At 43.9% G+C, this 225,122-nt stretch overlaps 3 protein-coding genes and 2 long non-coding RNA genes across 13 annotated transcripts; 3 read left to right on the top strand and 2 right to left on the bottom strand.

Moving 5' to 3' along the window:
* The first annotated feature begins 10,679 nt into the window (after positions 1 to 10,679).
* LOC308458290 (cytochrome c, testis-specific) lies at positions 10,680 to 16,963 on the top strand. 2 transcript variants are annotated; one of them, XM_080973269.1, is made up of 3 exons: positions 10,680 to 10,704; positions 13,518 to 13,692; positions 16,656 to 16,963. In XM_080973269.1, exons 2-3 carry the CDS (start codon positions 13,524 to 13,526, stop codon positions 16,802 to 16,804), a joined length of 318 nt encoding a protein of 105 aa, XP_080829395.1. In that variant the 5' UTR covers positions 10,680 to 10,704; positions 13,518 to 13,523; the 3' UTR covers positions 16,805 to 16,963. The 2 variants fall into 2 exon arrangements, with proteins under 2 accessions (XP_080829395.1, XP_080829394.1); XM_080973268.1 differs by lacking the exon at positions 10,680 to 10,704 and adding an exon at positions 10,792 to 11,102.
* Positions 16,964 to 23,731: 6,768 nt separating this feature from the next.
* Positions 23,732 to 185,922, top strand: PDE11A (phosphodiesterase 11A). Of its 8 annotated transcripts, none has more exons than XM_081023757.1 (20): positions 23,732 to 25,363; positions 57,061 to 57,219; positions 81,803 to 81,892; positions 83,041 to 83,181; positions 86,776 to 86,840; positions 90,413 to 90,551; positions 93,553 to 93,628; positions 94,163 to 94,230; positions 96,652 to 96,744; positions 97,870 to 97,920; positions 124,604 to 124,750; positions 124,861 to 124,968; positions 135,354 to 135,463; positions 142,019 to 142,109; positions 145,351 to 145,451; positions 150,254 to 150,331; positions 154,466 to 154,529; positions 165,049 to 165,123; positions 168,335 to 168,418; positions 182,004 to 185,922. In XM_081023757.1, the coding sequence occupies exons 1-20, from the start codon at positions 24,545 to 24,547 to the stop codon at positions 182,178 to 182,180; spliced, it is 2,736 nt and encodes a 911-aa protein (XP_080879883.1). In that variant the 5' UTR covers positions 23,732 to 24,544; the 3' UTR covers positions 182,181 to 185,922. The 8 variants fall into 8 exon arrangements, 7 of the variants coding, with proteins under 7 accessions (XP_080879883.1, XP_080879884.1, XP_080879885.1 ...); XM_081023758.1 differs by having other exon boundaries at positions 185,422 to 185,922; XM_081023760.1 differs by lacking the exon at positions 23,732 to 25,363 and adding an exon at positions 54,973 to 54,992.
* LOC308458720 lies at positions 54,672 to 55,530 on the bottom strand. Its single transcript, XR_013977630.1, has 2 exons — positions 55,403 to 55,530; positions 54,672 to 54,754 (listed from the first exon to the last, which is right to left on the bottom strand). It is a non-coding gene; the product is annotated as an uncharacterized lncRNA (long non-coding RNA).
* Positions 185,923 to 187,763: 1,841 nt separating the features above from the next.
* Positions 187,764 to 192,531, bottom strand: LOC308458601. Its single transcript, XR_013977590.1, has 2 exons — positions 191,901 to 192,531; positions 187,764 to 188,396 (listed from the first exon to the last, which is right to left on the bottom strand). It is a non-coding gene; the product is annotated as an uncharacterized lncRNA (long non-coding RNA).
* Positions 192,532 to 192,643: 112 nt separating this feature from the next.
* Positions 192,644 to 195,125, top strand: IFT70B (intraflagellar transport 70B). Its single transcript, XM_080971418.1, has one exon. The coding sequence runs from the start codon at positions 192,694 to 192,696 to the stop codon at positions 194,698 to 194,700; it is 2,007 nt and encodes a 668-aa protein (XP_080827544.1). The 5' UTR covers positions 192,644 to 192,693; the 3' UTR covers positions 194,701 to 195,125.
* Positions 195,126 to 225,122: the final 29,997 nt, after the last annotated feature.

Consider the following 225,122-nt stretch of genomic DNA (forward strand, 5'->3'; position numbering starts at 1 on the left):
GCTCTAAGAGAGGAGGAGGTTAGCACACTAATGGAACGTAGGTCAGGAGGGATAAGTCCCGATGAATGAGGAAACCAGACTGAAGAGTCAGAGGGAAAGGGAAACTGGGAAAGAGCATAGGCAGAAAAAGGGAGAGTTGCAGAACCACAAGGCCTGAAAATCATATATTGATTTGGAATAAATAGTTAATTTTTGTGCTCCAGGTTTTCAGTAGGCACAATGTTGCAGACTTAGTAGTGAAAACTTTCCACCTTGGTCTCTTGTGTAATATAAGCTACAGAAGCTGTAAACAGATGCACTGAAATAAAGATTAAGAGAGTCTTAACCAACAGATGTTCCCCTGAGATTATGACTTCCTGTCTTCAGAACAAGACATGCCAGATAGTTAAAGTTATATCCCTTTGCTGACACCCTAGGGTGATTGTTCAATGGAACAGTGCATGCCATTCTCTTACAATAATCCTGGCGTAGTTTAAAGCATCCCTGGCTAAGACTCCCTGATCTTTCTAGGTGGTGTGGATTTGTTAATATTAACTTTGATTGGAATATTTATGCAGTCTGGGTTTGAGAGAGAAATTATATTTTGTTTGCATTTCGATGAGAAACTACCTGATTTGTACTTTTTGAATAAGTATGCTAACCAAAACACAATTAGACTGTGAAATGTACAGTTGTCTGATTCTGGGGTGCAGTTATCCAACCAAACGATGTGCACAAAAATACTTATATTGAAGTCATAAAATGCATAAATTGGTGAAAAGAACGTACAAAAATGCAGTATGTTTTTCGAAATGGCACACAAAAATGTGTACATTTGGAGAAATTCACCCAAAAATGCTAATGAATTTTCATGAGGATTGTTTTGAAAAATGCAAATTGCCACCAGAATGTGGAGAACTGAAATTAAGCTTGCAATGACAAGGAACTGAAAGAAACCGGAATTGACAGATTTGTTCATCCGTAGTGCAGTGGATTAATCAGAGGATGGAATGAATTCAGGAACAGTTATTACTCCACAATTGTATTGTCTAAGCAAATACATACTGCAAAGCACTTGCATTACTAATTCCCCCCCCCCCCCAAAAAAAATACTCCATTCTTCTTCCTGCAGAAAAAGAACCAATAGAGTATCACACCACTTGGTGCACCAATAATAATAATAATAATAATAATAATAATAGATAGATAGATAAAATATAAAAGGAAACAGAGCAATCACACATAAACACTTGTCAGAGGAAAGAGGATTAATTGCTAGAAGATCTCCTTAAGGACATACATTTTGGACCTCAATGCTGTTCTTTAGGAGCCAGTGATGAAACATGCAGCATTCCTCTTAACATCTAGGCAGCACCTGGGGTCCTATTACAGATGAGAAAATGATATTGTGTGACCATAAAAACATAGTAAAACATAAAAATATTAAATCTGGTAGAAGGTATCTGCTCATCCTGATAATTATTGAACAATTAGCTTTACACAGACTCTTCAAGAGCTTCTAAGAAGAAAGACACATTGCAACAAAGAATAAACACTGTAATTCAGCTTTTAGGCCAGTGATTATCACAAGATAAATACTTTGTATATTTAATGCACAGGATGCTAGTGAACACTGTAAAATGGAAGGTCCTTCCCCCAAAATACACACTTTGAAAACTACTTTCAGCTTCTTTGAATGTGAAATTACAGCTAAAATACAATGGATTATACTTTGAAGCCCTTGGAGGATGCTGTAAATTGCTTGCGTAAGGCATTATCAATCTTCTTTAACCTCAGCATCTGACAAGAAAGAATCACTGTCCCTGAAAACAGATTTCTTTTAAGCACCACGCTCAGCTGCAGTTATTAACTCTTAGAATGGGGTACAGTTTTCAGGTTTCTGTTTTATAACAATGGTGTTTTTATGTAGATTTCTGAAAAATACTGGGAATAACCTCCTGCGAGGAATTTCAGATGTGATGTGCTGTATCCAACAAAGCCATACTTCAGAGTAGACCTATGAAATTAATAGGCATGGCTCAATTAAGCCCACTGATTTCAGTGGATCTGCTCCAAGTATGAGTAAGGCTACGTACGCTCCATACATTTGAAGCACATGATTTCCCCCAAAGAATCCCGGAAACTGCCATTTAACCTTACAGAGCTACAATTCCCAACAGCCTTAACAAACTACAACTCCCAGGATTCCTTGGGGGAAGTCATGTGCTTTAAATGTATGGGGTGGATGTGATCTTAGTTGGGTCCTCACTCATTGCATCACATGGTTAGGGGAACACCTTGTATGTTATTTCTTTTATTCCAACAAAAGAGACAAAAGTTTGTTTTTTTAATAGGACAGCGGAACTGTCTCTGATGACTGACGAACAGTGCAGCTAAACAGCTAAGCTTCTCCCCTCAGGGATTATATCCATGTTCATTTGGAGCCACAGTTGTACCTTGGAAGTCAAACGGAATCAGTTCCGGAAGTTCCAAAACGTTCAGAAACCAAGGCGCAGCTTCCGATTGGCTGCAGGAAGCTGCTGCAGCCAATCGGAAGCTGTGTAAGCTGCGTTGGACATTCGGGTTCCAAAGAACATTTGCAGACCGGAACACTCACTTCCGGATTTGCGGTGTTCAGGAGCCAAAACGTTCAACTCGCAAGGCGTTCCAGAACCAAGGTATGACTGTAGTTCCTTGCTACCTCACCAAAGACTAAGTTGAGTAATAATGGACAATGAAGTGATGCCCTCTTATAGATCAGTAATTGGTTGAGAAACAGGAAACGGAGAGCAGGAATAAATGGATACTTCTCCCAATGGAGGAACGTAGAACTTCCCAACTGTGGCAGACTTTGGGCTCTCAGATTTTAGTGGCACCCTGTGTGATGCTAAAATTCGCAACAACCCCCCTCCACCACTCATGCTCTATTCTACAGCATTGCTGCAGCACCCCCCGGCAGTGCTGCACATAGTATGCCTGCACCAGTCAGGCTACCCTAAAACCGCCTCTGCATCCAAGGATCAGTATAGGGGCCTTTGCTTTTTAACTTGTTCACAAATGATTTGACAGTCAGGAAGCCAAGTTTGGCAATGATACCACACCAGTCAGGTTTGTTAAAACAAGGGCTTGCGATGAGTTTCAAAAGGCTCTCTCCCAACAGGGTGGATGGGCAGTAAAATGGCAAATTGCAATGTATTTAACGTGTAAAATGCTGCACACGGGGGCCAGTAATCTTAATTTCACATAGACAAATCATGGGGTCTGAACTGAAAGTGACTGACCAGGAATGAGACCTCTGGGGTCATCATGGGTAGCTCAATGGTGATGTCACCCCAGCATGCAGCAGCTGTGGAAAAGGTGAATTCCGTACTACAAATCGTTAGGAAAGGAATTGAAAATAAAACTGCTAATGTCATAATGGCATTACACAAATCTGAGGTTTCACATACCATATTTTTCGCTCCATAAGACGCACTTTTTTCTCCTAATAAGGGGAAATGTTTGTGCGTCTTATGGAGCGAATGTGTGATCAATTGCTGGCTCCCTTTCCGGCCCCAGCCCATTGCCCAGGCCTCCATTGCTGAATGTTCTGCAGATGGAGGCTGTTTTTTCCCCAGTGACATGTGACTGACTGATTAGATTATCTTTCTGGAAACTGTAGAAAGGCTCCCTTTCCTTTCCTAAAGAAGCTGCAGAACTGTGAGTTGAACCCCATAAAAACAGAATATTTTCCCTTTGCAAAGTAAGCTCAACAACTTTGAGCTGACCCTCAAAAGAAGGGATTTTTCCCCTTTGCAAAAGAAGCTGCACAACTTTGAGTTGATCCTCAAAAAACCGGGGCTTTTTCCCTTTGCAAAAGAAGCTGCACAACTGTGAGCTGATGCTCAAAAACGCAGCTTTTTGCCTTTGCAAAAGAAGCCGCACAACTTTGAACTGATCCTCAAAAAAAATGGGGCTTTTCCCCTTTGCAAAAGAAGCTGCAAAACTGTGGGCTGATCCCCCCAAAAAACAGGGCTTTCCCCCTTTCCTCCTCTAAAAATTAGGTGTGTCTTATGGTAAGGTGCGTCTTATAGAGTGAAAAATACGGTAATTGGAATACTGTGTATGGTTGTGGTTGCCTCAACTCCAAAAGGATACTGTAGAGGTGGAAGAGGTTCACTGAAGGGCAACCAAAACGTTCAAAAGGGTGGAACAGCTCCCCTATGAGGCAAGTGCAGACTGCATTTTCCTCTCTGTCTCACTGAGTAAGTTCTGATCACTCAGCAAGGGGTTGGGGCAATTTCCCCTATGAAGAAAAGTTGGGGGGCTTTTTAGTTTAGAGAAAAGGTTGGAAGATACAGAGTGTATAAGTATGGAGAAAGGGGATAGAGAACAGTCATCCAAAGAAGCTGAATGTTGAAAGGTTCAAGACAAAAGATTGCATAGTAAACTATAGAATTCACTTCCATCAGAGGTAGTGACGGATGCCTTTAAAAAAAGGATAAACAAATCCAAGGCTTAAAGGGTCATCAATGGCTTTGTTTTACATCCACTGCTGGAGGCAATATGCCTCTAAATATCAGAACAGCAAGTCAGGAGAGGGCTGTTTTCCTCATGTCCTGCTTGTGGGCTTCTCCATGGGCATGTGGTTAGCAACTGTGACAACAGACTGTTGGACTAGATGGGCTTTGACCTGATCCAGATGGCTACTCTTACTCTTGCATGTACAATTAAATGTTTAAGGAATCCTTCTGTCCAGAAAAAGGAGTATTATTGAAATGTGCAAAGGCTGACTCTCATGGAGGCTGAAATGTGACGGCTTCCCAGCAGTGTTCTCTGAGAGGTTGTGGACAGGAGGAAAGAGCAAGGCTGCTGCTGCAGCAATTGACACAGAAGGAAACAGCTGCGATAACAGATGTCACCCATTGTGTGCTTTGGCATGCCTGTTCTTACAGTGCTCCCTTACGTTACTACGTTTGTTCTGGACCAGAGTCTCTAAACATGTCTGTCAAATGCTCTTTGTGTCCAGGAAATAAGTCCTGGAAGAAAAATATCTGACCGTAGGAGATATTTTGTTTGTTCCCCTATGCTAGGGGAACACAGTGATCCTGGCTCACGGCTCAATTCTGCCAGAGGACAGAGTGCTGTGAATACAATGGTACCTCAGGTTAAGTACTTAATTCATTCCAGAGGTCCGTTCTTAACCTGAAACTGTTCTTAACCTGAAGCACCACTTTAGCTAATGGGGCCTCCTGCTGCCGCCGCGCTGCTGGAGCACAATTTCTGTTCTCATCCTGAAGCAAAGTTCTTAATCTGAGGTACTATTTCTGGGTTAGCGGAGTTTGTAACCTGAAGCGTATGTAACCTGAGGTACCACTGTACTGAGAATGCTCTGCTCTCACCAATTCCCTTTTACATTTCGGCCACACCCAGTTTGGCCGCATCTACATTGACATGTACCCTCCTCCCACCCATTGCCACCATAGGCTGACCTTGTGCCTTGTGCTCATAAAGCACTCTGGTCACTGAAGGTGATTCTGATGGTTTGTGTGTGCAGTAGAGTCACTTTGTGAGCTTGGATAACTCATGACACACTGTATTGTCATAGAAAACAGCCCCCTTGACCTATTTTGAGTGCTTAATCTTCTTAATGTATGTACTACTTACTTGCCAAGACGGGTTCTAAGATACTTGTATGCTCAATTTTCCCACCTTTTTGTCCACCTTTTTCCTTTCTTTTTATTTACTTGGACGGCATCCCTTCATCCCTTGCACATTTTGTTGCTCATCACTGCTGCCTTATCCTATTTCGTCAAGAAATTGCATAATCAAAATTAGCTTAACACCTCCTAAAACAGGAACTGAAAAAGGTTCTGAGGGAAAGTTATTAAAGGCTTAAAACCCACATTGCAGTTTAAAATTAGAATTGTTCTATTTGGGAACAGTTTGAGTAACCCAATTCTGAATAAAATGTGGAAAACAGAGGAAGAAGAGGAGCATCAGCCTGTGATAAGCAGCGCCTAAATTTGTACTCTGCCCAGAAATAAACCTATTTGTCCAGCAGTAGATTTCACCTAAGACTTCTGCCACAAAAGAAACTCAAAGTTCATATCAGTATATCTACACGTGCGTGTGTGGCAAAATATTGCATTAACTACCTGCAAAAAATGCTGGATTTTCCAAAATACAATTGTTAATTTGCCCTGTTGAAGTACACATTATATATTAAGATCTTGGACACCAGTGACCTCTACTGGATTGTAACAGAGCTTTGCATAGTAAGGGGTGAAATTGTTCTGCTCTCTTTCAAAATATTATTTGCATTTTTCCTTGTAATATGTGTTCTCTAGTGACATCGCCTTGTAATACGTGTTTTCTAGTGACATATAACAAAGGGTGTGGGTGGGTGGTTGTATGTATATGTATATATAAAAAATATGGAGGGCAATATGAAACAAATACAATATTTTTAAAATCCCACAGAAAACAGTAAGAGCAGAACAAGCTGTGTGAAACAACCTACTAATAAAAGAGCTGAGAAGGGCTAAAACCCGACCACCCAGCATTAAAATATGTTATAAGGCCTGGGAGAACAAAAAGCCTTTGTCCAGTGCACAAGAACCATGATTATTGGATGCTACAACGCTAACATCACTGGCCTGTGTAAAACAAGCCAAGACAATTTACAAAATATACTTTTTTTTTTCCATTCCAAATACACGTTGCCACCATCTTGCAGAAGGCCTTCTCGGTAGTTGCACCAGCCTTCCCATCAGATGTCAAGGAAATAAACAACTACTGTATTTGACTTTCAGAAGACATCTGAAGCCAACCTTGTTTAGGGAAGTTTTTAAAGTTTGATGTCTTATCGTGTTTTTAATATTCTTTTGGGAGCTGCCCAGAATGGCTGGGGCAACCCAGTCAAATGGGTGCAATACAAATAATAAAATTATTATTATTATTATCATTATTATTATTATTATTATTAGGTGGTGACATATGTTAATAACTTCCATACACACTTTCTTGGAAACTAGCAAGTTAACAACACAGAACTCAGCTTGCATATAATCTGAAGAGATTTTACTGTAGAATCATTGGGTGGTACACAACTAAGTCATACTCAGAGCAGACCCACTGAAACTAATAAAACTTATGTGATTTTAGCCCATTGATTTCAATGAGTCTACTCCAAGAGTAAGAAACCCTTTTCAGATTGAGGGCTGCATTCCTTTCTGGGCAACCTTCTGAGGGCCATAGGCCAGTGGTGGGTGGGGCAAGAGGCAAAAGTGGGCAGAGCATAGAATGTAAACTTTATCTTTGCATACCCTGTAACATTTCTCCAATGAAAATAGGGACATTACACATTAAGAAAAACTTCCCTATACAGGGCTGCCTTCAGATGTCTTCTAAAGGTTATATAGTTACTTATCGCCTTAGTTTGGGAGTCATATAACTCCATACCCTCCAACATTTATCTGATGAAAACAGGGACATCCTAAGGAAAAGCTAGACATTCCAGGATCAAATCAGAAACCTTCTGTAAATCCGGGACTGTCCCTGGAAAATAGGGACACTTGCAGGATCTGTCTTTGTACAGCAGGTGTCAGGGACTGGTCAGAAGAGGAATGGTGGAGACCGCCTCCCCAGCCTGACCCTTCCAGAGAAGAAGACAATTCAGAATTACAACAGGCGTTTGAGGGAGATCACAGCTCAGAGGCTGATGATGGGGAAAGCTGGGAAATAATGGGAGAGGAGGAGGAAGAAGCAGCAGTGCCAGAGGGGAGGCAGCTGGTGGACACAGTGTCTTTAGAAAGCATTCCAGACCCCCACTCACCCAGAGAGCATTGAAAGTAGGAGAGCAAAGAGCTCAAAGGCAGAGGGCACTTTTCGGCACCTATAGCAATGACACATGAGAGGGAGGGGGTGGGGACTCAGGGCAACACCATTATTCTAAGAGGCTACATTTCTAAGCCTCTCTCTGTGAATATTGAATGAAAAACGGTTGGTAAGGCCTTTTCCTTGTCTTATCTGTTCCTGGCAACTTGTCGTGGGGGTTGGATCCTCTGCAGCCTGACAGCAGGATAGTTTCTATAGTGTGATGGCCTGGGAATCCGATTCAGAGGCTGAACCGGAGGAACCCCAGCCTGCACAAGAGTCCCCGCCTCCAGGGCCGGCTGAGCTGGGGCGGGGCCTTGGATCTGAAGCGCCTGCACCTGTGCCAGATCCTCAGGAGCAGGCACCAGGTGATTCCACTCTAGCTCCGGAGGTGATTAAGGACACAGTGCCTACAGGTGCGCCTCTCCCGGCCCTGCCTGAGGAAGGTGAGTCTCCCCCTGGGTCCAGTAACTCCCCAGCCTCTCCTGAACTGCAGAGGCTTAGGGCAGAGAGGCGGGGGGAACTGGTTTCTCCCAGGAGGAGTGCTTGCCTTAAGGCCAGGAGAGGCGGGTCTCCTGGGGGCCGGGACCACCCCTGGCCTCAGAGAAGATAAAGGCCAGTCAGCCCGGTCCCAGGTTGTGGAAGCAACATCGTTGAGTACCTGCTCCTGCCCGGACCCAGACCTGACCTTCCAGTGTTCCTGTCCCCGCCCGGCTTCCTGCTTTGGACCTCGCCTCGCTCCTTGTGAACTGTTTCCAGACTAGTGACCCAGGACCGGACTTTGACTATGCCAACGGTAACCTTCCCCCCGGGACCAGCACATATAGATTCACACACCCCTTTCCATCCACCATCTAACTAATGAAGAGGCATTACCAGAGTTCAAGGACACATTCTAGTCACAAACACACACAAGGAGACTACAAACTTGGCCTGGGTAGTGGGGCCTGGGTAGAGTTCTGAGGGGCCTGGAGGGCCACATTTGGCACTTGGGCCTAAGGTGGTCTGATTTGCACATGACTAACGTTGGAATGAAACTTAGGGTGATAGCTAACTTGGACTATATCACATAGCTCCCTGCATTCTGAGTTTACTTCTGTGCCCCTTTTCATTTCATTTCCCACTCATTTTTTATCCTTCCTAGAGAATTAAGAACTGGAGGCATTACATCACTGGATAGTTCTCACATTTTAATACTCATATTCCTTCAAAGAACTCAAGACAGCAATCACAGGGGTCCCGCCATTACCCTCACAATCTGTGGTAGGGTCAGCTAAGTGACTTGTCCAAGGTTCCCATTACCAAGGGTAGTTGTGAAGTTTATCACTGGCCATTGGCTGATGGACATTGTAGTTCAGAAACATCTGGAGGGCCACAGGCTAGCCACCCCTGCCTTATGTATTAGAGAAGTCAGGTTTAATTAAAATTAGTCTCTTTTTTGATTGTGGCTTGAATTGAAAGGTTAAGGAGAAAGGGCAGCTTGTGAACTGAATTGATCATTATAGCTACCATGCTGGAGTAAAGATAGCATGAGTCCTTAAGTACAGAAGAATAAAGCTTCAGTGCTTTTATTTCATGGATAATGTAACAGCGTGGAGCTAAATTTTCATTTACATATGGTCCTAAATAGATGCAAAATGCGGAAATTTTCCTTTTTCACAAGACTTTTATCTTATTTTGCATAAGTGACTCTCACTGATGCTGTGTAGGTAACAAGACTTAAGGAGATGCCAGCCATTTGTTCTAAGCAGGGTTTGCAGATTAAAAACTTTGCCTTTTAAAGAAGGAAGCCCTTTCCAAAAAAATAAAATAAAAAAATTACAGAAATAAAGGTCTAGATCTTCACGTTAAGTTTTCAGAAACACCCGATGAAATGATTGAATCCAGTTTCCAAGACATAGACCTTTGAGGCTTGTCTGTGTAGGAGAGCAGGGGACTCAGCAGCCGTGTAGAGAAAAGCAAGCCTAATCCAATTTCACACTAGCTGCATCGCAGAACATTTCCTCTTGTCTAACAACACATTTGTTATGTACTGAGTTGAACAGGATCCAGAATGCAGCAGTCTGATTGGTCCTAGAACGATAGGATCCAGAATGCAGCAGTCTGATCGGTCCTAGAACAATAGGATCCAGAATGCAGCAGTCTGATTGGTCCACAGGAGCCACCCAATCCAGCTCCAGATGGAAGTGAATCCGCAACCTGATTGGCCTACAGGAGAATCCCGGAATTAGCCAATCACGTGGGGCCCATTGTGTAAGTAATGTATATAAAGCAGACATTCTGGGAGAACTTCCTTTCCTTCTCACCACTGTGAGCTGAATAAAGAGCATGAAATCTACTCTCGACTCCGACTATATTTCACATTGAATCGTGTTTTTGTCTTGGGAGTACTGGAGCAAGTTCCGTTATTTGACAAGGGGCAGGACTATTGCTTCAGAGGCTTACGAGGTCGGCAACAAGCGCAGACCTTTCCTCGCTTCCATGGCCAGACAAGCCTGCGAGCTGAGGGCAGCTGTGCTTGTCTAGCCAGCAGCGAGATAATCTGGCTCTCAACGAGCTGTCTTCCGACAGACACATCTCTGCCTGTCACCACAAGCAAGCGACTGTCGCCTGAGGGTGGGAATTCGCGTTTATTTCACGCCAGGAACAAGCGGCTGCCGTCGCTTCCAATATCGGAGGCGACCAGACATCGCTGCCGCCATCTTGGACGGAAACCGGAAGCTCGTCCTCGAGCTGTCACGTCTGCTCTCCTTCAACATCCGCGTCTCGGTGGTGCCCCTCACAGCGCAGGGAAATCGAACGCACCACAGCGCCCCTTCGCGATTAGGAGGCGATAAAGCCCCTACTCTCGCGAGTGTCAAACAAACGGTCTCCGTGCATTTTAACCGTAACACCAAGGGGCGGGGAGGACAGCAGAGAAAGGAGCCGCTATTGGCTACGGCGAGAGCCAATAACGTGGCTCCGTCTCCCGCCGCCGACTGTTGAACGCGCGCCGGCTCATTTCCCCCCCCCCCACAAACGGGAAGTCTTGGCCGAAGCAGAACGGCCCCGCCCCCGACAAAAGGCACCAATCGCTGCTCAGAACGTCCGCCGACGGTGGCTTGTGATTGGGCGGCTTTATTGTGACACGTTAAAAACCTTTATCCGCCTTGGCGGCGTCTGTCGCCAGATGCGCGACCGAGTTGTGACAGTCGCGCGACGCGGTGAAAACTGGCTTGTTAGCGGGGAGGGGGAGGGGCTGGGCCCTGTCGTAGTCTGGACTGAAGGTAGGCAGTGGTAGGAAGAGATACAGGGAACGGGAGAAACCCCGCTCCCCTTTTTCATTTTATTCTTGTTGTAAAGCGCCTAGTCCTCAAGAACGTTTCGTTATTCGGTTTATATCGCGCCCATTCCTTCCAGCAGTCAGCTTTGAGCAGATATTTATATCATGCTTATTCCACACGTGTGTGTGAGATATCTAGATATAGATATCTAGATACAGATAGAAAGGTATATCTTAATAACTAGTAATAATAATAATATTAATTTTTATTTATACCCCGCCCTCCCCAGCCAAGGCTGGGCTCAGAGCGGCTTACAAGCAGTAATAAAAACAAGTTGAATGATTACAACTTAAAACAAAATTAAAATACAACATTAAAATAATGAAACATTAAAATGTAGCCTCATCGCAGGAGGAGAAGGAAAAGAAAAAAGAAAGAGAGGGAGGGAGGGAATCAAATTGGCTCCAAGCCAAAGGCCAGGCGGAACAACTCTGTCTTGCAGGCCCTGCGGAAAGAAATCAGATCCTGCAGGGCCCTGGTCTCATGAGGCAGAGCGTTCCACCCAGCTGGAGCCAGAGTTGAAAAGGCCCTGGCTCTGGTTGAAGCCAATCTAACTTCCTTAGGGCCCGGGACTACTAGGGTGTTGCTATTTATGGACCTTGAGGCTCTCTGTGGGTACGAGGGTCCTAGGCCGTGAAGGGCTTTAAAGGTCAAAAGCAGCACCTTAAATCTGACCATGTACTCCACCGGGAGCCAGTGCAGCTTGAAAAGCACTGGGTGAATATGCTCCCATGGCAGAGACCCCGTGAGGAGCCTCGCTGCAGCATTCTGCACCCGCTGGAGTTTCTGGGACAGCTTCAAGGGCAGCCCTGTGTAGAGCGAATTACAGTAGTCAAGCCTGGAGGTGATCGTCGCATGGATCACTGTGGCCAGGTCAGGGCGGGAAAGGTAAGGGACCAACTGCTTGATGCGGCGAAGGTGGAAAAATGTTGCCTTGGCTGTTGCTGTAACCTGCGCCTCCATGAACAGGGAGGCGTCAAGGATTACACCCAAACTCTTAACGGAAGGCAATGGCACTAATTGGGCCCCCGCAAGAGAAGGGAGTTGTTGTTCCTAACAACAAGTAGAGGAAGAAAACTGAACACATAAAACACAGTATATTACATTAAGTGCAGCGTTAAATATTGTATTTAAAAACAATGTCAAATACAGAAACTGGGAAATATAAAATCATTGTATTAGAATGGGTTTTAAAAAAACAAAAAAACCACCATAAAGTGTTCATAGTTTTTTGCTACACAGAAACTAGCTACCTTGGCAGGAATCTCAGGGGAGAGACCCTGCTCCCCTACTTTCATTTTATTCTTATTGTAAAGCATCTAATCCTCCATAATATTTTGTTATCCAGTTTATATCGCTCCCATTCAGTCAGCTTTGAGCAGATACAGTATGTATATTATGCTTATTCCACATGAGAGAGCGTATTTATTTATTTACTGTACACATGTACACATATTCATTTCTTTTCCAATAAATATTAGGCTGGGTGGCTAGAAAAGTTTCACCCTCTTGTTTAAAAGCTTAATCCTTCTGTTCTACTTGAGGCATAGGTACAGAGACCTACTTCTATAATTCCCTGTATATGGGCCATGTCCTGGGACTAGCAATCTTTCATAGGCAACCCACTGAGCATTGCTTGCATGTTAGATCTTCATGGATCCTCACGATTTCTCAGTAGAGCTTCCCAAAGCCACTGTCATTTTCCAAATCACCTGTTATTTTTATGGTGCACTCAAGGCATGGGCGGTGGTTTGATGGTCTGTGTGCAGAAATAATAGGTTTGAAGCAGATGAGTTGACTGCTGGATCCTTTTTTGTCTTGCCCCCTTCCATCAAACCTCAGCTATCATATAAACCAGTGACAGCATATAAACGAGTGACTGCATATAAACCAGTGATGTACAGCTTTCAAAATTCACACTAAGCAGATGTCCATTGTAAGCATGCCATAAGCAGAGAAAAGAACATTGGCAAATGACTTCTGTATGAAAACCAGGAGAGCAATCTATGCTGTCCATATTTATTAAGAGGTAAATCCCTCCCCACTCTATATGTTTAGGTAAGTGATCTCAAGACTAGCCTGTGGGCACAATCTTGTGTACACACTTACTTGGAAGTATATCTCACTGAGATCTGTAGGATTTCCTTAAGAGTTAATACGTGTAGGATCAAATTGTTAGCTTTCTATTAAACAATAGTACTTCCAGTGTTCCATTACACTACCATCACCACAAAATAATGTTTTCCTTTCCTTTCTTCCTTTCAAATATAAACATGCATTGAGAAACAAGTGTGCTAAAAAAGAGGGAATCATTTCAAACACATCGTAGTTTTATTTTTCCACATTTCTTTTTCATAGGTTGCCATGGGTGATTTTGAAAAGGGTAAAAAGATCTTTGTTCAAAAATGTTCTCAGTGTCATACAGCTGAAAAAGGTGGAAAGCACAAGACCGGCCCAAATCTTTGGGGTCTCTTTGGCCGAAAAACAGGACAAGCTGCAGGATTTTCTTATTCAGACGCAAACAAGAATAAAGGTAAAAAAAGGGGGGGGTAATCGGATAATCAGTTGCGTCATGACAGTATTGCTGAATAAACACGATCCAAAGTTAGAGAAGGGAGAAACTTCACTGGGAGATTACTTTGCAACTCTTGGAAATACATTCTGAAAATATTCTTCTGATTTTATATAAAGAATATAAACTTGAACCTCTGGTTTGGATTTAACAACTTGTGCACTGCAAGTTTTATGGTCCAGTCATTGCATGGACTTGCATGGGATCAATCTCACAGAGCCCCTAATGCACCAGAACCACAGCACCAGAGCATGAGCTGCATTACTGTCCCTTGTTTGGTACCAGTGGGGATGGAGGCAGGACTAATGATGGCCCTAGCTCTATGCAGCATCCTAAGGCTGATTTGAGATGGCCAGGAGCCAGATTGGCACTGCAGGCGTTTCTTTGTTTTTAGTAGGTTTGCAGAGACTTCCTGGTGGAAAATGCTATTTGCTGTGTTAATGATATACTCCAGAATAGGCCCATTGTTTTCAGTGGGTTGGCTCTTGGAATAACTTAGCTGCATACAATCCATAATGTTATTTATTACATTTATATGCTCCCTTTCCTCCAAGCAGTTCATGCTGGTGTGCATGGTTCACTCTCCCCTATTTATCCACAGAACTTCCCAGTGTGGTGTAGTGGTTAAGAGCAGTAGATTCGTAATCTGGGGAACCGGGTTTGATTCCCCACTCCTCCACATGCAGCTGCTGGGTGACCTTGGGCTAGTCACACTTCTCTGAAGTCTCTCAGCCCCACTCACCTCACAGAGTGTTTGTTGTGGGGGAGGAAGGGAAAGGAGAACGTTAGCCGCTTTGAGACTCCTTCGGGTAGTGATAAAGTGGGATATCAAATCCAAACTCTTCTTCTTCTTCTGTGTGGTAGGTAAGGGTGAGATAGGATAACTGGCCCAGTGAATTTCATGGCTGAGCCATGGTCTATCAATTTCTAGTCTAACACTAAACACTACATCATACTGCCTCTCTCTGTGACAGCTTAAAGCAAATGGATTAGACTGCTAGTATCCTTGGATTTTCAATTAATTTTATTATTCTGATAAGGCCAACTGCAGACTGGCCATGTGCCTCCTGAAACTGTCTGACTTGCCCATCTCCTCTTGAATTTCTTCTAACAGCCATCAGGTTGTGTATACTAATAGCTATAGACACCAGGTTTTGTTCTGGCAGGCAGAGGCTAGGATGCACATGCTTACTGCCAGCTGCTCGGACCCCAGCTTATTTTCTAGCATACCTTTAGGAATGGCTTGCCTCTGATAATTCACTGCAAGTGTGCGTGCATATTTCCACATTTTGGGGAGCAGAATTGAGGGCCTCTGTTTTACAGATAAGCTTGAGCTTCTGTTCTAAGCATACTTACTTGGAAGAACGTTCCAAGGAAATCAGTTTAAGTGTGGATCAGAGGATATGCAATTATATAGTACTTTATGCTGATTTGAAATTAATTACTAAATGTGTATCATGCACCTTTAACTGTGATAGGTCTCAAAGCACCAACTAATATAGGAAGGTTTTTTAAAAAACCTTCACAGCAGCAGCTCAACCTGTTGATCAAATGTGAGAAAACCTGAAGTTATCAAAGACATATCTAAGTGAATCTCTCTACTGATATATGTTAGAGACCTCCTTGTCATATCCATTACTGAGGCATGATGGTTTGAAACAAGAGAATGAGAGATACTGACTTCTTAGTGGCTACTCCCAGATTGTAAAGTGTATGACCTTGTGAGATCCGTTTGGCCTTCTCTCTTACTGTTCTCCCCCTTCCCCCCTTTTTTTTCTTACTGGATTATTTTTATGTGATGGAGCTTCATTTATACCATTTTTGTCTACTGAGCCTTTTCCCATTTCCCACATGCTTATTTACTTATATGAGATGATGTTGTTGTTCTTGATTGTTTTAAGTCACTCTGAGCAGTAGGATTATACTGGAAGGGCAACAAATTAGTTTTCAAATAAATTAAAAGGGTAATTGAAAAGCCTGGAAAATAAGAATGCTTTTCATCTGATGCCTAACTGGCAGCAGTATAGGCACCACAGGAGGGCATTTCAAAGGTGAGTCACCAGTTAAAAGGATTTCTTCCCAGTTAACCTTCCACCAAACTGCAGAAGGTAGGGACACACAGAGGAGAGCCTCAGGTGACTATTTCCACTGAACAGGTGGACCGCTGTGGAAGGCTGCAGTGCAACTTACCCATGGTAAGGTGGCACAAGCAAAAGAATAGAGGGGGCATTAGAATAAGAATAAAGTAGCCCCAGTGTTGCAACCAGTAATCGGCTCTGACTATAGAAAAACAACAACAGACCATTGGACTTTTGATAAGGGCACTTCAGCATCTCATTGGACAATGTGCAATCCCAGCTTTCATTACATTTTTCTGTATTTAAAAGATTGAGATGACACAAATTTTCAGGAAAAATCAACTGAAAGACTTGCCGAAGTATGTGGAATTTCAACAACCTGTTGGTTTTCAACCTTGGTTGTTTAACTTCCATCTAGGTTCAGAAAATGATTTTTAATTTCAAGAAGATGATTATTTGGAAGGTTTTTATTTTGGCTTTTAAATGTGATTATGTTAGAAGAAGCTACCTTGTTCAAAGTGACACAACTTGTCTCTAGGACATATAGAGATCCTCTACTTCATGAATCCAAGTTTGATTATGAAAAAGTGAGTCAAAAGTAAATAGAATGCCAGATACATGCTAAGTATTAAATGTGTGCAAACAGTAATGAAAACTGGCTTTTGTTTGACATTCTTTCTAATCCTTTTTTTAACCTTTGGAATTAAGAACATAAGCTGTTCAAGAATATTTTCCTTTATATATGTCCCAATAAATTTTGAAATCTCTCACAGTAAAGGTGACACCAATTGGTGAAACAGTCATGGGATTAGAAATTGGTATTTCATCACTTTCTAAATTTTCCAGGTATTGTCTGGAGTGAAAACACACTGATGGAATATTTGGAGGATCCTAAGAAATACATTCCAGGGACGAAAATGATTTTTGCTGGCATTAAAAAGAGTAATGAAAGGGCAGATCTCATTGCATACTTGAAAAAAGCAACCTCTTCATGAAACATTGCAACCTCTGTGATGTCCAGATAATTCCCAGTTTGCACCACTCTTGTGTTACATCTGATGTTTATTGTCCTAGCATTTGCTCTTTAAGACATTACCTTCAAAAGGGCAAATAAAAGTTGGTATTTTCAGGTGCTCAGTCTCCTAACAAAACAAGTGTTAATTGTCTTTTGTTTTCATATGCATGTCCCTGTACAGACATTTCAATATACTTTATTTTGTTTAAAACAAAGTTCTCAGGGTTGGTTCACAGGAATGAATGAATGAATGAATGAATAAGTAAATGAATAAATAAATTCAATAATAGACCACAGAACAGAGCAAAATATGGATTTGGTTCAGTCTTCTGCCTATGGAGGTATATGCAACTTATGACCCACCAAACCAAACACAGCCTAGCAGAGCTCCTATCACTATGAGCTCAATAAACCTACCTTCCCTGACTGCCAGGAATAGCAAAAAGCAGAAGATGTCAAGAACATGGCAAGTCACGCTATAGACTCCCATCAGAGAGCTGTTGCCCTTGAGGAAAGTGAACCTACACACTTCAGTAGCGATGTTTTATTCAGGCCAACTTTTCAGTGAAATCAATGGACGAGGGACCTGCTCAGCACTCTGCAGAATTCTGCTAGAGTAAAAGAAAAAGAGCTGACCAATGCAATTGATTTAAATGAACTCAAGGGCAAGGACCATTAGATATGTATAGATTCTGCTCACCGTTGGATCACACTGCTGTAGTGCTTGGGAGGTTATGGGGGGGACTAGATTCTGATCAACTTGTATTTCATTTTAAAAATGAGCTTCATTCTTACATACAATACTTAGGTCATATTGTTCACAGAGGAAAAACCGATGATGCTGAACCCCACCGAACTACATAAGACACCCCCCACCCCACCCCCCCCGAGCAAGATGCAGACTAAATGCAGACAACCCCCTCCACAGCAAAACAAACAAAAAAGCTACCCTCATTTTCTACAATATAAAATTAGGAGGAACAGAAGAGGCCTGGGCAGTCCAGTACCTAGGTTTTGTGGAATCTTGTAAGATTGCAACCCTACCTGCAATTATCTGGATATAAGCCGAATAGGTGAACATTGCAGGACTTCTCAGAAAACGTGTTTATTGCATAGAGTTGTAGTGTTTGATGTTTCCTTGTTCACTATGTCTTCTGGTAGTCCTGGACTCATTAAAAAAAAAATTCAATGAGAGAAAAATGCTTAGGCAGAAAGTAATAACATAAATCTGTATTATTAAGAAAACTGACAAATATAAAGTATTAGATAGGGTATCTGAACCTTGTTTTCTGTTAGCTTCTCTAACAGAGCCTCTGTCCAAATAATTTGTACAGCTGTCACTCTTAACGGCTTCATTAACCAGTGACCCCGAAATTCAGGATCACCCCAAACTGATGCCAAAGTTTTGTGCTTGTTTTGTGATGCTTTTTCTGCCACCTGCCCCCCAAACCGAGTACAATCATACCTTGGACCCCAAACGCCTTGGTACTCGGACATTTTGGCTCCTGAACGCTGCAAACCCGGAAGTGAGTGTTCTGGTTTGTGAACGTTCTTTGGAACCTGAATGTCCAGCGGGGCTTCCGTGGCTTCCAATTGGCTGCAGGAGCTTCCTGCAGCCAATCGGAAGCCGCGCTTTGGTTTCTGAACGTTTTGGAAGTCATATGGACTTCCAGAACGGATTCCGTTCGACTTCCAAGGTACAACTATAATTGACGAAACAAAGTTAATGTCCAAAATCCAACTTTGTCTGACTGACTACAAACCAGTGCCAATGTTTTGTGTTAGTTTTGTGTCACAAACCCCACTTTTCCTGCCGTCCGCCCCCAACTGAGTAGCTGACACTCAAACCAGGGGCCATAGGGACGCCCCCAAACCCAGCCTTGTCCAATTGACTCCAAACCAGTGCCAAAGTGGAGTGTCCCCCATGCTCCTATATGGATATAGGTTGGTTTGGAGTCAATTGGACGACGTTGGGTTTGGGGGTGTCCTTATGGCCCCCAATTACTCAGTTTGGAGGGTGGCACAAAAGGTGGGGTTTACAGCTCAAAACTTAGCACAAAACTTTGGCAGCTGTAAAAATTATTCGGACAGAGGCTCTGTTAGAGAGGCTAACAGAAAGCAAGGTTCAGAAACCCTATCTAATACTTTATAGTTTTTGAAACGAGAGTAAGAAAGAAATATATTAATTGATATATTTGTCAGTTTTCTTAATAAAGATTTAAAGTATTGCTTATAGATTTATGAATTCAGCGGGGTTTGCTCCAAGTAAAAAAAATGCGCCAGATCAAACTGAATTGTGCGGTTTTGTTAAAAGGGAGCAGTTCTTCCATGGCAGCCACCAGAGACATGGTGGAGAGGGGAAAGCCCTCGAAGGTTGAGTTTTCCCATGGCATTGCTCAGGGACGGGGAGGTCAAGGGGGGCCTATGAGCTCGCGTGTATTTCCTCCTGCCTGACTGGCAAGCTTCTCCCACATTTCTAGGCTTCAGGGCGAGGATCTTCCAGAAAGCTTGAAGCCTCGGAACCGCGAGACACCGCGCTGTCTCCTTGCTTGACAGCTCTGCTCATTTGCTTTGATAGCCTGCATGGCAATGACGCAAGTCTATACACGTGGGGGGGGGGAGGCAGGAAGCGAAGTGTGGCTATGTAGAAATCCGCTTAAATATTAACAAAAAGCGTTGTAACGATTTCGAATTTGGGGTGGGGAGAGTTAGCTACTCCACTTAGCTCGCGATCACAGACGTGGAATAAGCACAGGGGAGTCCCCTTCTTATCCCGTGAGTTTTCTCTGCCTGCCGCCCCCTCTAGAGAGCATCTTCTGCGAGGGTCTGCTTTGAAGCTGATGTGGAGTCAAACCAATTAACCCCCCCCCTTGTCTACTTTGTCTAGCAGCGGCGACCCCTGGTGGCCAGTAGTAGAAGTAGTGTCATAATGAATACCTAGGCTTTTACATGGTGGTGGTGGAGACTCTTGAGAGTCCCATGGACTGCAAGAAGATCAAACCTATCCATTCTGAAGCAAATCAGCCCTGAGTGCTCACTGGAAGGACAGATCCTGAAGCTGAGGCTCCAATACTTTGTCCACCTCATGAGAAGAGAAGACTCCCTGGAAAAGACCATGATGTTGGGAAAGATGGAGGGCACAAGGAGAAGGGGACGACAGAGGACGAGATGGTTGGACAGTGTTCTCAAAGCTACCAGCATGAGTTTGACCAAACTGCGGGAGGCAGTGGAAGACAGGAGTGCCTGGCGTGCTCTGGTCCATGGGGTCATGAAGAGTCGGACACGACTAAACGACTAAACAACAACAAGGCTTTTACAGGCAGGAGTCCAGTTCTCCAAAACGCAGGACTTGCCACTTTTGGAAGCAGGTGAAGTCATAGACACAGGCCCAGACAGAGGGGGGGCCATATGGACCACTTGGCCCGGGCCTGATTCCAAAGGGGGCCTCGGTCAGCATATTCACAAAATTATTTATATACTTACTTATTTATAAGACTTCAGTTATCCCCAGGGTAAAAAAAAGGGAGGGGCACATTATCTACCTGGCCCGGGCCTCTGCCTGGCTCTGCAAGGCCGTGCATAGACATCACCATATTTTACAACTATATATATATATCTTGGAGGGATGCGGGTGGTGCTGTGGTCTAAACCACTGAGCCTAGGACTTGCCAATCAGAAGGTCGGTGGTTCGAAACCCCATGATGGGGTGAGCTCCTGTTGCTTGGTCCCTGCTCCTGCCAACCTAGCAGTTCAAAAGCACGTCAAGTGCAAGTAGATAAATAGGTACCGCTCCGGCGGGAAGGTAAATGGCGTTTCCGTGCGCTGCTCTGGTTCGTCAGAAGCAGCTTAGTCATGCTGGCCACATGACCCGGAAGCTGTACGCCAGCTTCCTCGGCCAATAAAGCGAGATGAGCGCCGCAACCCCAGAGTTGGCCACGACTGGACCTAATGGTCAGGGGTCCCTTTACCTTTTTATATATCTTGGGGTGTGTGGTGGGAGGCCTCCGACCATTAAGACCAGAGTTTGAATTTTATAAAAAAAACAACACAAGGGGAAAAAAACCTCTTTTAAGGAGAGTTCCCAAGTCCTGCAGTGTGTGTGTCTGCATGCGAGGTTCTTGCTCCAGCAGAGGAGGGCAAGATCGTTTGCCTCCGCTTCCTGCAGCGGGAGCTGCGTTTGCAAACCTGCCCTCCCCACCCTTTACTAGACAAGGATCTTCGCGGTGGAGCGCTCTTCCCTCTCCCGGCTACGCGGTAGCAAAACCGGGTGCCGTCGTGGAGCATCTTCGTGAGCCCGTCAAGCATGGGCGTAGCCAGGATTTTTTGTTAGGAGGGGCAGGACTTTGGGGGGGGCAGAACCGACGTGATTGGTCAGTTATTTATTTATTTTGTCTTACTTGATCTGGAGGGGGGGGGCGGGACCACCTACCCCCATGCCATCGATGGTGGAGGGAACGTCGTCCTCCATGCACCCAAAGCAAGAGCTCAGAGTCACACTCCGGAGCAAGAAATTGGCAAATCGTGCATGCAAAAATCCCTTCCTCTCGCCTCTGCGCATGCTCGGAAAGGGCTTCTCCGCCTGCCGCCCTCCCGCGATCACAATTGACAAGTTTTTCTGCTCTTCGCGATGCGCTGTTTCTCAATGAGAAGCCATCGGTTGGTGTATTACGTCCGTATAGTAAAGCCCATCACCTTGCACCGAGAGAGATAGGTTATTTTTAGCAAATCAAAGCTAGATCTGCAGCCAACCAGCAAACACAGCAGCGCTGAGAAGCTGGCTTTGGCTTTTGCTTGCACTTAAAACATCCCCCCCCACCACCTTAAATTCAACGACGTTATAATCTAGGACGGATATTTAGGTCAGAGCCTTTGAAGAGCCCGTTCCGCCGTCTGTTTCAATTACAGTTTCTGTCGAAAGTTTGTCCTATCTGATCGTCAGACGCCAAGTAGCTCCTCCTACCTACAATCTCAAACGACTGCAGCAAGGAGAGCAAATCAATTTATGTATCAGCGGAGGCTGGAGAGCTCAGTCCTTTTTCAACCACCTCCCACGTAATCAAATTCCACGTGTCTGTCTTCGATCGCCCCGTCTCTCTCGCGGATGTCTTGGGCTCCTTCCCCACCTTTGCTTAATTTATGAAAGCTGGCAAGGGGCTATCGAGGCTCAACCTGTCGCGATATTATTTATTCTGACTTGGTTGCCCTCAGCTGAATACCACTGCTAAGCATTACTCAGAGTAGACCCACTGAAGTCCATTAATTTCAATGCTAACATTGCACTTAACATTCAACGCTATCGTTGAAATTAACATTCAATGCTAACATGTTTGATTTCAAAGAAAAGAACTTTGCACATGCTTGAAGGCGCTGCACATTCTAAGCACGAACACCCGTACTTGCCCCTAGCACTGAAAGCAGATTCTGGCATTTATACGAGCCTCAACACCACCCTAAAATCTAGGGTGCCTCTCAGGGTTCCTATAAACGAACCATAACAGCACCCTAAAATTTATGGTGCCTTTCAGGTTTCCTAAAATCCAGGGTGCCTCTCAGGTGCTATAGGATGGCGGTGTGTGTGCTAGCTTCCATTGAGAAGGTTTGGCATCTCATTCATATTTCCCCACCACCACCCCACCGACATCGCTTTCATTCAGGTCCCTGCACAGCGTACGTTTTTCACGTGCTGGGATCCATGACTTGAGGTTCCTCAGCATTTTTGCGTAGGCATCGGTTCGGCATTGAATGCGCTGCTCCACGTGCGCGTAAAAATAGCTCCACGTCAGTCTGTCTCAGCGGAGAGGCGGTCGGGGTTTCGTCTCGCCGCGGAAGGGGGAGGAGGCGGAGGCTCGGAAGCCGCATGTGTGCTCGCGGTTCCTTCATCTTAATCGGACTGTGAGACCTGCACATTTCTGTGGAAAGGTGACCACGTGCGCGCAACCGCTTCAGGGGGAGGCTCCCAGCGTAAATAAATAAATAAAAAACAATAAACCATCTGGCGCACAAGCGCACCTTCTCGTCTCTGTGTATTATAATCCCCGCGTATTTGTGGTTGCAAGCCTCCGGCTCCCCATTTTGCGATTCAAATCCCCTCCTGCAAGAGGAATCGATGCGATTGCATTCCTAAGCTCCAGCAAGTCCATTAAAGCTAGCGTGACAGATTGATTTTAATGAGTTAAAAGGACAATGGCCGCAGCTGCAAATCAAGGCTGCAAGCCCACGTTCATTTACTTGGAAGTAAAGGCCATTGAACTCACTGGGACTTCCTTCCGAGTAAACAGGATCGGGCGGCGCGAGGGGATTCCCTCCTTATGGAACGCTGTATCCTTCGTTAGCGATTCCCATAATGACGTATGTGCGGGTTGCAAGGGGACGCGGCAGTACAGTACTATTGCAAGATAAAAACACCTCCTGCCAATCCCAAGCCGCGAATCTTATAGACCCCACCTCCACGCCCGCTGTTTCATCGGCTTTTACATATGTATACTTGAAATTATGGTTAGAATTACTGCCTTACTTAGAAGTGCATTGCTATTAAAAATAAGCAGGCTCCACTTCTCCAGTCTTGCCTTAGAAGATGAGTGTACGCTCAAGGCTGTTATGTTTCAGAAACCGAAGCATGCTCTTTAAAAATTTGTATCGACGCTTTACTCCAAATAAATATTTTAAGGAAAAGGAGTTTGTTTTTATTATTTTTTTATGAGGAACATATGCACAGAAGTCACATTCTCGAACAATAGGACACGTGGTCACTAATACACAAGCGCACGCGAGAAACATCTCCCCCCAATCTCCCGCATAGTCCCATGACAATCGATAGCTGACCGGCGGCACCTCTCCCAGAGTTTGCATTTCTTAATGGCAGACCTCGAATGCCATTAAGATTTGAGATTTCCTTTCTGGAGCCTTGAGATTTCCTTTCTGGAGCCATTAACCCAATAACACCGTGGCGCAACTATCCCTTGCGCTACTGATGCTCATGCGTTGGGGGGGGGGGAGATTTGCACCTCGCAGCTTCGGGCATCATCTGCTTGCTTCGGCCACTGCACCCCCCCCCCCTCCAATAAACCCCTTCATTCATCCGCTGCTCCCGCTCCGAAGAAGCTCGACCGTCGACGTGATCGCCTCTGGAAAGAGAAGATGCTCCGGTTACGGGCTGCCTCTCCCGGACGCCGCCTCCTCCTCCGCTCACGCGTCCTCCCGCCCCGCCTTCTTAGTGGTCGGCCGGCTGGGTTACGCAGGAGCCGCCGCCAGCAGGAGCGGCAGTTAGCAGAGAGCTTTGACGCGCATCTCCAGAGAAGCAGCAGCAGCCCGTTGCAAGTAACCGGGAGCGAAAGGACGCGAGAACCCCGCGGGAGCCACCTGGACTGGAGACGAGGGCAAGGACGACGACGGGGCGCCGCGGAACAACGGAAGGGGTGAAGGAGAAAGGCGAGGAGCCCGGGGGTAGGAAGGGCACAGAAAGCCGGGCTCGGAGGCGGATGGATCCGTTTGCTCGCTCGCTCCAAGAGAGGGCGGGAAAGCCCGGGCACCTTCTGCTCCCCCACGTGCCGAACGGCTTGTAACCCGCCCTGGGTTTCTTCTCCGGGCGCACCAGTCGCTAGCAAGCAGCAAGTGCGGCGGCTGGCTGCCGCTTATCTTCCGCTTTTCAGCATGAAGTAACGAGGACGGCAAAGTTTGGCGCGCAGTGGCGGCGGTGCGCCTTCGAGGTGACGAGGCCGCCATGTCGGCCCCCGCCGGCTTGGACTTCGCGGCGGTGGAAAGTTTCCTGGACAGGCACCCGGAGCTGGTGGAGAAGTGGCTGAAGAGGAGGAGCTCCCTCCTCGCCCAAGCGGCTCCCGAGGCGGAGGAGCGGCCGGGCCACAGCAGCAACGGCACCCCGACGGCGCTGGGCGGCCCCGGCTCCTCTTTGGCGAAGGGCGGCGGCCCCGTGGCCCCTCCGGAGACGGCGGCCGGCGGCCTGCAGCGCCGAGCGTCGCAGAAGGAGCTCCGGCGCAGTTTCGCGCGCTCCAAGGCCATCCACGTGAACCTGACTTACGACGAGCACGTCCACGCGCGGGCGCAGGAGCCGCTGAGCAGCGCGCGGAGAAGGGCCCTGCTGAGGAAAGCCAGCTCGCTGCCGCCCACGACGGCGCACATCCTGAGCGCGCTGCTGGAGTCCCGGGTGAACCTCCCGCAATACCCGCCCACTGCCCTGGACTACAAGCGCCACCTCAAGGAGCACAACGAGCGGCAGTTCTTCCTGGAGCTCGTCAAGGACATCTCCAACGACCTGGACCTGGGCGCCCTCAGCTACAAGATCCTCATCTTCGTGTGCCTCATGGTGGACGCCGACCGGGGCTCGCTCTTCCTGGTCGAAGGCGGCGCCGCCGCCGGCAAGAAGAGCCTCGTCTCCAAGGTCTTCGACGTGCACGCCGGCACCCCGCTGCTGCCCTGCTACAGCACCGAGAACTCCAACGAGGTGCAGGTGCCCTGGGGCAAAGGGATCATCGGCTACGTGGCCGAGCACGGAGAGACCGTCAACATCCCCGACGCCTACCAGGTAGGGAAGGGGCCGGGGGCGCGCGCTTTGGGGGGCTCCTGGTTCTGCTACTCGCCTTTCTGCCGGTCGGCACCCGAGGCGGCTTATGCTACAGCAGCCGTGCAAAGGCGAGCTCTCGCTGTCGTAGTAGTGAAACGGGAACAAATGCACCAGTGCACAGCATCAAGCTGTAAATCTGATTGGGGAAACACTCAGGTATATTGTGCACGCGCATACGCGGAACCAACTTGATAAATGCTAGTTTCAGCAGCATGGGAAGAGGACCATTCAAGACCTTTGCTTGCTTTCCAAAGCCAGGGCAGAGGTGGGGAACCCAAATATTGTTAGGGAGCATCAGTAATCATCTGTGATGGTGGTCTGTTGGGGGTAGGAGGAGCCCAGCATCATGGGGGGGGCAGGTAGGGGTTCCTCACCCCTGGCTTAGAGGATTCATATGGGGGGGTCATGTGTAAGTTCCTTTAAAAATACCACACAAGTAGTCAGCTGTGCATTGCAATTACTGTACTTGTTTAAGCTCAGTGTTGGTGTACTGAGTGGTCTCGAGAATGGACTTCAAGCAAGTGTGGGCTTGGCTTCTCTCCACACATTTATTAGGTGGTGAGGGGTCAGGTGGGGTGAATTGTAAGGTTTTTAGTGGTTAGCATGGCCGTCAATGCCATGGATGGCACATTGTTCCTTCTCAACTCATTAACTGTTTCTTGTGCTTCCGTATTAAATATTCTCTGTGTAGTACAGTTATCTGTAAAATCAAAGGTCACTGGGTGGCCTTGAGAAAGTCCCTTGTCCTCACTTGCCTTGCTTAATTTGGCAGAGTTGTGAGACTTAAGAGTTCAATCCTAGACATACCTTCTCAGAAGTAACTCTCGCTGAGTTCCATGAGGTTTACTTCCAGAGAAGTGGTGGTTATAAGTTGCATCCTAAAATACGTCTCTAATGTTCTCAGAGGAAGGACAGGACACAGTTGTAGCAGGTAAACACACCATTCATTGCCTGAGCTGGCAAAATACTTTTTAATTTCAGAATCTTATTTGAGCCAAATTCTTAGTGCGCCCCTCATCAAATTCTTAGGAAGCACCATCAAGTTCTTAGATGGATGAGTACCTGAGATTTGTCCCCTACTTTGTCTAGGTCGCAATTTTGTATGCCGTGATTCTTTCACACAAATCGGCTTTGTAGTGGTGTAGATCAAGCCATAGTTTGGTTTTGTTATGAATAATTAAGGTTAGCATGAATTCACCCAAGCTGAAAAAAAGCACTCGGCTACATGTATTCTATGACTCTTCCCTTATGGGACTTTTGATCCATGTTAGGGCCACTTCTTAAGTTTTATACTGAAGCTCATACCTGAAAGTATACAGGGTGTATACATGGGAGCATGTCAATTAAAACTTATACATGTCCCTTCAAAATATACATGTGCAACTCACACAGTATGTATATATTTTGCACTTGGTTGTCTTAATACTGTGTATGGAACATAAAAAAGTAGCTCTTTAGTGATTGACACTTGGGAGCCTGGTGATAGTAGTTATTTCAGATTAATTAATTGAAGTAAAAGTGTGATCTTGTGTATGTGGCCATAACTGGTGTTACCATAATTCTTTATTTTAAACACTTTAAGAGTGTGATATAAAGTGGTTACTGTTTAGAATGGCTCATTCAGCATACTGGGACTTGAGTTGCAGTTTGTAGTGTGCTCTGGACAAATCGTAGGTAAAATGGACAAATCTCACAACAGTTCAATAAATAACCCCTAGGCCAGTAGCCATTGCCATGTTTTTGTGGTAGTGAGATCCATAAATGAATTATATGTTGTGCAAAGGATTTTATACATCAGCCATATTCCCCTTTTGTCATCTTTCTCCGTGCCTAAACAAAAAAAACCTCTGCTTGCTTTGTCTTTTTCTCATAGGAAATAGCTCCCACCCCTCAATAATTTTGACTGCCTTTTCTATCCTATCTGAGATGGAGGCAACCTGAGGTTTGTATTATCTTCCATCATAGATTTATAAAGGTGTAACAAGCACTAGCTGTTTCATTCTCAACGGCTTGCCTAATAATTCCCAGCGTGGAATTTTCCTTTTTCTCTGAGTTTGTTTTCACTCAGCTATCTTTGCACCTTGACTTACCCCAAAGTATAGATTTTCGTTAGCCTCCTTAAGTTCGGAACCCTTTAGCATATATTTTTTGCACAATTGCGTATTTCCAATCTCCCCCTTCACCCACTATTTACAGATCCTTTTAAGCTCTCCACAGTCTACTTGAGCTCTCACCACCATTCTGAACAATTTGACCCAGAAATTTTATGTCCTCTCTGCCTCCAGATCATTGATAAATAAAAAACCGAGTCTCAGTAGAGATCCTTTGGGAATTCTATACTTTCCCCACTGCAATTTGAGAGCTTTCCGTTTAGTCCTGTGCTCTGCTGCTTGCTGTTTAGAAGTTACTAATCCATAAAATGACCTGTTCTCGGAAGGCATGAATTCTAAGTTTGCTTACTTCTTGTAAGCAATTCTTTAACTTTCTCTAGCAAATAGTTTAAGTAAATCATAAGGTAAAATCTTCAATCCTCATACAATGTGCCTTATTTTAGATACAAATCTATAAGGATAGTTGCAGAGGTGCTTTTTTTAATGAAGGTACTCCATGTCATGGAGTATTGTCGCCTCTTTTTTCTGCCCATGGCAGCTATTTTGTGTTGGCATCTATGTCCCTGCACCTCTTTTTTTTAAACCAAAAAAAAGCACAGGATAGTTGCAATTTATTTGGTACCTTGTTACCCTGTGAAATCACTGATATGGTGTAAGTTATCGCTGTTAGATAAAATGAATTGATTTGGGGGAAGTGATATAAAAGCAAACTTTTGTTTATTGAGTTTTAGACATGTTCATTGTAAAAAATCTGGGGGGGGGGGACACCCTCCCCTGCAAGACATTTCATTTGGACACAGAGAGAACAGATGGCCTGTGAAATACTCAGGACTAAGAACTGGGGCGAGATGCAATATTCATTAAATCTGTTCAGTATCGTATTCATTCTTTGCAAGTACAGCCCTTAGGTATTGGCGCATCTTCTAGTGTAGCTGGGTCACTGGTACGGAGTCTGGGCCAGACGATTGAAGAAGATTTCCCTCCTCTATTTCCAGATCTAAAGCAAGACTCATCTCTCACAAAGGATTCATCAGACTTCAAGGCAGGGGTGAAAAAACATTTTCAAACTGAGGGTTCAGGTGTATTGAAAAGCGGGGGGGGGGGGGCATATCCCAGTAGTGGAAGAGGCCAGACATGCACAATCACAGAGACCCTTGACACAATGCCCACTTCTCTTGCTTTCTCAACAGCCACCAATTCCATCCAGCCAACATTCTGAAGTTTTGTTTTCTTCACTCTCCTGCATACAAAGTGCATCAGATTTCTGTTGACATTTTTCTGGGTTGTTGGCTTCCAATAGCTCTCCTTGCTGTTGTCATGAGTCCCATGGAGATGTCCCAGAGGTGATGGTCTGATCCAGTGGAGAAACGAGAGGTGGCTGGGCAGTTGGAGCTGCACATCCCTGAGGAAGTTCCTAGTGGGATGGGGGAAGGTGAAATTGGGACCCCTAAGAAGTTTTAAGCCCAAGGAGGGGGACAACAGTCTAGAACCGCATTTTCTAACCTTGGATCTCCAGATGTTCCTGAACTATGACCCCCATAATCGGTGCTGGCCATGATGGCTACAAATGATGGGAGTTGTAGTCCCATCTGCTCACTGATAGGAGGAGGCGGCACTGGAGGCAAATCCACAACAGGAGGTATCTGGCTAGGAGTGTCTGCATCCTTTCCCTCCATCCAGCTCTCCACTCTTTATACCAGCCTTTCTCAATCTTGAGTCCCCAGATGTTGTTGATTTGCCTCCAGTGCCGCCATCTCCTATCAGTGAGGAGTCCCCACCCCCAAAGTGACCAATAGTAAATTGGCTGCTGACTTGGCACCTACACTGCCCATGTCTCTCAAAAGCACAGGGATGAAGTTTGCATAAACTTCACAGTTCCAGCCCTCTTGAGTGCCCATTTGTGAGCCCCAGTCCTGGGATACAAAGAGGAGTCTTGGACAAGTCGTAAAAACAGTAATGCTTAATTTATAAAGTCAAACAAGCTTGAGGCCCCAAACTTCCAAGTTAGCCCAGTCTCAAGTTGCCTTCTTTGTAATGGTAACTTCTTGTTGTTCAGGGCTGAATCCTGCCACTTGTGGAAACAACCAGGTTCCTGGCAGTAGCAGCCATTCCTTTGTTTCTATAGCATCATATCCCCTCTTGCCCTGCGGGCTGCTTTAACCCTCTTTACCGCACCCACTGCCCTTTTATGCAGGGATGAGCACAATTCAGTGGTACCTCGGGTTAAGAACTTAATTCGTTCCAGAGGTCCGTTCTTAACCTGAAACGGTTCTTAACCTGAAGCATGCTTTTGCTAATGGGGCCTTCTGCTGCCGCTGCGCCGTTCTTATCCTGGGGCAAAGTTCTTAACCTGGAGCAACCACTTCCTGGTTAGCGGAGTTTGTAACCCGAAGCGTCTGTAACCAGAGGTACCTTTTGTTTCTCCTTTTGAGACGTGCTCTTTTGATGGCACAGGTGTAGTGAATCCCACAGAATGCAGGGGATCAGAGGCCTTTTGCTTTGACAACTTGAATGCTCTTTCAAATAGCTTTGTATCCTGTTATTTCAGATAAATCCTTTTCCTAGGCAAGCTATTCCAGTTCTTCCAGTCCTGTTCTTCATTGTTTTTCTCTGAAATCCTTGTAAAAAAAGGAGTTAGTCTTGAACACACAGTAATACCCCCCTGTGCGGTAAACACACGCTTCAAACAGTGTTGCACATGCTACTTCACTTGAGGGCCAGTTATTGATTTTCAGCCCAGCATTACAATTTCCCTTTCTCCATTCTTCATACATCCTTGACGGCATCTGCCTGCCACATTGATGGATAACATTAAGCTCAAGGCTCTGTGAAGCGCATGGTGCACCAGCATAATAAGTAAGGAGAAGGATGATTGATTATTTAATTTCTATACCGCTTAATATATTTTAAAAAATCTCTAAATGTTGCACAGAAAACTGAAGCAACAACAGACAACTTAAATAAAAATATTACAAACATGCGGTTACATATTAATAAGTTACATTAATACAAAGTTTTATTTATCTATCTCAATACCAATTCATTTTCCTTCTAACAAACACCATCAGTCTCAGTTTTTCCACCTAGGATCCCACAAACTCTCTGCTCACCTGCAAAATTCTCACAACAAGAAGAGTTCCTGGAAAGAGCAGATGTCACCCTAGTTTCTCACTCTAGACTTGTTTTTTTATGGCAGGCCCAAGGTGGATGGTACTTTCTCAGGCTGCCCACAGCTGTGTCCCATTCAGCCGCACTCTCTACACCTAGTTGCAGATACAACAGGTTTGTTGAGTTTCCCACGGGGTCCAAAGGATGGGGAAAGGACCTACAGCTCTCCACCCCCTGTCCTTTCCTCTTCCTCCAGCTGGTTTCTCTTGGGTGGCAAGAAAAAGCATGTGAAGATCCAGTGTTGAGAACAGAAGCTGCCACAGCAGAGCAAACTTTATTAACTGTATAAATTACGTTGTTTCTCCTCTCGGTTATCATTTACAACTTCTTTAAAGAAGCACAAGGTGGATGAAGAGTGGCGAACAAACAAGGTGTTTGTTTTTGATGGCATAACTCTGAATACTTACTCTGCAAGATCCTGGGTCCAATTTGCCAGGCACATTTTGTACCGGGCTATTGGTCATGTGCAACCAAGTGAAGATGCCGAGGTGCCATGATAGCAGCTGACGTCTCTACCATCTGGAGGTGCGTGCCTGGGGATCCTTGGCTCTTGACCGTTTTCACACACATCCCGTAGAATTCTACCAGTTATCTTTTATCTTCACAATCGGAATGACTTTCAAGGAACCAAAAAGTGGTATTGAAAAACATGACTTGAAGCATCTGGCCCCAAAAATGGCCGCTAGGCATTTCGTTTTGGTGACTGTAACCCTGTTTAAGGAGCCATTTCGCGCCTAGCTTATATATCTGAGTTTCTCTCTATTTTGGTGAAATTGTGTCTATAAATTTTATTCCATTTATTTCCATTTATTATTTATTATGCTAATCTTAATGGACTATAGCCAGTACTAGTCCTATTGAGATAGACCTGTTGAAACTGTTAGGCATGACTTACTTAAAGGTAAAGGTACCCCTGACTGTTAGGTCCAGTTGCGGATGCCTGGGGTTGCGCGCTCATCTCGCTCTATAGGCCGAGGGAGCCAGCTTCTAGGTCATGTGGCCAGCATGACTAAGGCGCTTCTGGCGAACCAGAGCAGCGCACGTAAATGCTGTTTACCTTCCCGCCGGTGTGGTACCTATTTATCTACTTGCACTTGACGTGCTTTCGAACTGCTAGGTGGGCAGGAGCATGACTTACTTAGGGACATTTAATTAAATGGAACTTCTCTTGAGTAGAACCTAGTTGGATACAACCCCTACTCGTGACACACACAACGAAACCTGCCAACAGCAACCTACCAGTCACAAGAATACAGCAATACCCTTGGCTGTGTGAACCCAGCAAATGCTCCCTTCACTGGCATGTATCACAAATCTCCTTTTTATCACAAATACACAGCCTGCAAAAAGCAAACAAGCGAGATACAAAGGGGGTTTGCTCTTCCCTCTTGCTGTGTTCTTGTATACTGTCGCTGTTTAAAATACAATAGAAAACATTGTTGACAAATGTAAAAGTCTGGCAAAGCACCCAGCCAGTTTTGCAGCTTAGCTAGGCAGACGTGAATAGAGAATTCCTGGAGGAAAGCTTTACTTCCTGGTAGGAGAATAATGCCTTTGTGAGAGGTATGAGGTTTTGCCAAGGAGAAGTTGAAATAGAAGCCGCAAATGCTACCATTTATATTAAGAAGTAAGGCTGGGAACCTCCCCAATAGCTCATTTGGGGGTGAAGGGGAGACACTGATACACAAAACTGGCAAAAGAGATTAAACCCCTGCCTGGCTTTCTGGGGAGGGAAGAGGAGTTGATGCAAAACCCATACTTTGCTTACCCAACCAGCAACAATATTTTGGCTCCTTTTTTAGAAGCCCCAATTGATTTGAAAGATGTATAATGAAGGTGTCGGCCGAACCTCCCCAGGGAGAGCATTCCACAAATAGGGAGCCACTGCAGAAAAGGCCTGTTTCTGTGTTTCCACCTTCCAGGCCTCTTGTGGAGGAGGCACACAATAGAAGGGTCTCAGATGATGATCTCATGGTCCGGGTTAAGTCCATCCGAAGAGAGGCGCTCCTTGAGGTATTGTGTTCCTGAGCCTCTTAAGGCTTCATAAGTCAAAAACAGCACTTTGAACTGGGCCCAGGAACTAATTGGCAGCCAGTGCTTTTGGGCCAGGATTGGTGCTCAAACTGTCTTGCCCTGGTGAGCAACCTGACAGCTGAATTCTGCAGCAGCTGAAGTTTCCGAACCATCTTCAACACCAGTTTTTCTGTTTTCTGGAGCAGAAATGGCGTGATTCAGACAAATCAATAATAACTTCATTCGTGCCTCAAAATTGTTCATTTGTTTTTTGTTGTTGGCAAGGTCTTGAATTCTACTTCACTCCATGTGTAAAGTTAAAAAAATTAATAAATTGTAAGTGATAATTAAAGGTTGGCTTTCTATTAGTTAAAAAGCAGGTTTTCAGTCAACCTCCAATTATATTATTGTCTCTATCAGATGTGTGACAATTTCATATTATTTAAACAAGAGAAACAATTGCTTATATAAATTGTGTGTAAAGGATAAAAGGGCTGTGTGATCCTGAGCAAATATAAGTGAACAACAGATGTTCCCTATCGGATAATTGTTATTGTTCACAATATGCTACTTAAAAATTAATAGCAGTTGTGGGGATTTTTTTTACAGTGTCTTTAATGGTGAACGTAGGTGACTGATCAGCCTTGAAGTGAAAATGTGTTGTCAGTGTTCTTTCAGAACAACAAATGGGAGAAAAAGGGATATTTGAGCCTACTTACCGGTACATTGCAGGAGAGAATAGCCACATAGAAACTGGAAATTCAGATTCTCAAGAAGGAGGGTGCTTCTTTTGTAAAGACATTGCTTTAAATAAGTAAATGCTAGTCATTGATTTTTTTAAAAAATTATGTCTTGGAACAGAGACATAATAAGGCAAAGTATTCGTATTTAAGATTCAATTTTTCACAGAATATTGGATGTATTTGTTGCTGTTCGCCCTCCCACCCCTGGCAGCCATCTGCTTTCCTTCCTTGGAACCTGGACTCATTGAAATCAATGAAAGGCTTTACTATTGATTCACTTTGAATTGGATTGTGTCCCTGGTGACATATGAGTGACTTGAAATTCCACTGATGTAAAGGCGTGTAGAAAACACTCAGTGCTTAGTCAAAGCAAGGTCCTGAACTGTGCCTATAACTGCAGAAAATCAATTATTTTGTGCCGCTATAGAGAACACTTGATTCTAGATCACCAAAGTGTTAATTTATAAAAAGACAGCAGAGCTCGGAACTTCCTGGAAGCAACATATTTTGGCTCAGAACTAACTGTAGGCATACATAGCCCTTTAAAATAAGTTAGAGCCCTACCTACCAATAATTTGGCAGAGAGAGGGGAAATCCAGCTCCCAGATAGTTGATGACATTACAGCATTTTATTTTACAGAGCTTCAGACACACAGTCTGAGCTGCTGGATCAGACTGGAAGACGGCACTTACAGCACATTTTGCCTATACCAATTTGGACATGTTTGTGCCTAGACTAGCGCCACTAGCTGAACTTGGGCACATGTCTTAGAATAGTCGCCCACTATTTTCAGGCATTTGGTGCATATTGGTAGTTACTAAGGGCCAAACTACACATTTAGCATCAAAATGTGCAGCAAAACTCCCTCCTCACATAGTTTTTCTTCCTGGAGAAGTTCCTTAAGTAAACCCCTGACCATTAGGTCCAGTTGTGACTGACTCTGGGGTTGCGGCGCTCATCTCGCTTTATTGGCCGAGGGAGCTGGCGTACAGCTTCCGAGTCATGTGGCCAGCATGACTAAGCCGCTTCTGGTGAACCAGAGCAGCGCACGGAAACACCGTTTACCTTCCAGCTGGAGCGGTACCTATTTATCTACTTGCACTTTGATGTGCTTTTGAACTGCTAGGTTGGCAGGAGCAGGGACCGAGCAACGGGAGCTCACTCCGTCACAGGGATTCGAACCACCAACCTTCTGATCGAAGTTCCTTTAGTGGGGTGTAATTGCTAGTGGAAAAGCAAAGAGGGAAGAAGTGCTTATTTGTGAGTGTGAGTGTGAGTGTGTGTGTGTGTGTGTTTGTGCACCTACCTTTTCTTTCCAGATTGCATTGCCCTTATTTATTAATTTATTTTTTTAAAAATATTTACAGTGGTACCTCAGGTTAAGAACTTAATTCGTTCTGGAGGTCCGTTCTTAACCTGAAACTGTTCTTAACCTGAGGTACCACTTTAGCTAATAGGACCTCCCACTGCCACCGCGCCATTGCTGCATGATTTCTGTTCTCATCCTGAAGCAAAGTTCTTAACCCAAGGTACTATTTCTAGGTTAGCAGAGTCTGTAACCTGAAGCGTCTGTAACACGAGTTACCACTGTATTTATTTTCATTAAAGTATTAACACACACACACACACACACACAATGTCTATCATGGCTATGTGGTTAACAATACCATACAAAAGTATATTGGGATATAATGCCTATTAACTAAATTACACCCACTTAATTGATTTTCCGCTAATGGGACCTTGCAACATTTGCCTTTGAACGTGTCTGGCATGAAGTCCTATTTCAACAGCTCCCAGCATTCTGTACCCAACCCCCCCCCCTTCCCAGGGCTGGCTAACGGTAGTCTAGCTTCAACTGGGTTAGATTTGGCCCTGAGGTCTGCTAGTTGCTGATGCTTACTAAAAGCGACAGCAATTTATCTAGTTTCAGAGTGAAACTGTATTATATATAATTAGTTTGGCTGCACATAGCCCAGGCAATGGATACGGCTCTGCTGCTTTTTATCACCATTCTGGCAGCTGTGCTCTGTGATAAGACTGGCCATTAAACATCAGTCACTTGAATAAACATCTCTTTTAAAGCCAGGTGAAAGACACACACGGTTGGACCTGATCGCTGCCTTTAATTTGCTGCTGCTGCTGTTATAATTTTGTTATTTTATTAAATTTATAACCTGTCTTTCACTAGTAGGTTCCAGGACGGTTTAGAGCAATTTCAAATTCGTAAATTAAGAACAATTGAAACCATTTACAGTCACAGGAGTGTGGTGAATCCCCAAAACACACAGAGATGAGTGTTCAGCATAATAGCAAAGATGCAAGACACATATCTGTGGGAAAGAATGCCCTCTCTGAACTTCAGAGGGTGGCAGAACTACCAAGAGCCCCCTCTCCCGATCTTAATACCTGAGGGAGTCTATAGAGAAGGAGGCAGTCTTTCAGATATTTGGGACCTAGGTCATTTAAATGGTATTGTGAGCACCTTGAATTGGACCTGGAAACAAACTGGCAGCCAATGTAGCTGTTTTTGAACAAGAGTTTAGAATACCTTGGCAAAGCAAGGTTTTATAAGCAAACCCCAGCCTGTAATCTAGCTTCTGCATTTTGCTTCTGTGTTGTCTTCTCAAGGACAGCCCCGCATAAGAGTACATTGCAAAGAGCAAATCTGGAAGTTACTAGAGCATGGAGTACCAGGGCCAAGTTGTCCTTGTCTCAAAGTGGCCGCAATGAGTGAACCAGGCAGAACTTGTAATAGGTACTCCTTGCCACCAAGGCCACCTGGGCCTTAAGTGACAATGTTAGCTCAGTATAGTGGCAGTCCAAGATGGTATCAACAAGCTACAGGTGCAAGATCCCATTCCTCACATAACAATCCCTCTGCAAGCAGAAATCTAGCATATCAGAGAGCCAAGCGACCTTTCTTAATAATGGGCTCGTTTTGGACCTGAACCAAAATGGCTGCCCCAGTTTGCCACCACTGCCTAAAGGTGACAAATTAGCCTTCAGTTTTGTGTTATTTCTGGAAGGATGTTGGGAGTCTTGGTGCTTTGTCCATTGGGTGGGAGTGCTTACCAGAGCGACACCGGCGGCTTTTACCCACTCTTCATTTGTAAACTTTGGTGGGCTGTTGTTGTTGTTTTTTATCTTGGACATTTAATTACATTTCAAAGTGACCTGCCCGATTCACAGTTGTCTCAATCATGACAAAAGGTGAAGTCAATGGGTGTTTCAATCCACGGTGGATTAAACTTTTAAAAAGATGTTGCCTGTGAGTTGAGTGGTTTCTGGGAGCTTCTGTTTCTCTTCCTGTACCCCTTTCTACCTTTAAAGCTAAATCAGTGGTGTTTTGGAGTTCATACAACTATGACTTTTAATTTTAAATGCAGGAAAGTGTGAGGGTGGGAAGAGGAAAGGAAGAGCCTGCCATCATTGCCACTCACACAGGTAGTGGCTTAAAATAATAATAATAATTATTATTATTATTATTATTATTATTATTTTATTATTATTATTAATGCTGCTGTTCTGACATGTGCCTCCCACCCAAACTTGATGAACTAGTTCTTCCCACACTCCAGCCAAAATGATGCAACTGTTCTGGGGCCTTTGAAACTGCATTCTGCTTGGGAATAACTAGGCTAAACAAACCCAGCCATAGCTCATTTTGTACTTGTAAGGATTTATTTATTTTTTAAGTGGGGGTTATGTTAAAATAGGCAGCCCCTCCACCTCCAGCCCATAGTGGTGCATGCTACTTAACTGTTTTGGGAGTCTACTGTCTCATTCTGCTGCATGTGAACCAGGGCAAAGTTTTTGCCTAGGGCTGGAGTGAAGTTGACAGTGTGCTGTCAAATTCCCGCTCCTAATTTGCCCTTTTAATTGGGTGCTCCTTGATTATGAGACCAACAGCATTAAAGGAAGTCATGGACAGACGGGAAATGTATTTTATTGTACAGGGTAATGATTCGTTATTAGCAGGCTAAGTACTGGGCTTCTTCCAGTATGAAAGAGCTGTTAAAAGCAGGTCCTGGGAGGCAAGGGCAGCGTACAAGAAAGATGTGAGGATGTGTTTTATCCAGCAGCTCTTAATAAGCAGATAACAGCTGACAGCGCTGGATCAATTCCAGCACTGTCCAGTTGCTCTCCAAGCACAGAGTGGCAGGTATTTTGGAGACCAGACATCACAGATACATTGGCGAATGTGAAAAACAAACGAGCAGTATTGATTTAAAAACTATTTAAACACAGGGTTCATTGCAGTAGATATAGAGAAAGAAATGTGATGGTGGTGATATATGTCTGATCAGAAGTATGTCTCATGGTGTAACTCCCATGTAAGTGTATATTGGACTGCAAATTTAATCATATATAGGCAACCCCCCGTTTATGCTCGTTCGATATGTGCACGACTGTGGCTATGTGCATTGCACCAATCTGGAAGTGACCCAGAAAGGTCATAATAACGTCTTGCAGGCTTTTTCAATGGGTTTCAATTATACACAATTTCACCGATGCGCTTGGTACCTCAGAAGGTAAACGGGGGGATGCCTGTAATACAAATTTTCATTCCTCAATACAAATTGCATTATTATTTTGTGTAATTTATATATTCTTGTGTGAATTCTCCAGGTACGCATGCATTCAAAGCTGATGGTTTCTTTTCTGTCCCCCCCCTCATTACAGTGGTACATCAGGTTACAAACACTTTGGGTTACAAACTCCGCTAACCCGGAAGTAGTACCTCAGGTTAAGAACTTGGACCCAGGATAAGAACAGAAATCATGCGCCGGCAGCAGGAGGCCCCATTAGCTAAAGTGGTACCTCAGGTTAAGGACGGTTTCAGGTTAAGAACGGACCTCTGGAAGGAATTAAGTTCGTAACCCGAGGTTCCACTGTATAAGTAAACGGGGTCCATTTGTTTCTCTTTCAGGTCATGTGACTTCTAATTTACTGCCCTAAACAAATATGCCTACCCCATCTCATGACTTAATTTAACAGTTGAGATTGGTACGGAGTTTATGTGGCAGAGAGCAGTCTAGAACCAGGAGCATAAGAGGAGGCTGGAGAGGAGGGAGACCAAGAGGCAGCGATGAATCAAGCTGGAGAGGAAGCCAGGCTGTCTTCCTCTCCTGTTGCGACCAGCTCCCCTCACCACTAGACTCCAGAACCCGAAGAGGTATGAAGAGGGAGGAGCAAAGACAGCAAAGAAAACAGAGCCTCAGATTGCTTGGGAAGGACCTGGGGGAGGAGGAGACTTAGGTAGCTGTGGGAAGGCAGGGATCTTTAGCCCCTCCCAACTGCCTCTTAGGGGTAAGATCTACTGGGAAGAGTTGCTGTGCTCCCTTGGCCTGGCCTCTTAAGCTGTCTTGTTTCTTTGAATAAAGCGTTAACTTCACTGACACCATGTGTGTTAATTGCTGACTTGCTCCTGGCCCTTTAAAAACCAACCAACCAGAAATTAATGGCTCATTCCCTCCCTCCCCTTGTAGCCACTGGCCCTTGCCCTCATATGTACAATTCCAGGAGTGCCGTACAAGTATTAGAGTAATTGATGCTCACCTTAAAGGGAAAGAATACCAACACACGGTGGAAGCCATAATGTCTCTAGTTCCTTGCCTCCTATATTTAGAAGGTAAAAGTAAAGGTACCCCTGACAATTAAGTTCAGCCGCGAACGACTCTGGGCTTGCGGTGCTCATCTCGTTATACAGGCCAAGGGAGCCGGCATTTGTCCGCTTCTGCAGACAGTTTTTCCGGGTCATGTGGCCAGCATGACTAATCCGCTTCTGGCAAAACCAGAGTAGCGCACGGAAACGCCATTTACCTTCCCGCCGGAGTGGTACCTATTAATCTACTTGCACTTTTGGGGTGCTTTCGAACTGCTAGGTTGGCAGGAGCTGGGACCGAACAACGGGAGCTCACCCAGTTGCAGGGAATCGAACTGACGACCTTTCGATCGGCAAGCCCAAGCGGCACAGTGGTTTCACCCAGAGCACCACCCGCATCCCACCCTATATTTAGAAGCTACTGTACTACAATTTCCTCCAAAACCTAGGAATATAAGAAGATGCTTAATACAGAGTCAGACTGAACTCGGTACTGTCTGCCCAGAGTGGCAGTGGTTCTCCAAGATTTCAAACCAGAGTCTCTCCCAGCCCTGTGTTGGGGATGCTGAATGTAGAACATATGACATTCTGCATGCAAAGCAGATGCTTTGCCACTGAATTTCAGCCTTTTCTCTTTTGTTGCACTCTCAGCTAGAATGCACCTTAACTAGAAGGAGGGAGGGAACAGCAGCTTGTAGCCAGGTTTTAAATTGGCAGATGTTAGCATTTGGCACCTGAACTTCATGTATTGGGAAATCAATGCCCAGGTCTATGCACACTTACAAGGGAGTAAATCCCATTGAAGTAAGTGGAACTTGGCTCTGCAGTCAGAATATTTAAAAAGCAAGTTTTCATTAATTATAAAATAAATTTAATATGCTTCAGCTATCCCAGTTTACCAATATAATCTGAAATTCTGGAGGAAAGCACTGCCTTTGCATGTTGTCAACCAGAAGTCTCTTTAACCCATACCTAGAGATGCTGTGGATTGAACCTGATACCTTTTGAATTGAAGGTATGAGCTACTGCCTTATCGCCTGGTCACACCATTGCTAAAAATACATAGCATATCTGAAAATGGGAGATGATAGTGTGAGTTTCTAGATTCACTGTTATTCTTCAAGATTGTTTTCTACCCATGGCGTCAAGAATGTTAAATCTCCCAAGTAGAGGATGCATTTAAATGCTTGTGTGTGAACCCTAAAGCCAATTCAGTTCACAGACTGGCATTTCATATGCTGGCAAGACTCATTTTGAACTGCTGGTAATATATTCTAGGTCAGTCAAGTCGTTAGTCAAAAGAACAAGCACTCCTGTGGCTTTTTAAAACAAATTGCAAAGCAAGCAAACACAGCAAGCGAAGTACTGTAGAGCCTTCCACTATATATGCTGCAATGTGTGTGGGGAGGAGTTGTTGTTGAAAGGCGAGTGGTCAGTGGCCTGGCCCTACTTCCGTCTGTAAAATATGGGTGTGTATGAAATCAGTACCCTTCGACAGAGAACCTGAGAGCATGTTGTCAGCCTCTGTGGCATTATACTTCTATTCCTCCGTCATCTTAGGGTGCTTTCCAGTGGGCGGCTCCTGCAGCCAACCCAAATTATTGCCCTTCTACTTTAGGCTGCAAGTGGAATTGCAAATTGGCTTTCTACACTACACTTGCACTTTTTGTATGGCTGCGTACAGGTTACTATTTTCTCTGGCTCCAGTACACTTCCATTACTGGTGTTTGAAACCATCTACCCATGGCATTAGCCACAACCTATATCTATCCTGTAGTTCCCCAAGAAATGCTGCTGTCTGTTCCGCCCAAACCAGCTTGCATCTGGTTTGAAAATGTAAGGCACATTCACCTATAGTTGAGCTGAGAGGTGTACATATGAGATAGCTGTTGCACATGCCCAGATAACTTCATGAACATGTGTTGGCGGGGTTGCAGGTGTGGCGAAACCAAACAGATAATGTACACTGGGTCAAAACATCCCTGTCCCTTCCCTGGTGTGTACAGCAATGTGCAAATGTGAGTTGAAACATAGCGGAGAGAAGCAATCTTGCTGTGCTTTAAGCTGCTAATGTTTGTTCTGTGCCTTAGTTTTTCCACACTATTGGGTGTGACTTAGCCATTTGATTAAGAAAAGGACAATTTGCGTGGCAAGACCCCTCCCCCCTTGTGAAATGAAGGCACAGGACGCGTTATATAAGGTTAATGGGTGTAAAAGGCCACAACTTTATTGATTACAGGAGTTGAGAGGTATTAGCCTTAGGCATTGGTTCCTATCAACTACCCGGCATGGAGATTGGGGAGGGTTAACCACTAGCCGGGGGAGTCCTGTTGAAGTACGCCAACTAGGATCCCACAGGTGTCACCGCTCGGGGGCGTGCCTTAGGCCCACACCTCCATAGGCTTAGGACAGGGCAATGCCCCCCGGAGTCCTTTACCGGACTACCCTCCGCTTTTGGGGAAGGTGATGGCGCTTCCTTCCCCCCTTCATTTGCATAACAATTACCCCTGCCAATGCCTAACTGCCAATACCGGGAAAGTTGTGACGTTTGCTACGAGGTAGGCGAAAAAACCAAATGGCCGGAAATTCGCCAAGTGGAAAAATTCCTACCAGGCCCCTTGCGGCGACCAACCGTAGTCCATAGCAAGGTCTGGGCTAACTAAACCTAAGGGTGGGCGGGATGGGAAACCAAGCAGCTGGAACGGGGAAAAGAAGAGGGACCTCGGGTGCGCCAGCCTTAAATGCGTAAGGCCACGCCTCCCCGGCCCGCCGATTGGCCGACCGGGTCAATGACGCGCCCGAGGATTCCCCTGCTCTCGCAGGGGCTGTGAGACAGCCCCCGCGTGCGTGGGAAGGGATGGGCCCGCAACCCCACCTCCTCCCCAGGTCGGAAGTGGCTTTGCCAGACTAGCTTTATATATATATATATATATATATATATATATATAGAAAGAAAGAAACCCGGACCGATTATAAAAAACACCAGTTATTTAAGTTTTTCTAAAGTCTTTATTTAAGCACTATTTCCAAATTAATTTCAAGATTTATAAAGGTGTTTTTAAAAGTAAAAAATGTATTAGAGCAAATTGCAAGAAGCTAAAATAGCAATTGGAAGGACAGTAGGGAAATAGTGCTATAGCACTCTTTCACTTTATTTTAATTTAAACAGTAGCAAAAAAAAAAAAAAAAAAAAGGATTTCAGTGACTGGTTGTTGTTCTTTTTAAAGAAATCCACAATGTTAAAAAACGCAATGGTGCCCACAGAAAAAGTAATAGTGAAAGGGTGGTGATAGTTTTACCTGCTAGTATCTCACTGCACATGTTATACTGCAATTTAAAGAAAACAACAATTTGCATTGCAGTAATGCATATTGGTATATGCACCTTTATATTGATTAATGCATTTTTCTCATTTTGCAGACTTTGTTTCCACTCCACCCTCAATAATTTAAAAATCTATATAGACACCCAGCTCTGCAGTCTGGAAGTATTCTTTCATTCGCATGGCACAGGCTGACTGTGCACTTGCCCTTTCTTGTTGCTTGTCTTTATGAAGGTCTTTGCTTTGATATATAGACTGCTTAGGTCCCTATTTCTTCCTTCAGTGGTACAATATTAAGCAGCAGCAGGATCTCACTTATCTGTGTTTGTGGAGTTAGCTTTATACACTGCTAGTTTAACTTCTCATCCCCATCACTGGACCCAGAAGAATCACCTTCTGGTTCTGAAGATGGGAGCTAGGAGTAAGGGTCTCTGCAGGGCCTACCCACCCATGAAGCAAGGTGAGTGCCTCAGGTGGCAGGATCCATAGGGACAGCAGATGTGGCCTCCAATGACTGCATCACCTGACTGCATCACCTCCTCAGCAGCCCTCTCCTAATGCCACCTCTGCAATGGCCTTTCGTCAAATAACAAGGACTCCTGGTCTCCTCCCACTCTTGTTCCCGATATAGATCTTTACTCCCCTCCTCTTCCCTGGACGGATGCCATTTTATGGTTCGCCTCAGGTGCCAAAAAGTTTTGGGCCGGCCCTGGGTCCCTTTTTCTGGAAACTCGACTAGACCAACCCACCATTCCCATTGTTTAATATTGGATGAGGAGTCCATTTTTGTATCTAGTGTTGGTGCTGCAGTCTCTCACTCCGGAACGCCAAAATTTTCACATTTCCTTAATGGATGCCTTGGGTTGTTTCCCAGCATATGTCACTGGTTTCCATACGGAGATATATAGAAAATAGTAAACGGTGGTAAATACAGTGGATTCAGCAAAGGGTTGAGTTGAGAGGAGAAATAATGTAGGGAAGCATTTATGTGTATTATATGCCAAGATATGGTTTGGATGAAAATATTGTGTAAGTAACTCTGAGTATATAAATATAACAACCACCCCCAAATAAATACATTTTTGTTAAATTTTCTTCTATTTATAGCAATAGCACGAAAAGAAAAACGAACAGTGAAACATAACCATACAAAAAAACAGAGGATTGCCTTATACTTAAAACATAAAAAAACAGCATCACATATAAAGCATATTAATATGTGTATCCCTGGAAAACCACATTTTGAGTCCAACACCCAGAAGCCAAATAGGAGATGTTTGGCTATTGCTCATTGTTGAAATATATCACACCATATATGCCCACATGATTGATGAGGAAGTTAACCAGAATCACCTGCAGTTGTTCCAGAGGCAGTGTTATTTCTACAGTCAAACCCGGGTCCCGAATGCCTCCGTTACCATACATTTCAGCTCCCGAACGCCAAAAACCAAGAAGTAAGTGTTCTGGTTTTTGAACGTTTTTCGGAAGCCGAATGTCCGTCGCGGCTTCTGCTTGAGTGCAGGAAGCTCCTGCAGCCAACCGGAAGCCATGCCTCGGTTGTCGAACATTTCGGAAGCCAAACAGGCTTCCGGAACGGATTAAGTTCGACAACCGAGGTTTGTCTGTACTTGCTTTAACTGAACTTGTGAGCTTCTCAGCTAGAGCTATTCCCCATACCCTCTGATAATAAAGATCTCTGAAGTTATACAAGCCAAAAAGTGCTTTGAACTGAATCTGTAATTGACACTCTCAAAGCTGTATGAGTGAAAAGCTGTTCCATCATTGAAACTGTCTATAGTTTTGTGCTTTATGCTGAAAGACATAGAATGTAAACACAATGATGTAGATAAAGTGCACATCATTCCGCACAGAAATCATGTTTCTTCAGATGATAGTGGTTCAGAGATAAGGTGCAAGCCTCAGGGGTAATCTCCTCCAATTCCTTAACCTCCCAGCTCTCACATATTCCCCCCAATCCCTTCTGTTGCTTGCTGTAATCAAAGTTTTCTGGGATGCCCATATTGGTTGATGGGTAGCTCTAACCATCATTGCCCCAAACCATGCTTGTTTCAGTTATTACAAAACCCCATACTGGTTTCAGATTATAGCCTGGAGGCAATTCAGAGGAAGTTAGGAGGAAAGGACAGATTAGAGAGCTCACTTTATTAGCTCCTGAAGAAACACCAAAGTTTTCTGTAGACGTTCATGTGGGTCAACGGCTCCTACATCATCCAAGGGTGAACTATGTACTTTGAAAGGAAGGCAGAAGAGTAGCCCAGGCTGTGGTGCTCATGTTAGCAGCTCTTGAAGAGACCCCCAGAGGTCTAAGAGAAATTTGTTGCTTTGTTAGTTTTGCCCTTTGCAACCCTTCTTTTGTAGGTTTAGTAGTTTAAACGTAAACCACTTTCAGGTGGTATATACGTAAATGCACTATACAGTATATATAGGAGTCTGGTTAGTGATGTATGGAAGTGAGAGCTGGACCATAAAGAAGGCTGATCGCCGAAGAATTGATGCTTTTGAATTATGGTCCTGGAGGAGAATCTTGAGAGTCCCATGGACTGCAAGAAGATCAAACCTATCCTTAAGGAAATCAGCCCTTAGTGCTCACCGGAAGGACAGATCTTAAAGCTGAGGCTCCAATACTTTGGGCACCTCATGAGAAGAGAAGACTCCCTGGAAAAGACCCTGATGTTGGGAAAGATGGAGGGCACAAGGAGAAGGGGACGACAGAGGATGAGATGGTTGGACAGTGTTCTCTAAGCTACAAACATGAGTTTGACCAAACTTCGGGAGGCAGTGGAAGACAGGAGTGCCTGGCATGCTCTGGTCCCTGGGGTCATGAAGAGTCGGACATGACTAAACAACAACAACAACAAGGAGTCTGGTGTGATGTAATGGTTAGAAGATCGGACTAGGACCTGGGAGACCAGGATTCAAATCTTCACTTGGCCGTGAAGCTCACTGGGTGACCTTTAGCTAGTCACCATCCCTCAGCTTAACCTACCTACCCAGGATTCTTGTGAGGGTGATAGGAAATGGAGCTCCTTGGAGAAAAGGTGGGATGTAAATGCAAAACTAAATGAATAAACAAATATATCTTGGTTAGTACCCTGATTCAGATGTCACAATAAACCAAAGAAAGAGAAAAATGTAATCTGCACAGGTAAGCGAAGGAGTGAAAAACAAACCCGTGGCACATTCCTAGTCTCAGAGCTAAGTCAGTATATGTTGGTTGTGCAACATTTCAAAAATTCTCACCATTCCTTAGTCTAACCTACTTCACAGGGTTTTTGAGAGAATAAAAAGGGAGGGCATGCACACCACCCCGAACTCTTTGCAGGCATGGCCAAACTTGGCCCTCCAGATGTTTTGGGGCTACAATTCCCATCATCCCTGACCTCTGCTCCTGTTAGCTAGGGATGATGGGAGTTGTAGGCCAAAAACATCTGGAGGGCCAAGTTTGGCCATGCCTGCTTTAGAGGAAGAGTAGGATAAAAGTTAAATAAAAACAAAAACATATTAATGAGTTTTCTCTGTCTTCCACACCCCAATAGGTGACCTGGTCTCAGCTTAAATCTTTCACAAGCACCACTTGATATGGAAATTTCCCCTTTTTGTCTTATTTCAATAAATTAATTCCACATTTAATCATTTTACATTGTCTTACCATACATTATTAATTTTTTGCGTGTTGCTTTCCGTACATGAAGGCAGTGCTGGTTTGATTGGCTACATTTTTCATTCAAATAGGAACACAAATTAGAATGCCTGTCTTTCACATCAGTTGGAAGTACTTAGTACAGTCTGGATAAATTAGCTTAAGTGCAGCAATAATTCGGGAAATTAAAGGCCAAAAATGTTACAGGTCTTAAGTAGCAATCTCATTACAAACATGGGAAATGAATAAAGGCTGCAAAGTTGCTCTTAGAATGATTTTGCCATAATTTTAAATGTTGCTTAGTTTTTATATCCTGTGACAAATGGACACTTCTCTTTTCTTCTTTACAGTTGTGATATTACTAGGCATATTTTCCATAAAACACCGACGTTATATAATTGTGCCGTAACTGAAGTTTAAATCTTGCATACGTTTTCATCAAGAAAAGTTGACCCAGTAGACATTTCCCTACCTAAATCAAAACTCTTAACATATTAAAAATGGATCCATAGAGGGTCCAAGAAATTACAGGCCAGTTAGCTTAACTGGAGAAACAGCTGGAATACATGATTAAAGACAGAACCACCAAAGATAGATTAAAGGAAGGAAAGGTTAGTTGCATGAGTTGCGTTCCACTTCTGCAGTACTTCATGCAATCCAATGAGCCCCCTGAGAGTGTCTTTTCTTATCAACATCCCCCCCCCCAAAAAAAAATATGGATCTAATACTGCTCTTCCTTCACATCTTGCTGTTGGATCATTCAAAAGAGGTACCTTAGAGTAGAGGTTTACAGAAATCGTGTCCTCATCATGGAGGGTATGTGTTGTGGTGAAATAATCAAGACTGACCTCACCGTTTGTGTCGGTGGGATCATTTGGATACCCACAACAACCCGATTGGGTCCCTCAGTTGCTGGGACAATTCTGGCCAATGGGGTTGAGAGAATTTGCAGCCAGGGGACCTATTTATACCGCTGCACGTAGCGTCGAGCTTCCTCTTAGCGCCTCGTGCATTGGATCACCCGCCCACCCTACCTATATTTAGGGTCTTACTATGACCTTACTAAGCCGTTGTGGGTCATCTGCTTTTGGGGCAGGCACCCGGTAGGAATTTTCCCGATTGGCTGGTGCCACTTGGGTTTCGCCTGCCGCGTAGCAAATCGTCACAACTTTGTAAGGTTTGGCGGTTAGGCGTTGGTTCAAGGTGTGGTGGAGGGGAGGTTGTCATACCTGCCCCTCCCAGGTGCTCACCATGCTTTTGTCCGATCCCCTTCCAGGGGTTAGGGCAAGGGTCAGCAACCCTTTACAGCCATGGGCTGGTCCACCGTCCCTCAGACCATGTGGTGGGCCGGACTATATTTTTTGGGGGGGATCAACGAATTCCTGTGCCCCCCAGATAACCCAGAGATGCATTTTAAATAAAGGACACATTCTACTCATGTAAAAATACGCTGATTCCCAGACCGTCCGCGGGCCAGATTGAGCAGGCGATTGGACCGCACCCAGCCCACGGGCCTTAGGTTGCCTTCCCCTGGGTTAGGGCCACACCAGAGCACCTGGGAGCATTTTGGGGTGAGGGTACGTCTGTGGTAGGACCAATATTCCCCCGGTATGTTTACCCTTACTGACTTCTGCCGGTGTCCAGTTGTCAGTGCTGCTCTGCTGGAGGTGTAGGTGCAGCTAGTCGAACCAGTGCCTAAGCAAACCACTCACATTCTGTAATCAATAAAGTTGTGGCCAACATTATGCCAATAATAGTTGGTGTCAACTATGTCTTTCTTTGGGAGGTCTTGGGGGTCTTCACACGCAAGATAGTAGATGGCTATATTACTTAATGTGTACAGTAACTCGGATATAAATTTGAATGTTTATATGTGGATCATCCCAGAGTATGGTTCATGGGAGGAACTGGCTCCACTTCTAGAGCCAGGACTTCAGTGTGCATCCAGCTCTTGCTCCCGTTTTGCGCTGGTGGACCTTGGGGTTCTAGTTAAAAACAAAGTGGACTCCACATGTCCATATTGCCTACTTGCCCTAGAGACAGAGAGTTTGGAATTTCATAAGTGATATCAGTCTCTACTGGATATACAATGCCTTCTCTCATCATCTACCAAATACAGTAAATTCTTTGGTTTCTGCTCCTCCCTGCGGACTCACAGCTTTTATGATTGCTTGTAGACATGGATCAATAATTTAGAAAGCCCTAATAATCGTAGCACATCTATCCTTTTTGCAATTAGCTGCTGCGTGCATTTCGGTTCTTCTGTAACAAAGAGCATGACATAATCAACTTTTTAGTACCACTGCTGAAATTGACTTCCAGTCAGTAATTCAAATGCAGTAAAGGAACAGCTGTGAATGTAATGGCTTGATAAAATGCTCTTCTGCTTTATATTTAGGATATTTCTTTTCGCACAACCATATGACACCTACCCTGGGCTAATTGCATTGTAATCCACTTCATTACCTGGGTTATGAAGGCAGAAGATGAGCTATTTTGTAAGCATTATTTTACCTAGTACTGAACACTCCTATGTGTTGGGATCATTTGTACCAGCAGAGATTTGTTTGAGAGTACTGCGTATATTGGAGGAAGTTTTCAGCACCATCCTGAGTAGCATTATTAAAAACCATTTATCTTAGGCTTTTGGTTTGTTCGTTTTTTTAAGATCAAGCATAAGTAACTTAAGGGAGAACTTGTCTGTGAACACAATATAGCGTTCTTTGTAGAAACAACTAACATTAAGTATCCTCCTGAGGCACAAATAAGACCTAATATATAAGAACTTCTAATATAATTATAAGTGTGTGTGTGTGTGTGTGTGTGTGTGAGAAAGTGAGAAGGAGGGAGGAACCACACCAAATCACCTCAAACTGAGAATCACAATCTGGAAATGTTAATCCAAACTTGTATTAAAGGTGTTGCCTTTAAGAGAAACAATAAAATATGTGAAGTTGAGATTTGACCCAGTATACATATACGAATGGCGCCCTTTATTGACTAGAAGCATAGCGGTGTAATCCTATACATGTCTACTCAGAAGTACCGTATTTTTCACCCTATAGGACGCACTTTCCCCCCTCCAAAAATGAAGGGGAAATGTGGGTGCGTCCTATGGGGCGAATACAGGCTTTCGCTGAAGCCGGGAGAGCCGCGCCGGCCTCCGGAAGGTCGCGCAGAGCTGCCTGCCCCCGGGCTCCGCGCAGCTCTGCACAACCCTCCGGAGCCCGGCGCCAAGCCGCGCCGGCCTCCAGAGGGTCGCGCACAGCTGCCTGCATTTCGAAGCCTCGGGCTTCGCACAGCTGTCCACAAGCCTGGGGAGACCGGCGCGGCTCCCTAGGCTTGCGGATAGCAGGCTGTTCTGGGGTCGGGGGAAGCGCGGGCTTCCCCTGCGCCAGCCCCGTGCCTGGGGGGGAAAATAATTTTTTTTCTTTATTCCCCCTCCCCAAAAAAACTAGATGCGTCCTATAGGGCGGTGCGTCCTATGGGGCGAAAAATACGGTACTTCATACTGAGTTCATTGGGACTTACACCCAGGTAAAAATGTATAGAGTTACAGTCGAACATTGCTTTGCTGCATAAATACCCAAAAAGTTAACTTGTGCATTATGGATGCCTACAACCGTAAGAATTTTACGAGAGTGATTTAATCGCCTGTCAGAACTTTCGATTTCCACATTGAAAGTGAATTAAAGTTTTTTGTCACCCTAGCAAAAGAACTCCATTAAAAAAACAAAATAAAACAAAACTGAACTTCTTGCTGTTTAAGATGGGGGAGCACATTAATAAGTCTGGGATGAAGATATGACTAATGGAATGATGTGTAAACACCATGCAAGCAAATCAAGATGATTACTTATTATATAACTTGGGGACCTTTCCAACTCTGTGATTCTGATTCTATGAAATATTTTTAAATGCATGTTTGATAGCTATAGTAGAAATACTCGTTAGTACCATTTGTTTGATCTGGAGGCAGGCTCCTAAATCTTTCTGGATGTACTGGAGTGAGCAGAATAGTGAGAAACATCTGCTAGCCAGGAGAAATTATAGGGATCAGTAGACAAAGTGGAAGTCCAAATTACATGATTATCTTGAATCAAGACCCTTGATACTGATGGCTGGTTTCATTGGATCTCTTTTCAAAACTATTCTGTCAGTGGCAGAATAGTTTGAATTGTAGAGTTGGAAGGGAATATTCATACTTTTCCACTATTACTTTATATGAACACATGCCTTAATAAAATATATTTCTGTGTGGACTGGTAGATGAACTTTTTTTAAAAGACACGGTTATGTATACCATTAATTTGAGATGTGTGCCTGTGGGATACTGAAAGAACAAGTAACTGAGAATCAAATAATTCTGTTTGGAAGGGAACCTGAGGGCCACCTAGTCCAATCCTCTGCAGTGCTGGACTTTCAACTAAAGCATCCCTGACAGATGACCATCCAATCTCTGCTTAAAAACATCCCATGAAGGAGAGTCCACCACCTTCTGAGGGAGACCACTCAACTGTCAAATAGCTTACCATCAGAAAGTTCTTCCTGACGTTTAGTTGGAATCTCCTTTCTTGTGGCTTGAGTCCATTTGTTTGAGTTCTACCCTCTGGAGGAGAAAACAAGCTTGCTCCATCTTCCATGTGACTGTCAGGAGCTCAGCCTACACTCGAGTAGGACCCTGGTAGAGACACATGCCCAACTGGCATGTTCTCTCCCTCCTGGTCGATCGTTTGGGAGCTTCAAAAGCTTTCTTCAGCCTGAACATCACAGCGACCGATGCCAACAGACATTGGCACACTTAGGGATCCGCAGAGTCTGCCCAGTTCGCGTGACAGACCTCAGCAGCTCAACATTTTGGCTAATCTACTTTATTTACATATAAACACACACGGAGCATGCATCATGGCTCCCTCTCTATCATCAGACAGCGAAGAGAAAAAGAACAAAGGACAATAGTCCCACTTCACGGAACACAGTTACACAAACATCCTGTCTTCGTCACTTTCCACTCTGTGGAGTCAAAACATATACCGTCATGTGAAAGACAACAATCCCATGACTACAGTCATGGAGCAGGAATTCTAACAGTGACACCCCTTTAGATAGATCTCCTCTCAGTCTCCTCTTATGCAGGCTAAACTTATTTGAATGTGTACTCCCTGGTGTAGTTTATTGTATTTTCACACGTTATCTTCCATGGAAAACAGAAGCATTATGTTGGCAGGTATGTTTCCAGGATATTGCCGCGACACTGTTTTGCTTAATTTTTTACTATTAATATTCTACAATATTGTGTTGCATTTCCCACTCCCTTAAAAATACTTTTTTTTACTATAAGAAAGGAGGAAAGACAACTGGCATATCTATGTAATTACACTATTGGTAGACATATTCTTCTTGAAAGAAAGAAAAATAATGATATAGTGAGAGAGAAATTATGTAATCTATGAAGAAGCTGTATGTGTTTTACAACTTATATATATAAAAGGATGTATATATGCTGAGACTTAGAAATATTTCTTTAAGGGTTCCTCTTTTTTATGATAAGGACTGTTCGAAGTACATTTAAAAGTTAATTTCAAAGGGGAAATGTTTGCTTTAAAAAAATTGTACAGTGGTGCCTCGCAAGACGAAATTAATTCGTTCCGTGAGTTTTTTCGTCTAGCGAATTTTTCGTCTTGCGAAGCACGGTTTCCCATAGGAATGCATTGAAATTCAATTAATGCGTTCCTATGGTCAAAAAAAGTCCAATCAAAGCCAAATTTGGTACAGTAGTTTATTAACTGCTCTTTAAAGTCACACATACTTTAAAGAGCATATCAAAAATTGAAGGAACAATAAATTAAGTTTCTAAACATGACAGAAAAACATTTAAAAATCAACAAAGTGTACTGTACATACATTTTCTGAGACTCTGGGGGACCACTCGAAGAAGGTTCCTCTTCCACTCTTTGCTTCTTGCTGAGGAACCTGTCCATGGTCTGCTGCTTCATCCGCCTTTTCAGCAGCTCCCTGAGAGGCAACATGACCGTCGTATCAAAAGTGTTCGCTTGGTCATGTGCCACGTGCTTGTTAGAGTGGTGCCGCTCTGCAAAAGCCTGCACCTCCTTCCACTTCTGGCAAATGTCCCTCAGTTCTTTGGAGGACGGCCGTTCCTCAGTTGCTTCCTCCTCTTCCAGCGAGGCCTGCTCCTGCACAACCTCTGCCTGCAGTTCAACCAGCTTCTGGGTGGTCAGCTCGTGGTCGTGCTCCTCCACCAGCTTGCTGACGTTCTCCTCTGTGACCTCCAGGCCCATGGTCCTCCCCAAGGCAACAATGTCCTGCACCACTGTTGACTCTGGTGCATCAGAGTCACTTGGTGCCACACAGTCCGGCCACAGGCTGCGCCAAGCGCAATTCAAATTTCTCTGGCTGATCCCGTTCCAGGCTGTGGTGATCATCTTCAAGCAGGTGACGATGTGAAAGTGGTCCTTCCAGAATTCCCGCAGGGTGATGGTGGTGCAATCAGTCACCTCGAAGCATCACCTGAAAAGCTCCTTGGTGTAGAGTTTTTTGAAATTGGCGATGACCTGCTGATCCATCGGCTGGAGCAGTGGCGTGGTGTTAGGCGGCAGGAACATGATGTTGATGAAGCTGAACTCCTCCAACAAGTCCACCTCAAGGCCTTTAGGATGAGCAGGAGCATTGTCCATCAGAAGCAAAGCCTTCAGCGGCAGGTTGTTGTCCAGCAGCTCCTGTTTGACAGCAGGGCCAAAAGCAAGATTGACCCAGTCCACAAACAGCACACGTGTGACCCAAGCCTTGCTGTTGGATCACCACATGACACTCAGCCGCTCCTTGTCAACCTTGTGTTTCTTGAAGGCCCGTGGGTTCTCCGAGTGGTACACCAGCAGGGGCTTGATCTTCAGGTCGCCGCTTGCGTTGGCACAGAAGAGCAGGGTCAGACGGTCCTTCATGGGCTTGTGGCCAGGCAACTTGGCCTCCTCCTGTGTGATGAAAGTCCTTTTGGGCATCCTCTTCCAGGTCTCGTCGCAGTTGAAGACCTGCTGTGGAACATAGCCCTCCGTCTTCACAACCTCCAGGAACTCCAAGGCAAAGTCTTCAGCCGCAGGAACATCAGAACTGGCAGCCTCTCCATGCCTGACCACGCTGTGGATTCCAGATCTTGCCTTGAACCGGTCAAACCAGCCTCTGCTTGCCTTGAAGACTTCTGGCTCGCCTGAGGTTCCTGGCTGTTCCCGGATGAGGTCTGCGTGCAAGGCCTTGGCCTTCTCACAAATGACGGCCTCAGTCACTGTGTCCCCTGCACGCTGCTTCTCTTCTAACCAGATGAGCAGCAACTTCTCGACCTCCTCCAGAACAGCTGGGCAGTTCTTCACGATCCTGGTGACTCCCTTGGCTGCATCAGTCGCAAGGATCTTCTCCCTCATCTTCAGGATGGTCCCGATGGTCGATGGGTTCCTGCCGTACTCCCTGGCGAGGTCCGTCACACGCATTCCACCGTCGTGCTTCCAGATGATCTCCTTCTTCATTTCCAGCGTCACCTTCTCCTTCTTCCTCTCGTCGGCCTCCGCAGCAGCAGCAGTCTTCTTGGGTCCCATGGCAGCACAGCTCTTACCTTCGTAAACTCAGAAAAAGAAAAAAAAAATCAGCAATTCAAACCCAGAACCAAGTCCTTGAATTCCAAACACCCAACCCAAAATCCAAAAACCCCCAAAAAAGTTTTAAAAGTTTAACTTACGAAATGGCTGCAAATCACCAAAGTCTTCAAATCCTCAAATGGCTGCAAAAGAAGTTTTGGGAAAGCTTTAAAAATCACCAAAGTCTTCAAAAACCTCAACTGTTCCCCCAGCCCCTCCCCAACTGTTGCAAACCCCTCCTCAACTGTTCCCCCATCCACCCAGCACACAGAAATTCAAACCCAGAATTTTTTTCAGAAAACAACAACATGGCCCAATGGTCACAGAAAACCATAAAAATTCAAAAAAAACCCCACACAAGCTCCCAGATTCTTGCAAACCCCTCTTCAACTGTTCCCCCATCCACCCAGCACACAGAAATTCAAAACCCAGAATTTTTTTTCCAAAAAAACCAACATGGCCCAATGGTCACAGAAAATCATAAAAATGCAGAAAAAAACCACACAAGCTCCCAGATTCTTGCAAACCTCTCCCCAACACCAAGTCCTTGAATTCTAAACACCCCAACCCAAAATCCAAAAACCCCCCAAAAAGTTTTAAAAGTTTAACTTACCAAACAGCTGCAAAAGAAGTTTTGGAAAAGCTTCAAAAATTCAGCAAACTCTTTGAAAAGCTCAAAAAGGCCACCACACCGCGTGCAATGTGTTGCTCCTCGAAGTCAAGTCGCAACTGCACCTCTTCCAGCAATGCACCCTGGGTATTAACGGTTTTACGAAAAAGGAAACAAACTTGCAAGACGTTTTCGTCTTGCGAAGCAAGCCCATAGGGAAATTCGTCTTGCGAAGCAACTCGAAAACGAAAAAACCTTTCGTCTTGCGAGTTTTTCGTCTTGCGAGGCGTTCGTCTTGCGGGGCACCACTGTAGTTTATAAAACAAGACAACCAGATACAAGACAGCCTTGGCAAAAGTGATATAACAGGAATACACAAAGAGAAAAGATTCTGGGGGAAAGTATGCATTTATTCTCTTCGTTTAGGTGGCAGAAGTGAAGCCAAGGTCCTTTGGGACCTTCTTTATATCTCCTGTAAAGAAAAGAAGTTTTGATTAGGTAACATAGTTATTTTATCTTCCATAAGTAAACCTCTACCAGTGTGAGGAATCCAATTAGAGACTACTGTAGAGACATAAATTGATCCAGTCAAGAAAGAAATATCGAATGCCTTAAATTTTTTGAAGTATGAAATGGACTGGAGGCAAATAGTCAAGGATGTAGGAAAGTTCTAGATTTAGATGAAGTGAGCAAAATACCAAGGGACCGGCGTAAGAAAATATTTCAATACTCTGCTGTGCTTTTTGTTGTTGTTATTAAAAAAATCCATATCTGTTTTGACAATAACCATACAACAAATTGGATTTCTGGGATTTACATTTTCTTGAGACCCTTAAACCTTTGATTTAGGTGATGCTGTGTGGTATTGTTTCGATATAATGCTTGTGTTGTTGCACAATTTATAATCAACACAAGATATCCATGATAAAATTCTAGCATACATGTGTGGATCTTTCAGGGGCTTAAGCTCCCATCTTGCTGTAATAATAATAATAATAATAATAATCATAATCATAATAAACTTTTATTTATATCCCACCCTCCCCAGCTGAAGTCATGCTCAGGGCAGCTAACATCAGATACATAACATTGGTATAAAATCAAACAATAATTAAATTACCTCCTAAAAACATGTCAAAATCAAATTAAAGTCTAATTAGATGGCTTTCCACAGGGTAAGGGTTGGGAGCAGTAAGTGTTCATCAGCCCAACTCTTTACGCTGATCTTATATGGGCCTGTGAGAATGCTGAGAGGCCTCTTTCATTTATTTTTTTAATTTTTTTTTTTTTAAAAAATATTTATTAGGGTTTACAATAAAAATGAACATAATGAACAATGTAGCAAATCTTAACATAATTTCACATTTTCTTTGGACTTCCTCACATCTCCCGCTCCCACTTTCATCATTATAGCTTGAGAGGCCTCTTTCATATTAGTTCTTATACAAAAAGGAAAGCGGAGTCAGGCTGAGCCCTGACCAAAAGCCTGATGGAACAACTCCGTCTTGCAGGCCCTGCAGAAAGATGTCAAATCCCACAAGGCCCTAGTCTCTTCTGACAGGGTGTTCCACCAGGCCGGGGCCAAGGCCGAAAAGGCCCTGGCCCAAGCCAGTCTAATTTCTCTGAGGCCTGCGATCTCCAAGGTGTTATTATTTGCAGACCGTAAAGTCCTCTGTGGGGCATACCAGGAGAGGCGATCCTGTAGGTATGAGGGTCCTAGGCCATAGTGGGCTTTAAAGGTTAAAACCAGCACCTTAAACCTGATCCTGTACTCCGCCGGGAGCCAGTGCAGCTGGTATAGCACTGGATGAATGTGATCCTGCGGCAAAGACCCCTTAAAGAGTCTCGCTGCGGCATTCTGCACCCGCTGGAGTTTCTGGGTCAGTTTCAAGGGCAGCCCCACGTAGAGTGAGTTACAATAATCAAGCCTGGACCATCGCGTGGATACAGTGGCTAGGTCAGGGTGAGAGATAATAGGCTGGGATGGTTGTGTAATAATAGTTCAATTATTGTTCTCTACTATGTATTTGGGAAAAAAATTGTTTGAACTCGCATCTAGCAAAACCCAGAGCTAGCACCCAGGGTGCACATATGATGTAGGAGTGGTTTGACATTAATGATGGCACCAGTGATGATAAATGCTTCACAGAGCAGAGATGTGTGCTGCCACTTCCAGCTCTTGTGAGGTTGACGACAGGCAGTTACGGTAGCTTATGGGCTCAAAGTGCAGAGGAGGTACTTCTGAAACACTTAGATCCTAAGAATTAACTGATGTGACCTTTGACTCGCGTCTTAGGCAATGCAAGATTCAAGTAAAATTGAACAGGTGCATTTTTCGATCAGTTGCAACTAATGTGAATGAGGACGGGGGTAGGAAGGGCTGAACATTTTGCCAGGCCATATTTTTAAAAAGTGCTCTTTCAAGTCTCGTAGTGAATTTATAGGCATTCTATCTGAATAATCCGAACTGGAGGGAAATATACTTAACCCTAAGAAGCAAAGAAAAAACCAGGAACGTGTGGGGGGAGGGAAATAACATTTGTATAAGTACAATATACAGAAATGCAATATGTGACTATGTTTATGATCGTTACCTCATGCACTACAAAACATGCTCAAAGTTAAGGTTTAGCAAAGGCCAGATAGATGGAAGCAATCACTATCAAGTTGGTGAGTTCAGCCTGGGAAATGTCTGATGGTCAGCACTGCAGTAGATTGAATGCAGAAAAGCATTCTGTTGTAAGTCCCAATTATAACATTTTCTTTCTGTTTGGGTAGGATCGCCGCTTTAATGACGAGATTGACAAACTAACTGGATACAAAACCAAGTCATTGCTTTGCATGCCCATAAGAAACAGTGAGGGTGAAATTCTTGGCGTTGCCCAAGCGATAAATAAAACACCTGGAGGTGCTCCTTTCACCGATGATGATGAAAAAGTAAGTTATTTTTTCCTTTTTGCTTGGCAGTATGGATAACATCTTACATAGCTGTTTTCTCAGATGTGTATTAAGGTTTGCATCTTGATTCCCATAAAGCAAATGAATCGTTCTATTTGTAATCAAGTATTTTTTTTGTATTGTTCAGATGACATGCCATTATTCCACATATCTTTAAGAATCAGTACATTTATTAAGTAATCTGTCTCCCTCTGCTCTGTATTATGTAAAACTCTTGGTGAAGTTGTTATTCCATATTTTGAGATAAAGCTCACAATACAATTATCACTAAAACCGCAGTGACTTCTTTGGCATTTCCTTCTTATATGAGACAATATATCCAACCATTTATTTGTTGTATTTGCTATACTGTCATCACTGGAAAGCTCTCGATTGGTGGCTATCATTTTGCAAGACTTCTAGGCTGCCCAGTTTTTGTTTTGTTTTTAAAAGATACCTGCCTTATGATGACCTTTTTCTCTTCAGGGACAACTTTAGCCTCATCACTGCCTAAGGTGAGTCACAAATGTCAATGTATTGAATGGCTGGCTCATTTCCTACAGGGAGGTGCCATTTCCCCCATTTTCATCTGCAGGCAGAGTATTTTCTCACCAATCTGTATGCAACACAGAACACACGGTAACTAGAGATGCTCATTTCCCAAGCAACTTAGTGTGGTGAGTGCATAACCATATAGGCGACATCTGCCTAAATGCAAAGGAGAATTTCACATTTTCTGGAAAGGCGCTGGATTTATGTTTGTCCCTATGGGTGTTGGTAAAATTCTTGGCATGTTGATGGTTGCTAAGTATGCCTACTTTGATAAGTGGTCATTTGTATTCAGCTTCAGTTATGCTACTGAAGTGATCAGACTGAATTAATTGAAATCATTAACAACATGCATGTCTTTTTTCACTACTCTCTTGGTTAAATATTCCCTACCCATTACACTTGACTGCATCCAAAACAGAGGCAGCAGTAGGCTCAACACCAGTCTGGATTTTTAAAATCCTTCTTTGAAATGTAATATCGTTTGGTACAAGGGCACAGGCACCAGATGTTTGGCTTCAATTTCAACTGTGTGTAAAGTTATCTTATATTTTGGCCATTGCTATAATCTTTAAATTTCAAAAGGTAAGTACAATTACAGGGGGAAATGAAGTTTAACAGTTTGTTGTTGATTTATGGTCAAGTACAACTTGTTTCTTCTAGTCCATTTACACTTTTAACTGGCAAAATCTATTTTCTATATTCTCAGTATATTTCCATTTCTTCCAGCAGAGCCAGAATGCATCTAATTTTGTGTGGTGATATGTATACTTGAATTAGTTAATAAACGTCAGTTAACACACTGCCTGCTCATTAAATTAGCTATCTCTACTTGCCTATTAATAGCTATACACAGCAATCTGTAATCGCACATAAGAAAAATCTCTGCAGTTGGTATTTATGACTAAAGCAGTCTCCTAGCAGACTCCCTTTGCTTGTAGTGTGTGGGTGTAAGGGGGAAGAAATCAGCCTTCATTCTTGTGTCAACAGTGCGGGGTGTGCAAGAAAGGTGGTGGGAAGCTAATATCTAGAAAATGAGATTATAAAGAGGAGAGAATAAAAGTGATGGATGGAAAATTCAGAGAAAGAATCAAGGTGGAAATGGAAGCCCCACAGGAAAAGGGTGGTAGGTAAAGGAGAAGAATGGAAGAATAATCGGGAGTCGGGAGTCTGTAATGAGACAAGAGAGAGGACAGTACATAAGTGCAAGATGCTGAAGGGGATAAAAAGACAAATAGGATTCAATTTAAAGAAAGAAAAAGGAAGGGGGAGGAATAAGAATGTTGAAACGACGTGCACAAGAAAGTATGTGCTTCTGCTAAAACCAGGAGAAGAAAAAGGAGAGGGAGAATGGGAGAAATAAGGTGAGCCATAGGAAAATATGGCTGCCCATGAGAGGAAAGCCTTAAAAAATAATAACAACACACATAAAAGGGAAATCAAACATTGTTAGCATTATTGAAGGAATTTATGAAAGGAAACAATGTTATACAGAAACGTAGCTTTATACATGTGCCAAGCATGTGAAAGAAATTAAAACCCACTGTAGGTGCAGCTGTGTTCTCCCAGGTGAGCGTTCCCAAGATGTAACTTCTCTGCTGACAAAGTTTGTAGTGTTGAGGGAAGTGCTAAATGCTGCCCTCACTGGTATCTGTTAAGGAGTAGAAGCCCATTCCTCCATTGAAATTCTTACACCAATTATCACATGATCAGGTGAGTGAGTGAAAGTTCAGGCAGCCAGCAGGCAGCTAGTTGCGAGCTTCCAAAAAAGGAACAGATGACTTAAAAATGCAGTCCTAGAGGCACTTCTGTAGTTTAACACTGTAGCATTGTTGCTGGGTGGGTATATTTTTCCTTCATGAATGCGTTAATTAGTAAACCTTTCCCAGATGCAGAGTTTGCAGAATATATGCTCATGGAGATTGAAGAAGTTTCCAGATATTATTGGTCAGTTTCCTGACAGTAGAGGATTCCTTGCACCTTTGGAATAAAAGCATATAAACTAAAAACGCAGCAAACAATAGACACATACTTTTAAGTTTGTGCATTTAGTCAGAGCAATGAAGGGAGAGCTAAATAGCATGATTAAATAAGGCGAGGGGGCTAGCATATTGATTCATCTGCAAATTAAATTATTGTTTTTAATTAGAAGTACACAGTGGCAATATGTATGTACTTAGGTCTTAAAAGAAATGCCTTAATAACAAATAAAATATTTAGCAGCGTGCCACTGTTCAAGTCCATGCATATAATCACATTAGTTAGTGGTGCTTATAAACTGGTAAACTGCATGTATTTCACAGGTCCAGGTTTTCTGTGTCTCCATTTTTTGGGTAATCTAGGGCTTCAATCCTATGTACATAAGTCCCAGTGAACTCAGATTAATATGTAGAAGATTTGATTGCATGACAGCCATGCTAAATTACAGCATTAATTACGATTGCAAAAGTCACACATAGTGAATGGTTTTCCAGTGTGTGGCTAATTTATTTTACTTTTTTTTTTAACCCAGAGAGTTGGGGGGGGGGGGGATGCAGTCCAAGGAGATTAATCCAGCACAGAAATTACAATTTAGGCTTATATCCACTACGTATAGAATTGTGGGCCAATTCAGTATACGAATACTGTTTATTTACTTGTATATTGTATGAGCTTGCAGTTATCCGTGTCTGTTAATTTAACAGAGAGCTTTATTCCTAATGTGGAGTCCTGACAGGTGTTTTCTGACATTATGAGTTATGGATAATAACACCAGCAGGTAATGTTGTCAATACAATAGCCTGTGATCTGTGATGTCTTTTTAACCTTCAGGGTTTTTTTACTTCTTTGTTTTTCTCTCAGACAAAAGCTTGTACCATATGGAGACTTACCGTGCCATTGTAATGTCTGCTGTTCACTTTTAAGTAGAGCAGTTTTGGAGCAAACAGCTTCATATGTATGGCGCAAACACAATTGTTAATCTGCCACCAGGTTCCAACCGCACTGTCGAGGCTCTACCTTTCAGCCCATTAGAACTCTGTTCTGCCCAACAAATTCAATCCGCAAAACTCCTTTTAGCTGACTCTGTTCATTCTAAGCTCTGGTACTGCATTCCGAATGGTAAAAAAGATAAAGGTAAAGGACCCCTGGACGGTTAAGTCCAGTTAAAGGCGACTATGAGGTGTAGCACTCATCTCGCTTCAGGCTGAGGGAGCCCACGTTTGTCCGCAGGCAGCTTTCCAGGTTGTGTGGCCAGAATGACTAAACCGCTTCTGGTGCAACGGAACACCATGATGAAATCCAGAGCGCACGGAAACGCCGTTTACCTTCCTGCTGCAGTGGTCCCTATTACACTGGTATGCTTTCAAACTGCTAGGTTGGCAGAAGCTGGGACAGAGCAACGGGAGCTCACCCCATTGTGCTGATTCGAACTGCTGACCTTCCAGTCAGCAAGCCCAAGAGGTTCAGTGGTTTAGACCACCGCGCCACCCACTCCCAAATGGTAGATTGCAGGATACAGACCAATTAATTATTTTCATTAAGTTCCTTACCACCTACCAAGTTAGCTAGCCAGCACCTTTATAATAGGACCATTCATGGAAAGACGAACAAATTCTCCATATACAGTGGTGCCTCGCAAGACAAAATTAATCCGTTCCGCGAGTGTCTTCGTCTAGCGGTTTTTTCGTCTTGCGATGCAACCCTATTAGCGGCTTAACGGATTAGCGCTATTAGTGGTTTAGCGGCTATTAAAGGCTTATCGGCTTAGCGGATTAGCTGCTAAAAGGCTATTAAAGGCTTAGATAAAGGGGGGGGGGAAGCGAAAAAAAAATCTCAAGACTCGCAAGACATTTTCGTCTTGCGAAGCAAGCCCATAGGGAAATTCGTCCTGCGAAGCAACTCAAAAACGGAAACCCCTTTCGTCTAGCGGGTTTTCCGTCTTGCGAGGCATTCATCTTGCGGGGCACCACTGTAATTGATCAGGCTTGAATAAATCCTGCCCTAGTGTAATCATAGGTTGTGTACTAAGCTGGAGGTGTTAAAGATTTCTTTTTTGTCTCTGAGCCTACCTCTTTATGCCTTTCTGCTTCTGACAAATAAAATCTTTATTTTGGGGCATGAACATTCTGTCTTACCATCACCAAAAGTTAGTGTACGGCATCTTTGTTCCCACTGAAATGCACATTGGGTTCTGCATACCCAATTGCATAATGTAAGGAGGACTTTAGATTAAGAGGGGATGAGGCAGTGACTAGTAATTGCACGTCAAACATCAATTCAAACAGCCCCTTATGGAACTTTACTTAACCAAAGACAATGGTAAAAGCAATCATAGTTGAACTACTAAATTGATTAAAGTGAACAATACTGTATTGGTAAGCAATAAGCAAGGAAGTGGAGTTGCTTCTCTCCTAGAGTTCCCAAGAGAACTAGTAAAAGTAATTACTTAATACTATTAAGTTTTGAACTAGCCCTCTGAAAAGGGGGGGAATATTGATTTCCCATTTTCAGCATACCAAAGTAATTTGTAATGCATTTACAACCGTTCTTACAACTTCCTAAACAAGACAGTAAATAGTCTTGCCTCCACAGCATTGCAATCAAGAAACCTCGGTTTGTTAGCTTCTTCTCAACTATTTGCCCTAGTTTTCACTGACGTAATAGATGAAACCTACAGGAAATCATTCCGTTCAAATAGTCTCATCAGATCATCAGCTGCATTTACTAACAATGTTGGAACAACAAGAATCTGGTTATTTTTGTTATCTAATTATTTTCGAAGCACTACTAAGCAATGGAAATCATGCTAGATTTCTCTTCGATGGTTGTACTGTTTTGTTTGCAGAAAGGATTACCGCAGAAGTATGGGCATAATTTAATTGGTTGGTATTTAGTTGAATCGGCACATTACGCAGTGGGTTCCAAGAGTTTTCAGACTCATACACGATGTCTAGTAAGAAGTGAAGTCCATGAAATCATGAATGGTGTGGGAAGAAAAATAAGGAACAATAGGTTACTATTGTTAAACAATATTGTTAAATTTATACAGTATTGAAGCAAGAGAGGATTTATCTGCACCAGATTTAAAACATGTTTGTTTGCTTTTTTAACATAACACAGTTCATCTGTGGAACTGTCCACCACCAAAAAAATATTCAGCACTACAGATGCATTCCAAAACAACTCCACAAATTCATTAACTGTTATTTAATGAGTAACAAGTTGTTTATAATGTTTCTATACTGTCATAGGCTGGATACCAGTAGAGTCTAGGGTGCAGTGTGAGATTGCTTCTAAATAGGATTTAGGAGAGAATAGTTGTGGAATTGTATATCAGGGCTATGTAATACTTTTGCTGCTTGCAGTTAAACTAGATGAGTGGCCCAGTTTCTCCCAGTGATTGTATTCCTAAACCCTAAACCGCTTGATGCCTTCTTCTAGAGACCCAAACTTGGGTCTCCATCTGTTTTGAGACTACAACTCCCATCATCCCTAGCTAGCAAGACCAGTGGTCAGGGATGATGGGAATTGTAGTCCCAAAACAGCTGGAGACCCAAGTGTGTGGAAAACAATGTTCTAGAGACTTAGATCTAATACATCTGGCTCTAAACGGTAAGAACATTGTATTTTGCAGCTTGGTTCTGCTATAAATCAGTTGGTATAATGAGATATGTATTGTAAAGCACATCGTTCAGTAAAAGAAGTGCTAGAAAAATTTATAGTAGGAATATTTGTAGGATAAAGGTTATCCAAAATACTACTGAAGACCAGGAGTCAGGTGTTGGATGAGACATTGCTGTGAACTGAGCAAGTCATTTAACATTTTCTTCTTTTTGTGTTCCCTGCATATACAAACAGACATAATAAATTTCACTCTTGGATATCACTAGTATTAAATTATTGTTGGCATCCGGAGACAATGGAAGAGTGCGCCTTCAGAGGTAAAGTCAAAGTGTTGGAGATTTACAGTGCCTGTTGTGGCAGTAGAGACCGATAGGGGAGAGACATGTTTTATTTCAGGTGGGTGTTTGGTTTGTAGACGTAGATGTTTGGTTTGGCTGCTACCGGGGCACCATGACATTTCTTCTCTCTGCTTTCCTCCCAGTATTATTTATGCTGGTGATATAAAGTATTTTGAACAGCTTTTATGGGAGCTAGTATCATGGTCCAGAAGAAACTTTAATAGCCAGTGACTTGCTCTTTAATTTTGAATGCATGAGTCACAACCACTTTTTACCTGTGAGATGTTGTTACGTTTAATGAATATGTTCCAGGAAAGGGGGGGAAACGGGTCTAGATGTCTTCCTCTTCTCTGAAATGAATACCACTGTCTTCCTCCCAGGAGCAGTTTAAAGATTAGCTGATGTGTCTGCACAGCATTTTGGAAGCAGACCATCTAAGTGCTCCAATAAATTGAGTGCCTCGGCTTGTTCAATGCCTCTGTTTTTAAAAAGTTCAGAGGATGTGGTTGGTAGAGGCATACTTTATGGGATGGTTGATGATTGACCATCTGAAGCAGGTTTAATCGGGGAATTCAGACCTTTGGAAGAACAGGCTTCATCCTGGGTTCTTCCAGACTTGGACCATTTAGCAGCATCCAGTCATTGCTGTTTTGCTTTAAGCTGGAAGTGTAATAGCAACTTTGGAATGGCTACCTGAGTTATTTCCATCCCAGCTGGTCATTGTAAGAACGATAACTTTAAGAACTTGTATATGAAATTACTTTCCTTCCCCTCCTCCTTCCTCCTCCCTTTTTCTTTTGTGACATAGTTTTTAGGTTGTAAGCCTGAGAGCGTAGACTGCCCTTTCAAGTGTTGTTTAATTGGAATGGAAGACGATGCGGAAGATTATTTTGGCTAAAGAGTGTGGTGAAAATGCTTTAAATATAAAATAAAGAAAATAAGTACAGTTGTACCTTGGATCCCAAACTTGGATCCCACCTTGGTACTTGGACGTTTTGGCTCCTGAACGCCGCAAACCCAGAAGTGAGTGTTCTGGTTTGCCAATATTCTTTGGAACCTCAGCGTCTAACCTGAAGGGGCTTCTGATTGGCTACAGGAGCTTCCTGCAGCCAATCAGAAGCCGCCCTTTGGTTTCCAAACGTTTTGGAAGTTGAATGGACTTCTGTTTGACTTCCAAGATATGACTGTAATTAAAAGGGGGGTGGGTGGAGATCGGGCAATATGCTAAAATGTTGAACTTTAACAATGTATTGCAGGCGGGCAAGTGCTTAGACTGCATTTCCCCACTAATATTTGGACACAACTACATTGGTGGTGTACAGCCAAGACCTCTGCTTTGTTGATGAATTAACATAATTGTCCTGTTTTGCTGATTTTTTAATTTTAGCAAATTTCTATCACTGACCTTACAGAACATTTCAAAACTCTCTAATTGCTTGCATCTGTGGCAGAGTGTCATGCAGCTAATGAAGAAACAGGAAACAAAAGATGCAGCATGTCAGCTTTGCAATGACATTTTTTTCAGCCGGAATAAAATAACATTGTCCAGTTATTTCGCCAATTGCTGCTGTGCAAATGACAGCCAATTAAGTTCTGTGTGATTCGTTCTTTTTATGCAGCCACTTACCCAGTTGAAATAAAAACAAAACGTATCGTTACACTTAGCAGTTTTTAACATCACTGGGATTGTGGGAGATGGTGTGTCTCACTGTTTATGACCACATACGCTAACCAAAGGCTTTAGCAATAATATTGTAGGGTTCGCAAATGTGAAAGCGAGCTAATGTATGTCCTGTGGAAAGACAGCTTCTGCAGAGCTTATTAAAATATCTAGAAGCTCCACTAAGTAGAACTGGAAGCCAGGCCATCTTTTCAGAGAGCTGTCTTAGTACATTATAAGATTCTGTATCAAACCTTACAGTTCTGAAAATTGTATTCCCCATACTTTCATTATCCAAGCAAAGAGATTCACATCAGTAACTATCAAAGACTAAAAGCAATTTTAAAATGGCCTATTGCACTAAACATTTTAAGATTATTTAAAAACAAAAAAACCACCATTCCTAGCTTCTTACTCTAATAACAGATAGGTCCCCTCCAGACTGAATTTTTTATGTGGGGTGTGTGTGTTTGATATATAATTGGTCCAGAAATAGTCAATTAATGGTGGATTTATATAGGACCATCCATGCATATAGGACCACTCCACTTTATTCATTTTTCTGTAATGCTTCCTCATTGTTACCACATTATTACAGTCTGGAGGGGTACACTTGCATTACAGGGAGCCGGTGGCGCTGTGGTCTAAACCACTGAGCTTCTTGGGCTTGCAGATCAGAAGGTCAGTAGTTCGAGTCCGGACAACGGGATGAGCTCCTGTTGCTCTGTCCCAACTCCTGCCAATCTAGTAGTTCAAAAGCATACCAGAATGAGTAGATAAATGGGTACCGCTGTGGCTGGAAAGTAAACAGCATTTCCATGCATTCTGGCACTCATCATGGTGTACCGTTGCGCCAGAAGTGGTTTAGTCATGCTGGCCACATAACCTGGAAAGGTCCTTTTCCTTTTCCTTACACTTGTACTATAGCACATCAAAAGTGAGACAAAGTAAAGTCCCAAATACCCTGGAACATTTGTAGTATCAGAAGTTACAGAATTTCAGCAGGAAGCTATGGAGCATCCTTTCCTTCAATTCAGAAAGTTCCCACTGACTCCAACAATATACAATCAGAAAACGAGAGTTGTAAAATTTGAATTGCATATGAAATTATTAATGGAAATGAATTGTACATTCTATTTAATAGAAATTACTGAATTCTGAGCCCTTTCTCACCTGCAGCCCAATTTATTTATTCATTTATTTTATATTATTATTAAGGCTGCATGTAGGAGGAAGTGACATAGGATTTTTCTTTAATTGAGGTCACTAGCTACTTTGAAAACCATTTACAGTGACATTGTGTTGCTGGTTTAAAAAATCCCTCTAATTTAAGTAGAGCAGTTGCGTCAAAGCAGAAAGTAAGGTTGCTATGCTCATTCTAGCTTCATTTTACGTTCAGCAAATACTGAACTAATACTCTAACCTTAAACATCACACATGGAAACAATACATGGTTTGCCAACTGGAAGACAATGCTGTTTTCTGGAAGGATCCCTCCATAACCCACATTTAAACCTTAGGACATCATGCTTACTTGTTATTTACGAATTCTAGTTTCTGTAGCTTCTTGTTCCTTTTGACTCTTTTTTTTAAAATTTGTTTTAAGTATACAGCAAGCTTAAGGTCAGTTGTCGAACATTGAGGTTAAGTTTCATCAGACCTCAGCCAAGCTCATTGTTGGGCCGTGGAGTCCAAGGCCAGCTGAGGGTCTGGTTCTAGTCCATGCATGCCAGGATCTAAAGTGCCAGAACTGGATGATGCCATTTCATGGGCCAGTAGTCAGGTTCCAACCATGTGGGCAAAAAGGAGAGCAAGGCAACGAGTTACTCAGATCAAGGGTGTTACTTTGTTATCAGGGCTGCATACAACCTGATTTGTTTGGATTGGCCTTTAGTCTGCTGACAGTATTTAGGCTGATTTCTGAAATTTAAAAAACCTGTGACGCCTCTTCTACTTTGTTTATTTAGAAGCCAGAATCCTGGTGGCACAAGAGATAAGGCATTGGGAGGTTGACTGGTGTAGAGGCATGCACAGAGACAAGAGAGTATCAACATTAATCAGTGAAACTGGATGATAATTAGCACACTGAGTATGATCTTTACCTGTTTTTGGTATAACAGCAATGCAAGCTTGGTTAAATGTGTCTCATAAATTTCCCTTATCAAATATCCTGTCGTACAATTGGTGAAGTTTTGGCACCAAGAGATCTATGAATGTTTTATACTACTCTACAGGAAATCCATCTGATCCAGGTTTCCTACTATTTGCCATTTTTAAAAGAACGATTTCCTTAATCTCTACTTCGGAGAGTGGAATTAATAACAATTGGTTTTGTGTATCTTCTGCATGGGTGTCACAGACCAACATGGGCCTCAGTAGTTTCTGCACGTTCCTGTTTCTTAAATGATAGATTTGTTTGTCCGTTCATTCTCTTACATAGTGTTTGTCCTATCAACAGAAAGGGAATGTTGATAGGTGATGATACGTATGATATAGAGAAAGTGCTTGCGAACAAACTCTTCATAGGCATGGCTAAGAGTGGTAGGATCCGTAATGTTTTACTTATTTATTTGAAACATTTATCGCCTACTTAAAAAAAAGAGGTAATATCAGAGAAAGCTAGTTAAAAGAAAAACGAATTACCAGTACAATCACAGCAATAACAATTAAAGGATAACAGGGACAGATTAAAACAGTGAGCTAGTACTGTATAGTTGCATTCGTATACACACTTACCTGCAGGTTCACCACCTGGGAGATTGGCATCATGGACTATCTTGTCACATGCTGCAGAAATTCTGCCACTCTCACACTTTACATGGGAGCTGATATATAATAATTCCATGTCGTAAACTACTGTATTTTTCGTCCCATAGGATGCTTCGTCCCATAGGACGCACCTAGTTTTTTGGGGGGGAAATAAAGGGGGAAAAAATTTCCCTTTATTTCCCCCCCAAAACCAGGTCGGGGAAACCGAACCAGGTCGAGGAACAGTGGGATGGCGGCACTGCGCCTCCTTGCTGTCCCCCGAGCTTGTGGGGCTGGCCGATGTCTGTCCGGTGGGCGGGGCGCTCTGCTTCAGGGTGCCCTGCGCCCCGGGAAGCAGGCTGCTATCCGCAGCCTAGACAGCCCTGCGGGAACTCCCGCAGGGCTGCCTAGGCTGCGGATGTGTTCCTGAAGCCTGGAGAGCGAGAGGAGTCGGTGCGCACCAACCCCTCTCGCTCTCCAAGCTTCAGCGAAAGCCTGCATTCGCCCCATAGGACGCACCCAGATTTCCCCTTCATTTTTGGAGGGGATAAAGTGCGTCCTATAGGGCGAAAAATACGGTACTTAGAAGAGAAAAGTATTGACAGCTTATTTTAAATGGCCTGTATTCTGGATCTGTTACATTGAACTTGATAACCATTCCAGACTTTGGGGCCACCACCAGTGGGCACCAGTTTGATAGATGATGGGACTGGCATGAGGTTTTTGTCCCGATTTCTCAAATAAATGTGAGGAAGGAAGGAAGTGCTTCCTCACAGAAGATGAAAGGACAGAGCTGGCGCCTGGGGCTGTTGTGGGACATGACTGCTATGTAACGACAGAAACAAACATTTTAGTGCTCAGTTTTACTAGTGTAGAGTTAAGATGGAAGTGGACATGGGGACATATTAGCAATAGCACATATTCCTGCTCCAGAATCTGCCACTGTATGGAGAATTATGACCCACTGTCACAATAATACACTTATGGGGTATTTATTATGCTGACAGCATTCTGAGGAATTCCTTGCGGCAAGACACATATATTTGTTTTCTCAAGACATCACCATCTCGGGTAGCATAAGTACAGAGAGAAATTGGTTTGTATTTGAGACATCCTCTTTCTAGAAAAACTTGTAGCTGTGAAGGCTGTAATCAAGAAAACACATAATTCATCACACAAGGATTAGTATAGCTTACTATATAAATATGTCCATAGAGGTGACACTGGAGAGAAGTGGATAAATTACCCTTGAACAATAAATACTGTTGGGTATTTTCAAGTAGAGTTGGTTTTTAAAAGCAGACATCACACAGAGTATCAAAATGTCTGGTCAGACGTGCACCTCCATGATAGTTCATCACAGTAATTTTGTCCTGAATGCTTAACAGCTGCATCTACTTAGAGGACATGATAAACAATGACAACAGAGTAACGATCATCACTGTGGAATCTCTTAAGCAACAAGTTAAAAGGATTTTCATTTTACAATTGAATAAGAGCAGATTTCAAAATTGTGTTTGCAAAGATTAAGTCAAGTGCTTGTGCTTGTTATGCACTGTAACGTAAATAAATTGCCTTGGTGTATAATAATGTAAAGCACATTATTGATGCACATTTGCCTAAATCTGTCAAATTTTAAATTAATCTTTTCTTATAAGCAGCAACAGGGACCTATCATGTTCTTGTGAAGGGTTCAGAGAAGCTGCTCCATTTATCTGTGAACCCAGCCTATCACTAGAAATTTCACAAAAATACGGTTTTGGAATTCAAATTATAAGTGATACTTCCATAAATTTCACACTGTCTCATGTAATTTGCTTAGCATGATGGCATTATCATATTCTTTGGGCTCAGCAACCTTTTTGGACCAGTGGGAACATCTGGAATTTTGAGAAGGGCATGTGGGTGCCAGTCGCAGAATGTCTGCCTTGAATGTCTGCACAACCCAAAATAGCTGCCAAATTTGAAAAAAAAAAAAGCAGAAAAATAGACAGGGCCACAAATATATACAGGACTGCCCCCCTTCCATCAGCACCCTGTCAAAGGCTGGGTGGGTGGGGGTAGTTTCATTTACATCAGAAACCGTTACACCTTCTCACAGAGAGAAGCTTTCCTCTTTTCAGTATGGATGGAAGGATGAGTGTTCATTCCTGGCATCCAAGAAAATGGTTCTGAATGAGAAACAGTGGTGCTTTTCTCACAATTTTGAAGACTGTTCAGCTATAAAATTCACCTAGAAGTGAAATTAAGCCTTCAATTGCTTCTTTCTCTATGAACATTCATTTTCATTCTTCCCCATGCAAGCATGTTATATGCACCTTCAGTGTAACATTTTCCCTGATTTTACTTTGTAGGTTGGCATTTTAATTCACTCTTAATTTGTAGTTGGTGTGAACGCCTCCAATACGAACTTTGTTGTGTTTTTTTTTTGCTGTCTTTTGCCTGTCTACAAGAACCATGTAAATGTTCCTAGATCTCCATTAGTGTACCTTAATGCATATTCAGTTCCCTGGAATGTTTGCATTTCTTTAATTCTGATGTGCCTTAAATGTTATGGAGTGGTTTTCCATAAAATACTCAGAGCAGTTTACTGGATATTAAAACCATGAAAAACTGGAAGCTCAGTAAATGTTAGAAACAGTATTCTAATTACTGCATATAGCAGTACATGTCCTTTTGGACCGATTAAAATGCTATTAAGCAATAGGAGGATTGCAGGATTTTGGGTCTTAGTTGTACAAACAGATATTTTAACGTTCGCTTCTGGTATTTCCCTTATGTTTCCTAGTTTATATAGACAACGGAAATTTGTGCTCTGTTGAGTTTTTATTGTTGTCTGTTTCTGCTGATAATGAAAGTTAGTGAATATCAGCTGCCGTGCCTAGTTGGCTGGAACAATCAGATTACACACTCTGTAGCTCAGCACATCTCTGCTTTGCTGGAGCTACAGCAAGCGAGTTAACATTATAGCTATAGGAGAGGGCTCTGTCCATCCTCACCGCTGATTTAATCAGCGCATAATGCTGGTGGTACCTGATCATTTTTGCTTCCAGTTACTGTCACTGCAGAGCAGCATGAATTGTAAAACTAAGTAAGTGAACCCAGAGGAACCACTTTTCTATGCGGATTCTTCTCCTCCCTGCTTCCTTTTTTTTCTACTGCAAAAGCTAGAAGGATCTTAAAAAGCTCAGTGTTGCACCTTCCAGGCTCATGTCTGCATTGCAGGAGGCATGGAACTGCATTAACTGCTCAGTGAGCTTTTGGGATGTTTTGCTTGGGGGTGGGGGTGAGAGAAGAGAGAGGCTGTTTCCCCATTAATATAATTCACTCTACAAGCTTGCAGGCGGATTGCCGCCAGCATCAGTCTCTGCTAAAGCTAGACCAAATGAAATGCACACACGCCACATTGGAAATAGCAGGAACCCAAATAGGGAGGTTATCCTGAGGTTGATGCGAGGGAGGAGAGGAATAGTCACCTGACATTTATGGGACAATAATTATAACACTCATTTATTGATTTCCAGATGTATAGACATGTTTCTTGAAGCAAAAACAGGAAGGCTTGTGGTACTTTTAAGCTGGGATCCCCAGTTATGGTGCCATGGGGCTTGTGCTCCTTCCAATTTTTATTTTTGAATCAGTTTTTTGGCATTTTTGTTGATTGGGAGAGCTGTCTGTTTTCTGTTCTCATTTTCTGAGGGTAGTACTGACTTTTGTTTTCTTCTGTGTTATTTGTTTGGGGACAGGATTTTTGCCTGTTTTGGGAGAGGTTCTGAGCACCACCACTTTATTATTATTAGCAGTAGTAGTAGTAGTAGTAGTAGTAGTAGTAGTAGTAGTAGTAATTTATATATACCCCGCTTTTTCCCCTGATGGGAATCAAGGTAGCTTCCAGATAAAAATAAGAATCACAAATGATGTTCAGAGCTGCCCATGACATTTCATCGATTTTCAAACACGTTCTTGTGCCCAAAAAGGTTGGCTATCCCATGCCTTGAAGACTAGCTTCAGTGTGTCATAAGCTTTTGTGGACTAGAGACCACTCCATGGATGATGTTTTATATTTCGTTTTATGCTATATTTTGTTAGATTGCGTTATCTGATATTTTGTGTTGAATTATTTTCTGTTTTCTCTTGGCATTCTTTGAGAGGGAAAAAGCACATCCACATAATGGCTGAATATCCACTGTTAGTCATGCTCAGATTAGGCCCATTGGAATAAATGGAATTTTTAAAAAATCCGCTCAGAGGAATGTACTTAGAGATAAACTGCCTCTGTTTAAATGCATGCAGCACTATTTGTGCATATATTAGGGGCTCCCATGTGAATTTGTATTTGGTGAATCAGTTTGTTTTCCTTCTATGAAGTTAGTAATTGGGACCAGTGTCTTATAGTGACTAGACCAGAGTGGTTTGGTGTGGGTGTGCAAAATCCAGGTGTGTTTGCACAAATTCCTATTCCTCAGAGCTACCTACTTCACAGGATTATTGTGAAAATATTCCCTAAGCGACCCCCATGCTTCATATATGCAATTCTAAGCTCCTTGGAGGAAGGGGGGAGGAATATAAATGTCAAACAAATGAATAATAAAATAAGAGTAACAAGCACCTAATACTTCATGACTGCAAAAGTTTCATGTTTTGATTGATTAAACTCTTGTTTTTATTGGGGGGGGGGTTTGGGGGGGAGGGGCAACAATTTCTGTTCTGCAACTTTCTCAGAAGACACTGAATTCTGTAAAGCTTCCTCACAAGTAGTGAAATCTTTCTATAGACCCAGACATTGAGTCAGTTTTGACACAGTTTTTGAAATGTTTTGCTCCCCAACAGTTCTAACTGCAAATCTTGCTACCTTGTGGAAGAGTCAGCCACCCTTTATAAACAGAAATCGTATGTTATAGTGCCATCAAGTGGATGTCAGTCATTATAGCATCAGCATTTTTTTTACTTGATACTTCATGGCTGCAGAATTCCACTTGTTCTGACTTCAGCTGATTATCCCCTATCCCAATAACAAGTTATGGAATAGAACAGAACGGTGTTTGTTACATTACTCCATAAACCATAGCAGAAAATACAAGTTATAGTCTAGTATCTAGCCCTACATACATTAACCTGATAGATAGATAATACTTTATTCGGCTATAAGCCCACAAGGTAAAACAAATCAATAGATAAAAATCAATAGATAAAATCAATAGCATTTTACAGTCTAAAATATCAACTAAAATATTTCAACGCATAATCTCTAAATGTACCGTGTTATGGCCTTGAAGATAAAGATGGTGCATAGAGTTTATACATTAACCTGAAAGGCCAACTGATTTCATTTAACAGTATCTCCACTGAACTCCAATGAACTCTGCCCATTGTACCACTGAGGATATTATGCCATTCAATAACCCAGTATCTATAACTGAAACTCATTTAATCATACTGAAGTGCTTCAATTTGCTTGGGTTGTTCACCGGGCAACAACGATGAAGCTGAAGGCATTGTGCATCAGCCCAAATGTGGAGAATTATCCGTCCTGAAAAATATCCATCCTTCAGACGTGACCTGGAGGCTGGCATCATTAACCCAGCCATATGGGAATCCCTTGCAGATGATCGCAAATGCTTGGAGGTAGACTGTCAGGTTTTGCATCCACAGCACTGACCAGAGAAAGAATGACCGCTGAGAGGAACGCAGAGAGAAGAAACGCCATGGTGTACCTGTAACAGCAAAACCAGACACCATAATCTGCAAAACCTGAAATAAAACACGTTTTCCCCATATCTACAGCCACACGCTTCCTCTATTTGAATGCAGCCTACTTTACAAAGTTATGGATTACCTCTGTTGCTTTGTCTACTTTTCCCCCTTTAACTCAGCCCGCCACTGGTATGGAAGGTTGTCCATGAGCAAATGTGGTTCTTGATCTGAAAAAGATTTGCCAATCCTGCTCTAGGGAGAGAATCATTTTCTGACCCTTCAGTTAGTAGAAGACACTGAAGTCATTATTTACTTTCTTCAGGCTACAAATTCTATGGACATCTAGAAGGACTTTATAATAAAACCGTAAAGCTGCCCTCGCTGCTTGTGATAATACATGAATTTGTCGCCTGAGTGACCTTAACATGTTAAATTTAATAAAGTGTATTTGCTCAAGTTAGATATGAGCTGTTTTTCTTCTGCTTTTATATAACTTTTAGGTCATGGCAAAATAAGCTGGAGGCGCTAGGCTTAATCAAACTAATTTTATTTGGGAAACTCAAATCTGTGGCTTGATAGGATAAACCATTTTGGTACACAGTTGTTTTCTTCTTGGTTGCAGAAATAACCTTTTGCTCCTGACGCTGCTTTGGTTTGGCTCCTGAATTCCATAGCTAATGAGTTTGTCCGGAATGTAGAGACAGTACAAAATAAGGAAATTTGAAAGCTGTGGGACCTTATTTTCTAGTAAATGAATAGCTGAATGTCCTGCAAAATACAAACTCCCTTTAGGGTGCATTCAGACATGGGGAATACTGTGGGACATGGGGATTTCCTGGTTACAATGATGATTCTTCTGTCCCGTTTTCTAATTTCCTTTCACACTGCAGTAAGGTAAAGGTAAAGGGACCCCTGACCATTAGGTCCAGTTGTGACCGACTCTGGGGTTGCAGCGCTCATCTCGCTTTATTGGCCGAGGGAGCTGGCGTACAACTTCCGGGTCATGTGGCCAGCATGACTAAGCCGCTTCTGGCAAACCAGAGCAGCGCATGGAAACGCCGTTTACCTTCCGCCAGAGCGGTACCTGTTTATCTACTTGCACTTTGACGTGCTTTCGAACTCTTAGGTTGGCAGGAGCAGGGACTGAACAACGGGAGTTCACCCCGTCGCGGGGATTTGAACCACCGACCTTCTGATCGGCAAGCCCTAGGCTCTGTGGTTTAACCCACAGTGCCACCTATGTACTGTTGTGTTATGGACCAGTGGCTTTTACTGGCATGTTGCACTGAATTTCATTCACACCAGTGATCACAGGCAACATGGCTGCTTCCTCACACTTTCCACACCTGCATGGTTCTGCTTCCCCTGATGAACCCCTGAAAATGGCAGGAAAGAAATCAATGCTGGTATACCACCCCAATTTTTTTTTACTCTCACAATATTCTGGGTTAATGGACTGGGAGCGCGTGCCGACAGCAGAAAAGCCAGCAAAGGAACCCGCAGCTCGGTGCACGCAACAGGATGCATCGTGCAGCGCTCACAGTGTTATATGGCGCTCCGGGCGCAGTGCCAAAACAGCTGCCATGCAGTTGGGGCAAGAGCTGACAGCCGAGTGGAGCAGAGCCCATCTGAGCCCCGTGGGCTGTTCTGTGGGCAGCTTGGTGCGAGTTCAGGGGCGAGCATTGGAGTCTGGGGAAGAGCCGCCTGCAGCAGAAGAGTCCGTGGCGCTCCGACAGGCTCTGTTCCGCTCGGCTGTCGGCGGCTCTTCCCCAGACTCCAACACTCGGCCCCAGAATCTTGGCCTGGCGCCCCTGAGAGCCCGGTGCCTGGGTGCCATGGTACCCTAGCACCAACAGTTAAGATGGCCCTGAGCATTCTGTATACCAAACACTCTAGTGTGATAGTTTTGCATATCTGTGTATTATGATCTTTTCCTTCCAGCACCTTTCCAACATTCTTTGAATGTGTGGGTGGCACAGAAGTGGAATCCCATAAGTACCCAGCCTTCACATGCTTGTAATAAGTTCTGGAAAGAGCCCCTGTGTGTACAAACACATGCTTTTTGTGACGGAGCTCTGTTTTTCAGGGCTCCCGCTTGTATAATCCCATGGTATGTACAGCTGCATTCTGAAGAATCTTTCCAGACCTTATAAGGAACCTGCGATTTATCCAGATTGTGTAGAAGTCAGCCTGTTGATATTTTGGTGTGCAATAGCAGACATTTGTGAAAAGCAGGTTGCAGTTCTTCAAGAATATGGACATAGAAATAGATTGGTTTGCTCTTTCTTTGGCAGATGTTTTGTTTGCATTTGCAGGCACTGGATACTTGCGATAGTAAATCTATTACCAAAAATCTACATTTGTTGTCTGAGTCAAAACATGCACGAGTACCATCGTGCCTTCCGGGGAGGGCTTTGGGGGCAGACTTCCAGGGTGTCACTCAGAAGAATGGGGAAGAGGTCCTGCAACTGTAGTAGGTGTGGCAAAGCACATTTTGAAGTAGAAACATACAATTATATAGAGTTGGATGGGACCTCAAAGGTAAACTATTCCAAGCCCCTACCAATGCAAGTAATATGCATCGAAAGTGGAGGACAGTAGGTGGCAATGCTCCTGCAAGAGCATTAAGTCTAAAATCTAAAATGACTTAACTGTAGCAATGTCTGAACAATTCCAGTGTACAGGTATGTAGAGCAGACCTTTTGAAATATGACCAGGACATACATTTCATGTGGTTTGCATGTATTTCGTATGCATTCATGTGAGGTGGGAAATGATGCTCATTGTTAATTCACAAGTTATCAAGCAGTTCATTTGGTAGCTTCTGTACTGGCACCCTGCTAAGCTGAGCCCTGTTTCTACATTTTGCAGGATGTAAGCTGGTAACATTGCTCATAATGTTGTTCTCACAGAATGTTCACTGAGCCATTTGTTCTATGTTGTTGTTTTTCTCTGAACGTTTCGCCAAATCACCCTGAAGAAAGGGAAGGAAGACAAATAAAGTCATTTGAAGCTGTTGTAAATACACTTCCTGCCCAGTTGTTCAGGAAGGAGCGAAGCATTGCCAATAGCCCTAATGTTTCACAGCCCCTAAATTCAGGCTAACTTCATCTGAGAGCTTTGCATTAGGACAAAACAGGATGTTACTAGCAACACATCGATGAAGTGGAAGTACTAGGAAGTTGGGAGGAAGTGATGATGTCCTTTTGGGTTTCATGATACAGAGGCAAGGGAAAGCTGAGTTTAGTCAGACATGCACTCTGGACTTTGAGAAGGCTGATTTTTTATTTTTATTTTTTTAAAAAAGCTTAAGGAACTACTGGGTGAGATCCTATGGTCAGAAATACTGAAAAGTGAAGGGAGTACAAGATGGATGGGAGTTTCTTAAAGGTGAAATATTGAAGGCGCAAATGCAGACAAGAAAAACAAGCGGGAGGCATCTAAAGAAACCGGTGTGGCTGCATAAGGAACTTACAGATCATTTGAGATTTGAGAAGGGCCTGTATGGGAAATGGAAGATGGAGAAATGCTACCTGGTGACAGAGGGAAGGTGGAACTGCTCAACACCTACTTTGCCTCTGTCTTCACCCAAAAGGAAAGCAGTGCCCCTGATATCATTTCTGCTAGAGTCATATAGTTTCATTCCAACATTTTCCCTAATATTCATTAATTTTAGGCTAATTCCCTAAATAAAAAATTTTCTTTATAAATTTTCTTCCAATCTTCATCCAACGTCTCTTCTTCCTGGTCTCGGGTCGTGTCAGTCCTTACTGTCCATTCCATCTAGTCCATCAACCTGGAAGTCTTATGTCCGAGGCCCTTAAGTCTCTTCCATGTCCCTTCTGCAGATCTTCTTCTTCTTGTTTATACTTGCCCTTTTCCTTGTCTTTTGTTGGTCTCTTTCTTAATTTCTTTCCTTTCTCATTGAGGAGTAGGTCTCTGGGGGATTCCAACCCAAAGTTATGTATATTTGAGTATTAAGATTCAAGCTTTAAGGTATTTTATGGTAAGATAAGGTTAAATAAATTAAGGTAATTTGAATAACAGAATATGGGGAAAGATGGAAAGGATTTGTTGAGCTAATTATTAGGTTAAATTGTTAAGATAAATTATTTAACAAAAATTGAGAAAGATGGAAAGAATTTGCTGAAATAACTAATTAAACTAGAATACAAAAAGGGAGGTGAGAGGAGGTCAATGAAACAAGCAAATGGAAGTTAAAGATATGTAATTTGGGATTTGTGTCTTTTTTTCTTCTTTTTTATTTTTTTGCTGTATTGCTGTATTGGTTTTTATGTTTTGCGTTTTTTCTTCTTTTTTATGTATTGTAGTGTTATTTTTTTTTTTTTTTTCTATAATTCTGAAACTATTAATAAATATTATTTTTTTTAAAAAAGGAAAGCAGTGCCCAACCGGCAGGGAGGGAACTGCAGCCCAAGATAGAAGAGGTGGTAAGGGAACACCTAGCTACTTTATCTCCAGGGTCTGATGAGCTGCACCCAAGGGTACTAAAGGAGCTTGCGGATGTAATCTCAGAGCCTCTGTCTATAATCTTGGAGAATTCGTGAAGAACAGGTGAGGTCACTGCAGACTGGAGGCGAGGAGCCTAGGAAAGAGGAGACTGAGATGCGATTTGATGGCCTGCAATCTTCAAATATCTAAAGAGCTATCCCATGGAAGATGAAGCAAGCTTGTTTTCTCTTGCTCCAGGGGGTAGGACCCAAACCAATGGCTTTGAGTGACAAGAAAGGAGATTCCGACTAAAAATCAGGAAGAACTTTCTGGCAGTAAAAGCTGTTTGACAGCAGAATGGACTCCCTCAGAAGGTGGTGGGCTCTCCTTCATTGGGTGTTTTTAAGCAGAGGTTGGATGGCCATCTGTCAGGGAGTCTTTAGTTGAGATTTCTGCATTGCAGGGGTTTGGGCTAGATGACCCTTTGGACTCTGCAGTTCTGTGATGCTGTGATTCAAGATACCCATCGAAAGTACTTTTCCCATAAATGGCATCCCATCCCCACTGGTGCCACAGGATATTTTGGTGCTAGCTCAAGTGCTAACAGATGTTGCAGAGTACTTGTGTGAGTACCAAAGAAGTACTAAGTGCTCCTTCTGCGCATTGAATCAAGACTAATATATCTGCAATGTGACCCTTCAGTGATTCAGCCTTATATGGTGGGGTGGGCGGGGGCGGGGATAATCTGAGCATCCTAAAGACAATCTGTATGTTAGGACAGCATCATCTTCCCTATGTGGCTTGCCAAACGGCATCCAGTAAATTGGTGTCTGAGATTTGAATGAGGGACATGGAACAGTATATTGTAGTAGGTAAGAGACAATGAATTGGGAAACCTTATGAAAACAGAATACATAAAAAATGCAGCCATATGTTGCTCTTGATACGAAACCAGTAAAGCCTGATTTAGGGCTCATAGGATACAGCTTTAACCACCAGCAGTGGATTATTTTTTGAATAAAAATAGGGGTCTCCCCTGAGAAATATGTTTGCGAAGGACAAACTTCTGTCATGCTCTTATTTGATCAGAGGCCTTGATTGTAAGGGTTGCCAGACACACCGTGCACAGATGCCCAAAGCGTAATGTGATTTGGTTGAGTGTTCACACCTAACCATATTGCGATTGATTCTTAGCCTGTGGATTCATGTGCTCAGTAAAGCATTCTGCACTATTTATATGAACGTGGGCACATGCATGTTTGGACAGTTTAAAACCCAGAATGAATTAAATTTACAAATGATTTCTTTTTAGAAAATATTAATTGTATTTTTGTAGTATTATTTTTTGCTTTTAGAGTTTTTAGTTGTTATAATTATTATTTAATAACAGTCACTGGTGCTAACTATTTCAAAACATGGTCTTCAAATGATCTATCTGTACAAATTGCAGAGGTGGAACTTATGGCAATTGGGGATTTTCTAGCTTTTTAAAAGAGTTAAAGTTTTCTCATTTGCCTTTTGTACACTTATGCTGATGTAATAGATGCCATATATAATGTTTTGTGCTTCAATGCTTGCTGTTTAAAATTATTACTATTATAATAATCATTAGCATTAAAGTTATTACTGCATCATCACTAACCAAGAACTCTACGTGACCTACAAAACATCTTAATCTCTTAGTTGAAGTATTTGAATTTATCTGTATTTCATAAAGTAGAAAAAATAAATGACTTTGTATTTATTGTGTTTGTTAATACTAAGGAGCACATTTCTTCCATAAATAAAAGGAAGTGGCCAATTTAAAAGAAAGATGTTTGAATGCATGAGATCTCTGTTGAAATAGCTTTCAAAGGAAGTAAAAACAAATCTTCCTGCAAAAGAAAGAATAGAATTGTAGAATTGTAGTATTTTCCTTTTGTGAAGCGTGTCTCATATTAGCTAAAATATAAGGATATGGATTTAGATTTAATAGTCCAGTCTCAACCTATTCATTTATTTTAATGAGGTTAGAATAAAAAAGAATCATGCAGAAGAAGAGGAATATTTTGAGGTGAAAAGGATCAAGTACTGGACAGTGTTGAACAGTTTTTATTCTTTAGCTGAAGTTCTTTCTCCTGATAAAATATTGAAGAACCTGTAATCTAGTATTGCTAGTATTATGTGTCATGGCAGAATTGCAAGATAAGAATTTATTTGTTGAATGACATTTTATTTTGAACCACCCTTTGGCCATTGGAGGAGCAAAGGTTAAAACGTGGGCACTGGCTGAAATCTAATCCCCAAGGTTCTTTATAAATCACCAGTCTTGTTCAACTCACCACTAAAAATTGAATCCACCGTTTTCTGCAGAGTGATATAGTACGTCTGAAATGTATCACAAGCGTGTGTGTTCTTCATCGAAAGGACACCCATTTGGAAAGCCAATCATTTTATTGCAGATGGTTGTTTTTGGAGGGGCAGGGGGACAATAATGTAAGGTATGTGTAATGTATGAAATGGCTTTAAAGTTGCATGTTTTTTGGTGACAAGGTAAATTATACATATACAAGCCTAGCCATAGGCCATGGCAGCTCTTCATCTCAGAAAACCTTTGTTAAAAACAACACTGTTTGGATGGTGCCTCCCATATTATCTCTTTGCGCGCACACAAAATAGCTCATCGTGTAGAAGACAAGGCTAGACCATTCTCCATGACGTGCCGGTATCCATATGTTGGGAAATTTTGAAATGGGGCGGTATTGGGAACCTAAAAATGTAGCACAATAATATTAGAGGACCTCCCCCCCAAATCAGACCAAAGGCCTATCTAGTCCAAAATCCTGTTACCGCAGAAGCCAGTCAAATGCCTCTGGGAAGCCCACAATCGGGACATGAGGGTATCATTTCCCAGAGTTTCTCTGGGAATAAGGGCATAGGAAGCTGCCTTATGCTGAATCAGACCATTGGTCCATTTAGCCCAATGTAGTCTGTAGTGACTGACAGCAGCTCTCCAAGCTTTCATGCAGGGAATCTTTTCTTGGAGTTGCCGGGGTTTAAACCAGGGACCCTCTGCATGCAAATCATAGGCTCCCCCACTGAGCCGTGTATGTTTCCTTATCTGGGGCACACTTAAGAATGGTGGCAACAGCCAGAACTCTGCTCTTATTGTTGTTCCTCAAAAGCGGCCAGCTGCTAAACTTTAGAAATAAGGCAAGAAGAGAAAGCCCGGCCATTGTTGTGGGAAGCCTTGTTAAGCTCTCTTCCTCCTTTCAAATCATTTTGGTGGCCATATTTGGTGCCTGAAGTGCATCTCTAAAACAAGCCCACCCAACTCTCAACCGCACAGTGACAAGTTTGAGGCAGCCATTTTGTTTCTGGACTGTTCTTATCCCCAAGACCTAATTTTGTGTGTGGAGAGAAAGGGAAGTGTTTTTCACCATATAAGTCCTACAGTGTGAAGTGGACAGGCATACCAACCTCTTTGAGAACTAGATTGAAGATGCACTTCTAATTACAATGACAACTTCTAATAGCTGATACTTCCTTTTTGCTCCAGGTAATGGAGATGTATCTTCCATTTTGTGGGATTGCCATATCTAACGCTCAGCTGTTTGCTGCTTCCAGGAAGGAGTATGATAGAAGCAGAGTAAGTGAAAAGTTGCAATTTAGGCCACTGCCACTAACTTTTACTTCATATGCTATCTCTGCATGATCACATGATAAAAGGTCAGGTGACTGAAGATAAATCATTATTTCTAAAGAAAGCATTGGCACTTTGTTGAAAATACACATATGTTTAATACACATCACTTTGTTAATCAGTGTATGTATTTTGGCATTGGTTGCATTATTTTGTTCTGCTGCTCAAGAGTAAAGAATATATTGTATGAGTAAAGCTACAATCTTACGTGCTCTTTCATAGGAATAAACACAGTGAAACTTCTGTGAGTAAACATGCATAGAATTGCAGTGTACATAAATATATTTCCTGTCTTCCTGTTCTTCATGGTTTTAGCTTCATATTCAAAGGGTATCTTGCAGCTGCGGATGTTTTTACCTGAATTTTTTATCTACCAGTAGTAATTCTAAAGTAATTCCTTTCCGCTTACATTATGATGCCAACATGGTGACCACTAAAAGCTTTACCAGGATGTTACAGTGTGCAGCTCATGAGAGCACAATGCACAAGCATTGCAAAGAGCTTTCTTGTGTTCTGTACGACTTGACTACTGTAGAAAAAAAAATAGTCTTTATTTTTGACATTTCAGTGGGAGTCTTTGACCCCCCCCCCCCCGATCGTGTCAGTGACATTTGTGAGGAAATCGGGAGGCCAGGGGTTAGGGATCTGGCACATATTCAGGAGAGCAACAGGACACAACTTTATTGCAACTTGACACATCAAGTAGTTTGGCATATAAGGCTAGGGATAGATCTTGGCAAAAAGAACCTGTGTGTCTGAGGAAAGTCTGGGAGGAAGGACGCTTCAAACAGAGTCCTAATGCAATCAATTCCATTAATTGGTATAGCTTAAGGCATACATGAAACACTGAAGTAGCCTTTTATCCTGGCCCCATTGAGAAAATGAGCAAACAAAACGCTGATTTCCGTGATCTTTTACAGGGACATTTGCCCATTGCTGTTTTGGGCACCTAAATTTAATTTAGGAGTAAGCCCATATTACAAAGCCAGTAAGTTTTATACAGTAACTGGTACTTTTAGAAGTCTTGTTTGGGGGGGGGGGAATTGTCCAATAATTTATCCGAATTGTAATAGCTGTCCCTCCCATGTATGTAGGCCTTGCTGGAGGTGGTTAATGATCTATTTGAAGAACAGACAGACCTAGAGAAAATTGTGAAGAAGATTATGCACCGAGCCCAAACTCTACTAAAGTGTGACCGCTGCTCGGTATTGCTGCTCGAAGACATTGAGTCTCCCGTAAGTAGTGTTTCAGATTTCAGGTTACTACTCGGTAAATTCTCTTGCAAGATATAACGACAAAGTAAAATGCTTACCTTTGTACAGGGGTCACACACTTTTGGCTGCCCTTGCCAAAGAATTTAGTTGCTAGTTCTGCTACTTTCCCCCCCACAGGGATGCCAACTTGAACAAAAAAATGGGGGGGGGTAAGCCCTGCTCCACATAATCGATCGCATGACGTGGTGCACACACACCATTTGAATGGCAATGCCCATCAACTTGGGGGGGGGCTCAAATATTTTATTTGGGGAGGCTGAAGACCCCACGACCCCTAGGAGTTGGCTCCTATGCTCCTCCATGAAGGCTGGTAGTTGGGGGATGAGTGTTTTATTGGGCGTTGCCGCCTGAAGATGAATGGAGCGAGTTTGGCCAGTGGTGCCCAATGCTTCCCTCTGTTCATGATTTATTGAGAGAAACTTCAGGAAGGAATATGAAACTGATGTGTGTTGCTGTCCTGTGGTGTTCCCTGCACCTGCAGGAAGCAGCAGTCAATGCTTCCCTCATTTGGGATGTGTGTGTGAAGATGGGTAGGGTATTTTTGAGCAGTAGCAGTCAGTGTTTCCCCTGCCACTGGTCTGCTCCAACAGAAAAAGCCACCAGTTGGCAATTTGACACTGCTTCATCACATAGCTGCCAAACAACCTGCAACTTTTCTCCCAGCTGTAGAGTCATACCTAGGGGTTGGAGAAATCGGCTCCTACTGTGGATGCAAAAGTCACCTATTAGGGATTTGAGTCCTCCCGTGATACCTGGAGTTCTTTTTTTATCTTCTCTGTGATTTGGAGGGAAAGTGTGTCTCTGTCACATCTTGAAGATGAGTGATAATTCCCCCCTTCCTCGCCACCCCCCCTTTGGTTCCTTATGTAACACAGTGCATTTCTTTTGATCACATTTTCTATTTTTAAAAGGAGTATTTTCATTATTATATCTTCATCTTAACATTTGAATTATATCAGGATGAGTATAACTACACCACTGACACATAGTTGTTTAAGAGTGGCTCCCTCTTCCCAGAGGATCCTGGCAATAGTAATGGACTAGGAGGGCATCTGGCTAAGAATTATCAGCACCCTTACAAAATTTCAGTTTCCAGAGTCTTTGAGGAAGCCATGACAGTGGAACTGCCATAAGACCCGTATACGTTTGTAGTACAGATATGCCCAGAGTGACCGTTTTGTAACCTTGAATTTTGTACAGTGCAGTTTACTAATCCCTCACTTGAAAATTTGACAAGGGTGGAAAATCACTTGCCTCTAAAACAAACAAACAAAAAATCCCCTTGGTATACTTTATTTGATAGGATATGACTCATTGCTGACATATTGGCCAATGCTGGCTTATTCTATTGGCCTGTGCTTCTGTCTGGTCTCATATGCTTATTGCTGCTCTTAACAAGATTCTGAGTACTCTAGGGAGACCCTTAGGTGAACTAAACACTAATGTATAAATAGCAGTAGTCATCCTAACTTGGAGAGCTTATACCCATAGATGGCTCCCTGTAGCCAGTAAATAAGGCAGAAACACATTCTCCTAATGATATAGTCATGCTTGGGCAAGTAGGAACAAGTCTTCATGAAAGGGAAAGGTGCAGGGGCTTGCTTACATGCATGATTGCAAGTACGTGTTCGTGTTGTGCCTTTGCACACATGGTGAGAAGCTGACTTTGTGGTATTTTAAGTGCACATTCAGACTGCTGTCATTATCTCTTAACATGTTGGGCACGTTAAGTCTAAATGTGCATATAATAAAATACATTTCATAAATCATTCTCAGTTAAGTCCCAGCATCTTAATCTTGAAGCAGGCGGATCTTCAGAGACTGACACACATGTTTGTCTGCTTCTTTCTCCAGTTTTGTGTTCCCAAATCCTTCTGCTCTTGCTCTCACCCAGTCTGCACAAAGACCTTGGGGATACCAGGTCACTAACTTAGTCAGGAGCTCAAGCCAGGCAACCAGGCCAAGCTGAGTTGTTTGCTTCTCACATCAGACACCATGATAACACTCAGAGCATTCTCCAGACATTCCCGTGAGATTTACTCTGGTTCACCAAAATGGCGTGTCCCTTTGCTTTCATTGGAGACTTTGGTTTGTCTGTTAAATCTTAGGTGGGTGGCACAGAGAAATGGCATGCAACCTTTCCTCTGTTACCAAGTCCCTAAATGCTCCCCCCACCTTCATTGCTGCTAGGAGCAATGGTAACAGAAATAACAGCACCCAAGACAGAGAGTGCTTTTTCTCACTCCTCCTTATGGTGTTTTGAGCTATCATCACTGTTTATAACAGTGACTGCAACAAACTCCCTGCCCCCACCCCTCACCCTGTGACAATTGCTACAGGAACTGCCCTGCTTTCTCTGCCTGAAAGTGTGATTTATGATTGATTGGTGCTCTGAATCAGCATGTCAGTCACTTACCCACTAGTGCTGTGACATTTGGTTAAAACACAAGTATGTGGAAGCAACCGAAGAATTGCTGGAGGTGGCTGTCAGAAGATAGATGGGGTATTACCACCGAGACAAACTAGGCAGCAAGCTTCACTTTGTATTGACAAGTGCTAGAATCGTGAGATGTGTAAGAAGCAAGGTGAATGTTGTGTGTACTGCTTTGTAAATGTATTTCTATTCTTCAAGAAACAGACAGTACTGAGGAGACCACCTGACAATGTCTTTTAGGCATGGAAGTTACAGCTAAGCAATTGGTCGGTGTTCAGATCCCTGTTGCCTGTGGCGGTTTCATTATAGTTTGGAGCTACTAGTTTCAGTTGGACTCTTGTCACTCTTATTATATAAGAATATAAGCTTCTTGTCTGCTATTTTGACTGATGCCAAAAAATGAGTGCATGGCAGGGAATATTCCTCTACTAGTGTAATGATTATTATCTTCCTGATGTTGAAGAGTAAGCTGGCACTGTGAAAGTTTAATTTTACTTATTTATTGGTATTTCATAATTTAATACCACCAAAAAGACCCTAATAAGTATACATTTCTTCATTTTTATACCCTAGTTTTGTATGGTAGAAGTGCTTCTGCTGAGAACTTAGGTCAGGTTGCAAGCCACTAATGGGTCTCTTAACTAACAGTGAGTTTCCAAGGCAGGGCCTTGCTGCCAAACCTAATTCTGGATCAGGGTTTCCCAAACTTGGTTCTCCAGCTGTTTTTGGACTACAGTTCCCATCATCGGTGACCACTGCTCCTTCTAGCTAGGGATGAACAAAATAAGAATTACTTACGAAAACATGGTTGGGGAAAAACAAGGAAAATATTCAACATGCTTCACCATGAGAGCCATTAAAGTGAAAAATAATGCTATGGAGGCAAACTTTGTGATCTGGAGTTGTGACTCTAATCTATATGAGCAATCATTTTGCAGTCAATGAGTTTTGCATTTACTCAGCATTATTTAATTGGGGAAAGTGGGCTTTATGCAGTGAGCATAGAGAGTTGCTTTGTGTTTACTGTTTATCACTTGAACGTGTGTTTTTCCACTGTTGTGCTTTTAAAAAGTCTGAGGGGGGGAATCTGAGACTCATGTGTATTTATTTTACCATGACAGGTAGTGAAATTCACCAAATCCTTCGAGTTGATGTCTCCAAAATGCAGTGCAGATGCAGAGAATAGGTTAGACCTCATGTTTTATATTGCAATGGATTATGTTTTAATGAATAATAATTGATTGTTGGACTGTCTGTGAATAGCTGTTTCATAAAGGTGATCCCCCCCAAAGGCCTGAATTTAGTATCTTTTCTATTCAATTAGCTTAATTCACAATTTCTTACGTTGCACAAAATTTGCAGGGCTTCCCTTCCTCCATCTTGTGCTGTTTCTTTTAAGTATTTCATTTTACAGTATGGTGTACCAGAGAAAATAATACTTTTCTCAGGTGGTGCAGGTATAGGTTTAGTGCCTGCATAAACTACAAGAAGTTATGGTAACCAGTAGACCTGGTGATGCGAGACAATGGATTATTGTGATCAGGTTACCTCTCTCAAGAAGAGTTGCTACTAATGCAGCAACCTAAGTTGATGGAAAACACTTTGTGCCACCAACACTATGTGTCTACTCAAAGTAAGGAGCTTACAGTACACCGAAAGTACAAACCTGATTGCTAAGTATGTTCAACATAGATTGACTCTCCTCCAAATTCAGATGAACCACCTTCTAAAAACAGGGTTTCCAAACTTGGGTCTCCAGCTGTTTGGGGACTACAATTCCCATCATCCCTGACCATAGGTCCTGTTAACTATGGATAGTGGGAGTTGTAGTACAGCAACAGCTGGAGACCCAAGTTTTGAAAACCCAAATCTAAAAGAAACTCTCATTTGATAGAGTATCTCTAGAGCAAGAGTAACCAACATGGTGCCTTCCAGAAGTTTTGGGTTCCAACTCCCATCAGCATGGTCAGGGGTGATAGGATCTGTAATCCACAGCATCTGGATGGAATCAGTTGCAGCAGTAAGCATGTAGCAATAAGCACAAATTTGCTTGAGGTTTAGGCAGCCTACTGTTTGAACCCCCACTTGAATTATTTCTTGCTTTGTTAACTTGGATGCATTCTGCTTCTCCTAAAACCTGTCACACATAATCTAGTACTGATTTCATCCCCCTGTCATATAATAATGTCAAGATCTTAATTGATGCTGTGCGCTTTAAATCTCTGCCCGCTTCATGATGGATTTTGCAAGATACACAATTATGAGCTCTGTGCTTTGGTAATTGGAACCTTGCCCTCAAAGGCTCTTTTCCCCTCAGTGTTCCTGAAGCTGCTGAAATAAACTGAAAACATTGAACAAGATGCTTCATTTCTGCACCTTTACACATTTAGATGTTATCCTGCTATCAAAGCATGTATTGTATAACTTTATTATTTGAACTGAAAACCATGTGAGTGAGATTTTTCTAAGACTTGCTGTCCTGTTTTCTTTTTAAGTAAGTTTTATTTATAAAACTTTTTCCTTTTAAACTGAGAACACCAGTCTATGGAGAATTATGCAGCTAGCTAAAAATTATTCCCTTTTCTGTGGCTGATAGATCCAGCTGCTTTGTGGCTGATCCATTTCTCTTTTGTCTCAGTATGCTCTGCTCTGAGACTGATAGTCATGGTATTTTATTCAAAACAGTTAGAAAACTTATGTTGCTTTCCTTCAGTTTTTTAAATTTTCTTTTTACTTTTAACTTACAAAATTAGCTGAATATGATGTTGCTTATTCATCCCCCTGTTCATATGATGGCTCATATCTTAGGCTTTTGCTGAAGTTTTGACTGTAAACAGAGATTTCTTTGAGGATGTCGTCGTGAAGCCTCTCATTCAGTCACTCACATGCATATTAAGCCAAAATACTTGGAATGAGTTCTGATTTGTTCCATTGAAGAGTTGATGCAAATTGAGTTAGATCCAGACACTTCACCTTAATTTGGTTGTGAATTGAGCTGCTTGTGTTACGTTGCTAAAAAAGAAATTTATGTAACAGCCTTGAATGTGATTTTGAAATGGCATTAAATTAATGGAAGAGTTATTCTGTACCATAGTAATACAGTGGAACCTCGGTTTTTGAGCATCTCGGAAGCCGAACATTTTGGTTTTCAAATGCTGAAAACCTGGAAGTAATTGCTTCCGTTTTCGAACGCACCTCAGAAACGGCTTCCGAGGCGTGTTTCTCAATTTTCTCCATTGAAATTGACGACCACCCATTGCGCCTCAGTTGTCAAACGTTTTGGAAGTCGAATGGTCTTCTGGAACGGATTATGTTCGACACCCAAGGTTCCACTGTACACTCCAATTAGAGTTCTAAGCATTCTGCATTGACTTTTAAAGTAGGGATGCAGACCCTGTGTGTTCCAGTCCCCATCATCGCCTTCAATTATAAGGAAAATGGAGAAAGTATCCTCTAAGGATGCAACCTCTATGAGATAAATGTCTGCACTACCCTGGTAGCATGCTAGAGTCTGCAGTGTTCATCCATCTGGATTCTTTAAATATTACTTCACTCTATAAATGTTGAGGTTGCGCTTTATTTTTATGCAACCTCGGCAGTGAAGCATTATTTAAAACACTGGGGGTTCACTCCAGTTTTATGTTACTGCATGCCGCCTCCGTGGCAGCCATTGTGATTGGTGCCCCCAGGACTCTTAAAATGTTCTTACTAGCTGGCAATCCCTGCTCTACCGTCTACGTTGGTTTACAATTCTCATTCTCGAGACTCAATACTAAGTGTTTATATATAGACCTTTCAAAGTTCTAAATAACCATAAGAAGAAACTCTCTGCTTCTTTGAGTTCCCCTGTAATTAGATGTTTTCAGCAATGGAATCTGTCATTTTGAACAGTCTCCCTTGAGAAATTTACCTGGCCCCTTTGCAGTCACTTTGGATTATATATTTTGGCCTGTCGCGTGGAGAAGAGCGAGAGCACACTGCCCTCCCTGGTGTAGCAGTCTCCACCCTCACATTGCATGTTCACATGGGGGACAGCATGTCAAGACCTTTTTTTCGAGGGGGTCAGCTGCATAAGTAGGGGACATAGAGTTGGGGGCACAGAGCAGGTGTAAGGTGTTGGAGGACAGAGCTTGGTGTACAATGCAATCTGCCTCATGCCTTCTTATCTAGCATGATGCCCCCAAGTTCAGTGGAAGATGCTGTCCTTCAAGATTCAGCTGCCAACCTCGTCAGCTTGTGTATGTGGAATGGAGAGGTGCCATCTTGCCCTTCACTCCCGAGAGCAGAATATTTTAGGCCAGCCACTTTGGGCCACTTTCATATATGCTGCGAGAAAGATGAACGGACCAGTGCTTGGCTTCACCACTCCAAATATATCATCCAAACCGACCCAGGTTTATTTCAGCAAACCTTTCCCGGGATTCATCTTTCAGGATCTGTCTGTTGCTGTTAATTGAGTTCTCTCTGCTTTTTTACATAACCACAGTGTCCTATTTTACTGTTACCTTTTTGCATATTTATTGAAATTTCCTTGTTTAGCCGCTTTGATCACATCCTACATTTCTTTAAAAATAAATAAACACTGGAAATAAGCATATAAATAAAACGGATGTATTATTCTGTACCTAATGCCATTGAGCTGCTCTGAATTTTTATAGGTAATCCTGATATAAGGCTATGCTTTCCAGACTTATGAAGATGGGCTTTCAAGCAACAGTGACTATACCCTTTTCTTCCTCTGCTCTGCCTTTATGATAGCTTCAAAGACAGTTTGGAGAAACCGTCTTCATCTTATTCAGACTGGCTAGTAAATAATAGTATTGCTGAACTCGTAGCTTCCACGGGACTCCCAGTGAACATCAGCGATGCATATCAAGATCCTCGCTTTGATGCGGAAGTAAGGCGTCCTCTACCTACATAATTACACACCTCTGTATTCTCTTAAATCACAAAATCTTAGCTACTTCCATTATATCCAATGCCTTCAGTTGTGATTTGAATCATGTTTATAAATTGCTCTGCTGGCTCAGTGTTCATTTTATCAACGGATCAGATGCTGGCATAACCATATTCAGGTCACAACTACTCTCCCTCTTCTGAATTAACTTTATTCCATTAGGTTTAGTCATTTATGTGGTAATAGCTGCATACTAGCAACCAGATTGTTGGATAGTTAATTCAAATCTTTCTGCTCCCACCCTCACTTCTTTTCAGCCCTCCTTGTCTCTTTAGGATTAGTAAGGTCAGAACCAGCAATGGAAATAGAAACCAGGGCTCCCCACATTCTCACTAGTTGCGACATCCTACATGCCTTTAGCCCATAATTCCCAGCCTACCAAACCAGCAAGTCTTCCCACTTCCTTCCTACCAGTAATAGCACACAGCCCCTCCCCTATTAGGTCCCTAGCTTTCTCTCAGTCCTGCTTTCCAGAGATGGGGTGGGCCGAGTCACAGCAAATGTGAGTGTCCAGGCTCAGAATAAAATGAGCAAAAATCAGGGTTGGCACAGCCCCACAGATGCCTTTCTTGATTCTGTTGGTTTAAACCCCATCCCTCCTCCACTCACTACTCTGCCCATGTCCCTCAAGGGGCACTCACCCCTTAAGGGAGGTGGGAGAGGCCCACCAGGTCTCTCCTCCTTCCCCTGGTACTTTCAGACGTGAAGATGCTGCAGTGTGTATGCTGGCAGTATCTTTACTTTTTGAAACAACTGGAAGGAGGAGAAAATGCACAGAAGGCCTCTCCCGTGTGGGAGCCATTTCCATTATCTCTTAGCCCAGCCTGGCCCTCACAGTGAGTGTTCTCCCCACACCCCCATGTTGGGCAGTGGGAATCAGGCCCCCTTTGAGTATTTGAATCGGAGACTGGAAGGGGTCGAACAGTTTCGGGCAAGCAATCTTACGTTAGTCCTTTTACCATGCCTCCACATTTCATCAGCTCCATGTGTCTACCAGCCACCTTTTCTTCAAACTACTGCTTTTGAGGCCACAATTTACTTTTTACCAGTTCCTTCAGCCACCCTGTCTTGAGCAGCCTTCCTAATACCCCTTCCACCCTCTCCTCCACTATAGAGCTTTTCAGAATCTTCAGTTCTGTGAGGTTTATTCAGAGCTTTCCCTCTGATCCATTCCTGCTGTCCCAGTTCCACTTTTCCTGTACCTTTTTCCCCAATCCTCATTTTCCATTTCTTCATTGAGTCTCCCTTTTCTTAACTGTTGGACTACCTGCACTCTTCCTTTAACATGCTTGCCTCTGGGCTCCCTGCCTATTGCTTTCTCTGCTTTAAGGATTTTTTTTCCAGCTCCCAGACTGCACTTGTGTGAAGTTTTAATACCATACAAACTAACAACTTCCCCATGCCTCATAGAAGGTGGACTGCAAACTACTTCAATTCCTAGAGCAGGAGTATCCAACCTTTTGGGGCATGGGGACACATTTGTTGTCCACACCACAACATTCTCATTTCACAGAATAAAAACTTCCTGATACCCAGGCTCCCCCCAAAGAAGGCAGAAAACACCTACAACTCCCCCCCACAAACCCCCGCCCCACAGACAATAAAAATCAGACACCATCCACCAAAAAACAGACATGTTCCGAATGTCAAAAAGTAGCCTCCCCCAAAGAACTCAATTCTAAAAATATAAACATTGAGTGGTTTAACATGGGGGGGCACCATGGGGGGGTCTGATTGCCTGTGGGCACCATGTTGATAACCCCAATCTGAGAATAACTAAATTTCCTAAGCAGTTGCACTTGTCCAGTTCAACCACTGTCAGAGGCTTAACTATCACAACTGCAATGCAATCGTGATTGCTGGAAGGGGAGAATTAGGTAGATAAAATAAAACACAGGGCATACTCAGAGCAGCCCCAGTATTGTTAGAGTCAACATGTGACTACGCAGTCAGCATCCAATAGTGTGCTTTACAAAACAACAGCAACGAGACTGCTTGGCTGTTATTGAAAACTCTTTCCACTATTTATTAACTTACAAATGTATTCCTCCTCTTTAGACATGATCTTTAGATTTTGGAGAACCATGTAAAGTATTCAAAATCTAATAAAATGTATGCTAACAGGAGATGTGTTCTGCTTCAAATGATAGTTTTTAGATAAATAGGTTTTGTAGCATACTTCAGAAAGAATATTCTGAGATGTAGGCTTGAGATGATTTATACTGAAAGGCATAAAATCTGAGGGGAAAGTCAAATTTTAAAATAGTGCAGGGAATTAGATGGAGACATCATAGTGCCCTAGAGCCACTGTAGGTAATATTTTTGTATTGTATTTGTATATTATTCATCCTCCACAAAGCTCAGAACAGTGTACATGGTGCTATTCCAACTGAAGCTGTATTTTACAGAGTTTTCAGTTCATAGGAAACCTGTCAAGAAATGCCTTCTAGGTCATCACAGTCATGTTTTAAAAAACCGATATATTTGAGATAAACTCCCGGGACTAATTTACAGTGGAAATAGTGGGTTTTAATTTATTCAGCTTTTCAGAAATACAGTTAATGCCAAAACATATGCAGAAGGAGAGGGTGAACTTTCTCCCTCTCCAGATCTAGCTGAGCCTATCCAGCAGTACAGCTCTGTGATCTTTAACCCCTTCATGCACTAACTAGCAGTCATGCATAGTTATGTGCCTGCAATCTTGCACAGATCTGGATCCTTCTATGTATTTGGACAATTTCCCATATAGGCTAATGTAAGGGTCAAGGGTTGAAATCCTGCTCACTTTGGGCTTGGAAGTAGTACAGTCTGTATACATGTACTGTATTTGAATTTCACTTGGTTTTTAGTAGTGCAACCTTCTATCACTTGCTAGACGTGTTGGACAAATGCTAAGTCATATACCATGCTAGTCACTAATTGTATTGTTTTCATGTCCTAGGCTGACCAGATTTCTGGCTTTCATATAAGATCTGTTCTCTGTGTCCCTATATGGAATAGCAGTCACCAAATAATTGGTAAGATATCACTCAATAATGACTAATGTGGTTGTGCTGTTAAACTTCAGAACTCCCTCCTTAGAGAAGCTACATTGGCTGGCTTCTTACTTGTTGGCTTTCAGCCTGAAGTTGTAGACTTTTTGTTCCAACAGGCTTTTGGTAACTGTTTTTAAGGAACGAGCTGGTGCTTTGATGTTTTTATTGTAACGATCTCCATGTTTTAATAGATATAATGTTTGTTTGTTTGTTTGTTTGTTTGTTTTTTATTGCTTCCATCCCCTCTATATTTTTAGCTTTTTCTAGTTTAGCTGTAAAATACTGAGATATGCTCACTATATAATATGTTGACCTTAAGATTCGTAGGATACAGGATTTAAGACAGCCCAGCTAACAGCCTAATTAATTAAGCCAATGTGACCAGGCATAGGAGAGAGTTTCCCCCATTTGGTTTAGCTGACGCATACAGTTTTGATAAATAAGCCAGTAACTACTACAATACAAGGAGCTATGAATTAATGTATAAAATGAACTATGTTTGCTAACTTTCCACAGGAGTAGCTCAAGTGCTGAATAGGCTTGATGGGAAACCGTTCGATGATGCCGACCAGCGACTCTTTGAGGTGAGAAATGTTAAGTTTGCAGCAGGGACTTCTACTTGAGCGGTACAGGTAATGGACCCAATCCAGCTTTGACATTGATGTTTATTTGTTTCCGCAGGGCTGAAGTAATTGCTTGCTTTAAGGCTTCAGCCCCTGCACATTTACTTGAGATTGTGCTCCACTGAACACTCTGGAAGTTGCTTCTCAACAAATTTATGTAGGTTTGGATTGCAATTCTCCTGTTCATAACAACGGGATTTGCTAAACTTGGGCTGGAATACAGCCTATGTATTTCTGCAAGTGGAGTCTCTTTTATACTTGTGTTGTACGCAAAAAGGCATATCCTTCCTGATCTTATTTTACATATACTCCTAAATGAATACCAGTGAAAGTACTAGAATGGATTTTCTTGTAAGGGTGGCTAGGCTGCATTCTGAGAATTATTAATCCTGATAAAGATCCTAGTAACAACTTCCAGACTTTCTCAGTCTTATTGCAACTCCACCAAGTATGGGAACTATCAGTATTAGTAACATTTCCAGCATTTCTCACAGTAACTATTATATATTTTTGCCAGATGAGATGGAGCTTTAAAGGACCTTTGTAATGGCTTTCCTTCAGTTTTCTACATGGAGAGGCTGCAGGGCCTTTTGTAAAAATGAAGTGCCAAACAGAATCTGAAATATCAATTCCCAAAGTATTATTCCATTTGGTTTGAAAATTACTGCTTTCAATTCCCACTCTGTAGCTTATAAGAGCATGATAGATCTAAAACAAGAACCCTTTCCATTTCTTCCTCTACAGTTTCTTCACCTCAAATAGTAGTAATTCAGACAGAGATGTTTTTGCTTCCATCATCCCAGTTCTAAAATTGTAGGCTAGAAAATGTTTCAGTTGATAGTACTGAATCCAGGATGGAGAATTACCTCCAAAAATAGTTGTAATTTGAGAATAACTAATCAGATAGAATTGGTTAATTTCAAACTACTCTGGACCTAAAAACTTGTATATTTAGGAACATAGGAAGTTGCCTGATGCTGAATCGGATCGTTGCTCCATTTCTCTTGTTATTATCCACAGTGCTTTGCAGTAGATCTCCCGAGCCATAGCTTTGTGGTAACAGAGATGCTCTGTATATGAATTGACCATTGTCTTGTGCTGTATACTAGTTTTGCCTGCTGCTAGCGACACTGCTTCAACTGGTAATACGTATTTTTTTTGCAGTAGTTCATCAGCCTTTTAGACTAATGGGTAGTTTTCAACTATCTCACACAATACTGACAGAATTCCACATGCTATAAGTGAATTTATACGTAACACTAACCCATATCTTGTTTCTCCTGGGGGAGGGGGAACATATGCATCACCTATGTGAGGTGATTGATAAAAGAATGTGCTGAATGCCTACATCCAGAATCGAAGGACAAGTAAACTCATGTAAGAGAGAGAGAGAGAGAGACCCATCAGCAGAGTCTTAAAACACAGAATCATGCAGCGCAGTGGGAATGTTAGACCTTTTAAATTCTAGCTGCTTACAGTGCTTTCCCTCTCTGTCCCTCTTGCAATGAACAAGTAAGTTTAAATGCTTAGTAAGTTTACATGCTTTACTTACAAACTCCAAAGGTCAGATTCATGCATTATTCCATACAGTAAACACAGGCAGAAATCTTGGCATACAAAATATAGTGTAATAACTATAAATAAGTATGTATTCTGAGCTTGTAGTGAGCAAGCTCAGGCACATCCTATTTCACTGAGTTCACAGGGTGAAAGGAGAATGAACAAACAAGGAAACTTACCTTCCTTCCAGGTTAGAACATGACTTAGTTGAGTCTGAGAATACAGTTCTGTGATCTTAACCCCTTCATGCGTTAACTAGCCCTAAGCTTGCTAGTTATATTTGGCTACAATTTCTCACAATCTCCCTTATCAGGAAAATATAACAATTGCATGCACAATGTAATAAACCACCCAGAGTCCCATCTAGACTTACAGGTTCTTAAAACTGTTTCCTTGTAGAGGCAAAGTTTCTTCCATCCTTTGCCATTTGCCTCTATAGCTTGACAAGTGTGTGGGGCGGAGGGGAACCCATTGTTAAATTAGATGGTTCAGTTTGAACATAATGCCAAACCATAGTTAAAAGTAACCACCATTTTGCAAGCCAACAAAAAAATATGGTTCCACATTGCTATTCGTCTGTGGTTCATCTGCTCCTGGGCTGGATTTAGGTGTTGTTCAGACAACAGAAATAAGCTATAGCTTCACATAAGGTGCTAACAATACCATTGCGTTGGTATCATGGCTATTTTGCCTTATGTTTAACAAGCTGGCTCAGGTTCCCAGAGAATTGTGTGTTTAAAGAACATCTTAACAAATAAACTAATGTTGATCTCTGGAGATGACATGTTACAAATTTTTATTTATTTTTATTTATTTTCCTAGGCTTTTGTCATATTTTGTGGCTTGGGCATCAACAATACAATAATGTATGACCAAGTGAATAAATCCTGGGCAAAACAATCTGTGGCTCTTGATGTGAGTATCACTGTAAATCAACTTCACATTTACTAGGGGGAAGAATTAATATATTTATTATTTGTTTAACAGATTTTTAGTCCTTCCTGCCGTAGAAATAAGATGCATGCATTTCTAATTTAATTTATTGCCTAGCTCCCCGTGCTCCTCAATGTAAGAGGGAGAAAGTTAGTTTTCTTCTGTTTCCTATCCAATCTTGGTGATGTGTTTTCCAAGGACCCATGGGCATCTAGTTGGCCACTGTGAGAACAGGATGCTGCGCTAAATGGGCCATTTCCTGATCCAGCAGGACTCTATGTCCAGATCTGTGATTTCGTCGTATTCCTACACGATATTCGTACACGATAAGAAAGCTTAAAATTCTAGATAGCTGTGGCACAAGCAATGGGGAATCAGACATTTATAGTAGCTTGAAAGTTGTTGATAAGAATGGGCATGCTTCTTTTCCACTGACTTGGAAAAGCTCAGCCAGGGGATGAGTTGTAATAAACATTTGAAAACTATTGCAGCTGCATGCAAATGTCCACACCATGGCTGTGTATATAATCACAGTCAAAAGTATGTTTAAGGCTCATCCAGGTACAAAATAAAGGCTCTGTAACTGAAAAATCATTTCAGCATAAAAATGTAATTGATCAATTGTTAAGATACTGCTCTATTAGAAGATAAAGATTGATCACACTCTTATCTGAATATTGATGAAGGCAATGATGAAAAACAATCACAATTTGGTTTAAAAAACCAACAACACAAGGGTGGAATGAGTGGTATTTGATTCTGAATACACATGGGAGGGTGTTGATTTCCACCAGTGCTCCCTTCTTCCTGTGCACACTTGGGTTCAGCTCATAATTATTTTCCTTTGGATTATTTTTCTTCACGTCAGAACAATAACATTGTCTGCGGCATTACAGTATTTCTGAAATACCATTTCCTAAGAAATTATCTGGGAGGTAAATGCTGCAAGTAGAATTGATGACCTGTGATGTAATATCTCACAGTGATGCATAAATATTAATAAATAATTTTAATAGTCCTTTCAGAGACTGCTTAAAGCTCCTATTTCATTTGAGCTTCTCACTTGTGGAATTTCTCCCCTTCCCCTCCTAATTTGTTCTGGGTCAGGTGCTGTCTTACCATGCGACATGTTCAAAGGCAGAAGTGGACAAGTTTAAGGTAACCTATCAACATTTTACTTCCTGGAAAGGGGCTGTATAGAGGTTTTAAAGAATAAAATAGCCAACAAAAATAAGCAGAACTGTGGGGAAAGATTTAATTTCTTGTAGCACTGTAAATTTGTTTCAGTACTAATTTCTGATCTTCTCTGTGGTAACTTGTAGCCTATAATAAAATTCTTGTAATTGTCTCCCTCTGCCATTTTTGTGATCACATGAATACTCATGTCAGGATTATTCTCTGTTCTTTTCATTTAGGACTCTGAATTGTTATCTCCCCTTCCCCTCTAACTCCATCTCCCTATTGTCCCACATTTCTGCCTTAGTGACTATTCAACGTCATGATGTACTATTAATAAAAGTTTCCTAAGTATTTAGGGAAGTTTTTAATATTTAATGCTGTATTGTTTTTAACACTCGATTGGAAGCCACTCAGAGTGGCTGAGGAAACTCATCCAGATGGGCGGGGTATAAATAATAAAGTAGTAGTAGTAGTAGTAGTAGTAGTAGTACAACATTTTTAAAAAGCACAAATCCCTGCTTTCAGCATCATAGTCTCAAAAGACACTAGGAAAAAGCATTGTGGATCTGGGGGAGAAAGAGTGCTTAGTTGAGAGAAAGTAAGGGGAGGAAAATGAGTCAAAGAATATCATTACTAACTTATATGAAGAAAGAAATACAAGTGAGGAAAATGAGCTTTTAACAATTTCCTAAAGTGAGACAAAGAGGAAGCCGAATGAATGAACGCAAAAATATATTCATTTGCACGTGTGTATACAAAATAATGGGACGTTTGAGCAGGCAATCGGTGGAAGATTGAATCCATGGGTTTCACTAGAAATGTTTATATCATTGTAGCTAATGAAGCCTAAAAGGCTGCCCACAGGAGGTTTCTCATTGTGGATTGTTTCATTATTTATTAATTTTACAGAGAAATCCTATACTCCAATTATGTGGAGGGAGAAGGAGATATGTTGTTGCTCTGCTGGTGGAACAGCTGCTGTATCTCTTGTGTCCTCAGCTCAGGAGGTGACAGGGAAAACACACAACCAGAAAATGCAAAAAACAGTGTAAAGTGCCCTTGAAACGCTCCATTGCCCACCAACCAGGGACAGTCGGTGATGACACCCACATACGTTGGGGGCCAGTGATGATGGACACTAGACTCCTCAATGCACACATCCTCTGTCGTAACACACACACAAAATCATGCCACAGCGCCCCTAATCCATCCGCTACAGTCGCACAGCTGGCATTAATCTCTGTATAGCCAGGCTGCAGGCATTTCTCCAGGCAGATGTTCAAAACCCCTTAACGTTCCTTACAAGCACTCTTTTATGAGCATAACAGAAAGGACGGAAGGAGAGCCCACACAGCAAAAGTCGCCACATAGCTCCCTAGAAAAGGAAGCTTGCAGGAAGCACGTAAAGTTCTTTAGGACAAATGTTCAAGAACTTTCCAGGGAGGAAAAAAGATGCATCTGAACTCCTTTCCAAAGATAATATGTAAACTGTTCTCTATTGATGTGTAATTTACAGTGTGTGTTTTTAAAAACCTAAACTGATTGTGTAGCTGGGAATGCTGTGCAAGAGATCAATATTTAATAGCTGTATTACATTATTGATAGCTTTGTAAGATACTCCTTTTTGTAGGCAAACAGCACTCAGGAGAACCCTATAGCAGAAAATAACGAATCACTTGTTTTATGAAATCTTTGATTCAGACTGCAATATTAATAGCAGTTCTGCTTTGGTACTTTGGCTGACCTTTGCTCAAACAATAACCGTAAATGGAGATATCTCCAATAGGATATCTGTTTAAATCACTTTTTAAAAAATAAGTTTTATTTGTAGGAAGTGACACCAAACCGTGGATATGTAGAAAGACTTCAGTACTGCTTCACTGTGTCTGTATGCATAGTTCTTCAATTTGACACATAGACTTTGGGTTGGATCCAGAGATGTGCACTTGATGAAATTCTGTTGGTGGTGGTATTCTTGAACTGTTGTCAAGTGCTAGCAGAAGGCCATATGGAACACTGTGCAAGTGATTTTGGAAAAGTTTGCTAGTAGGCATCTTGAGAGTTGCGCAAGGGATTGTTCAGCACTTTGCATGGACAAAAAGCACACCTCCAGATTTCAGATCTTTCCCCCCTGCAAGGATATTGCTCTAATTCAGATAAAAAGCCTCCTCCATGCAGAAGAAGGCCTCAGGAGCTAACCCATTATGTTTAAGGTTAAATATTACTAGGGTGGGACCTTATATATTGTGAGGCACAATAGCCTAAATCTATTGCAGATTAAAATCTAAAATACTGTTGCACGCCATCCACAGTGGCGCAAGATTCCAGGAGTTCCAGGCGGCTTGCCCAGGGTCCGTGTTTCCTTTTGGAAAATGAGACGCAGTGGAGACACATATATACAACCTGAGCCTACAATGGAGCATTAACACTCCAATAGGGTCAATAAGCACAGCCTAGGATTCAAGCAGAGATCCAACATGGTGCTCTGTCTGCTGCTTTGCTTCTCCCTATCACACCACTCCTTTCTTTAAGCTTCTGGCTCACATTGCTTCCTTCCTGTACAGTGGTGCCTCGCAAGACAAAAAGAATCCGTTCCGCGAGTCTCTTCGTCTTGCGGTTTTTTCGTCTTGCGAAGCAAACCCATTAGCGGTTTAGCGGATTAGCGCTATTAGCCGCTTAGCGGGCTTAGCGGATCAGCTGATAAGCGGTTTAGCGGATCAGCTGATATGCGGCTTAGTGGCTTAACGGATCAGCTGTTAAGCGGCTTAGCGGATCAGCTGATAAGCGGCTTAGCGGCTTGGGAAAAGGGGGGGGAAACCCCGCAGGAACTCGCAAGACATTTTCGTCTTGCGAAGCAAGCCCATAGGAAATTTGTTTTGCAAAGCACCTCCAAAACGGAAAACCCTTTCGTCTAGCGGGTTTTCCTTCTTGCGAGGCATTCATCTTGCGGGGCACCACTGTACTTCTCTAAACTTTGGCTTTATCTGTGTAAAGTGAAATGAGCCCCCCCCCCCTTTGCAGTCTCACACAGAATTCCTTTGATCCTCTGTTGTCCTAATGGCGCATTAACTCAGGCTGACGCCTCACACCTCACACAGAGGCTGGCCTGACTTAATTAGCTTTTAACACACAGCCTAATTACACATGCCTTAATAGACACAAGTTTCCCAGTTTTAACACACAAAGCCTTAATTAAATTCCAACACCTATCGGACTAGGAATTTAGGGTGCCCAGCACCCACAAACTCATAACAATACGCAAGAGCCTGTTGAAGTGCGAGGTCCCTTTTGCCTGGTGTGATTGCCTGTTTTGGTTATCATTGGGGAGGCACACAATTGGAGCAAAAATGTTCACTTCCTTTAAAGCAACAGCAGAAACTTTAAAAGGTGTCTGCAGTGGCCTTTCCCAACTCATCTGGCAAGCAACATAGGAAACGGCCTTATACTGAGTGAAACCATTGGTCCATCTAACTAACCCATTATTGTTTACACTGACTGGCAGCTGCTGCCCAGCGTTTCAAATAGGAGATGCTGGGGATTGAACCTGAGGCTTGAGACGCTCTGCCGCTGAGGCACAAACCCCTCCCCTTAAGCAAAAGGATTGTTGTAAATATCACTGTGGATTCATGCCTTTGCAGTTTCAGTTGCCCTTTCAAGGAAGGAAACTTTTTGTGTGTTGGGTAACTCTCTTGTAAAAGAGACCCTTCCACAGTGCAGTTGTTGGGAAGTCCTTTGCCATGCAAAGTGAAAGGATCACAATTTCAGAGACAACCCAACCCACCACCTCCCTGCTGCCTGGAGAGTGCTGCGCTTTCCCTGAAAAACTTCATTCCACTGGAATGTCAATTTTCACTGCAAAAGGGGAAATCTGGTGTGACTCTAAAACTTGCACAGTGAGGAAAGTCAGGATTCTGTGACTCAGGAGTGTAGAGTGCAACACAATTTCTTTGAATCTCCAGCATGCTTTGAAAATGGCTGAAAATCATTTTTCACCCCCCCCCCCCAAATGCCAGCGTTGTTTTATTCCTAGTATTGGTATGCTAAATATAAGAGTGCAAAGAAACAAAACAAACAAAGGCGTGTCACTGGCAATTTCCCCTTTCTAGTATTAGCAATTTCTGTTTTTATTAGTCAATATGTTGGCAAGTTAAGGCTTAAAAGAATTAATGCTTTAAGGGGAAAAGTCAATGATATTGACGCATAAGACTCCCATACTGAAAGGGATGTTGCATTTCTATATTGTTGCAGTTCGGCTTACAAGTACATTATGCAGCTGTTTTTTTATTTCTTCTTTACCATTACATCTGCTGCGGAGCCTAAACGGCTGTTGTCTAATCATTAAATGATGCTTATAGAAAAACCCAGGAAAATTGGAAACCTCCTATGTTAGGGAATGTTGCATTATTTATAGAAGGAGGTAAAAAATGTCATGCTTCTGTTCAACTCTTGCCTTCAAACTATTCAGCCATGTAGAAATTTCTAATCATTAATTCATCCAAAGAAATTCTATGCAAAATTAGTAGCCTATAAATAACATAAGTATTAGTAATATTCAGCATGACAAGAGTCTGGAGCAGGATTTCCCAAACTTGGGTATCCAGCTGTTTTTGGACTACAACTCCCATCATCCCTAGCTAGCAGGTCCAGTGGTGATGGGTGATGGGAATTGTAGTCCAAAAACAGCTGGAGACCCAAGTTTGGGAAACACTGGTCTGGAGCAATCACTTCTCTCACTCTTCCCCGCCCCTCCCTCGCCTTCCTGGCAGCATCTCGTTTATAACACCCATATCTGACTCACACCCAGATCAATGATTGTTTTCCCTGCTCCTGCCTCTCATCATTGGCTGTGGCCAGTGTGGGGGCATTCAGCATGATCTCATCACGTCACACGTGTTTATAGTAGATGTTTCTAAGAAGAGAGGAGGAAGAAATATGGAGGCAGCTCCATGTCTCTTGTGTAACACCTAGTTCTACCTTTAATATCTGATGGGAAACTGAGAGGGATACAAATGCTGTTCATACCATACTCAGTCAATCTCGGGGATGGCATGTGCAAGGATATTTTTCTCAGGTCATGAGTGTGAGGTGGCTTTGCTTCGTGATAGATAATAAATAAATCTCCATCAAATGTTGAACTATGGGAAGCCAGTAAAATGTGTGTTGCAGTTTGTGTTAGGAAAAGACACAATGAAAAGATAAGAATGAAGAGATTCTGTATTTTTGTGTCACAGAGGAATTATTTTTATTATTTGGGCAGAGAGAAGATATTGTGCAGAATAACATCTTAAGGGTTTGTAGGAACAAATGTAGTCTGCTTTATGCCAGTCTTGGGCATGTAATAAATAGAAAGGCAGTCTAGAAAGATGCATGTATTTGTGCATAAATAGATATACCGTATATACTCGAGTATAAGCTAACTTTTCCAGCACATTTTTTTATGCTGAAAAAGCCCCCCTCGGCTTATACTCGAGTGAGGTGGGCGGCGGTGGTGGAGAGACGAGCAGCCCAAAAGGAGCCCTTTCTCACTGCTGGTCCTGCCGCCGCCGCCTGCCTCTTGCAAGGGCAGGCACAGGAGCCGCAGTTGTGAGAGGTGCTGTGCTGTGCCTCTCCCAACCGTGGCTCCTATGCCTGCTCTTGCAAGTGGCAGAGGAGGCGGCGGAGGGATGAGTTGCCCGAATGGAGCCCTTTCGGGCTGCTCCTTCCTCCTCCGCCTTTGCCACTGGCAGCAGCGGCGGCGGAGGAATGAGCAGCTCAAAAGCAGCCCTTTCGGGCTGCTTGTTCTTCCTCCGCCGCTGCCTCCACCACCAGGTTTGTGGTGTGGTGTACCGGCTTACACTCGAGTCAATAAGTTTTCCCAGTTTTTTGTGCTAAAAGTAGGTGCCTTGGCTTATATTTGGGTTGGCTTATACTCAAGTATATAACTGTTAATATGTTTTAAACCCTCCACCAATGAAGCCAACACACTGCAGTTCAGTGTGCACACATGTACGCAAGGGACAAGCTTCAGCTGTCCAGTCCCAAGAAGGGTACACATGGAGCATACATATTCTCCCCCCCACATTACACATTTCCCTAATTCACACATATGCAAGCACATACACATGGTCCCGCTAGATGTGTTCCAGTTCTACACATTTTTTCATATGGTTCCTACAATTATTACTGTGATCCTGATAAGGTATTCCCAACTAATTCAGGAGTTTAAAGGTGGCCAGCATGACTAAGCCGCTTCTGGCGAACCAGAGCAGCGCATGGAAACGCCGTTTACCTTCCCACCGGAGTGGTACCTATTTATATACTTGCACTTTGACATACTTTCGAACTGCTAGGTTTGCAGGAGCAGGGATGGAGCAATGGGAGCTCACCCCATCGCGGGGATTCGAACCGCCGACCTTCTGATCGGCAAGCCCTAGGCTCTGTGGTTTAACCCACAGTGCCACCTGCGTCCCTTGTGATGCAGGAGTTAGGTCTGGCTAAAAGGAATGAAGAGTTTTGGGTCTTCACTCAACCTTCAGGACATTCTCTGTTGTTGAGAGGAAAAGGCGTAAGCCAGCCTGACCCACATTCTTTCTTCCTGTTGATGCAGCTTGAAAGCTCACATCTGTGTGCTGTTTTCCAACCTAGCCCAGCTGTTTGTGCCCAGGCTAGTTGCTGAGAGGTGACACTGCAGCCTGGTTCTGTCCAATTTCAAATTGGAAAAAAGAGAACTGTTAATGCTTTGGCTCAGGAGGACCATTTACAGGAAGTAGGCCTTGGTAATCCTGAATACCCACCCCCGCCCCCATCACAATCTATGAAATAACTTCTACCTGAGCAAACAAGGACAATCACAGCCACTTTAGTGAGCTTGGGGTGAATGTTCAAGTATAGGAGCATCACGACAGCTGTCACAACCATACCCTCAAGTAGAGTTCATAGCCAAGCCTCTAAGAAGAGTCACAAATCCCGACAAATGACCCATTATTATATACACACACATGCAAACTTGCTTCCACACAGTGTTTATTTATACCCTGTCTACATCAGGTTGAAAAGATCAGCCTTTACTTAAAAATAGCATTCATAAAGTACCTTTTAATAGATCATAATAGGTCACCTAGCAAAATATTGATAGAAATACCTCATTTTTTTTACCCTTCAATGGGTGTTATGGCTTCCCTTGTCCCAGCATAATATTCTGGCTCAGTTCTTTTTAATTGTACTGGAGTTGTTGGGGTGGGGTGGGGAAAGAGCGTGAACATTTAACATTTACTACGTTTTGTATTTTAAATAAAATTTAATTTCGAGTAAGATACGTGAGGAATTCTTAAATGGTTTCTAGATATATGGTCAAGGCAAAATGCATTGTTTTTTCAACTAGAATCTCTGGCTATGCAGCTTCAGAGAAATAGGAATCTGGAATGTTTTCAAGAATCAAAAGAGCTGAGATGAAGCTGTTTGGCCACTGGGTGCCATCCTTGCTCCACGTTAAGTCTCGCAGTAGCCGCAGAGTTGCTGTAGACATGCATAACATTCCAAGCAATGCAGTGCTGACGTAAATTGGGACCGTAATAAGGTTTGCACATGGGCAGGTGCTAGAATCTGGCAGCAGCATCGGCCGTGTCCCTTCCCCACCCTGCCACCGCTCCAAGCATACTTGCAAATGCGACAATGTAAAAGGAAATATCCCCCCCCTTGGTTCAGTTGTTAATACCATCATGCTACTCATCTCAAGGATGCTTCCTCCGTGAGTCATCATAGTACTCTTATGCATGGGGAACATGGCAATGATTACGAGTGACCCTGTTATATAGCATATTTGCAGCAATCTCATTCTTGGCTGTAGCCAGGGTCTGAACCTGGATCCCTGTCAGTGCAAGGCACAGGCAGTGTCATTGTTAGGCACTGTTAGAAAGGTTTAGCCCCAGAATTATTCCCCACCCCCACCCCAGTTCAGCTCAGATCTGGAACTCATGAAATAATAATGAAGAAGGAAGTGCTTTGAGCATGCACAAAGTATCTTGCCTGGCCAGTAAGTAACCGCAACTAGCTTATACCCATTCACAGTTGGAAACGGGGAGGCCTTCCAGGGCGAAAAATGCACTCTTCTAGGCAGACTCTTTAGAAACGAGGTCCTTCATTCTCTACTCCTGACCTTTTATTATTGTTTTTAACCAGTGGATGAAAAATGCCTCAACCACTTCTTCCAAAACTATATGCCAGGGCACACCAGTGTCCCATGATGGAACTGCTAGTGCTTCACAAGAAGTAAACTAATTAAAAAATCAGGTTTTTCCCAAAAGCCCAAAAATGCCTTGCCAAAAGAGGAAACTTCCTTTCTGCAAGATTTTTCACTCTCCCTTCCTTCTGCCTTTCCAATGCATTTCAGTGCAGAGATGTCACAGAACTATCTGCTCACAGACGGGGACATAGTCACTCACTTAGGACACAGTGGGCCATCTCTTCGGAGAACAGGTAGTGCCTTTCTCTTACACAGTCCAGAAGCAAACCTTTTCAGGTGTAAGAGAGATTTTGATTCAGAAAGTAGGCACGTCAGGTTAGCAGCATTTTGGGGAAAACAGAGTTTTTAAAAAACCCAGAATTTATTCTAAAGGAAATGCTTTCTTTATCCTAATTCTTTTGAATAAAAACCTGGTCATATGATTAATCATACTCGGTACATTTTGTAGTGCCAGGGGATTGCACAGAATGTGCCTGGAACACACCAATTTTACAAGTCTGGAACAGATAGATTTAATGTCCTACCCCTGACTAGTAGAAGTGGTTTTTCTTTTTCTTTTTCATTTGTCATACATAAAAACACACACACAAAACCCTAGAGAAGTTAGCTTGACAGATTGGCAAAACTTTTGTCCTTGGGATTCCTCCAATAATAATCAGGCATGCTGATCATGGGCATATTCTCTTATACAAGTTAAGGCTAGCAGCAGTGCCCTTTTAACATTTGCAAATGTGGTGCCTGTTGTAAGCAGTGGCTGTATGTAACACTTCCTTCTTCTTTTGACAGCAGACCATAAAAACACCACCTTGGCCTACTCGTGCATCTTCAACAGCAGTTAGGGAGGCCAGCTTGTCAACAAGGCTATCTTGTCCCTGTAGCTTCAAAAACAGCAGGATTTGAACAGATTATCAGGGGACGCTTCTTAAAGGACAGCATGTACTTTTATCTTAGTAACAGAAATATATCAATAGGTGGGATGACAGTTCTGAAGATGGTGTCCATGGACACAGAAAGAGACTGTTTACGTCTTATCCAAAGAGTTGCTTTGCCATTGGAGGGGGAAATATCATAATACCTTTAATTCAGATCAATTAAACACCACAGAAATAACGAGATAGCTTTCAGGTGCAGCTGTTCAAAGCATCAGACCCTCCAAGTGTCCTTATTTTCCAGGGACATTCCCGGATTTACAGAAGCCATCCCGATTTCTGATTTGGTCCCAGAATATCTTGCTTTTCCTTAGGAAGTCCTTGTTTTCATCGGAGAAATGTTGAAGGGTTTGAAGCATTAGGTTGTAAAGACATGGGCATGTGAGTGAGGCTTGACTGAGCGAGTTTTGTTTAAATTGTAGTGTAAATATATTTAAATCCTTTCAGATTTCTGTACTAGCCACATGCTGCTTTTCATGCAGCTGGAATAATACTTGAATGACTCAACCATGTAGGTGAGTGCTGATTGTGTGGATCCTGGCCAGGGAATAAGCGTCTTGCCAGGAATCGTGTGTGTGCTCATTCTGTGGGAAAGATCCCCCCACACCATGACTGGGTCATTTAAATGTTATTCCCAGCTCTCGTGCAGTAAGTCTTTTTCTTCTTCTTTGGCGATCACTCGTAGCTGAGTAAGATTGTCATCCATAAAAACAGTTTTAACAATGAGTCCGTAGGTGACTGTGGAGGCCAATTCTGGATCCACACATCCTTCCACAGTGGGGACATTGGTTTCTGGGCAGCAGTTGATCACGGTGTGGATTTGCCAAGCGTACCTTCCTTTTAGCATGTTTCTCCCTTGCGTCCTGAGTTCGAGTGTCTTCAAAGCTAATACCAGTGTACTGGAAGAAGCAAAGATCCCCAGTGTTGAAGCATGCAGTGAGTATGGTGCTCAGCAGGGCTCATGTATGATACAAATGGGTTACAACAGAGGTTTTCAACATTTTTGAGTCCACAGTTCCCTTGACCAACTACATTCTTTCTGCTTCTTTACATTCAAATCAGGTGAGCCATGTGTGCTTTTGTTTTTTTCTGAAAGTAGATGACATTAGGGGAAAATTAAGTTCACTATCACTCTGCTGAAGATGTGATTTAACAATGCAGTTTACAGCTCAAGCCCACAGGGTATGCTTAAAAACAAAATACGCCTCACTAGAATTTGATGGAGGCTGAGAAGAATAAGAGTTAGATAAAGCATATTTTGTAGGAGAGCCTTCCTTGTTTTACTAGTGCTTGCATGCAAATGCATGTTCAGTGTTCGAAGATGCTCTTAATTTGATTTATATTCAGTCAAAGAGGTTTCAGCCACAGTTGTCAATCAAGTCAAGCTCTGGAAATAGGATTCCCCCCCCCCTCTTTTGGGTGGGGGGAACCTACTCCCATCATTCATTTGCATAAACTCTTCCTGTCATCTGCTAGCCTGGCCTGACACAATAACTTCTTATTTTTTTACAATAATAAAGCTGCAGTGGCTAGCTGGAAATCTTCCCACTTAATCCCTACGCACCTTTCCAGCAATGAGGAATATCTCTTTGTTAGGTAGCGGAAGTGTAGAAACTGTAGGACACCACGGAAACAAGAATAAACAGTTCATGTTTCTGATGCGCTTTGGACCAGATGTCCTTTCAGCAGTTTGCAAATGCAATGCCCTCAGTCTCAGGCAATGCTGAACCAAACTACAACTTTGCACGAATGAGCAAAATGTGTGTGGGCTCCCATAGTGAAGATCACAACCATTTTGCTTCTCCCCAGTCATTTTGATGCTGTGCTGAGCCAAGCTAAGGTTTGTTTTAGCACATTGCCTAAATCTGAGCTTGTGGCTTAGCCTAGGCAAACTTTCTTCTAAGGACCTCAAGTTTTTATTCTCATAACAACTGGTGAGCTTCATGACTTGAGTGGCTGTTAGAACTTTGGTCTCTCAGGTTTTAGTCCAGCATTCTAACTACTGACGTGGGTAAAATCACTTGTTTTTGCCCTCAAACTTTGCTTTCTCTCTATACTAACCTTCAGGTTTCTCCCTTCAATATGTTTTAATTCCTGTTTCAAGTTGGACCCGATGCACACATTCCGATTTAGTTTTTTTTAATAGTAAATTTTAATTAGTTTTCAATTACAGTCTGATAATAGCCTCATTATAACAATGCCAATTTATAATACTACACCTTTCAATTTTGAATCACCTAACCCAGGGTGTGAACAGGTTTTATTCAGAAATAGTTAACCCTTTTTATTCCAGTGGCGTGTGGTTGACTGAGGTAGGTTAACAGTTCTTGGTCCAAAACTGAACACTTCCTGAAACTTCTTGGGGTCTGTAAAAAAATGCGTAGGGTCATGCTAAATTCGATGAAAATCGCATTTGTGTAGGTTTTTTTCTAGTTTTGTTTCCTTGGTAAATCTTACTGAATTTGGTAGACAGGGATTTTGTTTGTTTGTTTTATTACATTTATATACTGCCCCATCATCAGAGGATCACAGTGTGGTTTACAATATAAAAATACAAAAATACATAATGACAAACAAAACAATAATTCCATCATACTCTTTTCGAAAGGTTTTTGTCCCCCCCCCCCCAAACACAACATTTCAGAAGGAAAAATCTCAAAGATCTGTGGGATGTGTGAAGCAGCCATTTAGAAGCCTCTTCCATTTCCTCAGGCACTTGTGTCACGTATTTTGGAACTTAATAGAATGTAAAATAAATGTTATTTTGTTTGCTTTGATCTCAAATTTGGCTTCATTTTCTCACTCGTTGTAATAGGGTTGTAGCCTGAGCCAGCAACACCCCCTCATCTCACCCCACCCCTGCCCAAAAGTGTACGTTTCTTGCTCCCTAGGCTTGGTCCCTGGGTCGCTTGCAATTATCTTGCTGGCTTGAAGCGCACATTGCCTCCAGGCAGTACTTAGAAGGAGCCTTGTAGCTGTTGATACAGAATCAGAGAGATAAAATGTAATGTCTTTTACGGTCCATTTCCCTTTTCTCTTTTTTGATGATGGCTACAGGGGCAAAGGGAAATTTGCACTTCATCATGGGTTTTCTTGTAGGAGCAAAATCCCTGGTCCAAGTCATTATCTTGTTACTACAGAAAGGGGTGTGCAAGCAATTCAGTTTAGGGCAGGCAGGTGAAGAAGAGGGCAGGGCCTTGGCAACTTTAATAGCTGTGTAGGAGGAGGAAATTTAAGCATGACATTCCCCTTTGCAGGTATTTAATGGTGCCAGAGTTCTCTTCCCCTTTTCACCTGGCCATTCTACATCCCAAGCCTATTTTCTTATCGGGGGACAGGGGAACCCTCCAGTAAACAGCAGTGATATATATTTTTTCATAAATGTGTGCGTGTGTGTGTACACACAGCATGGCCCAAAAGTAGGTATACTGCTTTAGAAACCACTTTTCTTCTTCTTGACTGTTCTTTGATTTAACTGTATTCTACTTCTACAGGTGACCATGTACATCCTATATGCATCCTTTATTTCCTCCAAAGAGCAGACAGTGGAGTAAAGTACATAGGATTGCCTATGGTTTTAATCACATTTTTATTTCAAGCAGTTGTTTGGTATTGGATGCTGCTCTTAGCTATCCTCTGCCCCTCCGTCGCCGGTTTTAATTCTGCTGATTTGACTTGTCATCTTTTTGCACTGAGGCCTTTTTTAAATGGATCCTTGGTGGTTAGAGCGAGCCGCTTTTGCAATATCGTCTGCTGGCATGGTTTGGATTCAGATAGCATCTGCTATCTGACCGTGGGGTTTGCAGATATTGCTGATCAGTGAGGTGTGGGGGCAAGTGGCTGCGGCTTGGGGGAAACTGCCTTGTGGGCCAAACTGGGACCTGCGACAGGCCAGAAGTCCCCCACTCCTAGGTTAGAGTACTGGATGCGACCTGACTAGATTTCCATTTAGCTACAGGGCTCACTGATCTTGGGCCAGTCCAAACATATTATCTATTCCAACCCCCTGCAATGCAGGAATCTTTCGCCCAACATGGGGCTCGAACCCACAGTTTCTAGCTCTCCCCTAGCACAGATGACAACCCAGTCCTAGCAAGTAAGCAGTGCAACTTACTTCCCAGTAAATGTGCATAATATCTCAGTGTGTTACAGCAAGATCCCATTTCCCTGTTTTGCTCCAGGAACCAAAATCTGTTTGGCTAGTCCTGTGATGCAGTGCATTCTGCAGAGTGTGTTGCCTTCAGCTCAGAGGAGCAAACAGCCAGCCCCATAGAGGATGCGTAAAATGTTAACAGTTGCTGAAAAATATGTCTTGATGGTCTTTTCACGCAAGGGGGTAAATGCCTCACCATGAGGGAAAGAGAGAGGATGATGGAAGCAGTCATCCAGTCCAAACCACTGCCCATTCAGCAGGACCACCCACACACCTGCCACCCTCGCAGCTGAGCCCATGCGATCCAGACTACAGTGTGACGCTGGCAAAGAACGGGCATATGGCAATAGGTGTTGCCAGAGCAATAGCTACGTATGACTCCCATCTGCTGAACTGCTTTGTATGCATGCATAGATAAAAGAAACTTTTCATTGTAACCTGACTAACTTGCATTCCATGACTGATCCTTCAACACACACACACCAAACACACCTTTTGAATTTTAGTGGTGATTCTAGGGTGTAGCTTAAAAGCACTGCTGCAGGTGTATAAACTGTTAGGCTTGCCTGAAGGCTCTCTTTACATTGCAACCTATACAAATGGTAGCTGAAGCCAGGATTATTACTGTTTTCTTGAAAGAGTTGAGTAAAGTGAGAGAAGAGCAGTGAAATCATAGGCATGCCTACTCAGGTGTAAACCCCATTTAGTTCAATGGGACTTAACTCCCAGTTTTGCAATCTCAGGGAACTTAACTATAATTGTTACCTGAGTGCTCACTGGAAGGACAGATCGTGAAGCTGAGGCTCCAATCCCTTGGCCACCTCATGAGAAAAAAAGACTCCCTGGAAAAGACCCTGATGTTGGGAAAGATCAGCACAAGGAGAAGGGGACGACAGAGGAAGAGATGGTTGGACAGTGTTCTCGAAGCTACCAGCGTGAGTTTGACCAAACTGTGGGAGGCAGTGGAAGACGAGTGCCTGGGGTGCTCTGGTCCATGGATCACGAAGAGGCGGACACGACTAAACGACTAAACAACAACAAGTATGTGGCTGAAAAAGCATTTCTCCTGTGCCACCTAAAACTCTTGAAGGTCACAATCTGTCCCAGAGTGAACAGCAGCAGAGTCTGCCATCCTATCTGCCTGAGGCAGAAAGGGAACAAAGGAAGAACAAGGTAGTTCACAGTATACCTGTTGTAATTAGTATAGGGGTAAGCTGGGAATTTGTCTGCTCATTGAGCAGAGGAGACCCACCAGTGGGTCCAGCGGTCAAAAAAGGCAGTTCCCACACTTGCTGTAGAGAGGGAAGTGAGGGGTGGATGGGGCTCAGCCACCTGGGAATGAAGAAGAAGAAGAAGGGTTTGGATTTGATATCCCACTTTATCACTACCCTAAGGTGTCTCAAAGCGGCCAACATTCTCCTTTCCCTTCCTCCCCCACAACAAACACTCTGTGAGGTGAGTGGGGCTGAGAGACTTCAAAGAAGTGTGACTAGTTCACGGTCACCCAGCAGCTGCATGTGGAAGAGCGGGGACGCGAACCTGGTTCACCAGATTACGAGTCTACCGCTCTTAACCACTGCACCACACTGGCTCTCATGTAGCCCATCTAGGATGGGGAAGATTCTGATCTTAAACCTCTGCTGCCTTGCAAGATATCTTCGGAAGAAGAAAAGCCTAAGGCGTAAATCCTACACAAATCCAGAGTGGAGTCCCTAAGATGGTTGGGTGGCACCTCCTTGTACGCCTCCTTCTGGCAACTGCTGCAGCCAAGCTGGTGCCAAACGTATTGCTCTGCTTTCTTTGGGCCACATAATGAGGCTGAGAGCTGGGTGGGGAGGTTCATCTGGGCTTCCAGATGACCTCCATACATGCTGCCCAGGCTTGCACCTCGGGGAGGTCACTTCGGTGCTGTTAAGACAGCGGTTTGACTTCACCTCCAGAGGTGCACCTGATGGTCTCTCAAGATGGACAGATGTCAACCAAGCAAGGGATTTAAAGAGTCCTTTGTCCGTGATTTGGAATGACTGAATAATGTTGCTTGATTCGCATTGTGGAGAAGATTAAAAGAGCTCTTTCCCTGTATCTTCCTGATTTGTACAGGAATGAGTCGGTGGGCTGAGCCAATGTTGATGACTTTGCAGACATGAGCGTAGAAAGGATTTTTGTGGGGGGCGGGGCAGAACCAACATGATTGGTCAGTTAGTTAACTATTTCTATCGTTTTACTTAATTGATGAGGGGGAAGCTGCCCCCTGCTCCCCCCCTTGGCTATGCCCATGTTTACAGACCTAAAATTCTGTGGAGGAATCCACAGCAGTTAAACCAGTATAAATAAACAAAACCAGTATAAATTTGTAGTGTAGATGGGGCCTGGGGTGTGCTGGTTTTCTTCCATGTTACTGGCACAAACGTGGCTTTTACTTCAAGCAATGAGTATTCGTTCCTATTGTCTCTCCTCCTACCTTTCCAAATACAGTGGTACCTCGGGTTACATACACTTCAGGTTACAGACTCCGCTAACCCAGAAATATTACCTTGGGTTAAGAACTTTGCTTCAGGATGAGAACAGAAATTGTGCTCTGGTGGCGCAGCAGAAGCAGGAGGCCCCATTAGCTAAAGTGGTGCTTCAGGTTAAGAACAGTTTCAGGTTAAGAACAGACCTCCAGAACGAATTAAGTTCTTAACCCGAGGTACCACTGTAGTGAGAAAAACCTGACATTTCTGTTTGAATCGCAGCAGATGTTGCTGGTAAAATATTAAAAGGTCTATATGCATGTCTGGTAAACATGGATTTGTGTGTGTGTGTGTGTGAGAGAGAGAGAGAGAGAGAGAGAGAGAGATTCTGGTTCAGATTCTCTGTAACATTTAATTCATGCAAAAAAAAAAAAAAAATTGCAGGAGCAGCCAAGGTCGGCAATGCCTCCTGCTGTAAGTGCTTGTGGCACATTTGAAGCTGCATGAGGGCAATGTTAATTGATGTGCTCTGAATACATGTAATTTGCTTTTTCTGGCTCAGTTGTTCCTGATACCATAGTGCCTGTTTGGTCGCTGAGGTGGCTTTTAAAGCCAGAGCTGCACAGCAGGGGAAGGGCTGAGCAGGGGTGGGGTGTGTGTAGAGAAGATACAATTCCATTACTAAAAGTATTCTTGTCTGCAGAGGACAAGCAGAGAGCGCACTGCCTCTGAAGCTTCTCTGCTCTCCTTTGTTTCCAGAGCTGTAGCCGTTTGTTGCACAGGTTGAGCAGAGCTGAAACCAAGATAACTGTTCAGCTGAGAAAGCTGTTTGTTTTTCACTTCCAAATAAAGACAGGCTTCCAAATAATGTGGGGAAAATAATGGGTGATGAATGGCGTCAGGAGACGTTTACATTCCTGTCTTCCCTTCTTTCTGGAAAAGGCTGTTTGAAGGACGATTTTCTCTTTCCCTTTGAAGTTTTATGTGGTATCTAAAACATGGATGTACCAAATTTCCCTTCTTTCATGGATGCTGTTGGCCTCAACAGATAATCCTCCATTATAATAAACACAAACTGCAATATGGAATATAATTCTTTTAAGTCGAAATTTTTCTTCTTAATGATTTGTACTTGCATGGCTTGTGCAATCTATATACCTCAACCCTCTCTTTAACTTGCTTTGTGCTTCATTATTCAATCATAATAATAATAAATAATAATAATATGAAAGTAACCTTATTAAATAGGTATTAACCTTTACATAGTGTACCTTACTTCACATAATATCTCTCCTCCATGCTATTGGAGATTGTTTAAAAAAACAGCACTGAATTTGCACTTTGTTATTCAGCTGGCTGTATCAATACACGCACTCTTTCACCACCCAAAAACCAGATATTGCACTTTTGGCTGCATAGAAATCCCATAGAAGTGCAGCTTTTTCTCTTCTCTCACTCCAAAACTGTGTTCACACTCCTGTTTGAGGTGCGTTCACTGTGTTCCTTCCAGTGCTGGGTTTTGAATCCATGTTCCCATGATGCATATCTATCCTGTACTTCGTTATAAGATATTACTGTTTGATATGTTGTTTCTCAAAGAAGCTTCAAACCAGTTAGAGCCCTTAAGCCATTCCTAATTTTTTGTGAGAACACATTTTCATAGGGTAAAAACTGTTAGGATATTTCCGTTCCACCTTAAAAGGGAGCAGGCTTTGTGAGTCACAGAGTCTGCGTATTTCCTGTTCACAGGAAGTTTATGCTTTTGTCTTTGCTTTCGTTTTCTCTCTGTGTCTGAGACACTGAAGCAGGCAGTCATGTTTTTTCTTTGTTCTGACCAACGCTGAATAAACTTGTAAATATGCTCTCCTGAGTGCATCTTTTGCTATGCGAACTCTGCTGATAGAGCGTGCATCAGCTCTGGAATGTGGCAAGCTATTTCTGGAGCTCGTGTCGCTAATTGCTGATATTGTATCTACGGGAGATCGATGGATCGTCCGGAGGCGAAGTGGAGTCATGATGGACTTTGTCTCCCTGGCAGTATCCCAACAAAAACTTCCCTCCCCTTGCATAAACATTCCCCCCCCCATGTGCACACAAACAGAAATGAATCTGACAATAATGAAGCCATGCTGATGAGAGCAGCTAGAAGGAGAAGAGTTGTGAAATGCACACACAGAAAGAAAGAAAGAAAGAAAGAAAGAAAGAAAGAGCAATGAGATGGTGAAAACAACACAAACACAGCCCAAGCTTGGATAGTCAGTGGTGCATGGAAGAAGGGAGTGAACGTTGAGGGTTATTCCTTAACATTAATCATAGTCACGAGAAGGAAATACAGATTGGACAAGGAAATAGGTGAATAGTGGTTTGGAACGCCAGAGGACAATGAGGAATAAATCCAAAAGAAAGTAAAACAGAGATGAATGCTGGTATGAACATATACCCTTAGCAAGGAAGACATTATGTTACTGAAGAAGAGGAATAGGCTCTTCGCCTAGACCTGGGACAGACAAACTGACAGCTTGCACAGATCAGAGCGAAGTGGTGCAAAACAGATGTTCCCACAAATTATGTCCACCAATTCCCACTTCCTCTACACAGAAAATAAGGTGGTGCTCACCATTTCACACAAATGAAAATATTGATGATTCATTCTGGATATTATTTTTTTTTTAAAAAAGGTTGGGATTTTTATGGGAGAATAAAAAGCTAGTTTTTGAGTATGTTATTCTGGAATAGCAGCTGAATAATGAAGACGTCATGTGGAAACATGCCCCCCCCCAACCCCAACCCAACCCAGCAACTATGTTAATATAATAATAAGTAAGTGTGAACCTGGTTCTGGTTGATGGACTTTGGGATTCTTGTAACAAACCAAAGCAGATCCTGCAAGCTTAAAATATGCCTAACCCTGCCTTATTCTATTCCCTTTTACTCCAAATCACTATATGTTTCCTGCCCCTTAATTTATCTAAAGCAATAAATGTTCAGTTGAAATAATAATAATAATAATAAATTTTATTTATATCCCGCCCTCCCCAGCCGAAGCCGGGCTCAGGGTGGCTAACAACGATAAAGCACTCTTATTTTACACAATGGACTACATTCATTGGACTACATTGTAGGGCCTTCTTGGTACTAGCACCCGCCCCATGGAATGCCCTCCCATCAGATGTCAAGGAAATAAACAACTATCTGACTTTTGGAAGACATCTGAAGGCAGCCCTGTAGGGGGAAATTTTTAATGTTCAATGTTTTACTCTGCTTTATGTGTTTAATTTGTTGGAAGCTGCCCAGAATGACTGGGGCAACCCAGTTAGATGGGTGGCATGTAAATAATAAATTATTAGTAGTTAGTAGTATTACAAGGTGCTCACAAATTCAGAAACCTGGATTTGACAAAACCAGCAGCGTGCTGATCTATGTGATGAATGAAAAGATAAATGCTTACAGAAGGTACAAGAAAACAAACACGAGTTCTGTACTGAAGCAGATTAGAAGCTAGGTATGATCTCCCATTTATTCCGTTCCCCATTTGCTCATTTTACTTCAGGTTGTCTTAGGAAGTTTCCTTTAGAGACTAATGTCCTACTTCTGCCACGGCAGATCTATCACGAGGAGTTGCTGATTCAGCATTGTGAAGGGCAGAGAGACGCCATCAGTCAGCAGGACACAGTAACAGATGGAGGCCTTTAAAACTAAGTTTGCTCTGGGTCTTAAGGTATCCCTTGGCTGAAACAATTAGATACAGATTCCCTTCATAGAGAGAGAGAGAGAGAGAGAGAGAGAGAGAGAGAGAGAGAGAGACATAAACATGTGTGCCTTTTAAATCGAATCTAGTACATCAAGCCTGAGATGGAAACAAGAAGCGTTTGACTCCTAATTGCAATATTTCACAACAAACAAGCAAAAACAATAATGTGTTTAGATTGTGTGTGTTGTGACTAGCCATGCCTCTTACTAAAAGCAGCTGTGAATTGGATTGCGACTACAACATTCTTGTATGTGGGCTGAATCCTGTGTTATTTTTCGGCTGGAAAACCATCAGACACACTCATGCCCTTGTTTATCCCAATACAACAATTTATTGGGTTTTACAATAGAAATAAACATAATAAACAATATAACATTTGTCTTAACATAGTTTCACATTTTCTTTGGACTTCCTCACATCTCCCGCTCCCACTTTCATCGTTATAACATTTTGTCAGCAATTTATCATCTTATTTAGATTCTTATATCCCTTCTATGTTTCATAATCTTATAGTTCTCGAAAGGAGTTAAATTTTCACAGTCTTACTTATTTTCTTAAAAAACTTCTAAGTTTAGTGGTGCTCAGTTATTTTGGTCTAGCATCTTATTTAGCATTCACTCAAATTACAATGTTTTTGTAAATAATTCTTAAATTTCTTCCAGTCCTCCTCAATCCTCTCTTCTCCCAGGTCACGAATTCTGCCGGTCATTTCGGCCAGCTCCATGTAGTCTATCAGTTGCATCTGCCATTCTTCCAGTGTGGGTAGATCTTGAGTTTTCCAGTATTTTGCGAGAAGTATCCTTGCTGCTGTTGTTGCATACATAAAAAATGTCTGGTCCTTCTTTACCACCCCTTGGCCGACAATACCCAAAAGGAAAGCCTCTGGTTTCTTAGTGAAGGTATATTTAAATACTTTTTTCAATTCATTATAAATCATTTCCCAGAACGCCTTCACTTTAGGGCAAGTCCACCAGAGGTGGAAGAATGTTCCCTCACACTCGTTACATTTCCAACACTTATTATCAGACAGGTGGTAAATTTTTGCAAGTTTGACTGGGGTCATATACCATCTATAAATCATTTTCATTACATTTTCTTTCAGAGCGTTACATGCAGTAAATTTCAATCCATTACTCCACAACCTTTCCCAGTCCTCAAACATGATATTATACCCAATGTCCTGTGCCCACCTTATCATAGCCGATTTAACCGTTTCATCTTGTGTATTCCATTTCAACAGCAAGTTATACATCCTTGAAAGTACCTTAATCTTTGGTTCTAACAATTCTGTTTCTAGTTTCGATTTCTCCACCTGGAACCCTAGTTTCTTATCATTTTTAAAAACTTCTTTAATCTGAGCGTAATGTAACCAATCTCGCACTTTGTCTTTCATTTTCTCCAAACTCTGCAATTTCCAATTATCTCCATCCTTTTCTAGTATTTCCCAATATTTTGGCCATTTAGCCTCCATATTGGGTCTTTTTCGGGCCTTAGCTTCCAGAGGTGAAAGCCACCTTGGTGTTTTATTTTCCAGCAAGTCTTTATATTTTGTCCAGACATTAAACAGTGATTTTCTGACAATATGGTTCTTGAAGGCCTTATTTGCTTTAACCTTGTCATACCATAAATATACATGCCATCCAAAAGGTTGTTTATCCCAATACAGTGGTGCCTCTGGATACGAACAGGATCTGTTCTGGACCCCCGTTCGCATCCTGAAGTAAATGTAAGACGCAACTGTGTGTTGCGTTTCTCCGCTTCTGTGCATGCGCGTGACGTCATTTTGAGCGTCTGCGTGAGCGGCGAAACCCAGAAGTAACGCACTCCGTTACTTCCCGGTTGCCGCGGAGCGCAACCCAAAAATATTCATCCTGAAGCTACTTCAACCCGAGGTATGACTATATAAAACCAAAGCTGGACAAATCAAAGGTGTTTTTTTTTTGGGGGGGGGGTTCAGTAGGAAGATGACCCAGGGGCAAGATCTATCTACCCAACGGATCCACTACAGATTTGGGGACCTGTTTTCTGTAAAAAGTCGATGCTGTCATCATTAGTGGAGTGCAATGGACACCGTAGGCCCAGCTACATCATGATGCTACAATGTGGTAGCTAGGCAATGTCCAAGACTGACAGTGTAACTGTGAACAAGCAGTGACTGACACACTGAACAAAACCTAGGGATCATAGTGTGTCATTTGATAAAGGTTCCTTCCCAGTATCCGGCGGTTGTTAGAAAAAGGAGAATTCCGTGTTATGGATTACAGTTGTACCTTGGATCCTAAACGCCTTGGTACTCAGACATTTTGGCTCCTGAACTCCACAAACCTGGAAGTGACTGTTTCGGTTTGTGAACTATTTTTGGAAGTCAAACCGTGGAATGGGCTTCCGATTGGCTGCAGAAGTTTCCTACACCGAATCAGAAGCCGCACATTGGTTTCCAAACGTTTTGGAAGTTGAACGGACTTCCGGAACGGATTCCATTTGACTTCCTTAGGTACGACTGTATGAGGAAAGGGACTGAAAATACAAATCTGTCGTGTGACCACACTTGTAATACTGTGTACAGTTCCAGTCACCTCAGCTAAAAAAGCGGTGTCGTAGCTATGGGGGAAGCTAGCCAAGGTTGTTGTTTTTGTCCCAGGTGAAACCTCCAGAGGGACGCCATTGAGACTTCTCGCCTGTGGGTGTGTACACAAATGCGTGTGAGTGGTGCCAAACTGGGTCTTTGATCTGGGTGGAATAAAGCCTAGTTTCGCCCCTACAAAAAGGATATTGTGCTACCAGTATATAAAATTATGTGCTGAGCAGATAAGGTTTTTCTCCCTCAGAATGTTAGTACCTTGGGGCATCTGTTGTTGGAAGATCTGTGTCATACCTTCTCAGCTCAGTCTTCCTTGCCTTCTTCACTGCATTCAACCAGTGCCACCTGTGCAGTATTCTTGCTTCTGCTTCAGTGGGCTCCTAAGTGAGCTTTGCGCTGGATGTAGACTGATCCTTCAGCTCTGCCACAGGTTTCCTGGGCAAACTTAAGTCACTCAGCCTCTCTGAGCCTCATTTTCGGCATTTTAAAGATAATGATGAAGATATCAGGAACATCAGGGAAGTTGTTCACTTACATATTAGTAAGACCGTAATTTTGACCTTGCTTGTATTCATTTTTAGTTTTGCTTCATTCTTAGAATGAAGTTTTACTTCATTCTTAGAATGAAGTTTTACTTCATTCATAGATATTGCACTTAGTGCTTGCTACCCTTCCTTCCTTCCTTCCTTCCTTCCTTCCTTCCTTCCTTCCTTCCTTCTCAAATACAGCTGCTGAGTTTGAAGCAGAGAGTGTTAGTGTTATTATTTATTAGCCCCTTTTTTTGCCACAGGCAACTCAAAGCAACTTACAACTTACCAAGCAACTTACATCTTATTTCTTCAGGCCTAAAAGGCTGTGTTTTGATTTTGTGGAGAAAAGCAGCTGCTGCCCCTTTCTCTGCCTGGGGAAATGGCCACAACATTACATGGGAGATGGAGTATTGAGGGGTAGTAAGCATTGGGCTGGTTAGGGCTCTCTATTCCAGGGATGCTGGAGCCTGTGGACCTCCATATGTTGCTGCACTAGAATTTGCATCATCCCTGACTGTTAGCTACAGTGGTGCTGCTGGCGCTAAGGGGAAGTCAGAATCCAACGATGTCTAGAGGACCTTAGGGTACCAGCTCTGCTTTCTCTCTTCGGTTTCTCCAGTACTGTCAAACGTCAGGTGAAGGGAACACCCAGAGGAGGGCTTCCAAATAATATACAGTGGTACCTTGGTTTATGAACTTAATCCGTTCCGGAAGTCCATTCTGAAACCAAAGTGTCCTGAAACCAAGGCGTGCTTTCCCATAGCAGCGGGGGACTCGATTTACACTCAACAGGAAGCAGAACATGTTCTGCTTCCAAGGCAAAGTTCACAAACCAAAACACCTACTTCCGGGCTTGCAGCATTCTTAATCGAAGTTGTTCATAAACTGAGCTGTACTTAAACCAAGGTACCACTGTATTAGCAAGTGGTGAGGTTCTTGCAAGAGAAGGCAGCGTACACACACGCACAAAGATTTATGCATATGTATAAAATCCAGAAATCCGCCCCCCTGCATCATGTTTCATTCAGCCCCAAGTCTGTTTCCTTTGCTTTCTGTGGCATTTGACTGTGATTAACCATTACTGGATTGTGTCCAATATGTGTCTCCGCACAGAGCACAACAGAGATATATTGCAACCCTTCCCAGGGGTCCTGCAAAATATGGATCCTCTCTCCATCCCTCCTACCTGTCATAATGACAACTATTTTGTTAGTATACAAGATCCGAGAGCTAAAAACCTTTTTGAGTAGCTGGGACTTTAAGTATGCATTTTTAATAACATATATTAAGTTACTTTCCCCACCCCACCCCCGTGCTGTAATTTCTGTGATTTTCTTCTTTATAAAATTGCAATGCTTCACCTCAAATGTAGAATGACAATAGATGTTGTACACATATAATATTTCTCCTTTTCTGCATTATTCAAATTACTTTCCAACCTTTGTACATAATTCTGCCATTCCTTTTACTGCTGCTGTAAAGCAAATGGTTATTTTATACAAATGTTACCTCTTGGCTATTAATTCAGTGATTATTTTGGACTATGGCACTTTTTTTTAAACATAGGGTGGTAAAACCTCATAAATATAAAGCCTGTCATTAAAAAAAAAAGTCTTTGACTTGTTTTGTTCATCAGTTTATGATCAAATGGTTATATATTGTTATTTCTCCACCTGAAAAATCCTGATAGTTTATTCAAGCTACAGCACCAAGAAAATTCATACTTCCGATATGATCATTTTATTGCCTTTTTTTTTTTTTACCATACTTGTTGCCTCAGAGTAGCTCTGGACAGTACAAACAATCACTTCCAGTTACCTGCTCTGTATGCTTGGAAGTCAGTTGCCAGCACTTGTCCAGGAAAGTAGCACAGACCATATTCCCATCTACAGATTATTCAGTCTTCCTGGGTGGTTGCCCTCGCAGATATGACAAGCAAGCACTTCCAGCCAGCTGTGAAAGCAATGGCACGTGCTGGTTTTTAACTTTCGAATCTGTTGCCAGCCCTGATATGTAACTTTCAAAACTGCACTGCAGTCACATGGAGTTTCATACAACCCATGCCAGTGCAATACCCAAATATCTTCATGTGCGGATTTGCCAAGGGTGTGTTTGATGTGGCTTTGGAAAGACGAGCATTTTAAAGACTCTGAAATTCCCCTTCACCACTTAACTCCCAAGGTTTAGAATTGCCACTTTGTCTCGTAATCAAAACCACTAGAATGCCTATATTACGCAAATCCACTTGAAAAAACACGTAAACATAATAGGCTGCATAATAACAATTGTAAAGTTATTTACTGGAAACGACTTCTCAAAATTAGATACAGCTTCTCATAATGTCAAAATCAACATCGTGACATAACATATTAAAATGTAGCTTATTCAGTTGACCACCAAGTCCAGTGTCTACAAAATGCGATTCTTTTTTTTCAGTCCCGTAGTACATTCATTTCTAATTTCTTCATTTTCTCTTGTATTTTTCTATCTGACGTATTCCTTAGAAGAGTACCATGAAATAGTCTTGTAAGTGTCTAATGAAGATGATAAGGTTGGTAGACCTTATTTGACCAAGAATCTATCACGAATAGGTAAGGACAGTTAAGATTTATGTTTGTTTGTTTGTTTGTTTAAAAATTCTGGAAAATCAATAAAAAAAATTGGGGAAAAAAGAACGAATTTATCATGAATAGGATCCATGAAGCTGTTATATACAGTAACAAACTAAACACAGCTGATGAATCCCCTTGGGGCGAAACAGGGGAATATCCAGGAATCCTTGTCCTGTTTACCTGTGCCAGCATCTACCAGTGCCAGTTTCTTATGTCTACCAACCTTACCATTTTCATTAGACACTTACAAGACTGTTTCATGGTACTCTTCTAAGGAATACGTCAGATAGAAAAATACAAGAGAAGATGAAATTAGAAAGGAATCACATTTTGTACATACTGGACTTGGTGGCCAACTGAATAAGCTGCATTTTAATATGTTATGTCATGATGTTGATTTTGACATTATGAGAAGCTGTATCTAATTTTGAGAAGTAAAGGTAAAGGGACCCCTGACCATTAGGTCCACTCGTGGCCGACGCTGGGGTTGCGGCGCTCATCTCGCTTTATTGGCCGAGGGAGCCGGCGTACAGCTTCCAGGTCATGTGGCCAGCATGACTAAGCCGCTTCTGGCGAACCAGAGCAGTGCACGGAAACGCCGTTTACCTTCCTGCCGGAGAGGTACCTATTTATCTACTTGCACTTTGACATGCTTTCAGACTGCTAGGTTGGCAGGAGCAGGGACCGAGCAACAGGAGCTCACCCCGTCACGGGGATTCGAACCGCCGACCTTCTGATCGGCAAGTCCTCGGCTCTGTGGTTTAACCCACAGCGCCACCCGTGTCCATTATTTTGAGAAGTAGTTTCTAGTAAATAACTTTACCATTGTTGTTATACAACCTATTACGTTTACGTGTTTTTTCAAGTTTGTCTTGTAATGCAAATCCATTGCAGCTGCTGTAGAGCTGACAGCTCTTGCAATGCTAGCTCAGGACTACTTTACACATGCCTTTTGTAGGGGGTGGAGCAGCATTCATAAAACATAACCTGTGAAGCAGGACATATTTATTCTGCTGAGCATATGTAGGTCATATACATACACAGCCATTTCTCCAAATGCTATTTCAGTGAAGTTTCTAGGCAGTCTCCATTTAAGTCATGGAGAACCTGTGGCCCTCCAGGGGTTGCTAGACTAAAACACCTGCCATCCCTCAGCATTGGCCATGCTGCAAGATGGAATGCAACAACATCTAGAGTACCACAGGTTTCCCACCCGAGATTTAACAGATTGGATCTTGTTGCAGTTTTGATACTAGAGGGATTGCACTTCCAGTTTGTAGTTTTCTCTCCCCAGATTTCCACCATACATTTTGCAGTTGCCATTTCTAGGTTGTCTAACTGGATTTTGGAAACATTTGTTGTAAGAAAGTGTGGCTAGAAAGAGCCTGAGCTGCACATGAGAAGTTTTCTCATTGTCTTTGGGTAATTCCAGGCAGCAAACATTCCACTTGTGTCAGAGCTTGGCATAGACAACATCCATTTTGACGACTTCTCCCTGGACACGGACGCCATGATAACGGCAGCCCTCCGGATGTTCATGGAGCTTGGAATGGTTCAGAAATTTAAAATTGACTATGAGGTAACCATCTGTTGTGCGAAGATAATCAGCGCTGCTTTGGTTTTGGCGGTGGTTGTGCCCATTTGTCCGTGTTAAGTGTCCCTGATGCGATTTGTACTTTTCCATTTCAGACGTTGTGTAGGTGGCTTTTGACAGTGAGGAAAAATTACCGAATGGTCCTGTACCACAACTGGAGGCACGCTTTCAATGTGTGCCAGCTCATGTTTGCCATGTTAACTGTGAGTATCTTGAGTCGCAGGCATCTTATGATACTATTCCACGTTGTTGTCCGAACATTTGTTTCCTCTTCCCCTTGCTAATACGGCATTAAAAAAAAAAATTGAGATGTAAGCGCCCAAGAGAATAAATTTGATACCTAATTTGGCAGCGCTTATTTGGCAACATTTGACAGGGTTTGAGCACTGTGAAAGAATGGAACCACAGATGGCAGTTGTATGATAATGACCTTATTGTTATAGAACCTGATCTTAAAAGAATGGGTTTTACACACACACACACATAGCCTAGAAGTCATTGCTTCATAAAATCCCCACTCTGCCAATGTTCCTGTAATCCAGAGAAAGTTCAGCGGGCTGGTCCCATTGAGGAAAGTAGGACTTGGGCATGTAACCATAGAATTTAAGATGCATGAATTTAAATGGGGCTGAAGATTTGCGCACTTTAATCCCCCAAAGAGCACTGAGCTGCTAATCAAGTACATGGTGAGAGATTGTAAGGAAGGACCAGGCAGCTGGCAAAGAAACTTCAGTGGGAATAGTAAAGTGAGCATTCCAGTTTATCCGAAACGGGAATCTTTAACTGGTAAGCTGCAGCTGCCAACAGGAGCCTTTATATTATGGTGGTGGGGAAACAGTTAAAGGATACAGGTAAACTGGACATTTCAGGTGAAGGAAAGAGGTTACAAAGGAGGGAAACCTGGGTTGAACTGGTTAAGAAGAGCTGCTAGGTTCAGGGGTTCAAGGATGTAATGGGAGGACAAGGGAGTATGCTATTTTAACATTTTATTCTAGGGTGCCAGAATTTCTTAGCGGTGGCAGGTGTTTACAACCAGCTTCATGAAGACAGGCGAACAATTTCCTTTGGCTTTGGGGAAGGCATAAGAAAATTTAACCAAGACACCGAGAATTATTACTTCCACATCACATTTATGCAAGGTGCTGATCACATACCTGCATTTTAAAACTTTTTTTTTTTAATGTAGACAAATTGCCAGCAGGGACACCTTGACAATATGAGGCCTCACTCACTGAATAAGTTTGGAGTTGATGGTCCTTCCCTGCTGTCAATTCCCCACTTCCCCTTAGACTTCCACATTTAATAAAACACACACATATACATCTGCACTTAGATCATGGCATTGTGCCCTCAGTGTGCTCATCTGTGCATTTTAAGCTGATCCATCATCATGTTTGACAACCTAGATAAATTATTTGAAGGTTTTCATTTTTATATTTCGTTGCTAAAGTTGCTACATAAAAATCAAAACCTGCTTGATAACTGTTCTGATGAATGCTTTCACATTTGTGCTGCCGCTTTTGCTCATAACAATACAGACCTTAATGCAAGACTTCCGCTAGGTGGAGCTCAAAGGCCAGAATTGTTTTAGGTTTCTTTCTGGAACTGGTGAGGTATGACAGCATGTTTTATCGTTTGATGAAACAGCTTCTTTTCATCTGGATTGAATAACTACCAAACAGCAGGATCAAATGGAATTGCAATTGTTTGGAAAGGGTCGGGTCTTTGTTGTTGTTGTTGTTTTGCTTTGATAGGGTTAAAATGTCTATCTCTTGGCTGTGGATCTGTGAATATCTGCACAGCCAATTGTCAAAACACTGCCAAATGCGAGCTATTTCCCACACAACTGTTTCCCACTTCTCAGCCTGCACTACTTATGTGTCAACTCTTAGAGCAAATTCACATGACCCTTACTTCTCTACAACAAGGCACTACCCCCCATTGGCAGAGAGTCATGGGGAATCTGTCATTGTGAATGGCTTGCTATGCAACAACCCTTCTCCCACCTTTGTAGGTTGCATGATGACCCCATTCATAAAAATGGATTACGCAGACATCCCTGTCATGAAATGGTTGCCTGAAGTTCACTAGAAGTCCCTGTGCAGTTGCAAGTGGTTGTATGAATTAGGCCTTAAAATGATTTTGTTGGAATGTCACTATGGTGGTACCTCGGTTTAAGAACAGCCCTGTGTACAAACTGTTCAGTTTACGACTCCGCAAAACGGGAAGTAGTTTCCCGGTTTGCGAACTTTACCTCGGTCTAAGAATAGAAGCCGAATGGTGGAAGGGCACCGGCAGCGGGAGGCCTCATTAGGGAAAGCGCGCCTCAGTTTAAGAACGGTTTTGGTTTAAGAATGGACTTACGGAATGGATTAAGTTTGTAAACCAAGGTCCCACTGTAGTTCTTAGTCAGATGTGAGACTCCAGAAGCGACTCTAGAATACGTGTGTATTTACGTATTCAACTAAGATACTTTTAGTTACGGGAATGACTTGTAGTGCTCCATCTTGATGGAAAAGAAACACCTAGTGCTGCAATAATACTGAGCGTTCAGTTTTAGGCACATTTGAAATCTTGTGCACACTTACCTGGGAGTCAACTGCAGTGAACACAGTGATACTTTTATCTCATTAAACGTGTACATGATGGAATTGAAAGTCTGCTTCTATTTAAACTTTTATCCTGACTTCACTGGTCACAGGTTTTGGTGGAATGTGTATAATAAACCATAGTTTAGTGGATCAGGGTCTTGCACAGCTGCGTTTCCTTCAAAATAAAACTATGCATACTTTCTGAAGTGCGAATAATGTGATGTGTTAGGCCTACTAGAGGACAGCAATAGCAGATAAAGTCTGTAGTTAAAGCCTTTGCCCTGAAAGCAACCTTAGGAAAGGCCTCGATTGGTATACAGATCACAGGCTACTCGCCATGAACAGAGAACAAATTCTGTTCCCTTCTGTATCTACTCTCATACTCTTTTGAGTCAATTCTCTTCCATATCCGCCAACATGATACATGCCAAAAAAAAGTATTATAGAGATATACACAAGACAGACTGGCTAGTCTAAAAGAGAAGGATTGACACTACTTGAATGTTAAGCACAGCAAACAAAGAAACCAAGGGTTGAACATTTCATTTGAGAGATTCCTGACCTTAAGCTCATTACAATAAAAAATAAATAAAAATGTAGTAGAAAATAGAAAATTAGGTTCATTGACAGACTGGTGCTGTTCTCCTTGGTTTCAACAAAGTCTGGAAATGTTTAAGGTCCCAAACAGATGTGGTAAGATCTCCCACCATTTTAATGTTAACTCAGAAGGAGCAGGTTGCCGGTGGGAATTGGATTAGAGCTGTGGTACTAGCCGTACTTCTGTCCCGCTTCACTGTTCTGAATCTTCACCAGCCCGGCTGCTGGTAGCTCCCTTTCAGAAGAAAGATGGGCACAGTATAGGCACTTGCATTTCACCTTCCAGGGTTAATAGAAGGTGTGTGTGGGGGGGGAGTTTCAAAGGGAATATTGTTCAGGGGAAGGGCTCTCCACCAGTGTTGCTACTCTGATCAAAATGGGAGCCCTCTTGTGGCTGCTTTTAAAATACAATGACACAACATCGGACAAGTCCAATCACAAGTATTTTGCCTGTCACAGCGACAGCATTGTGTGGCACACAGTATTGTGCAGTTCTGTCTGGTACACCAAGGGTGCATGTGCTTGCACTGTTCTACATCTGTGGGATTCTTTCAAGTGACTGGATCTGCTCCTTTTATCTTTTAATCTCATAGTTGACACACCTCTTCTACTGTCCACATTTATGCATTTGATGAAGTAGGTTCTGCCTACAAAATGCTCATGCAATGATAAGTGTATTGATTTTAAGGATTCTCTGGTGTTTTCCAGGCCCCTGCAACAGTTGGAGGTGGGGGGAAAGTTGAGCCCAGGACTTCAGAGGGCTAAGCCAAACAGGGGACCCTACCAGGGACTGGCAGCTTCTTCTCTTTTTTTCTTTTAGTTTATAACTTTATTCTAAAAAGAAATTCCTACCCTGGGCCTCAGACAAAGCTTCATGGGCCTGATGTTTTCTCTCAGCAGACTTAGCACAGTTGCGCTTCTGGCTAGTCAGCATTTAGAGTTGAAGATATGTTAAAAAGTGAAATTGAGACTAATATCATGTTGTCCAGAAGGGTTCGGAATGATTGTTCTAATGCTACCTAAACTTTTTCAAGTGTTCAGAATGGGATAATGACCTTAGCTGCTGGTGGGGCCAGAATTCAACGGAAGGATCCACCCCCCCCAACCTATGTATGTTTATTGAAATATCTGTAGAGCCCTTCAACCCTGCCCCCCCCCCCCATGTATAGCCATACACATGGAGAACCTCTATTGATGTTCTAATGAATGTGCATAGGGGAGGAACAGATCCTGCCACATTCCACTACATGCAACTATTATCAATCTTTTGAAAGCCTGAAGAAAGACTAGCAATTTGGTTGTTTGCAGTTAAAATAACCTAAATTGAACAGTATGTTTAATTACGCATAAAGTATACAGAGTATGCATCAGATTTCTGACAGTACCATTGAGTTTAAAAGTACAAGACCAAATGTAAAAGGCCAAAGGATAAATTTATATGTGACTGATACGCACATCATATAATGTTGTTCTAGAAGAATCACTTTTCCCTTTGCAGTTTGTACTCATAAATGGCCATTCCATTAGCATTGTTCCTACGTGTGGTAATGATGTAAGTAAACTCCAGAACAACAGACACTTTAAGTAAAGAGACCTTGAAATAGAAGCACATATTTTGCCATTCTGTTCATTTTTCTTCCTAAGCATTACATATCTTATGGAATGTAATAATCTTATACAACTTACTGGTAATGTGTGGGGGGGACATGTATATTATTATCTTAGATTTTATAGTAATACTGTCAATGAGGTTATGCTGAAGAGCTGCAGTTCAGCACTTTTATTACTGGCTATTACAGTAAACACACTGACACGTTATTTGGTTTTTATTTATTTATATATCCTTAAACGTGGATCTTACATGTTTAAAAACGATGTTCGGGATGTCAGTGTGGTCAAGTTCAGAGAGACAGAAGGGTAATGAATAATAGATAGCAAGGGAGAAAAGAATGTGTGTTTCTTTTTAATGAATTAATACTTCCTCCTACTAATACTTCTTCCTACTTCCTACTAAGTACATTACATGATACTGGGCACCTAACCTAGGCTCTACTCAGACAGCACTTTATTCTGTTTCCTCTCAAGTTTCCTTCCCTGATAATTTTTGTGGTTTTTTGATGTGATCTTTCACACAACATAAACGCCCCTCCTGGAAATCTAGTGGACTCTAACTGAACTTTTGCACTCATTTCCAAGTTAATTGCTTCCAGAAAATAAATGTTTGCAACCCTGTTAACCTGGAAAATTGTGGGAGTTTTGCAGCGTAATTTCCCCACACTTTTCATGGATCATGTCGCCCCCACTCACATGATGTAATTTGGGGTGGTATTCTGGCATACTGTTCTTTCCTGCTGTTTCATGGGGGAATCAAGGGGAAACAGAAGCACGCCTGCACACAGTGACATGTCCGATGAGGTCTGCTGTTGTGTCACACCATGCCCACTGGTGTAAATGAAATTTTGTGTGACTTGGAGATACTTTGATCTCAAAGGCACAGTTCCGTAACACAACAGGTAATGCAGTATAAAAAGAACATTAGAAACCAGGACAGAAGCGCTAGCATTATAACCAGGAAAACTAACACAAAAAATCCCCAAGTCTGAATGCACCCCCAAGTCTTAGCATTTATAGAAAACTGATCTCAGTAAGATATATTATAGAAATAAAAGGTTATGTTGCTTGGAAAGACCAGGAGAGTCATCTGGTCTAACTCTGTACTGTTTTATAGCCCAATACTATGCAAAGTTACAATTGATTCCAATATTGCTTCCAAGTTTCGGAAACTGAACATATACAGTGGTGCCCCGCAAGACGAATGCCTCGCAAGACGGAAAACCCGCTAGACGAAAGGGTTTTCCGTTTTTGAGTTGCTTCGCAGGACGAATTTCCCTATGGGCTTGCTTCGCAAGACGAAAATGTCTTGCGAGTCTTGGGATTTTTTTTTCGCTTCCCCCCCCCCTTTATCTAAGCCACTAAGCCTTTAATTAGCCTGTTAGCAGCTAATCCGCTAAGCCGATAAGCCTTTAATAGCCGCTAATCCGTTAAGCCGCTAATAGGGTTGCTTCGCAAGGCGAAAAAACCACTAGACGAAGACACTCGCGGAACAGATTAATTTCGTCTTGCGAGGCACCACTGTATTCAGTATGTAAATCAAAGGTTAAATGGAAATAATGATAAGCAGACCTTGTGATCAAGGGATAAATGTAAAGCCATCACTACTGAATTTGCATTTATCTATATGATGTATATACTAAATTTCTGCTCTGGTAGGACTGCTATGGAATCACTTAAGTTTGTACTCCAAAGACGCTTGTAGATACATCACTGAGCCTGGAATTCCAGGTTATATTGGAGGTTACTAAGTTGAAGAAAGGAAAATCAGAGTGCCATCATGAGAACTTATTTCTCATGGCCTAGGCCAAAAATAAAATATAGGGTTTTAATAATTTCTTGTTGCTTTTAAAATTTTAATTAGTGGATTCTGCATGTCCGTGTTTTGAAGTAAAGGTAGAAGGTAAATGACCTCCATCCAGTTAAGTCCACTCAAAGGTGACTATGGGGTGCGGCACTCATCTCGCTTTTCAGGCCGAGGGGGCCAGTGTTTGACTACAGACAGCTTTCCAGGTCATGTGGCCAGCATGACTAAACCGCTATTGGCATATGGAGGACCATGACGGAAGCCAGAGCGCACGGAAACACTGTTTACCTTCCCGCTGCAGCAGTACCTATTTATCTACTTGCACTGGCATGCTTTCAGACTGCTAGGTTGGCAGAAAATGGAATCTGAGGCTGTTGGGACATCTAGAAGGCTACAGGTTTTTCATCCCTGGCTTAACTTCCTCCTCGCTGTAGGGCTCTGATCCCACTACCGCGTAGAATGGTGGCTTCCTTCAAACACTGGCAATTAGTTTAGGTTTATGGTGCTGGGCTGCCTAGATTTGGATTACCAAGCCACATTGATTGGGAGAAAGAGATTCAATTCCCCATGCACGTTACCCTTAATGTTCACAATGGTTTCTGCTATTAAAGCTAAATTTGTGGCAACTTATACCACATGGACTTGTTTTGTCCAGTCTGTTACATGGCATCAACAGAACTATTAATGGTTTCCTAGCACCCAAAGTGGGGGAACCACTCAATTTACAAAGAGTGAAGAGGAACGCACAGTTTTCAAAAACACAGTTTCAGCCTAAGCTGTGTATGGCTGTGAGTGTTTTCATTCCATCAGGGAGTCCTGCTATGCAATGCAGCATTAAAGTTTTAAAATAACTTCACAGCTCTGCAGTCCTTTTATACGTTCCGTGATTTATACTGTTACCCCTGTATGGCTTGGCCTTTGAGAGCTGCAGACCTGGTGCTGCAACCTACGCATCCATCATTTTAACTCCCATGACTGCTTTCATTGATTGTAATGAGACTACTCGTTTGAGTAAGGAATTTTGACTGTAGTATCAACCTCAAGATCAGCCCAATTTTTTTGTGTGTTTTTGTTTTACACTCATATTTCTTCAGCTACTCTTCAACATTTTATTTTTCTTTCCACAACTCATAAATATAGCAAATAATTATACATAAATGCAGTGTGCTAACAACAAAGCACATAAAAGCAGACCAGGTATGATGCAATTAATTTCCTCACATGAAAAAATGACCTCCATAACTCACTTTAGACTCTGGCACTTGTGAGTTAAGGTCATTTATTTTTTGGCGAAAATAAATTTTGCTCTCCTATCATCTTGTACTGTGCATTTTCCTTTACATGTTTCAGTTTTTAAAGCAAAGGGAAACATAATCACTTGTCTAGTGCCTTACTAAGCAAATAATTTTCCTGCCCCCACAGCATACACTGAAAACGATGCTTTTGTAATAATTTTTACCTACTTTATTACAAGATTTCTTTTTTGATCAACTACAGCTGAATTTATTCTTTAAGAGTTGTGTCTGCTTTTAGCCAATGTCCTTCTTTAATTATGACACAAAACGTCCAGTTTGCACACAATTTTATTTATTTTACAAATAAAATCTGTACTGGAAGCAAAAATTAATAAATAATAGCCTGATCCTATGAGCTGATTTAGTGGCACATAGAGCTTCGGATAGTAAGGATTAAGGTGATTAAAAAAGAAAAGAAAAAAAGGATCAAATTATATTGCAATGGCTTGCTGCATTATGCTGGCGCTGCAAGCGTACCTGTTATGTTCCACCAACTTAGCAAAGTAGGTCAGCACTACTTATTCATTACTATGTTTTTAATGTACCCTTTGTCCAAGGAGCTCAGGATAATGTATATAGCTAAACATAGTTTAACTGGGGGAAACTAGCACCGAAAGATGTGGCATAGTCCCATTATACAGAGCTGTAGAGAAGAAACATGCAGTCCCGTGTGTTGGATAGAATGGGGCACTGAGGACAACCAGAGGGGGAGCCAGGGGGCTGTGGCCCCGGGCACACATTTTTGAGGGGGCGCAATCAGGCGCCCCCACAACAGGCATGGAGCCCTGGCAGCTGAGGCACGGCGGCAGGCTGTTTGGTCTAGTGGGCAGGTGGGTGGATGTGGTGGGCGAGGAGCCTGTTGGCGGGCTCAGTTACCCCTCTGCATGCACCCTCACCCCAGCTGCCCGGTCCACTAGGGCGGCACAACACTTGCCCTGGGCACCGGCAGCCCACGCTACACTACTGAGGACAACAAAAGCCTCTAAATCAGCCTTCGCCAACCTGCTGACCTCCAGATATTTTGGATCACGGTTCACATCTGCCCAGTTACCATTGAGGGTAGGGGTGGGGAGGGAAGCGAAAATAAAGGAAAGCTTGTTACTGCATCTCTGACTGGGGTGCAAGCTTGAAAAGTTCTTGGGGGCTTGGTGTCCTCTTTCTACACCATTGCTTCCTGCACCACAAAGAGGCTGTTCTCCTCCAGGGCAACAGCACCAACCATTGCTGCCTTCCCGGTACCCAAAGGCAAGGACAACCTGCAGTCTTAAAGCATAGACCCAGGGTGAGGGAGAGGCTTGCATCAGCACCGGTGAAGAAGGTTCCTTCTTGATCCCACACCAAGCTATCTCTGCATAGTGAAGCCTCGTACAAGAGTGGTTGGGGAGAACCAGCCAGATGGGTGTGGTATAAATGAGAAAATAAAAATAAAAGACTTTTACAGGCTCAGCAAGGAGATTGCAGTAACAAAATACTGCATAGAAGATGGCTAATTCTGCTTCCCTTCCTTTACTGTTTCCCTTACGGCATTCTTAACATGATAGCTGTGTAATACATGACCACACCAGATGGAAAGCTTCCTGCTCCATGGCCCAGTTACTGATGCGAGACCAGTTGGTAAATTTGGCCAACTGGCTTCCTGGTTACAATGTCATCAGAAAAGCACAGTGTCTGATGAAATTGAGGCATTTATTATTTTTAAAATTCCACTTTGGCAATATTGTGATGTATGAGCAAGTATATTACTGGCAAAGACAAGGCTGGTGCTTTATTTGCACTGTAAATCCACATTCATGGCTTCCAAAGCTCAGAACAGTAAATTGGGTGTAACAGGGAAGCATTTGAGAGAGAGAAAGGGCCTTCTCAGTGGTGGTTCCACTTCTGTGGCACTCTTTGTCTATCGATATATATATATATATTGATACAGTTTTTAAAAAACAGATTTTAAAACCCTACTTATTCTAGCTTTCTTTTTCTTATGGAAATTATGTTAAATCTTACATTTAGATTCCTTTTTCAAGAACAGAACAACTGCACAAAAGTATATAGACTACAATATTTATGTTGCGAATGGCCCTGTGATCGTCGGATAAAATTTAAATAAATAAGCAAATAAATGAATGAATCAAAACAAACTTGTTTGTCCAAGAAAAAGAAATTGTTGCAATTCAAGTTCATCAGCGTGCTTACTTGTTTTTTTAAAATGAAAGTTCAGAAGTGCTTTTAGCTCTTGCCCTGTATTAAGCACCTCCAAAGTTTAAAATGGGGAAATGAATGTTGTTTTAGCTGACTAGTTTTGTTTACATACGCCAAGAAGGGTATCTAAATAGTTTTGAATTGGGGAAGTTATGCCCTGCTTCCTAAGCCTGTTCCCAGATTCAATCAAATTATCCTTTCACTAAGAGTCTTCCAAGGATCAGCTCCATGTGGGAGGGCCAAACTTTGAATATTTGTCTGAATGCTTGTTTAGTTTTATTCTTTTTATTTTTTATGAATTGTTTCATATTTTATGTATTTTATTTTAATTACATTGTAAAGGTTTTAACTCTGAAAGGAGGCATAAAATTGTCTAAGAAATAAAGAAGTCAATCTCTGTACGTTTTCCTATTACGTACCAGTTTTAATTTTTAGTGGCATCATGGATGACTGAAGTTACTGACATCATCAATATTTGTTTTCCCTGTTTTCAGACAGCAGGATTTCAGGAGATTCTGACAGAAATTGAAATTTTAGCGTTGATTGTGGGATGTTTGTGCCATGACCTTGACCACAGAGGAACAAACAATGCCTTTCAAGCAAAGTATGTTACTTCTTTCTTAATTCTTTGTTTTCTTTACATGTATTAGAAGAAGAATGCAGAAGAAAGCATTGATTTTAAGTTGCCTTGCACAGCAAAGTATTTTTATGCTTGCCTTTAAGAGAGACTATGCACCCAAATAATTTCCTATTCTTCCCTCTCCCCCCTCCCCACAAAACCTCCCCGACAACTTTAAATCACTTTGGCATCATGCTGTTGATTTGGCTTGCTCCATGTAAATTTCTGCCTTGTATAAAACCATGACACAGAATCTGGTTGTTCCACTCTTGGAATACCACATTCATTTACATACCTGCGTATGCCAAAATGGAGAGCGTTAGAAAATTCCCCATCTGTCTTTCTTGGTTCTGTTTTGCAGCTATGCAGATTTTCAGGCAATATTAAAAGAAACATAACTGATTGCATTCAAAACAGAAACAGGTGCTTTCAGAAACGGGGTCCTTCTGGGCTAATATGAACATATCACTACAAAAAACAGGGGGAGATACCTCTTATTTGTAATATCCCTGTAGCTCTTATTCCAGTTTATGGGTCAGAAGGTTTTTCGCTATGTCCTCCACGGTCCATTTTGCAGGACAGTGAGCTGGCAATCCACAAAAGAAGTGGATCGCTTGGAGCCGAATCAGCTGCCCACAGCCCAGCTCAACAGCAGGCCAGGCACTTAACTCCAGCAAGACAAAAGTTGTACAGTGGTACCTCTGGTTACAAACTTAATTTGTTCCAGAGGTCCGTTCTTAACCTGAAACCGTTCTTAACCTGAGGCGCGCTTTCACTAATGGGGCCTCCCGCTGCTGCTGCCACATGATTTCCTTTCTCATCCTGAGGTAAAGTTCTTAACCTGAGGTACTGCTTCCAGGTTAGCGGAGTCTGTAACCCGAAGTGTTTATAACCCGAGGTGTTTGTAACCCGGGTACCACTGTAGTTTGCCAACATGCAAAGGGCACAACATGTTGAGAAAGGGTGGCTGGTACAGTGGTACCTCGGGTTACAGACGCTTCAGGTTACAGACTCCGCTAACCCAGAAATAATACCTCAGGTTAAGAACTTTGCTTCAGGATGAGAGCAGAAATTGCGCAACGGCGGTACAGCAGCAGCGGGAGGCCCCATTAGTTAAAGTGCTACCTCAGGTTAAGAACAGTTTCAGCTTAAGAACGGACCTCCGGAACGAATTAAGTTCTTAACCCGAGGTACCACTGTATTACCTATCAATTGCCTGGGTAAGTGCGAGGGCTTGCATATACAGTATCTGCCCTTTCACTACCCTGTTGTTGTAGCTTGATCCTACCCTACCTTAGACACAGTATTCTATATAAGCCAAGGTTACTACTGGATTGAAAGGTGAGATACAATTTAAGTAAATCCGCCAAACCAACTCATGCTTACGTTCTGCTCTATTAAACCATGGGAAATAGTAAGGCAACCGGAAAGGTGCTGCGTTTTTAAAATGACCCTCCACCCAAACGGTTGCTGTAGGAGGAACCAGAAATAGATAATAGTATTTTATTTTTTCCCCTCCTCATTTTCTGTGGTGCTTGCGACTATGACTGGATTTTGACCTGCTAATGGGACATTACCCCAAAGGAAATTAGCTTTTACACATGTTGATGGCCTAGAATTAAAGGTAGTGGCTGATACACAAGTCAGGAAGTTTGCCTAAGTTAATTAACTCTTTGCATATGCTAGTTCCAGGGGACTAACAGCAGCAAACAGGCATCTTAAATACACATGAGTCTGGCTATTGCCTCCATTGAAATTAGCTTTGACACTACAAACCTTAATTACTTTCTAGCACCTATAAATCTATAACAATACTATTATTGTGCTTTTACTGCCAGGGAGAGGAAGAGGTGCTTGTGGGATGACCCTTGGGGACTGTGTGCATTGATTTGGGAGGCACCATTTGATTCTCTTTCTCAGGCAGCAAAGGTCTTGCCCCAGTCCTGTTACTCGACAGTGAAATGCTAGTTTAAATGCAACCAGTTAGGGTTGCCATATGTCTTCTTTTTCCAGGACACATCCTTTTTTTTAATGGGTAGTGTCATCATAGTGATCCATAGTTAAAAGAAGAAGTAGGCAAATGTGTCCTCTTTTTTGCTCTTCTAAATATGGCAAGCCTATGGCCAGGCTTAAGAGACTTTTCATAAGTGGCTGGAGCCTAGAATAAATATGTGAAGATGTACATGCTTGTGTTTCTACGTGAAGGAGAAAGTTGCATGTGAACTGGCCTTTGAATTGTCAAGATGCCCTGGTAGATTATAGATTAATAAATCATTGCTCAGACAACTTGACTTTAAAAAGCAAAACAAAACCCTGTTTAGCCTGTCCCGATTTTTCTGTGGGGATGATGCACAATTTGCCTTTTCAAAAGAAAAGAAGAAAGGTATCTTAAAGAGGAAACCAACCCATCAATCAAAGGCTATCGTTTGTTGTTTGCTGTCCCTTGTGCTTGTCTAGAGAGCTTACAGTCTTCCTATAATACTGTGGAAATAGCTGCAGAGTTTCAACAAAAGGCACATCATGACATACCACGTCAAGTGCTTCAGCTGTAGGACTTGTAACTTCCACAATTTATTGTCATACGCTCATTCCTAAAATCAAGTCTAACATTATTTTTAAGTGCCAGGGTTGAGTGTGATGAAAGATCAAGAGGTATGTGATTGAAAACAGCATCACAGCTCCCCGAAATTGCTCTATTAATACATCCCAGCATGGTTTTCTCTGGGGGATTATGATTCCTAGTCATTCTACCCCACCCTGCCCCACCCCAATACAGCTGCCCCATGGTGATTAAATATCAGTATGGGGCAGCTTTGTAGTATAAGCTCCTAGGAGACTCCTTACCCCCCCCCCATTCCTTCCTAGCATAATCTGTTATACTCATTTCTTTAAAAAAAAAACACCACCACCACCACAACAAACCCCATCTTTTTGCTTAAGGCTGCATCCCAGAAGTGAAATACTGGCGTGCATTAATCTATTGTGACAGACCAATTCCATTGCTTTTCACCTTCGAACAATTCTCACTTTTTTAATTACTTTTCATAGTTTCCCTTTAATGGTTGAACTTAGCATTTAAATGATGTGCAACACACACACACACTATATATATATATATATATATATATATAGTATATATATATATATATATATAGTATATATATATATAGTATATATATAGTGTGTATATATATATATATATATATATATATATATATATATACACATATATACACACACACACACACACACACACACACAGATATCGTAGTACCCATACTTTAGAAGGCAATCCTAAACATGCTTACTAGGGAGTAAGCTCCATGAATATAGTTGGGCTTAAGTCAAAGTAGCAATGGATGCATCTGCAAATTTCAGTTACTCTCAGTTTTTCCTTTTTCCAGTGTTAGGTTCAGTTTGACGTATTTTAACATCCGTTTGTGAATCTTTTAGAAAGTCCTGATGAAAATCAGTCACCATTTCTCCTAATAAACACATTTCTATACAATTTTCACTAATAAACACATTTTGCAAGCAAGTTTCCTTAATATGATACACTTTCGTTTAATGTTTTCACTAATGTGCATTTTTATGCACACTGTCCCCTAATTTACACACGCTTGCCCATATTTCTTGGTTGGAGAACAGCACTGCAAAATTTGTAGACATGTGAATTTCAAGAGACAGCTGTGTTTCACTTTGTGCATTGCTTCAGGAAGTGTGAATTAAATAGGTTTGCATTAAAATGCGGACAAACCAAATATTCCCCCATCTCTACTTCAGAGTAAACATGCGTCGATTGCACTGTTAGGCTGCAGTCCTGTACATGCTTACCTGGGAGTAAGCCCCATTGAATTCAGTGTAAGTTACTTTTGAGTAGATATACATGGTGCTGATGGTGCTACATTTTCATGCCATTCTATTTTCTTGTTCACTGTAGCAAGTTTGTTACTATATGCTGCTGCTTACATTAAGAATGAAATTGTAATTGGCACTAGACTTTTTGTATGTCTAGCCTCACCTTTGCAAATTTTGCTTACGTATTACTAATAGTATCTTTACACAAAACAAAGGTAATTGCTGCATCCACCCTAAAAGTGTGCGTGGATATATATGATTTATGACTGTATATTTTGTGCATCTTTTAATGTATGTGCCCTACATGTATACATCTCTCCTTTATGTAGAAAACTTCATTTATTATAATGAGTATATAAAGCACCTGTAGTCCAAGAGAGCATTTCTATTGTATATCAAACAGGAGCTACTTTAGGAAAGTCATTCCGAGGTGACCCTAGGGTTTTGGGGGTCGTGGGCAAGAGAGTTATTTGAGGCCCCTTAAAGGATTGTGAGCAAGTCAGGCATAATAACACGTCACTTAATTCTATACAAGAAACAGCAATGAAAGTATGGATAAATGTCTCATAATGCATTTATTGTGGTCAATTTTTATTGTAACTGGAGTGGAGAATATTACTTCATGCAGTACGTCAACACAGCACTGTAAGAACATGACTATAAATCATAAATAAAAAAGAAACAAGCCATTAGCTCCATATGTGATACTCTTATGTAAACAAATGCAACCCCCTGTCTCACAAAAGAAAATTGTAAGATGATATGGTAGGAGGCACATATGGTGAATTGGTGATAGCCAGTTCACTGATAAATAAAGAGTATAGTGATTAATCATTTAAGAGTCAATTGTCTACTACCCTTTTTAATGAAATGAACTCTTTTGAGGCTTCCTGGGAGCAGGGCCCTCAATCAAATCACTGTAATTGTAATCCAAGTCTTTTCCAATCTTACGTTCAGCTGAAACCAGAGCTAACCCTACTAGAGGTTTTTGGAACACAGAAGAGTGCAGATGTATTTTTAAAAATCAATTTCAACTTTTAAAATGGCCTATCACTAGAAGCAACAGGTACAGTGAGAATAATGCTAATACTACACAAACTGGGGTGACACTTGTGACACAGTGTGAGGCAGCCCAGTGCCTGCATATTGTTCTTGTGAATCAGGGACTGGTTCCGCCCCCCCCCATTTCTTTTGTGCAACAACAGTGTATTTCTCTAAAACCCTTCATTGCTTGCCTGTCTCTGATTCTATTACTGCCTTAGCTTTTCTCTTTGTTGATCCTGAATGCTATTGATATGGTGCCATCTTGATTGGCTAAAGAAAAAAGAAGGGTTTATGTGATGCAAATCCTTTTTTTGCTGCTGTGTTTACTGTTGTGCTGGCAACAACAGTAAGTTACCAACACAGGAGAGAAATTGTTCCATAAAACCCACTGATCAGAAGAGAGGGGGGGAATTGTGTAATCCCATGCATATTTTCTCAAAAGTCCTACTATATGAAGGAAGATTCTCAGACAAGTGTGTATAGGATTGCGGCCTGCAATTTTCTTTGGGCAAGGAAGTTTGCATTTGAGGAGGCAGGGGGGAAGAGCTTCAACCTTTTCCCTGTCTTAAGCAGATATTCTGTTAAACAGCTGAGTCATTTTCTGGTGCCACCTCCATCTTCTCATCAGAGCCAGCAGAAAAGACTGAAGAACAATATTTTTCCACTTTGAAGAGATTTCACTGTGAGACAATACCTGTGGAGTTGTGATGGTCTTTTCCTTTCCTCTCTTACTGAAACAAAATGGCGGCTGACTCCTCCTCATGTCCTAAGTGAACTGAGCAAGTGTATAAAAATGGCTTGGCAGTTCTGGTGTACTGCTGATACAGATGGATCTGGCTTAAGTGGGGAAAAGTTTGTGTTTCTTGTAGGGAAGGACTTGCAATGCTGCTGAGTTAAAGACAAGGCAGGCTGACTGCAGGAGAGAAGGCAAGCAGGGTTTTCTACAAGGGTTTGCCCCACCCCTTCAAAGTGTAGGACTCTGGGTATTTGCTCCTCCTTAAAACCACTGCTCTGAGGAGCATTCACCAAAAGATCAGAATTGTAGCCTATATTCCAACATTTTCAGTACAGGATCCTAGATTGGGCTAACAGGCCTTGCTGTTGTCTTGCTAACTTTGGGTAAGATGGTGGTGATCAGCACAGTGGCTTAAAATGGACATAGTGTCTAGCTGACTGCCCCTGTAGCAAAACACAACCTGGTATGAAATCTGGTCACCTTTTCCAGTGGGTGGCGTTGCGGCCAGGCATCCAGGGACCCTGCGGAGATCCGGCGGGGTGCGGAGATTGACGCTCCCCTCTTGCTGGCGCTGGCCAGGGACATGCCCAGGGGTGGCCCCGCTGTCCAATCAGCGCCGGTAGGGGGTGTGGCTGTGGGAAATTTAAACCATGGCGCAGCCGGGATGCCCTCTTATCTCACCGTTTGCTATAGCATGGCTGGGGTTTTTGGAAAGAGGAACTCATGAGTGGAAAAGCAGAGTAGCGTTTCTCTCCTTTGATGGAGGTATTTTGGCAGAAGTTCAGTAACCATCAGCCTGTGATGCTGTAGTTGCAGATCCTGCACTGAGCCAGGATTTGGACTAGATGATATGTGGAAAGAATCAGTGTGGCTCCTTTGTGTGTGTTGCATTTTTTCCCCAGGATTGGATCTGCCTTGGCTCAGCTCTACGGAACTTCTGCTACTCTGGAGCACCATCATTTTAACCACGCTGTCATGATTCTTCAGAGTGAGGTACAAAGCCAGCAGAATGCCCAACCTCTTCTCCTTATGTAAATATAAGTATCTAAAATAAACCTGCTTTTCTTTTATCAGTTCAATGCATCTATTACTTGTCCCTTTCTTTGCAAACTAGTAGAAAAGGGATCCTGAGTTCCACTCCAGATTCCTTTGATACATATGTAACTGGGTTTTGTGAGAAGGCATGTGTAATTTTAAATTATATTGTATTTATGTTTATGCATAGTTTGTAAGCTGCTTTGTTGCTTGAAAAGTGGGCTATAAAACTGTTAAATATATAACATTGGCTCCCTGTGTCAAAAAAAGTTAAACAAATCCAAACAGCCTGGCCTGGAATGTGATTGAAAAGTTTCTGACTTTTGTTGTTTACACCATCAGAACCACAGTAGTCTAGTAAATGTTCTGCATCATAAATACATTTCCCCCCAGAATATAGACTAACATTGCCCCTGTCTTGATTAATGCAGTAAGTCTATGATACAATCTTTCTACAGCCTTCTTGGTATTCATAGTAAATAAGCCCATCAAGTCAGAAAACACAAAACTATTGGTGTGTGTGTGTGTGTGTGTATGTGTGTGTGTGTGTGGTAAACTATTGATAGGTTTTTCCTCTCTAACATCCTCCTTCATCAGCACTAAGCAGGCTTTTAAAGACGACACTGTAAAAATAAAATTAAATTCTGTGTGAATGGTTTTTCTGCTAAGACCAGCAAAGAAATACCAAGGATGATGCAGTCTCATGTACATTTTACAGGTTGGTTTTACAGATTAAACTATCAATTGGCTTTATATAAAGAAAGGTTGGTAATGATGTGGTTTCTCTTTGTAAGCTCCCCCCCCCCCCCACACACACCCAAGTGTGAAATAAATAATGCTTTCACTTAGCAGCTGTTTATGATGGCCATAACTTTTGAGCTGGTTCCAATCTTTATATACCCTTGGTCTTGATCCAAAGAGTCATCCCCCAAATGTTCTATAAATATATTGGGACTTCCAAGTTCCTTCTTTCTGTTGAGAGCCTGCCCTTTTGCATTGGCCACTGAACCACTCTTGAGATTTGGGGGCTTAGAAACATTTTCTGACACAGTATGAGGTCTCCCTGTTGAGTCTGGTGAGGGTGAGAAGCTTGGTACGTTTGTACAAGCCTTCACATGTGCCAAATTCTTAATTTTATTCTGGGTCCCAGCTCATACGTTCTCTTGCTTTTTCTGTTTGCTTCAGTTAACACTGCTTCTTGCCAAATCCAAATATGTTGAAAACCTGATCTTGATAATAGTAAACATATGCAAACTAAAAAAGCATATTGTCTTACTCTAACTCACAATTACTAAGGCTATAATCCTATATACACGCTTATCTCCATCAAACACAGTGGGACCTAATTCTGAGTAAACATGCCCAGGATTGATCTGTTCAGGTGCTTAATGTACTTTGCATAAATAATGCATTTATGTATTCTTTTTTTAACCACCGTTCATCAAATATTGTCCCTGGGTGGCTTACAGACATAAACACCTGTACATTAAAGCTAGAAAATGCAATATAACAATTTAAAACCAAGTTGAAATCAAACTATATTATAAAGACAACAAGCATCCCATCCATTACAGCTGGCCTTAACAGATCAACCTCCCTCAACCAGTACAAAGAGCAAATAAATCTCACATACATACTTACATTTAAAACACATTGATTTCCTCCAAAGACTCTTGGAAACTGTAGTTCGTTAAGTGTGCTGAGAATTGTAGCTCTATAGTGGGTAAACCACAATTCCCAGAACTTGGTGCTTTAAATGTATGGTGGATGTGACCCGATAGTTCCTGTTATACCTCTGAGGAAGGGAATTGTACAACTGGGATGCCACCACAGAGAAGGCCCTGTCCTGAGTTGCCACACAATAGATTGCACTCAACAGTGGGGTATCTGTAAGATCCCGTACAGATCTTATCAGACATGTACCGTATATTTCTCTGTACTGAATTTTGGTGTAGCTCACCCCTGTGCATCCAATAAAAAAGAGTATGTAGTATTAGCATGAAATGCCTTGTCCAAAAGAATAGCATTTCATAATCATTTTCCTGCCATTTACATTAACCATAGCTTAATGTTATGTCTGAACCCTGATCTCCTCCTTTGACATTGGTTAAGTAGCCACCATCATTGCCCAAAATCCACAAATGGAGAATGGTTCTTCTGGGTTGTGTTTCCTCTATTAGAGGGATGAAATGAACCAATATTTAAGTGATTTGCCATATGTGCCAGCATTAACTGTGGTTTACTAGCTATGGTGAAGGTTAACAGTGGCTTAGAAATATGTGCGAACTGGGCCAGCGTTTGACCATTCTGCGTTTACTGGTAAATCGCAGGACATCCTGGCAGTAGCAAGCAGGTCCATCCTAAAAAGATTTTAAAAAATAAACAGTAATACTCCCCATGTGCATTTACATTCATTTTGCAGAAAGAACTGGGTGGGAAACCAATGTGTGCCTTGATTTCAGGTTTACTTGTGTTCGGTGTCACCTTTTGGGGGGGGTGACATTGCCTTTGGTTTTGAGAGCCCCGGTTTCTCCATATACTTGGTAGCCCATTGAAGTAGTGCTAACTTTCCCACAGTGTTCCCTGAATTGGCAAGCTAGGGCTCTTATTCACAAGTAGTTTCTTTTTATAGGTAAGCTAAGGCAGACAGCCATAAGTTTATTTCTGGGCTGTTCTTTTCACACATAAACTGCAAGCCTGCAAAGAGAAGTACACACATATACCTCAGAAAGGGGAAGAATAACCTAGAAATAGATGTGCAGTGTAATTCCTAGCATACTTAAGACGGAAAACTAAGATCCACTCAAACCACTGGAAATTATGTACACATCTTTAGCATTGGGCCAACAGCCTAACAACAATCTCTTGTCACCTGTAGACCTCTCTAAAGTATAGTCTCAAAGGCATTTGCAAAAAGAAAAAGGGGGAAAGGAGGTATGTCGTTCATCAGTTACATATATTACATTTACGTGCATAATACTTTTTTTTTAATTGCCCATAATTTCAGTCTAGCAAAAAGATCTGGGAAAACATCTTAATTGAAGTGGCCGATGAAAATATTTTTGTCATGATTTCAGTATGCATAATAAAAAGAGGGATTTGCTGTAATAATGACACACATTGCAGAGCTATTGGAAAACCTTTCAAAAACAGTCTGTTGATTCTAAGCTATTTAGCTTTGCTATCTCTTTCATTATAGGGTCACAACATCTTTGCTAACTTGTCCTCCAAGGATTACAGTGACCTTATGCAGCTTCTGAAGAAGTCAATATTGGCAACAGACCTCACTCTCTATTTTGAGTAGGTATTGGCATTTTCTGAATTTGACAAATGGAAATCCGAAAGAGCTACAGTCCCTAACGACCTTTTAAATACCAGTGAGGGCATGTGGCACATATTACCAGCAGTTACTATTTAATTATCATTTGAGGTATTTACTCTAGCGCTTGTGCATTTTAGTTTTCTGAAAGTTTTCAGTATGTTATGTGCAACTGTTTTCTGTTGTTTAAATGTACAATATACTTAGTTTATAAAGTTAAAACAAAGCCACTTCATTGTTTATGGAAGAATTGCATTGGTGGGAGCTAGGTTTTCTCCTTTCTCTTTTCCATGTGGGTTTGTTTTTTGCTTTTTTAATTGGGGATCTTCTAAGCTTGTAACTTCCCATCTCTGTAGTGAAGTTGCACAGTTCCATAAAAGCCGTAACACATGTTTAGAGTGTAACCACTGAAATCAATGGGACCCAAGTTAACCATTACTCAATTTAAGTCCCGTTGATTTCAGTGGGTCTACTCTAAGAATGGAACCAATCCCACAGGATTTTTTAAATCTGAATTTGTAGATTGGCATCAGTGGGTCATATCCAGCTAAGTCATAGGCAGAGTTGATCCACTAAAATGAATGGGTATAAGTTCCTTGGTTGCACTGCAGGTGTGACTCAGGTTGGATATCGGCCAATGTGTTTGAACAGAGTCACATCCCTGGATCAGAAGAATGCGTGGTCTCACTGGATGTGATTTTGTTCAAACATAAAATTGCGTGATACCCAACATTAGTCATACTTGGAGTAAACTCATTGGAATAAATGGATTTAGTCTTATGCTCCTGTAGGTAGACAACAAAGTACCCTTAGTAGGAATGTTGCTTTGGGGGCAAGACCTACATGTCCCTCATGCAATGTATGGGTGAAACTGCCACCACAGATCAAATACCACAGAACTTGCAAATCTCCTGACACCTACTTTTTCAACAGATAACAGTTAACAGATTCAGTTGCTAGCAGGCTTGATGACTTTTTTTGTTTGTTTGGGGGGGGAATGGCGGTGCTCTTGTATATTTATATTTGGTAGTTTCAGGTCTGAGGGCGTTGGTAGCAGGAAGAATGGCAGAAGCTAAATCAGCTCAAGGCAGCACCATGCTGTGTGAGGGGCATTGTGGGGAATGCAAATGGTGGTATCTGGCACCAATTGCAGACCTGCCTGCCAGCAGAAAAATGTAAGGGAGGGCACAGGGCAGATGTCAGCAGTGGATTACCACAGCCCCAGCAGTTGTTCAAGGATGTTACATACTGATACTGGGCCTGGGTGAAGCTTTTCCCAGTTCAATATCTCCTTGCTGAGAAGACGTTCAGCTGCTGAACTTTGGCCTGCTGTGCATGTTGTTAAAAGACACAGGAAAAGAAACAGAACTAGCAGCTGTAACTGGGGGCTGCAAGGTGATGTTCATGTGGTGTAAATCAGGCTTAGTGATGGCCACAAGTTTAGATGACTTTGAAAAGGGGGTATTAGACAAATTCAAGGACAGGTCTATCGGTAAGCTATTAGGCACGTCAGCTAAACGAATCCCCCATATGCAGAGCAGTGTTTGAAAATTCTCCAGGTGCATTTTGCACCTGGCTGTTGGCCACTTGCGACCAAGTGAAGGTATCTAGGTGCCAGGATGGCACCTGCCTTCTCCACCATCTGGAGGTGCGTGCCTTGGGGATCCTTGGATCTTGACTGTTTTCACACACTAGCAACACATCCTATAGAATTCTATCCATTATATATTTTATCTGCACAATTGGAATGAATTTCAGGAACCAAAAAGTGGTATTGAAAAATGCGACTTTTGAGCTGCCTGGCCCAAAAAGCAGCTAGGGATTCTGTTTTGGTGACTGTAACTCTGGTTCAAGGAGCCATTTGGTGCCGTGCTTAATAGATCTGAGTTTCTAACACTGATTCAGAGATGCCGTGGCACTGATTATCAGCTCCTAGAGAGCCGACAGTGGCAAAGGGTAATTTCCCTACAAACCCTGTTTGTGGGCTTTCCAGAGGCATGTACTTGGTGGTCACTCGCTGTGGGAAGCAAGATGATCTGTTGAACTTCTGGCACCTATTGAAGAGCTTTATTATTATTATTATTATTATTATTTCAGCAGGCATTTTAAAGTAAGTTTCATTTTAACTGATTTTATCTTTAGTGTTTCTTTTTTAACCTTACTGTACACTGCTTGGAGACTAAGGTGTCGAGCAGTATATAAATGGTTGAAATGAATAAATCTGAATGTGGCCAGCGGTGAGTGGTGCATCTAATTCAGGAGCCCAGCTGCCGCAATACTAAAATCCCCCTTTGATGGTTTTCTTCATTCGTTTCTTTGACATTCGGGCGCAAGAAAGGTGCTACAAAGGCATCAAGTGTTCTGCCACACTCCTAGCTAAAGCTAATGCTTGTGAAACCTGTCTTACCTTTATGGTGTTAAAAAACGAGTTGTTTAAGATGTGTGCAGGAAGGTCATGTTTTGATCGCAGCTGAAGATCTTATTTACTCTTTTAATTTGTTACACATTGCTCAAGGGATTCTGAACAAGGAGGGAAATTGGATTTTCAAATGTGTTACTTGTTTTCTCAGGAAGGAGAAAAATGTGTTTTAAGTTGCAGCCGCCTTCTTCTTAGTTAAATAAAACAAGGAGCCACTCTCAAAAACACCTTGTGCAGCACTGACGCAATGCGGCGTTGCATGGGAACAGCTACGGATAAGATTGATTTAAAGCCTATGTGCCCAGCTAGTCTGGGCTGTTAAAATTGTCATCACTGCAGTACTCATTCCCAGAGGGGCTGTTAGACCATCATGCCATGAATCTGCATGAGAGAAATGAACAGGATGAACTTTTGATAGGATGTACAAAGCAAAACGTGCAAGGGGAAAAAAATATTACTTGAGTCTTCATTAGCAGACTATATTAAATAAACAGAAAGTTCAAACATTTTTTTTAAAAAACACAGATTGTTCTTTTGTCTCCTTTTAATGATTGACCTTAGAAGGTCATTTGCCTTTTGTAATGGACCATACGGGTGGCACCAACCCCATTTTGATATATATAACCACCATTATAGACTTTAGGGTGAAAATTGTAGTCATAATTGTGAGCAGCATGGGATAGTGGCAGCCAAACTATTCCAAACGTGAAAAGACCCTACGTCAAGCACAGTTAATGGAATATCAAGATTTCAGATCCTGTCTGTGATACTGTCTTTCAGTAAGTTACACGGCTTAACCCATTGTGATGTCCCAAAGTCATTCCGTTGATGCCAGTCACTATGATAGAACTGGTCCCAGGTTATGGTCGGAAGATACATTAGGCTACCCCAAAGCTAAGCATGTTTGGATTAACCCTTGAATGGGTGTCTGCCTTGGGTTCCATGATGGAACAAAGGTGAGATATAAAAATGCAAGAAACTAAATAAGCAAACTTTCCTTGTGCTTCTCAGGTCATCTGCCTTTAGCTGAGGAAGCCTGAGAGCTGGTTTATATGATACTGCCCCAATGTCAAGGCTTCCAAGAGTACATGTAATGGCTGCAACATGTAATATTTGCCATGTGAATCCTCTGTATTGTGTGGTGAATCTCAATGCAAGCTCCAGAATTCGCATCAAATAATGCAGAGGATTTACACTGCAAGCTACATATCTTCTTCCAAAGTTTAAATTACTTTTAATACCCTCTTGGCTGCTTTTGGTTATATAGCTCTATTGTGAACTGACTTTTCCCCATCAATATGATATTCTCATTGCATTTCATAGGAAAGTCTCTGCATTTTGGTTTCTATAGGCATTGTTTGTATAAAAAACCATCTATTTACTCAAAAGTTTGTGTTTCTTCATAGAAATATAAAATCTCTGCATTAGAGATTGGTTTTCCTAGGCACAAATTATAAAAACAGTTACAAAACCTGCCACCGAATGTTTTAAGGCACTTTGGTGTGAAAAAGAAAGTCACATGCCAAGAATTTTCATAATTATATACTTATTTATCATTTCTTTTGCATCCCACCCTCTATCCAAGAAGCTCAGCGAGAGAGAGACACATAGGGCTATGCTGTTTTATCCTCATCAACCCTGTGGGGAGGTTAGGTTGAGAGATAATGACTGGCCCAACACCATTCAGTGAGATTTATAGCTGGGCAGGGCTCTGATTGTCTCTGATCGTATAGCACTTGACTAAGGGCCAAGGAAGATTATATCACTTTGGCAAGTAGGGCAACTTCATATATTTCTAAAACATGGACATTTATTAAATATACTTCATTCTTCAGAGTAATTATGTTCCATAATTATATCCTTGTTGCTAGTGTACAATCAGGAGACTATGAAATTGATGAACTGCTGTAAGACCTCATCCTGCAACTACAGTTGTATGTTGGAAGTCGAACGGAATCTGTTCCAGAAGTCAGTTTGACTTCCAAAACGTTTGGAAACCAAAGCGCGGCTTATGATTTGCTGCAAGAAGCTTCTCGGAAGCCCCATCGGACGATCGGATTCCAAAAATAGTTCGCAAACCAGAACAGTCACTTCCAGGTTTGCGGCATTTGGGAGCCAAAACATTCGAGAACTAAGCTGTATGACTGTACAGTTTTTTTACTATGCTGGAGCAGAAGAAAGCTTTTCCCCAGGTCTTTTGCTACCTGCACTGATGGGAGTAAGAGGAGAGGGCCAATTCAGTGGTTTCTGAAGAACCTTACTGGTTCGTGAAGCACAATGTTCTCACACAAAATTCCATTGAGAGCATTACAACAACGTCTTATAAATGTTCTTGTTTCCTTCCACTGATACATTTTGTTGTAGGAGGAGGACTGAGTTTTTTGAACTTGTCAACAAAGGTGACTACAACTGGAATGTTAAGAGCCAGCGGGAGATATTTCGGTAAGTGAGGCCTCTGGGTTGGGTATGCAGCACATTTGTTTAACAAGATTGTTGTGGGAAACTAGACTATCCGCAGCAATGGAGGACCATATTCTTTGCAGGCATCTGGAAGTTCAGAGCTAGCCAGCAATGCTGTTTAGAGTGGCCACCAACATGGCTTCCTGGCTTGGGATCTGCACAGCTATTGGCCAAAAGGGTCTCTCCAAGACTAGCGATCCCTGGCCTGGATGTAATGCTTAAATCACCATGGAGATTGCTGTCATCACACTGAGTCTTTAACCTCTGCCAGATGTCCCTAGCGGCCCTGGGCAAGAGTGTGGAGTCTCTTAATATGATTTCCATGATTACTGTAGTACACAATTTTTGTACAAGTACTGTTATGCTTTCCTCCTCTGACTGATTAGATTTTCCGGGGACTCTGCCTACCCAGCTTTGGTTTCGTTTGGAAGGATAGATGACAGCAGGCTTGTGACATTTTTGTAATATTTGGGTTTATTTACGAATATACAAATCGGATATAGGTAGCAGCAGAAAGCATAGCAACTCTAAAAGCAGCAAATCTACTGCCTTGTGTCAGATGCCCAGTAAGGAAACCGACAACCACAGTTTCTTCTTCTTTTTAGCTTGAAGCATACTTACTCTCCATCTTTCTCAGGCTGCAATTTATCTGTCTCACTGTAGCAAAACCTGCTTCTATTGTTCCCCTCTAACGCACCGCTCTCACGTTTATAAGATCCTTAGCTGGAGCAGGGGAGGTCTGCCACTTACCGTATTTTTCGCCCCATAGGACACACTTTTTCCCCTCCAAAAATGAAGGGGAAATGTGTGTGCGTCCTGTGGGGTGAATGCAGGCTTTCGCTGAAGCCTGGAGAGCGAGAGGCATCGGTGCGCACTGACCCCTCTCGCTCTCCAGGCTTCGCGCAGATCTCCGCAAGCCGTGGGAGCCCACGCTGGGCTCCCGCTGCTTGCAGAGAGTTGCCTGCATGCCGAAGGCTGGGCGTCCTAAGCTCAGCGCGCCCAGACTTCGCGCACCTCTCCGCAAGGCACGGGAGCCCGGCGATGGGCTCCCGCGGCTTGCGGAGAGTTGCCTGCATGATGAAGGCTGGGTGCACTGAGCTCAGTGCGCCCAGACTTCGCGCACCTCTCTGCAAGGCGCGGGAGCCCTGCGCTGGGCTCCCGCTGCTTGCGGAGAGTTGCCTGTTCTCGGGTCGGGAGTCGGGGGAAGCTCGGGCTTCCCCCGCCCCAGCCGCGCGCCTGGTGGGGAAATAATTTTTTTCCCTTTATTCCCCCCCAAAAAAACTAGGTGCGCCTTATGGGACGGTGCGTCCTATAGGGCGAAAAATAACGGTACCTTGCATGCTGTTTGGTTTCTCCCATTCAAAAGTCAAGGAAAATCCAGCTATTTACTGTCTGTTGCAGAATGATTCTCCCTGGTAAATATGATGCATTCCTTAGCCCACAGAATGACTATGTCACACGACAGACTTACCCTGGGACGAGCAACCAGAACATTATGAATATGTATACCATATAGCAGCATAACATTAGCAAGCTCTTGGAAATCAAACTAGGGCCTGCCCAAGATGTTGTTGCATGGCCATTTTTGTTGCAGAAAAGCTGCTTCAGGGTGACAGCTTTTTAAGTTGAGTAGCAGCAGGAGAAATTAATTTCATTTCACCTTTAAAGAGACATTTACAGAAATGTGTACGTCTTGAAGCAATATGCAAACCGAATCACAGCTATCCTTGAAAATTCGCACTTCGGTGAATTTTGCAACACAGTTCTGCAGCCCAAGTAATGTGTGCTAAAATTCATATGCTAATTAAAGTCTCCATAAATGCATATATTGGTGAAAATAATACATTAAAATGTGTTGTGTTAGGGAAAATGGCATTGCAAAACTGTATTATATTAGGGAAAGTTACATTAAAATGTTATATTAAGATAAATTCTCACTAAAATGCTGGTAAAGTCATGAAGACTTCTTAAAAAAAATCAAACTCAAAATGGTGTTAAAATGAAGATTGGAAAAATGAGAAACTGTGAGAGACCAGGATTTGCCCCTTTCCAGCAGCAGAGTAGAGTGGGCACTTTAATCTTTTCCCACCTCTTGTTTTTCTGCTACAGTTCCCTCTCATTTCACCCCCATAGACACATTCTAGACACATTTTTTTACCTTCAAAAATTCATGGGGTGGGGGGGCAGTGACATAGACGGGGAGCTGCAGTAAAAAGGGGGGTGGGAGGCAGATGAGTTAAGCATTCCTTCCTTGCCCATCTAGTTGTTGCCCAAAATTGCTGCCATTCAAAGCAGCTCTTTTGTTACAGGTACAGTGGTACCTCTGGTTACATACGCTTCAGGTTACACACTCTGCTAACCCAGAAATAGTTTCAGGTTCAGAAACCCAGAAATAGCTTCAAGTTAAGAACTTTGCTTCAGGATAAGAACAGAAATCGGGTGTGGCGGCAGCAGGAGGCCCCATTAGCTAAAGTGGTGCTTCAGGTTAAGAACAGTTTCAGGTTAAGAATGAATCTCCAGAACAAATTAAGTACTTAACCCGAGGTACCACTGTATTGGCAATTAACATTTAGCTAAGCTGCAGGTGGGCAACCTGGGTTTTTTTAGTAGAGGATTCCATTCGCTCCGGGGTACTCTGTGGGAAGGGTTGAAGCCAGAAATGAGCACTGCCAGAGGCATCAGCAAGTGGGCCACTCACTTTCTCTGTCACCACCTTTCTCTCTCTCTCTCTCTCTCTCTCTCTCTCTCTCTCTCTTTTTCTCTCTCTCTCTTTCTCTCTCTCTCTCTCTCTCTCTCTCTGTGTGTGTGCTTGTGTGTCTCAAGTCCTTTGTACAGTGGTACCTCGACTTACGTTTACCTCTGGTTACGTATCCTTCAGGATACGTATGCGGCAAACGTATTTTTCTGGGTTTTGCCGCATGCGCAGAAGTGCTCTACCACCACATGCGCATGTACAGAAGCGGTCCCTCCAGTTGTGGAAACCTCGGGATCCAACTGTAGCTCTGGAACGGATCCCGTCCGCAACCAGAGGTATCACTGTATAGCTGAAAGGACAGTCCTGATGTTCTCCAGTGGCGTTATGTAGCTGTTGTGTCAGGCAGGTCTTGTGCCACTCACAATGCCTGGTGCACACACATGCCCCCCCTCCCACCGTGCACACATCTCTCCTCCCTACATCTGCCCCATCAGACCCACCACTCCCAAGGGCGTCCTTGCACAGTTCACCACAACCTCTACATCCACCAAGAAACTTTTGTGAAAGAGCAAAGAAACATCCCGTGAGCTTTCTCCTGTATGCACACATGCCGTTTATGAATGGAGCTATTCATGTGATGGGAATGATCCTTGTGTTTTAGCGGAGGCACGGGTCATTTCCTGTTTTTCCATATCATTTCACTCATTCCCAATTTTAGAGCCGGGGCAGTATATATGCCACTTCTTTTATTTCCACTGTCCTTGTTCTTCATCTGAGCTTCCTCATAGTTTTATCTGCATCATGTACTGTACATAAATGCTTTCTCCAGCTGAATAGTTTCTTTCTCCCAACACTTATAAAACATAATTGTAGCCAGGTATTAAACTACAGTGAAACAGTGTAGTCCTTACTGTAAATCTTGGGGTTTTTATTGCAGATGAACCGTAGAAACTGCTTAAACAGTGTCTGGAATGCCTCTCATGGTTATAGCTTTTCTCTTACCACAGTAGTCACTTATAAGTAGGCAAATAGATTAGCCCAATCTGTATTTATTGTGTAATAACTCCTTTTCTTACATCATGGCAGAACCCCAGCTGCCCTGTATATTATAAATATTACTTTATTAGTCAAAGTGCAGCAAAATTAGTAGTTAGTCCGTGGTGATACATGTTTCTTTTGTAGCACTCAATGGATAGCATTGAAAATTCATTATCTGATGATCTATAATGCATTAGCTCTGCTATATCTAATGGCATTAAAAACGGCGCTGACTGTTGAGATTCAGAGCTGTGCCGTCCCTTCTCTAAGGGAAGAAGTTGCTAATTCTGATTGTTTAAAACAAGTTATGTAGCTGAGGCGCATTTGTTTAGGAAAGCAACAAAAGGTTTGTTCAGCTTGTATTGTTCATTTCTGTTTTTCAGATCAATGCTAATGACAGCCTGTGACCTTGGAGCTGCGACCAAACCGTGGGAGATTTCAAGACAGGCAAGTCATGATTAATAGCAGGACAAGGAAGAGGAGGTACTGATGCAACTGTTTTCCCAGGAACCTGACATAGAAGGGGCCAAATATGCAATCAATTTGCAGCAGTATTGCTGTGTTTTAAAATAACACAGATTTTCTGCTGGGCATGTGTCAGAGCTGCTTCCAGATCCTAGCTCACAGAGGATCACGCTAGCCAGCGATCATTAAAATAAAGTCTTTATTGAGTTACAGTTTCCATTCTCAAGCTGCTGCGTGCAACTCTACGTCTCATGGTTAGATCGGCGAAGCTCCATCTGAGTCTCCGCCCCTTGTACACCAACTTAATATCCTAGCCTTGCTCCACCTTTTCCGCCTGACTGTTCTTCTCTGGGTCCCTCTGCCCCCCGGGGTCTCTTCCTTCCGGGATTCCTCTGACGCTGACGCTGACCCCCCTGACTCTTCTCCCTCCTTTCGGCGGGCTTTAGGACCTGGCTCCCTTTCCGGGCTGCCTACTGCGCCACCTTCCTGTGCATTTGAACTTGGCACGCGCGCCCAACCTTCCACCTTCCGTCTGACCGTTTCTTCGCTCCCCGATGGAGGTGTGGCCACTCCTGACTCGTGCCCTCCCCCCTGTTGTGAGCTGCCAGCGCTTGATCCCTGGCGCCCTTCCTCTTCCCTGCTCTCTGGCGGTGACGCTGGTCCTGATTTCCAACTGCTCCCCTCTGAGTCCCCTCTGGCTCTATCTTCCTGGGGTGTCCCCCTAGGCTCCCCCCTTGCCCTGGCCACTGGTGCTCCTTTCTGTGAATCTTCTGATTCACTGGAAAGACTCGGAGATCTCGGGTCGTCGTCATCACTCATCTTTTCTTCTGCCTCCTCTCCCTCGCTCTCTGTTTCCTCCCTTGCCCTTGCCTCTGCTCCTGAACCCCTGACATCCATCCCCCCCTCGAAGCCCCCTCTTCCCCCCTCCCCTCCTTCCGGTGCGGGATCTGGGTGCTGCCGTGTCAGGGGGACGAATGTCGGATACAGTTCGCTTCCCGTGGCGGGCCGCCATCCGAAGTCTTCCGGTTCTTCCTCCCTGCTCTCGTTGACGACGGTCACCTCCGCTTCCATCTCTGTGCCGCCGTGCTCGAAACCCGGGTCGTCCCCGAAAACGTCCATGTCCGTCTCTCCTTCGTTGCCTTCTGGAGACGTTGCTCGTCCTGGACCCTCCAGCCACCTTCTGCGGAACTGCTCCTCTGGTCGATCATCCCACCAATACGAGGGTTCTGAAGCAGATCCCGAGGGTGACCCCTCTGGGGAACGGGCGTCTCGTGTCGGTTCCTCGTCCGAGTCGAACCCCCGGAACGTGCTGGCTGAAAGCGTGGGCGTGAAAAGCCAGTCGTCGAAAAAGTCTGCTGGCATTGGCCTATGTGGGAAGAGGGCATGAAACTCTTCTTTGAGCAGAGGTTCGTCTAAAGCGTAGCCCGGCACCCAGCTGTTGGCACTGGCCGGGGTGCCCTCCTTGGCGAGAAGGTATTCTACCCCCTCTTCCCCCCATCTGGAGTCCAAAATCTCCGTGACTTCGTTGATGCGCTCCTCCTGTGCCACTCCCCCTTGCCCGGTTCTCTCTCGGAGCGGACCCGGTGCCGTTCCTGGTTCCTGAAACCTGTGAGGTGCCTTGTAGGGAGTGAGCACCGATCTGTGGAACACCGGATGCATTCTGGAACCCTCCGGAAGAGCCAGCCTGAAAGCCACCGGGTTGACCTGTTCGTCGACTTGGTAGGGCCCCAGTTGTTTATGCCCTAGTTTCTTCTTCGCCAACGACCTGGCCGGCACTGCGTGGGCTGCTAACCAGACCCAGTCTCCCACATGGATCTCTTCGCCAACCCTTCTGTGTTTGTCCGCTTGTACCTTGTATGCGTGTTTAGCCAGCTCCAGGTGCCGCCGCAGCTGATCGTGGACCTCCTGCAACTCCGACGCGAACGCATCTGCTGTCTGCGGCTCCCCCTCCCCCATTCTTTCCAGTCCCGGGAAGGTTCTAGGGTGCCTCCCGTTGTTGGCGAAGAACGGCGTGACCCCCGTGGACACGTGCTTCGTGTTGTTGTAGGCGAACTCGGCGAGAGGCAGGTAATCCACCCACGTCGCAGGCTGTTGATTCGCATAACATCTCAGGTACTGCTGCATGATGGCATTGACCCGCTCCGCTTGCCCGTTGGTCTGCGGGTGTCTAGCCGACGCCAGGTTGATCTTGACGTTCAGGAAGCCCATCAGCCTCTGCCAGAAGTTTGAGATGAACTGTCGCCCTCGGTCGGACAGAATAGACCGCGGCAGACCGTGAACCTTGAACACGTGGTCTATGAACAGTTTGGCGGTTTGTTCCGCCGTGGCCACCTTCGCACACGGAATGAAATGTGCCATCTTGGAGAACAAATCCACCACCACCAGCACAGCCGTCTTGCCCCTCGAGCTGGGCAGATCCGTGACAAAGTCCAGGGCCACTCTCTCCCATGGCTCGAACGGAGTTTGCAGCGGTTCCAGCAGTCCGGCCGGCGGTCTGTGCACTGGTTTGGACCTCTGGCAGGTGTCACACCTCGCCACGTAGTCCGCGACTTCCCCTCTCATTCCGGGCCACCAGAAGTCTCTGGCTACTAATTCCACCGTCTTCTCCTTGCCAAAGTGCCCGGCAGTGGGCGCGTCGTGCAGCTGCTGCAGTACCTTGGCGCGAAGTTCGTCTCCCGGCACGTAGATGGCCCCTTTACGGATGAGCAAACCATCTCGCAGCTGGAACTCGTCGGTCGCTGCCGTGCCCCTGTGCACCTCTGCCATCTTTGCTTGCGCGAAGGAGTCATCCTGCAACGCTCGTCGCACCGCATCCAGGTCAACTGTTGCCGCCGCGCACGCCCACACTGTCGGTGCGAAGATGTGCATGGCGGCCGCTGGCGTTGCCTCCTCCAGATACTGTGGCTTACGGGAGAGAGCATCCGCCATGATGTTGGTGTCCCCCGGGACATACTCTATTCGGAAGTCGAAATTCGCAAAGAACTCAGCCCAACGTATCTGCCTCTGGTTCAGGAACTGTGCCGTGCGCCAGTGCTCTAGATTCTTGTGGTCCGTGCAGACCTGCACCGTGTGCTTGGCGCCGATCAGGAAGTGCCTCCACGCTTTGAACGCTGCATGAATGGCCAGCAACTCCCTGTCCCAGATGGTGTAGTTCTGTTCGGACTTGCTGAGCTTCCTTGAGTAAAACGCTCCCGGCCTCCAAACCCCCTGCGGGTCTTTCTGCAGCAGGACTGCTCCCACGGCTCTGTCCGAAGCGTCTGTCTCCACCCTCATCGGCCTGCTGGGGTTGACATGAAGCAGCTGCTCTTCCGACGCGAAGAGACGCTTGAGTGCCTGAAAGGACTGCTCCGCCTGCTCTGTCCAGATGAACTTCTTTTTCTTGGAGCTGAGCGTGTCCGTGATGGCCGCTGTCTGCATCGCAAAGCCTTTGATAAACGTGCGATAGAAGTTCGCGAAGCCGACAAACCGTTGGACCTCCTTCCGGTTGCGTGGGCTTTTCCAATCCAACACTGCTCGGACCTTGGCGCTGTCCATGGCGAGCCCTTTATCAGACAACTTGTAGCCCAGGAAATCCACCTCGGTCACGTCGAATTGGCACTTCTCCAGCTTGGCGTAAAGCCTATGTTGCTGTAGCCTGCTCAGCACTTCCTTGACGTGTCTGTCATGCTCCTGCTGCGATTCCGAAAAGATCAGGATGTCATCCAAGAAACAGACGCACGTCTTGTAGAGGAGCCCCGCCAACAAGTGATGCATGAAAGCTTGAAAAACGTGGGAGCCATTTTGCAATCCAAAAGGCATAACTCTATATTCGTAGGTGCCCAGGGGCGTGAACATGGCTGTCTTCCACTCATCTCCCTCCCGCATGCGAATGAGGTTGTATGCCCCTCGCAGGTCCAACTTGGTGAACACTCTGCCCTTCCGTACCTTTGCGAGGAGGTCGTCGATTCGGGGCATGGGGAAGTCCGATGGCTTGGTCACACTGTTCAAGATGCGAAAGTCCACTACAAGTCTTTTTTGGGGCGTGTCCCGCTTCTTAACAAAGAATACCGGACTGCCCCCCGCTGCCTTGGACTCTCGGATGAAACCGCGCTCCAAATTATGATCTATGAACTCTTTGAGTTCCTGCAGTTCGTCCTCAGACATGGAATACAGCTTCCCTTTGGGTAGCGCCGCCCCCGGCAGCAGGTCAATTTTGCAGTCATATGGTCTGTGGGGGGGTAGCCTGTCTGCCTCTTTCTCGCAGAAAACCTCCAAAAATTCTGCGTACTTGTGGGGGACCGCTTGCAGCGTGCCTAGCTGCAGCTGTGACTCCTCTTCCCCTCCTTCCTGCCTGGGCACGATGCAGTGTTCAGCGCAAAAGGAAGAGCCGAAGGTCAGCTGCCTCTGGTACCAAGCCAGCGTTGGGCTGTGCTTGTCCAGCCAACTCATGCCCAATACAATGGGCGTGTCCGATAGTTGAGTGACATTGAAGCTGATGATTTCCCTGTGATTCCCAAGTCGCATCACCATTGGTGGCGTCTGCTTCACCACTTGCCCCCCTAGCAGCTCCCTGCCATCCACCGTGACAACCTGCAGGGGCAGCGTGGCAGGCAGCAACTGTATAGCGTGCCGGTCGACAAAGTCCTGCCCTATAAAGTCCGCATTGCTTCCGGAGTCAATGGTGATTGGCACGTCCATGGTGATTCCATTGGGCAGCTGGAGCGACGCGGTGAGCTTCACTACCGGTTTGGGCGGGAGGGGGTCCATGGGCTGTAAAATCTCTGGGGACTGCTTCACTGACACGTCTGGTTGGGCCCCAGTGCCTCTTCCTCCAACCAGACTCCTTCGTTTCCCTGCTGTGGTTGTCCTTGCTGCGTTGCTGCAGTTACCATTGCTGAGGCTGCAGTGTGCTTGTGGAGCCTCTGGGGACACTCTTTCGCCATATGCTGTGGATCATCGCAGATGTAACACTTCCTGTTCCCTCTAGGAGGCTTCGCTTTCACTGCTGCCGGTGCTAGGGCTCTGGCTGCTGACTGAGCCCTTGCACCTCCAACCTCCATAGGTTCCGCTCCTCCTCCTGGCGGAGGCGTGGATTGCGCACGCGCTGCTTCTCTGGGAAGGAAGGAGGAGCCCCTGGCTGGTTCGCGCCCTCCACGCCCTTCGTCCCTGCTCCACGGACGTCCTTCCAGCCGCACCCCCACCGCCAGCGCCCTCTGAACGATCTCCTGCGTGGTCCGGGGTCTCTCCCCCCTCGCAATTTCATCTTTAACCGAGCCGTGCAATCCCTCCCAAAACAGGTCTCTTACAGGAGCCGAATCTCTGTCCCATTCCAGGGCACTGACCAAAGCGAAAAAGCGGGCATGGTACTGCCTTACGCTGGCCCTCCCTTGCTTCAGTCCATGTATCTCCTGCCGAGCAAGATCCACGTCAATGCTTGATAAAAAGCACCCATCCATCGCTTTAATAAAGGCATCCGCATTTTGGAGCGCCGGATCCTTATCTCTCCACAAATTGCGCAGCCATGCTTTAGCATCTCCATGCAAATGGGACATGATGAATCCCACCTTCTCTTGCTCATCTCTAAAGTCTTTGTTCAGCAGTTGCAGTGCACACATTACATCTGCTCTAAAGTTGGGGTACTGTTGCAAATTCCCATCGAAGTGAGAGACCAGACCGCCTGTTCGTCTCCCCAACCCAATCCCCTCCGGTTTGGGTGTCAGTTGCCCCTGCTTCGTAAGCACTTCCAACCTGACCTGGAGATCCCTGTAGGCGGCAGCTGCGTCCTCCTCTCTCTTCCTGGATGCAAGAGCCTCGGCATTCAGTCGTGTCACTGCTTCTCTGAGTTCCACTATCTGCTGTTCGGCCGTCATGTTGTCTGCCGTTCGTGAGCTCGCTAGTAGGCACCCGCTTTCTCTCCTCTCCGCGAGGACGTAGATGCCCACACTCAAGGGATGGAGCTTACTGTCAGAGCTGCTTCCAGATCCTAGCTCACAGAGGATCACGCTAGCCAGCGATCATTAAAATAAAGTCTTTATTGAGTTACAGTTTCCATTCTCAAGCTGCTGCGTGCAACTCTACGTCTCATGGTTAGATCGGCGAAGCTCCATCTGAGTCTCCGCCCCTTGTACACCAACTTAATATCCTAGCCTTGCTCCACCTTTTCCGCCTGACTGTTCTTCTCTGGGTCCCTCTGCCCCCCGGGGTCTCTTCCTTCCGGGATTCCTCTGACGCTGACGCTGACCCCCCTGACTCTTCTCCCTCCTTTCGGCGGGCTTTAGGACCTGGCTCCCTTTCCGGGCTGCCTACTGCGCCACCTTCCTGTGCATTTGAACTTGGCACGCGCGCCCAACCTTCCACCTTCCGTCTGACCGTTTCTTCGCTCCCCGATGGAGGTGTGGCCACTCCTGACTCGTGCCCTCCCCCCTGTTGTGAGCTGCCAGCGCTTGATCCCTGGCGCCCTTCCTCTTCCCTGCTCTCTGGCGGTGACGCTGGTCCTGATTTCCAACTGCTCCCCTCTGAGTCCCCTCTGGCTCTATCTTCCTGGGGTGTCCCCCTAGGCTCCCCCCTTGCCCTGGCCACTGGTGCTCCTTTCTGTGAATCTTCTGATTCACTGGAAAGACTCGGAGATCTCGGGTCGTCGTCATCACTCATCTTTTCTTCTGCCTCCTCTCCCTCGCTCTCTGTTTCCTCCCTTGCCCTTGCCTCTGCTCCTGAACCCCTGACAGCATGGTTCTGTTGCCCAATGCTTTCGTTGTTCATGTTTCTTTGATAGCACTGAGTCTTTCTAAGGTGTCTGAAGAACACCTCTGATTCCATCATCAGAGCCACAAGATTAACTCTTCCACTGCATATAAAATCACAGGAATGTAAGAGGGAACATCTTCCTATTTTGTTTGAAACAAAATGCTTCTTACCACAATGCTGAAGGCAAAATGCTAAGTATGGATCATTAGAGGAGATCTTCAAAAGTGTGGACTGTTTGGGGGAATAGATACCTAGAAAGCTTTACACACAGTTGGCAATATTTTTTATATTTTTAAATGTAAAAATAAATGTAAAAAGAACATTTGGACCTGAACAAACGTTTGTAAAAGGTTCCATGTATTCATTTGCAGGGCATCCCCTCACTCCTCTTTATAATTTGATTAGCTTCCAACTCTAAAAGAGACTTGTAATTTAATCCGTGCCATCTAAAATCCTCATTGATATATAGCTAATTGATAATAATGTCAAATGGTTGATATCACAGAGGAGAAATACCTACTGCCTGCCCAGGAGTGTCGTGTTCTCTCTCTCCAGAATATAGCACTGAGTGACATTTAACTCAGAGTACACCCATTGCAATTAATTGACCTAACTTACTGTAGTCATGAAGGGACGCAGGTGGCATTGTGGGTTAAACCACAGAGCCTAGGACTTGCTGATCAGAAGGACGGTGGTTCGAATCCCCGTGACGGGGGTGAGCTCCCGTTGCTCAGTCCTTGCTCCTGCCAACCTAGCAGTTCGAAAGCACATCACAGTGCAAGTAGACAAATATGCTTTTATTTGTCGCTTCCGGCGGGAAGGTAAACGGCGTTTCCGTGTGCTGCTCTGGTTCGCCAGAAGCGGCTTAGTCATGCTGGCCACATGACCCGGAAGCTGTACGCCGGCTCCCTCGGCCAATAAAGTGAGATGAGCGCCACAACCCCAGAGTCGGTCACGACTGGACCTAATGGTCAGGGGTCCCTTTACCTTTACCTTTACCTAAGGGATAAAATACAGTTTCCAGAAATGTGATTTAAATGTATGGTGTATGTACTCAGCCCACATGTTGGAAAAAGGGGGGGACACCTGGCAAGGGGGAAGAACCTGAATGCTGACCATTAGGCAATGTGTTCTCCCTAGGATGATGGCTTCGGGTAGTACTGGTCATATAAGCTAGAAAACCATTAAATTATGCTACTTGTCATTTCAGATAGTATATGATCTCCAGTACAATTTTTAACACATAGTGTGCAGTTGTGTAGTCACACATTAGCAACAGAGAGAACATCGATAGCCAAGGGGCCTGTTTATACCAGTGTCCCTTGCAGTCTGCATCCCTGGATTATTATTTTTTTATAAAATGATACTACATTCGGGTTTTGTTTTTTGTTTCTTTAAAAGCATATTGTTGTAGAAACACAACCTGAAAATCCAATTAGGATTAACTTTGCAGAAGAACATTGCATATTTCCAGAAGTTACTCATATGTATCCTTAGCTTTGTTTCAATTAGATTTATAACCTAACCCTTTCTGAAGGCAAATTAAATCAATGAAGTAGATAAAACATTACAAAAGTGTCGAAACATTCTTAATCTCTTCTTATAATTAGATGTTCATGTACAACCAAGATATATGTAGCTGACTCTGAAGTAGGAAACTATATATATATATATATATATATATATATATATATATATAAATAAATATTGGCTACATTTATTTTATTTAAACGAAGCTGTTTTACAGGTTACTTCTCACAATGTGGCTGCCATGCAAAAGGAGCTTAAATCTACAAGTACCACTGCATGGTGCTTTCCTTGAACAATGACACCTTGTTGTGGGCCACGAGGTCTCCATGTGAGCCAAACCTGCCTATAATAAAAATAATAATAATTTATTATTTGTACCCCGCCCATCTGGCTGAGTTTCCCCAGCCATTCTGGGCAGCTTCCACAAAGACCAAAAATACACTAAGATGTCACACATTAAAAACTTCCTTGAACAGGGCTGCCTTAAGATGTCTTCTGAATGTCAGGTAGTTGTTTATCTCTTTGACATCTGATGGGAGGGCGTTCCACAGGGCAGGTGCCACTACCGAGAAGGCCCTCTGCCTGGTTCCCTGTAGCTTTGCTTCTCGCAATGAGGGAACCGCCAGAAGGCCCTCGGCGCTGGACCTCAGTGTCCGGGCAGAACGATGGGGGTGGAGACCCTCCTTCAGGTATACTGGGCCGAGGCCGTTTAGGGCTTTAAAGGTCAACACCAACACTTTGAATTGTGCTCGGAAACGTACTGGGAGCCAATGTAGGTTTTTCAAGACCGGTGTTATGGTTTGTCTCAGTATCCTTCCAAAGCAGCTGTCTGGCGGCAGCATGGAAACGTTGGAAGCTGCCTTATACCTCTAGACCAACCTTCAGTATTGCCTGCTCTGACTGGCAACAGCTTTCCGGGATTTCAGAGGGCAATTTTAACTAGTTCTGCCTGAAGATGCTGGGGGTTGAATCTGGGAACTTTTGCATTGAAAGAACATGCTTTCCCACTGAGCTATGATTCCCCCAACCCCCCCCCCCCAGAAAAAAAAAGTTTCACGAGGGGCTTATCTTTGAAGTGACTCCATGCACACATCACATGGCAGTGGTATAAAAAGGAAACACTTAGTTTGGAGTTCAGTGGCTAAGCTTATATTCCGCCGCTGCCAGGTTATCAACACATGTTTTCAAAACGACAATTATTTGTCCAGTTTGAGCTTGGTGCCATTTATTTATTTTATTCCATAAAATTTATACACTGCTTGATTGTAAACAGACAAACAAACCTCAAAGCAGTTTACAAAAAGATAAAATAAAATCAAGAAATCCACAACCATTCTTTAAAACCTACAAAAGTTCAAATACTAAAACAGATTAAAATTGCCTCAACTTTCTAAGCACCTGGGTAGGTTTGTCTTAACGTTTTTAGCAGGCACCAAAAAGAGTACAGTGAAAGTGCCTGCTTGATCTCAATGAGCAAGGAGTTCCCAAGTTCAGGTGCGGCCACACAGTCAGGTTGTTACAAATGCAGAAAGGCACCTGTAAGTAGTGCCAACTTTTGCATTCCCATTTAAATTCTCATTCTCTAAATGAAGTTAAAGAAGACTAGCTCTAATCCATTCAGTCCATGCAAATGGTAGTTTTAAGTGGTTCAGAGCAGAAGACAGAAGTGACACCTGTATTTCAGAAGTTAAATGGATCAGAAATGTACACAGTTGAAGCAATAAGCAGAGAAGTCAGAGTTAGCAGCCAGATTTCCCTGGTACATGGGTGTGCCAGTTCCACCCAAAACTTCTGTACCTGGTATATAATCCCAACAACCTTAAAATTATTTGGGTGCGTATTCTGTTGGTACATATTGGTTAGTGATGAGTAGCTTTTAGACTACAGTGGTACCTTGATTCTCAAACTTAATCTGATCTGGAAGTCCATTCGATGCCTGAAACCATTCGAAAAGCAAGGCACAGCTTCCAATTGGCTGCAGGAGCTTCCTGCACTCAAGCGGAAGCCGTGTCGGATGTTCGGCTTCCAAAAAATGTTCGCAAACCAAAACAGTTGCATCTGGGAGCCAATTTGTTCATCAGCCGAAGTACCACTGTATTAAAATACTTCAGCTCTGAGTCAGCAAAGACTGCAGGCGACCATATATTTAAAATTGGGCGTGTTCTTCTGCTCGTTAATCAGGGTTTCAGTCAGGAAATTTGTTAACAAATAATATGAATCCTAACTGATTATCTGCTATTTGTTTTAGGTTGCCGAACTGGTAACAAGCGAGTTCTTTGAACAAGGAGACAGAGAGAGATCTGAGCTCAAACTCACTCCTTCTGTAAGTTCACCACTCATTTTAGAGTTCATTGTAAAAATGAGAACATACTGTAAGAAATTTGTTTTTGTTGCTGTGTTGCTGTTGTTTTTTAAAAAATGTAGCTGTTAAAATACAAATGTGAAAAGACACACAAGTACCATGTATACTTGAGTATAAGCCGAGGCACCTAATTATAGCATAAAAAACTGGGAAAACTTATTGACTCGAATATAAGCCCGTTCACCACACCACAAACCTGGTGGTGGTGGTGGCGGCGGCGGCAGAGGAAGAACAAGCAGCCCAAAAGGGCTGCTTTTGGGCTGCTCGTTCCTCCTCCGCCGACAGCGGGAAAGGTGGTGGAAGAGGAAGGAGCCACTCGTCCCTCCGCCACCGCCTCTGCAGCTCGCAAGAGCAGGCATAGGAGCCGTGGTTCGGAGAGGCACAGCGTAGTGCAGCTATTCCAACAGTGCCTGCCCTTGCAAGAGGCGGGCGGTGGCGGGACCAGCGGCGAGAAAGGGCTCCTTTTGGGCCGTTCGTCCCGCCGCCGCCCACCTCACTCGGGTATAAGCTGAGGGGGGCTTTTTCAGCATAAAAAATGTGCTGAAAAAGTCGGCTTATACTCGAGTATATACGGTATGTAACAATTAAAACCACAAAGTGTAAAGAAAAGTCCAAAAAGGAACTAAACTCTTTAAAACAAAAACAAAAATAGGGACCCTGATTGTGCTTACTGTATTCTTGAATAACAAAACACTAGTTGTTTTTAAAAAGAAGAAAGAAAATAGTTATTTTGTCAAGTAGCACCTACCTGGTTTCCATAAAAATACAAATGGATAACTGAAAAAGATAAGAACAGATTAGACTACATTTCCAGGCAATATAAATTTATTTGGTCCTCAGTTTTATCTTGTGAATTCATTTGACATCAATGAGTCCAACCTCCTAAGGCACAGAAGTTGAACCAGAAATAGCCAGAGATATTTCTACGAGCAAGCACAATTTCAAGGTTGGCTTGATGTCTTTTCTGTCCGTTTTTATGTGGTGCATCTTTCCTGAAATGAACACTTCTTGAGCATGCAAAGGTATGATAATAGAGTGTTGGCCAGCAACTCTTGTTTGCCCCACAAGTAGCCTATTTTGAACTGATCATTGACTAAAATGACCAACATTATTAGCCCACTGATTCACACCTGGTTCACTCTTCTCTTTGACATATACTATAACAGGGAGGAGTTTCCAGTGAAAAAACATTGACAGATGCAGCCCCACTTGCCATCTGGAGTAGGTCCAGTCCAGGACGCAGGGCCGGCACAGCTATTAGACAGGGTGAGGCCACTGCCTCAGGCAGCAGAAACCCCCGAGATGTCACCCTGTGGTGCTCTGCCATCATTGGTGCCAATTTCAACTGAGATCTTGGCAATTTTGGCCAAGATCTCACCTGAAATCTCTCCTGAAATGGGCAGCGGAGGCAACAGGCTGGGCAATGCAAGCAAGCTGAAGGGCCGGGCAGCACTTCCTGTTTTGCCTCAAGTGGCAAGACAGGGTGTGCCACCTCTGCCGGAATGTGTTTTGCCATTGAGTTCTGTAGATTGTTGACACTGGTGCCAAGACATAAGGCAGTGGCTCTTCCAGTAGGATGAACGGTAACAGAAGCCGCATCCAAGGTCTTATGTACTGCACCTGAACTGGTGATTCCCATGTGCAAATCAAGACAAAAGCAAATGGAACTGAAGAGTTGATGTGCACACTAGGGGGAGGAGTCAGTTGCTATCCTCACAGGACAGGGAGCCCTATGCTTTGTTTTGGCCACCCTGGGTTCCTAGGGGATATTATAATTTGATTCATTGATTAATTAATAATTTGCTTGGGTCTTGAGAGAAAGCCGAGTTGAGCTGCATAATAAATAGGGTCCCTTACAAAAAATTATCAGCCCATTTCAAGTTATTTTTTTTCCGGGGGTTGACTGGGTGTTTTTCTCATTAGTCTATAAGCCTGCAAACAGGACATGTCGTAGTTGTTTGTTTTTTTATAGTGCCTAAAACTTTGAAGTGGTTTATAAATAATAAATATTACTGATAGTGGTAACAATGACAGGAAGAGAACATGTAGTAAGTATGATGCATCTCTCAGTTGTGGCTAAGTGCAGGACAAATTACATATAAAACTACATTATTAGGAATGAAAAACAAAGAAAGAACACTAAATAAGCTATAGCCCTCCTGCTCATTATTTCCAATTTGGCCTTTGCTGCTGATTTTTCTATACTCACCCAGAAGGCCTGGGCCCAGAAGAAACATTCCCAATGAACAAAACAAAGAAAGAGGAAATAGTTTGTTTTCTAAATAGATTCTCTGTTCCATAACAACACATTTTCCAAGAAATGCAGCCCATGAAGCTTCCGTCCTAAACTCACTTACCTGGGAGTACTGATGGACCTCTCTATAAATTTCAGTTTCTTTCAGTTTCTCATTTTTCCAATCTTTTAAGTTTAGTTCTCCTTTGCTTTGTTTTTTTAAGTCCTAATGAAAATTCATCAGCATTTTTTCCTAATACACAGATTTTTGCATGCCATTTCCCATAATAAAATGGATATTTGCATGTTCTTTTCACTATTTACTTGCATTTTAATGCACCATTTCCCATAATAAATGCTCTTTTTGCCTGGAAAAATGCACTGCAAAATTTGGAGGAGTGTGAATTGCGAAGGATAGCTGTGTAGTATTCCAGAAAGTGTGATTTAGGTAGTGAACCAAACAGAATTTCTCTCCCGTCTCTAACTGGAAGCAAGGCCCCTTGAATTCAGTGACATGTATATACTTGCACTGCACATCTTCCTCCCAAGAAAATGAAGAGACGTTGGGGGCAATTGCATGTCTTTATCATTGCCCTCCTCCTCCTTCTCTCTTCCACCTGCAACATGAATGCTGCCAACAATATGGTAGATTTGTTTGATGTTAAGGAATTACATGGTATAACAGCCAAATAAATTAAACTTACATATGCTGTAAACAGGGCCGGAGAATAAATGGATTGCTTTTCATCGTAGACAAAAGATAGGAAAGTGTGCATAAAGATTGATTATGGTTTTCAAAAGCATTCAGTTTGTACCAATTTGATCCTGGATCCAAAGCCTTGGTATATGAAGCAACATCTGTAAAATACTGCAGAGTAATAAAGCATGACATATCCCTCCACTTTCAACCTCTCATTCCCTCCCGCTCTTTCAATTCAGGCTATTTTTGATCGGAACAGGAAAGATGAACTGCCTCGATTGCAGCTGGAGTGGATTGATAGCATCTGCACGCCTCTCTATCAGGTAATTTTACATACCGCTGCTGCAGAGGTGGGAGGCTGGCTGGCCCTGCCTCTCTGCAGAAGGGAGAAGGGAGATGTTATGTAACAGCTTTGCAGGAGGTTTCAATCTTTCGATCTTCATGAGATCTGTCCTGGGCTCACTCATTCTACAGGGCAGGAAAAGAAGCCGAAGCATTTCTAATGTAGTAAAATAAATGTGTGCCTATGAGGCCCAAATCTCTATCCTCTGTCAGTAAGGAAGAGAAAAAAAATAGCCAAGAAACATGGGCGTAGCCAAGATTTATTTGGGGGGGGGGCAAGCATTATGTTGGGTGGGGCAGAACTAAGTTATCTGTGACGCAATTGGTCAGTTAGTTAAGTATTTTTATTTATTTACTTGATTTAGGGGAGGCAGCTGCCCTCACCTGCACACACCCCGGCTACGTTCACGCCAAGTAACCCAACCACCCACCCCAGTCTCCCTCACCTGCACATTCAATGCTTTAAAGACCTTTTGTTTTAGCTCTAGTCCAAAGGTTTCAGGGTTTGGGTACTTCGTTTGTTCAAAATTAGAGAGTTGCTGCTGAAACTTGGTGACTATCTCAGACAGTTCTCAACAGGGGCGTCTTACCCATAGATGCTAGTGGCGCAAGGCACCAGGTTCTGGAGGGCGCCAGAGAAGAGGCGGAGGCTGGACGCGGCACCCTCTGGCATCAGCTTGCTGCCATGCCGCACCGAAGCAGCACCGCGCCCAGAGCCTCCGTCTGCCGTGGCCACTGCCACGAAGTGGCCAGCTGAGCCGGGAGGTGCCACATCCAGCCTCCACCTCTTCCCCATCGGAGGAGCCGCCCTCCAGCCACTGCCTGCCTCCTCCAGACCCACCAGCAGCGCCGTCCTCCCTAAAAAACTCTGGGAAACTGGGGGGGGGGCGCCGGAGGGAGCTTTGCACCACGGTCTCGGATATGCTTAAGACGGCCCTCGTTCTCAAATGCATCACAGAAGAGCTACTGTTTAAAGCAGGAAACACAAAGCCCCCACTGCAGGCACCCATTTATATGCATAATGTGACTCTCGGACATGTTTGGTGTGGATGGCAGACACACACACACACACACACACAGATTTTTCAGTGGTTCCTATGGAAGTCCTTCACTATTGAGATGCTCCCCATGCAGACCCTCACTGCACCCTGTTGACTTGATGTTCAGCTGACTTGGCTTTATAACGTATGGCTCATCCTTATAAGTTTAATACAGTTATAATTGGTAGCTTCAGATCAAAATACAATTAGGCACTGAATGAAGTTGTAATAAGCATATTGTTTAAAATGGATGTCACATTTTAGATAAATTCAGGAAGAAGTTAGGAGGGGGGAAATTTAGGAACTGGTCATTTAAGAAAACCATTGTCTATTAAACCAGAAGAACTGAAGAGCCAGAAGAGCCAGAATTTGTAAGCAGGACGGCAAGAAAAGCATCTCAGGAGGGTTGTGTGAGAGGGCTGAATAGGAACACTAAGAGCATCACTTAGCTCTAAACTTGCAGGAGTTATCTGGGCAACAGAGGCACAACTGAATTCCTAACTCTCTTCCCCCACGGCCTTTGATTCATGCTGCACAACTGTTAAGCCGTTGCTCAGCTTTTCTCTCTCTTTCTTTCTTTCTTTCTTTCTTTCTTTCTTGCCTGCCTTCCTGCCTTCTCTCTCTCCTCGCCTCTTCCTTCTCTCTCTCTCTCTCTCTCTCTCTCTCTCTCTCTCTCTCTCTCCCCGCCCCCTTCTTTTTTTCCATTGTCAGAACTTGAAGTTAATGCCATACCAGCCTTAGGGGTAAACAGAGAACTAGATGTCACAGTCTCACACTGAGTGAGATGCTCCCTGGAATATAAAGCTGAGTCTTAATTTCCAGGGCAGCCATTGCATCAATGATGCATAGAGGCACTGTAAATCCCATTTATGCATGGTTAAGAAGCCTAAGTTAGGACATCATGATCTAGACATCTCCAGTTCTGGGATTCTTCCTTCCTCCACACAAATCCTGCTTTTAATGGTAATAACTTGTCTAAACACAGAATGTAATAGATATGCTAGCATAGCATGTTGTGCTTTTGCAAAATCTGGGCTCCTCCTTTCTTTTCCTCCCTCTCTCCCATTTGCAGATAAATGCTTGGATATGTACGTGCCTGCTGACAGTATAAAGGCATTTACTGTCAGAGAACAGCTTTCTCTGCTGTTCTGTTTTCTGGCGCCATTCCTTCCTTAGTTTCTAGAGTGCTTATTATCTATTATGCCTTATCTTTGACACTGTTAGTGATACCACATATTACAACTAATGTAGTAAGGCCACACACAAAATATTATGATAGATTGTGTGTGTGTGTGTGTGTGTGTGTGTGTGTGTGTGTGTTTAAAAATGTTACTAGCAGCTGTGGGGAAACCTGAGCACCATAGGGACCACAGAAGGTAGACAGGGAGAGTTTAATTATTTTCCTGCTGCCATGGTCCTGGTGAACAACTTCTCCAGCTGCTATTTGCATCAGAAAGGAAGCTCCCATTGGTGCTGCCATTAGTTCAAAGTAGCAGCTTGAGGGGAGATTTACATCAGAACCATAGCAAGGGAAGGGTTGGGGTTGGACTACAGCTCCCATCATCCCTGCTCATGCATGGGCAGGGATGATGGGAGTTGTAGTTCAACAACATATGGGGACCCAAGATAGGGGAAGGCCAGGTTAAACCATGCCCCCCCCGCAGTCCCAGTGCTGCTCAAGCTTGCTCACAGTCACTATTAAAAACAAGCAAACATGCATTCAAAGTACAATGAGACACATGCAACTAAGGAGTTCCATAAGTGGGAGCCAGTGCAAAGGCTCCTGCTAGCAGAACGGGGCTTCCCCCACTGCACTCCCCCAAAATCATGCCAGTCTGTTTGTCTGTGTTCTCCCTCTCTCTAATCCATTGTAAAACTTACCTCAAATCCTGATGTCATCCCTGCATATTTTGCTTGACTGATGATGCACAATCTGATGATTCCAGCTACATGTTGTAAAGTAGCACAATGGTATAGGGATGTATGGTTCTTTTTAAAAAGTAGTTGATCACCTACACACATTACTTTATTATTTTATACATTACTTGATTAGTTGTTGTTCCTAATCCTGCATTGTTCCTGGCCAGCCTCTCTTTTCTCATACCCTTTTTTTTTTTTTTTTTTTTTTTTTGCGGAAATACAAATCTGGGGTATATTTCTGCTACATACTGCTTTCAGAATGTGTTGTCCTTTAAAAACAAATGACTAGGACAAAGCAGTAGATTTAGGCACACTTGCTTGCAAACAAATCCATTGAATTAAGTTGAACTTACTTCTGACTAGTAACTATGCTTAAGATCAGGGGTCGGCAAACTAAGGCCTGCAGGCTGGATCAGGCCCAATTGCCCTCTAGATCTGGCCCGCAAACGGTTCTGCAATCGGTGCGATCACCATTTTTTTCCAATTACTTTTCGGGTGCCATTTTTTGCTATTTTTTCTCCTCCCTCCCTCTTCCTGGCTTCTCCCTGCCCTGCGGAGGAAGAGGGTTGGGCTTTGATAGGAATCCTCACCGGCCTCTCCTCATGGCCGCGCTGTGGGCTGGAGCTTGGCACACCTGCTGGCCCTGCGCCTCCCACCCGGGAAAGCTGTCCCAAAAAGGAGAGGTTCCGCCACCGGCTCCCAACCACAAGCAGAGCAGCGGTAGGAGGTAGGCAGGGGGAGGGGAGGGGCTGGGGGAGAGAGAGAAGCCCCCTCTGCCGCACGTGAAGTCTGGCCCGCCACTAGGTCTGGGGGGTGGTGAACCAGCCTCCTCCAAAAAAAGTCTGCTGACCCCTGCTTAAGATTGTGTTACACAAAACTAAGACAGCTAAAACTGAAATAATTTCTTGAAGGGTTAGCTATGTTAGTTTGTTGCAGTAATTATTTTACATATGTTGTTACTCGGGTTTTTTGCATTTAATTTTCCCTTTGCACTGCTTTCGTTTTCCACCTCTGCCTGTGTAGATATATACCTGCCATCTCAGAATAACACTACATGCATTTGATGAATTGAACTCAAGTCCATAAAATGTTATGCCATAATAAATGTGTTAAGTCTTTAAGGTACCACAAAACTCTTCGCAGTTTGTGAAATAACATCAGTTAGCAGTCCTTCTATTTGTGCAAGTCACTTAGCAAACAAATATGGTTTCAAATTCATCATTTGGTAACAAGGATTTTCTTACAGAACTGGAAAATGCATGCAACTGGAAGAGAAGCATTAATTTCAATGTGCTCCAGTATGTTACAGTTCAAAATGTCACACATGGAATATACGTGGGAACTATAGTCCCTATACTTAACTAGTTTATTCTCAGCTTGTTTTTTCTTGCCGTTACCTTCATTTGCTAAAAAGTCTTTGCTTTTTTCTGTTGGATAGGATCAGCTCCTGCTTTGTAAGACTTTGGAGGAAATGTGTGCATTGTTTTTATGCTTAAAGCGATGAGTGTCTAAAATGTGGATATTTGTGTGTCTTCGTGATCTGCCTTGAACATAAAGTTGACTAGATAGAAGATGCCAGATCAGTGCAGTAAGGAAAGGGCCAAATCAGTCACTCAGTGATCATTCCAAGTCTGAGAACCTGGGTTATTGCCAAACAGCTGCAAAGCGACAGGGAAGGCCACAGCATGCAGAGGGCAAGTGGGTGGAAGAGGTGCTTAGCTTAACCTTCCTCGCGCTCAGTTTATTTCCTCTGCAACTTTGTGCCCAGTCAGTTGTCCCTGTGATGAGGTAAGCATACGTTGAACCCAGAATGTGGCAAGAATTGCAGTAGTGGTGGTAGGTTTGCAGGGGGAATGGAGTAAGCAGAAAGAAGAGGATTTAAGCCCCTTGTCCAAACCCATTGCTTCTCTGCAGCAAATCAAGTGTGTCGCCCCATCACTGCACCTGTTTGGCCCAAAACGACACAAATCAAAGCAGTCTGTTTGTTTGCACACAGTCAAAGGGGTATCTTTATAGCTGTTTTGATTTTCTCTAAAATTCAGTTATAACGAAGTGCTTCACACACAAGGGACAGGAGTCTTCTTATGAGAAATAGAAGATAACAAAAGAGGCTAAAAAGAATCCCAACCTATTACCATTCTGCGTTGTTAAGCAGAGATGGCAACCCCATGAGATGGAAGGACACAAGAGGTCGGAGGCCAAGCACTCTGCCCCTGTCTGAGTAAGAATGCGAGCAGGATGTGTTTTTGTGGGAGACATCCAGAGCATCTTTGCTTCTGTAAGTGCTCTGTTCTCTTTTTGGAATTCCAGATGGGATGCTCCTTTCAAGGATTTGAAAGAGCCTTCTTAAATCCCTGTGAATGCAGTACAAAGGGTAGAGGAATTGACATTGCTTCGTCTCAACCCTCCAGGGTCAGGTTGCATTTGTCACTATATGTCTTCTCAGTGCTTCGTACATCATAACACAGAAGGAAAATGAAAGTCCTCGGAAGCATTCTTTATCAAATACGATACACTTGGAACACAAACAAAAGGGCATGCATAATGGCCTCAGCTGCTAGCAAAAACGTTTTGATATCCTCTCTAGCTTGTCATCATTAAGCAATAGATTATGTGTGACCCTGTAATTAAATGACTCTGTTGGGTGATGCCAACGGAACGCTGCAGTTGTAACAAGTCCTTTAATTTATGCACAATATGCTCAATGAAAAGCAAAATGCTTGGGGGTGGTAAATGTACTGCTGTGAACCAAACGGGCAGTAGGCAACGTAGTGCAGCGAATACATTTTGCTTTGGATGCTGATTGCACTTCTGTGCCCTCCACAATCACTTGTGCCAGTTGTTCAGTATCTGAAGAAGCTGGAGGAGGAGCATTCCTTAGCAAACAGGATGTGAAAGAGGCCATTGCCACAAGATACAAAGCTTAAGCCTTACAAATGGAACTCTTGATAATCCACTTTTCACATACTTTCATAAGCAGTTCCCACTGGCCTGGAAAATGCGTGCACCTCCAGGAACTACATGTGAACAGTGGCATCAAGATTTCTCTATCTCCTGGAAGTGATGCCAACCAAAATAGGGGGTGGAACTTCAAAAGGAGGCAACCATGCCTGACCAGATCTGGGGCAACCTTGATTACTTCGAGATTTCTTTAATACCAATCAAAGCAAACCCTCCCGAGAGGGTTACAGGGTTATAAGAGAAAGTTTGTTATGTTTCTCTGGTTGTCAGTGATGCATGTAATTGAACAGTGGATTTGAAAGTTGGTTTTGAATCTGGTGAGCCTGATAGTTGCTGAGACTATAAGTTTCCCACCCCACCCCACCCCCATGATGGATTTGTTTTGTTTCATTAAGGTCGATGTTCTTTTCTGTTTCATCAGAGTGGAAATATTGCATGGCAGGTATGGGGCACAGGACGGAACTGCTGGATAATGACTTCAGCTCCGAAGCATAATACAGTCGTACCTTGGAAGTCGAACAGAATCCGTTCCGGAAGTCCGTTCAACTTCCAAAATGTTCGGAAACCAAAGCGTGGCTTCTGATTGGCTGCAGGAAGCTCCTGCAGCCAATTGGAAGCCGCAGAAGCCCATGTTGGACGTTCGGGTTCCAAAGAACATTCACAAACCGGAACACTCACTTCCGGGTTTCGATGGTTCGGGAGCCAAGGCGTTTGAGAGCCAAGGTTGGAATAATAGGTTGACGAAAGGGTGTAGCAGTTGGGATGTTTTCATTTAGTGAAAAGGTGAGTAAGAGGTGACAATTAGCTGAGCAATATGTAGAAATGAACTGAGAGGGAAAGGTGCCTATTTAGAACCCGAGGAGGCGGACTGAGAAGCTGGAAAATGTGTTTGAAAAGATGGCCAATGAAGTAAACCCTCTGTTTTAAAACAAAACAAAACTTGCAGCAAATCTGAAAGAAGATTAATGGATAATTTAACAGCTACTCAGTTTTCAAGAAAGACAAAGAGCAAACTCTATTGCCTCAGAAAAGGGCTAGAAATGATGATGGATTGAATGCTTGCAGTAAGTGTTGAACAAACCGGAATCACAGCTTACATCTGGCTGGCAAATTCCCAGCTGAGGGTAAATCTAAAGAACTAACTAAGGAAAAGAGACTGATATGGACTGAAGAGATTTTCAAAATCTGTTTAACAGCAAGGCAGCAAGTATTGATTGCTGTGTGGAAGAAATGCCAAAAGTAAATGTAAAAAAAATCCTTCCAGTAGCACCTTTAAGACCAACTAAGTTAGTTCTTGGTATGAGCTTTCGTGTGCAAGCACACTTCTTCAGATACACTGACTTAGTTGGTCTTAAAGGTGCTTAGTTGGTCTTAAAGGTGCTACTGGAAGGATTTTTTTTATTTTGACTATGGCAGACCAACACGGCTACCTATCTGTAACTCAAAAGTAAATGGTTAGTCATCTCGTGTTTTGCCCAACTCTCTTTGGATATGGCAAATTGCAGGAGCAAACGGAAGCCTACGGTTACAATTCTCAGGCTATCTTTGCTAGAGCTACTTCCGTAAGAATGGCTTAAGGATTGCTGCCTATTCATTAATCTGAAGCAGCCACTCTTTGCAGAAGAGATTATAGACCAGGTTCTCAATTTTAGTGAAGTTATTATGGAGCAACAAAAGATTTGACTCACAAACATGGCACCTCATGACCTGGGTACATATTTCAGTAGAAGCGCCCATCTCTGTGCTCTTCAGTGATTTAACTACAGTGGTGCATCGCAAGACGAAATTAATCCGTTCCGTGAGTCTCTTCGTCTTGCGGTTTTTTCGTCTTGCGAAGCATGGCTATTAGCGGCTTAGCGGCTATTAGCGGCTATTAACAGCTTAGCGGCTTAGCGGCTATTAGCGGCTTTAAGAAAAAGGAAACAAACTCGCAAGAACTCGCAAGATGTTTCGTCTTGCGAAGCAAGCCCATAGGGAAATTCGTCTTGCGGAACGACTCAAAAAACGGAAAACTCTTTCGTCTTGCGCGTTTTTCGTCTTGCGAGGCATTCGTCTTGCGAGGTACCACTGTATTTTAGCAACAGGAAATTTGCTTGCTTTAATTCTGGCACATTTTTGGATCTCATTCGCATAACCATTATAGGTAACTAGGTTACTTTTTTCTCTTTTTCATAGTGATATAGGAGCACTTGCTCATTTTTGGTTTTGAGGAGTCTCCAACCTTCTTTTGTACTACATGCAGAGAGAGAGAGAGAGCTACAGAGCAAGAGGGGATAACCCTACACAGAACTTACATTTTTTGGTGGCAGCCCCAGATTTCTTGTAGCTTACTTCCATTCTTATAGTGGCCCTTAAAAAAAGGTCATAATTTATCTGAACTGATAAAGTTCCAGGGTCCTTAGGAGGTGAAATGATTCCCCATATATTCTATAGAATAACCTAGTCAGCAAAACACATCCCGCAGTCCAGTTTTGACTCTATTAACCTCTGCAGGAGTTTCACATGCTCACACCTTTTGTCCCCTTTGAGTTCCTCTAGTCACCAGGATCTCTTTCAATTGCCTCAGTAAAAATGATTAATTAGAACCCAGTGGGTTACTGAGCAGTGTGACTATGGTGGCTTGTAGCTTTCTGATATTCTGCTCAGTAATAAAAGAGAATTTATATGTTCTTATTGCACATACACACTTTACAAGTGTTAGATCTGCAGAAAGACGACTGTGTGCTGTTATCTTGTCAAAGCTCATGAATTAAACAGGCGAGTCAGAGCTGGTCAATATTTGGATGGGAGCCCTGAAGAAAAATCTACATTGCAGCAGAAAGTTCTGCTTGTAATTCACTGGGTGACACACTGTTCTCTGAACCAGTTTGGAACTGGTTTTAGGGGGCAAGGAGAGATGCTTGATTTATAAAGCTCTTAAGTTACAGGTGTTTAACATCGTTGGGTAAAATAGCTCTTAAATTGCAGGATGTAATACTTCATTCTGCATTAGTAAGATCTCATCTGGAATACTGTGTCCAGTTCTGAGTGCTATACATTTAAGCAGACAAATTGGAATGGGATCCAGAGGAGGCCAATGAAGATGGTCAGAAGTTTTGTAAACAAGTCCTATGATGACAGATTGAAGGGTGTACTTAACCTAGAGAAGACTGAGAAGGAATGTGATAACATCATTCAAATATCCGAAGGGCTTGCTACTTAGAACAGGGGGGAAACAAGCTCATTTACAGCATATGATTTCCCCTCAAAGAATCTTAAGGGTTCTATTTTGTTAAAAGATGTTGGGAATAGGAACTCTTGTGAGGTGTAAGCTACAATTCCCAGGATTATTTGAGGGGGAGTCATGTGCTGTGCTTTAAAAGTACGATGCACACAGATTTCCCCTCTGCTACCTCAGAAGAAGGTAGGACTAGATGGGCTTAAGTTGCAGGAGGGAATGTTTTGGTTGAGCACCAGGAAAAACTGTTTCACAGTAAGAGCAGTTCAGAAATGGAACCAGTTGTTTAGGTGGTATTGGCCTGTCTCTCATTGGACATTTTCAAGCAGAGGCTGGTCAGACATCTATTAGGGATGCTCTAGCTCTGAGTTTTCTGAAGTGGGCAGGGAGTACAAATAAAGGTAAAGGGACCCCTGACCATTAGGTCCAGTTGTGACTGACTCTGTGGTTGTGGCACTCATCTCGCTTTATTGGCCGAGGGAGCTGGCATGCAGCTTCCGGGTCATGTGGCCAGCATGACTAAGCCGCTTCTGGCGAACCAGAGCAGCGCACGAAAATGCCGTTTACCTTCCCGCCGGAGCGGTACCTATTTATCTACTTGCACTTTGACGTGCTTTTGAACTGCTAGGTTGGCAGGAGTGCAAGTAAATGGCTTTAAGGGACAACCCCCCAGAACAGCACACAGGTGGGAGAGAAGAGGGGAATTGTTCTATCTGGCAAGCTGCAATGCTTACACAGACACAACGTTTGTACTAGCGCAATGCTGAATTCCATCCATGGTCTGTATTTGACCTATGATTCTAAATGTTGCTTTTGATACAAATGACAGATCTCCCAGTGGCCACTGCCTCCCCTCAGGGATGGAGAAATGTGAAAGCCCAAATAATTCCCCGACCAAGTTAACAGCTTGGACCCACGAGAATTATGTTCAAGTCCCATCTTTGTCAGGGATGACAACCTAGAGAAAATATATATAATATTTATTATATTATATGACATTGTGACCCACTTCACAGAATTGCAAGGGCAAGCACAGGGCTTTGTAAAATAGTTTGCAAATGAACACTGCAAATATAAGAACGTGTATGGTTTTGAGAACAAGAGGTATGAATTTATACATAAGGCAGAAATTGACTGGCAGTAGGCTCCAATCAAAATAAAGTACTACTTTATGTGCCTGATTTGTGGAATTGGCTTGACAATGTGTAGTAATGGCCGCCGATGGGATGGCATTAAAAGGGAATTAGACAAATGCATGAAGGATATGTCTATCAGCAGCCATGATAGTTATGCCTCTGAATCCCTCTTGCCAGGGAACAACAATGAGGGAGTACTTAATAGCTCAGTGGTAGAGCACATGATTTGTATGTAAAAGGTTCCCATTTAAATCCCTGGATTCTACAGGTAGAGGCTGGAAAAGCTCCTGTCTGAAACTCTGGTAAGCCACTGCCCATCAGTGTATGAAGACAGTACAGTGGTACCTCGGAAGACGAATGCCTCGGAAGACGAAAAACGCGCAAGACGAAAGAGTTTTTCGTTTTTTTAGTTGCTTCGCAAGACGAATTTCCCTATGGGCTTGCTTCGCAAGACGAAAACGTCTTGCAAGTTTGTTTCCTTTTTCTTAAAACCGTTTGAAGAGGTGCAGTTGCGACTTGACTGTGCTTCGCAAGACGAAAAATTCGCAAGATGAAAAAACTCGCAGAACGAATTAATTTCATCTTGCGAGGCACCACTGTACTAAGCTAGATGAACCTATGAGCTGATTCAGTATAACCCAGGTTCCTGGGAGAGTGTTGACTCCTTGCCCTGCTTGTGGGCTCTCCAGAAGCATATACCTTAGGATCAGGATGGTGGACCAGCTTTGGCCTGATTCACCATAACATTTTTGTCGCCTTATGCTTCCTGAGATGGCCCAGGAATGAGGTTCTCATGACCCTTGGGCTGTATTAGCTTCCTCAGGATCCTCCTTCCAAGAGTAGCTTCCCAAATACGTTTCGGATTCATGACCCTAAAGACTGTATGACTGTATCATGTCCCCAGTTCATGCTTCACAGTTGTCCACATGAGTCCATACCCAATAGACATCCAGACTGCTTTTAAATGCATAGTGTGAACCAGCCCACAAAGGTTTCATTTTATTGAAGAGCTATAACCATTCATAATATCAAAGGAAGTTTCACCCGTGAATTTTCTGAATGAACTACCAACCAAATATAAAGTATGAATATTTCAATGAAATTCCCCAGTTTTCTCTTCCATACACGCTTTTGTACAAAAACTGCATTACCTGTAATGACTTGCCCTGATATTTACATGTGTTGATTACTGGCTGCAGTCAGGAAAAATATTTATTTTCCAATGGTAGCTGTTCACTGTCTGCATAAAAGATCCTCAGTATGACTTTACTTCTCCAGTATCATCCAGCAACGGTTAGATTTTGGAGACCAAGCCAGACTCAAACTTGTCACATTTTTGTTAGAGTAGGAGTTGGGTAACAACTTTGAACTATCAGAATCCTTAAGGGAACGAATTAAGAAACAGTCTGCACAAAGCCAGCACTAAGCAACTGGCATTCAACAAAATGGCACACGATGCATAGAACAAAGAGCTGAAGGTACAGAGTCTCAGTTGTACTGAAGCCAAAAGATCTGAGCAGCTCAGGAATAAATTGGCGGATTGATTCAGATACGGACAGGTGCTAAGAAAGTTATTTAGTAAATGTTCAAGGAATCTGCAGGGAGGGAAGAGAAATGTGTTGCTTTTGAGATAATTTCCCAGAAGCTTCATAAAAGAAAATTGATTACAAGGATTTAATAAGTAAAAGAGAGCCAAAATATATAGTAATCAAATGAGTTTTTAATTACATCTCAGGCAGATATAAAATCCAAATAGTGTACTTTGTATCCAGAAAGTCTGAGAGTAATGCTTTGGTGGCTGAATTATTTTTAAAAGGCTAATTTCCATAGGAATTATAGTAGTCTGTTTAATTAAAAGAGTGAATCTGTGTCCCAAAGCCAAAGTGTATTAAAATGTACAAATAGGGCTTAAATATCAAAGCAGCCTCTGAAGAAAGGCATTTTATACCCTATACATAAAATCTAGCCTTCAGAGTTTTTCTAGTCCAAATGTCACCTGATTAATGTGCATAACAAACGATGGTATTTTTTAATTACACTATATATTTTATCACTATTCTATAGAATTAATTGCCTATACTTTACTTATGACTGAAAAATCAAAGACCATGGAAATATCCCCTTCAATTTATTTTACTCAATTTTAATAACCCTAAGGCAATAAGGAAGAGCATTTGAGGCTGGCAAGTGTCCTCATCCTTGTTAGCTAATCTGAACACCTGAGTTGCTAGGCTCTTTTAATATACATAAAAATGTACTATATGTATGAATGATAGAAGGCATGGTCATAATCAGTTTATGAATGTATGTATGCTTTTTCCACAGATACATTTGTGCTCAAGGTGGTTTACTTTACTTGCATGATTTTAACTTGCTTTCCAGAAGAGCACATTACCGGCCCCCTTTTCTTCCAAGGATCCCATAGAGTAGGAGTGGAGAACCTCAGGACCAGCAGAAGAATGCAGCCAGGCTACTCTTTACAACCCTTGGGACCCTCCTTAAGCCACATCTTCACCCACCTCTAGTGCTTGAACTGAGATAATGTCTGTTGCTTGTCTGGATGAAGGGGGGGGGGGTGTGTGATTGCATTTTACTTTGTGGACCCAGGCTTCCTAAACCAGAAGTGAGGAATCTGTGGTCCTCCTTATGGTGCTGGAGTCCAAATCCCATCATCCTTGGCCTTTGGTGATGTGACTAAGGGGAATGGGAATTGGGAGACCAACAACATTTGTAGGGCCAGAGATTCCCTGCACCTGCATTAAAAGTTGTGTTCTAGAATAGTAAAGGTAAAGGGACCCCTGACCATTGGGTCCAGTCATGGCCGACTCTGGGGTTGCGGCGCTCATCTCGCTTTATTGGCCGAGGGAGCCGGTGTACAGCTTCCGGGTCATGTGGCGAACCAGAGCAGTGCACGGAAACGCCGTTTACCTTCCCACCAGAGAGGTACCTATTTATCTAGTTGCACTTTGACATGCTTTTGAACTGTTAGGTTGGCAGGAGCAGGGACCAAGCAACGGGAGCTCACCCCGTTGCGGGGATTCAAACCACTGACCTTCTGATCGGCAAGTCCTAGGCTCTGTGGTTTAACCCACAGTGCCACCCGCGTCCCTATTCTAGAACAGTACATATCAGCAAAAAGACGCCATGTCTCATAAAATGTTCCAGAAGCGAACCTATCTCGCAGAGCTCCAGGGAATGCTGAACTGAGCAAAGATTCTATATTTTCAGTGGACTGAAATGAGCATCTATTAACCCAGTGATTTGTGACTCCTATTCTTCTGCTTTCTCCCAGGCTTTGGTGAAAGTGAACGGGAAACTGAAGCCTATGATGGATTCGGTGGTGGCCAATAGAAATAGGTGGGAGGAGCTGCACCAAAAAAGACTGCATTCCCAGGCAACCAGCACCACCACCACGTCCTCACCATCCTCTTCCTCCACCTTTGCCATGTCTCAGGGGGTCATAAATTAAGTCTGCACATGTTTTCCTGCTGCTAGGATAGGAGGTGTCAGAAAGGCTTGTTTAAAGCTTAGTTGCGTCATTTTAAAACAAACAAAACAAATGCTGTGTCACGAACATGCTTAATTCAGATGAAGGCAACCCGGCTGGTTTAGGCCTTTTTTTCTCCTGGAATTTCACTTGGTCTGAAGGGAGGATCTGCAATTCTGTTGGTATCTGCAGCGACATGAGCAGCTTGGTGCAGCCTGCATTTGGTCAGCTTATTTCAAGCTGCTGTTTTGAAAGATGGCAAACATGGTCATAAAGGACTGGCGTAAATGAAGCTTACAGCTTAGTTTAATTAAGAGAGAGCATGGCTGAAATTTTGTAAAAATGACTGAGGCATCTGCAAGGGGCTCGGGGGGCGGGGCGGGAGAGAATAGTTTGTAATAATAACTTGGGTTTGCACTAATTCAGCATTTACTGATATGAACCAGTTATTACCTGCACTTCTCATAGTTATCCTTTTTATTGTGCTTGAATGTTCAGAGAAGCCTGCATTGTATTTATTCTACAGGAGGGGTTTTTGGTTGTGTGTGCTTTTTTTACAACAAAGCTTCAAATGATTGATCAGGGTTTTTAGAACTGCCTGTCTTTGCTCTGTTGAAGAGGAGATATGAACTTCATTACATTCAAAAACACCAACCTGTTCTGGCTTCCTTAAGACTTTCGTACTAGCAATGCAATTTGAATTGTTCTGCAGGCAGAAGCTTCTATAAAGGTAAAAATTCTGCATGGTAATTTGGGTTCCTTTAGAATTTTGTTTTAAACATTTTTAAAGCTGCTTTGCGCCCTAAGGAAAAAACCAATGGTATTTCATGAAAATTGCATAATAAAAATGAAATCTGTTGCCTTCTGGTAGAGAATTTGCACTATAGGGTATGAACATGGCTTTCTGGTATATTTTCTAAATCACATTAACTTTGACTATTACTGTTAAAGATTGGTATGACACTGGAATATGTCACAAATGGAGCAATGACTACCTCTGCTTTTTTCTGTCCAGGTTGGTTTTAGTTTTTAGTTTTTTTAACAATAACATGTTGGCCTAATCCATTATTGCAGCCAACGGAAATCAAGTCAAAAACTGCATGTACTGAGGATACAGTGAATGTTTTGCATATTGTGTGAAATCAGTGTGAATCATGTTTAATACCGAAATATATCAGTGGAGTTGCCTGCACTGGAAATGAATGCTCTTTTATTTAAGCACATCATATTTAGCAAAATTTCAGTACTACTGGAATGGCATTGCTGCTCCTGAATCACATCCTCTTCCCTAGTTAGCATTTGAATTACATGGTCTATTCAGGTTCATTTCATACAACCTGTTACACGTGTTGAGAATCTGGCCTGGATGTACCAGCAAGCAACGCTCACCACATGGAGAATGTGTCATGCGATTGCTTCACCAAACGACCAGACCCCAATTCTTAATTATGTGAGCTGGGTGTTCACTGAAGAGAGCAGGTAGCTTTACCTCTGCATCTTCCACGCTGCATACAAAGCCACACAATTCACATTCTTAGCATGCCAACTTGGGCTTCTGAATTGACAGGATTACTGATGGCTACCTGGGATTTTCGTACAGAATGGTGGCTGCCTGTACTTTCTGTTGTTATCACCTTCCCAGGGTGGTAGTACACATGGCACTGTCTTAAGTACTCAGAAGTATAGATTTTTGTAAAAGGGGGAGGGGGGTTCAGAAGGAACCAAACCACTTGACAAGAACCTGTTTCCAGGATTTCCGGAATGGGGGATGGAGAGGAGAGTGGGGGAAGCAGAAATGAAAATGCACAGGTAGACTGTCAGGCTATTAATTAAGTCTTTGGCCACCACAGCAGCTGAGACACAAGTGCCAGCTGAACACAGAACAAAAAAAAAAGGAATGGGAATCGGCAGACAATAGAGAAATGACCTCTCTTTCTGCTCCCCATTTCCCCTTTGCAATCTTCTTAACAGTAAGCATCCTGGAGGAAGAGATTGGGGAGGGGGGCACCACAGAGTTAAACACCCACCCACCCCACACACTATATGTTTCAGAAGAGCAAAGGAATGAGGATCCTTTTTCCTGTGCCCATGCATAATAGTAAATGCTCAGGTTTGGGGGATGTCAGCCCTCTCTAGAGCTATATAGCACAACAGGGGAAAGCTCCCCCACCAAGCCTTGAAACATCCACAGCCCTCCTCAGCTTGAACTCTCCCTCCATGGCAGGGGGCCGTGCATTTTTGTGTGTTCTCTGCACTAAGACGCACTGCACTTGCCTTCATTGAGGGCCAGCCCAGCCAGTGTAGAAAAGGTGGGAGGAGTTGCCCAACTGCAAGTGTCCCCAGCTGCAGCATTCTACTTACCCATAGGAATGAATACCGACCATTCAGTTATGTCGGAGAAAGGAAAGGGCTACTTATGTGAAGGACCTCTAATAACTTGGAACAGCTGCTGGATCAGATGGAGAAAACAGTATGGCCTATATTACTACAGGGCTCAGGTATCCCACTTCTTTTCTCTCCTCTTGGACCATACCCCTATAGTGCAGGCAGGACAGCTTTTTAGCCTCATGACATGCAACTGCCCAACTCTTAAGTCCCCACCCCGTCTTTCTAGGATGTTTACTAATGTATAAACCTTCAATCGTTTAGTCATGCTATACAGTATTCTTCTTTCACCCGCCCCTTTCCCTTCTCTCTGACACCTCCAAATTCCTTTCATCCTTGAAGCTGGGGTTTAAATTTGGGCAATCATAAAAATAACAATAATTTAGGGGGGGAATAGTTATATGTAAGTCCAACAAATCAAAGGGAAATGTACCAAGGCAGTTTCCCTAATGTCACAGCAGTTGCATATAAGCACTTGTTGGGGGTTTTTTTTTACAGTGGTGTCCTGTGTTCACCCTCTTCTAATGCAGAATACAGCAGAACGTTCACGGCTATATTGTGCAGCAGCAGATGGTTTTGTGTGTATGCAGATAGAGCTTGTTGGCTGTATTATATAGGTATGTTGGTTTCAAATTGTCACTAACTACAGTAAGCATCAAATGCAGACATGTCTGGTTTCTCAGTTGAATAGAGGTGCTATAGCCTTTACTCAATGAAACGTAGTTTCTGTCTAGAAATCTTAGCAATCTGAATGCTGCAATATGAAACGTACTGCTTGTTCTCTGTCAGTGTCTTCTGAATGCATGCAAATCTGTATTTAACATACTTCTTATATTAGGATTTCAGAATCTTAAAACCACCTGACTTAAGAAAACAAGGTGCTATGTTCATCCACTTTTGAAGGGCCCGCAAACATTGTAGACGAATTGCATTGCAGAAACATCAGTGGGAATGAATCCTGAATTACGATGTTGCGGACACAGATTTAAGACTGGAGGGAGGAGCAGAGATTTGCCACATCCTGTATAGCACAAAGTTCACAAAAGAATTTTTGGAAATCTGTTTATATTACCAGATGATCTTCAAACCTTAATATTATTTTCTGTTTGTAATAATGTTTGAAGAATGAAATGAACAATGTTATTTTAACAAAAATGCAAAACAGCTAAATTCTTTTGCCAAAGAGCAGACAAGGAATGGGGAAATCCATGTTACTTGCTACAGAGATGAATCCTTGCACTGTTTGAACTTGTTTTTGTTACCTCTCCACTACCTCCCCTCCCCTTTTCTTCCCCAATAATAAATAAAGAACTGGGACGGCATGCTTTAAACCACATAAGGCTTATTTATATAATATGTGCTTTATGGCAAAAACAGACACTGTGATTGACTTGGTCCTGCTGGCAGCTGCATAAAGCTTTCCTGAATTTTGATACAGCATATTGCTAAGTGTGACATAATTTATAGCACATAACCTACAGCTTCTTCCAAGGTTGAGTGTTCCCTCATTTCCTCTCCTTTTTATTGGCTTCAGCACATTGTTGCCCCTGGCAACAGCAGTGGCAGTGACAGGAATGCAAAACCACTGCAAGCTGACATACATTCGAAGCCCTAACAATGTCAACCATCCATCACACAGCTATTTGTAATTGCCTCCATCTATTTCCGATGTCTTTTGGTATCTTTTCTATTGTGGATCAAAATTCAGAATCTGCTGACTAATGCTGTGGTTCTGATTCACCCCTTCCCCTCAACTCCCTTCCCCTCTCCTGACTAATTTGGCGTTGGCTGCATTCATACATGATGCTAAACAGTGGTTTAACCAATGGTTCAACAAACCATGAATCATCTCACAGACAAGCAAATAGGCCAAGGGTTTATTTTCCAAAGCTTGGTTTATTTTCCAGCTGCTCTTGCTCTTGCCCTGTGCTTTTGTTGCTTAACAAGTATCGCTGGTAGGATGGCCCAACAAAACATGCTTAAGCAAAGCTGCTAGGTTCAGAGATTATGGCAAACCATAGTTAAACAGTAGTTCACAAGCAGACAAGAAACAATGGCTTTCCTAGTTAGTTTGCTGGGCTGGGTTCACACATTCAAACAAACTATATTCCAGCTAAACAACTATGCTTTAGTGTTAGGGTGTGAACTAGGCCATTCCTACATACTGAAGCAACTTCTTGGAAGCTGGGAATCATTACAATTCTATATTGTAATATTTTGAGTACCTGAGTTGTTGGATTTGGAAGTGGTTGTACTTGCCTAGTGCTTGCCAGATAGTCATAACATATTAAGTAGTGAGCCCCAGTTTTTAAATTTAGATCTAGCAATCAGATTCCCATCTTGTATTATTCTATGATTCTAGACACCAAGAAGTAAATAGAGAAACCTGTGTAGTAAGTGTATTAGATAAAACGTACAATAGCATTGATCTAACAGTTGTGTTTTCTGATTACAAGAGTGTACAATAGCTTCCAAATACATGTAATTGTGGAAAAATAGAAAACAACAGTTTTCACAAAAGTGTAGGTTCTCCCCACCCTCTAAACGAGCACAGAGAGAGGGAATGTCACTCATGAAGCATATTTTATTTGCTGCTGCTTGTAAATATTAATTTTGACACTGTTCATGTCACAGTTAGAAAAGCCTTGAAAAATATAATGTGAGATTGTCTATATGAACAGAAGTACATTGTCATTGTTGGAAAAAGGAAAGGAATACGATCCCACTAACTAGCTTGCGTACTGAACACAGATAGTAATCAATTTATCCACTTCCATAATTAGCAGAATATTTTCCCATTAAAATATTACTCACCATACATTATGCTTCTATTTACAAGAAAGGAGATCAGGTGGAACTTCTTGATGGTAAGAGATGTTCAACTGTGGAACAGACTCTCAGAAGGTGGTAGACTCCTTCACTGGAGGTTTTAATGCAGAGGTTGGATTACCATCTGCCATGGATGCTTTAGTTGAGATTCCTGCATTGCAGGAGGTTGTACTAGATGGCCCTTAGGGTCCCTTCCAACTCTACTATTTACATTTAAAAAGAACTGAAGCCAATAGTATCTGATGTGAAAATAAACTTACAGGATGTCAAAATCAGTAGTTTATTCAAACCGGATGCATATAACATTAATAACACTATCTGTGTCATGATAAAACAAAACAATACTATATGTTGTGTGCATGTAATCGTTTATTTGGCATTTGACCAATATACCAATTCGGCATTATTTATCCATCACATTTGTAGCAATTCCTGCCCACCCAAGAACATCAAGGCACAATACATGGAGTTATAAAAAAATAATGGTATCCTTCAGAACACTATTAAGCAAGTTAGGGTAGGAGACTGTTACTGGTCCTAAGTTAGTAAGAGAGCTTACATTAGCCGAGTCCAAATTTGAGCCCAAGGCTCTGCGGTCCTGCATGCCTTCAACTATGCCATACCAGCTCATACATGAACAAGAGAGAAAGAGAGGGACTGCCAGAGTATGAGAATGCAACCAAGGAAGAAGAGCTGGTCCTCTTCCCATTCTATCCCTGCCTCAGTTTCAACCTGAAAAATTAATTGGCATGTTTGTGTAAGGTGAAAAGGATTCAGACCAAAATAATATAAAATTCAGGGATGGAGAACCAATGGTCCTCCAGATGTGGGTGGACCACAGTTCTCATGAGCCCCAGCCACCATGCATGGCCAATGCCCTGGAGGCAGTAATGCTTCTGAATTACCAGTTGCTGGAAACCACAGGAGAGAGTGTGCTCTTGTGCTCAAATCCTGCTTGTGGGTTTCCCCCAGGTATCCAGGTGGCTGTGAGAAGATGCTCAACTAGTTTGGTCATTGGCTTGATGCATCAAGCTCTTCTAATGTTCTTATGACAGGAGTTGTAGTCACAACATACGGAGGATCACAGGTTTACCACCCCGATACAAACTAAATATAATAAAGAGGGGCTTGGGGGTTACTATGGGATTGTTTATTATGTACTAGAAATGTCTTGCTTTTGTGTGTGAATATCTCATGTTGATCATTTTTTAAAGAATGATTTTTTAAACATTTTCTAATTTTGATGTTTGAGGTTATGGGCATGTTAAGAGTTTCACCAGTCAGCGGTGTGAGAGATACTGTTACAGACTGCCTGTCAATATGTCTGTCACATTATATGAGAGCATATTTTAATTAAGGTTTTAAAAAACCCCCACAAATGAATCATGTGTACCATAAACATGCATATTCTGTGTAATTTGCGTTTGTATGATTATATATGTCTATTTATTTCTTCCTCTTTAATACAGCTCACTCCATTAGTTTGCCTTAGCTCATCCAACAACTCCAATTCAACTTTTATAACAGCATGTTTTTGAAATGGGTAACTTAGTTTGTTTTATCTCACTAAATAAAAGAATAAATCACTAAATGGATGCCTCACATTTTTTTAATTGGGATTCACAGCTTACTTTTAGTGGTTAGTCAGTGACATAAAAAGAGAAGAGAGCTTTAGTGTTCACATTTCCTTTTTAAAAAAATACGAAATTTTCATGGATGTGTGAATGGTATCAGATCTGTGCCATGGTTCTTGTGGCCTCTGTTCTACAGATGAATAACGCTGTGGATGTCCCACTATCTTCAAATGATCTTTCTGCCAGGTAAGTGCATGCTCAGACTGCATCTGCTTCCAATAGTTGCAAGATGCCGGGCATGTAGAAAAATCTCACTCATGCAACTTGCATGCTTCTTGGCTTCTTTTCCTTGTGATGATGTGTAGCAGAATGGGGTCAATTTGAACTTTCCTTTGAAGGGAAACTAATGTATTTTAGGCACCACACCTGTGAGTTTATATTTGCTTTTCCAACTGATCTACCAAAAGAGAAGCATCAGACAGGAAATGGCTCATCCTTCTCCCACCCACCACTTACCCCTGAAAATCAACAAGCACAGGGAATTAAAAGTACACACTTCTTCGCTACAAGTGGTGCCCCTCCACCACATTACTGTAGAGAAGGGCAATTTTTTAATGAATTCTTGAGTACAATAATGCCCAAATTACAGATTTTACAAGATGTGCATTTTTTCCCACCACCTTTGGAAGCCAGAAGCCTAAACTTTTATCAGGATTGATTTCCCTTACCCTTACATTTTTTCCTAGGCTGTTCACAAACGCTCTTGAGCAACTTGAGTAAAATGCCATGAAGGGTTAATTCTGTGGCTTTTTATAACACTGCATTACGTTTATTGCTTAACCAAATTACAGCATTAATTAAAAGACCCTACTAAAAGTGCTGCCTACCAGCTTCTATTCCCTAAGGGCCTATCAAAAGTGAATGAAGTTGGACAGTGAAAATTAGAGGAAATGGCCATGCCAACTCTGGTTTGTGATTTGTGTTTTCATTTCATTTGAAAATGACCATCTGTCTATGCAGAATGCTTTCTTCAGCCTGCAGATCAGGAAGACTACTGCATGGAAACAACTCGCAATGCTGACTCTAATGTCTAAAATGTTAAAACAAAAGTAAGTGTTGCCATTTGTGATCACAGCTATGTGGTTTTCCTCATGGGATAAGGTGCAGTCCTCTACATATTTATGTAAAAGTCACATATATACCTAAGTGCACACATGAATGCACCTCTTTATGTGTGTTTTGTACCAAAAATAATGCTTAATTGCATGGTGTCGATTTCCAAAACTTTAACCTTAAAAACACCTAAAGAGTGGCTTTAAAAAAAAAAGAAATAGTAATAAAGGTTTCAAAGCAAAGGTTTGAAAGGGGCTTGAGATTCAAATCTGAAGTGTGAAACTATATCCAGACAGCATAACACATATGAACAGTATAGTAAATGTGATGTGATGCTCAAGGAACACGTATTAATATTTTAGTGACTTCAGCTATTAGGCTGAGAAGCATAATGTTCCATGAAGCAAAACAAGGATGATATGGAAGTATTAGGTTCCCCAAAAGGCTGTTTATTGTTGCATGGACTTCTTATAACTGTGTGTGTGCCTAAAAGACTAAGAAACTAAGCCATGGTAGTCCTCCAGGGGATAGGGAGCATATTGCTAAACAGAGTAGTGGCATATTGGTACAATAACCAGATTGTAAAACTTGTTTGGATAAACATTTTGAAAAGGTAAAAGATTAGTGGACTCTAAGGGAAGATCCTTTGCTTATCAGCCCTTTCAAAATTTTACATTCCTGCATTGCAGGGGGTTGGACTAGATGACCCTCGAGGCCCCTTCCAACTCTACAATTTATTCTACTCATGCTTTAGTTCCCTCCCAATCTCTTCTCTCCCTGCCCCTTTTACCTCACACTACTATCTCAATGGGTGATCAGTTACAAAGGAAGAACAAGCCCCTGTACTTTTAGCTGTTGTGTTAGAGGGAATATGAGTAGGCAAAACTTCTGTCACTCATATAGAACTGTAGAACTACAGTAAGTAACACACACACTGGTTTAAACATTGATTTCAGATCTTCAATATCTCTTGAGGTAGTAAAAAGCAGGATGCATTTGCACAGAAGGAAGGGAACACAAGACACCTGGATTCAGCTTAATAGTTGGGGAATGAAAGAGATGGTGGTAATTTGATGAGATTTCTGTCATCTGGAGGTATGGGGTATCTTTTGCTAGAAGCCAGCAAAAGTGACCAGATGCGCAGGCAATGGGTGTTTGTGAGCAAATTAGGAGTTTAAAACAGTAGAACGTTGGTTTGTAATATAAAAGGATGGATGAAGCTCATTTCACCAGCGAAAATAAAGTAGGTGACCGTTTCTAAAAGCTTCACTGGAGAGCTGTTAATGAGCATCTATCTGCCAGCTCTGGTCCCCATCTGAAATGGGGCGTTGCTAACATAGGGGGGTAAAGGACATGGGTGGCGCTGTGGGTTAAACCACAGAGCCTAGGACTTGCTGATCAGAAGGTCTGCAGTTCAAATCCCCGTGATGGGGTGAGCTCCCATTGTTCGGTCCCAGCTCCTGCCAACCTAGCAGTTCGAAAGCACGTCAAAGTGCAAGTAGATAAATAGGTGGGAAGGTAAATGGTGTTTCCGTGCACTGCTCTGGTTCGCCAGAAGCGGCTTAGTCGTGCTGGCCACATGACCCGGAAGCTGTACGCCGGCTCCCTCGGCCAATAAAGTGAGATGAGCGCCGCAACCCCAGTCGGCCACGACTGGACCTAATGGTCAGGGGTCCCTTTACCTTTAACATAGGGGGGTGGTTGTGACACCCATCTCAACATGCAATATGGACGGCAATTAACACTGGACTTCACTGCAGGGTCGGTCACGACTGGACCTAATGGTCAGGGGTCCCTTTACCTTTACACTGCAGGGTGCTTGTAAGCCTCTCAAGGAGCCCCAGCATTCCCGCCCAGCCATTCTGCGGGATATTAAGAGCAGCTTACATTACAGGTTTCTCATAAGCCACAGTCTCTCAGCCGACCCACCCAATTATACGCCAGTTTTATTTCCAGCTGCCCCTTTTAGCGCTCAAAGGACGGGCAGTCATGGCGTAAATAACTACTGTACAAGCACGCAGACAATCCAACAGGCAAACGAAGGAACTGCCCGACCCTTCAAGCTAAGCCTTCCCACCGAGCCCTGCCCTCCTTTGCATCAAACTCAAAAAGCCCCGCAGACGCAATGCTCAAGCCCGCCCGCCAGAGAGCCAAAATGCAAAACAGCGGAGCAAGGCAGGCGAGTCCCACTATTCCAACGTCACGTGACACAGAAAAGAGCCCCCCCTTCCCAACGCCTCCGGAAAGGAACTACATATCCCAGAATGCTCGTCACTTACGATTCTGGGAGATGAAGTCCACGCTGCTCGCAATTTACGTCACGCCCTCCCCCTTTTTAGCAAATTTTGTTTGTTTGTTTCAAAACATATCGCCTCACGTCGCTGAGCACGTCGCTGAGGCGGGAAATTAAGAACAATTGAGAACAAAAATGTGAATACCCGAGGGCGCAAGGGAAGGCCGCTTCTTCCTGGCGGTCCTGACTCCTCGAGAGCCGTTGCCACAGAAACCGACGCCCGTTGGCCGACGCGCTTCCGCTTCCGGCAGCGGCGCGTTGCCTAGGTAACGCTTCCCTGCGTGCGGCCTGTTCGAGAGGGATGGCCTCGGTGGTGGCTCCCATAGCGGACGGGGAGTTCACGGCGGCGATTTACGGCCTGATCCGGGCCGGGCGCTTCTCGGAGGCGGTGGGGATCCTCAGCAGCGAGCTTCAGAGGAGCTGCCGCTCCCGGGCCGGGCTGTCGCTGCTGGGCTACTGCTACTACCAGCTGCAGGACTTCGCGGCGGCGGCCGAGTGCTACGAGCAGCTCGGGGCGCTGCACCCGGAGCTGCACGAGTACCGGCTGTACCACGCGCAGGCGCTCTACAAGGCCGGCCTCTACGCCGAGTCCCTGCGCGCCACTCTCCCTCTGCTCGACGTGCCGGCCTTCCAGAGCCGGGCCTTGCGCCTCCAGGCGGCCACGCACTATGCCCAGGGCGACCTGTCCAGCGCCAAGGCCCTGGTGGAGCTGCAGCTGGCAGCCGCCACGGAAGGCAGCCCCGCGGCCGCCGAAGACCCCTCGGAGCTGCCCGACGCTGAGGTGAACATGGGCTGCCTGCTGTACAGGGAAGGGCAGCACGAGGAGGCTTGCAGCAAGTTCGCCTCCGCCATGCAGGTGCTGGGCTACTGCCCCGAGCTCTCCTACAACATGGCGCTGTGCTGCTACGCCGCCAAGCAGTACGCCCCAGCCCTGAAGCACATTGCAGATATCATCGAGCGCGGCATGCAGCAGCACCCGGAGCTGAGCGTGGGGACCAACACCGAGGGCCTGGATGTCCGCAGCGTGGGCAACACGCTGCTCCTGCACCGCACGGCCCTGGTCGAGGCCTTCAACCTCAAGGCAGCCATCGAGTACCAACTGTGCAACCTGCAGGCGGCGCAAGAGGCGCTCACGGACATGCCGCCCCGGGCTGAGGAGGAGCTGGACCCGGTCACCTTGCACAACCAAGCCCTGATGAACATGGACCGGCGGCCCACTGAAGGCTTCGAGAAGCTGCAGTTCCTTCTGCAGCAGAACCCCTGCCCGCCGGAGACTTTTGGGAACCTGCTCCTTCTCTACTGCAAGTATCAGTACTATGACCTGGCTGCGGATGTGCTGGCTGAGAACGCTCACCTGACCTATAAGCTTCTCACACCCTATCTGTACAACTTCTTGGATGCCATGATCACTTGCCAAACTGCCCCTGAGGAGGCGTTCCATAAGCTTGATGAGTTGGCAGGGGCTCTGACCGAGCAGCTGAGAAAGCTAACCAAGGAGGTGCAGGAATCGAGGAAAAATCGTGATGATGAAGCTCTAAGGAAGGCAGTTAATGAATATGACGAGACACTGGAGAGATATGTCCCTGTCTTTATGGCTCAAGCCAAGATTTATTGGGACATGGAGAACTATCCCATGCTGGAGAAGATGTTCCACAAGTCAGTGGATTTCTGCAAAGATCATGAAGTGTGGAAACTTAATGTGGCTCATGTATTGTTCATGCAAGAAAACAAATACAAAGAGGCCATTGGTTTCTATGAGCCTATTGTAAAGAAGCACTATGATAACATCCTTCAGGTCAGTGCCATTGTGCTGGCTAACCTTTGTGTTTCCTACATCATGACTAGTCAAAATGAAGAGGCAGAGGAGCTGATGAGGAAGATTGAAAAGGAAGAAGAGCAGCTCTCTTACCATGAGCCCGATAAAAAGATCTATCACCTCTGCATTGTCAACCTAGTCATTGGGACACTTTACTGTGCCAAAGGGAACTTTGACTTTGGCATCTCAAGGGTAATTAAGAGTTTGGAGCCTTACAATAAAAAGCTGGGTACAGACACTTGGTATTATGCCAAAAGGTGTTTCCTGTCATTGTTGGAAAATATGTGCAAGCATGTGATCATGGTACGTGACAGTGTCATTCAAGAATGTGTCCAGTTCCTCGAGCACTGTGAAGTGTATGGCCGAAATATCCCAGCTGTTATTGAACAACCTCTTGAGGAAGAGAAAATGCACACAGGGAAGAACACTGTTACCTATGAAGCTAGGCAGCTGAGGGCACTGATGTATGAAGTTACCGGATGGAATAAGTAACTGCTCTGACATTCCTATACAAAATGGCCAGGGAGCAGAAAATCAATGAGGTGCTGGGGCCATTCAAAATACTACATACATATATTTCATTTTCTTGTTTTTACGATTTAGTCTGTTGTAGTGTTTGAAATGGAAATGGGCTTTTTATATCAAATTAATACAAAACTGGTAAGACCCTCAGAGGCTGTTTCTTCAATATTGGAGCATATTTATACCTATCAAACTCGGCAGGAAATATTGAACTAGCTTGACACTAGTTTGAACTAGAGTCTTAAAGAACCCTGAAATATTGGGCTCCACTTGTTCATTTTTTAATTACTATTTTTCCTTTTAAGACGTTGTATTACAGATATATATTTTAAGAATGTAACAAAAGTAAATAGAATGAGTTTTGCAAAATAAAGTAGAAAGTTGTGCTATCCAAATGTTGTCTTATTACTTTGGAATGAACAAGGGATGAGTTGGTAGGACCTAAGTTCGCATATTTTATCCAACAGACCAAATAGTTTGGCGGCCAGTTTTCTTCAGGGAAATAAATGACGAAGGTAAAAATTTAGTATACATATTATGTTTCTTCCTCACCATTTGTTGTCATGAGACCTTATGAATCCCAGTACAGGAAGCTAGAATGCAGCAACACAAGATCCTCCATTATCTAGAAACTTTACAAGGGGGACAAATTCTTGGAACAAGCAGTCTGTGTGGAAGGGGCCCTAGGTAACTGGATATGTGGTGGAGAATATGGTACCTGGGGGTTTCATGCTATAGTTTGCTGTGCTGGGAAACTGTTGTGGCCTCTGCAGGCTGGGCCCTAGTTGCTGATGCCTTGCCTGTACAGTTGTCTCTCTACCCAGGCTGACCTGATGATGCTACTTGTTTGTTATTGATGGCTTCTGCAGTGCAGTGTGTGTTGTCCAGTGCCTTAGCTTTCCTCACTTGCCTCTTAGAAACAGCCACCTAGTGGTACAATGTCACTACTGCTGACCACCCTTTTTCAGACAGGGAGTTTCAAGCAGGTGTGGAAGACCTTTGGCCTTCCAGATGTTGCATCAACCCCAGTAACTATGGCCAGGGATGATGGGAGTTGTAAGTTCAGCAACATCTGTAGAACCAAAGCACAGAATGACCAAATATTCCCCACATGTGAGTTTAAAGCCTTAGCTATGTTTTTGTCTCAGGATCTGTGTATAATTTAGGCCATGGTCATTGGCAGGGTGTTGGGATATTGAAATGGCATGGTGTGGGAGCAGTGTTGTTGCATGAAAACTCCTATTGTGATCCCCAGTTTTGAAGTGGATAAATTGTATGCTTGTGCATTTGTGAGAGGTCTCAGGTATGCAGCAGAGGTTATCCTATTTCCTCACCATGCCATTTTGGCACTGGCCCCCAGTTAATACAAGAAAAGGCCTCAAATTCATAAATGTGATGCGCCACTGAACAATGGCAGGTTCTGGCAGAGAAGTGAACATGTGGGTATTTAAGTGTGGCAAATCCCTATAGTATACTAGAAAGACACAATGGTGTATTAAAAATACATTTCAGTGAAGAGTTATTTGCTATATAACCAGAGTAGTGCAGATGGAAAATATGTCTTTAAAAAAAGAAACCAAACTAGCAAGTAAATCTGAGTATTGGATCCCTGGAGATTTTCATGGAACCCAGATCCATCATATTAAGAGTTGTATCCAATGTTTGTCATACTCAGAGTAGACTCTGAAATTAATGGACATGACTAACTGGCCCATTAATTTCAATGGGCCTATTCTGAGTTGAATTTAGTTGGCTACAACCTTCAGACTCTCCTTCCATGAGCATTAAACTGTTTATTATTTGTTAGTTTATTTAATTAATATCTATCTCACCCTTGTTCCTAAAGGAGCCCGTGGCAGCAAACAACAAATAGCAAAACCATACAATTATTGTTCTGTAGTGAGTTTCACTGGCGTCCAATGATAGGATACAATGTATACCACCTTTCAGAAGTCAAAAGAGTAAAGTAACACTGCCTCTCTGCTAAAATTTACATGCAGGTAGAAAAAAATACATATAAAAACACACACAGGTCAATGTAGAATACCTGCTTTAAATTTCCTGTGATTGGAGGTTTTTTTAATGCACATGCACTTGGGGCACATTTTAGAAATCTAATGATACAGAGGTTTGAAATCATAAAATATATGAAGCAAAACCCCTCTCGGTTCTGGTACTGTACCAGCAGATGCATGGAAGCAGATATAGCATGCCATCTCCCACATTGCTCCCTCCAACTTTGAACAGAAGCTGATGTATGGGCGGGGCCAGCAAAGCAGGGATGTGAAGTAACTGCACTGTCAATCACACCCAAGGGATCACTTTCCCTCAAACGTTATTGGGAGTGATGGCATGATGATGAAGCTCCCATTTTACTGCTAGTAAAGTATGGAATGGCCTTCTGTAGCTCATTCCAAGATGACTTAGGAGCAACAGCCGCTGAGCTCTATCTATATGGGTGAAAACCACTGACCCCATTGTCACACTGGAAAACATCCCCCATGATGACTCCATGATCATGCAGAGAGAGTCAGCCCTTTGTAGGTGTCAGTCATATGGTGGCATGGAGCATTATCAGCTACAACTGCTTGGGAAGTGTGCTAATTCTGGGCTCATCACATGATGGCAGCCTAGCAAGGCTGGTGGTGATTCACATGATTAGAGCCAACATGCGGTACTGGTTGCTGCCACCCTATATTAAATTGCTTCCCACAATTGCTTGCACATCAGGAAGGGTCTACGATTTCAAACCTCGTTCACCTTCATGGAGCAGAGCAGCAAGCAGTAGAGCATGTTTCTAATTTACAGGAAGAATTGTACTATATATTGTTCGGTATAAACAGTGTGACCTTTACAAAAAGTTTTTAAAAGTCACCCCACATTATAGAGAACGGAGTAAAGGCTGTGGGCAACAATAGCAGGGCTTTGTTTAATATTCACTGTGCATTTTCTGTAAAAGTCAGTGGACATTTAAAACCAGATCCCCATGCATATTTGCACAAGTTCAAATGTTGAGTGCCCTCTAAGCAATGCAAAGGAGGATGAAGAGTTCTTTATGATTTTATTCATGGCTGACTACGTGGCAGTGTTTATGTGCTCTGCCCATTTTCACCTTCAGAATTGGCCTTTACGATTCCATGGCCAGCATCACCTCTTGGAATGTCAAGCTCCTGTCCGTTACTTTAACATAAGGATCAACAAAGCCACAAATATTATTGTAAGCTATGAAGGGGAACAGCCTTCTGTAGGATATGCATTTTCACACCGTGCCTCCATTGTGCCCTCTGAACTCTATTGTATATTAAAAAGAGTGGATAGCTGAATTTCCCCCATCCCCAGCAATTGAAACTTGGTGAATGTGGCTTGAATCATTCAATGAATTTGGCTGATCGCAGGTTAAGGACAAACAAGGGAAAGTACTTAAACTATGGAGTTTGCTGGCACAAGAAGCAGTAGCTTAGATTGCTTTTTAAATGCATTAGGCAGATTTATGGCAGGTGTTCTATCAATAGAGATTAGCCACAATAGCTTAAGGGCCAGAGGTACTGTAGTTTGCCTCTGAATCCCAGAAGGGAGAGACAAACAAAGGTATCTGACTAGATACTGTTAGACCAGGGGTCACCAACCTGGATTTTTGAGTGTGAGCTGTGAGTAGGGCTGGGCAATATATCAATATATCGCCGAAAATCGGTTTGAAGTCCATATTGTGACACCGGTTTCATAATTTCTGACCTGGCAATACATATATCGCAAATCATGATGGGGGAGGGGGGTTGCTACGCAAAAAAATCACACTGTGGGGAAAACCTGAAGCCAGCCAATGCCTCTACATAGCTCCATCCTTATTTCGGACATCACAATATATCACTATATCACAATGTTTAGCTGGTGATATATCGTGATGTTGAAAACCAGATGTTGCTCACCCATTGTGGTCAGGGAGGTTAGAGGTATGGTGGACATCTGAAGAAGACCAGAAGGACACCTTTGACCCCATGTATTCCTTAGAATGAGGGACGCGGGTGGCGCTGTGGTCTAAACCACAGAGCCTAGGGCTTGCTGATCAGAAGGTCAGCGGTTTGAATCCCCCCGACGGGGTGAGCTCCAGTTGTTTGGTCCCAGCTCCTGCCTACCTAGCAGTTCGAAAGCACGTCAAAGTGCAAGAAGATAAATAGGTACCGCCCTGGCAGGAAGGTAAACGGTGTTTCCATGCGCTGCTCTGGTTCACCATGCTGGCCACATGACCCGGAAGCTGTCTGCGGACAAACGCCGGCTCCCTCGACCAGTAAAGCGAGATGAGCACTGCAATCCCAGAGTTGTCTGCGACTGGACCTAATGGTCAGGGGTACCTTTACCTTTACCTTTACCTATTCCGTAGAATAGCATACCATACTAGGTGGAGACAAGTGACTTGCTCAAGGCTACATACTGAATACAAGACAGAGTTTGGCCGGGGGGGGGCAGGTTTACACTGTTCCATTTTTAATAATTTCCTGCTTCAAAAATAATTTTCCCTCCCATTTTCTGCCCCCCAACCACGAGCCTCATGCCCTTCTCTACCTGTCTCTGTTGCAGCACCACACACACACATATACACAATACACATATACATATATACACAGGTGAACTAATGCCAGTGTACTGGAAGAAGCAAAGATCACCAGTGTCAAAGCAATGATTCTTCAATATCAACTTTGTTGGACTGGTCATGTTGTGCAGGTGCCTGATTATCGTCTTCCAAAGTAACTGCTCTATTCCAAACTTTAAAATGGTAAGCCTAATGCTGGTGGTCAACAAAAGAGGTTCAAAGACTTTCAAGGCAAATCTAAAGAAATGCAGAATAAACACTGACAACTGGGAAACACTGGCCTGTGAGCGCTCCAATCAGAGAACAGCCTTTATGAAAGGTTTCAGGGGCTTTGAAGAAGCTCAAACGCGGGGCGAAAGGGAGAAATGCGCTAAGAGGAAGGCAAGCTTGGCAAACCCTCACCATTATCAACTCCCTCCCAGAAACCTATATCCCCACTGTGGAAGGATATATGGATCCAGACTTTGCCTCCACTGTCACTTATGGACTCATTTTTAAAACCATGTTAACGGAAGACAATCTTACTTGGCTATGAGTGGTCGCGAAAGGAGAAGACAACACAATGCTTCTCTTTTGGGGCAGGCAGGAAGTGAAACTTAAAAACCATTGCAGTTTCATGCATGCCTCTTAGTTAATTTTAATTTTTATTTTTTTGCCCTTCTTCAAAATGTCAGGTTTGGTGCACTAAAGGTGGTATTGACACATAGGGTTTCCTGCATTAGTTCAACTGTCTGTAACGCTGGTGCTTCTGTCCCATTTGCTAACATTCCTCTCATACTTTACAAGCCTGTTCCATCGCATCTTGACCACTACGCCGCCATGTTGTCAGTCACACATGCCGTTCCTCTCCCTCTACATTCCACATTTCTTCTAGGCTTTGCCTTTTGGGCATGACTTTCTGTGTGGAATACCAGCATACTTTCTTGCCAGGCAAAAGAAAGAAAGAAGGCACAAGCCTTGAAATAGGCAGGGATATGCCTCTTCACAGCTGTGGCATGAACCTGTGAAAAAGGCGGGAAAATTGCCATGCAAAACTCCCACAATTTTCTAGGTGGAGGGGGATAAAATAACACAGAAATGAGCGCTAAGCCTGCACTGTATTGCATTAGTTTCCCAGAAGAGGCTTTTTACATCATGTGACAGCTCACAAATATTACGTGTCAAAACAACAGTTGGGGAAACATCCAGAAAACAGGATAAACTGCAGCGCGAATGCAGCCAGCGTTCATTGGATAAGAAGCTGTGAGTAACTATAATATCTGTTTTTATAGATGGGCCGGCTCCTTCAAAAAAACAGAGGAGGGTATAATGTATCTTTTCAAGTGGAAGTGGATTACATATAAATAACTAATCACCAGGTAGCCTGTTCTGACACGGGAAACCAGTGACAATTATGCCAGACTTCAAGCTGCCCTTCTGAACAGGAATCGGGCCTATGAACAGAAGTGGTGTGACCCTGTTGTGGCAGATGTGGGTTTTTTTTGCAATGTCACAGTGTGTACAGGAAGAAAAGACATCAAAGATCCGTCTTCTCCCTCCTCCTCCTCCTCTTTCGCTTCCTTTGTTATCTTTTCTCCCTTCAGTCATTTACAATCCTTCCGCACCCAGCTGAAGAAGTGACAGCAGGCAGGAGGAGTTACTGCCAAGATCAGATGTGGATAGGTTTTCTGATGGCGCAATGCCTCCTTTCTCAGCTGCCTTTGAAAACCTTGGAGCTGGAAGATATATTGGTTATATACATGTGAGGGAGGGTCAGCCCTACGGGGTTGAATGTATCAAAAACAAGGAATGGCTCTGGCCAAAAGTAACAACTTCCCTCCTGTGAAATATTTACACTTAAAAGTCTTTATAGTACCAGCATATATACGAAGCATGGTTTCGTCCCCAGTTTATGAAAGGATACACAAAACAACACATTCTTTCCCTCTTCCTATTTCCCCATCACAGCAGATAGCGGCCTCCTTAATAATAATAATTTCATTTCTATACCGCTTTGTGTTTTAAGTAAAAAAATTCAAAGCAGATTTTAAAGCATCAAATAAAACAGTCCAGAACAAAACATTATTGGAGAAAGTCAAATATAAAGTATACACAGGGCTTTTTCTCAGCCGAAACTCAGTCCTGGCACCTCTCAGGTGGGCACCATTGCCATCCTAAGAGAATGAGGGAGGTGTTCATTGCACGTTCTGGTACCTCTTTTTCTACAAAAATGGTACGCATTCCAAGCAACATAACTAACAGGAAACTAAAACGTCGCCTTAAAGATTTCAAAAGAAAACATTACAACAGAGGTCAGCTACAGAGTGCACATTTAACTCAGCCAGGAGATTACCTTAAACATTTCAAAAGAAAATGTTACTCAAGAAAGTCAAATATAAAATGCTTATTTAAAACAGCACAATTAACGAGAGAATGAGCTATTATCAGTGTTAAGTTTTGGGTGAACATATCAGATGACACAGCAATTCTTCAGACAGCTCTTGTTTATTCACAGGCCAGGCCAGAACAGAACTGAGCTGAAGGGTTCAGCCAGCCTGCTCATATAGATCTCAACTACAATGCAACAGTAACAGCTTTCTGTAACTATCCAATCACTGAACGTCACTTTCAATTCCTTATTTGCATATGTGGACCTGAGTGAAAACTATCTACAGTATCCCCCTGCTGGCCCAGGGTGAGAACTTCAGTACATAACCATCAGGAGCATAGACCATATCTGCTGCTGTTGCTGCCAGTCCTGCCAATGGTGGTTCATGGCAGACAGCAGCCGTAAAAGCTCAGGCTCAGAGACAGCCAATATGGTCTCCGGCCTCCTCAGCAACCCCAGCTTCTGAAGCTGGAGTCAGTCAGGACTCCGTCCTCCCATGCTTTCTCTCCATGTGCTCTGCTCATGTCATGCCCATCCTAGGGAAGCCTGACTAACCTGCTGCTGTATCAGTCACTTTCACGGCATGTCTCTCCACTCAGAGAGTGGCAAGCTCATAATGTTATTCCAATATATACAGCTACCTGTAAGAAATAGAGTAGAAGGACATGTTCTCAGGGAACCCTGAGTTCTCCACTTTTAAGCAGACCTTGGCCACGTGAAAACGCAGACATTAGAGCATGGATGACACAATTATTACATAGTCCTGTAGCTCCTAGCAGCTGATTTTCTACCAAAGCATTCCATTAATGGAAGGCTTTTTCAGAGACGGCTGCTCAACTGTTCAATTTCAAAACAGGTATCAGCAATGGAAACCTTATTACAGTCATTGCAAAACAGACAGAAGATAATAAGGAATAAACCAGAGGTGGGATTACTTTGGGTGTAATCTGCCAGAGGCCATAGACCGACGGTGGATATGACTCCCTGCCCTTCCCTTTATTTCAGCTCCCTCCCCTGCCATTTATTTATGTATTATATAACGATATGAATATATCACTTGATGGCAGTAAAACTTATAAGCAGCTCACGAGAAATATTAAAACCATCCCTAAACACGGTTGAAAACAATTTAAAACATTTAAAGCTAACTGAAATTAATAGCAAGATAAATTAAAACACTTCAACATCTATGTGTCTGGAACAGGCTTGCCTAAACAGAAATGTTTTAAGCCAATGTTAAAAAGAGCGCAGCCCGCCAACAGACAGGTGCCACCACACTGAGCAGTCAATTTCTTACAAGTACAGAAAGGGTATTATGTGGCACCTGTAAGAATGTCAATGTCCGGAAATCCATGGCCTACCTGGTGGCAAGACAGAGATCTTGGAGCATCCAAGCTGAGGTCAATCAACATGGGCAGTTGAGGAGACACAGCATCTCAGTCCTGCTTCCCTGTTGGACTTTGCAGACTGATTGCAGCACCTGGGCCTGATGAGGCAGGTGCCCTCACCTGCTCCAAGGGAGGAATCACACCCCTCCTCCCAGAGCTAGCGAGCCCCACCTGGCCAGCTAGGGAGCTGGGCTGTGGGCCTTTGTCTGCCTCAGTCTCCTGGAGCACCCTGCCTGCTTCTCCTTACGCCTCAGAGCCCACTGTGTTCGTGGAGACAGGGGCCCCTCCGGCTCTGGTGATGGGGCCTGCTGCTCTGGTTCCTGTGCACTGACTTCCATCCCCTCGTCATCCTTCGTCACCCTGTGAGTACTTCCTACACCAACCTCTTCTTACCCATCCCCAGCTTGCTACACCCCTCACCGGGATCCTCTTCTTCCTCTCCATAGTCCTGCCACTTCCTGACAGTCAGTCCCACAGATCAAAGCAGTTGAGTGGGCACATACGGGAGACGGTGGCCCATCGAGAAAACTGGTCCCAAGTCATTAAGGGCTTGATCTACCAATAGTAACTCCTCAAACCAGATGCAGATTTAGGACAGCACAACTGGTTCCACCACACTGGGCACCAAGCCTAGCGGTGTGTCGCAACTATGACGTAGTGAATTGAGCAGGTGAGAGGTGGTGAGCCGCTGAATTTTGGCCTCACATAGGGTACTACAGAAATTTGAAAGGTCAAAGTTTGCCCCTGCTAGAACTAGGGGTAGGAAACACCCGCTATAAATAAGTCAGAAATTAAATCGTTATCACACACACAAAACAAACGCTATGGAAAACTGCATAGAATTTTTTTTTTACTCTCCAGCGCCATCAATGTTGCATGTTTATAGCACATTCAAAACACTGGTTTTTTTTACTAATGTAGCTGAGTCGTAGGTCTGGTAACAAACTGGCAAGCAGTGCAAATGTTTGAGGAAAGATCTTACATGCTGCCAGGGCCTCACTCCTGTCAGCAACCACACTGCAGCATTCTGCACTAGCTTCAGTCTCTGGGTCAAGCGAAATCCCCACATGGAGTGTGTTGCTGTCACCAATGCCTGAGCTGTGGTTGATCCGAGTTCTCCCATTGCAGGAATGGCCAAAACTGTTGTACCAGGCGCAGCTGGTGAAAAGCGTTTCTACCCACTGAGGCTACCTGCACCTCCGGTGACAAAGATGGATTCAGAAGCAACCCAAACGGCGAACCTGCTCCATCACGGGGAGGCCAACCCCAACCAGGGTAAGCAACTGATCCATTGATCAAGCCCAGGAACCACTCGCTCACAGTGCCTCTGACTTAACTTGGGAGGAAGTTCTATTGAACTCAAATGAACATGCATAAGATTGTTCTGCAACTGCCGAGTGTAGAGGAATTCACAGCTAATCACAAAAGACTTGCAAGTATATCTTCTAGGAAGCGTTACACTGTTGTGGGCTTGTCCACACTCCCACTTGTCCTGTGCCTAGAAAGCATGTTGTCATTGGCGATTTGGTGTGTGTTTGCTGCAGCAAGGGCTGCTTTGGATTGGCTCCTCCTGCGTTAAATGGGTTGGTGATTTTTTAGTGTGGCAAGTGCTGGCATGGACTGGCTGTTGCTGTGGCAATTGGCGTTCGATATTTAACTGCTGTTGGCTAGTGGATAGATGCTTCTTGTGTTCTGCAACGTGAGTGAATGTGAGTGTTTTCCATTCGGGTTATTGATTTTCTGCACTCCCCCACCCCACAAACCTCAACAAATCTTTGTAATCCCCCCCAAAAAAGCTCAACAACTCTGGGCCATCTCCCCCCATTTCCTTAAATTTGATTCCCCCCAAATAGGGGGCATCTTATACAAGGGGGCGTGTTATACACAAAAAATACGGTAATTTTATTTTGTTTCAGAAGTATAAAATTATAACAGTACAACCATACACATCCATATTTTCAGATTCCTCCGAATCTCTGGACTTCCCAATTCCCCTCCATAGGTCCTATTTTAAAACTTTTTCTACTGCATCTTCTCCAATGATCTATATTTTATATAACTCCATTGTCTCCATAATACTTGCTACATTACAAGTGTTATTGCAATCCTGCTAATGTTTCCATCTGCTTACAGTGCTCTCCAAGATAAATTATAAATTTTTCCCATTCTTTGTTAAAGTGTTGGTCTTCTTGGTTCCTGAGCTTTCTGGTTAGTTTTGCCATTAGTCCAACAGTTTAATAATCCAGCGAAAACTCAAGAAGAAGCCATGGGACAAGAGGCAGTGTGGATGAAGAAGAAGATGATGATGATGATTTATTGAATTTATATACTGCCCTATACCCAGAGGTCTCAGGTTGGTTTACTGAAAAGATCAACATAAAAACTACAATATATATAATTAAAATAAAAACGACAATCCAATCACACACGCACACAGACACCCTTGTGTTTGTTTAAGCCTTGTGTTAAGCCAGGGGTCAGCAAACTTTTTCAGCAGGGGGCCGGTCCACTGTCCCTTAGACCTTGTGGGGGGCCGGATTATATTTTTTTTGGGGGGGGAATGAACGAATTCCTATGCCCCACAAATAAAACAGAGATGCATTTTAAATAAAAGCACACATTCTGCTCATGTAAAAACACCAGGCAGGCTCCACAAATAACCCAGAGATGCATTTTAAATAAAAGGACACATTCTACTCATGTAAAAACATGCTGATTCCTGAACCGTCCGTGGGCCAGATTTAGAAGGCGATTGGGCCGGATCTGGCCCCTGGGCCTTAGTTTGCCTACGCATGTGTTAAGCCTTGTGTGTGTTTAGAATACCCAGTCTGTACGCAGGCAGGCTGTTTGGTTGCCTACCATTCTCCTGTGTTGCTCTAGAGGATGCTAGTGAGCTGCACATTGGCTTGCAGAATCATGCGCCTTGTTATCCCACAGGAGGTCAGCATTCTCATAACATTAAAGCTGAATACCACAGCCTGCTGAACTCTCCCTGCGTAAAAGAGGGAACGCAAAGTGAATGAAACAAAGCCAGTGTACAGTACTCATTCACACAGAAGGCACAGAAACCGCATCATGTGTGACTAGGAGCAGAAAAGCCTTCTGACTTAGAAGCACCAGTCTACTTCAGCCATGATTTTACATGCAAGGCCTAACTTCCCTGTCTGAGCTCAGTGTGGCTTCCTTGTTACAGACAGACAGCTAAAGGCTCACAGAGGTCAGCAGTTGGTAATTCCTCATTCTAGGCCTCTACAAGGCATTCTTGGGAATTAAAATTATTGCCTTGCTGAAATGTAGAGTTCAGTGCACTAGAGAGCATGGCTTTGCGGGCTGCTTAAAAGCTGTTTGTAACCTCTTGGCGGCTTTTATAGTAAAGAAGACGAAACAGCAGCACCAATCTTATGTGCTGAATGCATTCGTAGCTCTGGTTGAATATACAGTCGTACCTTGGTGTTTGAACAGCTTAGTTCTCGAACGCTTTGGCTCCCAAATGCCGCAAACCTGGAAGTGAGTTTTCCAGTTTGCGAACTATTTTTGGGAGCTAAATGTCCAACGGGGCTTCTGCGGCTTCCGATTGGCTGTAGGAGCTTCCTGCAGCCAATCAGAAGCCGCAATTTAGAAGTCAAATGGACTTCCAGAACAGATACCATTCGACTTCCAAGGTACGACTGTACTGTGGACCGCAAGCCTATGTAGGGAAGGGGAGCCCCACATAGGGTGCATTGCAGTAATCCTGTCTTGATGTCACCAGTGCCTCAACTACTGTGGTTAACCTCCTCTGGTCCAAGAATGGTCAAAGCTGTTGTATCAAGTGCAGCTGGTAGAAGGTGCTTTTAGCCATTTGAGGCTACTTGGCCTCTGTTGACAAAGCTGGATCCAGAAGCACCTTCAGATTGAATGCCTGCTCCTTTGGAGCAGGCAATTGAGCAGTTTTCTCAGCATACTTGGTGTACCAAGAGGAAAGTCAACAGAGTTTTATGTGACTTAAGGCCTAGCGAATGTGTTTAAGATCGCAGTTAGCATCCTTATATTAAAAAGGGAAATGCTCTTAACATCTGAAAGACGGTAGACTTTCATTCTATGTAATTAACAAAAGAAAACTGCCTTTCAGATTGCAAATCCCCTTCCTTCCAAGATGACCAGCGGCTCCAAACACATTTTAATAGCCTTAAAGAGTTAGACTAGCACTAAAGTTAATGGGACAGTGGCACTGGCCACCAGTCTGGGATAAGAGCCTAATGTTTGTCCTTCGTGGAATGGATGGGAGCTCAGTTTTATTGAAAGAGTAATCGTCTTGCTCTGGGCCAATGTTTTTCATTAGTTCTTTAAGACTGCAATATATACACTTTCCTGGATACAAGTTCAACTGAACTGGACTTTTTCCCCCTCAGTGGACTTGCACTGTAAAGTGGTTGGGGGCGGGCGGGGGCAGGGACTGCAAAATGGAAGTGCATTGCCTAAAAACACAGAGGCTAGGGCATTGTTTTAACATTTTACCGTATATACTCGAGTATAAGCCGACCCGAATATAAGCCGAGGCACAATTATTTTAGCACAAAATAATTGGGAAAACTTATTGACTCGAGTATAAGCCGGTTCACCACACCACAAACCTGGTGATGGCAGCAGAGGAAGAACAAGCAGCCCAAAAGGGCTGCTTTTGGGCTGCTCGTCCCTCCAGCGCCGCCTGCCTCACTCGAGTATAAGCCGAGGGGGGCTTTTTCAGCATAAAAAATGTGCTGAAAAAGTTGGCTTATACTCGAGTATATAAGGTATAAGGTTAGTCTTTTCTGGCATCCTTGGATGGAAAGGGTTAGGCTAAAATAAATAAACAGAAATCATGAGCAATCCTATACATACCAGCATGCCTAGCCTTTCCTGGCCTGAGTCCTTCATCCACAGTGGACAACCCTCTGGAGAATCACATGCCACACAATTGCACACACCAGAACACTGTCTCCATTTATTTTTTTCTGTTTGCCATGGCTGCTAAAATCAGTGAGGTCTTGAGGGGGACAACAGAAAAATTGGTTGTGAAAGGGATTCAAACGCCCCCCCCCCCAAGGCTACAAGTCTATGCACACATACCTGGCCACACTTACCTGGGAGTAAATCAGATGGGACTCTTAACTATCCATCTGCAGGATTGTTACACTGCTATTATATCCCCCTTTTTTTAATCTCACAAAATGAAAGTCGGAGCTGTCGTGAGAATGCCCGATCTGTTGTTCACTAGGGATTTAAAAAAAAATAAAAAATGATAATATAATCATTAATTCCTGCTAGATAACAAAACTAAAGAGAATCTAGTCTCTAAAATAGTGGGGGACATAATGAAAACAGTGGATTCAATTGGTGGAATAGCCAGGCCAACTTCCTGATGAGGTAATCGCCTAAGTACGGGTCCCCAAGGCAACAAAGGAAGTGGTTCTGTGCCAGAGGACAAATGGGTGGGCTCCTCTCCTTCAGCTGGCTGGGCAACTGTGAGAGAGAACCATGCCTGATTTCTACTGGGACCAAGGCTGTGACTGTGGGAGAAGCAAGAACTTCTTGGGGTGTTAATGCTGTGAGCCCTTCCATCGTAGACTTGGGTTTAATATATGAATAAATATATTATGAGGAAACTGAACTCTGGGCAAGCGCCTGGAACCTCGCCCCACTCAGAGATTGCAGCGGCATTCAACAATACATATTTTTTAATTGTCTTCTAAAATTTTCCCCAAAGACCCCGGAACATTGTGGGGTAGAGGTGTATTTGCCGTGGAAATGAGCAAATTGATATCTGTGGCGCTCATGTAGCAGAAGAACATCAATACTGTGCCTTGCAATGTCGAGAGCAATAGAAATTCCGGAGGAGGAGGAGGAAGGAGGGAGGAGGGAGGAGGGAGGAGGAAGGAGGAGGAGGAAGGAGGAGGAAGGAGGAAGGAGGAGAAGGAAGGAGGAGGAGGAAGGAGGGAGGAGGAGGAAGGAGGGAGGAGGAGGAAGGAGGAGGAGGAGGAGGAACTAGGAGGAGGAACTAGGAGGAGGAGGAGGAAGGAGGAGGAAGGAGGAGGAGGGGGAGGAACGAGGAAGAACGAGGAGGAGGAGGAGGAACTAGGAGGAATGAGGAGGAACTAGGAGAGGAACTAGGAGGAGGAGGAAGAACAAGGAGGAGGAACTAGGAGGAGGAACTAGGAGGAGGAGGAGGAACTCGGAGGAACTAGGAGGAGGAACTAGGAGGAGGAGGAGGAACTAGGAGGAACTAGGAGGAGGAGGAGGAACTAGGAGGAGGAACTAGGAGGAACGAGGAGGAGGAACTAGGAGGGAGGAGGAACTAGCAGGAAATAGGAGGAACTAGGAAAGGAACTAGGAGGAGGAGGAGGAGGAACTAGGAGGAGGAGGAGGAGGAACAACTAGGAGGAGGAGGAGGAACAACTAGGAGGAGGAGGAACAACTAGGAGGAGGAGGAGGAGGAGGAGGAACAACTAGGAGGAAGAGGAGGAGGAAGAACTAGGAGGAGGAGGAGGAACAACTAGGAGGAGGAGGAGGAGGAACTAGGAGGAGGAGGAACTAGGAGGAGGAGGAACTAGAACTAGAACTAGAACTAGAACTAGAACTAGAACTAGAACTAGAACTAGAACTACTTCATGTTGCCAGCAAGAAGCTGAGAAAATGCCATTTTGCCCACCATGGTAAATACTGCATTCGGAGGGAGATGCTTACATTCTGCTTATAAGGCAGCACAAGCCATGCAGGGCAAAACCTAAACAGGATGTAAAGTAACTGAATCCCAACCCGCTGTATCCCTGTTGTAAATGTGCCATTTGTATACATTAATGTATTACTAGACATAGACACATGCAGCTAGTGCCGGATTACCAAATAGGCAGAGTAGGCACTGGCCTATGGGCCCCACTCCAATGGATCAAAATAATATTGATTTGACCTTGAAAGAAAATTACAAACAAACTTTCTTAGTTCAATGCAAGGGGAGATTTCGACTGCCTAGAGGCCTCCACATGGTTTAATCTGGTACTGCATGCAACCTTGACCCCTTTGCAGACCCTTGCCTTAGACATCATCAGCATAACTTGTTTGCATTCAATACCCCAGGTCTGTTTTATTCAGGGAAGCTTCCAAGATCAGAGGGCAGGAAGTGGCCTTAAGTAGCCTTACACCTTAAGTCGAGGAGGTCCAACTTTTCCTACCAAGTACCGTATTTTTCGCTCTATAAGACGCACCAGACCACAAGACGCATCTAGTTTTTGGAGGAGGAAAACAAGAAAAAAAATATTCTGAATCTCAGAAGCCAGAACAGCAAGAGGGATTGCTGCGCAGTGAAAGCAGCAATCCCTCTTGCTGTTCTGGCTTCTGGGATAGCTGCACAGCCTGCATTCGCTCCATAAGACGCACACACATTTCCCCTTACTTTTTAGGAGGGAAAAGGTGAGTCTTATAGAGCAAAAAATACGGTATACTTTGGCATGGAACCCGTAAGCCACACACTGCCTTGTTGGTGGTGGTGGTGGTGAGACTAAAATTTGACACACACCTCAGCCCTCGTGCTGCCTTACCAAAGCTGACTGAGGTGCCAGGCATTGGGAAGGGTCCTAGAGCTCTCCCACCTCCTTCCCACAGCTGGAAAAGTGCTAACTAGGCTTTGGGAAGGAGTCAGGATGACTAAGACCCTGTCAGAGCCCTCATGCTTCCTTCCCAAAGCCAAGGGGTCTCCTTACCCAGCTTTGGGAAGGCAGTGTGAGGGCTGCCTGTGTGGAGGGGTGTCAAATGTTGTCGAGGGCCACCAAAAAAGGCCTTAAGGGCCACATACAGCCCTTGGTATGTATGTTGGACCACCCTGCCTTAAGTGCAATGGAGGATACGTGATTTTGTTGGCGTGGTATGTGGCCAATCAGTCATAGAGTTGGAAAAGCAGGTAAATCTTATTGTGTTCTCCAGAGGTGCTGAATGTGATGTACCTTGGACTTTCTCATTTTCTCCACCTAGCTGTGAAATCATGATAAACAAGCATAATGGACACACTACGTACTACTTCTAACAGAGGAGATGAGCTTTCACCTGATGAATGATAGCAGCATTTGGTACAGACTAGGACTTATTGTTTTTGCCTACTTTTTTGGCCTAAGAACAGGGCAAACAAAATTTGCCAGAGATGTATAAAAGAACTTAGATTCAAATCCCTTGAATGTGATCTTTTGGGATTTTGCAAGGAATCTGCCTGGATATATAGGAAAAGAAGCTGTGGTTTTCATAGCAGACAAAGGTGAGCTTGCCTTACTGACAGGAATTTTGATTCTTTGCTCCAGCTGTTTCCTCCATCTCTTCACACGAGGCAACCCCCAGCCTCCTGCAGAGGTTATATTAAACATGCTGCTTATTTTAATCACATCACAGAAATTCCTCGTTCTTCTTGCTAAGTTTTACATATTTTCTTCCCGCAAGCCTGCCAACTCTCACACTTAGCAAATAAATATATCTTCCACTGAACTCTTCTCCTTTTATTGAATTACTTTTCTTAGCAACTGGAGGTGCCGAAAGTATGTTTTGGACAAAACTGTTCTCCAAACTAGGAAATGGTGTCTTGACTTGATGTATACCGTAGATAAAAGAAAACAATAACATCCGTATATTCCTTCAAGCCACTGCACTCAGGCTCTAGGCTCCCATTCAGTCATTGACTCATATTTCTTTTTTCAGTTTATGCTTTGGCAATCTACTGGCACTAATGTAAATGTCCTAAACTTTTGCAAGGGCTTGTGCGAGAGTGTAAAATATCTTTACCTGCATTGAGCCCCTTCACTGCAGACACACAGTTCACTGATCTGCTAAACACTCCAGCGATCATGGACTGTGTAAAAGAACCTTACACGCTTGTAAATGTCAAGAGAAGTTACTGGTATTTATAGAAAAGTAACTGTTTTACTGTCTCCAATTCCACAGAGCATATGCACTGTGTGCCTCAGAGTTCAGCTTATTCTACTGAGTTTGAGGTATCTGAGGCCATAAATAGACTGAGATGTCTTGTCCTTTCAGAGATGTCAGTGTCTCAGGAGTGGAAAATGGGTAAATGGCTTTATGAAGAATGGGGGCAGGGGGTGGGTCGGGAAGAAGGCCGCAAACTGAGATTTCAGCCTCAAAGCCCTGCTCTCAGGCCATCGCTAGTCTCGAAACCGTAGGCAGAGCCAGCTCTCTTATTTTCAAGCTTTTCCTATTTTCAAACCACAAGAAATTCGATAATGATGCTCTTTTAAGTGAATGCTCTTTTAAGTGGTCACGACACCTACAGTCCTTGTCCATTAGTCAATAGGTGTATTATGAATAAAACTTAGTTGACTACCACCTAAGGTGTCCCTTGCCTTAAGGGCGGTCAGAACCAAGTCCAGTTAGAAAGAAAACCAGGGACCTTCAAGTTCTCCACCAACAGTTAGCATCTGGACAGTAATCATTTCTAAATTTGCATTATAAATTCATATATGCTAATTTTATGTCAGTCTGCATCCTCTTTTATGGCAATGCACAAGTAGATAGCCTAGTCCAGTTGTTCATCGTCACATAATGGATCAAAAGTTCTTCTTTCCCTTTATTCTCTGATTATCTGGAGACTTTAGGCTTGTTCCTACATGCGTGTTCATTATTTCGTTTCTCATCACGTTGTCACTCAACATAGGTGACTCACAAGCAAACATATGAACTGACTCTATTTAAAAGCATTGGCCACAGTCCAAGTTAACTTAAGGACACTTAAACCCACTGAACTGTAATGTCACCTGTGATGTTTCACCTCTGCTAGCTCATGTATGCTCGCAAGCCATTGGTTAATCAATGCGCATGTGTAAAAAGCAGCTGCCTAATTGGGGAAGGGAGTGTGGAATACTGACTTTCTTTGCATCATCTCACAATTTTGCTTGCCTCAGTTTAAGGATGATATAGCCACTTGACTGTACACGGAGGAACTTTATAGCCCAGTTGTAGAGCACCGCACCCTCCAACATTTCTCTGATGAAAATAGGGACGTCCATGGCTGCTGGATCAGACCAGAAGTCTATCCTAGATCTGCATTTTGTTCTCATAGTGGACGATCAAATGCCTCTGGAAAGTCCATAAGCAGGATATAAGGACCTTGGCACACAACTGGTATTCAGAAGCATACTACGTCTGATACTGGAGACACTAGTACAGGAGAGCCTTCATGACTCGTAGCCATAAATTTGTTTAAGCCCCTGTGGTTTGCTTGTAGAATGAACCATGTCCCCATCCAGTTAAAAAGGATTAGGCAGCATTGATGGGAAAGTTCCTTGTCCAGGACTGTGGATAATCGCTGCCAGTCAGAACAGGCAATGCTGGGTTACAGGACAAATAGTCTGACTTAGTACAGTGGTACCTCAGGTTAAGTACTTAATTTGTTCCGGAGGTCCGTACTTAATCTGAAACTGTTCTTAACCTGAAGCACCACTTTAACTAATGGGGCCTCCTGCTGCCGCCGCTCCGCCAGAGCCCAATTTCTGTTCTTATCCTGAAGCAAAGTTCTTAACCTGAAGCACTATTTCTGGGTTAGCGGAGTCTGTAACCTGAAGCGTATGTGTCAGAGCTGCTTCCAGATCCTAGCTCACAGAGGATCACGCTAGCCAGCGATCATTAAATAAAAGTCTTTATTGAGTTACAGTTTCCATTCTCAAGCTGCTGCGTGCAACTCTACGTCTCATGGTTAGATCGGCGAAGCTCCATCTGAGTCTCCGCCCCTTGTACACCAACTTAATATCCTAGCCTTGCTCCACCTTTTCCGCCTGACTGTTCTTCTCTGGGTCCCTCTGCCCCCCGGGGTCTCTTCCTTCCGGGATTCCTCTGACGCTGACGCTGACCCCCCTGACTCTTCTCCCTCCTTTCGGCGGGCTTTAGGACCTGGCTCCCTTTCCGGGCTGCCTACTGCGCCACCTTCCTGTGCATTTGAACTTGGCACGCGCGCCCAACCTTCCACCTTCCGTCTGACCGTTTCTTCGCTCCCCGATGGAGGTGTGGCCACTCCTGACTCGTGCCCTCCCCCCTGTTGTGAGCTGCCAGCGCTTGATCCCTGGCGCCCTTCCTCTTCCCTGCTCTCTGGCGGTGACGCTGGTCCTGATTTCCAACTGCTCCCCTCTGAGTCCCCTCTGGCTCTATCTTCCTGGGGTGTCCCCCTAGGCTCCCCCCTTGCCCTGGCCACTGGTGCTCCTTTCTGTGAATCTTCTGATTCACTGGAAAGACTCGGAGATCTCGGGTCGTCGTCATCACTCATCTTTTCTTCTGCCTCCTCTCCCTCGCTCTCTGTTTCCTCCCTTGCCCTTGCCTCTGCTCCTGAACCCCTGACATCCATCCCCCCCTCGAAGCCCCCTCTTCCCCCCTCCCCTCCTTCCGGTGCGGGATCTGGGTGCTGCCGTGTCAGGGGGACGAATGTCGGATACAGTTCGCTTCCCGTGGCGGGCCGCCATCCGAAGTCTTCCGGTTCTTCCTCCCTGCTCTCGTTGACGACGGTCACCTCCGCTTCCATCTCTGTGCCGCCGTGCTCGAAACCCGGGTCGTCCCCGAAAACGTCCATGTCCGTCTCTCCCTCGTTGCCTTCTGGAGACGTTGCTCGTCCTGGACCCTCCAGCCACCTTCTGCGGAACTGCTCCTCTGGTCGATCATCCCACCAATACGAGGGTTCTGAAGCAGATCCCGAGGGTGACCCCTCTGGGGAACGGGCGTCTCGTGTCGGTTCCTCGTCCGAGTCGAACCCCCGGAACGTGCTGGCTGAAAGCGTGGGCGTGAAAAGCCAGTCATCGAAAAAGTCTGCTGGCATTGGCCTATGTGGGAAGAGGGCATGAAACTCTTCTTTGAGCAGAGGTTCGTCTAAAGCGTAGCCCGGCACCCAGCTGTTGGCACTGGCCGGGGTGCCCTCCTTGGCGAGAAGGTATTCTACCCCCTCTTCCCCCCATCTGGAGTCCAAAATCTCCGTGACTTCGTTGATGCGCTCCTCCTGTGCCACTCCCCCTTGCCCGGTTCTCTCTCGGAGCGGACCCGGTGCCGTTCCTGGTTCCTGAAACCTGTGAGGTGCCTTGTAGGGAGTGAGCACCGATCTGTGGAACACCGGATGCATTCTGGAACCCTCCGGAAGAGCCAGCCTGAAAGCCACCGGGTTGACCTGTTCGTCGACTTGGTAGGGCCCCAGTTGTTTATGCCCTAGTTTCTTCTTCGCCAACGACCTGGCCGGCACTGCGTGGGCTGCTAACCAGACCCAGTCTCCCACATGGATCTCTTCGCCAACCCTTCTGTGTTTGTCCGCTTGTACCTTGTATGCGTGTTTAGCCAGCTCCAGGTGCCGCCGCAGCTGATCGTGGACCTCCTGCAACTCCGACGCGAACGCATCTGCTGTCTGCGGCTCCCCCTCCCCCATTCTTTCCAGTCCCGGGAAGGTTCTAGGGTGCCTCCCGTTGTTGGCGAAGAACGGCGTGACCCCCGTGGACACGTGCTTCGTGTTGTTGTAGGCGAACTCGGCGAGAGGCAGGTAATCCACCCACGTCGCAGGCTGTTGATTCGCATAACATCTCAGGTACTGCTGCATGATGGCATTGACCCGCTCCGCTTGCCCGTTGGTCTGCGGGTGTCTAGCCGACGCCAGGTTGATCTTGACGTTCAGGAAGCCCATCAGCCTCTGCCAGAAGTTTGAGATGAACTGTCGCCCTCGGTCGGACAGAATAGACCGCGGCAGACCGTGAACCTTGAACACGTGGTCTATGAACAGTTTGGCAGTTTGTTCCGCCGTGGCCACCTTCGCACACGGAATGAAATGTGCCATCTTGGAGAACAAATCCACCACCACCAGCACAGCCGTCTTGCCCCTCGAGCTGGGCAGATCCGTGACAAAGTCCAGGGCCACTCTCTCCCATGGCTCGAACGGAGTTTGCAGCGGTTCCAGCAGTCCGGCCGGCGGTCTGTGCACTGGTTTGGACCTCTGGCAGGTGTCACACCTCGCCACGTAGTCCGCGACTTCCCCTCTCATTCCGGGCCACCAGAAGTCTCTGGCTACTAATTCCACCGTCTTCTCCTTGCCAAAGTGCCCGGCAGTGGGCGCGTCGTGCAGCTGCTGCAGTACCTTGGCGCGAAGTTCGTCTCCCGGCACGTAGATGGCCCCTTTACGGATGAGCAAACCATCTCGCAGCTGGAACTCGTCGGTCGCTGCCGTGCCCCTGTGCACCTCTGCCATCTTTGCTTGCGCGAAGGAGTCATCCTGCAACGCTCGTCGCACCGCATCCAGGTCAACTGTTGCCGCCGCGCATGCCCACACTGTCGGTGCGAAGATGTGCATGGCGGCCGCTGGCGTTGCCTCCTCCAGATACTGTGGCTTACGGGAGAGAGCATCCGCCATGATGTTGGTGTCCCCCGGGACATACTCTATTCGGAAGTCGAAATTCGCAAAGAACTCAGCCCAACGTATCTGCCTCTGGTTCAGGAACTGTGCCGTGCGCCAGTGCTCTAGATTCTTGTGGTCCGTGCAGACCTGCACCGTGTGCTTGGCGCCGATCAGGAAGTGCCTCCACGCTTTGAACGCTGCATGAATGGCCAGCAACTCCCTGTCCCAGATGGTGTAGTTCTGTTCGGACTTGCTGAGCTTCCTTGAGTAAAACGCTCCCGGCCTCCAAACCCCCTGCGGGTCTTTCTGCAGCAGGACTGCTCCCACGGCTCTGTCCGAAGCGTCTGTCTCCACCCTCATCGGCCTGCTGGGGTTGACATGAAGCAGCTGCTCTTCCGACGCGAAGAGACGCTTGAGTGCCTGAAAGGACTGCTCCGCCTGCTCTGTCCAGATGAACTTCTTTTTCTTGGAGCTGAGCGTGTCCGTGATGGCCGCTGTCTGCATCGCAAAGCCTTTGATAAACTTGCGATAGAAGTTCGCGAAGCCGACAAACCGTTGGACCTCCTTCCGGTTGCGTGGGCTTTTCCAATCCAACACTGCTCGGACCTTGGCGCTGTCCATGGCGAGCCCTTTATCAGACAACTTGTAGCCCAGGAAATCCACCTCGGTCACGTCGAATTGGCACTTCTCCAGCTTGGCGTAAAGCCTATGTTGCTGTAGCCTGCTCAGCACTTCCTTGACGTGTCTGTCATGCTCCTGCTGCGATTCCGAAAAGATCAGGATGTCATCCAAGAAACAGACGCACGTCTTGTAGAGGAGCCCCGCCAACACGTGATGCATGAAAGCTTGAAAAACGTGGGAGCCATTTTGCAATCCAAAAGGCATAACTCTATATTCGTAGGTGCCCAGGGGCGTGAACATGGCTGTCTTCCACTCATCTCCCTCCCGCATGCGAATGAGGTTGTATGCCCCTCGCAGGTCCAACTTGGTGAACACTCTGCCCTTCCGTACCTTTGCGAGGAGGTCGTCGATTCGGGGCATGGGGAAGTCCGATGGCTTGGTCACACTGTTCAAGATGCGAAAGTCCACTACAAGTCTTTTTTGGGGCGTGTCCCGCTTCTTAACAAAGAATACCGGACTGCCCCCCGCTGCCTTGGACTCTCGGATGAAACCGCGCTCCAAATTATGATCTATGAACTCTTTGAGTTCCTGCAGTTCGTCCTCAGACATGGAATACAGCTTCCCTTTGGGCAGCGCCGCCCCCGGCAGCAGGTCAATTTTGCAGTCATATGGTCTGTGGGGGGGTAGCCTGTCTGCCTCTTTCTCGCAGAAAACCTCCAAAAATTCTGCGTACTTGTGGGGAACCGCTTGCAGCGTGCCTAGCTGCAGCTGTGACTCCTCTTCCCCTCCTTCCTGCCTGGGCACGATGCAGTGTTCAGCGCAAAAGGAAGAGCCGAAGGTCAGCTGCCTTTGGTACCAAGCCAGCGTCGGGCTGTGCTTGTCCAGCCAACTCATGCCCAATACAATGGGCGTGTCCGATAGTTGAGTGACATTGAAGCTGATGATTTCCCTGTGATTCCCAAGTCGCATCACCATTGGTGGTGTCTGCTTCACCACTTGCCCCCCTAGCAGCTCCCTGCCATCCACCGTGACAACCTGCAGGGGCAGCGTGGCAGGCAGCAACTGTATAGCGTGCCGGTCGACAAAGTCCTGCCCTATAAAGTCCGCATTGCTTCCGGAGTCAATGGTGATTGGCACGTCCATGGTGATTCCATTGGGCAGCTGGAGCGACGCGGTGAGCTTCACTACCGGTTTGGGCGGGAGGGGGTCCATGGGCTGTAAAATCTCTGGGGACTGCTTCACTGACACGTCTGGTTGGGCCCCAGTGCCTCTTCCTCCAACCAGACTCCTTCGTTTCCCTGCTGTGGTTGTCCTTGCTGCGTTGCTGCAGTTACCATTGCTGAGGCTGCAGTGTGCTTGTGGAGCCTCTGGGGACACTCTTTCGCCATATGCTGTGGATCATCGCAGATATAACACTTCCTGTTCCCTCTAGGAGGCTTCGCTTTCACTGCTGCCGGTGCTAGGGCTCTGGCTGCTGACTGAGCCCTTGCACCTCCAACCTCCATAGGTTCCGCTCCTCCTCCTGGCGGAGGCGTGGATTGCGCCCGCGCTGCTTCTCTGGGAAGGAAGGAGGAGCCCCTGGCTGGTTCGCGCCCTCCACGCCCTTCGTCCCTGCTCCACGGACGTCCTTCCAGCCGCACCCCCACCGCCAGCGCCCTCTGAACGATCTCCTGCGTGGTCCGGGGTCTCTCCCCCCTCGCAATTTCATCTTTAACCGAGCCGTGCAATCCCTCCCAAAACAGGTCTCTTACAGGAGCCGAATCTCTGTCCCATTCCAGGGCACTAACCAAAGCGAAAAAGCGGGCATGGTACTGCCTTACGCTGGCCCTCCCTTGCTTCAGTCCATGTATCTCCTGCCGAGCAAGATCCACGTCAATGCTTGATAAAAAGCACCCATCCATCGCTTTAATAAAGGCATCCGCATTTTGGAGCGCCGGATCCTTATCTCTCCACAAATTGCGCAGCCATGCTTTAGCATCTCCATGCAAATGGGACATGATGAATCCCACCTTCTCTTGCTCATCTCTAAAGTCTTTGTTCAGCAGTTGCAGTGCACACATTACATCTGCTCTAAAGTTGGGGTACTGTTGCAAATTCCCATCGAAGTGAGAGACCAGACCGCCTGTTCGTCTCCCCAACCCAATCCCCTCCGGTTTGGGTGTCAGTTGCCCTTGCTTCGTAAGCACTTCCAACCTGACCTGGAGATCCCTGTAGGCGGCAGCTGCGTCCTCCTCTCTCTTCCTGGATGCAAGAGCCTCGGCATTCAGTCGTGTCACTGCTTCTCTGAGTTCCACTATCTGCTGTTCGGCCGTCATGATGTCTGCCGTTCGTGAGCTCGCTAGTAGGCACCCGCTTTCTCTCCTCTCCGCGAGGACGTAGATGCCCACAATCTAGAGATGGAGCTTACTGTCAGAGCTGCTTCCAGATCCTAGCTCACAGAGGATCACGCTAGCCAGCGATCATTAAATAAAAGTCTTTATTGAGTTACAGTTTCCATTCTCAAGCTGCTGCGTGCAACTCTACGTCTCATGGTTAGATCGGCGAAGCTCCATCTGAGTCTCCGCCCCTTGTACACCAACTTAATATCCTAGCCTTGCTCCACCTTTTCCGCCTGACTGTTCTTCTCTGGGTCCCTCTGCCCCCCGGGGTCTCTTCCTTCCGGGATTCCTCTGACGCTGACGCTGACCCCCCTGACTCTTCTCCCTCCTTTCGGCGGGCTTTAGGACCTGGCTCCCTTTCCGGGCTGCCTACTGCGCCACCTTCCTGTGCATTTGAACTTGGCACGCGCGCCCAACCTTCCACCTTCCGTCTGACCGTTTCTTCGCTCCCCGATGGAGGTGTGGCCACTCCTGACTCGTGCCCTCCCCCCTGTTGTGAGCTGCCAGCGCTTGATCCCTGGCGCCCTTCCTCTTCCCTGCTCTCTGGCGGTGACGCTGGTCCTGATTTCCAACTGCTCCCCTCTGAGTCCCCTCTGGCTCTATCTTCCTGGGGTGTCCCCCTAGGCTCCCCCCTTGCCCTGGCCACTGGTGCTCCTTTCTGTGAATCTTCTGATTCACTGGAAAGACTCGGAGATCTCGGGTCGTCGTCATCACTCATCTTTTCTTCTGCCTCCTCTCCCTCGCTCTCTGTTTCCTCCCTTGCCCTTGCCTCTGCTCCTGAACCCCTGACAGTATGTAACCTGAGGTACCACTGTATAAGGCAGGTCCATAGTTCAGTGGTTGTGTATGGGATTGTACTATAAACATGTAAGCCAGGTCTGACGATACAATGCACCACTTGTAAATCAGAATCACCTAATTTAAAAGCATCCCGCTAGAGGCGTTTGCATTTTAATGCACCTTTTCCTTTGCAACTTGACCAGATTATTTATTTCCACCTTGCCACTTGGCAGTTGGGTCACATTTTCTTTCCACCGCCTTAATGAACTAATTCAATTCCCCCCCCCCCTCCTTGTAATTAAGATTGTGAGTTACAGATCATAATTATACGCCGGCTTAGTGTCCGCGTCACTCTCTATTAAAGGCGATATATGCTACCATCCTATTTCTCGTTTGAAAAGACATACTGCTCGTTTTTCATACAATAGGAGAAGAAACTACCATATTGCAAGCAGGGGGGAATTTAAAGGTGCCCCGACACGGGGAGCAGCGCAGTAGCTGCAACCTACAGAAAAGCAGCCTCAGTCAAGAGACACTGTCGGCTCTAGAGATAGCCAGCTACCCTGTACTGATGACATAAGCCTCATTCACAGGAAATTGGAAAAGGCACCCTGAAATTCTAGCTGCCTGGAAAAGGGGGTACATAGACACCACCCTACAGTATAACACAGTAAACACTATAGACGTGCTGTAGAGAGTGTGCTCCTTCTTGTGAGGCCATTTTTATTCACATTTCATTTTTTAAAGTATTATTACAGTGGTACCTCGGGGTTAAGTACTTAATTCATTCCGGAGGTCCGTTCTTAACCTGGAACTGTTCTTAACCTGAAGCACCACTGTTATGTACTGAGTTGAATAGGATCCAAACTGTAGCAGTCTGATTGGTCCTAGAACAATAGGATCCAAAAGGCAGCAGTCTGATTGGTCCTAGAACAATAGGATTCAGAATGCAGCAGTCTGATTGGTCCTAGAACAATGCAGCAGTATGATTGGTTGGCAGGAACCACCCAATCCTGCTCCAGATAGAAGTGAATCCACAACCTGATTGGCTTACAGTAGAATTCCAGAATTAGCCAATCATGTGCAGCCCATTGTGTAAATAATGTATATAAAGCAGATACTGTGAGGGGACATTTATTCATTCCTCCTCACCACTATGAGCTGAATAAAGAGCATGAAATCACTTTGCGACTCTGAGTATATTTCACTGGCGACGAGGATGGGATCCCGCTGAGCTGACTGCCACACACAGCACCGCAGCACCGCCAACTGCCGCACCGCTGCCTCGCACCGTGTATCCAGGCTTCAGCTCCGGGGCACAAGGAACTCAGAATGGCAGCCAACAGCAGCTTCTCGCCATTCAACCCAGCATCTGGAGACTGGGAAGCGTACGCCTCCCGTTTCACCTTCCTCCTAGAAGCCAAAGGGGTCACCGACGAAGAAGACGCCAAGAAGAGGGCGATATTCTTCAGCGTCTGCGGAGAGGAGACGTTTGAAATCGCCCGGGCTCTCCTTGCGCCTGAAGACGTCGCTACTGTTCCATACAAAACAATAATGGAACAGCTGAAGGGGCACTTTTCGCCGCAGCCCTCAGTGGTGGCTCGTCGAAATGCCTTCTACGCAAAGCGGCAAGCCCCTGGGGAAACCATAACTGGGTTTGTGACCTCTCTCCGCCAAGCCGCCCGGTTCTGCAACTTCTCAGAGCTGGAGAACATGCTTCGTGACCGCCTCGTCGGTGGCCTGAAGGATGAGAAGCTGCAACGACGCCTCTACGCTAAGAAGGACCTAACGTTCCAGGTCGCTCTGGAGGAGGCCCTGGCAACAGAAGCTGCCGAGAGGTCGACCCAAGAGGCACGGCCGAGCCTGCCATCCCAACCGAGGGTCCACCATGAAGACCTCACCGACGACTCAGGATCCGACAGGGAGGAGGTGCACCGAGTACAGCAGCGCACTCAAGCAGCGCACAGACCACAGCTGCCTCGACGAGAAGGAGGGAACTGCGCAAGCTGCGGGGAGAGTCACGAGAGGAGGACCTGCCGTTTCCGCAACGCAGAGTGCAGGCAGTGCAGAAAATCGGGACACATCGCCCGGGTGTGTCGGGCTCGGCCCACCCGACACCAGGCATCAGATGACCAATCCAAGAGCCCCAGGTCCCGGGGCCCAACGCACCAAGGCAACTCGACGGAGCTCACGGACTTCCAGGTATACCAGTTGCCCCACCCCAACGTAGAGAAAATTTATGTAGAGGTACAGATAGAGGGGGCCCCATGCCGCATGGAGCTTGACACGGGTTCAACTCTATCCATAATCTCGGCAAGGACCTTAAGGAAACTGTGTCCCACTGGGGGTCCCAAACTCAGGCCGGCCCCATTCACCCTCCGGGACTTCCAGAAACGTAAGGTCCCCACAATGGGGGTGGGGACCTTCAGGGTGCAATACCGAGGGCGGACGCGGCAACTGGACTTGCTTGTGGTCAAGGGCCCCTACATTAGCTTACTGGGATTGGCATGGTTTGGACCACTGGGGCTAGCTGTCACCGGGGTGAACCACACTAGCTTACAAGTGGACGTGGACGCCATATGCAAGGAATTTCCAGGGGTTTTCGATGGGAAATTGGGACAGTATACGGGCCCCCCCATTGCGCTACAGCTTGACCCCGCAGTACGACCGGTCAGGCTCAAGGCCCGCCGGGTCCCGTTCGCCTTGAAACCCCGTATAGACGAGGAATTGGACCGACTCGTAGAGCAAGGAGTGCTGGAGCCGGTGCCTAATGCTCCCTGGGAAACCCCAATCGTCACACCCGTCAAGCCTAATGGTTCGGTCCGCATCTGCGCAGACTACAAATGTACCATAAACAAGGCCCTCACGGCCCACGCATACCCAGTGCCAGTGGTCAGCCATGTCCTTGCCACCCTGGCTGGGTCGAAAATTTTTGGCAAGCTGGACTTGGCCCAAGCATATCAACAGCTGCCAGTAGATGAGGCCACAGCAGAGGCACAGACGATTGTGACGCACAGAGGAGCGTTCAGGGTAAAGCGGCTGCAATTCGGTGTCAGCGTGGCACCAGGCATATTCCAGAATATAATGGACTCTCTCCTTAAAGGGATTCCTGGCGTCACCCCCTTCTTCGATGATGTGTTGATTGCCGGCCCCACACCAGAGGAGTTTGAGGACCGCCTCCGCACCGTTCTGCACCGTTTCCAGACGGCGGGTCTCAAGGTGAAGCGGGAAAAATGTCTACTAGGAGTGCCTCAGGTGGACTTTCTGGGATTTATGGTGGACGCAGAAGGGGTCCACCCGACCGGGGACAAGGTACGGGCCATTTGTGATGCCCCAGCGCCCAAGAGCAAGACTGAACTTCAGGCCTTCTTGGGACTATTGAACTTTTACCATTCCTTCCTTCCCCACAAGGCGGCGGTAGCGGAGCCCCTACACAGACTCCTGGACAAGCGGGCCCCTTGGGTGTGGGGCCAGCGCCAGGAGGCCGCATTCCAGGCAGTCAAGGACTTGCTTGTCTCAAACTCGGTCTTGGCACACTTCGACGAGAGGCTGCCGGTGGTGCTAGCATGCGACGCCTCACCCTATGGCATTGGAGCTGTCCTGGGGCACCAACTCCCGGATGGAAGAGAGGTACCGGTGGCGTACTTTTCCCAGACACTCAACACAACCGAGCGGAACTACTCGCAAATCGACAAGGAGGGTCTGGCAATCGTAAAGGGAGTAAAAAAATTCCATGATTTCTTGTACGGGCGGCCCTTCACCGTGGTGACTGACCACAAGCCGTTGCTTGGCTTGTTTGCCCCCGAAAAGCAGACCCCCCAAGTGCTGTCTCCTCGCGTCCTCAGGTGGTCAATTTTCCTTGCCAGCTACCAGTATGCACTGATTCACCGACCTGGGAAGGCGATGGGCCATGCGGACGCCCTCAGCAGGCTACCACTACCGGAAACAGGCCCTGACCCAGCACCTGCACAAGAGGTTATGAGCCTGGAGCTGCTTCCCGACCGCCCCATTCAGGCACAAGAAGTTGCACACCATTCCAAGAAAGATAGGGTCATCTCCCGGGTCCTGGACTGGGTGTGGAGGGGATGGCCCAGCAGCAGCCCCGGGCCAGAATTCGCCGGCTACACAACCCGCAAACATGAACTGTCGGCCCACAAGGGGTGCCTGTTATGGGGAAACAGAGTCGTTGTTCCCCAGCCCCTCTGCAAAAGGGTCCTCACAGCCCTACACGAGACACATCCAGGGGTAGTAAGAATGAAGGCCCTTGCCAGGAGTTATGTGTGGTGGCCGGGGATCGATGGAGAGATAGAGGCCTGGGTCAAACACTGCCAGGCCTGCCAAGAATCCCGCCCAGATCCCCCAAGGGCCCCAGTCCAGTCCTGGGAGTCCGCCCGAGCACCATGGTCACGCCTGCATGTGGATTTCGCTGGCCCCTTTCAGGGGAAAACATTCTTCATAGTGGTGGACTCCTACACCAAATGGCTGGAAGTCGCACTGGTACCGTCCACTTCCACGTCCGCAGCCATCCGGGTACTACGCAGGCTGTTTGCAACCCACGGGCTCCCTGACACTCTCGTCTCAGACAACGGGACTGCATTTACGTCAGGAGAATTCCAAACCTTCACAGCGCAGAACGCCATCCGCCACATCCGTTCGGCGCCGTTCCACCCTGCCACCAATGGCCAAGCAGAACGCATGGTGCGGACCACCAAGGACACCCTTCGCCGCATGACGCAAGGGGACTGGGAGTACCGCCTTGCCACATTCCTTCTAGCACAGCACAGCACCCCCAGCTCAACGACTGGCCGGAGCCCCGCTGAACTACTAATGGGTCGGCGCCTTGCAATCAGATTGGACCGCCTTCACCCCGATAGAGCTCAGGATGAGGTAGTGGTGGGGGAAGGCAGGA

Source organism: Podarcis pityusensis (genome assembly GCF_964106645.2).
Source record: "Podarcis pityusensis genome assembly, chromosome: 1".
NCBI lineage: Eukaryota > Metazoa > Chordata > Lepidosauria > Squamata > Lacertidae > Podarcis > Podarcis pityusensis.

What these genes read in the sequence shown, in the direction of transcription:
- IFT70B (XM_080971418.1), top strand. Translation starts at nt 192,694, where the DNA reads ATGGCCTCGGTGGTGGCTCCCATAGCGGACGGGGAGTTCACGGCGGCG.
- LOC308458290 (XM_080973269.1), top strand. Translation starts at nt 13,524, where the DNA reads ATGGGTGATTTTGAAAAGGGTAAAAAGATCTTTGTTCAAAAATGTTCT. An exon ending in AGACGCAAACAAGAATAAAG is followed by an intron (nt 13,693 to 16,655) that starts GTAAAAAAAGGG and finishes TAAATTTTCCAG; the next exon opens with GTATTGTCTGGAGTGAAAAC.
- PDE11A (XM_081023757.1), top strand. Translation starts at nt 24,545, where the DNA reads ATGTCGGCCCCCGCCGGCTTGGACTTCGCGGCGGTGGAAAGTTTCCTG. An exon ending in CCGACCAGCGACTCTTTGAG is followed by an intron (nt 94,231 to 96,651) that starts GTGAGAAATGTT and finishes TTATTTTCCTAG; the next exon opens with GCTTTTGTCATATTTTGTGG. An exon ending in TCATGTTTGCCATGTTAACT is followed by an intron (nt 124,969 to 135,353) that starts GTGAGTATCTTG and finishes CCCTGTTTTCAG; the next exon opens with ACAGCAGGATTTCAGGAGAT.